The sequence below is a fragment of the Vulpes vulpes genome, chromosome 1 (assembly GCF_048418805.1).
Source record: "Vulpes vulpes isolate BD-2025 chromosome 1, VulVul3, whole genome shotgun sequence".
In the NCBI taxonomy this organism is placed as follows: domain Eukaryota; kingdom Metazoa; phylum Chordata; class Mammalia; order Carnivora; family Canidae; genus Vulpes; species Vulpes vulpes.
The window spans coordinates 157343000-157631357 of NC_132780.1; the positions used below are offsets into that span (position 1 = coordinate 157343000).

The 288358-nt window shown below is 33.2% G+C and overlaps 1 protein-coding gene and 1 pseudogene across 1 annotated transcript; both read right to left on the reverse strand.

Annotated features, from left to right (window-relative positions):
* Window positions 1–10321: 10321 nt before the first annotated feature.
* LOC140595216 (protein eyes shut homolog) lies at window positions 10322–172399 on the reverse strand. The gene is made up of 8 exons (XM_072735017.1): window positions 171649–172399; window positions 168030–168143; window positions 91839–92032; window positions 90525–90655; window positions 60006–60120; window positions 28999–29161; window positions 20614–20754; window positions 10322–10506 (listed from the first exon to the last, which is right to left on the reverse strand). Exons 1-8 carry the CDS (start codon window positions 172397–172399, stop codon window positions 10322–10324), a joined length of 1794 nt encoding a protein of 597 aa, XP_072591118.1.
* Window positions 66295–68411, reverse strand: LOC112914102 (protein SDA1 homolog; annotated as a pseudogene).
* Window positions 172400–288358: the final 115959 nt, after the last annotated feature.

A 288358-nucleotide genomic window follows, 5' to 3' on the forward strand; every position in this document is an offset into this window, starting at 1 on the left:
GCTACAGTTGCAGTTGTGCAAATGGACAAAGCAGAGGCCATACACTGATGTACTCTGGTTTCCTAAGCAATCCTCAACACTGAGCATATAGAACCGGTCCATGTAAACAAGAGAAATGCTGCATCTACAACATGCAATACCCCCCCCCAAAAAAAGTCCAATTAGTCATATCATTTAAAGATTTATCACATATTTACTTAAATACACAGGGTAGCAGTACAATAAATATGGTTGTGGGGCTCACTTTTGAAATTGTTCTTATAGAAAATGTTCATATTTGACAAAACTTAATTTTTGTTCATTGTGAAGAACGAGTGAAAAGAACTTTGGCAAAAGACAGGCGTAGACTCAAACACAGGTCCTGCCACTTAATTGCTACATAACCTAGGACAGTGGCATTAACTCTCCTGAGGCTAAATAACAAGGTCAGTGTTCCTGTGTTTGTCAGGATTTTTGTGAAAATTTGCAGTGTGAGTGCCTGACAATTAGCTTTTTTGATTGCAATATTAGTGCCCTACCTAAATTTTTGCTTGTCAAGGCATTCATTTCAAAGATATTTACCTTGAATATATATGCTGTCAGCTATACAACTAGATAAAGGGCCAGGCTGATCCACCTGAAGTTCCCCCTTTCTGGAAAACCCTGGTTTGATCTAGATAAGATCTAGACAGATCTTTTGTGTAACCCTGCTTTTCCCTCCCTGCTCTTTAATTTCCAATGGCTGGGGTGTTTTAAATTCACCAGCATAGAAAGAAACCCCAGGTACCTCCAAGTCAATAAAACCACAACTCTAGGTCCTCTCTCTCTTTACCCGAGATGCAACCTCTTTGTGTGGCCTCCCCTGTGCCTGCCAGAACCTGTGGTTACAAAGAAAAAGCTTGTTTTTTCAAAGCTCCCTGATGATTCATGCCAAGGTGTATCTTACAATCATAATGAAAACCACAGGGGACAGTCCTGCAACAACACCATTTTGGGGAAATGCCTGTGAGGGCTCCACAGAAGCCAGAACAGGCAAGTGAGTGCTCCAGGCTTTCCCAGCTTGTAGGTGAGTGTCCCAGGCATTCCTAATCGATAGCCTCGCTACTGATAGGCTGAGGTGCTCACAAGTTTGAAGTATTTAAACTCATGCCGAAGAAAAATGGATTTTTAATTAATAATAGTTTCTATTGATAGTATTCATTCATTCATTTCTATATTCATTCCATAAATATATATTTGCATTTTCTATATGACTGGCATTGACCTAAAAATATTGAACAAACATTTTTTAGTCTATTCTATAGGCTAGGCACCACCTTTGGTAAAGTGAATTATGAGATGCCATTTTAATATGATTATACACTGTGTGATATGCACACATTTATTCCTTTGAATATTGTATATACATACACATAAAGTATCAGAAAAAGAATGCCTAAGGTGAGGAAGAAACCTAAATCAGAGATAATCTTTGGTCTAAAGTAAAGTGTTGTGATTTTAAAGTATCCTTTGCCAACTCTTCAAAGGGCACTTAAGATAATCATATAAACACGTCAATGAGTTGAGAAGAGCAATGTCAAATTACTTTGCTTGTTATTATTAGTGAAAATTAACCTACTGAACTCAAGTCATTACACTCATAAATTTATATGATGGTAGGTGTTTGGAGCCAGCAGGAATGTTAAAGGTCAATTAGTTCAAACCTTTCTTCTTGTAGTTGTGAGAAACTTAGCCATTTAATGCAATTTGCCAAGGATCACTGAGATTGTTAATGGCAGTCAGTATAGTTGATGTTTTGAAATATTCAAAGCACCAGCCTTGGAAAGGGAACCTTGGTTCTAATTCTTCTCTAACTTATTTGGAAGTTTTTCTTCCCTAGCTTTCTCATCTTTAAAATTATCAGTACACATCTGTTTCATAAAAGAGGATTAAATGTGTTCATTACTGGGCAAGTAAGTCTGCTTCCAGCCTTATATATGAAAATGTTTACTTGAAATAAAGTTGTTAAACACAGGCAATAGCAGCTATAAATGGAGACTGATTATAATAGTTTATTATCTGAAATTCAAGTAGGATGGTATGATTTTCCAATATAGTTAACAAATTCTAATAAATTTCTGAATAAAGCATAATATGTCCTTGATTAACAAGAAAGTTTCATTCCTGGAAAATCCAATAATTATTAAAATTTTATAAAATATTTTATCTCAGTGTGTAAAATGAAGTTAATATATTGGCTCCAGATATTTACAAAAAGGTTTTATATCCACATTAATGGATGTTGGGACTTTTGGAAATTGTACATACCATGGAACACTTCTTGTTGTTGTTCATGTAACCATTCTGTGCATTGAAATATTTTTAACATTCATCATCCACTACTTACCTGCTAAATGCCAGCTGTTTCAACCAATTATACTGAATTAGAATGACCCTAAAATTCAAAATGTCCCCAGAATACAAGAACGTCTCTTTGAAAATCATTGATCTAAATAAATTTCTCCAGTTTACTAAAGCACTCACCCAATCTTGTACAAGTTTGTGGAGCATTTTATCATCCCAATTAATAATATGCATGTAAGTGCTGGTATATGTGTATAAATGGATACCTAGTGCTAAGACAAATTGCTATTAAATTGAAAGATTTTCAGTGACAAGTACATCACTTTTGTTAAAAAAGAAAGTCAAGAAAATTATAGGGGTCCATATATATTATTTATAATTTTAAAATGTTCTTAAAATTTCATAGAACTAAAAAAAAAAAAAATTTCATAGAACTTTCACTATGAGAAAATGAATTGTTCATGAATGTATTACTAACTTTATTATTAAATAAGCCAACTTTATTTTTAAATAAGCCACTTTGAATTGCACTTAAATTTGAGACAAGATTGAAAGAACAAAGCAAAAATATGTCAGTTGAAAATATGATTTCATATATAAATATTGTGATTTAAATTTTTTCATCATTTAGTTTTTTAATGGAAAAAATATTCTGGGAAGAGATGAAATTAAATATATCATTCTACCTATTACTCCAAATCTTATGATCCATATACCTGATATACAGTGGATGCTCCATTAATACTGTTTGACTATATAATCATCAAGTGTATTTTAAAATTGAATTATGCTCAAGAGAAAGGTCATCTTAAAGGTTCTGAATAAACAGCTTCATGAAATTCCAAGTCTTAGGAGATAATTTGAAAAGTAATGCAAAAAGGTTAGACCTATAAAAAGCTATTTAGATATAATGAAGTAAAATAAAAAATCTGGCCCAGGTAGCACAAAATCATATAACATGCATACATTTTTATTGTTTGACATATGAAATTAAAGCATGAAAAGTCATAGAGCCTGAAGCTATAATAGAGTCAAACTTTGACTTTATATCATAACATATGCATTGGTTTGCAACCAAAATTTAAAAAAAAAAAAAAGATGCATGGGAGATAATTAATGAATACACTAGCTAAGTTTCAACCCATACTGTAGTTGAAACTTAATTATACAAAAGCATGTCCTTTCATGAAGTTTATTATAATTAACTTTTGTCATGGATATGGAAATTACAATGGTATCTACTTTAGAATTCCTTAAATGAATTAATAACCTCTATATATCTTTACTATAAAGCTTAAAGAAGCAAGGCTATCTCATTTTTCAGGAGGCAATAAAAAGGAAAAAAAAAATATGCATGTAAATGCAGTACACAAAAGCATCCAGTCACTAGAGTTGAGTAGTATCAAGACTAACCAAAACCAAATATATACATACATACATACATACACATACATGGGAACATACAATAAGCCATACTGATATGCAGTTAACTTTTTCCTTTTTTTTTTTTTCCTCCTGAAAGTAAAATGTAAAAAAAAAAAAGTTCTGTATGGGAGTCAGATAAGTTTTTATGGCACATTCAAAATTAAAAATAGGAGTGCCTAGGTGGTTTGGTCAGTTAAGTGTCTGTCTGACTCTTGGTTTCAGCTCCGGTCATGATCTTGTGGCTCCATGTTCAGTGAGGAGTCCATTTGAAGATTCTCTCTCTCTGCCCCTCCCCTCTTTTACACATGCCTGTGCATGTGTGTGAGTGCTCTCTCTGTCTCAAAAACAAATAAATAAATAAATCTTAAACACAAAACAAGACATTTAACTTCTTAATACAAAAGTCATCCATATCACGGCAAAAATTAAAGTAGTCTTAGAAGTTAATAATGATCAGACTTCCTGGTTCAGAAGTAATTTAAGAAAACCATGATTAAAATACATTTCTGTGGCAAAATCACTAAAGCTGTATTTGTTATATAAGCCTCCTGACTCTACAGAAATAGGTTTTGAAACTACATTATTTTATCATGGACTTTTAGATTTTGCAGTTTAAAATAGAACTTTTGCTTATAACTGAAAAATAATGTTTGGTTAAATTTAGCATTACATGGAAAATGTGAAAAATTTTAAAATAGCTCATAAAAGAAACAGGTTTATTTTAAAGATCCCAGAAAGAAAGCCAGAAAATTCATTGCTATAACCCAAACTACTTGTATCTTTAGGAAGTGGAAATAATAGTTATTTTAGTAATATAAAAAGATATTTATTTTCTAAATGATATAGAATAACCATGAGATGTGTTCTGAGAACATTAATTTATCTATGGATACCTGGGGTCAGGTATCAAATATCATTTTCACAGTTTACACAATGTTTTCCAATTAGAGAGTACTCAAATATATAAAAAATGTGTGAATGAATAGGTTTCACTTTGTTATGCTATTTCTGATAGCAAGTAGGGATTGGTGACTTGGGCATCAATTTAAACTTCATAAATGGATGAAGCTATGAACACTTCACAGTCTGGGCTTGGTGTTGTGAAGTTACTATCCTATACTTATCAAGAACTATACAAAATGGCTGGTAAGATTTTTTTCCCCCATTAAGGTTTTCTAAATTCCCACAAACTATTTTGAACATTTTAGGGTAAAAATGTGGTAATACTCAAAACTGTGTTAAATACCTCATTTCCATTATGCCGTGTAAGCTGTGCTTATACAAATTACATTTCAATAGAAAAATGTCTAGGATTATCAACTGTCAGTTAACACTATTATTATCATTGTTATTGTTAGTGTCTTTCATCATAAAGTAATCTTTAAATTTAATATTATTACAGTACTATCATTGCTACAGTGCTATCATTATTTTTCTTTAAAAGTTATATCCTGCTCGTTTCATTTTTAAAGTTTTCCATCCCCAAACCTCAAAAATATCTCCCTACATTGTTTTCAGTTATGCCACAATTTTGTCTTTTAATTTAGGTTTCTGAACACATTCAGAGTCTGCTTCTACATAAAGTGTAGGGTTGTGATCCAGTTTTATTTATGGTCTTATAGTGAACCATTTCCCCAAACCTTTCCACTAAAGAATCCTCTGTATTTCCATTAAATTATGGGCAAATTTCTTCAAATTTCTTGTATATCGAGATCCTCTATGTACATGAGTTTTTCTCAAAGCTCTGGCCCACTGTTTTCTGTTTGTTCTTTTTTTTGTTTTTTTGTTTTTGTTTTTGTTTTTGTTTTTTTTTACAGTGGTACCATCTGGATTTTATAGTTATCATAACAGATAGTACTTGAAGTCCCATTACTCTTCCTTTTCAAAGATGTCAGGCATTTATAAAATATTACTAATTTATATAGGTTTTTGAAAATTAGTTTCTAAAGTAACAAGCAATATTATTGGTATAGCATTCAATGTTTGAATTAACTTGGTAAATTGGTACTTGGCCAGGCCAAGGGATAATATAGAAATCCATGGATTACATTTTAATGTGTTCAGAATATCTATTATATTCTTTTTAATTGAAGTTAATCATGCAATAGACCTTTTTATAAGAATCTGAGCATCTTTTGCAAGTTACTTCTAAGATTCTGCACATTTTCCTATAAGAGTAGGTGATATATTAGTAGCTGATATATGATAATTTCTAGATTTTTGAATGGAATGAACACTATCATTTTTATATGAGCTACTTGTATTTGCAAACTTTGTTAAGCTCTATTTTAGTATTAATTATGAGACAATGTCAAAAGCCATAACTATACTGGCCATTTTAACTGCAAAATATCCAAATTTTCAGTATCAAAAAAAGTTTACCATTAACAAAGAAACACAAAGTCAGAAAAAAAATACAGTTATATCACAAAACAAAAGTAATTTTAGAAAATAAAAAATTCCTGAAAAATCATTGTTTTATTACACAAATATTTATTTCATTCTACTGCAAGGGTCATTTGTGGCTTCTTTCCCATAGCATAAGGTTTTCTAGGTGCATTGATGGTGTGGCCATGTATTAGTAATACGTTCTTTCTTGTTGCTGAATAATATTCTATGTATAAATATAAAACATTTCACTTGTGAATTCACCATCAGTTGATGAACTTTTTCAAAAGCACTTGCATGTACCATTTTAGATCCCACCCCCAGTGTAGGAGGGTTCCAATTTCTCCAAATCCTCACCAATACCCGATACTTGTTATTAAACTTTTTTTGATCATTTTATTGATCATTTTATTGATAATAGCAGATATAAACTGTTATGTTATTTTCATTTACATTTCTGGTCTTCTTTCATCTTTAAATATAATGTAATTATGTTGCTGCTGCTGCTTCTGGTTCCACTGCTGCTGCTGCTTCTCCTTCTTCTCCTTCTCCTTTTTTTTCTTCAGTATTCTTTATCAGGTTGAAGAAGATCCATCGTGTTCTTCATTTGTTGATTGTCTTTATCATGAAGGTGTGTTAGATTCTGTAAAATGTCTTTCTCTCCTCTTGCAATTATTGGGATTATGTGTTTTCTTTTTTTCTCATTATTCTATTCATGTTTCTTTTTTTTGGTATTTTTACATTAATTGATTTTAGGACATTAAAACAACCTTGTATTCCTGTGATAAATTCACAATGGTCATGGTGTATACTTTTTTTGATATGTTGCTGCATTTGTTGTGGATAAGTGTATTGAAGGGTTTTGTGTTCAGAAAAATAGAATGTATTAGTCTGTAGTTTTCTTGTGATGTCTTTGGTTTTGTTTTCATTGTAATACTAGTCTAATAGAATAAGTTTAAAAATGTGTCCTGATTTAATTTTAGAAGGTTTTGTGAATAATTTCTATTAATTCTTCAATGTTTGCTAGCATTCCCTAGGGAAGCCATTTAGGCCTTGGCATTCCTTAGTGTGAACTTTTGTTTGTTGAATGACTAACTTTATCTTTTTACTTATAATAAATATAGTGAGGCTTTCTATTTCTTTTGAGTAAGTTCTAGTAGTCTATATTTTTCTGAATGCATCCCCATTGCATCACAGCTACCTACATTTTGGGATATACAGTTGCTCACAGTGTTTTCTTATAATCTTTTTTCTTTTTGATATTTAAGTAATGTTTTATCACTCTTCCTTGATTTTAGTGATTTGATTCTTCTCCCTCTTTTCTTAGCATAGGTAAGGATTATTTATTTTCTTAATCCTTTCAAAAATGGACTTTTGGTTTTGTTATTTTCTATTGTTTGCCTATACTTTATTGAATTAAATTCACTCTACAGTTTATGATATTCTTCCTTTGGCTTGCTTTAAATTAATTTTCTCCTTTTCCATTAAGTTAAGGTAGAAGTTTAGGATATTGATTGAGATCTTTTTTGTTTTTAACATACGTATTTAGAGCTATAATTTTGATTCTAAATGCTGCGTTGCCTATAGCCTATGAATTTTGGCATGCCATAACTTTATTTTAATTAATCTCAAATGATTTCCTAATGTCCCTTTTACTTCTTTTTGATTCACTAATTTATGTGGACTGTGTTATTTAATTTTTATATGTTTGTAAAAAGCTTATTGTTTTTTTTTTTGTTTTTTTTTTTTTAATTGTTTTTTTTTTTTTTTTTATTTATGATAGTCACAGAGAGAGAGAGAGAGAGAGGCAGAGACACAGGCAGAGGGAGGAGCAGGCTCCATGCACCGGGAGCCCGACGTGGGATTCGATCCCGGGTCACCAGGATCGCGCCCTGGGCCAAAGGCAGGCGCCAAACCGCTGCGCCACCCAGGGATCCCCCAGCTTATTGTTTTTGATTCCTAATTTAATTCCATTGTGGTCAGAAAATGTATTGAAATCCTCTTAAATATATTGTAGATTGTATTAACATATGGTCTGTCTTGGAAAATGTTCTATGTGCATTAGATAAGAATGCCATTCTGCTGTAGTTGAGTGGAATATTCTCTAGACATCTGCCAGTTCTAGTTGATTTATAGTGTTCTTCAATTTTTTTTTTATTTTTGTTATCTACCAAATGTTATATCACTACTGAAAGTGGAGTATTGAAGTTTCCAACTATTGTTGGCCATATCTTTCTTCAATTCTGTCAGTTTTGTTTCATATATTTTGAGTTTCTGTTGTTAAGTGCGTACATGTTTATAATTACAACATCTTCTCATGATTGCTTTATCATTTTAAAATGTATGTTTTCTCAATTAATCATCTTTTCCTTTAAAGTCTATTGTGGTCAGCCCGGGTGGCTCAGTGGTTTAGCGCCACCTTCAGCCCAGGGCCTGCCTGATCCTGGAGACCCAAGATAGAGTCCACCTCAGACTCCCTGCATAGAGCCTGCTTCTCCTTCTGCCTGTGTGTCTGCCTCTCTCTCTTTCTCTCTCTCTGTCTCTCATGAATAAATAAACAAAAGATCTTAAAAAAATTTAAAAATAGTGTCTATTTTGTCTGATATTAAAAGGGATACTCCAGCTTTTTATGGATGCTGATTGAATGGTATCTTTTTCTAACCTTTTTTACTTTCAACCCATTTGCACATTTAAATATAGGGTGTATGTCCTATAGAAGGTATATACTTTCTATATCCAGAAATTATCTAACCTGAAAATCTTTGCCTTTGATAGTATTTTTAATGCATTTTTAAATGTTATTTTTAATATAGTTGGATTTATGTCTGCCATTCTCCTTTTTGTTATCCATTTATTGTATCTTTTTATAACTTTATTCTTCTGATAGTACTTACTTTTGTATTAAGTAAACATTTTGTAGGGAAAATTTTTGGTATCTATAATGCTGTTTTTACTACATTATTTGAGTTAATTTCTTAATAGCTGCTCTGCAGTTTAACATATACACATTAACATATCAGGTCCACCACAAATTTAATCAGAAACTAATTTAATTCTAGTATGATATAGAAAAATTATTACTGTATGTCTTTTCCTATCCCCCTGCTTTTTTGTGCTAATGTTGTTATACATAATAGAATATACATTATATAAATAATATATAATAACTATATATGCATATGTTTGAGATATAAATACCAATCAGTTTAAACAAAAATATTATTATTAATTACTATAAAATTGTTTAGGAGGCTAAAATTAAAAACACAAGAAATAACAAGTATTGGCAAACACATGGAGAAAACAGAACCCTCATGTGCTGTTGATGAAAATGCACATTGGCACAGCCACTGTGGAAAACAGTATAAAGGTTCCTCAAACACTTAAAAATAGAATTACCATATGATCCAGCAATTCCATTACTGGATATTTACCCCAAGAAAACAATAACCACTATCCAAAGAAATATATGTACCTTTATATTTATATATTTAATAGCGTTATTTATAAGACTCAAGATATGGAACCAACATGAGTGTTCATTGATAAATAAATGGAAAGATGTGGTGCATATATATACACATATATGACAGAATATTACTCAACAATTGAAAAGAAGAAATCTTGCAACAAATATAGATTGATCTAGAGAGTATATTGCCAAGAGAAATAAGTCACTCAGAGAAAGACAAGTACCATATGATTTCACATGTGGAATTTAAGAAACACATAAACAAAATTAGAAAACAACAAACAACAATTACAAAAACCCAACAAACAAAAACAAAACCCAAACTCTTAAATACAGAGAACAAACTGGTGGTTGCCAGTAGGGAGGTGAATGAGAGATAGGTGAAATCCATAAAGGGAATTGAAAATACGTTTTTTAACAGAATTTATTTATTTATTTGAGAAAGAGAAAATCAGAGAGAAAGCACGAGGGGGAGAGGCAGAAGGAGAGGAAGAAGCTGACTCCCTGCTGAGCAGCAAGCTGGACATGGCGCTCATTCCCAGGACCCCAAGATCATAAACTGAGTCAAAGGCAAACACTTAACTGAGCCACCAGATGCCCCCAAAATACATTTTCTCGGTGAGCACTGAGAAATGTATGGAATGTTGAATCATTATAAAAATCAATTATGGCTTGTCAGTACAATTATAACTATAAATAGGTGATATTCTTTGTTCAAATTATATATAAATACCTGGATTTATTAATTTCATCTTTATAAAGAACTTCATGTTGACACCCACTTTCTTCATAATCAGTTGTATTTTCAAGAGACATTTTGCCAAGCCATCTTGGAATACATCGACACCAATATCTCTTACTGTCTTCTTCAGTCAAACAACTGCATTCCTTTGCACACATCCATAAATTTAAAAAAAGTGAATTTTGTAAATGTCTATCACATTATAATATTAGGATCATTTTAAAGTTTGCATTTTATGTTTTTCTTTATATATTAAAAGTATATATTCCTTTGTCAAAGGTAAAATAAACTCAGTTTTGATTTATATTTAAATCATTTTAAACAGCCATTTTTATTTATGATTGAAACAGATACCTTGTAAAAAGCTAAATAAATCAACATCCACTATTCAGTTGTTTTACACTATCTTTAATGTAATTTGAATCAAAATTTTAGACATTGCTTATATGTTGACTAATACTGTGGAAGTCAGATGCTACTGATAACCAGATCCATGGAAAACCTGTTTCTCATATCACTAAATAGTCTTTTCTACTTCAGTGAGTTGCTTAGACTCATGTTTGAATTGACTGTAATATTTTACTGCATCCCTCATTAAAAATGAATTAAATACAACCTTTAACACATATTCATTTCAGATTTGTATGGAAGTCATAATTATACCTGTTTAAAAAAAAACGTATATCATTTTAACCATTTTTGGAGGTCTTTCACAAATATTCCCAGTGTATTTACCTTAAAGGAGTAAGTAAATTTTGTCACCAAAAAAATGCACCTATAATGGACAGCTTAAAACCGGATGTATCTTTCCTAGCTCTCAGAAGTGAATTCAAAAACCACAATAGAACTTTGATAATTTTTTTTTCATTTTCCTCTTAATACTTTTGTTTCCTCTATGGTATTGGTTTATAACCAATAGGTTATTTCCCATCAATGGCTACAATGATTAGAAATTTAGTTTCAGGGTCTGATCCTTTGGTGATAGATTAATGATTGATAGAGATCTAGTCTCTTGTTGGGTAAGAGTCAATTGAGAATCTGTTTCTCCATTTTTCTATTTGGATCTCAGGTAAATGAAGAATTTTTAGTCCTCTAAAAAGGAGAACATCTCTTTGACATGGACAGATTATTTTTTTCAAATACTATTTCCCTTTAACCTACATCTAAAGTATTATAAATTTATTCTCTAAGTTTTCTCGATATGTGTCTGTATGTCTTCAGAAAAAAATATTTATCCCTTACTGTTTGAATGTGTAACCATTTTCTACCGCAGGGGTATTTGTTGTAATGTTTCTTAAATTAGAGAGGTCTTTTAGAATTTGCTTACAAAGTTAAATTAGCATTTCCAGAAGAAGCAATAATTAGCATTTTATGACTATCTTATTATTCTCTCTTTCTTTATGATATATTTAAACAAATATGCACATATTATTAGTTTTTTTCTGAAATGTGTGATTGTATTGCACTTTATCAACGCAATTATGTTAGTGTGTACTTTTTATAAAAACGAGGTATTACCTTTACATTACTACACTAAAATTATCAAGTTAGAAATTAACTGGATATTATATAATCAATAAATTTTATTCAAAATTTGTCAATTATTCTAATACACTATATAAAAATCAAATAAATAAATTATCTTCCTTGAACATGACTAGAAAATACGAAGCACCAAAACTTCAGATTACCCGGAAGTAAAATATACAGAAACACAAGCGATTAATATTTTTGCTTTTTACTCCTTGTTGGTTTGTACTGTTTTGTAGAGATTATATTGGAAAGTTTGAATTTGCATGCCTTCCATTATCTTGTTTACTTTGAAAGTCCTCTCAGTTGATTTGGTTTAATTACAAAAGCAATACAATTAATTAGTCTTATCCTGCAATCCAATTCCTCTTGTGCTCTGCACACACATATGCATTTTCTTCATTTCTTGTAATAAGCTTTTCAATTTTTTTAAAGTTTTTATTTTAATTCCAGTTAGTTAACATACAGTGTTATATTAGTTTCAAGTGCACAATATAGTGATTCAACACCTCCATACACCACTGTGCTTATCACAGTAAGTGCCCTCCTTAATTCCCATCATCTATATAACCCATTGTCCCACCCACCTCCCCTCTGGTAACCATCAGTTTGTTCTCTATATATAAGAGTCTGTTTTTTTGGTTTGCCTCTCTCTCTTTTCTCCCCTCATCGCTTGTTTGTTTTGTTTTTTAAATTCCACATATGAGTGAAATCATTTGGCATTTCTGTTTCTCCGGTTGACTTATTTTACTAAGTATTATACTCTCTAGCTCCATCCATGTCTGTGCAAATGCAAGATTTCATTCTTTTTATGGCTGATTAATATTCTATTATATATAGAATATTATATATGCTATATTATGTGTGTGTATATATATATATACACATATACCACTTTTTCTTTATCTGTTCATCAGTCAGTGAACATGTGAGCTCTTTGCATAATTTGGCTATTGAAGATAATACTATAAACATCATGCGTGTATTCTTTTGAATTAGTATTTTTGTATTCTTTGGATAAATATCTAGCAGTGCAATTACTGGATCATGGGATAATTCTATTTTTAACTTTTTGTTGAACTTCTATACTTGTTTTCCACAGTTGCTGCACCAGTTTGCATTCCTACCAACAGTATAAGAGGGTTCCCCTTATTCGGCATCCTTGCCAACACCTGTTGTTGTTGATTTTAGCCATTCTGACTAATGATGTGAAGTGATATCTCATTGTGATTTTGACTTGTATATCCTTGATGATCAGTGATGTTGAGCATCCTTTCACATGTCTGTTGGCAATCTGCATATCTTCTTTGGAAAAATATCTATGTCTTCTGCCCTTTTTAAATAGGAGTATTTAGTTTTTGAGTGTTTAATTTTATATTACTATTGTACTTTAAGTATGCATAGACCTGTTAAACTATCTGCATGTATAGTCTACTTGTAGGAGCGGAATTATATAGGTTTTTAAAAAAGTGGAAGAAGACTAGGCTGCATAGTGAAGTGTGTTTCCTCAGGATAATGTCATCATATGTGGTTATCCCCTTTTTATTATTCAGATTTTGACACTGTCTCTGACAGCAGATTCTGCACTCATTGACTGACCCCCATTGTAGCACCTGCTCCATATTCCTATGTTGTTTGTTTCAGGGGCCTTCTTAGGAGTGCACGAATTCATTCATTTGGCTCACGCAAACTGTGCTAAAGACCAATGCTTCCCAGATATTGGGTTTCTATACCTTTGGCTTCTTTATTTGCATCTTTTCAATATAATCTGGGATGATTAAATACAACATAAGGAAAAAATTAAACACTACTAGCTAGCCATACTCAAAGCCCAGAGTCTATGAAGACTTGTGTATTCTTAATTCTCAATTTCTACTAAAAAAATTAAAAATGCATAATTTGCTATTGTATGATGAAAAGAAAAATACCATACACTAAAGACTTATTGTATTTTAATTATTATAAACCTATGTCCTATATAATACATGATAAAACCTTACAAAAATAGTGTTTTAACAATAAAGAATAATGGTGCAGAATTTAGAATATGGCAAACTATTATTCCATATAAGTATATGCTTTTCTTTTTTCGCTTTATTTTTAAAGTAAATATTACTGGGATTTAAGAAAATCTGAAAGAACTAAAAGAAAACTTGTCCAATGAAACTTCCCCAAAATAATATATAAAAAAAATACCAACTTCAGTGTAAAAATTGTAATATGAACACCTAAATAAACCTGGAAAGTTTGTCAAGACTTAATATATGTTGAAGACAGTTATTTTTTCTTACTTCAATTATTCACTATATCTAAAAACCATTTCAAGTAATTGCTGCAATTGAAAAATACTGAATTTGGTATTTCAGCAGTGTTTCTCATCTGTTCATATAATCTAATCTTTTACTAAAATTTTAGTTTTCTTTTACTAAAATTATAGTTTTAAATTTAGTTTAACTAAATTTAGACATAACAAAAGGTTTCCCAGGAAAACCTATTTGACAGTAAATTTTGTCAATGGGTACATACAATGTTTAATCTACAGCACATTTAAGGGAAAGATTTCTCAATTTTTTAATATAGGAAAAAATCAAGAAATCTACTTAAAGGATTCCATTAATCTTCTGAAATTTTGTGCAAAACATTGTGCACATAAATTATTGTGAGGAAACTGTTTCTAGTTTTCATCAAATTTTCAATGGATTCTGATATAGAACAAAAGAGAAGAAAGAAAAAAAGAAAAAGAAAAAGAAAGAAAGAAAGAAAGAAAGAAAGAAAGAAAGAAAGAAAGATTGAAATATATTCATTTATACTCAAGATTAGAGTAACAGAAAGTACTCTGGGAAGTTCAGCACTTATATGCACTAATATATAATTACTATCATACTAATAATTATAATTATTATAATCAAATTATAATATTTATATTATATAATATTTATAAATATTATAATCAAATTATAATAATTATAATTATTATATTGACAACCAATTATTAACATTTGTAATTGTATAGAAAGCTGATATTTAAAAAGTACCTGAAATATGGAATGAGATTTGATTCTTGAAAATAAAGAATATTTATTTGATAAGGAAATGTAAAATAGTCATAAATCTGGGAAATGGATAATCTTTCCTTCCCAAGGAGAAGAGAAGTAAAAGCAGTATTTCTGGAAAATCTTTTTATGATAATTTATTACTGATGTAGTTATGTGACACAATACTACACGCAAAATTAACTTCAGCTGGATAGAATTTAAACCATAAGAATATTTACAACATACTTCAGAAAAATACTTTCTATATTTAAGTAAATGACTAAATAATGCTATCATTTCATGGACAATCATATATTTGTATGAATTATTTTGCCATTTCCATATTATATTATATTAGTAAAATCATTTAGTAAAGAGATACTAATGGGGAGAAACTCTAAGGCCCAGTATGACGTATTTACCTGTTTTTGGCCTTTGTCAATTAAATAGATGTGTAAAGAGACTTCACTTGTGGGAGTGAGTGACTTCTTTATAGGCTATCTAGAAACTTGGATTCTTACAAAAGTATTCATCAAAGTAAAAATTGCCCTAGACAAATTTCAGCAAGCAAGAAAGACTTTATTCAAGACTACTGTAATAGAAGAGAGATGGAACTCCACTTTGCTGAAACAAGACAAGAAAGATTTTAAATGCTGGCATTAGCTAGATGAAAAGTACTGGAGGAAATTAGGGGAGAGATTGGTCAATGAGATGTGTAAAGCACATTAAGTTATTCTTGAATGTGCAAAGGTTTTGCTTTGTTAGTAGGTCTTCATGTTTGATAATTGGTGCCCCCTGAAGTTAGGCTCTTATTCTCACAGGATGATTGCATTTCCGACTTTCTCAAGGTTTATATTTTAAAGAAATAGTTTCCTGGTCCTTGAGAAAGACAGTTCCTGGGTCCTAAAACTGGCAAAAGGCTGAAAGTAGAATGCATATATTTCAGAGAGGCAGAAAAAGAATTATACATTCAAAGAATGTATAATTGCAAATTATCTGAAGTAAATGTTCTAAGAAAAAGGAAGTCAGGGGCCTATAGTCAAGAAGAAGCCTATCTAAAATTCAGTTAGGGTCAGGGGAACATTAAGAATGCCTTGGTCATATTCTTAGCTAACTAAAAAATATATTTTTATACTGGCTTGGACCTAGTAAAAAATTGACTAAAATAGTTAAATTTGGTGAAGGTCTTTCCTATTCCAACTTTTAGTGTCTCTCTGTCTCTTCTCTGCTGTTTTAAAAGCATCCTCAGTCCCAGTAACTCATAATAATATATAATTTCATAGCCTTTTTGTAGCAAGAATGTAAAAAAAATGAACTCACTTATATTTATGTGCTTTCCTTCCAAAAGTGTTTGCATTTAAAAAGACCTGAAGAGAGGACATTTTTTAACACAAAGAAAGGAAAGAATACTTTTGGAATTTTAGTCTTTGATGATGAGAACTGAAATGAACCAAGTTTCCTGTCCTATATTTAAAATGCTGAGAAAAATATATAAAAAATAACTTACTCTTTGCTCCATGAAATACTTTTTCTTGGAAAATAAGACTAAGACTGTGAACCAACTAAAATAAGTTATTTACCAAGCATAACAGCTTTTTCATCAACCTCACTTTAAGATTCTCATAACATTATGTCCACCAGTCCAAAGCTTTATTCGTGAACTCTAACCAATCTTTACAAGTACCCACCCCCTGTAACTAAGAGCATATAGATATCTTTCCATAAATTCTCCCTCTAAGACAGTAGTAAGTCTTATTTTATTAAGTATTGTTGTTATTGTTGTAAATCTAAAAGAATTCGTTTCTCTTGATCAACAGAATTGTTTAGTGGTCTTTTGGAGGATCAGTTGTGAACAAGCACAAAATTCTGCAAAGATCCAATTAAAATACACTCCCTACCAGAGCTCACACTCATAGACCACAAACACTACTCTGGGACCACTGGACATTTCTCTCTCCATCTGTGACGGTGACATAGGTATAGTATCGAGTCTGAACTCCAATTTATTTCCATCAAATTCCCAATGCTATTTACTTTTTTTTATTTACTTTTTTTTCTTATTAAGAATAAGAGAACATTTTAAGAGTCCTTGGATTATATGATCCAATTTGATCCATAAAGAACAGAAATTTCTCTTGCTTCCTCACTTCCTCTGGTGAGTCTAAGTGAGTATGTCAACTGGAAGAGGACAAGCATAGCTCTCACAATTTCATCATTCAGATGACCTAAATAAAAAATGAGTTGAGTAAGTCACAGTAATCTACATTCCTTGAACAAAATTTTCCTTGAGTCACCTTTTCAAAATCTTGTCAACACTTTTGTCCAGCTCTCAGTTTGGACTGATTGTTCTTTGGTAGGTTTTGGTGACATGGCATTGCACAGGGACCTATGTAAGTTTTTATGAGGTCTTAGTTTCAGGCTTCCCTTCATGTTGTTAAGTCAGGTACATATCTCTCTAATTGCTATAATTTCTCAGAGGACAATCTGAAATTGCAGTGGCCACTCTGGGGAAATTTTGACATGAACAAGATTGTTCATTTGACAGATACATTAGAACAAAAAAAGAAAGACTCTCACGAGATGACTCCTGTGTGTCTAATAGAGAGATTACTCTGTTTAACGCACAAGAACCCCTCTTTCATTTTCATGCTTCTGGGATTAATAAGCATTAGATTTTTAATTATGTGGCTCTATGGAATTAGTGTTTAAACTGTTACCAGACCACTAGGTTATTGTCCCAGATGGACCAAAGAATTAGATCCCTGAGACCATAATGGAGAGAGAGAGTTTACTGAGTAGATAAGTATAGTACACTTTCAAGAGTGTTTTAACTATCTGTAATAATAAGTTGTGTATAAGTATGTGAAAATGAGCTTTTCTGCATTTAAAGCCTCTACTGCTCTTTGTAGATAGAAGATAATTAACCTTTAATAGTCATGACTTTATATTTGCCTGAAGCTAGCTCTCTGTTCTTTTGTTTTGTTTTTTTATTGTTTTGTTTTTCATTTTTGCTATTTCTTCCTTTTTTGGTTGGGAAGTTTTTAAAATTCATTGATCATAAATAAATTTTCTATCATTATATGTACATTCTAGGACTATTTTTCAGATAAACAGTTAAAATGAAAGGATAAGGACAATGATTAGCTTTATTTATACATTTCCCTTTGCCAAAAATTTAACAAAGCAGAAAATGTATACCTGCATGTGTAATATAATTAGTCTTTTAGATGAAAAGAAAATTACACTCTGAGAATTTTGGCATAAAGTCAAAAGTCTTGCTTTTTTAAAGATAATGAACACTGAGGTTTGTTTACATTAAAAAAAAACCACTTATGTAATTTCCCAATAAATAAATGAATCATTGGGAAATTGGAATGATTTAATATATTTTTTTAAGATTTTACTTATTTATTCATGAGAGACATAGAGAGAGGCAGAGACACAGGCAGAGGGAGAAGCAGGCTCCATGCAGGAAGCCCAATGTGGGACTTGATTCCGGCACTCCGGGATCACTCCCTGAGCTGAAGGCAGATGCTCAACTGCTGAGCCACCCAGGCATCCCGATTTAATATAATTTTTAAAGAACTATTTTTATCATTGTTTCCATAGATTGTTTATGATTATAAAATTATCAAATTGAAATAATTGAAGTTGTACTAATGGGTATCATTTAAAAGAGTTTAATCTTGTGAATTCTTATTGAATCTACTACATTTATGTCCTGGAATTTTTATTGATGATACTACAAATCAAAAGGACTTAACATGATGAGGTAAATTGCAATTTCTAAATATTTGGTTAATATCAAGATCTTACACTGACATTAAATTGAATTAACAAATTATCATTGGATACCTAAACAGCTTTTGAGTAAGAAAAATATACAAATATTAACTCTAAATATAATTTTAAATTATCCCTTTTCCTTGAATGAAAACTAGGACATGCAAATGTTGTTAAGTGATGTATATTTATGTTTATATGTATATTTATATTTATTTTGCCTAACATAAAAGTTGTCAAAGTGATATGAAATGTGTGATCATGAAAAAATAAAATAACATGTATTGGATTGCCTTCTTTGTGTTTTCTCGAGTCTAAAAAAGCAAATATTAGTTTCTTTAAAGTTGGTACTTATTTTAAAAAAATACAGAGAATTAGAAATATGCAAACAAGGTAACTATGATTTGCTTGCCTGTTTCCTAAGGGAAGGTATGCATTTACCTGATTAGTAAATTAAATATGATATGTAATGCTCTTTTATATGCTGATAAATTTAAATATATCTTAAATATAAAACCTTTAATCATGTCTGTGCATAGCCCTATATCTGTGAATAGGTAAATAGATACATGTAAAACTATATTAAGCTTAATACCAATGTTTATAAATTTTAAATGTTAAATATATATATAAAATATATAGATATATATACAAATATATATATTTATATATAAATAAAAATATATGTATATAAAATTGAGGGCATAAGTGATTTAAGGTCCTGAGAAATTTGAAGTCTATTTGCCTGTATTTGAAATGGCTCTCTAGGGCAGCCTGGGTGGCTCAGTGGTTTACTGCTGCCTTCAGCCCAGGGCCTGATCCTGGAGACCCGGGATCGAGTCCCACATCGGGCTCCCTGTATGGAGCCTGTTTCTCCCTCTGCCAGTGTCTCTACCTCTCTCTCTGTGTCTCTCATGAATAAGCTAAAAAAAAATCTTAAAAAAAAAGTGAAATGCCTCTCTAGCTAGTTCTTTTTGAAGTAAACAGTGACATATCATTCTTTATAATGTTAGCTCAGTATTAATGGATTTATGGATTTATTCATAATAAAAAGTCCTTACTGAAAATTTTATATGAAATATATATCAAACATAAACTTAGAATATGACTTTTCTTTCCATAAAATGACCAAATTAAGATTATATCCAGAATTATATTCAGTTAATTCTCTAAACTTTTGGAAAACTCCTCAATCTTTTTGAAAAAAGTTCTTTATTTGTTTAAAAAGATGGAGATGAGATGGGGAAAAAGATGGCCACTCTTTGTATTCTTGCCTTAGGCCCCAAGATATAATTGTGGTAAAACTTCCCAGAGATTAGATACCTCAGAAATTCACATATATTCCAAAAGGCAATGGAAATGCTTAATGGGGGCAGCCTGGGTGGCTCAGCAGTTTAGCGCTGCCTTCAGCCCAGGGCCTGATCCTGGAGACCTGGGATCGAGTCCCATGTCAGGCTCCCTGCATGGAGCCTGCTTCTCCCTCTGCTTGTGTCTCTGCCTCTGTCATTCTCTCTCTCTCTCTCTCTCTCTCTCTCTCTCTCCTCTGTGTCTCTCATGAATAAATAAATAACATCTTAAAAAAAAAGGAAATGCCTAATGATCTTTCAACAAAAAGGTGACATAATCACAACTTTAAGAGGCTTTAATTGTTCAGCAAATTGTAACATGAATAGAACACAAAAAGACTAGAGATAAAATGAAAGAATTTTTTTATTACCTGTCTATATTATAAATATAAAAAGTAAAAAAGATGAAAGATTTCCAAGTAGGTTGTCGTGAATTTATTTCTGGGGTTATATTTAAGCTACACACATCTTGAAGATTGAATGTGCAGCTTTAATAGTTTTAGCTTTTTTTCAAAGTAAAAATTATGAGTTAAAGAGACAAATCAGAAACTACTACATTAATTTACCTTACCTCTATTGTTCCTTCAAATAGGAACCAACATATGTAGTCAAGGTCTTCAGATGTGTTCACATAGATTGCACTTTCAGTACAGTTTGCAGAGAGAAAGAGGTAGGAATCAACAGCCACTTCACATTTTCCATCTTCAGATCCTTTCAAAGAGATGAAAAATTAAATAATCGTTCACAAACTTAAATTTAAATTAAATCATTAAAGATAGTCATCAAATTTCTTGGTAAGATCAATTTGACAACGTCTGCCACAAAATAAGCCTCTATATGTACAGAATATTAAATTTGACAAAGACATAAAGTAGAATAAGGCCCAACTTTCTAATTTTAAAAATGGACCAAGAAATACAGCATGAAGCAAGACACATCTTCCAGGCCAGTGTATTTTTTTAAATAATTAAATGTCAAATAAATTTCCAGTTAATGATTATAAAGATGATTTAATAGAATAAAATAAAATAAATTTTGCATAAAAGCACTTTTATTATTTATATACTACAACCACATAAGCAATCATTTCAAAAGATATTTGGAAAACATCTTTAAAAAATTTAGAATAGAAAAATCATTAACACTTCATCCTAGTCTTCTGATAAAAAGGAAGGGAGTATGTTTATGTGGGGGTGGAAGAGTGTCAGTATGTGTGTGTGTGTGTATGTGTGTGTGTGTGTGTGTGTGTATATATATATATCAGCAGGCATTTATAATTAAGCTATTTGCACTCTTAGACATAATATCTGTGATACAATAAAAAATGACTTGCAAGAAAGTAAAATAGTGTGAACTATATTCAAGAAGAAAGAGTAAAAACAAATGGCCCAGACTTAGAATTAAAGATTATAAAATATCTAAGATAAATGTGAAGTATCTTAGAAAAAGATTAATATAATTGGTAAACAAATAAGGAATTAGGGAATGAGAGATTTGGAAATGAAATGTAAACAAACAAACAAACAAAAAAGATATCTCAGAATTGTGGAGAGATAGGAACTAATTATGCTGAAATGAAAACCAGTTATTTTTTCTTAATAGTGTAATATTCCCAGATAGTAGAACAGCATAGGAGACTGGATACAGTTTCTTTTAAACATAACTAAAACTCCTAGTAAAGTGACCAATAAAATTTCTTAGGTAGGTAATATTTAATTACAGAATCCTAGCAAATAGTCCTGTTTTAGAATTGCTTATGGTTAACAAACCTAAAATCTATTGTTTGTGAGGCATGACTTCCCAGAAAATATTATGTAAGCTCTGCAACTTACAGGTGAACTGTAAAGTAGGGATGGTTCACAAGATGAAATCTTCCTGGTATGTGCAAACCTATTTAGATATCTCGTATGTAACTCTGGGAAAAAAAGGAAGAGGGTAGGCAGCCTTGTAGAATGTTCCAAATCTTCCAATCTTACCAGTGTAATTTAACTAATTTAGGATTATAAACATTATTACTAGTTAGTAATAATCAGTGAGTGTGATTATCAGCAGATCAGCCATAAGAAAAGAAGAAAAATAATGATGTCATTAAGAATCATATCTTTAATGCGCTGAGATAAAATAACTCAAATATGGTTACACTAACCTATGTAATCAATTAATAAATGCTTCTTTCTATTTTCTGAAGAAGTTTGCATAGGATTAGATTTAACTATTTGTTGGATATTTGGAAGAACTTTGATAAAGACAATATATTTCCAGTGGCTTTCTTTATGGAAATATATTTTAAAACAATTATTTCAGAGCTTGTAGAACTATTCAGATTTTATATGTATTACTGAATCATTTCATAAACAAGTTTTTTTCTATGAATTTATCCATTTCATCTAAGTTGTCCAATTTATAAGCACAGAGCTTTCTATAATGATGTATCTGATTAAATATTTGGACTTAACTGAGGTATCACCTCTTCGTCTTCCAAAAGCCTCAAAAAAGGAAGTAATGAAAAAATGAAACAAGTGTTAACTCACAAAGAGAATGAGAAGGGAGACAACTGTGAGCAAATATTTCTTGAGAAAATATTTTCAATAAATTTCAAGAGGCTGAAAAGGTGGTGGAAATGCAGTTACTAAATTATAATAGCAATAGTCAAAAGACAAAAATGTAATTAGAGGGCATACATATAAAAACAAATTCACCTACTAAGCAGAAATCTTAAGATGGTCAGGACTTCAGCGTGTCTGAGAATGTAGTACTTGGTACTGGCCACAGGGGAAGTAGTTGACCTATCCTTTCTCTCAAATCACAAATCCAGATAATTATTTTGACCCATCACTCACCTCCTTCAAACCCACAAATAAACACTTTTCAAGGTTTATTCTCAGGAAAAAAGAGGATCTTAGCAGCTCCTGCCTCAAGAATATCAAGCTCATTGGGATTCGGCCATTGAATGGGCAGCTGTCAACCTGCAACGCTCCAATAGTGCTGCCCGGTTATCAAAACCATGCTTACATGGTAAGTTTCCAGTATTATTAGGTCATTGCCATTAAATATGATCATCCAACATTTTGACGAAAAAGTCTAGATAAGAAAGTGCAAACCATCATTAAAAATACTTACAGAAACTGAGACACTGAATGGACGACAAAAATTTAAAACAAGTCAAAACTGTAATACCTTGGAGTTAGAAGAAAATTTGTTTTTATAAAATTTGTTTATATAAAAGAGCAGAATGTCATGGAAATGTATTATTTAGACAATAGTAAAAATGTCTAGAAAAGTACAAAAATAATTTAAAAATTCAGCACTAGTTTTCCTATATTTAATTGGGGGATAGAGTAGAAAACAGGACAAAATAAAAAGAAATGAAAAAAAAAAATAAAAAAATAAAAAAAATAAAATAAAAAAAAATAAAAAAAAAGAAATGGACAAAGTAAGAAATTGTGAGAAAAGGAGAACAATTTAGGAGATGCAATGTCAAATTTTTGGATTTAGAGGCATAGAAATAGGAAATAAGAAAGAGGGATTATTGTACAGAGAATACCTAAAAATTGAAAGGTACACATTTACAAATAAAATAATTTATCAAGTGAACAAAATACAATCATGGGAATGTAAGTTGATGTAGCCACTATGGAAATCCGTATGGAGGACCCTCAAAAAATTAAAAATAGAATTCTCATATGGTCCCGTAACTTCACTTCTGAATATTAATCTAGAGTTAACAAAAATACTAACTCAGAAATATATATGCATCCCCATGTTCATTGCAAAATTATTTACAATAGCCAAGGCATGGAAGCAATTTAACTGTCCATCCACGGATGAATGGCACATGTGTGTGCACACACAGAGAAATATTCAGTCATAAAGAAAAAGAAGAAAATCTCGCTGTTTTCAACAAAATAGATGGAACTTAAAGGCATTATGCTAAGTGAAATAAGTCATGCAATAAGTATTGTGAAGTGACTTTGCTCAGATTTTATAGTGATTTTACATCTCATGAGCAATGTATAAGATCTCTCAAATTTTTGCCATATTTATAAGAGACGAATTTAATATTTATGATGTCTTTAAAATTTGCTTTGACCTCATTATGAGTAAAGCTGAACACTTTCTCATATGTGTAGGAATACTTTCTATGCCTTCCAAACAGTTTTTGTTTGTTTGTATGTTGTTTGAGCACTTTGATGTATTTCACAAATGAATGCCCTTTCTTTTCATGTAGTCAAATGACTAGTCTTTTCTTTCTGGCAACTAAATTTTGATTGGTAGCTGTAAAAGGTCTTCCCCATCCAAATTCATAAACTAATTCTCCAACGTTTTTCTGATATTTTTATCTTTTAAAATTTTATTTTTCAAACTTTTGTTGAGATTAATTTAACTCATAGTATGCTGTTAAGATAAAAATCAGATTTTTTTTTCCAGATGACTATCCAATTGTTCATCCTCAATTACTGAATATTTCTTATACCTAATGACTGGAATGATGGAAATTCTATTAGATATTACATTTTCTGCATGACTTGAATTTATTTTTGTATGTTGTATTTTGTACAGTTAACTATTAATGCAACAGTACCATGCTTTTCATTATTGAAGCTATATAATACACTTTATTATTTGGCAGAACAAAATCTCTGCCCCATGACCCATTTAATGCACTTTTACAGAGTATAGTTGGCTTTCTTTAGTTAGTTTTCCAGGTGGACTTAAATAAATAAAACAAACATAAAAGCCTTGTTGTTATTTTATTGAAGTCCTCATAAATATATGAAATAATATGGAGATCAAAACTTTAATACATTAGGTCTCTTTTCCAATAGAATGTTATATCTTTGGAATTTTTTCTCCTAGATTTTGTGTTTAACTATACTGTGGCAGTATTTAAAGTTTTCTCAATGTAGAATTCATGTAACATTTTTGTTAATTTTTGTCCTGAGTATTTTAATATTTTCACTGCTGTTTACAAGAAATCTTTTTTCCCCAATAAATCCTTTAATTAACTCTTATCTGTATATGAAACTCACTTATTTTATTTAACAATTAGTTAACATAATCCTGTTACTATAAAATTTTTTATAGGTAATATAAATGAAAAGCACTAAACTAAATTTGGGTTTTTAACCTCAGATTTATTTTTCAAATAGAAGTAAGGCCTGAAGAAAATTTTAAATGGATATAGAAATAACAGGAGGTATTTAACGAATGACTTGAAAGAGGAACAGTATAATGAGAAAAAGTACTCGATCAAGAGTGCTTTGGAGATACAGAATTTTCCAATTTCTAAATAATCATTATAAAATTACAAAAGTCATTTAAATTAATAGATTATAATTAATATATATTTTATAATATCTTCTACCACAAATAAGATCCAATACATCATAAAGGAAAAAAGATAATTTAAAGTAAATATTGGTTTACAATATCAATTCAGAAGTACAGAACTCATTATTCATTTAGAAAAAAAATACTTCACTGTCACATATTAAATGTCAAAAATGTGTGTTTTAAATTCACTTAACTAAGTTGTAATGATCACAAGCTTCACTAAAAGAAAGGTATTCAGAGAATTTATCTCTTTACTTTTGCCATGATTTCATCTTTTCTTAACCATGATTCATATTATCTTATTTCACTTCACAACTCATTATCCACTCTGTCAGTATCTCCTTTTCTCAAGTCTCATAATACATATAATGAACATAGATGATGACATTGAAAAGAAACAGTGCATGTCAGCTCTTTCTCAAGTTGTACACTGTAGACCAATTGTCCTTGAAGGGTCTTCTTCTAATTAATTATCATCCCTTCTTTGTAGAGCAATCATATTGGCAAGAATTGATTGGGCGTGTAAGATACTTCATTTAGTTGGTAGAAAAATTTCTTAATTAAAAATAATTTTACTGCTGGTAAAATTAATGCACCCCATGCAAATTTGCCAGCTGATTTTAATGTTCCTCTTCAATTATATTTTATGAGAAAAGAAGGAAATGGGATCTTAACAGTATTAACTAGAGGGGAAAAAAAAGAATTACATAAAACATGTAATTCTTCTTACATACTTTTAAAATGTACCCTAACTTCTTTTTTGTTTTGAAAGCTTTACTGGGAGAATTGCTTTATTGAGTCTTTGTATTGACATTAAAAAGGAATTTGGGTAGTTCTACTTAAATATTTACTGACTATTAGGCTTCATCACACTGGCTTCTTTAGCTTAGACAGTCCAAGTCATTTAGATTCTCAAATGTGAAGGTCACATAATTCTTATTTTTTTAATCATTGGCTTATGTTCATTAAGTTCAGAATGTAGCTTCATGAAAGGATAATGCATAAATAAACTCACATTACCTTGATGTTAACTGCTCAAAGCTGATTGATGCATGAACAATTTTGAATTCAGATTACCCCCTTGTAAAATATATATTTGTTTTACTTTAAAATAAACTTACTTTGTCATTCATAAACTATGTTTACTCAGAGCTGATTTATCCACAAGTTGTTTGATTTCCATATTATTCCTCCTGTTCTCCCCCCCAAAAAATATTTGCTCTTTTATTTTTGTGAATATATTCCCTGTGGCTATTTTTAGTTCTCAAAGAATTTTAATGTTTATAATTTAGTAAATGTATACATGTATTATTTATACTTTGAGACAAAGGAAAATCGAGTATAAAAATGATGCAGACCCTGAAGTCCATTTACTGATTTGGCTGGTAACAGTAGATTATATTTCTCCTGCTGCACCCGTAAAGCATTTGGGGAGCCTTTTGAGGTCTCTCTGTCCACCTCACTATAATTCCATTTTGAATGTTCTTTAATGGAAGTCCAGCAGTATTTGGTTTTAAAAGTTCCTCCAGTAATTATAATATGTGGCCAAGTTTTAAAACAACTAAACTAACAGAATCCCTAAATAGTCCTGAGGCCAGATATATCAGGTAAATTCTCTAAAGTCAGTTGTTGTTCTTGCTTTGTGTCTTTTTTAAAATTGTAAGTATTTGTAACACAATCTCTGACATCCCTAATAGCACTAGCATAAAATAATCAACAAGTCATTGCTCGCTTCTACCACTTTTGGTCTTGAGTGTGATTTGTTTCCTGAACTGATAACCATTTCTCTCATTAGGGGTTGTTAACTCTCCAGAAAATCATTTGAGAGCATAATGAAATAAATTACCATGTCTACTATCTAAAAAGTTAATTGTTAGTTTACTTCAACACTGTTTTAATGTAATAGTAGTGCTGTAAAGGCAGCTACTTTCAGTTGAATAAGATAAGCCACTAGTTGAGAACACACATACCAAATCTAATGATTTTATTATTGTTGATAAACTATAATGCCAAAACATCATTGATGGATGAAATAGTCTTTAAAAGATTTAACTGAAGTACCATACAGTTTTTAAAAATGTGGATCAATTTGCATGAGCTAAGTCAAATAGTATTCAAAGTATAATCATAGAAAAGAAAATTATGTTCATCAAAATAGATTTTGAAATAAGAATTGCCATTGCATAAAAAAAACAAAAAAACCCATATTTAATAAAATATGTTGGAATTATTTCACTTCAAGTGTTAAAGCCAGAAAACAAAGATTTCCACTGACTCCTGTCACTTACTCTTTGTATTCAATACATAAACAAGAACTTCCATATATTTCAAGTTTCCAACCCCTCACAAGATGACTACTAGACAACTCTATCCATTTTCCAATTTCTCCACTTGATCATTATTTAAATGTGTCAAACCCTACAGTGATTTTTCTATTCCTTTAAAAACATAAATATTTAACCCAGCATTTGAGTTCCGGCATTGCCTTCTCCTCAAATCTTATTTCTTTTTTTTTAAAGACTTTATTTATTTATTTATTCATGACAGAGCAAGAGAGAGAGAGAGAGAGACAGGCAGAGTGAGAAGCAGGCTCCATGCAGGGAGCCCGACGTGGGACTCGATCCCGGGTCTCCAGGAGCACACCCCGGGTGGAAGGTGGCGCTAAACCGCTGGGCCACAGGTGCTGCCCTCAAATCTTATTTCCATTCTTGTTCTCAGAGATCCAGCCAGATCGTCAAAGGATTCATCTCTTAAAATTTAGTGGAAGTTTCTTTAATCGACTTTATTGGGGGTATAATTGACATATAAAAAGTTGTAGATATTTAATGTATACAACTTGATGTGTTTGGAGTTACGTATACATGTGTAAAACTATAATCAAAATCAATGTCATAAACCTATCCATCACTTCTAGAACTTTCTTCCCACTCACTTTTTTTTTATTGTTTGTTTTTCTTTTGTGATAAGAATGTTTAATATAAGATCTGTCCTCTTCGGAAAATTTTAAACATACAATATGGTACCATTAATCATGGGCCCTATGTTGTACAGTAGACTTCAAAACTGCTTTCTCTTGTATAACTGAAACTTTGTATCCTTTGAACAGTGTTTTAAAAAATATAATTCCCTCGATCTAAAATGCACTCTTTCCAACTTCTCTCCCCCCACCTCATTCTTGTATTTCTGTTCAAGGGTCATTTTATCCTGGAAACCTTATCTGACCTTCCAACTTACTATTCTAATTTTCTATTTTTTTCCACTGGCTATAAACTTTCATGAGAGGCTATTTCTTTCCGTAGGAATATTTTATTTCAATTAACAATTATACACTTATCATTGTATGTGCCAAATAATTCCTCTCCAAAAACAGATCTACAGGAGTAGGGAATAGCTCTAGTTTTCTTCATTATTATATATCTTGCACCAAGGAGAATTCCTGGGATGTAGTGAGTGTTAAGCATATGTCTATTAAAGGAACAAATCAGAGAACACAAGTATTAAATACACTTTTACTTTATTTTGTATTTTGAGATATAAAATATTTTGTGTAATTGGAAAATAAATACTTACCTAATAAATTTTGAAGTGATTCAGGTATATTTTTTTAAAAAATTGGATTACCTTTGAATCCCAGTTGCCACACATATTTAAATTGAAGATGATGATAGGCTTTAGCTTGGCAAATATGACTGATAGTTCCACAATAGCAGGGGTACAGATGAATTAGGCAAACATTCTTCACAAACCAACATGAGTATCTTGTATACTCTAAAGTGCATACATACTAGAAAGGGAAACAATAAAAAATTATGTACACCTTATTGAAATATGTTTATAAGTCTTTTGCTTATAAATATACAGCTAATTTCTAAAAGTACCAATTAAAGTTTATAAGACATACCTTTTATACTACTTATTTCTTTTATTCCTTTTAACTTCTTTTTCTGCATCTTTTTTTTTTTAGATTTTATTTATTTATTCATAAGAGACACACACACAGAGGCAGAAACATAGGCAGAGGGAGAAGCAGGCTCCATGTAGGGAGCCTGATGGGGACTCTATCCTGGGATCCTGGGATCACGCCCTGAGCCGAAGGTAGACGATTAATCACTGAGCCACTCAGGCATCCCTCTGCATCATCTTTCATTATGTTCATGTTCAAAATGCCTACATGATATTCTTTTGGCTAGATTAACTCATTCCTCAATCTACAACAGTCCCTTAGCCTATTTTCTGGGATACATACATGAGATAAGGTATGTTTCCTAGCTGTGTATTAACCTGGGTTTTTGTCCTGTTGAACACACAGCCTGAGAATAGAACAGACACAATGACTATCTAGGGATCCCACAGGAGCCAAAAGGAGTTCCTGAGCAGTAGGGCACCTTGAGGTACTCTGGCCAAATGCCAGGGATCAGATGGATTTAGAACAAGTATGCCAAATGCTCTGACACCAGAACTTTGTATATGACCCAGTGTGTGCCCTAGGTCAGAGCTTCCCCTCCAATGATTATTCATGAAAGAGACATGAGAGACCAGAGCACCAGGCCAGTCAGTGCCTCCAGAGAAGCCCAGGGCTGCTCCCCTAACTGAAGGCATGTCATAGTTCCAAGAGATGCTCCACTTAGCACTCACATATTCCCAGAAGAAAACCAATTGTCAGGAAGAATATAATGATTATCCATTTTCTGAGACCTACATGTTCAGCTTCCACTCAGACCTAAGTTAAGTGGGCTTTTCCTCTTAAGAGTCACCATTTCTGTGACTCTTAAGACATATACACACACACACACATATGTGTGTGTGTGTGTATGTACCTATATAACATATATGTATGTATATATATATATGTATGTATATGTACCAATATAACAAACTAAAAGTAAGAGATACACTTTTAAAAGATTTTATTTATTTTTTCATGAGAAACACAGAGAGAGAGGCAGAGACATAGGCAGAGGGAGAAGCAGGCTCCCCACAGGGAGCCCGATGTGGTACTTGATCCTGGATCCCAGAATCATGTCCTGAGCCAAGGACAGAAGCTCAACTTGATGTTGAGCCACCCGGGCATCCCGAGATACACTGTTTAAAGCATAGGTGAACCAATAGGATTAACACAATGAAATGTCAAGGTACTATTCAAATTTGTTGGGTTTTTAAGAACTTGTATATCATTTTAAAATATTTTAATATAATCAGGGCTTATTTTCTAATAATATGATTTGTCTATGGTAATCCCTAGTGTTTTTTAAAGGATTTTATTTAATTATTCATGAGAGACACACAGAGAGAGAGGCAGGGACACAGGCATAGGGAGAAGCAGGCTCCACGCAGGGAACCCAATGCAAGACTCTATCCTGGGACTCTGGGGTCACACCCTGAGCCAAAGGCAGACTCTCAATGCTGAGCCACCCAGGCATCCCAATCCCTGGTATTTTTAAAGACAGAATTTATACCTGGTTACATCCACTATGAAATTAATAAAGTTTAAACAATTGCAAGTCATACTCAAGTCATCATTAAGCTTTAATACATGGTACTTTACTGAAGTTCTAGAATGACAAACTGATAAGATAATTTTAAAGCCTTGAGGACAGACTAGTATTATATATTCTGTTTAGAGCTTACTTTAATATCCACTTCTCTAAGCTTTCAATGAGAAAATTCCTCTAAATTGGCGAAGAGAAAGTCAGCTAAATCACAAACATCTGAAATTTACTTTACTGTAATTACTACATTAAATGATCTTTGCACTCATTGTTTCAAGCAATGATGACCTTTTACCTGGATTCACAATACAGTGTCCTAACAGCTAGACAAAGTATGAATCTTAAAGTATAAGTCTCTATGTTACTTAATAAATGGCCATATAACTGGAATCAATATTAAAGATAAGGAATAATCTGAAATATTAATTAATTCATTAATAAATTAAGGAAAATTAGTCATTTTGAATTTATGTGGACATGGTGACTAATATAATGGTGACTAATATAATACTGCCTGCCTATTTAAACACTATTTTCTTAATACTCATAAACTTAAATAGAAAGACTTGAGGATACAGTGTAAATTGTCTGACCCAATCAATGTCTTTGAAAATATTCAGTTTCTCTAAAGTGGCCTCTCTTTTACCTTGAGGTTAATTTCCAGTAGAATGAATTGTCCTCTCTGCCATTAAGTTATCTAAAGTTCTACAGTGATCTCAGATATGGTAATATTAGTTTTTCTCCATCAATTTTATTTCATTCCATGAAGATTAGAAAACGTTTATGTTAAAATGCTCACTTACCTATTTTATTTTTTAATCTCCCCAAATTAACACTTGGAATTAGTGCTTTAAAAATAATTATTAGTTTTAATACTCTTCAATGAATTCATGTATTAGGTAACAAATATTTGTTAGAAAATCTGCGGTAGTCTGGGAATAGATTTCAGCAATCATAAATTTCAACCTTCATCCATGAAATGGGTTAAACTATTGTGGTAGAGTGCATTTAAGAGATCAATTCAACTGTTTGCATGGGACTTTAGTTTGTTATTATTGAATTTACTATGTCCAATCAAGGCACTCAAGTCCTCTGCAAACTAGGATGGCTAGCTACTCTCTGTAGATTCCACATTCAAAGTATTATTCCTGAAATGAATGAGAATGAGGAACAGAGCTGCAACTGGCATGTGATGACAGAAATTATCTTCTGTTGTTTTAGGCCTCTGAAGTGTGTGTGTATGCACCTGTGTGTTTGTGGGGGGTTAATCACAGTGGCATAACTTGCCTAACACACTTATCAAAAGTTTCCTCTCTCTAGAAGTGAGACTAATCTCATTTTCTGAGGATTTTTTCAAATTTGAAATATCTATCAACTATATTACATTTGCCCTTATCCTACAAAATATATAGCTCATATTTCTGTAAGAAAATTAATATTTATTGTAGTAAACAATAGGTGTTTATATGTTGCTAATAACATAAATATAGAAAATAGCATCAATTTCTCCTATACTTGACTGCCAAGTATATATATAAAAATTGAACATGGGAAACAATTCAGCATTTATATTATTTCTTTTGAAAGTGAGTGAGGTGCCAGGGGGTGGGGATATACAGACATGCAGTTGGAAGTGAACATCTATCTTGTTGTTGACAGTGAACTAATTAACTAGCACATATTAGAAAACTAAACTTGAACTGACGTTGAACTTCAATAAGCCTGTGAGAGCATAATTTTGGTAAGCAAAGAGTGAAATTAAGACAATGATGAAGTAATTTCAAAATGACAGTAAAAAGAAGCAAGAAAATCAAGAGAATTGTCCATAAAAAGGAAAGCAATCTTTTTCTTTCTTTCTTTTTTTTTTTTTTTTGCATCACATGTCAGTATATGTTACATCAGCAAGAGGCAATTTTGCAGTATCAAAGTTTTGTGACTTTTATTTGATTGACACAAAATACATATTCATAAAAATTTTATAATTCTAACCAACTGCTTTAACATCTCATATGCCAAATATATTTGATGATGCTTTCCTTAAGGCTTTTCTTTTTTTATAAAGGGAGACTGATCTTGATTGATAGTATGAAGAAGCTTTAAAAACAACTTTAAATGCTGATTTATTATTTTACTAACCACATTTCTTAGGGTAGATACTGATTTCTTTTAGATATCCTACTTCTTTTGCTGCTTTAAGTATTTTAAACTTCTCTCTTTCAAATAAACTATCCCTAAATCATGCCTTATACCTACAACTCAACATCTATATTTTCTGGTGACTCTACACTTATTTTAAGCATTTATCAGTTTTTATAAACTGTGTAAGAATGTATAGGCATGTTTTTCCATTTATATAATAAAGATAATAATAGAGATAAAGGGTAATCCATCTCTTTCTATTTCTCTCTTTGTGTGTGTTTGAGGAATACGATTTTACCATACATATAAATTCTACCATTATTCAAATGTGTTCAAAAACATTACCTTATTTAATTCATTTTATCTGAATACTCAACAGCCTTGGTGGAATAAATCTTATATTCTGTTGCACACTTCAGATAACTAAGAAGTTTTGTCTATTTGAGTTTATATACCTTGATTTTCATAAGGCTAGTACAAAAACCTACATATTTGGGTTTCCAATCCCATAATATTCCACTTTATTTTTGTTTTTTAATTTATACTTCAATAGGAGAAGTATTGGTGCAATGTTAACTGACTGACACAACAGAAATACTATCTTAAAGCTTTGAAGTACAGGATCTTATAAATCTGAAGTTTTCTTGATTTTGTGACCTTCTCCTTCCAATGATATTTCTTTTTCACTCATCCTTCCTGAGCTACTACAAAGAAATCAGTAACATTTTATTTGTGTTATATCTTATTCTACCTGGTATAAAGAAATTTAAGGATTTTTGAAAGGGCAGTGATGAATTCACAAGGAAAAATATTATAAATTATCCAATTATATACTTCCTACAAGAGACTTAACATAGCTTTAAGAACACATGTAGACAGAGTGAAGTGAGGGAAAAATATATTTCAATTGATTGGTAACCAAAGGATAGTAGGGCAGCTACATCAGACAAAATAAACTTTAACCAAAAAATGGTCAAAAGAGACAAAGATGGTTATTATATAATGATAAAGTAATCAATCCATCAAGAAGATATAGCAGCTGTAAATATTTATGCACCTAACATTATACCCATATACATAAAGCAAATGCTAAAAGAGCAAAAGGGAGAAATAAAAAGCAATACAATAATACTTGGGGGTCATTAATGCCCCACTCTAAACAATGAATAGGTCCATTCATGGAATCTATAAAAAAGAGCAGATTTGAATCAAACTATAAACCAAATGGATCTAACAGAATATTCCATACAACAGCGGCAGAAAAGGCATATGCTAGGCTACAAAACAAGTCAAAGTCAAGAAGAATGAAATTATATGAAGTATTATTACTGAGCACAATGATGTGAAGCTACATATCAATAATAGGAAAACTAGAAAATTTATAAATATATGGAAATTAGACAACACAAAAATAGATAAAAATATATATCAAAAGAGAAATTTAGGGATCCCTGGGTGGCGCAGCGGTTTGGCGCCTGACTTTGGCCCAGGGCGCGATCCTGGAGACCAGGGATCGAATCCCATATCAGGCTCCCGGTGCATGGAGCCTGCTTCTCCCTCCGCCTGTGTCTCTGCCTCTCTCTCTCTCTGTGTGACTATCATAAATAAATAAAAATTTTTTTTAAAAAAAAAGAGAAATTTAAAAAAAATCTTGAGATAAATGAAAATGGAAAAAAAAAAACATGCTAAAATATAGATGCAAAACCAGTTCTAAGGGGTAAGTGTATAGTGCTAAATGCATATATCAAGAAAAAAACATATCTCACACAACCTTACTTTATATTTCAAGGAACTAGAAGAATAAACTAGACAAATGTTAGCAGAAGGAAAGAAATAATAAATTATAACAGAAATAAATGAAATAGAAAATAGAAAAACAATAAAAGAGATGAACAAAAATAAGATTTGGTTCCATGAAAAGATAACTAAACTTGACAAATGTTTAGCTAGAACAAACAAGGGTAGAGGGAAAGAAGCCCAAATAAATTATGAATGAAAAAAGAGATATTACAACTTATACCATACAAATAAAAAAGATCCTAAAAGACTACTATGAATAATCATATACAAACGAATTGAAAAACATAAAAGAAATGGATATATTTTAATAAACATTAATTGACCAAGTCTGAATCATAAAGAAATTAAAAATTTGAACAGAAAAATAGAGAGAAAGGAGATGGAGTCAGTAACCAAAAAACCTCCCAAAAAAGAATTTACCAAGATCAGATAAATTCATTCATGAACGTTAACAAACTTTTAAGAACTGATATCAATTCTCAATATCTCCCAAAAAATTAAAGGGAAGGAACACTCTTAAAATCATTTTATGAGGCCAGCATTACTTCTACCACTAGCAAGTGGATTAAAGATTAAATAAAGACTGAAAACCAAAAAAATCCTAGAAGAAAACAAGAAAAAAAATCATTGACTTTGGTCTCGGCAGTTATTTCATGCATATGATCCCAAAAGCAAAATAAACAAGTGGGAATACACAACCCCTCCCCCGCCAAAAAAGAAAAAGACAATGTTTGCATTGGAAAAAAAATCTGATATACCACATATGTAATTCTGCCATAAAAAAGTAAAAAAGAAAAACTGTCATTTGAGATAACATAGATGAACTTTGATGGCATTATGTTAAGTGAAAGAAGTCAAAGAAAGGCAAAAAGTGTATGATCTCACGTATGTGTTGAATCTAAAACAAAACAAAACAAAACAAAACAAAACCAAAAAAAAAAAAAAAACATAAAATCCAAAGAAATAGCAGATTGGTGTTGCCTTGGGGGGTGGTGGGAAAATGGGCAAAGTTTGTCAAAGAGTACACACCACCAGTTATATGATGAATAAATTTTGAAGATGTAACATAATATATATCAGAGTGACTATATTAACAATATTCTTAGGTATTGGGAAGTTGCTAAGAGAGTAAATATTAAAACTTCTCACCACTCACATACAAATTCCAACTACATGAGAGGTGTTGGATGTGTTAACAAACTTTATTATGGCAATTGTTTTACAAAATACACGTGTATGAAATCATTATATTGTACACAAACTTATGCAATGTCATAGGTCTACTACATTCCCAAATAAAGTTTTGAGAAAAAAGAAATATGCCTATGTATATTATATTATTTTGAAATGAAGAAAAATTACATTTATGTAGAATATATGAATATATGAATAATATATAAATATGCATATAATGTAATATAATATAAATTTATTATTACTATTTGTAAGATTTTATTTATTTATTCATGAGAGAAACACAGAGAGAGAGAGGCAGAGACATAGGCAGGGGGAGAAGCAGGCTCCATGCAGGGAGCCTGATGTGGGACTCGATTCCAGGACCCCAGGATCACACCCTGAGTTGAAGGCAGATGCTCAACCACTGAGCCACTCAGGCATCCCCTAATATAAATTTATTATGTAATCACATAATAAACAAAATTACTTATTTGTAAATATAAATTTAATATAAATATATGTGTGTAAATATATAATAATATATTTATCTGTAAAGTGAATAATATGTACTTAAAAACTTTAGAGAGAGGGATCCCTGGGTGGCGCAGTGGTTTGGCGCCTGCCTTTGGCCCAGGGCGCGATCCTGGAGACCCGGGATCGAATCCCACATCAGGCTCCCGGCGCATGGAGCCTGCTTCTCCCTCCGCCTGTGTCTCTGCCTCTCTCTCTCTCTCTGTGACTATCATAAATAAATAAAAAATTAAAAAAAAAAATTAAAAAAAAAAAAAAAAAAAAACTTTAGAGAGAGAGAGTGCACATGGGAGGGGCAGAAGGAGAGGGAGAGAGAGAATCTCATGCAGACTCATGCTGAGCACAGAGCCCAAGGTGGGGCTTGATCTCATGATCCTGTGATCTTGATCTGAGCTGAAATCAAGAGTCTGATGTTTAACTGACCAAGTGACCCAGACGCCTCATTATCTATATGTATTTAAAGTATTTACTTAGCAGGTGATATCCCCCCTTTTCTTTTTTGGCTTTTTACACTTTGCTTATTTTTTACGTATTTATTTTAATTTTAGTTAGTTAACATACAATGTTGTATTACTTTCAGGTGCACAAGAGTGATTCAACAATTCCATACATTACCCAGTGCTCATTACAAGTGCAATCTTTAATCACCATCACCTATTTAACATCCCCTACACCCTCTCCTCTGGCAACTAGCAGTTTGTTCCCTGCAAATAAGAGTCAGTTTCTTGATTTCTTCTTTTTTTCCTTTTTCTCTTTTGTTTCTTAAATCTCACAAATGAGTGGAAACATATGGTATCTTCCTTTCTTCTACTGATATATTTCACTTAGAATTATACTGTCTAACTCCATTCATGTTATTGCAAATGTCAAGATTTCATTGTCTTTTATGACTAAACTATATATAGTGTATATACACTATATATGTATGTGTGTATACACACACATATACACACACATATACATATATATACATATATATATCAATAGAAAAAGAAATAGTATATACATTTTATGTAGAAGTATTATATATTAATATATTTTATCTAACATATAAGATAACATACATATGTTATGTTATATGTCATATGTTCTTTATCCATTCATCAGTTGATGGACTCTAGGGCTGTTTCCATGTCTTGACTCTTGTAAATAATGCTACTATAAACATGGGGGTGCATATCCCTTTGAATTAATGTTTTTATATTCTTTTGGAAAATACCCAGTACTGTGATTGCTGGATTATAGGGTAGTTTTATTTTTAACTTTTTGAAAGGAACCTCCGTACTGTCTTCCACAGTGGCTGCACCAGTTAGCATTCCCAACAAGAGTGCAAAAGGTTTACATTTCTCCACACCCTCATCAACACCTGGTATTTCTTGTGTTTTGATTTTAGTCATTCTGACAGTTCTGAGATTTTTATCTCATTTTATTTTGGTTTGCATTTCCTTGATGGTAAGTGATGATGAATATCTTTTCATGTGTCTGTTCACCATCTGTGTGTCTCCTTTGGAGAAATATCTATGTTTTCTGTTTATTTTTCAATTGTATTTGTTTGCTGGGTGTTGAGTTTTAAAAGTTCTTCATATATTTTGGGTACTAACCCTTTATCCAATATGTCATTTGTAAGTATCTTCTCCCATTCTGAAGGTCACCTTTTAGTTTTATTGATTGTTTCCTTTGCTGTGCAGAACCTTTTTATCCTGATGAAGTCCCAATAGTTTATTTTTGCTTTTGTTTCCCTTACCTCTGGAGACGTATCTAGAGAAGTTGCCACAGCAGAAATCAAAGAGGTTGCAGCCTGTGTCCCCCTCCAAGATTTTGATGAGTTCTGGTCTCATATTTAGATCTCCCATCCATTTTGAATTTATTTTTGTGTCTGGTATAAGAAAGTGATCCAGTTTCTTTCTTCTGCATGTGGCTGTCCAGTTTTCCCAACACGATTTGTTGAAGAGACTATCTTTTATCCTTTGGATATTCCTCCCTGCTTTGTCATAGATTAGTTGATTATATAGTTGTGAATCCATTTCTGGGTTCTCTATTCTGTTCCATCGATCTATGTGTCTATTTTTGTGCATACTGTCTTAATGACACAAGACATGTATATAGCTTGAAATCTGGAATTCTGTGATGCTTCCAGCTTTGCTTTTCCTTTTCAAGATTGTTTTGGCTATTCAGGGTCTTTTGTGGTTCCATACAGATTTTAGGATTGTTTGTTCAAGCTCTATGAAATACGCTCTTGGTATTTTGATAGAGATTGCATTGAATATGTTGATTGCTGTGTCTATTGAAATGCTCATATGCTTTCTCTTATTGATGTAATATGTCAGGTTGATTGATTTGCAAATATTGAGCCACCCTTGCAACCAATGAATAAATCCCAATTGATCATGCTGAATAATTTTTTTAAAAATGTACTGTTGGATTTGGTTTGCTACTTTTTTTCTTTTTTGAGGATTTTTGCATCCATGTTCATCAGAGATACTGGCCTGTAGTTTTCTTTTTTAGAGGTAACTTTATTTGGTTTTAGTATTAGGGTAATTCTGGCCTCATAGAATTAATTTGAAAGTTTTCTTTCCTTTTCTATTTTCTGGAATAGTTTGAGACAAAAAGGTATTAGCTTTTTAATTTTTGTTTTCAAATGTTTGGTAGGATTCTCCTTTGAAGCCATCTGGTCCTGGACTTTAGTTTGTTCGGAGGTTTTTTTTGTTTTGTTTTGTTTTGTTTTTGTTTTTGTTTTTGATTACTGATTCAACTTCTTTACTAGTTATCAGTCTGTTCAAATATTCTATTTCTTTTTGTTTCAGTTTTGGTAGTTTACATGATTCTAGGAATGTATTCATTTCTTCTAGGTTGTCTTATTTGCTGGCATATAGTTTTTCATAGTATTCTCTTATGATTGTTTGGAATTCTGTGGTGTTGGTTGCTATTCTCTTGTCTCCTTTGTGATCTTTTTGAGTACTCTTCTTTTTTTCTTGATAAATCTGACTAGAAGTTTATAAATTTTATTGATTTTTTTCTCAAAGAACCAGTTCCTGGATTCAATGATCTGTTCTATTATATTTTGAAAATTCTATATATTTGCTCTAATCTTCATTATTTCCTTCTTTATGCTGGTTTTAAGTTTTGTTTTTTGTTCTATTATTTTTTATCTCTTTTAGGTGTAAAGTTAGGTTGTTTGAAATTTTCCTTGCTTGAGGTAGACCTGTATTGCTATAAACTTTTCCTCTTAGAATCACTTTTGGTGATCCCAAAGGTTTTCGACTCTTGTGTTTGAATTTTCACATAGTTTTTAATTTTTGCTTTTATTTCCTGGTAGACTCATTTATTGTTTAGTAGCGTGTAGTTTAACCTCCATGTATTTGTGTTCTTCCCATTTTTTTTTCTTGTGATTGACTCCTTTCATAGTGTTATGGTCAGATAAGAATTATGATTTGACTTCAGTCTCCTTGAGTTTGTTGAGACTTGTTTTGTGGACTAATACATGATCTATTTTGAAGAATATTCTATGTGCACTTGAAAAGAATATGTATTCTGCTGTTTTAGAATGGAATGTTCTGAATATAACTTAAATCCATCTGCTCCAGTGTGTTATTCAGAGCCATTGTTTCCTTGTTGATTTTCTGTTTTGATAATCTATAGTTTGATGTCAGTGGAATGATAAAATCTTTTAACATTACTGTGTTATGGTCAGTTAGTTACTTTATATTTGTTATTAATTGTTTTATGTATTTGGGTGCTCCTATGTTGGATGCATAAATATTGACATTTGTTATATCTTCTTGTTGGAATGTACCCTTTTTATTATATAGTGTCCTTCTTTTCTCTTATAGTCTATTTTATTTAAAAAAATAAAGACTTTTAATTTTATTTATTTGACAGAGAATGAGAGAGAGAGAGAGAGGTCACAAGCAGGTGGAGTGGAAGGCAGAGAGAGAGGGAGAAGCAGGCTCCTTGCCTGTGGGTCTGAGCCAAAGGCAGACAATTAACTGATTGAGCTACCAAGGTGCATGACAGTCTCTATTTTAAATTCTATTTTGTCTAATATAAATATTGCTACTCTGGCTTTCTTTTGACATTCTTTTGCATGATAAATATTTCTCTATTACCTCAGTATCAATCTGCAGTCTAAATGAGTCTCTTTTAGGCAGCATATGGCTATTTTTGTAATCCATTCTGTCAACCTATGTCTTTTGATTGGAGGGCTTAGTCCATTTACATTCAAAGTAATTATTGATAGATATGTAGCTACTGTCACTTTAGTATCTATTTTGTGGTTGTTTTGAAGATTTTCTCTGATCCATTCCTTTCTCTCTTTCATGGTTTACTAATTTCCTTTACTGATATACTTGTATTTCTTTCTCTTTATTCTTCATACATTTATTAGTGGTTTTTGACTTATGATTACCATTAAGTTCTTATATAACATCTTCTACATATAGTGGTCTATATTAAGTTGATGATATATAACATCTACATATAGCATTCTATATTAAGTTGAGGGTCATTTAAGTTTGAACTCATCCTTTATTCTTCCTCTCCCTATATTATAGATATATATTTTTATATTTTATATCATTATATTTTGTGAGTTCCTTGACTGATTTTTTTACAGAAATATTCATTTTTACTGTTTTGTGTTTCCTATCTTTATATTGTCACTGTTGGTCTCTCATTTCCACTCAGACTCCTTTAATATTTGTTGCAGGTCTGGTTTAGTGGTCATAAACTCCTTGACTTTTTGTTGTCTGGGAAACTTTGTTGGTCACAACTTTGTTGGTTTAGTGGTCATAAACTCCTTGACTTTTTGTTGTCTGGGATTTGGATATCTGTTCCCTTCCTCAGATTAGGGAAGTTTTCAGCTATCATTTATTCAAGTAAATTTTCTGTCCCCTCTTCTCATCTTCTTCTGGGACACCCATGATAAGAATATTATTATGTTTAATGGAGTCACTGAGTTTCTGAAGTCTATTGTTTTCCATATTTTTTTTCTCTCTTTTGCTCATCTTGATTACTTTCCATTACTCTGTCTTCTAGGTCATTACTTAATTCCTCAGCTTCTTCTAGCCTGTCATTCCTTCCATCAAGTGTGTTTCTGATTTTATTTTTTGAGCCCTTTATCTCTGCTTTTATTCCGTACTTCTGTGTCAGTGGTCTCACTGATGTCATCCACTCTGATCTCAATTGCAATTCATATTTTTTAAAGATTTATTTATTTAAAAATATATTTATTTATTAGGCACCTGGGTGGCTCAGTGGTTTACTTTTTGCCTTTGGTTCCGGTCATGATCCTGGAGGCCTGAGATCAAGTACCAGATTGGGCTCCTTGTGGGTAGCCGGCTTCTCTCTGCCTATATCTCTGCTTCTCTGTGTCTCTCATGAATAAATAAATTAAATATTAAAAAAATAAAGGTTTATTTATTTATTTATTTAGAGAGTAGAAGGAGGGGCAGATGGAGATGGAGAGAGAAACTCAAGCCTACTCCCTGCTGAACCTGAAGCATGATGTGGGGCTTCAACTCACAACCCTGAGATCATGAACTGAGCTGAAATCAAGTGTCAGGTGCCTAACTGACTGAGCCACTCAGGTGCCCCCAGTTAGCATCTTTATAATTATTACTTTAAATTCTCTATTAGGTATGTTGCTCATATCTATTTCACTTAGATATCTGGCCCTGGCCTTGTCTTGCTTTTTCATTTGCATGATTTTTTTCTGTCTTTTCATTTTGGCTAAGTCTCTGTGACTCTTTTGCTCTTTAAGGAAAGTCAATACATTGCCTGTTCTTAAGGGTAATGACCTTATGAAGAAGAAGTCCTATTGCAGTATGCCGTGTAATGTCCTCTGTTTTAGCCTCATGCTTCTGTTATTGTCTCCAGTGTGTGCTGCATGTGCTATGTTTTTGTGCTCAACCACTTATCTTTCAGATCAGTCATCTTCAGAGTTCTCTTGCCTGTTGTAGGCCACATTTGGCCCCTGGCCTGAATGTGGTGCACTTAACTATGTGTGCTCTGATCTGTTCGTGAAATGAGACCTATCACCACTGCAGTTAGAACCACAGCTATACACAACTTCCATGTCAGGAGACACATGTGGTGTGAGCAAGGATTTAGACCAGCCTTCTAGGGGATGGGGGCTGCGGTGCTGGGACTGAGGCAAGCAAGACTAGGAACAGTGGTCCACCAGAACATTGGGTGATGGTAGAGGTGGGTGGACAGTGGGGGTGGGGAGGGTTTGGTGTAAGCAACTTGGGTAGCAAGTCTAGGCACTGTGCTGTTAAAACACTTCAAACTGTGCTTATGCTAAGAGGTGGGACAATTAAGTGTTATTGGCCAGTTCCTTTGTTCCTAGAGGGATCTTTCTATGGAATTTGCCTGTCTGGGATGTGCTCAGAGATGAGCAAATAACCTCAACATGGTGTACCCTAAGCACTCTTCAGATGGCTGTTTCCATACTCGATGTTCCACTGTTTTCCCTACCTTTTCTTCAAGAGCAGCACAGTGCCCTCCAGGCTCTATCCCAGTCAAGCCCCCTGACCTTTAAAACTTCTAGGCTATTAGCCCTGCTGATTGTCAGAACTCACAGAATTCAGCCTCTCTTCATTTCCAAGCCAGTTGCCAACTGCCATGAGCTCCTCTGTGAGTTAGTCTGTCTCTTATCCTTCTCCATGACTTGCCTCCCTTCCCATCATAATGACCAAGATCCGTTTCTTTCTCTGACTCTGTCTCTGTACTTCCAAACTTCTTTGATGTAACCTCTTCTCTATTTCCAGTTGTGACATTTTTTTTAATTAATTTTTATTGGTGTTCAATTTACCAACATACAGAAAAACACCCAGTGCTCATCCCATCAAGTGTCCACCTCAGTGCCCGTCACCGATTCCCCTCCAACACCCGCCCTCCTCCCCTTCCACTACCCCTAGTTCGTTTCCCCGAGTTAGGAGTCTTTATGTTCTGTCTCCCTTCCTGATATTTCCCAACATTTCTTTTCCCTTCCTTTATATTCCCTTTCATTATTATTCATATTCCCCAAATGAATGAGAACATACACTGTTTGCCCTTCTCCGATTGACTTATTTCACTCAGCATAATACCCTCCAGTTCCATCCACGTCGAAGCAAATGGTGGGTATTTGTCGTTTCTAATTGCTGAGTAATATTCCATTGTATACATAAACCACATCTTTATCCATTCATCTTTTGATGGACACCGAGGCTCCTTCCACAGTTTGGCTATTGTGGCCATTGCTGATAGAAACATCGGGCTGCAGGTGTCCCAACGTTTCATTGCATCTGAATCTTTGGGGTAAATCCCCAACAGTGCAATTGTTGGGTCATAGGGCAGGTCTATTTTTAACTCTTTGAGGACCCTCCACACAGTTTTCCAGAGTGGCTGCACCAGTTCACATTCCCACCAACAGTGTAAGAGGGTTCCCTTTTCTCCGCATCCTCTCCAACATTTGTTGTTTCCTGCCTTGTTAATTTTCCCCATTCTCACTGGTGTGAGGTGGTATCTCATTGTGGTTTTGATTTGTATTTCCCTGATGGCAAGTGATGCAGAGCATTTTCTCATGTGCATGTTGGCCATGTCTATGTCTTCCTCTGAGAGATTTCTGTTCATGTCTTTTGCCCATTTCATGATTGGATTGTTTGTTTCTTTGGTGTTGAGTTTAATAAGTTCTTTATAGATTTTGTAAACTAGCCCTTTATCTGATATGTCATTTGCAAATATCTTCTCCCATTCTGTAGGTTGTCTTTTAGTTTTGTTGACTGTATCCTTTGCTGTGCGAAAGCTTCTTATCTTGATGAAGTCCCAATAGTTCATTTTTGCTTTTGTTTCTTTTGCCTTTGTGGATGTATCTTGCAAGAAGTTACTATGGCCGAGTTCAAAGAGGGTGTTGCCTGTGTTCTCTTCTATGATTTTGATGGACTCTTGTCTCACATTTAGATCTCTCATCCATTTTGAGTTTATCTTTGTGTATGGTGAAAGAGAGTGATCCAGTTTCATTCTTCTGCATGTGGATGTCCAATTTTCCCAGCACCATTTATTGAAGAGACTGTCTTTCTTCCAATGGATAGTCTTTCCTCCTTTATCGAATATTAGATGACCATACATTTCAGGGTCCACTTCTGGGTTCTCTATTCTGTTCTATTGATCTATGTGTCTGTTTTTGTGCCAGTACCACACTGTCTTGATGACCACAGCTTTGTAGTACAACCTGAAATCTGGCATTGTGATGCCCCCAGCTATGGTTTTCTTTTTTAATATTCCCCTGGCTATTCGGGGTCTTTTCTGATTCCACACAAATCTTAAAATAATTTGTTCTAACTCTCTGAAGAAAGTCCATGGTATTTTGATAGGGATTGCATTAAACGTATAACTTGCCCTGGGTAACATTGACATTTTTACAATATTAATTCTGCCAATCCATGAGCAAGGAATATTTTTCCATCTCTTTGTGTCTTCCTCCATTTCTTTCAGAAGTGTTCTATAGTTTTTAGGGTATAGATCTTTTACCTCTTTGGTTAGGTTTATTCCTAGGTATCTTATGCTTTTGGGTGCAATTGTAAATGGGATTGACTCCTTAATTTCTCTTTCTTCAGTCTCATTGTTAGTGTATAGAAATGCCATTGATTTCTGGGCATTGATTTTGTATCCTGCCACACTACCAAATTGCTGTATGAGTTCTAGCAATCTTGGGGTGGAGGCTTTTGGGTTTTCTATGTAGGGTATCATGTCATCGGCGAAGAGGGAGAGTTTGACTTCTTCTTTGCCAATTTGAATGCCTTTAATGTCTTTTTGTTGTCTGATTCCTGAGGCGAGGACTTCCAGAACTATGTTGAACAGCAGTGGTGAGAGTGGACATCCCTGTCTTGTTCCTGATCTTAGGGGAAAGGCTCCCAGTGCTTCCCCATTGAGAATGATATTTGCTGTGGGCTTTTCGTAAATGGCCTTTAAGATGTCGAGGAAAGTTCCCTCTATCCCAACACTCTGAAGGGTTTTGATCAGGAATGGATGCTGTATTTTGTCAAATGCTTTCTCTGCATCTAATGAGAGGATCATATGGTTCTTGGTTTTTCTCTTGCTGATATGATGAATCACATTGATGGTTTTACGAGTGTTGAACCAGCCTTGTGTCCCGGGGATAAATCCTACTTGGTCATGGTGAATAATTTTCTTAATGTGTTGTTGGATCCTATTGGCTAGTATCTTGTTGAGAATTTTTGCATCCATGTTCATCAGGGATATTGGTCTGTAATTGTCCTTTTTGGTGGGGTCTTTGTCTGGTTTCCCAGTTGTGACATTTGTTCTGTCAGTATTCAAGTCAATTTCTGGGGTATTCAGGAAGAATTGATAGGGTCCTCCTACTCCTACTCCACTGTCATCTTCCAACCTCTCCCTTTCTTCCCATTCTTAAACATATAGATTTTGTAAAATTGTTCTATATTAGTATCCTATGTCAGTATGAATAAACTGTAATATTTTCCAGTGCTATCCTTTCCCTTAATGTATTTATTCCCTCTGAAGGACTTTTGTTTTTAAACCTCTGAAACACAGTGTCTATTATTAAATTCCTATCATTGCTTTAAACTAAATGAAGAAAATTAGAAAATGCATGGAAAATCTTCAAAGAGTGAAGTAATTCTTTTATGTTCAATCAGTCCCAAAGAACTATGAAAATAATCTGGTTATCTGTGCTCCTAAATCAACTTATGGCTGCCAGGCTAAAAATGCATTTACCAAAGTCACTAAATCTTAGTGATAGTTTCTCACACATTTTATGGCCTTAAATGCCAAATTACATTCAATTTCAGGAATGTATTTGATAGTCTGAGAAAGGAAGAAATGGTTATCTTTATCATTTACAATAATGTTAAAATTCTTTTTTTAGAGATCCCTGGGTGGCTCAATGGTTTAGCACCTGCCTTTGGCCCAGGGTGTGATCCTGGAGTCCCAGGATAGAGTCCTGTATCAGGCTCCCTGCATGGAGCCTACTTCTTCCTCTGCCTGTGTCTTTACCTCTCTCTCTCTGTGTATCTCATGAATAAATAAATAAAATCTTAAAAAAAAAATAAAATTCTTTTATTTAATAAATAAAATATTTAAAAATATAAATAAATAAAATTATTTTCTTTAATTTGTTATTTTCACCTTTCTTTCATAGATTAGTTAACATTTGTCTTATTCTGTGATCAAACAAATGACCGTGGAAAATCAAAGTCCCTATTAAAATTTTCATCCTAGCTAAATTCCAGTGAAAGTTCTTGTAATAGCTGTATAACATTAAGATAATTATTTAACTAAAGAGCTTCATTTTTATTTTTCAATTAAATTATATTCCTCTACAGTTGTTTTTGCTTTGTTTTGTTTATAGTTAAATTTCATCTTTTCTGGAGAAAAACAAACTCTCAACTCCTTTAAACATGTATAATTTTATGTCCACAGCATTTAAAATTTTCCAATTGATGCTGGTTTTGGGGAATAGCCAGGCATATTTTATAAGGTTGCCATCCCAGGAAGAGTACATTCTTAACAGACTGAGTGACTCAAATATATATATATGTATATATAATAATATTTACTTGAATAAGTAATGGAAAAATAATTTAATATTTACTAATTTGTTTTAGCACAAATCAAGTTTTTTGGCATTTTGTTACATTACTTCAACTTGACTGAATTTAACACTTTGCTATTTAACTATTTAAACTAAATATTTGTGTAAATATCTTCTCCATATTAAAAAAAAAGTATTAACTAAATCTTTCCCCCAAAAAACTTAATATTTCCAGTATTATTTTTTAATAATCAATTTCTACCTCACCAATTTTACTTTTATATCTAGCAATTTAAATCTTAAATGTTTTTCCAAATAAGCTATTGAATATATTTTCATAAATGGGTAGATATGAGTATAAGACTTTAACTCTTGGTCCATTTTTTTTTAACTCTTGGTCTTCATAAAAGAGATCAAGTTGTACCATATTAAAAATACTAAAATTCACCACGGTATCCTCTTTGGGGGTGAGTCTAGATAATTTTATAATTTCCTCAGGTCTTTCTTATCTTATATTTACCTTTTGTATCATCAGTTTTAATGAGGAAATTAAGGACAATGTGCTTCTATGAGTCAATTAGTTTCATTTTCAAGTTCAGCTCATTCACTTTGGATAACACCACTGAGTTCTTAAAATCAATACTAAAGAGATAGAATATATGTATTAAAAAAGAAGTGGTTGCCAAATTAGAACTTTGCAGAGTAAGAAGAAGAGAGGCATCTAGGTTTTTAAAACTGAAACTTAATTTATGTATCCTGATTTCTATATTCACTGTTTAAATGAGATGAGTAATTTTAATTTCCTTTGCAAGAAAATTTAGCTAGGTGACAGTCCATATTAAGCCTTTTTGTTACAATTATGTAATTAAACTTTGCACCTCATTGTAAAGAGTTCTAGTCATCAGCATAATGTCAGAAGGAATTTTTGTAAATTAAGAAAGATTGCTTGCAAAAACATACTAACTTCGTGAAGGGCATCTAGAAAGATAAAAAGTTAGGACTTCAGGTGACTACCAGGCTGAGAAAAATTGGTAACTGACAAAGAATAAGTGAAGCAAATGCTTTTATCTGTTCTCATAACAGATGTAAGAATAATTAGGGACTGACCCAGATCTGCTAATAGTAAACCTTTTCACATACGGTGACAACAACCAGCAAAAAATACTACCACTCCTATTGTTTTAAGACCTACAATATTCCTTTCATGACCGTTCATCTGCATTCAGTTCTCATTCTCTGAACTATTCTGTCCAATTGTACATCCAAGTAAGAAAAGTTTATGAAGGGCTGGGGAAAGGAGGTAGGAAATACATTGAACATTAAGCATATATTTAAGTATACTCAAGTATGATTAAGTGCTTGTCTGTCTCTCTTGCTGTCAGTTAGAAGAAATAATCCTTTTTCTCTTTCTCCAAATATTTCTTTAAATTTTAGTTAACATACAATGCAATATTAGTTTCAGATGCAGAATTTAGTAATGTATCACTATATATAACACCCAGTGCTTATCACAAGTGCCATTCTTAATACCCCATCGCCTATTTAACCCATCCCCACATCCACCTCCCCTGCAGTAACCCTCAGTTTGTTTTCTACAGTTAAGGGTCTCTCAGTTTGCCCCTTTTTTTCTCCCCTTATGTTCATTTGTTTTGTTTCTTAACTTCCACATATGAGTGAAATTATATGGTATCTGTTTTTCTTTGACTTATTTCACTTAGTATAATACTGTCTAGGTCCATCCATGTCTTTGCAAATGGCAAGATTTCATTCCTTTTTAATCCTTCCTTATAATAGGTGGATACAATCATCAGACCTAAACTTTGAGTGACTACTGTAAAAGCATGAGCTAGGACTGTGGCCGTCTTGTTCAGCTGTGTATGCCTAGGTAGAGTTTCTACAAAGTAGTTTTTCAATAAATATTATTTCAATGAAAACACCTAGTGACATGGCACAAATAAGAAGGCTACAAAACCTGAGATGAAAAAGAAGGGTGGAGACATTTTCCATAGAGACCTCTAACATTTTCACCAAAACCTTTTTCTTAAATATTTTATTTATTTATTCATGAGAGACACAGAGATAAAGGCAGAGACACAGACAGAGGGAGAAGCAGGGAGCTGGATATGGGACTCAATCCTCAGACCCAGGATCACACCTTGAGCCTAAGGAAGACGCTCAACTGCTGAGCCACCCAGGCATCCCTCTTTCACCAAAACTTATTGTGGAAGAATGAAAGTTAGTTAAATCACGGGCCTCTGTGATTACCTGTGATTACATCTATCATCAAGATGTTGGTTGTATAATAAATTATATATGATTTTCACCTTGTAGGGTCGATCACCTCATTTTTAATGTTTTCATTTGTTTCTTATACTGCAAGGTGAAACATTACTTTATAATTTGTTAGTGATAATATCAAGATGGTATAGATTACAATTTATAAAAATTATATGTCCATATTGGGGAAAAATACCAGCTAAATAGTGTTCCATGTATAAACCAGCCTTGGTTCAATGCCTGTTATACTAGACAAGTAATTGATAGGACCCTATTTAATTCTCCAATGTATCCTAGTGTGGGTGATAAATTACTAAGTCACGTACACATGCAGGATACATTAGCGGGGGCTATTCCTGTCTGAGTGAGTAATGGGAGAGCAAAATGTTAAAAGACAAGCTCTCACTTTATGAGCATGCCTGCTGTTTCCCTAAGTAGGTGACAAATGGACCCACAAGTATGCCCACCATTTCAAAGTAAACACAGAATTTTAACCAATGAATGAGTCTATTTTTTTCCAAGATACAGAATCAACCAATCATCTTGTTGTTCTTTTTTTTCTGACCTGCACAGATTCATCTGTGTAAGTTAGTTACAGACATTCCTAAAACTCAACAAAAACTAAAAATGGCCTCTAAGAATAAATCTAGAGTGACTTATTTTTGTGTTTCATGTGTATCTTTTGGAGAGGACCTATCCACATTCTTATATTCAAACTTAGTGTTCAGTTAGGGAACTTCCCTAATCATTTTCAGCTAGCAAATTTTTGTGTTAAAAATACATTTTCTTGGAATCTCTGTTTTCTATAGCTGCTATAATAAATCACCATAACCTTACTAGTTTAAAACATTTGTTCTCTTATATTTCTGAAGGTTGGAAGTCCAAAATCAGTCCTATTTAGATAAAGTCAGTTTCAGGACAGCTAGCTGCTTATGCTGGCTCCAGAGGGGTGGAGAATCAGTTTCCTTGCATTTTTCACCTTCTAGTGGCTGCCTTTGTTCCTCTTCTCATGGGTAATCCCTCTACTTTTCAAAGAACAATGTTTCAGTCTCTGCTTCAATCGTTACATCACTTTCTCAGTCTCAGTACTTCAGTAGCCCTCTTATAAGGATCTTTATGATTACATCAAGCATATCTGGATAATCCAGGATAACATTATATCAAATCCTTGTCTTGATCACATCTTCAGAGTCTCATTTTCCATGTAAGATAATATTGATAAGTTATAGGGAGTAGAACATGGCATATTTGGGGTACCTTAATTCACCCAACAATACTCTGGGTTCCCAGAAAGTGTTCAGGAAAACTATACCTTCAGTTTATTTCACATCTACTTTTGATATCTCTTTTTTAGGTATTTAGTCTTAGCATATCTATAGATATTATGGTTCTAACTCCTGCCAATGAGCACTTTCAGAGGAAAGTTCCTTCATAGAGGTTCCAAATGTATATGAATGTGACTCACATTCAAGTGTAAAAGTGTAAATATCTACACTTTTAAAAAATATTTTCAGCAAATGTTTATCTTATTTTTATTTTTATTTTGTTTTAGAAGGCAAATTTTTAAATTGCAAATATTCTTGCAATTAAATTTTTTTTCTTGCAAATTTTTTTTTCAGTTTCTTTTTTCTGGTTTTATTATCAATGAAGACCTATTGGAGACTACAATTCTCTAAGACTTTTAAAGTGTTTATATTTATTTCCTTTAAATATGAACATTTCAACTATTCACAATGATTGCACTAGTTAGATTAAGTTGTCACCTCTTATGCTTTCTTAATTTACTTTATTTTATCACCTGATATAAAAATTCTCCTTAAAGTAGGCAAAAGAAACAATAAAAGATATGGTTTAAACTTCCTACATTATTCTTATAAATTGATAATAGTATAAAATCAAATAAAATAAATTTTTAAAATGTGAGACAAGTTTTTAAATATATTCATCATTTAAGTTTATTTATCATTAGCTATTACATAACTGGTACTAATTATTATAATCACATAGAAAATATGTAGAATTACAAAGTACTACTGTAAATCTGTTGACTTATATATGTATTCTGTATCTACAAGTCATATTGGCATAAGTTCTAATCCTTGCGTATTTCTCTTTTGTCCTACAACTATTAAGACACCATTATATTTTCTGTACACAAAGTTCTTGACATATAATAAAAACTGTGTCACAACTTTAATTTCTATTAATTCTTCAAAGATGGGAATACCTGTTGCTTTTTATTGCTTGCTGCCTAGGAAGACGGTATCAAGAGGGCTCAGACAATATTTTGCAAGTCTAACCATAAAAAAATATATATATTCTACAACTTTTTGTGACTAACAACGTAGAACAATAAAATCATTTGAGAATTGGTTAAACATGAACCCAAGGAAAATTTTTTCTTGAGTTCTTTGAAAAAAATTATCCAACTCAAAACATGTTGTTTGTGCTTGCTTATTTAAAATATGCTTGTGATTCAAATGATTAAAATATATTGAAAAACTAAAATAAAGAAGTAACATATGCACAGGAAAAAAGACTTAAAAGTTTAAAGCTACTGTGAGGACAGTATTCTCTTTCAAACACTATTTTAGGCAACAGCCAACTTCCCTACCAAACATCTGAACAGAAGCAGGATAAATCACCCACCTAATGAAGTAGATAGAGAAAGCCATTGAGAAACTTGTCTATGAAAGAGAGAGAAGAGCAAAGGAATAACAATTTCCGAGGTATAAGACATGAATCAGAAGATTATTGGAGTGGACTCTGATTATATAACCTTATTAAAACTATTTCAAGCTGTTCAATGGCTCTTTAATTTAGCCATTTTATGTTTAATAAACCTAGAATCCTACACCTGTCTCCTCCTCCTTAAAAACAAAGTAGAGAGAACTTGTTCTCTTTACGTATTTCATGCTACTTAACCTCCAAACTTTTCTTCTAAATGTTCAATAATATAAATAAGGAGAAAAAATTCAAACAAATGTATTCTACGTCAGTATTTCAGAGAGAAGGACTGAGAAGCTGATGTGACCAACCAGCATATATTCCTCTTTCTGAACTGAAAGTAACTAGTCTGTTCCCAATGAATGAAGAAAAAGCATAGGAAATCAATTTGACTTAAGCAATCTATGTACCTAACTCAGTTGCAGGGCCCAGATAAGCTAGAAAAAATGTTTCTCAGTTTGAAATCCTATTTTATGCTAGGGTTCTGGTGGTTTGAGAAAAAACTTAAGTCTGAGGTTCTTTTAACTTTCATAAAGATTATTTTCCATTCTGTGCACAGGTTTAACTATTTTCCAACTTACACAGTCTAAACTTCCTTTAAGGCTGGTTTTCCCAACTACAGCAGTACAGATATTTGGGCCTGATGTTTCTTTGTTGTGGAGGACTGTCATGTACATTGCAGGATGCTTACCAAGCAAATATGGCCGGTCTGGTCTGGTATCCACCAGACACCAGTAGCAGACTCAGTCTCTACCTGTGACAACCACAGATGTCTCCAGACACTGACAAGTATCCCCCAGGGGACAAAATTGCACTTGGTTGCTCTAGGGATCTTTTGTATCTAACCTTACCCATTCTTCTCCAGAGATGTCTGTATCTCTCACTACAAACTATGGCACTATCCATCCATTCTCTAAACCTCAAGAGGTGTCTCTGAAGATTGAGAAAGCATGAACATTTCAGTGCATTTTTCTGCTTGAGGTTTCTTTTTTTTTTTTTTTTTTGACGTTTCAATTACAAGGCACCTTTAGTTTAGAATAGTTATGGGTCAGTAGGAAATAGTTTCAGCTTTTCTGTTCAATTTAGACTTTTGCAACAGATCACAGTGTAAATTTTAGATTTTTTTTCACTTTGTACATGTGCATAAACTAATACTTCGAGTGTTCATAACATATTTAGATTATTCAATGTCCCTTTCTTGAATTTATTGAGCTTTACAATTTTTTTACATTAAGAAAATTTGTGACTAACAATGCAGAACAATAAAATCATTTGAGAATTGGTTAAACATGAACCCAAGGAAAACTTTTTCTTGAGTTCTTTGAAAAAATTTATACAAGTCAAAACATGTTTGTTTGAAATGTACCTCTCTCCAAATTCCATGTCAAGCTAATTTTGGCTACTCCATTACTAAGAGAGAGGTCTCCTGTTGGTCAGTTTATAAAGTCTGTGCTCTTCCTATATAGAAGCATCCTTCCAAAGAGGTTCCCATCTGCTACACTTGCAAGACTTGCCTTTACTGAAATATTGCTGCCTTCTTGGGAAGAAGGGTAGTCTTGTACAAAGAAACAAAGACATCTACCTACATAGAGCTTAAATTTCAGCCTAATATACTCTAATAGACAATGAAACAGATATATGAAGAACTATACTGTTATCTGGGAAACTGGATGTCAATAGTTAAGAAGAAAAAAAGGAGATGACATGTGCAGGCCAGAAGTGAGTATTTAACATTTTCAATTGAATGTCTATGAAAGAACTCACTGTAAAGCTAAACATTTGTGAAAATATCTAAACAGAATGGAGAGCCTCACAAACCAGAAATTTGGTCAAAATCTTCAAGATAAAGGCTCTGAGGTAGGACAAAGTATACCTGGTTTCTTCTAGAAACTTTGAAGGCATTCTTGCTATTTTAGTGTGAGTCAGAAGGAATATGATCACAATGAGCCTCTGGTTAAATGCTTACCTGATCTAGCCCCTGAAAAGTCTATTTCCATGAATCTTCAAAACTTGTGTGTGTGTGTGTGTGTGTGTGTGTGTGTGTGAGAGAGAGAGAGAGAGAGAGAGAGAGAGAGATTGAAAGAGAGAAGGAGGGAGGAATATTCTGTTTAGATTTTCTGTTGTTGCAACTAAAATTTAAAAATGCTAACTCCTACCCCAAATGCAAATTGTATTCATATGGAATTCTAATTTGAGCTTTACTTCTTTCAGTGTTCAGTGTGAGTTTGCATAAGTCACGCTTGCTGAAAATTATTGTAAAAAAAAAAGATTTAACTAGAGGATGGAAATAGAAAAGAGGAATGAAACAGATGGTAAACTAGATGAGTTTTAAATTTTGTTTTTTTGTTGGTTCCCCAGTGAAACCTTATAGGAAACTCAAAAAGATGAGATAAAACATAAACTGCTTCCTTATATCTGCATCCCTGAACCAGCTATAAAAGAAGAGAACCAAAGGAACTGTGTATAAAGCTCTCATGGTATTTTCTTTGTTGGTATAAAAAGCAGTAGTCAACAATTCTGTCATAACATCAGGAAATTATAAAATATTTGGATAGGCACAGACCAGAAATTGTGGCTCTATGTATAATATCTATTAAAAATGAAATTAAATGTATTAGTAAATCATTGAAATTCTAAGGAAAAAAAATCCTGAATCATTGCTACAAGGCAATGTAACTAGCATTTAATTGCATAATGTCTATATTTTTAGTTTATTGTGAGGATATTATCAATGATATTTTTTAATTTAGTAGTTATAGTTTATTCACGTTTATAAACATGAAAATTACAATACCAGTTTTTCCCCTTTTTCACTACGAGTTCTTAATTTTTTCAGTGATTTATTTTTGATGGTTATTAGAAATCTGACTCTAATTTGGGAAGTAATTGTTTTATCATGGGGGCTATTCATGTTATTAATATTGAGATTAATATTGACATTGTGAAAGTGCTTGATTAGAAATACCTCATCACAATTTCAATGAGAAAGTTCAGCATCCTTCTGCTACTTTAATTATAGAGAAAATGAATCGAAAAAACGGAAATTTAACTCATGATGAAGAGCATGGCTTAGAATTAATAAGTTTCTAACCTATACTTTTTTTTACCTATAATATTGTCCAGCCTGTAGCACTTACTATAAACTTATCTTAAAGTAATTATAGAATATGCTTTATTCTTCATAATACTTCAATTAAATGTATATTTAACGGAATAAATAATTTTTTTTCTGATTACAATTTTAATCTAATTTCATTAATAGGAGTAAACCTCTGTTACATTGTTGATTTAGGTCCTTTTAGCCCATATTATGCATATCAATAAAATCAAGTATCATCTAGGCTCCACTAGCCAACACAACTCTGGTTAACCTTGGTGTTAAGTTAGGTCTGGATTTTAACTCAGAGCCTCTCTGTGATTCCATAAACCATTCTTCCCCATGATGCTCTGTGGCTCCCTACATCCCTGTCCCTGGGTGTATTAACTTGTTCCTAGACTACATAGGTTGCAGGCCACAGATACTCTTTCCATTAAGTCAATTCAGAAACATAGGGAAAATTTACATTTATTAAAAAATGACAAAATCCTGAGTGATTATGGGGATGGTTAAATTAGAACCTACATCACTTTGTACCATCTAAGTGGTTCTCCCCATTCCTGTACTTCTTACTCCCTAGAAAACCTGGGCTCTTGATATATAATCTTTCATGATGTCTGAACACTCTGGAGGGTAAACCCAAAGGATAATCTCTGTGGGAGTAGTGCTGTCATGCCTGTTGACCTTTCCCACAATACAAGAAGGATATATTCTATTTTGTTACAAGATAAATACCTTATATGTACACATCTAAATCCAAATTGCAGTTAGAATAATATAGCTATTTTTTGTCAAATGATTATTTTTAAAATACCACAATACACTTCAAAAATATAGTCTAAATTGGATGCATACTCTATTATAAGGATACATTATAATTGTAAGCTATTTTTGTTGCTTAATTTGATTGCTTTTATTATAAAATAAACATTAATATTGTGAATATTTTCTACACATGATTAATGTTATCCTGCTTTCTTATTTCAGGTATTTCTAGATGTTGAATTATTACAGATGGAAATACTTTAGGTATATACTCTAAATTTCCAACTAGTGGTTCTATTTTCTTTGAATACATGTGAAAATGCCATTGCATTAAATGTGTATACTTTTGTGTTTTATTTTTTTTAAGATTTTATTTATTCATTCATGAAAGACACAGAGAGAGAGGCAGAGACATAGGTAGAGGGTGAAGCAGGCTCCCTGTGGGTAGCCCAATGAGGGACACGATCCTAGGACCCTAGGATCATGACCTGAGCCAAAGGCAGAGGCTCAACCACTGAGCCACCCAGGTGCCCTCCTACTTTTGTATTTAATGCAGAAGTATAAAATGTTATGTCTATATTGCTTTAAATGGTATTTCACTTATTTGAACATTTTAACAGTGTGTTTATTTTCCAATTGTGTTTTTATTTTAAGATTATTTTTAAAAATATACTGTCTAAATTTATTTTTTCTATATAAAATATCTGATATAGTATACATATCGTTTTGCCTGACATAACGAATATGCTCCACTATGACAGATTTTTTTTTTAACTTCTTGGCAAGCAGTCAAGTGTCAAGGTATTCATTAGGACATAGAGCCAAAGTGAAAATAGTAATATTTAAGTTTTTATTCACTTACTGCCACAGTGCCATTGACAGGAGCAAAGAGGCACCAGGCATTTATTCCCCTGAGGAACAACATGGGGCAAAATCCAATGGATGCAGTGCAGATAAGGGAATTCTCTCATTGCTAAGGATACCTGAAAAAAAGGCTCTTGACCCTTTATGGATTTGGTGGGGAGGTAGAGAAAGAAGGCTAAGAGTGGAAAAGTATTAAGTAAATGTGAAAAAATGTGGCTCAGTCAAGGCCCCCTCTATAAAGAAGTCTCCTTGGAGGCAAATGGGAAATGCCCCATAATGCCCTCTGCTTCCCCATAATGGAAAAGCCCTCTGAATAAGGTACCTGCGTTGTTGAGAAGAGTAAATAATCTGCAACTGTTGTGTTGACATTTTGTAGTCATTTAGGTCAGTGGATTGATATTACTGTTCACATTCTGTATATCCTTACTGACTTCTGTCTACTTATTCTATCAATTACTGAAAGGGAAGTATTCATATCAACTATTATTGTAGTTTTACTTATTCCTCTTACGTCAGTTATTCCTCTTATGTCAGGTTCTGGTTCACATATTTTGAATATCTTTTATAAATATATAATTCAAGATAATTAGTTGACCTACTTATTTTTATGAAATAAAGTCCTTCATCTCTAATGGTTCCTTATATGGAAATCTACCTTATTAATAAAAGTATACCATATTTATTTTACCTAATTTTATATATCTCTCATTATTTTACCTAATTTTATATATCTCTCATTATTTTACTTTGCTTAATTTTTATATGATATATATCTCTCATTATTTTACTTTCAATAGATCTCTATATTTTTAAATAAAATGAGTACCTTTTAAACATCTGAGTTTTGCTTCATGTCCCATTAATAATATCTACCTATTAACTGAAGTGTGTGATCAATTTATGTTTACTGTGATCCTGGATATAGTTGGATTTAAGTGTATCAGATACTATTTGCTTCTTTTATGACTGTTCTCTTTTCCTTCCCTCTGAATATAAATATATTTGTTTTCTCCAAATAGGAGGAGAGATAGTTTAAAATCTCTTCCTAAAATATTATAGTTCATCATATTGTCCCTGTGAAATTGGTTGATATATTCAAAAGTTTAAAAGGCAAACATCAGAGAAAAACAAATATAAGTTAAAAATTCCAAAAATGTTTCTTATATTTACATGCTAAAATAATTTGAAAATAATATAGATATAAATATAAATTTTTTTCTTTATATATCATATTGAACTTAAATATCATGAAAATTAGTTAATTCCCACCATTCATCACCATTACAATATGCTCGCATATCTACCATAAATTTAAAATTAAATTAATTTAAATATAAACTATATTGGAGCATCAAGATAGCCATAACAGGATTATTAATCAGTAGGGAAAAGCATATTTTTGAAAAAGTATTATACTGTTAAAAATATTACTAATGTAGATTATCTTCATCATCACCTAAATTTTAACCCAAATGAGAAGGCCAATAGTAATTTTTCTTGCTAATATTTTATCTAGTGGAAGTTATTAAACTTAAAGTAGAATTACAGAAAAAGCAAATATGGCAAGGTGATGATAAAGTCCAACCAAAGTCCTTCAAAAGGAAATAAAACTGAAATTAGAGTCACTAATGTATAGATAATTGTTGAGACAATAGAATAGGTGAGATTTTCCAGGAGAAATGATGGTGGAGGAAGAGAAATTTAAAAATAACAGTCAGAGACAAATTCTCAGAGACTATCCCAAGACAAAACAGAAACCAAAATCCAAAACATAAATAGTGTAACATAAAAGAAATTCAAACCAAAGCAGGAAAGACATCTCAATTAGATAATCTCATACTAAGGAAAGGGTAAATATATTTTAAAGGAAAAAGAGATGCTACTACATTCTTTATACTTAGAGTAGAAATGTACAGTACATAAAAGTATGAGTTCTAGAGTTGCTTGGAGTAAGTAAGCTTAAATCTAGCTTAATCCATCCTTACCAACATGTATGAATTTGGGAAAATATTAAAAGCTCAATAGACATTTTAATTTTCCATAAAATGGAATGGTATTTATATGAAGATCAAATGATGCACTGACCATAAATGACAAGCTATAATATCAAAGTGTTATAACTGCAAAATAAATGTTATGTTCTTATCCTATATATTCTTGTATAGTAACATTATTATAATTCAGCACGTTTCCAGAAGTATCCACATAAATTTGTCCACGATTTATTCCATAAGTTGGCTTTCCATTACTTTAAAAATATTTTTAAAAATAGTTTGTATTTAGAAAAAAACAATAAAATGCATGTCATAATCCTACTGTCATTATTTGCCAAAACAGTTTTAAGAAATAAAGTATCATAGATCGGAAGTCCCCTCTGTACTCTCACTGGTCTCCACATCTGTCTCTTTACAGAGAGCCTGCTAGTGAAGCCAGTGTGTATATTTCTGATATATGTGTTTATATTTTTGCTATATATTTATCAATCATAGAAAATATAGACTTTTTGTGTTTAAAAATTTAATTAATTATTATCAGGCTAACTATCTGTATGTCAGTTTTCAGTAAGGTTTTAACATTCAACATTATGTTTTGGTACTTATAACTACATGTATTAGTACTGAAAATAAGTGCACTTATTTTAACCACTCATTATAATTCCCTGGTATGGCTATGCTATGATGAATTTATCCACTTTCTTATCCATAGGCTTCAATTTGTTTCAGATTTGCTGTGAAAATTCTTTTAGTGCATACCTGATTATTTCTCCAATAGACATATCTGCTGAGTTGTAGGATATGCCTTACTGTGTGTAGCACACCCATTGTGAACCTGTAAAGTCATTTCAAATACTATCCACCAGAAAAAAGCATATTTGTATATTCTAAGAGACTAATTTTATTCTCCATCTAGTTTAAGAGCTTAACGCATTAGTAACTATGGTTTTATATATACAGAGATATATCACCAGGACTCAATTAGCTACATACTTATTTTATAATAAACACACTGCCTAGAACTCCAGTTAATGCCCTCCCAACATAATTCTTATAAGTTAAAAAAATCTTTGTTAGTTACCTTTATATAAGTCATGTTTAAATATACATATAAAGATATAATTCTCTAGATTAATAAAAGCATTTGAAATACAGACTGCCTGAAGCTATTGTATTTTCAAGTGCTAAATTACTCTGCCATGTATTAAATTACTTACTCTGAATCCTCCACTTATACTGAAACACCATTCTTCATTCAGACAGTTGATGCTGAGCAGTCTACAGTGGTCAATTACTTTCTCACAGTTTTTTCCAGCAAATCCTGGCAAACAACTGTAAATACATCAGTGTAAATAAGAAAAGTTACAATTTAAATATTTTCACAAAAGCCTATTAACAGTCTGACAAAAATAATGATGCTTTGTTTACATTACATACAACATAAATTATTACCTGGTATTTTTAATCATTAATTTTGTCTATGCATACTTGTGTTCCTAGCAAAGGAGAAAAAATGATCTACTTAGTGAGAATCCGAATAAACTACATTCATTTAATAGTAATAATATTATCTTTTGAGAATTTAACTGTAAAATCAACTTTGGCCTAACTAAATATTTAACAATAAAATATAGGTTTTAGAAAACTATTGGAATAAGTAAGACAATTATTAAAATGTGAAAAAAATGGTGAAAAGTGAGATTTCCAATGCTTAGTGAAGCCATTGTACACAGATGATGTGCTCAAGGATTTAATGACACACATATATTCTGAGACATAGTATAAAGAGTTATACAGAACAGTAATGGTATGGTCACAGGCTAATTATAGTATTTTATTTATTGTCATCTTTACTTTTTTTTTCTTTTCTAAATTAAGCAACCTTATAGTGTAAGTGCCTAGGAATAAGCTTTTTTGATTGTAATGGCAATGCCTGACATTAAGCTTTAGATTGCCAAGGTGTCTATTTCAGATATCCATCTCAAATAAACATATTGCCAGCTGAGATAAGAAGCCAGCCCTTCCCCACTTCTGAAGTCCTCTTTATACAAATCCCTGTGTAACTAAATAATTGGCCACTTTCTTGCTCCCCAATTCCCACTCTTTCATTCTAAATTCACCAATATAGAGTGAGTCTGTGAAATCCTAAGGCACTCCACTCTTGACTCCAATAAAGGCAAAACCCCAGGTCCACATACTTTCTTTCTCTAACCACAACTTGACTTCTGGCCTGTGGATATGCCCTGTACCCCCCAGGAATCATGAGTAATAAACTTTGTTTTTCAAAGATACCTGATGGTTGATGCTAGGTCCATCTTGCAAGCAGAAGTACCACAGAGGCCACAACATTGGCTCCTGTGGGATAAACGTATATGGAGGCTGCCCCAAGTAATATGGGCTCTGGTGAGTGCCCCAGGCATTCCTGGCTAATAACATCACTATAGAGATAGGTTGAGACACAACACAAATCTGGATTCCAGTTTATTGTAGTTCATTAGCTGTAATCAGTAAGATGCTAATATATGAGGTACTATATTCCTTTGCCTTCACTCTCATTAATTTGTGAGATATATTCTGGTACTTTAAATCACATTTAGTAAATTATCTATTAAAAGTGAATAGAGGGGGATGCCTGGGTGGCTCAGCGGTTTAGCGTCTGCCTTTGGTCCAGGGCGAGATCCTGGAGTCCCGGGATCAAGTCCCATGTCAGGCTCTCGGCATGGGCCTGCTTCTCCCTCCTCCTGTGTCTCTGTCTCTGTCTCTGTCTCTGTCTCTCTCTCTCTATGTCTATCATAAATAAATAAATATTTTGAAAAAAAAAAAAAGTGAATAGAGGGCAGCCCGGGTGGGTCAGCGGTTTAGCGCGCCTTCAGCCCGGGGTGTGATTCTGGTGACCGGGGATCGAGTCCCACGTCGGGCTCCCTGCATGGAGCCTGCTTCTCCCTCTGCCTGTGTCTCTGCTTCTCTCTCTCTCTCGTTCTCTCTCTCTCTCTCTCTCTCTCTCTGTGTGCGTGTCTCTCATGAATAAATAAATAAAATCTTTTTAAAAAATAAATAAAAGTGAATGGAGCATCAAATTCAATGACAATGCATCTCTCTAAAGTAAGTAGATACTAGAGATTTTAGGATCAAAATAATACTGTTTAAGAAAAAATATATTTAGAGAGACAGAACAAGGGAGGGTGTATATGTGGGTGGGGAGCAGGAGAGAGAGAGAGCAAGTGAGCATATTTAAAGCAGGCTCCACACCTAGCACAGAGCTCAGGACAGGGCTTGATTCATGACCCTGAGATCATGAAATGAACTAAAACCAAGAGTCAAGCACTTACCCAATTGAGCCACCCAGGAGCCCTCAAAATACTTCTTAAGACTATGTTGTTACAAGCTGATTTAATAACAAAGTGAATTGTACCAAACAATTACTTCAAATTTCTTACAAGAACAATAATTTCATAAAAGAAGGAATCAAAGGCCACATTGACACAGTTTAACTGAAATAGCATCAGTAAAATACTTTAGTAATTCTCTTTTCCTGCTCTTCAAGGCACAGCTTGGCACTTTCACTTTATAGAATTAAATCATTCCTTCATTTATGTCAAGAATAACATCCATTTTTTAGAACCTACTATGTGCCAGCCACTAGGTTAATTATTTTCACACAATTTTCATATTTTCTCATTTAGCCATTATAAAACCTGTGTGATACATATTGTTACCACTGTATTACATGAAGGAATAAACTCAGAGAAGTTAAGAGATTTACTTTGGTTATATCACTAGTTTTAGGGCTATTATTAAAATTAAGTATGGTCTTAACTTTATTTTTTATTTTGTATTTTTAAAAGATTTTATTTGTTTATTCATGAGAGATGAGAGAGAGAGAGAGAGAGAGAGAGAGAGAGGCAGAGACACAGGCAGAGGGAGAAGCAGGCTCCATGCAGGGAATTTGATATGGGACTCACACCCTGAGCCGAAGGCAGACGCTCAACCACTGAGCCACCCAGGCTTCCCAGTATGGTCTTAACTTTAAATGTATTGTATTTGCTACTCCATTAATAAAACCTGTTAGGAAATGTTGACTTTACTTCTCTCATTTTGAGGATCTATATAGAAACCCAGAAACCACACCAAGTAGCACTTTGTTGTGAAAGGTATCATTCCCACCCTTCCCTACTAGGGGTAAGGAGTAGCAGGAATACGAAAGCACCAGAATATCCTCAAATTTTGGTGAGTGATACTTATCATGTCTCAATTCTCCTTTTAGGGGGAATGGATCAAACTGTGGTATTTGGACTTATATTATTCTGGAGTATGGTTTCCAAAGAGAAGGATTAGGGCTTAAATGAAGAACTAATATTCAGTCATTCATGAGATCAGATTAACAAGTTGCTAAATGAAGATTAGGGAGTAGTAACTCTGAGAAAAATATTTCTAAGCTAAGTAGAACTTATTAATTATGAAAAATTGTGCCAAAGTGTTAGTACTCTCACAATATACTAAGAAAGAAGCCCTAAAATATTAGGGCTATAATATATTGGTCCAGGGAGATTTAACCCAAAGCCAAAGGAAACCCACAGGAGAAAATTTTCCTGTTGAGTTACAGGCTATCAACCCTCCATGCCTCCACTCCTACTTATGGTTTGAAATTTAAGAGGAGATCCTGAATGTCATCCAAATGATACCCTAATAACTTAGTCTGCAGCCAGGGAGAGCAAAGGCTTGAATAGTATTCTTGCCATTTAAGAATTTAAACCAGAAAAAGCACAAACAAAGAAAAATACATAAAAACAAACTCTAGAATAATACGGATACTTTGAGAAATTCTATTACAAAAGTTCAAGTAAAATTGAAAGATGCTAAAGGTAAGGGGAAAACACAAAAGAGAGAAATTTCAAGTAGTGTCAACAGTTCAGCTCAATAAGTTAGATAAGACTTTTTATGAAATACAATATAGAAAATAATATTGTGAAATAGTATGTAAATAAGATGATTTAGTGACTAAGAAAAATTAAAATGGAGCCAAATGAATTTAGAAAGAAGTGTTTTGAAATAAAAGTAGATAGAAATAAAATACGTTCAATATAAAGAATAAAGCCAGAATAATCACCTCACTCCCCCTTAAAAATGTCAAAAGTAGTGTACAGTTCATATTTGAGAATATATAGCAAAAAGTGGAAGAAAAAGAAAATACAAAAAATGAACACTTAAAACACAGTGAATCGGAATATTTGAACAGTTTGATAAGGACAAAGATGCATTTTATGAATTGGTCTGTGTGATTATCATAACGTGATAGCTAATATTTGACAATTTAAAAAACTGAATTTTATTATATTTAGTTTTTCCACCTTTTCTTCATTCATATTTCAACTGTGATAAACTATACTGGCCTACTTCTACATTCTGTATGACATTACAATAGGCTGATTTTTCTTAACAAGTTTTTTTAGGCCATATACAGTACCCAATAATTTTAAATGAAGACTTAGTATAAAATTACACTGACTACATTTCACATCAAGAGAAAAGTACTACAATTAAGGCCAGAGTCATTTATTTAAAAAGATCATGAGATAGATATTTTTTCTGGAATGTGTAATTAAGAAATCAAGAGAAGGAACACAAATACACAAAAATAAAAATGCAAAAGGGAATATGAGGACAAATGGAAGCTAAGAACACTACATACCCTCAGTACAAATATGCTAAAAAGTTTATGTCAAAATATAGATTGCCAAAATTGAATGAAAATAAGAATAGCTAAATAGAACAAAAATTTGGTGGAACTGACTAAAAGATGCTGGGCTTATTTATTTATATGGATGAAGAATTCAAATTCCTATGAAAGAGATGATTCTCGTGATATGTAAGTCTTAAGCCTAAGAAAATGTACACTAGTTACCTATCAGTTATCAAAAATAATCAGAATTTGGATACAAAAGTCTCAAAATTTACAAAAAAAAAAATATTTACCACCAAACTCGTATTTGAAAATGCAAACAAACAAGTTGTATCAGTTGACACAAAATTCTATTTCTAGGAATTTATCCTGAATAAAATAATCAGACATAATGAATATACATTTATATCCATATTTCCCCTATGATATTCCAAAGTAGATCCTGAATTTCATCCAAATGATACAGAAAGGAGACAACTGCTAATGGAAGAGATCATTGTAGTCCATCACTCTAGCCCATTGCCACTGTTCCCATACTATCAATAATCTAAGGACCTTATGAAAAAGAAACCAATTCCTGTCCAAATTGTCCATTCTTCTTCATAAACCTTGGTCATCGGGAGAGAAGGCTGGCAAGATGGAGGAGAGGTAGGGTCCTCCACTCACCGGCCCCACCAACTTACCTAGATCACTTTCAAACCATGCTGAAAACCTACGAATTCGACCTGAGATTTAAAGAGAGAACAGCTGGAACGCTACAGAGAGAAGGGTTTTCGCTTCTAACAAGGTAGGAAGGAGGAAAAAAAAAAAAATCCAGTTGGGGAGGGGCCCGTGAAGGCCGGGCTAAGGCTGCTGCGAGAGCCTCTAAGAGAGGAGAACCCAGCCCTGGAGAAGCGGAAACTTTAAAAACTCCACACCAGATTCTTCCCGGATAGAAGGTGCTTAGCAGGGCAACCAGGCAGAACTGCAAGAGGAGCAGTGGGGCCTCCAGGTTCCCGAGGTCACTAACAGAGGAAGTGCTCCCAGAGGAAAGCGCAGCACACACCGCACACACCGCACACACCGGGCGAGCTCAGTAAAGGGCTGGAGCGCGCACCTGGCGGGGCTTTGGGGAGAAGCCCGTGGGTCAGGCGGGAGCTCTGGGAGGAGGGGGCTGTGCCCATCAGGAGCCACGGCCCCAGGACTGCGATTCCAGCAGCACAAACACCAGATCACAGGGCGCCGGGGGACCCAGCCCAGGATCCTGTGCTCTCCCCGGGACAGGTGGAGGTGTGGAGGGCACAGGACAGTGAGGATGCTCTTGCCCCTGAGTGCCCCCAAGCTGTGCGGGTCAGTGCACCCTGCCCCGGGAGCATCTAGGCCAGTGTGGACTGGGAGCTGCAGTAGTGACTGTGGGAGCTGACTCCAGAGCTGGAGAGCTGGCTGCCACCAGTGTTGTTGTTCCTCCTTGTGTCACCTTGCTCCTGGAAGAGGCAGGCTGCCAGGGAACAGAGGCCTCACGGGGTAAACAGCTCCCACTGAGCCCGGCACCTGGTGGAGGGCGGGGTAGCTCCCCCAGGTGCATACACCTGAGAGTCAGCACAGCATCCCCTCCCCCAGAAGACCAGCTGGAAGGAGAGGGGAAGAGCAAATTCTTGAACCAGCAGCGCTGGAAAGCTCCAGGGGAGGTAGATGGATTTACAGTACATAGAACCAGAGGAATCATCTAGGGTGAAATTTACTTAAATTGTGGTTGATATTCTTTTTTTTTTTTTTTTATTGCTACCAAATTTACTGTGTTTTCCACAATATGGTACTTCAGGACTTTTTAATGTAAACATCTTGATTAACTAATTTTCAAAATAATGATACAAATTTAGCATTCTTCTTGGAATGGAAGACTTGCTTGGAGGTTACTTCATTTTTTTCTTTTTCAAAAGTGCATCTCGTAGTGCCAGCTGCTTTTCTCGGAAGGAACGCTTGTCTTTTGACCGGATGTTGTGGCTATATCGCATCATCATAAAGTTCTTCTGTTTTTTCTTCTCTTTATTTGTGGAACTGGAAAATGGGTTCATTTTGGTTTTCTTCCTCACAAATTCTTTTCAGTCTGTATTTCCAGCCACTGCTGTTGCTAATCTTGTCTCCTTGTCAGATTTTGGCTTTTTATGAAGGTGTTCAATGTCCCGAAGAGAAAGTAACTCACCCCTGGGCTTCTCATCACTATCTATTTCAATATATTTCCTCTTTTGGGCTTTCCCTGGGGTAGCGTCGAGTTCTTTCCTCATTTGGGCTATGCAGATTTTCTGGAAGTCTTCTTGAGTTAGAACTCGGCTCGTGCTAATGGCTGCAGCTTTGGCTTTCTGCTCCTCCATGGGCATCCTGTTGAGCTTGAATATTTCTTGCTGCTCTTCATCAGAAGAATGATGCACATCAACCCACTCACCATCAGCATCTGCCTCCTCACTGAGACTGGTACTTTCCTACCCATCCTCAACATTTTCAGCATTCTCTTCTTTTCCAGCTTCTAGAACTTATGCTTCTGGAATGTAATCTTTAGCATCTAATTCTCCATATTCTTGCACTCTTGCTTCTATGGAGGCCTCTGTAGGCTTACCCCAGAATTTCTTCTGCAACATCTTCGGTTCATCGTTTGGAAGAGCTGAATCAAAGTTCTAGCAGACATCATCACATTCTTATCTCTGTGTGTTTTATACTGAGCTAGGTCTTGGAGAAGTTCTTCAGTAATGGCTAGAGGATATCGAGCTGTTATCTCTTTTATACCATTGATTCCTACTGTCATGACCTCCCCAGAGTTCTTGAAGGTGACAGAATTGTTGGCCACAGTCATGAGCACTGACTGAATTATCTCTGGGGATACTAAGTGATGAGATGCTTGGGCAGGAAACAGAAGGATCTTTGTTACTTCTCTTTGGTGAGGCTGCAGAAATCTTCGTACAAAGGGATAGAAGTTGAAGAGAAAAAGCTCATGAATTCCCACCAATCTGGATATGAGGTTCATGAGCATCATTTTCACCTCAAACCTCTTCGTAGAGCTATCTAGTTGTTTTGGTAATTTTTCTGCAAAATCTTGGGGATCATGAATCAAATGAATAGCTGAAAAGTTAAACACCTCTGGTTTCTTCTTCTTTTTTGTTGTTTCTTGAGCACTTTCATAGCCTTTTCCAACATTTTCTTGTGTTTGGAGCTTTTCTTCCCAGTGGCATATTGCACTAGCAGGTCTCTTGCTGTTGGTCCTTCACCCTCTGATTCTGAGTCACTGTCCTCTTTCTCCTCTTCATCTTTCCTAAGGAAAAATGTCAAAGCAGCAACTAGTATCTTGGTGACCTTAGAGAAACATGCAGTTGTGATCACATTGACAGTTTTGGCATCATTCCAGATGTTTCAGAAGAAAGTTCAATCACCACATCCAAAGATATCTTGGCTACAGTTGCATTGCTGTCTCTTAACATGGTGTACATGAAATTCTGCAACACAATATTCACTTTATTGTTCTTGTGTTTTGCATTCTTGATATCAGTGACAATATGTGTGTATATAGTCTTTCGCAGAAGCTTATCATGGCAACGCAGAAGTTCAAAGAAGAGTTCTAGCAAACTTGATGGATTGATGAGATTCTTATTTCTCAGCAAGATCAAAGCTTTGCAAAATGTCATTCAAAGATCTGGATCCAAAACAGTGTGATTGTAGGAGAGAAGATCTTTCAGCTCTTGAGGAAAGTTAATTAAATGTTTGGGTAGCAGTGACCAATCTGTGCCATAAACATCACTAGCTCTGCCAGTTCTTTGCTAGGTTTATTTGGTTGTAATTTGAAAATCTCCACATTGGATTTGTAGTGATTATACTGCTGTAGAAACTCCTCGACCTAAACTGGCGGATCCCGCTTGATCAGATTTTGTAATTGTGGCAGGTTGCTGGGGAGCATGTTATTGTTTCCGTTAGACATGTTTGTTGCTGAGTGGCTCCTCAAGAAGCAGTCGAAGAAGGCTGTGGTTGATATTCTTGATGAAGCCCACTCATATAGCTATTCTGCACTGAGCAAAATGACTAGAAAGAAGAACTCACCACAAAAGAAAGAATTAGAAACAGTACTCTCTGCCACAGAGTTACAGAATTTGGATTACAATTCAATGTCAGTCAATTCAGAAGCACAATCATAAAGCTACTAGTGACTCTGGAAAAAAGCATAAAGGACTCAAGAGACTTCGTGACTGCAGAATTTAGATCTAATCAGGGCAAAATTAAAAATCAATTAAATGAGATGCAATCCAAACTGGAGGTCCTAATGATGAGGGTTACTGAGGTAGAAGAAAGAGTGAGTGACATAGAAGACAAGTTCATGGCAAGGAAGGAAGCTGAGGAAAAAAAGAGAAATACAATTAAAAGACTATGAGGAAATGTGACGGGGAATAAACGATAGCCTCAGAAAGAAAAATCTACATATAATTGGGATTCCAGAGAGTGCCAAGAGGGACAGAGGGTCAGAAAGCATATTTGAACAAATCATAGCTGAGAACTTCCCTAATTTAGGGAGGGAAACAGACATTCAGATCCAGGAGATAGAGAGGTCTGCCCCCAAATCAATAAAAAACATTCAACACCTCGACATTTAATAGTGAAACTTGCAAATTCCAAAGATAAAAGAGAAAATCCCTTAGAGCAGCAAGAGATAAGAGATCCCTAACTTATATGGGGAGAGATATTAGATTAACAGCAGACCCCTCCACAGAGACGTGGCAGGCCAGAAAGGGCTGGAAGGATATATTCAGGGTACTAAAAGAGAAGAATATGCAGCCAAGAATACTCTTTCCAGCAAGGCTCTCATTCAGGAGAGAAGGAGAGTTAAAGAGCTGCCAAGATAGGCAGAAGCTGAAAGAATATGTGACCACCAAACCAGCTGTGAGAAATATTAAGGGGGACCTGTAAAAAACAAAGCCCAAAGAAATAATCCACAAAACAGGGACTGAATAGATATTATGATGACGCTAAATTCATATCTTTTCAATAGTATCTCTGAGCATGAATAGCTAAATGATCCCATCAAAAGACGCAGGGTTTCAGACTGGATTAAAAAAAAGCAAGACTCATCTATTTGCTGTCTATGAGAGACTCATTTCAGACCTAAGGACACCTCCAGTATGAAAATGAAAGGTTGAATGGTCCTCAAAAATGGTCCTCAAATGAAGGTCAAATGGTCTTCAAAATGAAAGATCAAATGGTCCTCAAAAGAAAGCTGGGGTAGCAATCCTCATATCAGATAAATTAAAGTTTATCCCAAAGACTATAGTAAGAGATGAAGAGGGACACAGTATCATACTTATAGGTTCTATCCAACAAGAAGAACTAACAATCATGAATATTTATGCCCCTAATGTGGGAGCTTCCAAGTAAATCAATCAATTAATAACCAAAGTAAAGACATACTTAGTTAATAATACACTAATAGTAGGAGACTTCAACATGGCACTTTCTGCAAATGACAGATATTCTAAGCACAACATCATCAAAGAAACTAGAGCTTTAAATGATACACTGGATCCGATGGATTTCATAGATATATACAGAACTTTGCATCTGAACGAAAATGAATACATATTCGTCTCAAGTGCACATGGAACTTTCTCCAGAATAGACCACATACTGGGTCACAAAACAGGTCTCAACTGATACCAGAAGATTGGGATTGTTCTCTGTGTATCTTCAGACCACAATGCTTTGAAACTAGAACTCAACCACAAGAAGAAATTTGGAAGAAACTCAAACATGTGGAGGTTAAAGAGCATCCTATTAAAAGATGAATGGGTCAACCAGGAAATTAAAGAATAGTTAAAAAGATTCATGGAAACCAATGAAAATGAAGGTACAGCCATTCAAAATCTTTGGGATACAACAAAAGCAGTCCTGAGAGGGAAATACATCGCAATTGAAGATTTCCTCAAAAAATTGGAAAAAAACTCAGATACACAAACTAATCTTGCACCTAAAGGAACTGGAGAAAGAACATCAAATAAAACATACACCAAGCAGAAGAAAAAGAGTTAATAAAGATTCGAGCAGAACTCAATGACATAGAGACCAGAAGAACTGTAGAACAGATTAACAAAACCAGGAGTTGGTTTTCTGAAAGAATTAATAAGATAGATAAACCATTAGCCAGCCTTGTTAAAAAGAAAGAGAAGACTCAAATTAATAAAATCATGAATGAAAGAGGAGAGATCACAACCAATACAAAGGAAATACAAACGATTTTAAAAATGTATTATAAGCAGCTATACCCCAATAAATTAGGCAATCTAGAAGAAATGGATGCATTTCTGGAAAACCACAAATTACCAAAACTGGAACAGGAAGAAATAGAAAACCTTAACAGGCCGATAACTGGGGAGGAAATTGAAGCAGTCATCAAAAACCTCTCAAGACACAAAACTCCAGGGCCAGATGGATTCCCAGGGGAATTCTATCAAATCTTTAAATAAGAAATAATACCTATTCTACTAAAGCTGTTTTGAAGAATAGAAAGGGAGGGAATATTTCCAAACTCATTTTATGAAGCCAGCATCACCTTAGTTCCAAAACCAGACAAAATGACCCCACCAAAAAGGAGGATTATAGACCAATATCCCTGCTGAACACAGATGCAAAAATTCTCAACATGATACTAGCCAATAGGATCCAATAGTACATTACGAAGATTATTCACCATGACCAAGTGGGATTTATCCCCGGGATGCAAGGTTGGTTCAACACTCATAAAACAATCAACATGATAGATCATATCAGCAAGAGAAAAACCAAGAACCATATGATCCTCTCAATAGATGCAGAGAAAGCATTTGATGAAATACAGTATCCATTCCTGATCAAAACTCTTCAGAGTGTAGGGATAAAGGGAACATTCCTCAATATCTTAAAAGCCATCTACAAAAACCCACAGCAAATATCATTCTCAATGGGGAAACACTGGGAGCCTTTCCGCTAAGATCAGGAACATGACAGGGACGTTCACTCTCACCACTGCTATTCAACATAGTACTAGAAGTCTTAGCCTCAGCAATCAGACAACAAAAAGAAATAAAAGGCATTCAAATTGGCAAAGAAGAAGTCAAACTGTCCCTCTTTGCCAATGACATGATACTCTACATAGAAAACCCCAAAGACTCCACTCCAAGACAGCTACAATTCATACAGCAATTCAGAAATGTGGCAGGATACAAAATCAATGCCCAGAAATCAGTGGCATTTCTATACACTAACAATGAGACTGAAAAAAGAGAAATTAAGGAGTCATTTCCATTTACAATTTCACCCAAATATAAGATACCTAGGAATAAACCTAATCAAACAGGTAAAGGATGTATACCCTAAAAACTACAGAACACTTCTGAAAGAAATTGAGGAAGACACAAAGAGATGGAAAAATATTCCATGCTCATGGATTAGAAGAACTAATATTGTGAAAATGACTATGTTACCCAGGGCAATGTAGCACGTTCAATGCAATCCCTATCAAAATACCTTGGACTTTCTTCAAAGAGTTGGAACAAATAATCTTAAGATTTGTGTGGAATCAGAAAAGACTCTGAATAGCCAGGGGTATATTGAAAAAGAAAACCAGAGCTGGGGGCATCACAATGCCAAATAGCAAGTTGTATTACAAAGCTGTGATCATCAAGAGAGTGTGGTACTGGCACAAAAACAGACAGATCAATGGAAGAGAATATAGAACTCAGAAATGGGCCTCAACTCTATGGTCAACTGATATTTGACAAAGCAGGAAAGACTATCCATTGGAAAAAAGACAGTCTCTTCAATAAATGGTGCTGGGAAAATTGGACATCCACATGCAGAATAATGAAACTAGACCATTCTCTTACACCATACACAAAGATAAACTCAAAATGGATTAAAGATCTACATGTGAGACAAGAATCCATCAAAATCTTAGAAGAGAACACTGGCAACACTGTTTTTGAACTTGGCCACAACAACTTCTTGCAAGACACAGCTATGAAGGCAAGGGAAACAAAAGCAAAAATGAACTATTGGAACTTAATCAGGATAAAAAGCTTCTGCACAGCAAACGAAACAGTCAACAAAACTAAGACAACCTACAGAATGGGAGAAGATATTGCAAATGACATATCGATAAAGGGCTAGTATCCAATATCTATAAAAGCTTATTAAACTCAACACCCATGAAACAAACAATCGAATCATGAAATGGGCAAAAGACTTGAACGGAAATTTCACAGAGGAAGACATAGACATGGCCAACAAGCACATGAGAAAATGTTCTGCATCACGGGCCATCAGGGAAATACAAATCAAAACCACAATGAGATACCACCTCACACCAGTGAGAATGAGGAAAATTAACAAGCAATAAATTTTGGAGAGGATCTGGAAAAAGGGAACACTGTTGCACTGTTGGTGGGAATGTGAACTGGTACAGCCTCTCTGGAAAACTGTGTGGAGGTTCCTCAAAGAGTTAAAAATAGAGCTACCTTATGACCCAGCAATTGCACTGCTGGGGATTTACTCCAAAGATACAGATGCAGTGAAAGACCGAGACACCTGCACCCCAATGTTTATAACAGCAATGTCCACAATAGCCAAACTGTGAAACGAGCCTCAGTGTCCATCGAAAGATGAATGGATAGAGAAGACGTGGTCTATGTATGCATGGAATATTACTCAGCCATTAGAAATGACGAATACCCACTATTTGCTTTGATGTGGATGGACCTGGAGGGTACTATGCTGAGTTAAGTAAGTCAATCGGAGAAGGACAAACATTATATTGTTTCATTAATACAGGGAATATAAAAAAATAGTGAAAGGGAATAAAGGGGAAAGGAGAGAAAATGAGTGGGAAACATCAGTGAGGGTGAGAGAACATGAGAGACTCTTAACTCTGGGAAATGAAAGGGGTAGTGGAAGGGGAGGTGGATGGGGGGTTGGGGTGACTGGGTGATGGGCACTGAGTGGGGCACTTAACGGGATGAGCACTGGGTGGTATGCTATATGTTGGCAAATCGAACTCCAATAAAAAAAATACACACACAAAAAAAGAAACCTTGGTTATCAAAAGTTTCATGTTAATGAATCAAATTCTCATTGTATACTTAAAAATATATATTTATTTAATTGATTTAGTGCAAGCTTAGCTTTTCGTTAAAGTCGATACATAAAGTATAGATTTTATTCTATCCTATTATTCTTTAACTGAAATGAAACATTCTATTCTCAAGCAACTAATTGCAAGTAGTTCTCCATGATGAGAACTCAAAGCAAATAAATAAGAGTAGCAAGAAATGAGAGGAGAAAGAGATAATGGATGAATTTATGAGTTTCCAATATTCAGAAGCATCAAGGACTTAAGATGAAAATCAGAAAACTAGAAATAAGGAATGGGAATGAAAGAAAATAATCAACCAATCATAAAAGATGAAAGAGGCCTTGTTTGAATCAATAGTAATATGTCATTATATTGAAGACCATGATTAATTTAAATAATTCACTAAAGGTAAAAAACAGTGAGATTTAGTTGCTTCAGAGAGACAAGGAAGTGTCAGATCTGAAACCTTCAGATCTGAAATCAAGGTGAATTCCCATCTGCTTACCTTAAAAAATGCTCTTTCCGTCTATTGTCTTTTATATGCTGGTATATATGGTATCGTGTGAATCCATGGTGCTCCTCGAGCCTCTACTTCTTGCACTGTGATCATTTCACAAACAAATTCTCCAGGGCCTGAACTGCAACACTAAACTTTTGTACTGGCTTTTCTGCAACAGCTGCCACTCTTCCCAGATCACTGGGGCAACTTTCCTGCTCATACCTCCACATCTATTCTGCCCTAACCATGCCAAACTTTCTACCAGGCCTACCGATACCACTGTCAGTAAAGCCTGCTCATCAGCCTTCCCCTGTCCATGGCTTTGCTGACTTCACTTATAACCTCTCTTACTCAAACTTTTCCCATAGAGTAGCTATCAAACCGTTCTACCTCTTTAGAGATCCATGCATTGAGAAGATTCTCAGAGCACAGGTAAGTATACTTTGGTCCTTTTGGTTTATATATAGCTCTCTGAACAATCAGGAAAATACCAGGCACTGGTACTCATTTCCATCCTTGAGATAAATTCTCCTTTTTGGAGAGAAATATTCTTTGAGGGTTTCACAGATATTTCTGTTTTCCTTTCTCTTTTCTTTTTCCTTCCTTCCTCTTTTGCCTCTCTCTTCCTCCCTTCCTTTTTTCCATCTCATACATTTCCAAGTTCAACATATATTACTTTACATGCATGAGTGCAAGTAGTCATCATGACTGCAGTTAAATGCCTTTATCAGGCAATTAAAGCCATTTAAAACATATTCATATTTAACTCCAGTTTTGCTTAACTCCATATCAGACAGCTATATGCCTCCACTGCAGCAGCCTCAGTGAATATGACATATAAATTATCTGGATTTCATCTGGATTTGATCCTGAAGTATGATGAAAGTAAGTAAAAAATTGAAATTTGTAGCAGTATGCCTAGATCTGTTGAAAATAGTCTTGCAGGAGAATAGAAGTTGAATTTGTGGAAAACTGTTAGTTTGGAGACTAATACAGGACTATAGAGCAATACAGGAGAAATGAGATGCACACTACAACAGTATAGAGAATAAGAAAGTAGAAGAGATATTCAGAAGGCAGAATGAACAAGACTTGAAATCTTGCCGACATTTATTAACAGGAAGGAATCTAAAGTGTCAATTATTATTTGGTACTTCTCTTCATACTCTTAACATATTCTCATATTTAATATATTTTTATATTTTTTCTTTTTTCTGGTTTATTTTTAAAATATTTTTATTTATTTATTCATGAGAGACAGACAGAGAGAGAGAGAGAGAGAGAGAGAGGCACAGACACAGGCAGAGGGAGAAGCAGGCTCCATGCAGGGAACCTGTGGGTCTTGATCCTGGGTCTCCAGGATCAGGCCCTGGGCTGAAGGCAGCGCTAAACCGCTGAGCCACCTGGGCTGCCTATTTCTTCTGGTTTAAACTGCTATTTATTACACTTCTCTTCACAGTGCAGAAAGCAATCCCCCCGCCAAAAAATAAAAAATAAAAAATAAAAAAAGGAAGGCTCTCCCAAACATTTACATTCCATTACTGGTAACCTATTTCCTTGATGTATAGCCAATCACATAATCTTTACTTTTTTGGGAGGGGGGGCAACAAAAGTAATTGTTTCACCAATCTGGATACCTAATTTTCCCTGTGGAAATCCATATTTCTTTCTCATGATGTCTACTTTCCTCTCCACTAACAAATCCTGGGGGCTTGCTCACATAATTTAATTTTTTTAGTTTTAGACCTTAAATACAATTTCCTCCACTGGATGTCCCATCTGCTTCAGGAGCCTTATTTTAGCACCTATTTTATATTCCATCATTGTCTATTTAGATTTACCTATGTGAATATGTACACAAATGTGTATATTCACATTTTAATCTTCATTTTTAATCCATATTCCCTTTTTAAAATTTCTATTCTAGTCCATTTTATATTTAGAAAGAATATTTTTCCAGTTAATCTTCCTCTGATAGATCACCTGGATGATAGGTTTTTTGATTGTCTGCATAAATATAAATATTTCTCTCACCTCTCAATATATAGTAGTCATGTGTAAGATTTGGGGGAGGCAATATTTTCTCTTGGTAGTCTATAGATGCTTTTTAAAGCTGTAAATGTTATACCACTATCCCGAAGCTACTAGTGTTGATAATAAACTATGTGATGCCATGCTGATTACTTTTCCTTTGTAGGTAAATTGTTTTTTCCTGCCTTAAAGCTTGATAGATATTTCACTATGTGTTTTTATCATCAATCTAGCTTGGCTAGAGAGTGTCTTTAACTCAGACTCAACCTTTGCTCCAGCTCAGAGAAATATATTATGTAACTTGATTAATTATTGCTTCTCCTCTGTATGTTCTTTTTACTCTTTCTATAGCTTCTATCATTCACATGTTAGGTCTCCTTGATCTATTCTCCAAGTTACTCAACTTTATTTATCATGACTCATTAACTAATTCATCCATTAAGTTCTTCAATAAATAATCCTTGAGCTTCTACTGTAGATAGTTATTTTTCTAGCCACAGTGCATATTCAGTGAGTAAGATTTTGTTTTTGTTTTTCCCCCCTCATGAGGGTCATCTTTTGGTGGTAAAGGACAGGACATAAAGACTTAGATATAGGATATTTCAAGAGAAAAGTGAAGCAGGTTAAAGGGTATAGTAAGCACAGATGATTACTGTTTTCCTAAAATTTGCATCAGAGACAGTTTCATGGGCAATTAATATTTCATAAAACCAGGATAAATTTAGGGTAAGATCATGTATGTACATGAAGATAAAAGCAGATTCCCCTTTATTTATTCTTTTCTCTACTTTAAACTACTTCTTTCATAAAGCATTCTAAATTTCCATAATTTGGATTACCACTTTCTTTCCAATTTTCCACATACATTATTAATTGAATAGTATGTTTTTTAGTTGTAGTCTTGGTATGTATGTATATCTATGTGCTCTACTCGATTCTTTTCACTTATTTTAGCTACAGTTATCTAATTCTTTCTTTCTCTCCTCCAGAGATTCTAATATCCTCAAGTTGTAATCATTTTATTTTAACTCATGTTTCTCTCCTCTGGCCTCTCTTGAATCCAGTATTTTCCCTTGCTAACTCAGTGTCCTAAATGTGGTATCCTTCAGTGAATGGAAGGAAAAAATGGGCCAAGAAAGTTCAAGCAGTCAGGATATCAGTCCTTTTCTTAGGGTCATGGATCTGGCCTCTCTCTTCACTGGTATCACTGAGCATACTCCCACTGAGAGCCTTTGGTCCTTAAATTTGGAACTTAGTTGACTATGGCAAAGGAAAACAAGAACACTAAGTAGGTTGATTTGATTTTGACCTCCCTTAAATAGTCAAAGTGTTTATACTGATGAAGTAGCTGCTATTTTCTGGTTATTGTTCTGTTGTCCCTCTGCTTATTTACAAATGCTTCCTAACTCACAAAGCAAGATAATCTGTATAAATTGCTTTTGCTGAGATAGGGAAGCTAAGACCGAATTCATTTTAGCTGCTCAAGGTGTCTAACTATCATTCAAAGAACTCAGCTGTTTTAAGTATGAAGAGAGAGGAAAGATATACCATGTTCCTGGAATATCCAATGTATACTCATATTTTTGTATGAAATTATTGTTTGTTAATAAATATTAAGGTAGTAGGAACAGTAAATATTTTTGTAACATGGAGGGCAAGAGGGATGTAAATAATTGTGATGAAAATGTTTAAGGTGTTATTTTTAGTGGTAAAGAGAAATAATATATAGAGGAACAAAGGATCTGAATAAGATACATGTAAGAAAAAGAAAAGACAGATAATGGAAATAAAATATTTCAGTGGAAAAGCCAAGAGAAAATAAAATACAGATTAATATTCTTTTCTTATTCTTCTCAAAATGATTTCCTATAATTCTCTGAAATGTCTCTCCTTTATTGGGTTGTATTTTGTCAATTAAGCCAATATTTATTAGACAATTAGCTTTACTTTATTTCTTGGACAGAATATCCCAAACTTTGTTCAATGACCTATGGATACATGCTACCAGTTTTTTTTTTTTTTCATGCTACCAGTTTTAATGAGAAATGTTAGGCTCTTTTGGGAACACAGTATTGAGTAAAAAGGTAATAGCAGCAGCATTTTGACAACTACTTCATGTAATGTGGAAATACTGGCATTTGCTACATTTATTTTTAAAGCATGGAGAATTGACAAAATAAAATGAAAATCAATGAACCTAAATAATTAGCATATTTTAAATACAAGTTTTTATTTTTTTATTTTTTAATTTTATTTATTTATGATAGGCACACAGTGAGAGAGAGAGAAGCAGAGACATAGGCAGAGGGAGAAGCAGGCTTCATGCACCGGGAGCCAGACGTGGGATTCGATCCCGGGTCTCCAGGATCGCGCCCCGGGCCAAAGGCAGGCGCCAAACCGCTGCGCCACCCAGGGATCCCAAATACAAGTTTTTAAAATATTTTTTCAAAATATCGAGGAAAACATAAACTTAATAAAATTAAAAATGAAACTTGCAATGCTCTCATAAATAATTGGTAGGAAATTATTAAAGAAACGTATTAAAACAATGAAGTAAACACTCCATGAAACAACAAAAATGAAAACTGAAAATTAAATTAAATATTATTTGATTTTCTTAAAGAGTTAGCTTCAAAGATAGTATGTCAACAGTGTCACTTGGATTGGGAGCATATTCTTGCTTAAAGTTTTCTAGATGCTGAAAAATGGCTCTTTCCAACTCTATACTATTCTAGGAAATGGAAGGAGAGTTTTTTTTTTTTTTTAAGGAGAGTTATAAAGTAACTCCAAATTGTTTTCTCTGACTTTGTTATCTTGAAATACTCCTATCACTTGTTTGAAGAGCAGGAGAAAGTTTTGCTACATTTTTTTTCCTGGGTCTGTACCATTCTATTATAAGTGAGTTGTAATTTTTGTCACAAAAAAAGCATTGTGGTTCACTTTTTTTCCCTTTGTTTTCATAATCTATAGATGGAAATTCTGATGCAGAGTTATTTGTATCAATTTCAACACTGTCATGTACCTATTCCACTTCTTGGAAAAAACTCTTTGAAGTAGATGTATTTATTCTTACAAAAGAAGTTTTGCAATACCACTACATGCTTGTTCACTGTGACTTGTTAGGGCATAGACAGATGTCTAACTCATACACTACTCATTTTATCAATTTATCTTTTTTGCTTAAACTGAGTGACTGAGTCATTGTTCAAATCTCAAAACACATGATTCATATATATCACAGTTCTTTAAGCCTTAAAAAATGTTACTAGACAAAAAGAGCTGTATTTTCCAATAAAAATTAGCATGATATACTAGTTGATAATTTATAATATTAAAATTTATAATAACACTATAAGTTAAAGTGGAGATAATAATTGAGAAGAACTATTTTCAGAATGCTTATCAAGATTGACAGGAAATAAATTTTGAGGAGATGTCTGAGCAAAAACTCAACAATGGAAAATGTCCTTTATAAAGGAGACTAACAAATACAGAGGCTTGAAGTAGGAGATGCTTCAGGTATTCCAGAAACTTCTCAAAGAAAAAAGTGGCAGGAATTGAGTAAGGAAGGGGAACATGGTAGAGAGATAGGCAGAAGCGTTTTATGGCTAACCTTATAAACATTTTAAATAATTTATATTTTATTTAAAGTTATGGAAACCCATTGAATGGTAGGTAGTGTCAGGGTAGTAACACATGTAAAAACAAATATAATCTCTTGCGTGGAAGAGATTAGAAAGAAACAAATCATCTCAAACTTACTTTAACTCTAGTTAAAGTAAAACATAAAACATAGTAACTCTATTTTTTCTAATTGCTCAGGCCAAAAACTATAGAGCTATTATTATATTTACTCTTTTTCCTTTTAACTATTTTAACTCACTCCAGTATAAGGGGATATTCAATTGATTCCATCTTAAAAATAAGTGTAAAAAAATAATAAGTGTCTTATCATGTCGTCTCCTATCCTGGTCCAAATCACTACATGACTGAGTCAACTTGAAATACATGAATTGATGATCAGAGAGTAGAAACTTAAATCAAGGTGTTGTAGAGTGTGTAATTACAGATCAGGATAAATTATAACATATAACCATGGGGAAAATGGTCAGGATGAAGAGGAAAACTCATTGCAAAATAATTGTCAAAGGATTTAAGTAACCAAGGTGGGTGGATTTACAAGATGGACATCAAAGTAGGTAAGATCACAGCAGTGGTAGAGAAAAGGACAGCAAGCCAGACAAAAGCTTTTAGTTGGGGATGGACAGGAACTGAGACAAAAAACAAGATACTTGAAAAGGAGCCTTGGGAGGGAGGTACATAGAGTTAGAGAAGGGTATAGATGATATCTTATGCTAAAAATAGATAGGTTTTTCAGGAGGAGGAAGAAAAATGGTCTGGTTATGATAAAAAGGTCAAGGCTTTCTATACATTTCCTTACCAGCAGTACATAGGTTGTGGAAGAAGGAACAGTATCCACCTAAGGGGACTATAGGCCCTCAGGTTTCAGTAAGTATACAAAAGAGATGGTGGTACTGGAGAATTTGCTGCTGACAAAATGAGATCCAGAAGACATAGCAAAAGAGTATTAGATATTAAGAAGTATTGGATGTGGGATGCCTGGGTGGCTTAGCAGTTGAGTGTCTACCTTTGGCTCAGGGCATGATCTCAGGGTCCTGGGATTGAGTCCCACATTTTTCTCCTTTCAGGGATCCTACTTCTCCCTCTGCCTATTTCTCTGCCTCTCTCATGAATAAATAATAAAAATCTTAAAACATGTTGGATATTGGGCAAAGCATTATGGGGCTAAGATTTATTCAATCAAGTATGCTATGAAAACTTCAGAGGTCACACAATGTTGGGTCAACCTTTATGCAGAGATCTGCACTAACTTCTATCATAATGTTTTATTGTTTATCATTTACAGGGAAATTAATAAGTCCAGGACTAATGGGATGAAGGTCATTCTTATATGAACATATATTCTCAAAATGAAGCACTTAGGGAATCAGATTTGAGGATGATTTCTGTCAATTATAACTTCTCTGAAAACATAAAATATATTAACAGTAGCAGAAGTTACTCTTGATGAGGAAATGTCAACAATGTCCTAGATATTTTCCATTGTAATATAATTTATAACCAGTATCTTAAATGATAAAACAATAAATTTTAACAAACCTTTTTTTCTATGCTAAATTCAGAATGATTTATTCAAAAGAGGAAGTTAGCTGTATAAATATGGCTATTGATTTCAAGCAAAGAAAAATGTGCAGCTAGCTTTTGATATAATTAACTCCAAGAAATTGAGGTTTTATATTAGTTGACAATTACTGAGTGACCAAATGGAAGCCCTCAATCAATTAACAGATTCTGATTCACATGTGTGATTGCTATTTTAAAATGCATCTTTCAGAATTAATGTGAAAATATAACTTTATTATATGTTGAGAGGAAATATGTTGACCTATGCATTTCTGTGTATACAATGTTCTATTTCAAAGTCACATCGCATGCTTAATTAGGTTTACTTGTGACACAAACTGAAAACCCTAATTCTACCCATGGCTAACATGGTGAGACATCACGCAAACTAATGAAAATGCTGCAACTGACATGAGAAAAAAAAGTATGTTAATACGTTGAATTGACACTTAAACAGGGTGCACAGGCTGTAATTGCAACTCAGTGAGTAGAAAAGAGGGAAACTAAAAAAAAAAACTAATAATAATAAGCTGAGAGAGTAAAATAGAGCATCATTATCCCATGAAATATCTTAAATTTGGGTGGAGAAAATAAAACTTAAAAAAGAAAAATATGCATATCACAAAATTTCTGATTTTTTAAAGATATAGTATATATATATTTTTCCAATATCTATGTTAGGGTGTTTTTTATAAATATGACTCTCAATAAATATTTATTAAACAATTGGCTTCAGATTAGAAAAAAAATTTGTAAGAGAAATATACCAACTGGTTTTATTAACATTTATTTTCTGATTAAGGTTTCCTCCTTTCATTCTGAATGTTCAGATTATCTTTACATATAAAAATATTAGAGTTATTGCATTCAGCAAATATTAGAATAAATAAATTTTTTTTATACTTGTGTGTGTGTGCGCACACTCACACGTGTGTGTGCGTATATATGATGGCAATATTAGGAGTGTGGTTCATGATAGTCTCAAAAGCCTTTATGTCGTCTTATATTACAAATGCTCTCCAAAACTAGTGTATAGAGAAAGACTCAGAATCCTGTATGTCCAGTCACAACACTGTTCACTCACTACCTCTACACCTCTGTCAGATGGGATGATGATCCTTCCATCAGGGATCCTTGAAAGCCTCAGTAGAGCTGTGGTCTGTAGTACTTTGGACATTTCCACTTATATAAACGTAAAAGAGTCCACAGAAACGTTCACTTTAGCGCTGCTTTTGAAGAGCTTACAAGGGCTGTCCTCTGAGCTCTGCCAGCTCTGACAAGACTTCACACCTTTAAATTAATGCCAAAACTCAGTCAGCCCGCCATGATCTATGTTTGAGGCCATAAATGTTAACCCCTTATCAACATTTATTGCAAACACCTCAAGAACCCAGAGCCTCCTCACCATTTGGATTTTTCCTCCCAGTCATTTCTGTACACATTTTTCATTTTGACCCAAATCTTTTCATTGGTGGCCACTCTTTCTCCCTCACCCCTCATATTTCAGGGGCTGGATGTCAGGTACATGTCCTTTTTCCTCATTGCGTCTTCAAAAAGATAACTGTCCCATCCTTCTCAAAAATCTGTTATTTGAGGATGATGCCATAAAGCCATGCTATCCATATTTCATGTTATTTTCAAAGCTGACCCTCCTGGGCTTTCCCTCTAATCCTTTATTTTTTATTTTTTTAATTTTTTTTAATTTTTATTTTTTAAATATACTTTTACTCTTTTTAAAAAATATTATTTATTTATTTATTCATGAGAGAGAGACAGAGACAGAGGCAGAGGGAGAGGGAGAAGCAGGCTCCATGCAAGGAGCCTGACGTGGGACTCAATCCCAGGACTCCAGGATCACGCCCTGGGCCAAAGGCAGGCACTAAACCACTGAGCCACCCAGGGATCCCCTCCTTTAATTTTTAATACCTGGTTTTTTATATCTTTTGTAACATTGTCCCAGTATTTTTGGGACTTATTTCAATATTCGCAGAGTTGATCCATTTAAAATCCTAGCTTTTTGGAGGAAGATACTGTCTCAACTCAAAGATCTCAGGCTTCATCCTGACTTTACAACCTACTTCCACTGTAGTATTCCATACACTATCATCATGCATAATTCTATTACTTCCATAACTTTAAATTCCTTAATATTAATTTCAAGTATTTCATACTCCACTCACAGCCTCATTTCTTTTTCCAGCCTACCCTTTCTAGTCCTTTTTTCTCCCCAACAGTTCATTCTTCACAATCCACTGATCCTACCAACACTTGAATGTCCTTCATCCCCTATCATGTCATCACTTCAATAATAACCTGAATTATATTACATGGTCCATTTCCAACTAACTTCTTGTGTATACCCTCAAATCATTTTCCCCATTTCTCTCCATTATTGTTGCCTGGTCAAAATTTAACTCTAGTTTAATTCAACACTGAGGCTATTTTATGAAAAATAGAACTACACATAGTACAAAAGTTAACTATTTAAAATATGTGATTGGATGAAATTTGGCTTACATAGATCCTGGATTTTTTTAATCCTCTCAGTCTTACACTTATTTGTTTTTGTTTTGTTTTGTTTTGTTTTGTTTTGTTTTGTTTTGTTTTTGGCTGTGTTTCCTTGCCAAGTTTCCTCTTGGTGGCAAGATGGCCTCCTGTAACTCAGCTACATGCTTCAAGGAAGTTTCTTGATGTCACTACAGAGTCTGTTTTATATTTCTTTAAAATCTCCAGCAGGAGGTTCAATGTCAACCACGTGCAAACTTTCTGCCAAATGGTTAAATTATCAAAGGGCAAAAAAAAAGTGTCAATCTTACTTTTAAAGAACTTATTTCCTGTGGCTAAACAAACAAAAAAAGGGTTAAAAAAAAAACCCTCATCTTTAACCCTTGTAGACAGAGAGCAATGATGATAGAGAAAAATGGGAGAAAATTCTCTGGTTTCTATTCTCTCATTTCTGGGTCAAGTCCTGGTGCTGGAAATGGGTAAAGGTTTCCATACCATAATATTCACTATGGATGACCTTTTTGTCTAGCCAGTGCTGACTAAGGGTTAGACCATTCTTCTGGACATACACTAGAGCAGCTTCTGGGCCCTTGTGTATTTGAGAGCCAGGAAACTCGCTTGCATACAGCCTCTCATGGTATCACAAGTAATTATAATAAGAGTCACTGCTGCCTCCTAGAGGAGGATCTGCTTCTCAGAAGCCCACAAACAGGTAAAACTAGAACTCTAACCTATCTTAATTTCTGAGATCTAGTCCCTTCTTCACCCCTCCAAAGATACTTCTCTATTTCCTTAAGCATAATACTTTGTAATGTCTTTTAACTTGCAATTCATTATCTTAATCTCTTGTACAGTGCTGAGAGTCCTGGACAGTCTCCTCTAGAATACTTTATCGTCTTTGTCCATCTTGTATTGTATTTCAGAATGCTGACCTGTGACTTCTGCCTGGGTTCTACTAATGTACTGCAGTAGCAACAGGTCAGAGGTGAGAGGAGAATAAGGTCAGGATTTATTTCCTCTATTCCCTTCCTGACAGGTTGTAGGCTGGCAGTAACTGTGTTTATCTACATAAGTTCAGAGTTCATGTCAGAATGTTCTATACTACACCTACACTTCTCTCTCAGTTCCCCTAATTGCATCCTTAGCTTCCTCTTTCAGCAGTATAGAAGAGAAACAGTTCCCCACTGTTTCTAAACTCAGGATGTTTAATCACACATTGTTGGTTTCCCTTAGCCCTTCTCAAATTCTTTATTTTTTTTTTCATTCTGTATTTCTAAATTACTCTGAGTGAACCATACGTTTTCTGGTAGAACCATGGCTGATTGCAAGTATTCAGAGAAACTCTGCAAACATTCTTCTAAATAATTTTTCATTTTCTGCCATTGCTATATCTCATGAAATATACTTTATTTTTTAAATGTTAGCCCCCCAAAATAAATAAAACAATTTAAATATTAACTGAAGTATTAACACCGTGGCCAAATAATTCCTCTGTAATTTCAGAAAATTGCCAGAGTTAGGTTCTACATGTCTGTTGACACAAAAACATCAATTATCCTTCCTTTTTCCACCAAATTCTACTTGCACTCTACTTGCTCCCAGCAATGCCATTTATGATGCTTCACTAATATAACTTATTGCCCTTAAAAATAACACTTTTTATGACAAGTTCCTTGACACCAAAAAATTTCAATAGTCTAGGTGTTAAAGGAAATGCCAATTTATAGACACAGTTAAAAATTAACTCCTCTTTGACACTGTGTTGCTGTGGTCATTTAGGTACCAAATAAATTCTCAAAGCTAGTGGTTTACTCTCTTTCTCAAGGAAGTAATTTTATTTCATTTCCTATCTCATCTAATCATAGGAATTTAGATCTAGTCCATATATTTAAATAGAGAAACTGATACCATCATCGGTATTGTATTCTCTTACTTCATTTTACTTTTTCCCAACTGCATGTTTCTTTTCTCCCAAATTCAGAATATAAGAGCAAAAGCTTGGGTTGAACTGTACGGATGTAGGAGGAAAAGAGGTGTAAGAGGATTTTCTGCATTGATGCTATTTGAATTCAGCTCATCTTAACCAGTAATTCTTAAAGTATGGTCTCCAGATCAGCAGCTTCAGCATCACTTGAGACTTTGTTATAAATGCACATTTGTAATCTCTACCCCAGATTTATTGAGTTAGAAACTCTAGGGTCGGGAAATAGCTATTTGTGTTTTAAACAGCCCTTCAGGAGATTCTAAAACAGCTAAAGTCCATTGCAGCCAAAGTGTGAGAATAATTTATTTAGAAAAAACATACTTCCTAAGATGGCAGAGCATAGATAACTTGTTCATATTTTAAAGGAATTTAAGTTGAAGGGCTTCCATTTCTCTTTTTACTTTCAGTCATTCCCTTAATCTCCTTTGAGACAAGAAAAAGAAACTACAAGACTAACTTTTTGGTCATTTTTTCAACTTCATGCTTTATTAATTTATATAGATTATATCTCTATCACTTCATTAGAGTAAAAGTTAGAAGTGATTCTGACGGTCAGTGAATTTAGAGGTGAGAATCTGGGTGCTAGAAATTCTGTTCTTGTGTTCCACATCTGTATGGTACTCATTGATTTCTGAGGCTCAGGTTTTCACTCATCATTCAAGTTAGACTTTGTTATTTCTGCCTTGTTGAGGCAGTGTTTACTCTCCTTTCACTTTCCTTATATTTTACCTTCTATTAATCAGCAGTCTAATTTAGACAAAGGAGGGGGCCATGTTTTTAATTAAGTAGGTTGGAGATGAGCACAATGTTTGCCAAATTAATTTCATGAGTAAGTTTACTTCAAATTTGTTACACTAGCTTACTGATATGACATACTTCATCCATCCTAGAGAAATCTAACTGGAATTTTTACAACATCTATCCTATCTAGCACATGCTTAACAAAGCATTCTAGATGGAACTCCATCATTTTAAAATTAAATCTATTAGTTAGAACAGTCAACTGAGAGCTGGCAATAATGCCTCTGTCTATCTAGTTTTCTGTTGAGGATAAAATTTAAAACAAGCCTTTGGGATCCCTGGGTGGCGCAGCGGTTTGGCGCCTGCCTTTGCCCCAGGGCGCGATCCTGGAGACCCGGGATCGAATCCCACGTCAGGCTCCTGGTGCATGGAGCCTGCTTCTCCCTCTGCCTGTGTCTCTGCCTCTCTCTCTCTCTGTGACTATCATAAATAAATAAAAAATTAAAAAAAATAAAATAAAACAAGCCTTCTAGAACATCAGAATGATGCTAAAAGTAAAGGCCAATAAAATAATCATACCTAATAAAAAGTAAAATAAATATATATGTGATGTATACTCATTTACTTAATTCTAACCATATTTTAATTGTTGATCATTTTTCTATGTATATTGACAAATATATTTGCACTATGTCTCAGAATTAGAAAATAAAAATTCAGTATTTTTAAAAAAGAAAACAATTGAATTTGTGATAAATTTATATAAGATTGAATGCATACATAAATTTGCCTGGACTTATTAGCCTTAACAAGATTTTGATATAATGAAGAAGCTTCTCTTCATTTTCTTTTGAAAACATCACATTTTTTATAAATTTATTTTTTATTGCTGTTAAATTTGTCAACACATAGAATAATACCCAGTGCTCATCCTATCAAGTACCCCTCTCAGTGCCCATCACCCAGTCACCTCCACCTCCCACCCACCTCCCCTTCCACCACCCCTAGTTCGTTTCCCAGGGTTAGGAGTCTCTCATGTTCTGTCTCCCTTTCTGATATTTTCCACTCATTTTTTCTCCTTTCCCCTTAATTCCCTTTCACCATTTTTTTTATATTCCCCAAATGAATGAGAACATATAATGTTTATCCTTCTCCGATTGACTTATTTCACTCAGCATAATACCCTCCAGTACCATCCACGTCGAATCAAATGGTGGATATTTGTCCTTTCTAATGGCTGAGTAATATTCCATTGTATACACAAACCACATCTTCTTTATCCATTCATCTTTCGATGGACACCGAGGCTCCTTCCACAGTTTGGCTATTGTGGACATTGCTGCTATAAACATCGGGGTGCAGGTGTCCCGGTGTTTCATTGCATCTGAATCTTTGGGGTAAATCCCCAGCAGTGCAATTGCTGGGTCATAGGGCAGGTCTATTTTTAACTCTTTGAGGAACCTCCACACAGTTTTCCAGAGTGGCTGCACCAGTTCACATTCCCACCAACAGTGCAAGAGGGTTCTCCTTTCTCCGCATCCTCTCCAACATTTGTTGTTTCCTGCCTTGTTAATTTTCCCCATTCTCACTGGTGTGGGGTGGTATCTCATTGTGGTTTTGATTTGTATTTCCCTGATGGCAAGTAATGCGGAGCATTTTCTCATGTGCAAGTGGCCATGTCTATGTCTTCCTCTGTGAGATTTCTGTTCATGTCTTTTGCCCATTTCATGATTGGATTGTTTGTTTCTTTGGTGTTGAGTTTAAGAAGTTCTTTATAGATCTTGGAAACTAGCCCTTTATCTGATACGTCATTTGCAAATATCTTCTCCCATTCTGTAGGTTGTCTTTTAGTTTTGTTGACTGTATCCTTTGCTGTGCAAAAGCTTCTTATCTTGATGAAGTCCCAATAGTTCATTTTTGCTTTTGTTTCTTTCGCCTTCGTGGATGTATCTTGCAAGAAGTTACTGTGGCCAAGTTCAAAAAGTGTGTTGCCTGTGTTCTCCTCTAGGATTTTGATGGAATCTTGTCTCACATTTAGATCTTTCATCCATTTTGAGTTTATCTTTCTGTATGGTGAAAGAGAGTGGTCCAGTTTCATTTTTCTGTATGTGGATGTCCAATTTTCTCAGCACCATTTATTGAAGAGACTGTCTTTCTTCCAATGGATAGTCTTTCCTCCTTTATCGAATATTAGATGACCATACATTTCAGGGTCCACTTCTGGGTTCTCTATTCTGTTCCATTGATCTATGTGTCTATTTTTGTGCCAGTACCACACTGTCTCAATGACCACAGCTTTGTAGTACAACCTGAAATCTGGCATAGTGATGCCCCCAGCTCTGGTTTTCTTTTTTAATATTCCCCTGGCTATTCGGGGTCTTTTCTGATTCCACACAAATCTTAAAATAATTTCTTCCAACTCTCTGAAGAAAGTCCATGGTATTTTGATAGGGATTGCACTAAACGTGTAAATTGCCCTGGGTAACATTGACATTTTCACAGTATTAATTCTGCCAATCCATGAGCATGGAATATTTTTCCATCTCTTTGTGTCTTCCTCAATTTCTTTCAGAAGTGTTCTGTAGTTTTTAGGGTATAGATCCTTTACCTCTTTGGTTAGGTTTATTCCTAGGTATCTTATGCTTTTGGGTGCAATTGTAAATGGGATTGACTCCTTAATTTCTCTTTCTTCAGTCTCATTGTTAGTGTATAGAAATGCCGCTGACTTTTGGGCATTGATTTTGTATCCTGCCACACTGCCAAATTTCTGTATGAGTTCAAGCAATCTTGGGGTGGAGGCTTTTGGGTTTTCTATGCAGGATATCATGTCATCGGTGAAGAGGGAGAGTTTGACCTCTTCTTTGCCAATTTGAATGCCTTTTATTTCTTTTTGTTGTCTGCTTGCTGAGGCTAGGACTTCCAGTCCTATGTTGAATAGCAGTGGTGAGAGTGGACATCCCTGTCTTGTTCCTGATCTTAGGGGAAAGGCTCCCAGTGCTTCCCCACTGAGAATGATATTTGCTGTGGGCTTTTCGTAGATGGCTTTTAAGATATTGAGGAATGTTCCCTCTATCCCTACACTCTGAAGAGTTTTGATCAGGAATGGATGCTGTATTTTGTCAGATGCTTTCTCTGCATCTATTGAGAGGATCATATGGTTCTTGGAAAATGTCACATTTTAAAAGCTTCGTATCTTTTTAAACTTGGCAATTCCTTTTAAAATTGATGAAAATACTCTCCTTTGTACATCTGTGATGTGTATGCATATTCTGTTTCTTTTCCGGATGTTCAAGGTTTTTCTGTACCATAGCTAATAATTTTCTGCATTTATGAGTATTCTAAAATTTTGAGGCTGTTTACTGCCCTCCAGTAATGACCAACAGAACTTACTTTAAGCAGCCAGATAAAAGTCAAGCAAGTGTGAAGAGTACAAATTGTACTTCCTAATGGTGTGAGAAACTATCTATAAAGCTATTTGAAATGGACTTAAATTATAAGCCCAGATAACTGGGTCACTTCTGTCATTTACCAATGAGTAATTTTTAGCAAACCCTTATTTAAATAAAGCAATATTCCCTAAAATTCTGCCTAGAGACCCTAACTATCTGCCAAGGTCTGCAAATTGAAGGAAGAGATGGTTTATTCTATACTTTGAAAATGTAATAATAACATTGTGTATAGTAGACATACTTACATTTATCTCTTCTTTATAGACCTTTAAATACTATTCAGTTATCCTACAAATCTCCATGATGAAACAAAATGTGTTTTAAACTGTCCAAATTATGCCTGAGAATTTCTTAGTTTTTAAAATGATTAAAAAAACGTTAAAATGTTTCTGCTTCAACTTGAAATAGAGTATTAGATGCCATTAAATAAAATTTAAGCTTAAAACAGAACATTTGTTTATTTTTGTCCACAAGCCTTTACAACTCATGTATTTTTGTTTAAAAAATAGGAAAGTAATTAATTATACCTGCAATGATAATCATTCTCATATTTCATACATGTGGTATTTTTCTTGTGAGGAAATGACTCACGTGGTGTTTGAAGTTGTCTCTTACAAAGCTTGCCTGTAAATATTGCTGAACAGATGTACATAGTACCCTAAGAAAAATCAGAAAGTATTTTTTACAAAAGTTTTTGGATATTTCAAAGATCATAAAATGACTCTTACCTGGAGAGGGATGGAAGCTATTTTCATAAGCATGTAGAAGTTCTCTGTGCAACAATGTGAAAGATTCTATTTTCCAAAATGTCACAACAATGTCTCCCATCTCACACACTTTTCCTATCACCTGAATTCAACACTCCTATAATTGAGAATTAGAAACTATGCTTACTTCCCACTTGAAGGTAAGCAAGCTATGACTATGGAGAAAGTGATGCTCTCTGATTTTCAAGGCTCTGTTTAAAAGGCCATATAATGTCTGTCTAATTATCTTGGGATGCTTGTCCTTGGATTTTAGCCACGATGCTGTGAGGAAGCCAAGGCCTTATTAAGAAGTTATATTTAAGGTTCTGGATTGATAGCTTTAGTCAAGAGCCCAGTTAACAGCCTGTATCAACCACCAGACATCTGAGTTAGGAAGCCTTTAAGATATTAATATGAATTCATAATACAAATTTAAATATTAATCATACTAAAATAAAAAGATAGTGATTTGTGGAATTTATTACATTATTTCCTAGTCTTATTTATTTAAATGTTAAGTTGAAATGTTAAAATATAAAAATATCAAATAAACAAAATAACCAAAAATAATTAAAAATGAAATGCTTATAAAATTACATTGTAAATTTACATTATAAAAATTACATTATAAAATTACATTTTAGTGGAAGCACAAAAAATGAAACTGAAGATTGTAAAGTGGGGTTTTTATTTAAAATAGGAAAACATGAAAATCAACACATGAAGTATTTTTTCTGCTTTTTCTAATTTTGAAAATTATAATATATTAATAAAAACTTTAATTATATTTGTAGTTTTCAGATAGTTTGGTAATGGTAAATATACATATGGTAATGGTAAATATGTATATAAATTGTATATATAGACACACACACAAATTGCTATTTTATTAGATTCTGACTTACAGGGATGCATGAGTGGCTCAACGATTGAGCATCTGCCTTTGGCTCGGGGCATGATCTCAGAGTTTCTGGATTGAATCCCGCCTGGGGTTCCCTACAGGGAGCTTCTTTCTCCCTCTGCCTATGTCTCTGCTTCTCTCTCTCTGTCTCTCATGAATTAATAAATAGTTTAAAAAAAAAGATTCAGACTTACATTTGAAAGATGAATGCAGTCAGCATCATTCTGACATGGTATCAATGAAGACTCATTGACATTGGTTTCACAGTTTTGATGAAAAAATCCTTTTGGGCATTCACAAATGTAAGCAGGGCTTTTATTCCACCAAATTTCCACTTTCCAACAAGACTGAGAAACATAAGATTCCATTGTCTCTTCATGGAACGAACCTTAAAAGATCACACACACAAAGTATGAACATAAAATGTAACAAAACATTATAGAGAAAGTCTTCAGAACTCATTTTAAAAACAAGTTTTATTATGGCATAATTAATGTATTATAAAATTTACCCATTGTAACTCTATAATTCAATAACTTTTGCAAATGTGTAGAGGTATTTGACTATTAGCACTATTTAGGTTTAGCATATTTCCATTACCCAACGAAGACCTCTTTTATTGTCACTCTTTGTTCGCAACTTTGGCCCCAGGCAAACATTAATTTTTCTGTCTCTATAGATTTGCTTTTTCTATGCACATCATATAAATGGAATGGTACAATATGTTGTCTCATGCTTGGCTTCTTTGCTTAGGATTTGTCATGTTGTATCATGTATCAATATTTTGTTACATTTATTGCTAAAAAGTAATTCACAATGCATATATTTTATTTATTCATTCATCAGTTGGTAAACATTTGGGCTGTTCTACTTTTAAACATTTTTTATCGATACAAAATTGACATATAACATTATATCAGGGTTTTTTATTTGATAAAATTCTCCTGTGAAGCCAACATTATATTAGTTTGAAGTGTACAACATAATGATTCAATATATGTATATAGTACAAGATGATCACCATCATAAGTGTAGTTAGCATTCATTATTGCACACAGTTATAAATTTTTGCTTTTGATGAGAACTTTTAAGATATACTCTTGTAGCAATTAACTTTTATGAATAAATGAATTCACCCACGAGTATTTGAGTAGATATATATTTTCATATCTTTTATACAAATTTCTTGCTGAGGTGTATAATAAATACATGTGTAACTTTTTAAGAAACTGGCAAACTATTTTACAAAGTGATTGTGCCATCTTACATTTACATTAGCAGTGTATACGATATCCTGTCTTTCTGCATTTTTACCAACATTTACATATGTAGACTGTAAAAATTGTATTGTTTATTTTCTTATTATTGAGTAGCAAGTTGTTTTTTGTATTTTCTGAATACAATTTTCATGATATATGTGATGGCAAATACTTTGTCCTTTTCTTGCTTTGCTTTTTCATGTTCTAAGTGATTTTTTGATAGGAAAGCTTATATATATATATATATATATATATATATATATATATATTTTAAATTTCATTAAATACAACTTGTAATCTTTTCTTTCATGTATCATGCTTTTGGTCTCACATAAGAACTCTTTGCCTTACCAAAGTTCACAAAAATTTTCTCTTACTTTTTATCAGAAGTTTATAATTTTAGTTCTTACATTAGGATCTCTGATCCATTTGATTTTTTTTAATTTTTTGTTTTGATACAGTCTGTTACAATGATGTGAGCTATTTCACATATATTTGTGTTTTTAATTAATTAATTAAATGTTGAAATATAACTGCCACAGTACTTTTTTAGAGATTGGCCTTTGTCCATTTAATTACTTTTTTCACTATTGTGGAAAATCAATTGGTCATAAACACAACTTTTGATTTCTGACTCTCAGTTCCATCCCACTGGTCTATATACTTATCCATATGCATAACACACTGTCTAGATAAATGGAACTTGATAGCAAGTTCTGAAATTGGGCAGTCATCCAATTTTTTCCTCTTGTTGGTTTTTGTTTTTACACTTTTACATAGAATTTTGTATGAGGTGGTCAATTTCTACACAAAAGCCTGGTGGAAAATTGATAAATATGTCAATGAATCAATAGATAAAATTGGGAAGAATTGTAATCTTAACAATATGAAGTTCCAATCAATGAATATTCAATATCTCCGCATTTGTTTAAGTATTCTTTCATCTCTTTCAGCAAAGTTGTAGAGTTTTCAATTAAAGTCTTCATTTAATTAATTAAATTTATACCTACGCATTTATTCTTTTGTTGCTATTGCAAAGGTAATATCTTCTTAATTTGATTTTGTAAATTTTGTTGCTTTATATAGAAATGTAATTAACTTTAGTATGCTATCTTGTATCCTGCAAACTTTATAAACTCATTTATTAGTCTGGTAATTCTTTTTTTGGATCCTTAAGATTTTCTACAGATGAGATATTGTCATGTGTTAATAAAGATAGTTTTACTCCTTCCTTTTTAATCTGTATGTCCTTTTATCTCCCCATTAAACATTCTGGAACATTCTATACAATGTTAACTACAAATGGTGAAAGTGTATACCACTTTTGTTTTCATTCTAAAAGAAAATCTATCACCTTGCCATCATTGGTATTATGTTAACTGAACAATTGTTATAAATTATTATTATTATTATTATTATTATTATTATTATTAAATTTATTTATGACAGTCACACACAGAGAGAGAGAGGCAGAGACATAGGCAGAGGGAGAAGCAGGCTCCATGCACCGGGAGCCCGATGCGGGACTCCATCTCGAGTCTCCAAGATCGCACCCTGGGCCAAAGGCAGGCGCCAAACCGCTGCGCCACCCAGGGATCCCCTAAAATATTTTTTTTATCAGGTTGAGAGAGCTTTGTTCCCTTTCTAATTTGTTTGAGTTTTTATAATCAATATGCATTGCATTTTTTCAAATGGCTATTCTGTGTCTATTGAGAGGATTATATGGTTTGTCTTTTTTCTAGTAAGGTAGTATAGTAAATTAATTTATCTTTTGGATGTTAAACCAATCTTGCATTTTTGGGAAAAAAACATATTTTGTGAGAATATAAAAATAGTTTTATATGTTACTGGATTGAGTATACTTTTATTTGTTGAGGATTTTCAAATTACATTCATAAGTGATACTGATTTTTAGTTTTCTTGTCTTGTGCTGTCTTTACCTGGTTTTGCTATGAGAGTAAAACCGGCCTCATAAAATGAGTTGAAAAGTATTCCTCACTTCTTTTCTTTGTGAAAAGTTTGTAAGGACTAGTATTAAGTCCTTCCATGTTTGCTAGGTTTATATAGGTTTTCGATTTCTTTCTGAGACAATTTTAGTAATTTGTGTCTTTCTAGAATTTGTCTATATAGTTTAAGTAGTCTAATTTGTTTGCATAATGGTGTTCACAGTATTTCCTTATAATCATGTTTATTTTGAAAGAATGATCACTAAAAATATCCCCACTTTAAACACTGATTTTATTAATTTTTGCCTCTCCTTATTTTTTCTCAGTCACTCCAACTGAAGATATATTCATTTTGTTTTTCTCAAACATCAGTGTTTGGTTTCATTGATTTTTCTCACAAGTTTTAGTTAATTTTTTTTTATTACAGGTTTTGTTTTCTTATTTTAGGTGGAGAAAGGAAAGCTGTTCTTTATCCAAAACAAAGTCAACAGAGGGCGGGGAGTGGGGGTGAATGGGTGACAGGCATGAGGGGGGCACTTGACGGGATGAGCACTGGGTGTTATTCTGTATGTTGGTAAATTGAACACCAATAAAAATTAATTTATTAAAAAAACAAACAAAGTCAAATAATAAATGTAAAAGGACCAATAGAAATCTCAGATCACCATTTTCTAACCATCAGTGTGGTAATTGATTTTGGTCAGAAACATTCATGGATGCTAAATTTGCAAGATGAAAATTGTTGGGAAACAGGATTATAGAAAGATCCATCAAACATCATTTTAACTGAATAATCAAATTCAACCTCATCAGTTGTGGAGCCAAGTAACATCATTGCCTCTTGATGTAATGCATAGACATAGGATAAACATATATAACATATATACATAACACATGAACATAAATATAAAACCTGAGAAGGACTTAGTGTCACCTATGTAGCCACTTTGCGGAAATATTGGACATTAAATAATGAGGAAACAATCAGACAAATCCTTCTCTCCAAAAGTAAACCACTATCTTGTTAACACATTTTTTGCCCTATTTGTGGACTTTCCATACCCACACCTCCAACGCTTCTTGGTGAGATCCAGCCAAGCTATCATATGTATGTTGACCACAGGGAGAGTTCTGCCAAATAACTCAGCAGGGACTCTCCAAAGCTGTCAATTTCACAAAAGAAAATGGAAGACTGGAGAAGCATTCTGGATTAAAGCAATCTAAAACCACGTGACGACCACATAAAGTGCTTGAGGCTTGACTGGACCCTACGTTAGAAATAAAGTTTTAGTGATTTTTTTGCACTAATCTTACCATTTCCTTTCTTTTGTGTGTTGCTGATCTAGTTTATCTTCTTTCTCTACTTATTTAAAGTAGAAGCTGAGGATATTGATTTGAGATCTTTTTTCTTTTTTAATGTAGGAATTTAGAACTATAAATTTCCTTAATAAGCATTGCTTTAACAATAAATTTAATAAATTTTGATATGAGGTGTGTGTGTGTGTATATATGTGTGTGTGTGTGTGTGTGTGATTCTTCTTTGACTAGGTTATTTTAGAAATTCGTTTAATTTCCAAGTATTTGGTGATTTACCAGAATTTTCTGCTATGGATTTCTAATTTAACTCTGTTAAGATTGGTAAGCATATATTTCCTGAATTTTATCTTATTTTCCCCCATTTAGTTGTTTTAATGAATGCATTTCAGAGAGTTTCTAAAATACATATTTAGTGTTATGTAACCATCACCATTATAATTTCAGAATATTGCCTTTGCCCCAAAAAGAAACCCCATAATTATTGGTAACTTTCAGCTGCCCTTTCCCCAATCTCTTTACATCCACTAATCTCATTTTTGTCTCTGTGAATTTGCCTGTTCTGACCTGAATTTTATCTTTTTCTCAGATTTATTGAAACTTCTTTTATGGTTATCTTCATTTGTTTATATATTGTCTACCAACACCAGAGTTGAGCATATTTGGTACTTTATGCAATGTTAGGGTGAGGGCCTCCTTAAAGTCTGTGCTCTGGACAAGTCACTAGCCTCCCTTTTATCCCCACACTGATAAGATCATGTGAGAAAAAAATAATAAAGTGATGCTACTAAGGCCCAAGTTTAGGCGCTTCATTGAAGCTTTTATAAGTCCTAGGTCCCTAGGTGTTTCACTGCAAAGCTGAAGAAATTTTGTGAGATTGTATTCAATCTATTGTTAATAGGCACATCACAGTGTCAACAAAAAGTAACTACAGTAGTGGCCTGACAATTCTTGCCATATCTGTTAACTCTTAGATTTCAAAACCAAAATTTACTCTTTTATTTTCATTGGCCCGAACAAGGCTTTGGGCAATTCATGCATATTAGAGCTGAATGGAGAATTATCCAACTTTCGTTAAAAATGGTGTAGTTGGCCCCCAGAAATTACCTATAGAAAATTTTAAAAAGCATTTGTATTCTAAGTTCATAAATCTTGCCAATCACTAAATATCCCAAAGCTAACAGGCATGTAGCATGTTCATTAGAAAAAAATATTTATATCAAACCCATTCATTATTATGAGAATAGAAACAACAGGAAACATTTAGTTATGAAAAATTAAATTACTTAGCAATAGTATACAAGACAAAAACCCCACTTAGATGATACGCTGTTAATTCATTTGAAGTTTGGATTGCGAGTTAATTCTAAAATATAACAGCATAAAGGTAGTATAAAATGTTGAGTGACCACACCCTTGACACTATTATATTAAAATAAAGCAACCTCTAATATCAGGAAATCAGTACATGAATAATTATTTTGATCACACAAAGAAAGGAATGTGTATTTCTTAATGTTATTATTAATAGCATCATATTACCCTATTTGATAATTAAATATAGGGAATAATATTTAAGTACATTTAAGACATAAATGTTAGCACCATGGGAGGAAATTTGATGAATGCTATTGCCTTATATGTATGTAATGCTTGGCATTACCATAGCACATACATCCAGATTATTTTTTATAAACTCCTTAAGACAAATCTGGGATTTATAAAGGGCCATAATTATCCAGTGTATATTTTAATTTTCTTCTAAGTTAAACTAATGTTTTCTAGAGGTTAAGCAACTTGTCACATGCTACATAATTAGTTAATTAATGACAAATTAGTAATAATATTTTATGCATTCCACCTAATCTCAGTATAACTCTGTGTTCTTTCACCACACTAGATTAGTTCTATAAAAAATTTTAGAAAAGGTAGAAACCCAAATACTCAATTGACTTTTAGCATTAATCCAATAGTACAATTATAGTGTTCAACATTATGCTGTCCAACATTATATATGGAATATAAAAAAGATGCAGAAATATTTACTTGGCTTCTTCTAGAAGCAAAATTATATAGTCTAAGTATGAATCCTTTGTCATGTATGCAGTTTGGAAATATGTTGCTTGTCTCTTCATTATTTTAATGAGGAATTTCTAGATTAAAAAAAATTTTGATGACTTCCAGTTTATTGATTTATGCATATACACTTATTATTTTTATGGATTGTACTTTTGATATCATCTAAGAGCTCTCCTTCAGTCACTATGTTCCAAATATTTTCTGCTATAAAACAGCTATCAAAACAATTAGAGTTTAGTTTTGTTAATAATGTCATAGCATATGACATAGCATATAGAATGTAGTAAGTTAAGAATAGAAGATATATTGTGTGGATAATTTAAAAATATAAAGAATAATATATTATGTGGATTGTGTTGTTGTTCTTTTAATGGATATATAGTTTCTTCCAAAACATTAAAATTGCAGACAAAACTATGATTTCATAAACACTAATTGAATTGTGCTTATGAAGCTTCACATTTGTTATTATTCAAGAAAGAATGGCAAGATTCAGAGAAGTGTACTCTTTAGTGTGACCTGATAGATTGCCCTTGATGGAGATTTTGTGCAAAGTAGATCATGAGGAAGGGAGATGATTTCTCAGAAAAGAATGGATGTTGGAAATGTCATTCATCATATAAGATAAGCATTGCTAAAAAAAAAAAAGTGAAGATTCACAAGGATGAAAAGGGGCTCTTCTCAAGGCCTCAGAAACTTGAGGCATGGATTCTAAAAAGGTGATATATTTGGGGGCTCCTATTGTGCAGAGGTGTAAGTGGTCTTTTAAGACTAGGTCCTGACCTCAGGGCCAACTGGGTGGGTGTTTGCATGAGCTAATCTAAATGTTATACATGAGGTGAATTCTGAGGTCAATTTATCTAGTATCTAAGTATACATTCCTTGACTTAACTTCTTTTTATTTTCCTCTCAGTAATGTCATATGGTGCATGTGATGGTGTGGATTTAGCACTGCTAGGGGAAATTAAAAGGAAATTTTTGTGCATACTTGGTGTAAAGTAGCATGAGATAATGGCAAAGAATCATAGTGGCCATAAATGATCCACCAAATACTGAAGAAGGAGTCAGCAACCAGGTAGCTGATATCTCACTAATGAAAATCAGATTGGGTTTTGGAACAGTGGCAGAGACAGTAAATCTTACCAATTATTCCAAAGGCTATCTGAACTTCTTAGCTACCCATCTATATTCTAGCCAATGAGATCCTTTTAGAAATTCTTGGTGTCTAGATCAAGCCAAAGCCTTTAAGTAATATACTTTCTTCCATCTCTGGCTTTTCTTGCACTGGCCACCTGGAGGTCACATGTTCTAGTTAGCATATGTAAAATATTCCAACAGACTGGATTCCTGAGTTGCTACCCTGCAGGGGCACAAGATGTTCAATGGCCTTTGAATGAATTAAAAAATATATATATCATTGATTTAAGAAGTATTAGTTAATTCAACACAACCCAGCCTAATATGACCACTAAAAAATATTTGACCAAGTTAGGTTCTGCCATAACAAGAACTTAAAAATTATGGCATATGTGTGGTGAGCAATGAAATGTGAAAGGCTGAAAAGATAATAATCCACATTATAACATATTACCTGATGTGAGAGGAGTGTGAATGCATAGCAGTTATGGCAGAATTGTTTAAAAAAAATTAGTAGAATGCTTCAGTTGCTATTTATTGGTTTTGTCAAGAAAAATACATAAAGTAGACGTACTAGGGATTATTTGCCAACACAAATACAATAATGGATATATTGGAAATATTAAGGACCAATATTAGGAATGAAAATTAAGTATGGCTATTTATGGGTATGGATTAGTGTTGACTAAAATATATGGGTTCTGTTTCTCTTTCTTCATTTTATTAAAGTGTTTGTGTAAATTGCCATGTGAAAATAAACCACTTTATATCAAAATACAGGGCATTAAAAAAAAAACCTGTTCAATGTGAAAACAGTTACTGGGGCGTAAATGCAAAGGTAGGTGACACATCTTTCCATTTAAGACTTATTAAAATGCTAAGGCATATGTTCACTGTAAGCTGATGATGAATTTGAACAGAATGATATGTTTTGTTTTGTTATGTTTTATATGAGTGGACACATAAAGCACAAGAAAATCATGCAAAAACTTTAAGGAAGTATAATCTATCTATAAAGATATAGCCTATTTAGTAGGAACAATTTAGCAATATGAGTTTAAAAATAAGAACTTAAATACCTTAAGAAATGTTATCATAGACAAAGAAAATAAAGTTAGCATCAATAATTCAGATTCTTCAGTCCTTTTTTTGAGAAAGAGAAAGTACACATTTGTGAGTGCACAAAAGCAGTGGGGAACCATAAAGTGGGAGGGGGAGGAAAAGAATTTCAAGATCTCAAGGGGACTCAGTGCTGAGCCCGGGGGCTCAATGTGGGGCTTGAACTCATGATCCTGAGATCATGACCTGAGCTGGCACCAAGAGTCGGTTGCTTAACTGACCGAGCTACCCAGCATCCCTTGATTCTTCAAAGTCTTTTAAAATAAAATATGCTTGTTAGTTTTATTTTAATGAAATTTAAAATATAAAAATTTCAATTATTTTCTAATGAGAAACAAACATACTTGAAAATGCAGACTTTACAGACAACAAAGTGGTATTTTTGACACAATTAACCTGAAACACTTTCTCTTTTCAAAGTATGGGGCAGAAACAACAAATGCTTTCATTGTGACTAATATGCATGTGACATCTAATATATCAATGTGTTTTTTAGCTCATCATATATATTTTATGCTTTTTTTCATTTACCATTCTTTAAAATAATACAAAATGTTCATATATTTTGTATTTACTCTGAATTAAAGTATCTAAATATCTACTAGGAAGACGCATCTTTTGAACATGCATCTTGCAAAAGGAATATTGGAGTAACAGTGAGGGGGAGAGAAAACAATCTCCGGAACATACCAGTTGTTAATTTCTATCAGTCAATTGATGTATACCCATGTATTTTATGTATGTATGACATTATCTTTCTATCTTTCCCATTTAGGTACTCAAAAATACAACTAATACTAACTATTGTAAGCATTAAGAAAATTTGTGTACAGAAAGCAATAGTCCATTTGTTTGGAACTAAAGTGACAGTTTTTCTGGCAGGGAAAACACCTTTATCTGTATGTTATTAACTAAGGCTATGAGTCTGTAATGAGTTTAAAGTGTTGGTCAAACTAATCAAGAAGTACTAAGGAAAGAGAACTACCATGATGGAGTATTTCTCTGAGGAAAAAGCAGAGGAATGGAGAGACTGGGTTATATTTGGATCACTAGATCACTTGTCCCAAGTCTACAACATCTGAAAATATCTCATGATTATATGTGGTGTTGTTGGATTTCTTGAAACCAATTATGGTGTGAGATATATACTACAAAAATTAAGTAATCTCCTTTACTTATGTTGATTAAACAAGTGGATGCTCAAACTCTCATTTGAGGTTTGAATAACACTGAGCCATACAAATAAAATGTACCCTTTTAGGGACCCTGAGTGGCTTAGTGGTTGAGCATCTTCCTTGGGCTCAGGGTGTGATCCTGGGGTTCTGGGATTGAGTCCCACATAGGGCTCCATCCATGGAGCTTGCTTCTCCCTCTGCCTGTGTCTCTCAGGATAAAATCTTTAAAAAAATACCCTTTTACTTACTGGTGATTTTGTTCATTTTTTTCTCCTGAAACTTATAGCCTCTCTGATATTTTGTTTGTTTGTCTTGCTGGTATATATCCTCGATAATCCTTTCATGTTATTTTGGTGGGCCACAATTTTTCTGCTCTTTAGCATGTGTAGGATGTTATTTGTTTGGCCTTCATACTTGAACACAAGTTCAGCTGTGTATAAAATTAAGTGATGAACATAATTTGTATTTAAAAGTCAGTAAATAGGAAAGAGGTAGCTTTTTTAACTCTGCCATTTTGTGCAGCTCACAAGATAAATTGATGCTAATCTGATTGTTTTTGTAAATTTCCTGGTATTTTACTATTTTTTTGAGGTTGGATTATTGGTTGAGTCCTTCTCAAATTTCTTAGATATTTTAATATTTTCACCAACATGTATTTTAGACTGTCTTTATCATTTCTACTAAATACTTTCTTGACCCTTTCAATATACTTGTCTTTTTTTTCAGATATTTTTTAATTTTACTATTTTATTATTTATTTTACTATTTTTCTATTTTATTAATTTCTTTTCTCCTTGCTCTTGTTGCTTCCTTCTGGAATTTCTATTACATGAAGGCTGATATTTCTGCAGTCATTTTCTGTGATGCACATTTCCTCTTGTTTTTCTTATATTTTATTGTTCTCTTTGTCTTCTGGAGGAAGACCTCTACTATATTTTCAACACATATACTAATCATTATACATGCTATTTTTAGGCCTGTGATTCTTAAATTACTGATCATGGATTTCCAAGTAATATGATATTTTTGAGAATTGCTACAGTATCCTTCGTGATGCTCCTAAAAATATTGATTTTTCCCCCTTAATTAGTTCAACTTTCTCAATGATTTATTGCCTCTATTCAAATATAAGTTCTCTTCAGGTAGGTAATTTTGTCTGCTAACTGACTTCACAAGCACATAGAATAGCCCTTACCTTTGTCCAGATTAGAATTTCTCCCCTAAGTGTTGGTAAATGGAGAATCTTGTATAGAATTTCACTTTTCTGATCATAAGGGAGGTTCACGATGGACAGCTAGGTGGATAGATTGACACTCGATTTTCCCAAGATGAGGTCAGCTCATATATCCTGGCAGCCTTAAATTCCACAAAACTCTGATTAACATTACACTATGCTTACTTTAGGATTTTCCTTTGTCAGAATGCACACTTCTGAGAGCTATTCCTTCTTTCCTTTTTTATATCTTTCTTTTTCTCCTCCAAGTCCCCCTTGCATAGAATTAGCCTAGCCTTGCATTTTCTCTGATTTTCTTTATAGCTTTCTTGTCCACACTAAGATCTTTTCTGAAATAGTTATTCCAACTGTTCTTACTGGAGTTTTTAAATTAATTTTCCTAAAGATTGCCTTGTGACCCAATCTTACAAGTTTGACTCTGAACTCTGAATCTCTCCAAGATTTTTTGAATAATAAATTTATTTTTATTGGTGTTCAATTTACCAACATACAGAATAACACCCAGTGCTCATCTTGTCAAGTGCCCCCCTCAGTGCCTGTCACCCATTCACCCCCACCCCCGCCCTCCTCCCCTTCCACCACCCCTACTTCGTTTCCCAGAGTTAGGAGTCTCTATGTTCTGTCTCCCTTTCTGATGTTTCCCACACATTTCTTCTCCCTTCCCTTATATTCCCTTTCACTAGGCACTGCTGTTCTTTCCACTGGCAAAATTTTTTACAGTGAAATGTTCCAAGCTATCTTTTTTTTTTTTTTTCTGCCTTGGCTTTTTAATCTATCTGATACAATCACCTCTTAATTTTCCCAGGATTCCTGAAAAAAATTTTGATAATAGTCTGCATTATATTCCCCAGCAATGCCATGGTTTTCATTTTAAAGGGAATGTTTAATGGAAAGTGATATAAGCATATATATACTCTTAGACTCCCAAATTAATCAGACTTTTCTTACTTAAATATGTTCTTCCCCACAGATATGAGTTAAGTAAAACAATACTCTGATTCAGTAATATAGATTAGTGCTGTGTTTACTAATTTTTACATTGTATCAAGTAATATAGTACCATACAAATTTTGATCTCATGAAGTTATGAGTTTACATAGAAATAGAATAAATGTAAAAGAGAAGTAAATGAATGCATAGTATGTTTAATGGTGATAAATATTGTTGAGAAAAAGGTGGCAGTGTGCTTGAAACAAGAAAGTTCTGGAAGGTATGGACATTCTAAATAGAGTGGTCAAAGAAAGCCTCAACGATGAGGGGAATAATAAACCTATATATAGAGAAACAGTCTTATGGCTATCCTGCAAAAGAGTAATTTGAACACTTAACTCCCCTCACCTTGATATATTTTTTTCACTTTTTAAAGTATATACCACCTTGTAAAATAACATGTACCATAAGGATTTGCTATATTTATGATTCATTTCTTTCATTCAAATATAAGCTCCATTCATACAGGTAATTTTGTCTGTTTTGCTAATGACATTTCATAAGCAAATAGGATGCTGTTGCCCCACAGCAAGATTTCCATAAGTATTTGTTGAATTAATGCATGAACAAATAAATGAACAAAGAACACTTTATCAGACACAACAGCAAGTGTAAAAACCTTGAGTTGAGACTATTCCTACAGCATTCAAAAGCAGAAAGAAAACTAGAAGACTGAGTCAATAAGAGGATGCAAAGTTCAGAGAAGGGAAGTCAGAATGAGGGTGGAATGAGCTATTTCAGAAACCTAGGCTTTTTTCCTTTTATTTCAAATTTTATGGAAACACAATGGAGCATTTTGGGCTGAGCTTTGGCATAATCTCACATATTTAAAAGATTACTTTAAAAGTAGATTATACATGGCCAAGAAGGAAAACAGAGAGCAGTTTTTAGACTACTGCAATATTCCAGACATAGAATTATGGAGCTTTAGACAGGTAGAGAAGTAGGTTGATAGGGGTGTGCAGGCAAAGCCTGGATGTCTTTTTCTGATTGCTCTAATTTTTATTGAAATATGAAAGGAAGAACTCGATGGAGTATAATCAAAGGGGTTGAGGTTTGAGGAGAAAAGATAGGTATGAAAGGTCATCAAGAATATTGACAGAATGCAATATTAAACAAAAATTCCAGGTATCAATAATTACCACCTTTACATAAAAAAAAAAAAAAAACGTAACACACAACAATGCACACATAACCCAAATACCTAACTGAAATTGTATTAAATCAGCTAAGCAACTTTTATTTCAATGGAAATCATAATGGGGTTTCTATAAGACAAACTAGCTCTGCTATCCTAACAACGTGCATGTATCCATAAAAAATATCACAACGAATGGAAGATCATCTTATTTTATTATGATTTCAATAAGTTCTTTTGGATCAATCCCCTAATGAAGTGTCAAAAATTTCCAAAGGAATTCTGTGTAAAATAATAAATGCAGTGCAGTTAGTTGTACATTTTATTCACGTAAATTGATTTCAGTTTACTTTCATGTAAGAATGAAGCTATTGTACTTGAAGGATAGGCCACAAAAAGGCATCACCCAATAGAAGAGTAATTTGCCTTTCATTTCTATGAGAAGAGAAAGAAATGGTTGCTAGGAGCACTTTTCAATGATTACAAAAGTGAAATAAGCAGCAAACACAAGAAAATGAGTGAAAAAATAGCTAACTTTTCTTTTAAAGAATGCTTTATGAAGTGTTTTTATTTATTTTTATTTTTTTTAATTTTTATTTACTTATGATAGTCACACAGAGAGAGAGAGAGAGAGAGAGAGGCAGAGACACAGGCAGAGGGAGAAGCAGGCTCCATGCACCAGGAGCCCGACGTGGGATTCGATTCCGGGTCTCCAGGATCACACCCTGGCCAAAGGCAGGTGCCAAACCGCTGCACCACCGAGAAATGTGTGGGAAATATCAGGAAGGGAGATAGAACATAAAGACTCCTAACTCTGGGAAACGAACTAGGGGTGGTGGAAGGGGAGGAGGGCGGGGGGTGGGGGGGAATGGGTGACGGGCACTGAGGGGGACACTTGACGGGATGAGCACTGGGTGTTTTTCTGTATGTTGGTAAATTGAACACCAATAAAAAATAATTTATTAAAAAAAAAGAAAGAAAAATAGCTAACTTGTTGACTTATGTTTGATTATAGTTTTAATACTTTGTCAAGATGAATAACTGATTCAAAATAAGAAAGAATATTTAATGCAAATACTTAACATAACCTATGCTAAAGTCATTGTATGCAAGATTTATATTTAGGTATTTCAGATAAATAAAAAAAGGCAAGTTATTTATTTTATGCACACTTTAACAAACACCATTTAACTACTCTTACTCTCATGTTATACAGTTTCAATCATGTGTGGTGTGAGACTTTAACAGTTAAAAATATCAACTTTGTTAAGTTCTTAATGTATGACTCTCACTACTCTGCTCTTAAATTCAAATGAGAAGGATTCAGCCTACAACCTATTACAACGGGACGAATATCTAATATTTTCCTTTATGGCAAAGATTTGAATTTTTTTTCTCTTGTGGGCCTTAGAGTCTCTTGAAATCTGCTATTGTATCATGAAAGCATTTGTAGATTATATATAGATGCATTAAAATGACTATTTTACTATTATTTTTAAAATGCTTTATTAGTATTAATCTAAATGATTTTAATTGTAAAATAGACACTGTCTTTAACCCATTGTTATAGAACAAATGTTTGCATCACCCCCAAACTCATATGTTGAAACCCTACGCCTGATGTGATTGTATTGGGAGGTAGGGCCTTTGGGAAGTAATTAAAATTTAGTTTAGGATTAGGGTAGAATCTTCATGAATGGGATTAAGGCCTTTATAAAAGTGATGAGGAAGCTGCTTTTCCTCTCTGATCTCAGTCATGTGAGGATACAATGAGAAAAGTTGGGAGTCTGCATCCTGGAAGATAGCTTTCACCAGAACTTGATGATGGGAACACCCTGATCTTGGACTTCCAGCCTCCAGAACGATGAGAAATGAATTTCTGTTGTTAATAAGCCACCCAATCTATGGTATTTTTGTAATAGCAGCCCAAATTGACTAACATATCCGTTGTAGGTGAGATCATTAGGCATATGAAAATACAGTTCAAAGCATACATCATTCTTATATTATTAATAAGAAACTTTGAGGAATCTCTGAAAGAAACACAAAAATGCAAGACTGCATTTAGAGAAGTACCCAAAGAGACATGAATCATGCATAGAACAAAAAAAGGCACATAGAAGAAAACAGGTGTGGGTCCTAAAATAAAGCCATTCACATCCTCAAACTCTAAGTAACAGGAGGCTGAAGTCAAGAAAGTTCCTAGAACATTGAGCTAAAGTATGGAATGGTTGTGGTGAAATCCAAATTAGACTCTAGGCATGCATTGAAAAAATGATCATAGATCACATATCCCAGTATGCAATTTTAGGTTGGGTAATGTGAGACTAAGTTCTATTCATCTTCCAAAGTTTTCACTTAATAAATGAAAGCTTTTCTGGTAGAGAAACTGTATATCCAATCAGAGAATTAGTTTTGAGCAACAGCAACAATGGGTATTAACAAAAGAAATGAAAAGAAGATCGTCTACCAACACTAAAAGTATCTGTCTCAAGTTTATGATTACTATATTTCCAATTAGGTAGATAAGTAAAGCCTCTATAAACCTAATTTAATTTTCATATTTAATCAGTCTTAAAGATTTGAGTAAGGATCTGCCTAATCTCTGGCTGAAAGTACTTCAATATCCAATATCAGAAAAACAGACATTTCTTAGTTAAATTGAAAAAAATTATAAGATAAACATGAAAAGCATCAGTATTTCAAAAGAAGAGTTGCAAAGTAGAGAACCCATCCATCACTGAAGCAGGGATTCTGCTTGAAGGAAAATAAGGTAGAGATATACAATTCATGGATTGATAAAACCTGAGATGTGTTTTGAAAAGAAAATAAATTAAAGTCAATCCTTTGCTAATTCTAATCAAGGAGATTAAAATATAATAAAAATAGTTAACATTTCTATGCTAGGATAAACTAAAAGGTGAAAAACACATACCAAAATTAACATAAATAATATGGAATGGTTAATATATTAATAACAGAAAATATAACTTGTAAAGAAAATAACCATAGAATTATCCTCCAAAAGGACACTGAGCCTGGTTTTCTGAATCTTCAAAATCTGTGAAACTTATAAAATTTTATGCACTATATTCTAGAACAGACTTATTCAACAGAAATAAGATGTCAAATGCATTTTGAGATTTTCTAGTAGCTACATTACAAAAAATAAAGGAAGTAAGTAAAATTAATTTTAAGAATACATTTAATTTACTCAAAAGTTCTCAAATAAAGTTTTCAATATCGACATAAAACATTATTAATGCTGTATTTTACTTTTTCATACTAAATTTTTGAGTGGGAAAGCACCTCGCAATTTGAAAGCCAAATTCCAAGTACTCAAAGCCATAAGTGGATAATGTCTCTGTACCGAACAGTACATCTAGAGCAAAGGAAAAAAGTGAATGTTCCAATCTTATCTCACAAAGTTATTCTAAGCTTTATAGCAAATACCTTACTAATCACAACATTAAATTACAGTCTCAAGGATGGAATGATCTTAAACAAAATATGAGAAATTAAATTTCATTAATTTTGAAAAGTAGTAATAAACACATCAGGCAAGTTCCATTCTCAGATTGAAAATTTTTAGAAAAAAAAAAAAAGAAAATTTTTAGAACATCTCTGAATATAATTTCACATCAATAGAAATAACAGCTTATAAATCTGAAGAATAATAAAATTAAATAGTTCTAAGACTGGTCATTTCAATAATTTTGCTCAATTAACTATATATCCATACCAAATAAACAACAAAAGACTCCTGTCATCTCATATTACAAAAATAGTCATCAATCCAGCTAGACTGTATATTTAAAACAAAAATTCTAGAAAATTATGATTTCTGGGACATGAGGGAAATCATTAAAATTTCATGAAAAATAAGGACATTTAGAGAGTGAAAACCAAGTAAGATAATGGCACAAAATGTTTTTAACACCCATAACTAGAGCAGCCTGGGTGGCTCAGCGGTTTAGCACCGCCTTCAGCCCAGGGTGTGATCCTGGAGTTGCAGGATTGAGTCCCATGTCGGGCTCCCTGCATGGAGCCTGCTTTTCCCTCTGTCCATGTCTCTGCCCCTCTCTCTCTCTCTCTCTCTCTCTTTCTCTCTCTCTGTGTCTCTCATGAGTAAATAAAAATCTTTTAAAAAATAACACCCATAACTAGCAAAGAGGGCATGTGTACATGTATGTGTATATATGTATATTGATGCATGTGTATATATACATACATGTAAAGTATGTGTACATGTATATGTATTATAATGTATGTGTATGTGCACATGTATATGTATTGTATGTATATACATGCGTATGTGTGTACACATGTGTATTATGTGTATGCATACACATAAGTATATATGTGTGTATATGTGTATATATGCCTATGTCTATATATATATATAGCCAGTCAATAGGGAAAAAGGGACAAAAGACTTAAATAGACCGTTCACAAAAGATATCAAATGTCCATAAAAATCTCAAAGAATTCAATAGTAATAGTGAACATAGATGTAAATATTAAACCAAAATGAAATGCTGCTACATACTTTTCAACATGACTGTCATCAAAATAGATGGCACACGGAGTGATGTGTGCATGTAGAGCAAAAAGGAGTTTTATACACTGCTAGCAGGAGTGTAAGTTAGCACAGCTCCTTTGGAAATAACGTGTTATTATTTATTAACATTCAATAGATACATACATAAACCATGACCAGAAATTCCACTGGAAACCATGACTAGAAAGTATATTTCATACGTATACATACATACATACATACATACATACATGCCTATTGTGTATATGTATATGTATGCATATATATATATATATATTCTGTGTGTGTGTGTGTGTGTGTGTGTATGTATCCTTACAAAGAAACAAACAAAAGACAAGGGCAGGAAAGCTTATACTAGCAGCATCATTCATAATAGACTCAAACTGAAAATTGCCAAATTGATGTCCATCATTAGAACAGATATATAATTTTTATATGTTCATAAAAAAACACACAACTATATGTTTAGCTAAAGTTAAATTCTCACAAATATAACATGAATAAAAAAGGCTAAACATACCATAAATTCTATTCATATGAAAATCAAGTGAAAGAAAACAAAAGTTCAGGACAATCTGTCTTTGGGAATTGGGGGTTGGAGATTGTTACGTGGAAGACGTATGAAGAGATCTCCTGGGATGCTGACAATGTTTTATTTCTTTATGTGATACTTATGTAGAATTTTATTTTGCGAGAAACTGGTATGCAAAAAGTTAAATGAAATTTTAAAATATAGTTAAAGTAGTTAAATCTAATAGTTGCATTTATTTATTCTTATTATTTTTAATGATTTTATTTATTTATTCATGAGAGAAACAGAGACACAGGCAGAGGAAGAAGCAGGCTCCCTGCAGTAGCTCGATATGGGACTCAATCCTGGGAATCCAGGATCAAGCCCTGTGCGCAAGACAGGTGCCAAACCGCTGAGCCACGCAGGCGAACCCAATAGTTGCATTTAAAAGTAGCTAAAGCCATGCACAAAGTCTAAAGGAAAATAAGTGGTTAAAAAATAACTTGTATTGTATATGACAGGAAGATGTTCTTCCTTGTTTCTAGGTGTTTACTTGTGTCATTGGTAATCAAATGTTAGCCAACCTCAGAATCACTGGAGGGATTGTTAAAACAGATTGCTAGACCTTTTTTGCCAAAGCTTGCTATTCAGTGGGTCTGGATCTAGCACGAAAAATTGCATATTTTCATTTCCAATAAGTTCCCAGGTGATACTCATGCTGTTGATGCAGGACCACAAGTTATAAAGCACTGACTTTTGCTATTCTCTTCAAAATACACTTTCCTCCATCCTATAGTCACCTGACTCACTCACTGTCACATTCATCTCAGCCCCAGCTCTACCCGAGTCACATAATAAAAAGTATCCTTATCCCCTAACCACAATCCACAATCACTACATTTTGAAGATAATCTCCATAATACTTTCCTTAAAAGCTTATATATATATATATATATATAGTATATATAGCTTATATAGTATATAAGCTATATATATATATATATATATATATATATAAGCTTTTAAGGAAAGTATTATGGAGATTATCTTCAAAATGTAGTGATATATATATATATATATATATATATATATATATATATATATATTTCTCTGTTAAGGTTTCTAATATCTCCACTCTGGCATTCCTATGCTTTATTTTATCCTCTAGAATTTTTGTATTTTATCTATTGAATAAATGAACAAATCCCACCAATTTCTCAATTTTCTGCATGATCTTTTTGCATTAGGTTCATATGCTCCTTGTCTTTAGTTTTCCCTATTTCAGATGAGATCAGGCACGTTCCGGGTGGTATGGCCATAGATTAGTTCTCCCTATTTCAAAGACAAATTTAACCTCAGATTTCTTAAGACCCTATTCCTTCTATATTTCTAATATGTAACAAATTTAAAATGAAACTTACATCCCGGAAGCTATCTGCCCTGCAAACTCAGTCAAAGACTGCAAAGGCTTTTCTATATATGAAATTTTTCTTGCCTCTTACTTGGTGGAGTATACCATTCCTTTCACTAAATGGCCAGAAAATTAACAATCCATTGCCCTCCTTTCATTCTGCCCCCTTAGCAATTTTATTTCTATTTTCCTTGTCTCTTTTCCTGGTCTAATCTTGTTCTTAAGACTTTTCTGATGGTCTGTGAGTTATCTCATTATTTTCTTTATCCTGGTTTTACTTTCACAAAAAATACATACTTCTTGTATGTTCTTCACCTTCTGCTTACAGAACCAACATTTTCCTTACTATGTTCTTTTCGTTCTTTTTGGGCCACCACATGTTTAATATATATACTTGTTATATATTATATAATTATTAATATATAATATTAAATAAATGCTGTCAACTTCCTGTGCTTGAAAAACATTGTTTTCCATGTTTAATAAAAATTCTCTGTCTTAGATTTCATCAAATCCATTTTTTTTATTAATCAAGACACAATTACATTTTTTAGAGGAGTAATTTTGGGACAACTATCTTAAGTTTATAAATGCTTTAGAATTTTGTTTCACAAAAATATTCAAATATTCTAGTATTCAGATGATGTGTTAAATATTAATTTGGGTATATACAGGCAATGGGTATCTCACCTCTGTCTGAGGATGGCAGAAATATTGTATCTTTAACTACCATCACATGGAGAAGCTATTATTAATAAGGGGCAAGAAAACTTTCTTTTCCTTTCCAACTTCAAATGGATTTAAACTATTACTTTACATTTTCTGCTCAAATGAAATTCATGCCAAGAAGGTAAACGATAAATAAAGTTAGAGGTTGTTCTTCTTCGATGTCTCCATGTCTGAGAATATTATTCCAGACATATATAACCAATAAAAATCGAGCAGCTAATGTGATTAAATGTGTAATCCAGTTGCAAAGTTTCCCTTCGACCAACTGTCTTAGTTGCACTAAGCCTTTAGTTGTATATAAATATATATTTGATTATAAAGGCAATGTGGTTACTCTTTTGAAAGGGTAGGAAAACACTTATTTTGTATATGAATAATGACTTTTTCTAGTTACATTTTCAAAACTTTGGATTATAAGGTTTATACATATTCTCTGTAATCAGTGAGGACAACATATATAGTAAATTTTAAATAAAGTTAGCAAATGTACATAGGTAAAACAACTAAATTTTTGAAATATGATTTCTCATTCAAAATTGAGTCCTATATAGATATTTGATTTTTTTTTGGAGAGCACATTAAAATGATAGCAGTTATTCACTCATAATTAAAGGATGCCAAAAATCAATAGAGGCATCAAAACAAAGAGAATGAGTAGGTAATTTAATTTTTGTTTTTCTATAATTGTTGGGGAGAAGTTTTCTGCCTTATAATAGGTTAGCTTCATTATTAATCTATGAGGTAGAAATATTTTCTGAAGTTCTAAACAAAATTTTATTTGTTTTGATTTCTCCTCATGTGATTTCCTTCTTCCATAAGAATTTTGAACAATGAGCAGAGGCCCTCTTAAATCATACAAAGATTAAGAATATAAAAACAGTGTACTCAGAATTCTAATATTTTAGAAAATGATATAATATTAAGAAAATTTAAGGGACCAAAAATGTTTAACATTGAAAGCAAAAGATTAAGAGGGAACATCATAACTATTTTTAAGTATAAATGTATACACACACACACACACATATATGAAATATAATTCTTCTATTTAATTACAGGGGTAGAACTAGAATTACTTGTTAGGACAGGCAGCACATTTGAGTTAGCATAAAATACACTCAACAATTAGGGATGCCTGGGTGACTCAGCGGTTGGGTGCCTGCCTTGGGTTCAGGTAGTGATCCCGGGATCCAGTCGGGCTTCCTGCATAGAGCCTGCTTCTCCCTCTGCCGGTTTCTCTGCCTTTCTTTCTCTCTGTCTCTCATGAATAAATAAATAAATATTTTTAAAAATTCTACTTAAAAAAATTAGAAACATGTGATAACAAAGAGACCACATTATTGAATAGTAGTACCCTGTTCAATGCTGGATGTAAACCAATCAGGATTAACTCACCATATGTAACAGAAATTCCAGAAGAAGTTCACTTAGATTTGAAATATTTTTAATAACATGGAAGTATGATATATAGTCTATTACATTCAGGACATTATTTATGAAATAATAGTGGGTGAAAACAGGAGATACAAAATTATATATTTCTATTTAGGTATGCTTCCATTTAGACAGACTCTATTGATAACATAGTACATAATACATAATTAACAAAATATGCATAATACATTTTATGATCAGAAAACAAAGTGACTTTTTATTTTATTGATAATAAAGCCACTAATTGAAAGAATAAGATATTATGTATATCAGATGAGAATTTACGTTTATCAAGGTAGCAAATTTATTTTAGTTTTGTAATGACATTATCCACTGTTGATGAAGATGGTGTATAATGACCTATACCAATAGAATTATAAGCTTGTTCATCAAGTCTTGAAGGAAATTTCTTAGTATGTATATTTCAAGAATCTTAAAAATGTTTGTACTTTGGATGCAATAATTTCATGTCTGAGAATTTAGACTTGAATTTTGCTCCAGAATAATTATAAATTTTACTCCAAAATAGTTCTAAATTTTACTCCAAAAACAATCAGTGATATAGCCTAGGATTTACAATTATATTATAGTGTTATATAATAGCAAAATTTAAAAAATAAGCTTGCAAATAGAATGGTTAAATAAATATGTTGACATAATAGGACACTAAGTAGCCATTAAATTTAATAAATACATCAAATATTTGCAGTGTTTACTATGTACCGGCCACTGTCATACATTTTACACATATTAATTTATTTAAATGTCACATCTTTTCCATAAAGTAGTCACTGCCATTAAACTCCTTTTTAAAGAAACACCGAGATTAAGTAACTACCTAATGTCACAGGTAGAGTTGGAATTTATGCCAAATCTATCCTCCTCTCTTGCTATCCTCCCTCTAAAACTATTCAGAGAAAAAATAGTGCAATGACTATTTCATAGACCCATCTATACCTCCAGGTCTTCAATAAAATGAAGAAAATTATACACAATGAAGAAAATCCTGCATCATTATTGAGAACGCAGAATCACTGAATAATCTCTTTCAATAATAATGCAAGGTGGATCAACTTGCTCTAAAGATTTTTAACCTGTCAAATGAATAAAAGAGACACACCTTGCATCACTGCTAATAAATCTTCCTCCTGAGGCTGCAAGATGGAATTTCAGGCTATAAATAAAAGATGCTCTGGCACAAGACTTCTGGCAACAATTAATTGGAAGAGAAATTTCTTGGGGCAGGAACATAGTATACAACCAAAACATACTACTTGGAATCCCTTTTTAATTACCACTGGAGTTCAATAGCACTGGAAAGCAGCTTATCCCACCAGCCTCCAGGATTCTTCTACCCAATATACAAAGTTAAAAAACAAACAAGTCAATCCAGTGAGGCAGGGTTACTCAATGCATTTTCAGTGGTCACAGAAATGAAGCTATGAATAGTCAAGAGAAAGTTAAATACTGAAATCTGGCCCCTATCGTGTGGCTCCACCATAAGGTGATGTAGCAAGTAATAAAATATCCTTCCAGGATGCTCATGTCTCCAGATCAATCTTCAATCTGCTAATTTACTTTGATAAATTTTTATTTTAGCAGAAAAAAAAATGAAGATAACAAAAATATCCTGGAAAATAAAGAAAATAATACTTGATAGGCAGAGAAAGGACATTTAAAATTTTTGTAATGACAATATTTGTTAATATTTTATAGTAATATTTTGTGTTTATTTAGCTAGGCAGAGTCCTACTAGCTTTACATGGATAGCTACTTTAAACTGCCCCTCTATTAGAAGTATTATTCCCACTATAGATGAGGAAAAGGAAGCCCAGGGCCATTGATTAATTTGTTTAAACTGACACAGATATAAATGATTAAACCTTGTGTCAGAGCCAGGGGTCCATGTGTATCTCCTGCATTTAACCAGAGGTTATATTACTTCTTCCCTGCACCTCCCTCAAATTACTGCTTTAACTTCTATCAAAGTTCTCGAAATAATTTTCTACACCCACAGCTGCAAATCTGGCTTCCTTCCCCCCCAACATCCCAGGCTGTGGACAAGATCACTAACAATCATCAGAATCCAATGAAAACTTTCAGTGTTTTTGTTAATCGACCTGCCAGCAGAACAGTGATTAAAGTATGGATTGTTACCTACTTAAAAAAGAAAAATGTGAATCCTTAACATTAGATGTAGCTTTTTTTTTCATTGCTAAAATACCTAACTTTAACTGTGTTATCTTAACACAGTTTTAATTGTGCAGTTCAACATTATTAACTATAGGCACTATGTTTTACAGTAGGTCACCAGAACTTATCCTGCATAATGGAAATTTTATAGCCGTTGAGAGGTGGGAACTTCTCCATTTCCTTTTCCCTCCTGACTTTGGAAACCATCATTCTATACTCTGTTTCCATGAGTTTAACTATTTTAGATATCCATCATTCTATACTCTGTTTCCATGAGTTTAACTATTTTAGATAGCTCATATAATTAGATTCAGTTCATGCAATATTTGTCATTCTGTGACTGGCTTATTTTACTTAGCACAATGGTTCATTCATGTTGTTGAAAATTGCAGTATTTCATTCTTTTAAAAGGTTGAATAATATTCTATTGTATGTATTTATCATTTTCTTTATCCATTTATACATCAATCCATATATGTTGTTTCCATGTCTTGGCTATTGTGAATAATTATGCAATGAACACTGGAGATAAAATACCCTCTTTGGGATCCCGATCTCAATTCTTTTGGATATATATACTGAGAAGTAGGACTACTGAATCATAAGATAGTTTTATTTTTAATTTCTTGAGAACCCTCAATGGGCCCATAACAGCTACACCATTTTACATTTTCATCAACAGTGTCTAAGAGTTCCAATATCTTTAAATCCTCTCCAATATTTATATTGTTTTTTTAAATATTTTATTTATTTATTCATGAAAGACACAGAGAGAGCAGAGCAGAGACATAGGAAGAGGGAGAAGCAGGCTCCCTGTGAGGAGCCTTATGTGGGACTTGATCCTAGGACCCCAGGATCATATCATGTCCTGAGCTGAAGGCAGATGCTCAACCACTGAGCCACCAGATGTCCCTAGTTTCTTTTGATAGTAGACATTCTAACAAGTATGACATGATATCTCAGTGTTTGATATGCATTTCCCTGATGATTAGTGATGTTGGATTTTCATATTTTCATATACTTTTTGGATATTTGTAGATCTTCTTTGGAAAAATATCTACTCAAGACTTTTGCCCACTTTTAAATTGGGTTTATTACTACTATTATTATTACTATCAGCTTTTGGGTTATATGAGTTCCTTATATATTTTGTATATAAATACTTTATCAGATATAGGGTTTGCAAACATATTCTTTCATTGTGTAGGTTGTCATTTTATTTCATTGGTTTCCTCCTTCCCTCCCTCTCTCCCTCCCTCTCTGCCTCCCTCTCTCTCTCTCCTTTCTTTCTTTCTTTCTTTCTTTCGAAGGAGAGAGAGCACATGGCTCATGCAAGAGGTGGGGAGGGACAGAGGGAGAGGAAGAGAGAATCTTCTTCCATGACCAGCACAGAGCCCAATACAGGGCTCTATCAAACAACTCTGAGATCATGACCTGAGCCAAAATCAAGAGTCAGACACTCAACCCATTGAGCCATCCAGGTGTCCTTTCATAGATTTGTCTTTACATAGAAGTTTTCAGTTTGATATATTTCTACTTGTCTATTGCTAGTTTTCTTGCCTGTGTTTTTGGCATCATATCCAAGAAATATTTCCCAAGACAAATCTCAAGAAGGTTTTCCCCCACGAATTTACAGTTTCCAGTTTATGTTTGTCTTTAATTCATTTTAAATTGTTTTTTTGTGTATGGTATAACATAAGGGCCCAATTTAATTGTTTTGAATGTGGAAATCCAGCTTTCTCAACAACCTTTGTTAAAGAAATTATGCTTATTCCATTGTGTATTCTTCTTCCCCTGTTGAAGATCAGTTGACTATATACGGTGAGTTTATTTCCAGTCTCTCCATTCTTTTCCATTGTTTGCCTTTAAGCCAGTACTATAGTTTTGATCAATAGAATTTTGTGATATATTATGAAAACAGGAAGGATGATGCCTTCAGCTTTGTTCTTTATTAAGATTTCTTTATTGAGATCCTATGCAGGATCTTTTCGTGGTTCCATATACATTTAGGTTGTTTTCTAAATCTCTAAAAAATATTGTGATTTTTATGAGGATAATGTTAAATTTTTAGATTGCTTTGGGTCGTAGGGACATTTTAACAAGATTATATCTTCCAATACATGAATATGGAATGTCTTTTCGTTTATTTATGTCTTCTTTTTAAAATGTAAGTTCAATTATATTTATGTCTTCTTTAATTTCTTTCATCAATGTGTAATAGTTTTCAGGATAAAAATCTTTCACCACCTTGGTTAAGCTACTTCCTAAGTATTTTATTCTTTCTGATGTTATTGTGAACAGGATTGTTTCTTTAATTTTCTTATCATATAGTTCATTTTTAGTGTATAGCAACGGATTTTTGCAGATTGATATTGTACAACTTTAGTGAATTGATTAGTTCTAAAACATTTTTTTTAAATGGGGTCTTGGGGTTTTCTTTTTCATTTCTTTCTTTTAAGTTTTTTTAAGTTTTTAAAATTTATTTACATATCTCTATATCTCATGTGGGACTCAAACTCACAAGTCCAAGATTAAGAGTCACATGCTCTTCTGACTGAGCCAGCCAGGTGCCCCTAAATGGAGCCTTAGACTTTTCTATATAAAAGAACATGTTGTCTGCAAACAGGAATATATTTAATTTCTTTTCCAATTTGGATGCCTATTCCTTTGTCTTTCCTAATTGCTCTGGCTAATACTTTCAGTATTGTGTTGCATATAAATGGTGAGAAGGAACATTCTTATCTTGCTCTTAACATTTGAAGAAAAGTTTTTAATTTAATTTTTCTTCATTGAGTATGATGCTAATATTGGGCTTCTTATACATTTATATTTTATTATATTAAAATACATCATTCCTTCCATACCTCATTTGTTGAAACTTTTTATCATGAAAGGATGTTGAATTTTGTCAAATGCCTTTTTACTGTATCCACTGTGAAAATCATGCAATTTGTATACTTCATTCTACTCATGCAGTTATCACATTAATCAATTTGTATTTGTTGAACTATACTTGCTTCTAAAGGATAAATTCCATTTGATTATGGTGTATGATCCTGTTGAATTTGACTGGCTAGTGTTTTGTTGAGAAGTTTTGCATCTATGTTCATTGGATATATTAACATGTATTTTTCTTGTAGTATCTTTGCCTGGGCTTTGATATGAGGTTAGGTAATTCTGGCCTTATAAAATGAGTTTGGAAGTGTCCCTTCCACTTCAATTTTTTTAAAAAAATTTGGGAAGGACTGTATTAATTCTTCTTTAAATGTCTGGTAGAGGGAAGCCTGGATGGTTCAGTGGCTGAGCGTCTGCCTTTGGCTCAGGGTGTGATCCCGGAGTTCTGGGATCAAGTCCCACATTGGCTTCCTGCATGGAGCCTACTTCTCTCTCTGTCCATGTCTCTGCCTTTCTCTCTCTGTGTCTCTCATGAATAAATGAATAAAATCTTTTTAAAAAATTTCTGGTAGAATTTACCTGTGAAATCATGTGGTCCTAAGATTTTCTTTGTTTGGAGGTTTTTAATTACTGATTAAATCTGCCCACTAGTTATTAGTCTGTTTAGATTTTCTGTTTCTTCATGGTTTACTAGTTGTAGGTTGTGTGTGTGTGCATTTAATTTATTCATTCCTTCAAGGCTATCCAATCTGTTGGCATATAATTGTTTATAGTTTTCTAGAATCCTTTTTCTTTTTGTGATAACAGTTGTCCTGCTTTCTTTTTCATTTCTGATTTTATTTTTCTGACTCTTACTCTTTTTTCTCTTGTTTTAGTCTAACTAAAAGTCTGTCAAATCTGTTTTTAAACAATTCTTAATTTTGATTTTTTTCTATTATTTTTCTATTCTTTATTCTGTTTATTTATGCACTAATATTTGTTATTTCCTTTCTTTTGCTAACTTTTGCCTTACTTAAGTTGGTTCTTTATCTAGTTCAATGAGGTTTAAAGTCAGGCAATTTGAGATATTTCTTCGTTTTCGATAATGGTGTTTACCAATATAATGTTTCCTGCTTAGTACTGTCTCTTATATTTCTTATGCTTTTTGAAAATTGTGTTATTTTAATTTATGTTAAGATATTTTCTGATTTCCTCTTTGATTTTTTTTTTTTTTTTGCTCTATTGGTTGGTCAGAAGTGTGCTGCTTAATTTCCACAAATGTATGAATTTTCTAATTCCTTCTGCTATTGATCTCAAGTTGCATTTCGTGGTGGTCATAAAACATATTTGGCATGATCTCAATCTCCTTAAATAGGAGCGTAACGTATTATTGATGGAAATATTCTCATATGTTGAAACATTTTGATCAGATTGTGTTCCTGATCACATGCATATTGGGAAATAAATTTTATTAAGTAATATCTGAATAAAAATATCTCCAAATGTCCATTAATATTAATACATAAATGAACTATAAAATCAAAGTAAACTTTGAAAAATTGAGCTAGTTATTTCAGTAATAACTTTTTAATTTAATTTTAAACTTAAACTCACGAAAAATGACTACAAAACTAAATATACTTCATCATTTTATGAACCTGTCTAAATCTTTGAAGTTCAAATATAAACTTTTCACAAGTTTTACACTTAACAATACTGACACAATGTCTCTTTTTTTTGTCCTTTCCTTATATTTTCATTCTGATGGAAAACCACAGAAAACAAATAAATAATAACAATATATATTATTATTTTAAGCATTATAGAGTAATTTAGACTTGACAACTGTTATAAGAAAGACAAAGCAAAAGGGAGAATAGAGGGTGCTTGGGTGGGGACATAGATTTCATTTTTAAAAAAATGTGGTCAGGAAATGCTGAGATATGTACAGAAAAATCAGGTAACAGTGTAACTGTAAAAGATTAATAGAAGGAATAGAAACATAGGAGATAAGGTCAGAGACAGAAGGACATCAGACCTTGTAGGTCCTTGTCAGATATTTTAAGAGCTCTTGTTCTTAGTGACATAGCCAGCTTGAGGAGAAGCGTCTGACACAGTGATATGATCTGATTCACATTTAAACAGAATCATTCTTGTTGATGTTGGAGCAGAAACAGAATGATAAATTTGAAAAACATGTCAGTAAACCCGACTAAAGGTACTGAGATAATATCCATAGAAGTAATAAAAAGTGGTCAGATTTTAATTATATTTTGTAGGTAAGACTAATAGGATTTTTCTGAGGGATTCAGTTGAGGTATAAAAGAAGAGAGAAGTCTAAGATACATGGAAAGTTTTTTGGCTTGACCAATGGGAAAAATATACTGATAGTAATGAAGGTAGAGGTGGGGGAAGAAATCAGAATTGTTTTAGGGCATGTTGAATTTAACATGGTAACAGGCATTCAAGAAAACATATCAGGTTGGCAATTTAATATAAAAGTTTATAGAGAAAAAAAAAAGTTTATAGAAGATTTTTGCAAATGACGTATCAGATAAAGGGCTAGTTTCCAAGATCTATAAAGAACTTCTTAAACTCAACAGCAAAGAAACAAACAATCCAACCATGAAATGGGCAAAAGACGTGAAGAAGAAATCTCACAGAGGAAGACATAGACATGGCCAACACTCACATGAAAAAATACTCTGCATCACTTGCCATCAGGGAAATACAAATCAAAACCACAATGAGATACCACCTCACTCCAGTGAAAATGGGGAAAATTAACAAGGCAGGAAACAACAAATGTTGGAGAGGATGCGGAGAAAAGGGAACCCTCTTACACTGTTGGTGGGAATGTGAACTGGTGCAGCCACTCTGGAAAACTGTGTGGAGGTTCCTCAAAGAGTTAAAAATAGACCTGCCCTACAACCCAGCAATTGCACCGCTGGGGATTTACCCCAAAGATACAGATGCAATGAAACGCCGGGACACCTGCACCCCAATGTTTCTAGCAGCAATGTCCACAGTAGCCAAACTGTGGAAGGAGCCTTGGTGTCCATCGAAAGATGAATGGATAAAGAAGATGTGGTTTATGTATACAATGGAATATTACTCAGCCATTAGAAACGACAAATACCCACCATTTGCTTCGACGTGGATGGAACTGGAGGGTATTATGCTGAGTGAAGTAAGTCAATCGGAGAAGGACAAACATTTTATGTTCTCATTCATTTGGGGAATATAAATAATAGTGAAGGGGAATATAAGGGAAGGGAGAAGAAATGTGTGGGAAATATCAGAAAGGGAGACAGAACATAAAGACTCCTAACTCTGGGAAACGAACTAGGGGTGGTGGAAGGGGAGGAGGGCGGGGGGTGGGGGTGAATGGGTGACGGGCACTGAGGGGGGCACTTGACGGGATGAGCACTGGGTGTTATTCTGTATGTTGGTAAATTGAACACCAATAAAAAATAAAATAAAATAAAATAAAATAAAATAAAATAAAATAAAATAAAATAAAATAAAATAAAATAAAAAGTTTATAGCATATGGGAAATACAGTTTGGAGGTTAATTTTGAGCCATTTTCAGGTTATGGATTTTTTTAAAAGGTATTAGCCTGGAAAAGAAGATCAAAGGGATGAGAATAGGTAAGAGAAAAATTACAAAAGCTGTGTTTTGCCTCTCTCCTCCCTAGTGTCAAGAATTTTATGAAATAGGAAGAATTAACAAAGGACACAATGTTGAAAGAGCCAGGGTACAGTGTCCTAGAGTCCTAGTGAAGATGATGCTTCACAGAGCAGAGAAGAATCAATGTTTTAACAGTCACCAAGCATTCTAAAATGTGTTATTTCATCAGTAAAATCAAGGATTGGAGCATGATTCCAATGGACTCTAAAGTAATTCCAAGTCTTAACATTTTATGGGAATCATAAAAATATAAGCTTCAAAAGAAATGGAATGATTTCACAAGATTACAGTTTCACAGGAAATTATTTTTAGTGCTATAAAATTGTGACTTAGAGAATGTTTGAGGTTGGAAAAATCCTGGAAATAATTAGATCATTCCCAAACTCATCACATTAGAGATGAAAGTAATAACATCCAGTCGCGTTCAGTGACTATGAAACATCTAAAAATTTAGGTCAGCCTACAGGCCCTTAGAGACAGATTTATTACATTTTCTAAAGGCAAAAAAATATATTTCAGGAGTTGCTAATGAGATGATGACTTTATAAGAATATTTTCTAATAGAAACTAGTACCAGAGGGAACATCATAATGACTTTTAAAATTTTAATATATACTTACTCTCTACTTAAATAGATCTGGATTTGTCTCTTCAATTTATTTCATTTACTTTTAATCCTTGTTTAGGCCCATAGGAAAAAGTAATGAGTTGAAATGCCATGTTTTGTTTTGACAACAAGACCCAAAATATGAATTACACTTCCTCTTCAAATCATTTCAGGAGTTAAGACAATGATAACACATATCTCTATTCCCGACTGCCTTAGTCAGTTCCTCTTGAAAATTGGACTTTTAACATCAATATAGTTGATCTCATTATTTTTCCCTATAAACCTGGCCCTTCTGAATGCATAACACTTCAGTGAAAATGAAAAAGGAACAAGTGGCTAGAGGGCAATGGAGAATGTTGAATGGTGAGGGCCCCTGGGATCCAAGTTTTGTTAAACACTGTGGGCCTTGTTGAAGACATAAACTGTTATCCAGAGGTGGTAGGAAGCACAAAAACTGTCACATTATAATTTGAAGATGGAAAGGTCAATATTAAGAAATAAATATGTATAGATACAAAAATTTCCAACATTTGCATAAAATTGAAGAAAGAAACTCTCTTAAAAACATATCACTTTGAAAAGGTACATGGAGTTCTAAATCTCTCCCCTTCATCTTCCCTTTGCTGGATGATGCACGTACAACTAGAAACACTGACATATGCTACGCCTTATATCTGAAACATCCCCTTACTATGAAAACTATACCAATATTTTAGGCTTTATATTATATCCTTACTTCTCTGTGAAACTCTATTTATCTTACTCTAATCAAAATATTTCTTTTCTGTACTTTTATAACTCAGTTATTTCTACCATTCATGGCATGTTTAACATTTATTACCCTTATGATCTTGGGGGCTGAAGGGCTAATATTCTGTATGATTTGTATTTTGGTTCAGTCAATTGAATAATGAATGAAAGAATAAATTAGCATCACATATGAACCTACAGTTACTAAATTTTATGTTTACCAGATTTTCTCACCAATTTAAGGGGATAAAATGAAGGACAACGTCTTATATGAATACGTTTCATGAAGTGGTTAGGTTATAGAGATACAAAACCAAAAATTATCAACATTTTAGAAATGATACCTATATCATAAAATGTTGCCCTTGTGCTACACTAAAAGAAAATATCAGTATAATCTTAATTATTTAGGAAAGTAAAGCCTTTTAGAATTAAAAATCTCTCTGTAAATCAAAGATTGAAATGCTACACATTTTACTATTTGTTATTTTTGAGTTCTATTTCCCCTGCTTTCTTGATTGAGTATTGCTTTCTATATCTCAATACAAAATATTTAACATTTAACAGGAGATATCCCTATATAAGCTAAAAAATAGGTTAAAATTCAAAGTAAATAATTATGTAAACATTTTTATAGTCACTGATAGAATGGCTAAGAAATGGAAAGGAAGGGATTGACTGGATTATTGACTCAAATGGAAAACTATAGAGGGTCCATGGGATCTGTATATAGCATTTCTTATAACTGCATGTGAATCTACAATTATCTCTAAATAAAAAGATTATTAAATATTTTTACACTGAACATAGAATTTTATTTAAAAATTCATTATGAACATAGAATTTTATTTAAAAATTCATTATGGTCTCTATGCAAGAGACCAGCAGTAATGAAAGCTTTAATGTAATTGGCCACATTAGGAGATTAATTAAACAAATCATAGGATCATCCCATTTAATGCAAGAAAAAATGTTTAATAAAATTTCATATACTCTGAATAAAAAAATGCCAGAACATTAAGAATAAAAGGGAAATTCTTAAACCTAATAATGGTTATTTATTAACAATGAAAAACACATCATTTTTAATGCTGAAGTATTATAAACATTTTCTTTAAAAATCAAGAGCAAAAGCAGGAAGACTGTAATCACTGTACCTATTCAATGCTTTACGAAAGGACTTAGCCAGAACAACATGATGAAAATAAGAAAGAAAAGAACAAATGATGTTATGATTGTCTATTCAGTACTATCCAGCATTTTTCATCTCAGGGGACACACAGAAATTGCTAAAAGAATCAGATCAATATCTTGCCACAATTGTAACCCATTTGTGACACAACAGTGTCCCACTGCAAATAGTTGGGAAACCCTGTTCTATATAGTAAACCCATTTAGTGAAAGGAAATTTTCTGGAAAAAAAAAAGTTCATCAAGTTAGCTGCCAATTGCCAAAATACCAATATACAAAATATAAATTTCTCATATTCTTTCAATAAGCAAACAAAAAAAGTGGTTCAAGACATATAAGGAAAAAAATATAAACATTATTTTGCAAATAAAAATATTATTTAAATAAATTTAAAAATAGAATAGATTTAATATTTAATATTTTATAGAAGCCTTTCTCCCCAAAATTAATCTACAATTTCAATAAATTTCTAAGCAAAACCCTACAACTTGGTACTGAGATGCAGAATCAAGAATAGCCCAGATAACTTTTAAGAAAGGAGAACTACAGATCTTATCAGATTATTAAAGTTATAAATCTTATAAATCTATATTAATCAACAAAGTATAATATTTTTGTGTGAGATTGTTTGAGATCAATGGCAGAATAGAAAGCTCATTTATGGGATCCCTGGGTGGCTCAGCAGGTATAGCACCTGCCTTCCGCCCGGGGCATGATCCTGGAGTCCCAGGATCGGGTCCCACGTCAGGCTCCCTGCATGGAGCCTGCTTCTCCCTCTGCCTGTGTCTCTGCCTCTCTCGCTCTCTCTCTGTGTCTCTCATGAATAAATAAATAAAATCTTAAAAAAAAGAAAATTTGTTTCAAAATAATTAATCCCTAAATTGCAGTTATAATTCCTGACAATTTCACTTATAAATGTTTTGAATGTCAGAAATTAGTTATAGGGTTAAAAAGCACACATTAGGGAAACTGGGTGGCTCAGTTGATTAAGAGTCTTGCTTTTGGCTCAGGTCGTGACTCCAGAGTCCTGAGGGTTGAGTCCCTGCTCCATGGAGAGCCTGCTTCTCTCTCTGTTTCTGCCTCTCTCTCTCTCTGTGTCTCTCCTGAATAAATAAATAAAATCTTAAGAATAAATATAAAAAAGCACAAATTAGTGTATTATAATGGTGATATGGGCTTTGATCTATTTTTGATTTAGGACATTTGCAAATGCATGCATGAACATTAATGCTTAGATGATAGTTGAAAGATATAAGAGGAATTATTAATATTTTTTCAGTGTTTAGTTTTTAAAGGGAAATCAATTTCTTTGATTTTTATCACCAGAAATCCAATGGGAAACTGAGAAAAAAAAAAGAAACCAACTTAAATTAGTTGTTATATATTTAACTATAAAATTTACCCACAGAAAAATGTATAACATTTACTGTAATTTAAGGACTAAAGAGCACTTCATGTATGGTTTCATAAGAACTGCATAAGATAATACAGCTTATTCTATGTGTCCCTTTTTCCTTTTTATGGCAGGAATACTTATTATTGGATTACCATCTTAGCAAATTTAAGTGTACAATACAGTATTATTAACCGTAGGTACTATGTTTTACAGGAGATCTCTAAAACTTACTCATCTTAAATAATTGAAACTTTATTCTCTTTGAAAAATTCCCCATTTCTTCCTCTCCCAGTCCCTGGCAACTACCATTCTCTCTGCTTTTATGAGTTTTACTATTTTAGATACCTCATACAAGTGAATCATGCAGTATTTGTCCTATGGGTAGCATATTTCACTTAGCATAATATAATGTCTTCCATGTTTATCCATGTTATTGTATATGGTAGGATTTACCTCTTCAAAGGCTGAAAGATACCCCATTGTATGTGTTTATAGCATTTTCTTATCTGTTTATCCATCAAACTAATTTATATTGTTTCCATATCTTGGCTATTGTGAATAATTATACAGTAAACATGGGGGTAAAAATCCTCTTTAGGACCCTGAACTCATTTTTTTGGATATATGCTGAGGAGTGAGATTGCTGAATCATAGAGTAATTATATTTTAATTTTTTTGAAGAATATCCATATTGTTTTCCATAGTGGCTACACAATTTTATATTCCCATCAACAGTGTACAAGTGGAAAGGATTTCTTCTTGTTCTTGGTTTTGTAAGTTAATGTCTTCAGTGTCTCCTTTATGTGAACATTTGATAAAAGAGTCTCGGTATTTTATGCTTTCTTTCAATTTCAAGTTTGCCTTCTAATTTAAATAGTGTACTTTGGAGTATTTCACACTTTTTCTGACTTGTATATATACTCACAATTTCTTTTTTTTATATTACAAATTATTTCATTTAATCTCCATCCTGGGAAGTAACTGCCATTATCCAAATTTTACATATGAGGAAACTAAGGTTTGAGAGTTTTAGTAACTTGCCCAGCAGACAAATTATGCATAAGATACACAATCCCACATAACATTTATTCTTAAAATATGTTTTTAACTTTCCCCTTGGTACTTTTGTCTTTTTTAAAAATTTTTATTTAAAAAAATTTTATTGGAGTTCAATTTGCCAACATTTAGCATAACACCCAGTGCTCATCCTGCCAAGTGCCCCCCTCAGTACCCATCACCCAGTCAGCCCAACCCCCCACCCATCTCCCCTTCCTCTACCCCTTGTTCATTTCCCAGAGTTAGGTGTCTCTCATGTTTTGTTACCCTCACTGATATTTTCACTCATTTTCTCTCCTTTCCCTTTATTCCCTTTCACTATTTTTTATATTCCCCAAATGAATGAGAACATATAATGTTTGTTCTTCTCCAATTAACTTATTTCACTCAGCATAATACCCTCCAGTTCCATCCACGTCGAAGCAAATGGTGGGTATTTGTCCTTTCTAATGGCTGAGTAATATTCCATTCTATACACAAACCACATCTTCTTTATCCATTCATCTTTCGATGGACACCGAGGCTCCTTCCACAGTTTGGCTATTGTGGACATTGCTGCTAGAAACATTGGGGTGCAGGTGTCCTGGCGTTTCATTGCATCTGTATCTTTGGGGTAAATCCCCAGCAGTCATAGGGTAGATCTTTTTTTAACTCTTTGAGGAACCTCCACACAGTTTTCCAGAGTGGCTGCCCCAGTTCACATTCCCACCAACAGTGCAAGAGGGTTCCCCTTTCTCCACATCCTCTCCAACATTTGTGGTTTCCTGCCTTGTTAATTTTCCTCATTCTCACTGGAGTGAGGTGGGATCTCATTGTGGTTTTGATTTGTATTTCCCTGATGGCAAGTGATGCAGAGCATTTTCTCATGTGCTTGTTGCCACGTCTATGTCTTCCTCTGAGAGATTTCTGTTCATGTCTTTTGCCCATTTCATGATTGGATTGTTTGTTTCTTTGCTGTTGGGTTTAATAAGTTGTTTATAGATATTGGATACTAGCCCTTTATCTGATAGGTCATTTGCAAATATCTTCTCCCATTCTGTAGGTTGTCTTTTAGTTTTGTTGACTGGTTCTTTTGCTGTGCAGAAGCTTTTTATCTTTTGAAGTCCCAATAATTCATTTTTGCTTTTGTTTCTCTTGCCTTCATGGATGTATCTTGTAAGAAGTTGCTGTGGCCAAGTTCAAAAAGGGTGTTGCCTGTATTCTCCTCTAAGATTTTGATGGAATCTTGTCTCACATTAGATCTTTCATCTATTTTGAGTTTATCTTTGTGTATGGTGTAAGAGAATGGTCTAGTTTTGTTCCTCTGCATGTGGATGTCCTATTTTTCCAGCACCATTTATTGAAGAGACTGTCTTTTAATGCAATCCCTATCAAAATACCATGGAGTTTCTTCAGAGAGTTGGATGGAACAAATCATCTTAAGATTTGTGTGGAATCAGAAAAGACCCCAAATAGCCAGGAGAATATTAAAAAGAATACCATAGCTGGGGGCATCACAATGCCAGGTTTCAGGTTGTACTACAAAGCTGTGGTCATCAAGACAGTGTGGTGCTGGCACAAAAACAGACACATAGATCAATGGAACAGAATAGAGAACCCAGAAGTGGACTCTCAATTTTATGGTCAACTAATATTCGACAAAGCAGGAAAGACTATCTACTGGAATAAAGACAATCTCTTCTATACTCACAATTTCAACCCCAATCTTGTCCACTTGTCATCCCCTACATTTCAACTAAGTTAAATTCAACAAACATTCATAAACATAGAACTATAATATGATATTATAAATGCCTTATAATAAATCTACCTTTAAAGTGCTAAGAAAACACAAGTAAATGAATAGTTTATAAAGAACAGAGAAATGGAAGGAGAAAATATGATATTGTAGGTGAATAGGAGCTCTAGTGGACAAGGAGAAGGGAGTGTTTCAGGCAGAAAGAGGGTTAGGGTTAAATACCCATAGCACTTTTAGAATAATGGTGAGTGGGTCAATGTGGCTGCAACACAGAATTGCTTGTAAATCAATGGAAAGAATGAATGATTACGAACAAGCTTAAGTAAAGTTCAGACTACAGTTTCAGTATAGTCTTCTTTAAGCAATTTTTCAAATCTGCATTTTAATCTGTACTAATGACTCCTAAACAATAGTGAGTGAAACAAGATATTTTCTCAATATAGGTTTCTAAGATGAAATAGCATTCAGATATGTTTGCTAGAATCAACACCATATATGTACTCTGACTCATCTTGGAAACTTATAATACATACTAGTATGTTAATAACCTGGAAATCCTTCAGTAAAAGAAATCTTCTGACTTTTGTTTAATACATTTTCTAAACTTTTTAGGAAATGATAATTTCCTCCACCTGAAATATTATTATATCAATTAAAAATTCCAGGAAATAGAGTTTGAGAAATATGGTTTTTAGGATGTGCACTCCTACGATGTCTTTTACTTTATGTCTCATATGTAGTTCCCTCTGAAGAGCCTTTCTCATATTTTCAAAAACATCCTAGTCAAGCTTATGCATAGCACTAAAAACCTCTTGTACTCACCTTATATACTGTACAGAAATATTCATAAGATATTTTTGAAAAATCTTTTAAATAGGGCTAATATCATCATTTTATATTTCTCTGCATCACCAAGAAGACACCCAATCATCTAAGGAACATATCTTGTTCATCTAAGTAGCCCCAATTATATAACAAAGTGTTTAACATATCATAGGAACATAATATATGCTTTTGAAGGAATGATAATTAGCTCACTCACAATCTAATTTCTTAAGTTTTTGAGCCAAGGAGCAGAAATACCTTCTTTGCTGATTATATTTTTGCCACATACTATTATTATTATTTATATTTACTAGTACTAATGTTTTATACTCATAAAGCATAATATTGACAATTATTAGATTTATGCATTGCCCATTATTCCTCTTTAGCATTTGTATGTTTATATTTATATCACCTTAAACATTTATATTTTTACAAGGAACTTTTAACTTTTTACATTTCCATACACCTTGACACTAACTGTATTTATTATTTATCTGTTCTATTTAAGAAAGTCCATGAATAGATTTTTCCAAGTCTCTAAAATTCTTATTTGAAAATATACAATGAAAGAATCTTATTTTAGAAATCATGAATACCATGAGATGGAATTACAAAACCCTTCCAGGGTTTACAAAAATGAACTAAAGTAATTTAGTCTTTCAACTGTTCTATGTACTGGCAGACAACTTCAGATCAAAACTATATAAATTCTGGTACACTTTACATATTTTGGAAGATATCACTGCTATAATTAAAATGCATAATATCCTGAGGAACACTGTTTCTTTTTCTTAACACCATTTAAATGTGGTGTCTATGAAATAAGGTAAAGTAAGCAAAATCAACGTAAAAAAATAGAACCGTAAAACTAGAAGAAACTCAATACACATCTAAGCCCAAATTATCTTTATTGTAGATAGAGGTGTACTGAGACCCAGGAAATGAACTGACCTTTGCAAGAATGTTCAGAAATACTATTTCCCGAATCCTGCTCAGGGATAGCCAAGAATGGCATAGCTAGGCCAAGGCAAAAGTCATATATGAAGCTGTTAAATTTGCTTGCTTGGAGAACTAACTATAATTTCCTCAGAAAGGCCCTTACTGAGGTCATTTTCTCATTATGTGACATGGTTCACTCTCAAATACTACTCGTTTGTAACTAAATACCTGGTTTCTTTCCTTTATAAACTCAGTAAAAATGCTTAATTATTTTATTTTTGCTTGCTTTCTGAGATAGCAATGTTTTTCATGAGACTGACAGTTCTGTCAACATAAGGCCCCTAACTTTCTTTGTTCTTCACTATAACTTTGTTACTTGTGTCTGGAACAAACATGATAGGAACTCAATAAATATTAATTAAATGAATGAATGGATGAATGAGGGTGTCTATACACTCAGTGCTAACGTAGTATCTCTTAATGCTTATAATTGTAACATAATTAAAACAGACATAAGCATTTTTTTCCCCTGAAACCACTGACAGCATTGTGTTTTCTTCTTAATTATACAAGACTACAATTTGTTCATTAGAGTCCCTTGTTTATATCAGGATTTCTCAGAGTGACTTATGAAATACCCGATGCTCTACCCTATATCTAACTGTGTCTTGCTATAGATAGATTACTCAGTCCCACCTCAGACCTATTAAATTAGATTAGCAGATTTGAGTTATCATGGCTAATTTCTAAATTTTGAAAATAAATTATTATGCAATTAAAAGTTTAAGAACCTGAGTTTTTTAAATTTACCAATGTTAGAGCAATTTTTGATGCCATGCTGATATAAATTACTATTTTGCATTAATTATGAAAATAAGTATAAGAATACTTAAGTTCCCTTACTATTAAGAATATTAATCAAATACAAGTCTATGTTAAATGATGAAGTCTGAAGTCAATTCTCAAGTTAGCTCCTGGAACTTTTTTTCTTATATTCATGGAATCAGAAGATATTTTTAATGATTAATCTAAGCTACAGGAAATAAATAACAATAAATAACAATGTTAAAAGTAATAAGATAGTTCAAGATAGTTCAGTGGTTAAAAGTAAGGTATCTTACGTCTGGGTCTGAAATTTAGAAAGTCCACTAATACTATGCATACTGCTAAAAAACTGCTAGCAAGCCCTTTTTTTTAGATATACATATTGTGATTGTACACTAGAGTCCCTATTCTTCAGTATGTTCTCCATATATGTCTTTATTAATTTCAGATCCTACTTTTAAAGTTATATCGGATAACTATTTTTATAATAACTTTTGGCTGTGGAGATTTAAAATGTAGAACCTAATTTGATTTTTAACAGGTGTGGAATGGATTTCAGGACCAAGTTATTTAGTTTAAGGACTTAATTGATTTATTTTATCCCCGCTTCTTCACAGAAAAGGCTATTATAAAAAAAGAAGAAACACAACTGGTACTTATTTTGTTACAAGACCTACTTACATGAAGAGAATAGAGTGCTGTGCTATTTAGTGGAAAGACCAGTTTGGGGACCTTTCCACTAAAGGTGGCCAACAAGCTACCTGACTTTGAACAAGTTACTGAATATCTCTGACTCTTTTTTAAAAATGTCTATAAAAAAAGAGAAAAAAATAACTTACTAACACTATACTAAGGTTTAAAGTAGGTAACTTAAGAAATGCATAAAATATCTGACTTCATCTGCTTTAACATCAACATTTTATATGCTATAAAGAAAATCTCACAAAAGTAGCTTCTATGCTCCCCTGAATATTGGGAAAATCATTTCAGCTAAGCAGTCTACCTTAGGTCTTCTATGTTAGGAATTTCCACTGGCCAACATTGATATTTTAACATAATTACTAATGCACTTATAAAATGTTCATCTATTAACCTTCATTCCCAATTGCTTTACTTCAAAAAGATAACAATATATATAAAATATCAATGTATATAAACTATTGGGTTACATTTATACTGAGCTGCCAGAGCCAGGGCCTACACACAACACACACACACACACACACACGCACGCACACATCACAGTCTTCCTTTATCTCAATATTGTATTCAATTATCCCTCCATTTATTTGTCTTTTCTGGATTGTTGTTTGCCTACATCTAAGGCCTTATCTTGTTTTTACTGTTAACATCCAAATATTTTGCATATTTGTCTTTTTATTAATCTGACAAAGGAACTCAAGAAGGAATTTTGTTAGCAGCTGAAAATGAATTGTTGCCAAGTCAGTAATTTGAAATGTGTTTTTCAAATTTTTGTAGTAGGTTTTTTGTTATATTTTGATGATTATTTGGGTTTATGCTTATTTAAATTTCCTTCATTTAAGAATTCAAGGCTCTCTTCATAGCTATCCACTGAGTATCTCTCATAGCCTTTTGGACTAGGTGGAGAATGACCACTGTTATGAATCCTATGTGCTGGTCACAGGAAAAAAATCTAAAGTTGGCTTTTCACTAGCCCATAGTTTAAGTAAATTTCCTATAGGTGTAAAATAATATTATTCTATGTATCATATTTAAACAATAAGTTCCTCATAATTATATAAAGAATATAGAAAACATTTTAAATTTAATTGCATAACTCAATTTTTTTATAGTATCATAAAATTCAATGTGTCTGCTAATTTTATTTTTTAACTTGCTAAGGTTTTTATCCTTTTTTGGATCTAAGGGCTTCCTCCTCAGTATGAGGTTAGATTCACATAAAGTTGCTTTTGATTAGGAAGAAGTTTATCTGATAGCAAAAACATATATTAAATAGATTGAAAAACTGAAAAATTATGGACCAATAATATGAGAGGTATACTAAGACATAGTCTTCAGGACAGCAATAAACTAAAACAAAATTTTGCTTCCATATAAAAATGTCATGTCACCGTTTATTTGCCCACCTCTGGAATGCTTAAATTTAGCTCTATTCTATCCATATTCTGTGAAATTTATTTTTAAAAGATATTTTTTAACATGTCAACTTATCTTTGATTGTTTAAAGGCCTAAACTATTGGTTAACATAATTTTATGATATAGTAGAACAGTATCTTCCACATAAAAACCTCCCAATTAGTTTATAATATCAAGAAGATTTATGATTACTGCTCATGATTTAAAAGAAATAAAAATGCCCTAAACTGTAAAGTTTGAAAAATTTTAAATAGTATAAAGAACATAGGTTTAACCACCAAGGATTTTTAACCCATTACAACTCCATGTTTTTTCTTGCTCCAAAGTCATTTTGCTTAATTTCAATTAACTGACCTGATTTATCACCTGATTTATGAAATTTAAGGTTCTTCTTTAATTAAAGTTGTGTAAAGATACAAGAGAAAGCATATACATATTGACAGATTAACACATAGCAGCATTTTAGAAAAACAATAGAAATCCAATAAACTTTTATTCCAGATATGAATTTTTCTTTAGCAAAATAATCTTCAAAAGTTATGCCTAATTAATAGTTTTTCATCAAGTAAAGTTTCAGCAGGTAGTATTTTTAAAATATATCCACTTCAAAGAGAACATTTTCAGAACCAACGGATTTTCTAAATCTGAAAGTGTGAATGATATAATTTTTTTAAGTGCTTTGATTTGGTACCATCCTCTGTTTTCATGACTTTGATTCATTATTGTGTAGACAGAGTTAAACTCAAGATAATACTGAGAGGTGTGCTAGCTGCTAACTTCACAGTGATTAATGGCAAGACAAGATATCAGGCATCTAAGAGTTGAGAAACTATTAACTTGGGAGAAAGCTGAAAAAGCCAGAGGGAAATAGTAAGTCACACTAACAAAAGGCAATGAAAAAGCAAGACATTGTTCCTGATAGTATTTTGATATATTCCTGAGTCCCTGTTAAATTGTCAAAAGACATTTTAAAATAGTGTTTATGTAGCTTAAACCCAAACTTGCCTATGAAATAGAACAAAGAACTAATACATCAATAGGCAAAAAATAATAGATGAAACGTAGGAAACAAGTTTTCTGTATTTTTGAATATAGAAAGTTATAATAATTTTAATTCTTACAAAATTTAAAGGTTTTTAAATTCAAAATTTTAGGAGAAAAGGCCAGACAAAATAAAGACATGTTAATAATAATGGGTATAGATAGCTCTTATATAACGTTAGTTAATAGTTATTAAGCACTGTCCATGTTTCTGAAATTATCTAAGGCCTTTCCTAGCTTTATCCCCACAGAATACACACTAAGTAAACGCTTCATTTTTATAAACATTAAACTTTGTGTTAGTCACTTGCTTAATCACGTCTTCCCTAATAGCATAGTATTTGTGAAGGTAGATACTGTGACTACACTTTTTTACCATTAACTATTCATAAAATGTGCAAAGAAACTAACTCACATAGAAATTAAATAGGCATTTAATAAACTAACTTGAAATCTATGTTTCTCTCATTATGCAGTGTTAGTTATATTTTGATACTACTTTCATAAAACTATAAAAAAGCATTTCAGTCCAAAGAACTGAATAACATGTTAACCAGAACAACTTGGGAAAAATTAAACATATTGTCATCTAACAATATTTATAATCTACTTTGGTTCTATCCTTTGTCAAACAAAATATATTTTATAACTCTACCCTTAAATTTTTTTCACACTCTTTGATTTGAAGCACAAAGAATTATCTATGCATTTAAAATATGACATTTTGCATACCATATTATAAACATTTCACATTCTTCTGTATGGTTCTCAGGCATAAATGTGCTATTTCTTTCACAAGAGCACTTTCCCAAATAACACTGTAACATGTCTTTCAGAAAATTCCATTTGCTTATTTTTTGCATGTATTTATTTACTCATTCATTAGCTCTATTTTCTATTGTTTCTCATTCAACATTTATTGAGCATATAATGAATACATGTACTTCAATATACTAGAGTGTCCGTATGCAAACATGAATACAAAATGATACCCTTGGAACACCTAAGTGGCTCAGCGGTTGAACATCATCAGCCTTCCGCTCAGGCTGTGATCCTGGCACCTGATCACATTGGGCTCCCTGCAAGAAGCCTGCTTCTCCCTCTGCCTCTATCTCTCTCTCTCTCTCTGCCTCTCTCTGTATATCTTTCATGAATAAATAAATAAAATCTTTAAAACAAAATGAAATGATACCCTGTCTAAATGCAGCAGCATGCAAATATGTAAAATCAGACAAACAGGTGCACATGTAGGATGTTTTGGGTTTTGTGGATGCAGACAGAGAAGGCTCCCCACGAGGAGACAGCAGGCTCCCCATGAGGAGCTCAATGCAGGACTTGATCCTGGGACTCCAGGATCATGACCTGAGCCACAGGCAGATGCTCAACCACTGAACCACTCAGGCATCCTGAAAATGTGAAAGTTTTAAGATTCTTTGAGAATCCAGTTACAAAATGTACTAGTTTTTAGAGCTCAACACTTGTTATTGCTTCACTGACAGAAACTGCATCAGGACATATCTGTTATTTTTTAACAGTTCTATATGGTCTTCAAAGATAAACATGAAAAGATATTTTCATTATCTACGTACATATTTACATATACACTCAACACACTACTGCTTTATAAAGCTCCCACAAATACAGTTTTGAAAAATTTTAATTTCTTTGAAGTGATTTTTTGGGTAAATTCTCTTAACAATTTGGCAATTATAAACACAATGTTTTTAGTACTACATTGTGAAAAAAAGTAACAACTTAAGTCCTGATGAAAGTAGTGGTCAAAATAAACTCAGTGTTTCAGCCAAATTATTTCATTCAATAGAGCTGTGTCCACAACACATGATTCTCTTTAGTATTATTACATTATTCCCTCAATGTTCACCATGTTTACATATTCCACACTGTGACATGTGAAGTTGTGTATGATTTTTAAGGTGTGTTATCAGTGATGGAGCTATGAATGAATTATGTGATCAAGTTACAAGATATGCACTCCAGTTTTCTTTAATATCCTGGTTGGAGGGCATGTTGTTCCTCACCCTCCCCCCCAAGCCCCCCACCACTATCTGGAGAAAAGTAGGTTCAACTCAGTGCTATCCTCTCCATTCTGTCATTTCTATTCATCATTAGCATTTGACTGGAAATCATGGCGTATTATCCAGAAGCAATAGAGCATGACATGCTAGTTAAAAACAACAGTTCTGATTAAATGTTAGGTTTGTGAATTTGATTCTCACCTTGGGGAACTAACGCCCACATCCGTATGCACAAGTTAATTTGTTCTCGGTGTATTTGCTTTCCATCATAAGCTCTGGCCTGAGAACAAAAATAACCTAGTCCAAAGGATTCTTGGAACCATCTGCTATGCTTTGCCTTATGAGACTTCTGTTGTTATCCTTTACTAAAGCATGACTTGGGTGATGTTCTCAATGACGTATTGTTTTCCTGCTGTTTGTTTTGGCTTTCTTTCTATAGGGAATTTGAGAATTGTCTCCAACTGCCTACAGCTTAGATAGCCAATTATAGAACTTTAGCCCTATTGGGTGCATATGGGATATATGAAGGATTTTTTTTTAATTAAAATCTTTTGAGTTGTCAACTCATGAAAAAAATAAAATCTTACGGGATCTTTCTGAAATTTTTATGATCATAAAAACATACTGAGTTGTTAACTTTCTCAAACTATACTTTTGTACTGAAATGTATACAATTTAATACAAAAAGAAAACTGGGAGTGAAGTTGGTATATGATGATGTCTATAATTATTAACTACTGAAAATAGCAAACTACTAGATGATTTGAATTTTACTCTGTTTAGATTCAATTGTGAGGTAAAATTTAAAAAGATAATTCAATCAGATAAACAAAATATTTTAAGAACCTTGTTTGAAAGCAAAGGCAAGAAAAATAAGTCTTTCGAGAATGAATTTTGTGCATTTCTTGCCTTTACTTTCCTCAGAATATTTAGTTTCTTTGGTCCTCTCTTCTCTCACCTTCTGTTCCTTCATTCTTCTGTTTTCTGCTTTGAAGTAATTTTTTTTCTTTACTTAAGCTTCTCACCTTTTTATCTTCCTTGTTCTTCTTACAACCTCTCTGGGACCTATTCCTCATTTTAGATGCTAATTAGCACTTGCTAATTGAAATTTTAAAAGCTGAGTATTATAAACACTTTAGCACATCACAAAATTCTGTGATCATAGGCAGATTTCAAAATAGTTTCATGTGTAAAATAGAAGATGCTAAGGCCTCTGCTGTCTTTTAAAGACAGTGTGAAAAACAGAATATGTGTCTAAACTTTACACTTATTTTCACAGTGAATGTCTAATTCTGCCATTCTTACACAGTTTGAAAACAAACCGGGCTTTTATTGGTTTCTGGTCTGTGTGATTACTGCCATCAAAATCCTGGCCTAATAGCTCCTTCAAAAGTGCCATAGATATAACAGATTTTACAATATTCATTCCAGATTCCTCTATGTGTATGTTTCATAGTTTCTCACAGAAAATAAAATATGAATAAACAATCCTAGGTATAAGGGGAAAAGAGATCATTCTTAGGGAGTCCAATTTTAATTCCATTTTTTTTTCAGTTAGATTGTATTTATAAGATGTTGGAGGTTGGATTCTCTGAAAATCAGATGTTGAGACATAGTTTAGTGTATAGAAGGAAGGGGTGGGGGAGGAATTTGTGCAGAGAGGTAAAGTGAAGAGTCATATAGTCACCAGAGCCTCTTTTGACCAGGACAAGTGTAGATCAAAAATGGCTGATCAGAGTGGAAAATGGCTGGGCCTTTATAGTTTGTACTTCATTCGACAGTGTTGGATGTACACTGCTTTGAGAAGTTTGACCTTGGGAGAGTCAACTCTTCTGCTGAGGAAATCTCCAGGGTAACTGCCCTCTGAAGCATTCCTGCCATTAGCACTCCCAGCAGCTGGGGCAATAAGTCTCCTTAATGGAAGTGGATGACACATCTCCACATCCAGCACCTAAGAAATAGTTCACATAAGTTCACATATTTGGATTTTTGCTGATGAATTTTGTTGTGAAACATGACATCTTCTTAGCTCATCCTTGTCATGGGGATTTTTGATATACTTGAAACTTGCTTCTTCTTTGATATTACTCATTTTATTCACATACACATCAGCTTCATGTTAACTTTTTTTCATGTTAACTTTTAAATGTGGGTAAGATCTGTCAGCTTTAGTTGACACATTTCTTTGGTTTTTATTTTTTCTCCCTTTAGAAGTATTTATAAATATAACTACTAGCAAAATTGTTGCTATTATTCATTCTTTACTTTTTGTGGACATTTTCTACAAAAATTTGAAAAATGGAAGCTTCCAGATAAATGGGTATAGTCAACTCTACACATGGGGAATAACAGTGCCTTTAAATCTGGCACAAAGTAGAGGAAGAGAATAAAGACTCATGTTTATGGTGTTTATTAGTAGTACTATTTAAACATTTGAGGATAAATGAGAGAATATATTTTCACTTGTTTATATACATTACACACACTCACGTACACACACACACTTTGACCATTTTTTGATTACACTTTAATTTAATTTAAGGAATTAATACCTATTACTTTAACCAGAATGGATTAATTGATACTCAGGTAATAACTCGGATGCCTCTTCAGCAGTACATAATAATTTATTTTATATTGTAAATGGTCAATAAATATATATTTGAATGATAATTTATCTGTCTTTAGAATTACTAGGATATATAGTCTATCATATTTTTAACCTCAGAAATCCTAGTTTTATCATTAGTTTAAAAGTGTGTTCATATATAACAAACAGTAATTTTAGCAAACATGTAGTCATTTGAATGCTAAACCTACTGTGTATTTTTCAGTTGCTGCCTCTACAGTGAGAAGGTTCTTATACTATAGCACTACTTCTTATATATATGAACTGATCTCTACTTTTTCTTTCTTGTAATTTAAATGCATATTTTAACATTTTATCTTTATAAAGATTGATGATTCTGAATTATTACGTTATTTTAAAACAACTCAAAAGTATATTATCAATGAACAACTTATTTATAACAATACATTTAAAATAAATCATTACACATATTTTGTCCTGTTAAGTGTTTAAAGAAAAATAAGAATTTTTTCTTAATTTGAAAATTATTCACAGGAAAATAGGGAAGCTTCACTAGTCTAATTTTTTATATATCTATATGTAATCCTTAATAAAATTTAGTAATAACAATTTAATTAAATGGGATAATATTGTCCCATTTATAATAATGCCTGGTATCTAGTAAGTGTAAAATGAATGTTAACTCTACTAACAGTGACTAAGTAAACAAGTAGCTAAACAGAATATGATAAATCTTTCCAATAATATACTTTCAAGTTCTAAAATTTAAGTAATAGTTGTATCATTCTGATAAAAAAACACTATTTTTATTGTAATAAAGGAAACTATTTTAAGATTTTATTTATTTATTCTTGAGAGACACACAGAGAGAGGCAGAGAGACAGGCAGAGGGAGAAGCAGGCTCCATGCAGGGAGCCTGATGTGGGACTTGATCCTGGAACTCCAGGATCATGCCCTGAGCTGAAAGCAGAGGCTCAACCACTGAGCCACCCAGGCATCCCAAACAGAAAATATTTTGAAGAACAAAAATAAGATTGTTAAAAGATGACTTGTTACTAAATTAAATTTCCCTAAATTAAATGAGATGTTCTAATATTGAGTCAGATTTATCTGCTTGAAATAATTAAGTTTCTTAGTGTATATCAGATATATTTATAGAAACCATTAAGGTAAGATTAATTATATTATAGCTTGTAATGTATTACCTCACTCATGATAATAATATGTAATTAGTTGAATTCACTGAGCATTTTCAATCTGTATCCGTAATTAAAAAAAAAATGTATAACTGAAACTGACATGTGTCTACAGTCAAATCTCATTTGGAAGATTTGCAGACCATTTATTACTGAAGTCAATTGACACTGCCCTTAAGTAAGCTCTGAGACAGTTATGCAGAGAGAAAGCCTTACGTGCATTATTCGAACCTAAGGGAATTATGTGTTAACAAATACCATTCAGGCCTAACATACTGGTCTTCTTATACATGGTCATGCATTAAATCATGATACTTGCAGATATCACGTACTCAACCTCCTATGAGTAAACAGAGACAATCTAAATATGTTGGGTCCAAATATGAGCAACCATTCATTAAGAACCAACAAACTCTAGTCAGTCAGTCTATTGATAGGCAATCCAAAAGGCACCTCCTTTTATAGGGCATCAAATCACAAACAAGGTCACAAAATCTTTAAAAACAAATTAACCTGCAAAACCCAGAGAAATTTTTATAGATACACAAACTGGGATTGATTTGTTCATTCATATGTTTTTTTTTTTTTTCATTTTATGTATGAGGTAACCGCCAAACCTGGGTTTTAAACCAAAGTATTTCTGACCTCAAAACTGTTAAAGATGTTAGTGCTGTTTACCAATATTTCTAGTTCTCCTTCTGAACACGTAAGGATTGATATAGAACCTCTCTACCTTTTTGAGGTTGGGTTTGGCTTGTGATTGAATTTAGCCAGAGAAATCTGTGCAGATGTGCATATGTTACTTAAGAATGAAAGTAACTATACAAAAGCCTCTCGAGGGATGTCTTTTGATGCAACTGCAAAATCTTGGTTGATATGGAACAGCAAGGCTTTGTTTGATAGTTGCCTTGGAATGTCAGCTAACCTTGCAGTTGTGCCTATATTAGTGAGAAATAAATCTTTCTTGTACTAAGTCCCTGCTATCATTTGTTTGTTTGTCTGTTGGTTTGGTTGGTTGGCTGCCTTGGCATAGCCTCATATTCAGATAAATAAAAACAAATTCAAGCTTATTCCAGTATTTTTCAATGCCAATGAACCAAATTGAAAGTCATTCTAGAAAATTAATATTTTTACCTACAAATCATACTTAAATATCCGTATGCATTTCTAACCTTAATGAGACCTGTACAAGTGTGAGAAAAATCCTCAAATATAGTCAGTTTCTTTGCATGAATGGTCCACAGTATCTCAAGCTCATGAAGTACAAAGTTAGCTTTTCATTTTACTCTACCCTCAAAACCCATGTTATGCATTGAACACCAAGTCATCTCAGTGGGGAACATGGAAGCAATCTTATTTATTAACCCTCCTGTATCCCCCACCATACATAACCAATTACACAGCAAATTTTGTTGACCCCTAACATGTACTTGTATCATTGGTGACAGTTCAGACCTGCATCTTTGGATTATAATAACTGGATTTAATGCAATCTCTCAAACTCCAAATTATCCTCTACCCTTGCTAATTAAGATAGCATGCTAAAGTTCAAATCCAGTAATGCATAAAGTATGTTAACGGATATTTGTTTTGGATCCATGAACTTCTCCACTATTGCACTTCACATCATCCAAGGAATTTCTTTGTAGACATCTTTTGTCTTCTTTTTTTTTCATCAACCTGTGACTTGCTCAAGGGGAGACCATGGATTCAGCTTTTCAGACTCTGTTCTCAAGTTACTCCCATCCCTACCTCCCATCCTTCTTTCCTACTTGGTTCCCAGCCTAATCTCAAGGAATACACAATGGAAAACCTGCCAGGCAAATGAAGGCAAAGGTAAGGACCCCAAAAGACAGAATTATTAATGGAAATCTGAACAAGGCATCCTCAAAAATAGTTTCAGAAATTTGTGATTAATTTTCCAATTGCCATTTATCACTTCAAAGCTAAAGAGACATCATATATATTTTTGTTAACAGAATTGTTCAAAAACAACATTTCTGTTGTTAAATTCAGGATTTACATAATCTAATCCAGCACAGACAAAACATGAAACATCTGGAATTTAAAGTGTCCCCAGTATAAGCAACATTTTATATTGGCCCACAAAGTACACATGCACTTATTTTATTCTTGAAAATGAAACAGAGTATTATTTTTTTATTATCCACTAGAAATACCGTGGTTTGCCAGACACTGAGGAGTTTTGCTAGCAAAGTTTCAAGTGAAAAGCCATTACCGGGCTATCTTAAGTCTAAAGAGCATCTAAAAAGTACACTTATTCATATTTGTTTAAATATGTATGCAAATTCAAATTGCAATAATAGAGAGGATCTGCTAAGTCATATCTCTGTAAAGAGAAAAATGTACTTCTAAAATGATCTGATCAAAAAATAAAAAAATTAAATAAAGGAAATGTAGAATTTTAATAGAATTGATGTTTGAGAAATTTGTTCTTAAAAAATTGCCTTCGCATTTTCTTTGATTTAAGAAAATCAGAGAGAGAAACTTCTGGTATGATAGAATTATGTACAGAATTGTGAAGGGCTGATAAGAGGACTCCTGCTATGTGAGCTTTGCCTAAATTAATTGAACAAGACACACCTACTGGTTTGAAAAGCCATCTGTAATAGTATATTACAGAGAGAGAGAGATGTGCTGAATATATAGGACACAGAGACTGGGGATATTTAATTAATATTTTCACTTATTAGCAAAGATCAAGCAGTTGATATTCATAGTGATGTTTTAAATGCCAGTGATATTAATTTGAAATAATTGTTCTCATTCTGTACATTATTTTGCATAGGTAAGCAGGTTGAATTTAGAGCTTCTAATAATTTAAGTGTGAAATAAAATGACTAAAGAATGAACCAGAGTAGTTTTCAGTATTAATATTAAGGATATGCAATAATTAAGATAATAAGGATGTATATAATATTAAAGATAATGAAATATTTTGAATTTTCCAATTTAATGAAAAGGAAGAATAAAATGAATATTTTTGTACAGTATTTTTCCAAAGGTCACGAGAAAGAAATGCCTGATACATGGTAAGTGCTTAATAAACATTTGTTAAATAAATGAGTAAATGAAAGATGCTCTTGTTATACTCTTGCAAAGATCTTAAACATTTGTACACATAAAGCTTAATAAAAAGCAAACAAAAAGATGAAGCAAATATTCAAAAAAACGAATATAGCTGAAAATATCTTTACAGGGTACCTGAGTGGTGCAGTCAGTTGAGATTTCTACTCTTGTTTTGGCTCAGGTGGTGATCTTAGGGTAGTGAGATCGAACCACTGTTGAGCTTTTACACTCTATGCTCAGCACAGAGTCTACTTAAAACTCTCTGCCCCTTCCCACCCTCTCAAATAAATAAATAAATAAATAAATAAATAAATAAATCTAAAAAAAAGGAAATATCTTTGAAATTATGAGGTAACAACAATAACAACAATATAATAACTTCTTTCCTGAGGAGTGGTCACTATTATTATGGTTAATTCTTCCTTGGTGATAATCCAAATTTCAAGTGTTATTCCTATACTCTCTTCCTTCTTTTTCTTATGAATACATATATATGTTTATGTTTTACATTTATAGGTATATATCTATATCTATATACCTATCTACACACACACACACACACACACACACACACATGCACATACACACATATATTTCCATCATTTATATACTCCCTAAGAGAAAAAAAGGAATGGGAAAGTAAAGAAAACTTCCAGAGACTTGGAAAGAGAAAAGAAAAAGGAATGAGTTATGGTGCCTTCTAAACTTCATTCTATCAAATGTTATCTCCCTAAAGATAATAACAACTTTTATTTCTAACTCAATAAGTCCAAAAAAAAAAAAAAAAAGAAATAGAAAAGCAAAGTCCTCTATACAAAATATAAATTTATACTTGCCATAATACAAATATTTACATTTTTTAAAATGTAGAATAATATGTGACTTATATCATCTTACCTACAAAGATATTAAAGTCTTTCGAGTCTTCCATCTCAATTATTGTTTTTTTTTTTTTTTTCCCTGTTTGGTGTCTATATGATACAGAAAGAAAAAAAAATCTCCACAATTGTGATACCGTTTAACTTGTCTCATTAGGCCTGAAAATTTGTGCAATACCACTAAGCCTATTGGAAATAATTAGTGTTAATAATAGGGAAAAAAATATTAAATATTTGTTTTGTTTATTTAGATTCATGCTGACCCAGAAACAAAAGCTTGTTCCAGTGTACCCAGATATTCCACTCTAGTTCCTCAATCAAATACACAAAATTTTGCTCTGATGTTTAGTAGTATTTGGGCCTTGAGTAGAACAATAGATTACTACAAATGACATAATAGTTATCAAATTAATTTGTAGTTTGGATCAATTAAGTATACATACTCACAGACTTTCCCAGTCTTACGCTATACTGTTAAAGTAGAAAACTATTCCATTAACATGATTCATTCCTTCTAAAGACTTGGAATATATGGATTTTTTTTTTTAACAAACTTATCTCCACTTCTAAATAAAAATATTTACTAAAGAGTCAATTATACCATTTTCAAATATGAAGGTCAAATTATATTTCTATATCAAACATTAGGAGATAAGTTACCAAAAAAATGTACTTTCATTTAAAAAATATTTTCCAAGTTTAGTTTCTTCAAATATTAGTAAAATATTATGAATTTCTACAGAAACTGTATTATGTGGTTCGCATGATTGATTGATTGATGAAATGAGCTATAGTACTCTACAGATTTACTTCCTTCTGTCATACAAGTTAGCCAAAATGGCCCCTGTGTATTGACTCCTAAGTTGTTTACTACTTTACAGCAAGCTGGGTCCATTAAACTCAAACGTCTATCAGTGACAAACTCAGATTTCTATGCATCCAATTGTTTTACATACAGCCCAAATAAGATTATTTTTAGCAAATTAGAGCCTATCTGCATTACATATGTAGCAAAACTGCACTTGGCATTTACTAGTTATAGATAAAACATACCCTGGGACTATAAAAGACACCAAGCAGCTGCCCTTCAAAAGTCTCTGATCTGGCAACTCCCAGCTGTATTGCTGAGCAGTATCACCTCAACATGTGAGGCCTTTCCTCACTTCCCCTCATCTCTCAGAGTTCTTTTGCTCTTTTTGCCTTCTGGGTGGTGACTCTGATCTCCTGTTTCAGAAAAGTCTCCTGATGTGAAAGTCTTAATTGTAGTACCAACCCAACCCAAAATAAAACTCTCTGTGGGCTACTGTCATCTAGTGATCATGGCTATTTCCTTTATCAGCCAGAAATCCTTGAACTCACTATACCATCTCAAGTTTCAACTATATTCAATAGATCTTAAATGTGATTTTTAAATCTTGTACCATAGTATGCTACCACTGTACATTTATTATGATGGCTTAAAGAAAAAAAAGAAAATTTACAACACCAGTGTGGGTGAAAATGCCAAATAATAGGTATTCATATGTTATTGATGAAAAGTAGGACTATAGTACAGCACTCTGATAAACAAATAGTTTAGCAGTTTCTTATAAAATTAAACATATACTTACCATATGACTTAGCAATGTTATTCTTGCATATATGCCATATAAAATGAAATCTTACTACCCTAGAGAATGAAACATAAATCCTATATATGAATGCTAATAGTAGCTTTATCCATAATCATAAAAAATAAAAATGACACAAATGTCATTTGTGAATACCCAAGCAAAGTCTGATACATGTACATAATTGGATACTACTCAGCAATAAAAAGGAATGAACTATGACAACATGCAATACTTGAATGGATTTCAAAGATATTTTGGTAAAAATCCAGTCTCAAAAGCCTATGTCATATATGAATCTTTTAAATGATGTTCTTGTAAATGCAAACTATAATGACATCAAATAGATGAGTGGTGCACATTTTAGGATGGGGGAATTGTGACTATAAAAGGATTAGCATGAAAAAGGTTTTGTGATGATGGAATTGTTCTGTATCCTAATTGTAATGGCAATTATGCAAACCTATACACATGTTAAAATTTAAAGAACTTCAAAATGAATACAAAATCAATTTTATGCTACTTTAAAACAATTTAATCAATTCTATGCTACTTTAAAAATAAAAACTAAAAATTATTTGGATAAATAGGATGGAATGCAGCATTATTAAAATCGTATCTTTTCTCCTTCAATTGTGTATTTGTCTATTTGTACATGGAAATATCTTCTGCGTAAGTCAATTGTTGAAATATCCCATTATTACATCACTGTATTTTGATTTCACAAAAAGATCCTTAAATTTTGGAATAGCTTTTATGTTTATAATTTAATAGAATCTTTCACTAAATTTAAAACTATTTATTATCCCACAATAAGTATTTTAAATTGTGTTACATGGGTTACCTTTAAAAACAAGTTTACTTTTTAAGAGTATTATGTGTTGTCAATATGTCAAATTTTTTTTAAAGATATAAAGATTTATAGGAAAAAATTCTTGAAATAATCTATGAAAATCAAAACATTTTCATAAGACAATATTCGTTTTTCCAATAGAAGTAAATTAACAGTAACAAAAAACAACTGACTTTCTGTATCCCATTTCTCCTCTTTAAATTTCATATCTCTTCATATAACCCTGGATCCTTTTAGTACTTCAGTTTCTGGTTGAATTATGCTAATTTTCTCAGAGGACTTTAATCTATGTGTAAAGATGTATTTTTATTTATTTATGTTTTTAAAATAAATTTATTTTTTATTGGTGTTCAATTTACCAACATAGAGAATAACACCCAGTGCTCATCCCGTCAAGTGCCCCCCTCAGTGCCCGTCAAACATTCACCCCCACTCCCCACCCTCCTCCCCTTCCACCACCCCTAGTTCGTTTCCCAGAGTTAGGAGTCTTTATGTTCTGTCTCCCTTTCTGATATTTCCCACACATTTCTTCTCCCTTCCCTTATATTTCTTTTCACTATTATTTATATTCCCCAAATGAATGAGAACATACACTGTTTGTCCTTCTCCGATCGACTTACTTCACTCAGCATAATACCCTCCAGTTCCATCCATGTTGAAGCAAATGGTGGGTATTTGTCGTTTCTAATGGCTGAGTAATATTCCATTGTATACATAAACCACATCTTCTTTATCCATTTATCTTTCAATGGACACCGAGGCTCCTTCCACAGTTTGGCTACTGTGGACATTGCTGCTAGAAACATCGGGGTGCAGGTGTCCCGGCATTTCACTGCATCTGTATCTTTGGGGTAAATCCCCAGCAGTGCAATTGCTGGGTCATAGGGCAGGTCTATTTTTACCTCTTTGAGGAACCTCCACACAGTTTTCCAGAGTGGCTGCACCAGTTCACATTCCCACCATCGGTGGGAATTTTCTCTGCATCCTCTCCAACATTTGTGGTTTCCTGCCTTGTTAATTTTCCCCATTCTCACTGGTGTGAGGTGGGATCTCATTGTGGTTTTGATTTGTATTTCCCTGATGGCAAGTGATGCAGAGCATTTTCTCATTTGTGTGTTGGCCATGTCTATGTCTTCCTCTGTGAGATTTCTGTTCATGTCTTTGGCCCATTTCATGATTGGATTGTTTGTTTCTTTGGTGTTGAGTTTAAGAAGTTCTTTATAGATCTTGGAAACTAGCCCTTTATCTGATACGTCATTTGCAAATATCTTCTCCCATTCTGTAGGTTGTCTTTTAGTTTTGTTGACTGTATCCTTTGCTGTGCAAAAGCTTAATTTGGGGATCCCTGGGTGGCACAGCGGTTTAGTGCCTGCTTTGGCCTAGGGCACGATCCTGGAGACCGGGGATTGAATCCCACAAAAGGCTCCCGGTGCATGGAGCCTGCTTCTCCCTCTGACTGTGTCTCTGCCTCTCTCTCTCTCTCTCTCTCTCTCTCTCTTTCTCTGTGACTATCATAAATAAATTAAAAAATTAAAAAAAAATCTTATCTTGATGAAGTTCCAATAGTTCATTTTTGCTTTTGTTTCTTTTGCCTTCGTGGATGTATCTTGCAAGAAGTTACTGTGGCCAAGTTCAAAAACGGTGTTGCCTGTGTTGTCCTCTAGGATTTTGATGGAATCTTGTCTCACATTTAGATCTCTCATCCATTTTGACTTTATCTTTGTGTATGGTGAAAGAGAGTGGTCTAGTTTCATTCTTCTGCATGTGGATGTCCAATTTTCCCAGCACCATCTATTGTCTTTCTTCCAGTGGGTAGTCTTTCCTCCTTTATCGAGTATTAGTTGACCATAGAGTTCAGGGTCCACTTCTGGGTTCTCTATTCTGTTCCATTGATCTAGGTGTCTGTTTTTGTGCCAATACCACACTGTCTTGATGACCACAGCTTTGTAGTACAACCTGAAATCTGGCATTGTGATGCCCCCAGCTCTGGTTTTCTTCTTTAATATTCCCCTGGCTATTCGGGGTCTTTTCTGATTCCACACAAATCTTAAAATAATTTGTTCTAACTCTCTGAAGAAAGTCCATGGTATTTTGATAGGGATTGCATTAAACGTGTAAATTGCCCTGGGTAACATTGACATTTTCACAGTATTAATTCTGCCAATCCATGAGCATGGAATATTTTTCCATCTCTTTGTGTCTTCCTCCATTTCTTTCAGAAGCGTTCTGTAGTTTTTAGGATATAGATCCTTTACCTCTTTGTTAGGTTTATTCTTAGGTATCTTATGCTTTTGGGTGCAATTGTAAATGGGATTGACTCCTTAATTTCTCTTTCTTCAGTCTCATTGTTAGTGTATAGAAATGCCACTGATTTCTGGGCATTGATTTTGTATCCTGCCACGCTACCAAATTGCTGTATGAGTTCTAGCAATCTTGGGGTGGAGGCTTTTGGATTTTCTATGTAGAGTATCATGTCATGGGCAAAGTGGGAGAGTTTGACTTCTTCTTTGCCAATTTGAATGCCTTTAATGTCTTTTTGTTGTCTGATGTCTTTTTGTTGTCTTTGGGCTATTTTAAAACTAACTGGATATGCAAATATTTTACTTAGGCAACAGCGGGCTTTTGAGATAACAGGTCTCAGCCTGTAATAATGAAATAAACTAGAGCCAATACACAAAAATATCTTTGCCTTACTTATAAAATAAGATATAAGAATTTAATGGGATTTTTATTATTATAACTACTTATAGAAAAAATAAATTGCCTACTGAGAAAATGCATAGAATGAACAGATAAATTACCAAGTGAATAGGAGTTCCACGAGGTTCCAAAAGGATATGAAATTAATGAACAACATTTAGTGTAATTTTCTTACAAAAATAACAGTTACAAAATATAATTAAAAATAATATATTTACTAGAGTAGCAAAAACTGTTACACATGACTTGTTTACATGCATATATTGGACACAGACACATATGCACATAAAGGCACATACATATATAAAGCCTTTTGAACAGATCTATTTTTAAAAATAATAAAAATGAAAAATAATGAAATATTTCATTTTACCAGATGCCATAAATTAGCATAAAGATGTTTGTTCTCCCCAAATTACTCTGCTAATTTAGGTAATATAAAATTGCATATTTTGTGAAATGACAAAATTATTCTAAGATATATAGAGAAGTATAAAGATCCATGAATCAGTAAGTAACCATTAGAAAAGAAATAATGTTTAGGAATAATTATCCAGGCAGAACTAAAACAATACAAAAACTATATTAATAGAAATTGATGGGTTTGATTACAAATTATTTTTCAATTATTGGCACCATGGGCAAAGTTAAAAGATCAAGAGATATATTTACAATATCTACATGTTAGAAGGAATTAAAAACCACCAGACAAATGTCACTCTTGAAAATAAACAAGTCACATTCCTAATACTGTGGGAACCCCAATGCCTTGTTCACTCTTCTCTCCCTCTTACTCAGCAAGAATCTCAGTGACTTCTCTTTTGGATTTACATCAGAGAAGAACTAAGGATCTAGATCAGGAAAGTTAAACCAATGAGTTTTCCTGTGACTTTTTACCTATATAAGGGAAGCTAGGAAGCATATGTTTCTACTTAAACAGGGAGTCTTAGAAAGAGACCTCTTCTCCTGGTGCTTCCTCCCTTATTTCATGAAACATGCCCTTCTCTCATAGAGCCAAAGCTAGGAAGAGGGAAAAATAACACACATCTGACTGCTTTTTTCTTTTGTCTCTCTTTTCCAAATCCCTTTCTCATGCTTTCTTGGGCAAGAAAAAGGAAGATTTTCTATTACTTACCCTGTGTGTCTCCCCATTGTCATCACCAAGTTGGGCTAGCTGACAGATTAAGGGTAATTCTGTACAATATATGGACTTCAATATATGGAAGTCCATTATTTATTCAAATTTAAATTTAATTGAACTTTTTATATTTTTATTTGCTAAACCTGGCAATCCCAATATTATACTTCAAATTCTGAGTCCATGAAATACTTTAAGCATCATATTGCAAGCATAGAGTTCCACCAATCTTTTCTTCCCCCAAGTAAATTGCATAAAAAAATAGTATTAATATTGTAAGAAGTTCTGACATGGAAAGTCCAAGAAAGCATTTTTGTTTCAGTGAAATTCTTTCAGTTACACATTTTTAAAACATTAAAAATTTCCAATATGTTAAATGTAAACTGATTAGATTTTTTGCCATTGAACTGTTCAAGGACATAATACCTTTGTATATCTTATCATAAAAAATATTTTAGGTAAGTTTAAAAATAAGAAAAAATCAAAGTATGAAAAATGTATACTTTAAAATTTATCAGACACATAAACTTCCTGGGGAATTAGATTTGTTATTTTCTGTTTAAAATCATTCTTCTTTTTTCTGTTTTATTTCTTTAAAATATTGGCTTTGTATTTCTCAATGTAAGGGGGGGGGCAATTTTCCATTAACACTTGTGAATACCAATCAGCATAAGAAGGGAAAAAATAGTTGAAATAAGCCTGAGGAATTTAAATCTCAACAAATCTCTCACTATCCTCAAAGAACTTTCTTCCTCAGCTATACATAGCCATCTCTTCTGCCAAGCATCTGTTGAGGAAATGATGTAAGTAAATTTCCAAAGATTTTAAATCCCTAGCTCTATAGCCTAAGTTTAGAAATTGCCAGATTGCACTGTGACTTAAAATCATATCAAAGAAAAATGCACAAGCTTCTTCCATGTGGCATTTAAAATTTTACTTATGGATTTTTAGAATTGCATATATTAGAGATTGGATATAAAATAACACTTTCTCAGGAAATGGGTGTTTCTAGAAGACTTTGTGGTAAAACGATTATCTTTTAAAGGTATATGCTTTAAAGGACTAGTAACAATCAACAGAAGAGTCTATGCCAATCACTTAAATGCTATCTTCAATTAGTATTAATATGCAGAAAAATTTGCTAATACCATTATCTTATAAAAACCTTCCTTCTGCCTCTAACTAGCTGTGCTTCTGAAAAATTTTAAAAATGAAAGCTTTCTGAGCAGCCTATTCTCTAATAAATGTAAAGAGAAGTATAATGGCAGTTATTATACATATTGTTTTGAGGATTACATGTAAATAATGCATAAAATATCATGGCCACAATGCCCAACATATAGTAAATAATAAAGGATAGCTGACATTTTTATTATTATTTAATCTACATGAGCTTAATATTTAGTTTAAAATTGATGAAGTGTGATGTCCTTGATAGAACTTTTTCAATTTTAATATGAATTCCAATATTTCTTTGCATTAAAAACAATATTTATTTAAATACTAGATGTCATGGTTGACACTGTGTTAACCAGTTCAGAGACACAAAGATAATTTGGAGTTGGTAAGCAACTGAACTGATATAGACTGAGGTTATATGTTAGCATAATCAAAGAAAGTGAATCATAAAACATTAATATTTCCAGTGTCATCCACATGAATGTAAAAGTTATTAAGTGTGCTGTCAAGAAGGGAAATTGTTACATAGATGCTAACTTCATGTAGAAAGATGCATGTAGATACAGTATACAGTACTGAAAGGAAAGGTGGAGATATAAAAATGATGGCATAGAAAGTTTGCAGGAGCTAAAAATAAAATGAAGATGAATGTAGATGAATGCTAGAAACAGGCTGTAAATTGAATTCACAGAAGGGGGAATATTAGTGGTTTTCAGATCTTAGCTTAGCGTATAACAACCAGAACTAAAACTTCACTGACTCCTGCTTTGATATCATTGTAATTTATGTTGAAACCTACTATGATTAAGAAAGAACATTTATTCGAAAATTTAAAAATTCCAGATATGGTCCCATTATCATTGACCAGAGCAATTAGTAAGAAAAACATTTCTTGACCATAAAATAAAATGCTTTGGGAAATGAAAGTTGATGGATTATTTTTCCTCTACTTTGAATTACAGATTATTTTTGTTTTTTGTTTTGTATTTTTCTCTTAATGAGAATCATGTGATTATGTAAATTACTATTCTACTTCTAATAAAATATTTTAGGGTATTTTTAAAGCAAACTAGAGTCACATCCCATAAGCATCTTAAATATGTTTTAAACTCTATTTCCTAAAATATTCCTTGCCATTTTATTTCTAAATGAAACATAATCAGGAATAAAATATGAGACTTACATGGGATAGGAGAGATTTGGTTGGATTATTCTATGTTTTATTCTGTTAGTCTCTTTAATATGTAGTTTAAATGTGGATGATTACATGTATTCACCATATATCTAGTCTTAATTCACATTATTCAATTACTAAAAAAAATAGTACTTTCTTTGTATACAACCTAACATGATAATGCCAATTTTCATGCACTTTGAAGGTAATCATAAGGTACATTAGAATATATATTTGCTTAATTATTCCTCAAAAATAAAATCCCAGAATTGAAGGATCCTTAAAAGGAAGTGGTGTACTAATATAGAGTTGAAATGCAGGTTTTTTTCTTTTTTTTTTTTTTTCCTAAGTCTGAATGTAATCAGAAGTTAACCTCTTTGGAAGAATCTAGATATGTTTGGAAGATCCACATTTTCTCTTGAAAGACCGGGTGCCATGGTGATCACAAAAGGGAGAGATTTTATAAATATTTTACAAATTATATATCCTATATCTAAGAAGAAAAGTGCTATCATTAAATGTTTAGAAACATTCTTATAGGAAAGTTTATGAAACTTGTCTGACCTAAAAAAGTTTTAGTAAAAGCTCTTACATATTTTAATAAGTTTTTGAATAATATGCCTTAATTTTAGAAAAGATTTTATTTATTTATTCATGAGAGATAGAGAGAGAGAGGTAGAGATATAGGCAGAGGGAGAAGCAAGCTCCTCGCTGTTAGCCTGATGGGGGACTCAATCCCAAGACCCCAGGATCAAGCCCAGAGCCAAGGCAGACTCTCAACCACTGAGCCACTCAGGCATCCCATGCCTTAATTTTTTAAAGAAGTTTTCACTGATCATGATTCATTTCACAAATTATTTAAAATTTATTGAGCACATTATCTAATCATGTGCACATAAATCAAAATATAAATCATATCATTTGTATAAAATGATTTCAGTTACAGGTAAAATTGACAGAGAGGATGCAGTTCAAATGAGAATATTCAAACATTAGAACTTTATTTTAGTGTCCTTGTGAGCAATCACTCCATCTCATTAATTGATTATTAGTCATTTTTCACTCAAAATTTATTATTTTTTCTACTTAATATCAAAATCAGTGTTTGTAAACACTATCTTTCATAACAGTATATCTCTCTTAGGCTTTATACTCTCTCACTAATGTGCTTTTATCTGGTATTTCTTCTCCTTTTTTTTTTTTTTTTTAAATTTATTTATGATAGTCACACACAGAGAGAGAGAGAGGCAGAGACACAGGCAGAGGGAGAAGCAGGCTCCATGCACCGGGAGCCCGACGTGGGATTTGATCCTGGGTCTCCAGGATCGCGCCCTGGGCCAAAGGCAGGCACCAAACCGCTGCGCCACCCAGGGATCCCGGTATTTCTTCTCCTATGTGGCTAAAAACTAAAATAAAGTTTCCTGCATACAAACTCCTAAGGGCCATAGCTTTAGGCTATGTTGTGATAAGCAATAGCAAGGATATCCAATAGAAGAATTCTTCCTCATGAGTAGTCTACCCCATCAAGTAAGACAATGAATTAAGTGTAATTTCCTTATAAATTAAAATATATATCAAATAATAAGCCCAATTGGGCTAAATGCATATATTATATTAGATTGTGGGTAAGAGGATGATTCAGGTCAGAATGTTATTCTCATAAAAGTAAATGAAAATAAAGGAAAGGAGATGAGGAATTATATGGTTAAAATAAATTGATAAAAGATAAAAGTTGATGGATATCATACGTAATATGTCCCTTCTGTGTAGCAGATAAAAAAGTATATACTACATGGAGATGGGATGAGGGGAAGCATTAGGAAAAAGTGGTTGAGCAACAAAAAAAGTTTGAGATTTTGGAAAAGTAGCAGTAGACAATCAGAGAAGTTCCTATTTAAGCCCCTAAAACAGATGGCAAATCAAAGTTGAGGGTATTGCTGAGTCTGGAGACGACAGATATATTTTTAAAACCATAAAAAATGTTGAGATTTACATCACCAGTGGTCAGTAACTGTAAAAAGTAGAGAGAAAACACATGATCTGAATAATCCAAACATAACTATATGCATCATAGGGTATGACAGAAGTATGACAACTAAGTTGATTAGTTATAGAAGAACAAAAATTTTTTGGAAGAAGAAACTAACAATAATCTAGTGCATCTCAAACAGTGAAAATAGTATTTGCATTTTATATACAAGATCTAAGTCACACTTCAAAATAATGCTTTTTTTTCCCTCAATAACTGCACGTGAAAAATTTAGATTCATAAAAGTTAATTAAGTGTCTTGGTAAAGATCAATAAACAGCAGGTATGGGATCATCTCCAAGTCCTTGAACTCAAAAAACCTATTTTTCCTATCAAAACAAATTGTCTCAGGAGAAATAAAAAATGATTTGGGTTCCAAAAAGGAAATGTAGATTGATTTGGAAAGTGAGAGAATTAGAAGGAAAACTCACTATTTCAAGATGATGATGAGGTTCTTGGCATCTTTATGGGTATGAGTTGCTATAGTAAAATGACTGTGATATTCCTAGGAGTTGAAATAATCAAAGAATTTGAAGTGCTATTTTAAAATAGTGATGATGGGATTTGCAATTGAAAAAAGAAAGATTATAAGTGAGATGTTGGACCCATCAGTTAATGATGTGGAACCAAGAAGAGAGTAAATGACAATGCAGAAAGGAATAGCAAATCTGATATGAGGTGGCTTGATGCTCAAAGAAGGAGGAGGTTTTGAGAGACATGGCTAAAACAATAATTTAATAAGTGCAAATGTTAGCTAAGAGGAAGCAATAATGGCCTCATGGCACATGTGAGTTAATTAGCAGAATGAGTAACTTTTGCTATAATAAGCTACAGAAGAAGAGGAAACCTGAGGAATCAGGTTTTACAGTAAAGAATCAGTCTTTACAGAGAGAAAAAAGAAAAATGTTCTATGGTAGACTATCAAATATGGGCTGCAGCAGTATTTCCAACTAAGTATGGTCTTCCAGAACCTTTGCTTTACACTTCAATCTGAGAAGACTTTTATAGCATCTTTAACAAAAAGAATGTAGAAAGATTATTTTATGTCATCTCTGAGGCTAGGTCATAAAAGGTGATGCAGCTTACTCTTCTCTCCAGAGTCTGGTTGTGGAATCCTGGTACCGTGTTGTGAAAGTTAACGTCATGCACAGAGGGTACATGTAAGTATTCCATCCAATATCACCAGCTAACATTTCTGTCAAGAGCCAGCATCACCTTCTAGAACTGTGAAGTTCTAGGTGAATATTATAAGCAATTTTCAGATGATTCTTGTACCCTGCCTTTGAGCCACTCCTCACAGCAATTATGAAAGCAAATTTAAAAGCAAATTGCTGATTCATAAGTAAAATAAATGTTGTTATTGATTTAAGCCACTAAGTTTAGGGTCAGTTTATTATACAACAATAAATAAGCAGTAAAAATTCTGTGAGGTAGTTGAAAATGTAAGAGCATAAGAATTAAAAGTGCTGAAAGTGTTGGAAGTGAATAGTAGAGGAAAAATAAAGAAAGGGCTCTTGAGAACCTTAAAACAAAAATAGAGAAAGAGACTTATTTTTTGGCTGAAAATTAGAAAATAAGCCCTTGAAAACTCAAAATTATAGGGTTAAATATATACATATTATATATAATATATATATAATATATATAATATATTAATATATATATAATATATTATATTATATTATTAATATATATAATATATAATATAATTATAATTATAATTATAATTATAATATATTATTAATATATATTATAATATATTAAATATTAATATATTAATATATAATTATTAATATATATAATATATAATATAATATATATAATATATATTTTATATATATATATATATATATATATATAGTGTCAAAATGCTGTGAGAGGGAAAAATGTTCATTTGAAAACAATTTTACTTTTAGTTAATGGTATGTAGCCAGACAGTGAATTTTCTATGAGCAAATGCTGAAAAGAATAAGGCACTACTTTGAAATTAGCATCTTAGATTTAATCAGAAATTTACTGGTATGTGAAAATAAAGCTACACGATTTATGTTGTTTTTCCTTACCTAAAGTTTAGACTCATTTTATAAATTTCAGTCTTCCCTGCCAAACACACATTTCCCAGTTATCATCTTTTCATGAAGTAATTTAATTTATTTAAATATGTGTCCTAGACTCAGAAGACAATAAAGAATATCATAGAAATTATTATATAAATTCAGTAAACTAAAAGTATTGTTTGCTCTATAGTTCTCAACATATCAAATGCAATTCTTCATTATTCAAATATAATGCTTATTATATGAGTAATAATGATTAAGGAACAATTTTCAGGGGAAAAAAAACACTACAATTGCTATCTTGTAGGAGCAGGTGGTTTCCAAAAGCAGTCATGATGGCAGAGAAACTCCAGTTCCTTATAACACTGCAGCTAAAGTGAAGCCTCAGTCCTTAAATACCAATTAGTGGGCTCATCTGTCATGCCGCATACTGTTTAGATTCTACTAGAAAACAGAATCAACTCTATGAAAATTATTCCTTGACAGATCTAAGTTCAGATACATCCGGTGTAGGAGCCAAGGACAGGACTTCTTAAAATGTGCCATTTTGACATATTGAATATTTTGAATTAAAAAGTTACTTAAGAAACAGCTAGTCCAAGAAAAACACCTGATCTCCCTTTATTTCCAATAAGTAAGAGATAAATCTCCCATGTGAAATCTACCTTCCCTGTATCAGGATGTAATGAAATAATCTTACTATCAGGGATAGGAAAACCAGAGCCAAAAAGGCTGAAGAACTACACCTGTTACACTACCTTTGCTAATTTACCACCTCAGCCCAAATTCTGTTTAGAATTCCTTACTATTTGTAGCTCCCAAACATAAGTTTTCTTTGTTCTGCCAATTTCTCATAATTTTATTGTCTCTTTGTATCAAAAGTAAAAAAAAAAACTGGCTGCCTTGATCACTTCTTCAAGTCTCAATTTCATTATTGGGCCTCTTCCACATAATTTAAACTTATTTCTCTTTCTCCTGTTGATCTTTCTCATATCAAATTAATTCTTAAATCAGCTAGAAGAATTTTGAAGGGTTGAGAAAAAATTTCTCCACAACACCATCATAGCGGGTATAGCCATCAAAATTGATCTATCATAGATAGGTAAACAAATAAACCAATGGAATGAAACTAATGCATAAGTGACAGAAAAATAAATTACTTTCTTTACAAAATTACTGAATGATCTCATTAAAATATATATCTTAATATAATTTCTTAATTTATATTATTTTAAAAGGTACTCTTTAGCTTGATAAAGAATTCCACTGAATTGCAGCACAATTGGTATCAAAACATATTGATAATTTGCAAACATTTGCCTTGAATCAGGAAATTCTCATTTTGGGGGACATTTCTAAAAATGCTCCTAAATATGTATGCAGTTAATAATGTTGTTAAGGTAAGACTGATCATAATGAAGAGGGTTGTAAAAAATTGGAATTTTTGATTATTGTAATCAAATCGACAAATTAAAGAAACCAAACATGATCATATATACTGAAAAGGATGTTTATGATACTTTAGTAATTCTTTTTTTTTTAAGATTTTATTTATTCATGAGAGACACAGAGAGAGAGAGAGGCAGGGACACAGGCAGAGGGAGAAGCAGGCTCCATGCAGGGAGCCTGAGGTGGGACTCCATCCCGGGTCTTCAGGATCAGGCCCTGGGCTGAAGGTGGCGCTAAACCACTGAGCCAACCGGGCTGCCCTACTTTAGTAATTTTTGTGTTGGGATTTCATAGCTAGCATTAAAAATAGTATCATTGAATATTAACAGACAAAATAGAATAATAAAACTACCTATAGGATAAAACATTCTGTAACTTCAACTTCCTAGATTTTTATTTTCAAGTTTTTTTCATTAAATAAAAGTTGAAGCCATATGTTAAGAAATGCTCCTGTAACTAAAAAATAAGTTTATGGCTATTTCCCATAAAACACATTTCAAAGTCCCAAGAAGGAGTAATTAGAGAGTTTCTGCATGGGATTCTATAAATTGTCACACCTGTTTACTTGAACAAAGAATTAAAACATGCAGACTTCAACAAAATTCAAGAACTCATTAAAAGACTTACACTGCACCAACAGAAAATACTTAATATAGAAAAAAGCATCAATAATTTTCAAGCAGTCATCAAGTAATGTTTAAATCACTGAAACTGACAAATCAGAAGTGAAAAATTACCACAATTATATAGGCAGTATTATTGCAATGTACAGAACAGCTGTCACTAATGAGAGTCAGTTCAACATTCTACAAGGGAAAGTATTGGTACATTCAATATTACAAGGCTAAAAGTGGCTTTTATACTTTTTTCACTTTAAAAACAATATAATAATGTCATTTTCATAGTTGGTATGAAAAGTGAACACATTATGAGTCAAAGATAAGCAGATAGTCACATTAACCACATGGCAATGTGTAGCCAGATCATATCTTTCATTTTTAAGAAATAATATATTTAATATTCTTTCAGGATCCTAATAAAACACCTAGCAAAACTGTGATCTTTTTCCTTCTATATATTACAACAAGTGTATAATACTCAAATATAACCTTGTGACTTAAGATTGAAAGGCATTTTTTGCTTCGTATCTATTCTCAAGTATGTCTGTCAGAAGAGAATCATAATACTTTGAATTCCTTCAAGATTAAGAATAGCCCCCTGTCTCTTACTTTCTTGATTATGAAACATTTATTCAATACCTTATATGTGCTGTAAGATGGGGTTGTAAATTTGACTAGATTGCAGGCTTTGCTGCCAAGGACTTTGTAAATCGTAGGAGTAAAGGAAGTGAATTTTGGAGAAAGAAAGGAAAAGAAAGGGGACTTCATCCTAGAGAAGGTAAAAACTATGAGCAAAATCAGGGGAAATGGGAATGTTTATTATTTATTCATAGGACAATCACTAGAACTATTTGAATACAGAAGATGATTGTTTTAGAAGTAGGTTAATAAAACGAGATAGAAGTACAAATACTCAAATGCTAGTGGGAAACAAAGAGACCAGGTTTCACTGTACTAGTAAAATAGAGGAAATACGCATTGAATGAAGAGTTATGTCAAACAATAGCAAAAGTAGCAACAGCTAAAATTAATTGCATACTTATTCTGTGTCTGTCATTTTACCAGTATTTTACATGAGTTGTTTCATTTAGTCCTCAGAAAAAAAAAAGTGAGATGAATATGTCAATTATCATAATTTTACAGATCAGAAATTTAAAATTTAGAGACCTTAAATAATATTCTAAATATCAGAAAGCTAGGGAATTGTAGAGTTGGTCTTGGAACCCAAGTCTGCCTAACTCCAGTGGTAATCTATATTAACCACACCTATGCTGTGTTTCTTATATAATTTATTCTACACAGTGAGTGCGGAAGACGTGTTATATTTTCTTCATATTGTAAATAAAGTAATAAAAAATTACATGACTAAAGTTTATATATCATTATTATGTAATCCAATAAACAAATTTATTTAACTCTCAATTCCATCTTTCTACCATGTAATATAAGCAAAGGAAAAGTAATTAGAATCTTTTGAAAAAGAAAGTATCATTTAAAATTATATATTTAGAAAATTAAGTTGGTTGTACTAAGTAAAATTATTTGGGTAAGACATAATATATTTATCATAGCTACTCAATTGTCTTTCTCTAGAGGTTCAGCTTCTTGACGGTGCTCCATTTACCAAAGCTGCCTCATGTATAATTGTGAATTTAATTAAAAATATTTACCATTGGGTGCCTGGGTGGCTCAGTCGGTTAAGCATCTGCCTTTAGCTCATGTCATGATTCCAAGATCCTGGGATTGAGCCCTGAATTGGGCTCTCTGATCAGCAGAGAGTCTGCTTCTCCCTCTGCCTCTCCACTTGCTCATGCTCTCACACTCTCTCTCTACTAAATAAATAAAATATTTAAAAAATATTTACCATCGTATGTCAAGTGAAGTCAGAATTACTTTGCCAAAAATTGATCCTTATGCCTAATTATATATACTTGATGCTTAAGGTAACAGATATCTATATGGTGGTCCCTGTTTAGAGTCTTTGAAAAATTACCTGTTTCAAAGTTAAGAGAGAAAAGTTCTGGAGATTGAAAAAAAAGAAGCGAGTGCATAAGAGAAATATTGACATTGGTGATTGTGTTATTTTACACTACTATGAATACCTCTTTCAGATGAACTTTCTTTTTTAAATTTTATTTATTTATTCATGAGAGAGAGGGGCGGGGAGAGAGAGAGAGGGAGAGAGAGAGAGAGGCAGAGACACAGGCAGAGGGAGAAGCAGGCTCCATGCTGAGAGCCCAATGTGAGACTGGATCCCGGGACTTTAGGATCACGCCCTGGGCCAAAGGCAGGCGCTGAACGGCTGAGCCACCCAGGGATGAACTTTCTAACAGAAAACTATAAAACTGTCTAAAAGCACCCCAACTCTCTTCATAAGAAAACAAAATTGTACCTATGTATGATGATGGAAGTTAACTAGACTTATTGCAGTGACCACTTTCCATTATATGCAAATATCAAATCATGTTGCATATCTGAAACTAATATAATGTTATATGCCAATTATATTTCCAACTTAAAAAATATTAAACACATACACACACAAAACACACAAAGTCCTTGCAAAATGAACAAATCCAGCCAGAGGTAGAAAGCATCAGTAAACAAAACAAACAAAATCAACAGAAATTAATTTGAAGAAAAGTTACAAGGAGAAAAATAACTGAACTAAAATGAATAGTGCTAGTGACAAGTAGGAAAATAATAAGGCGTCTACCAAATGTGTAATTGTAGAAGTAAAGGAGAGAGGGACTTTGGCAGTAAAAAATAATTGAAAATAATGGTCTAAAACTTTCCAAACATAGTGAAAAATATTAGTTTACCATCTGAGAAGTTGGATAATCTCTACGTAGGACAAATACAAAGAAAATCATTCCCATGCAGGGTACAGTCAATAACCAAAATATAAAATTACTAAATAGGAGAAAAAAAGAGATATCCATAGAGAACAATAATGCAAATGATAACTGACTTCATATGAGAAATAATGAAGGCCAGAAGACAGTATTATCAAGTCAATAAATTGTCTCTATGTTAAAAAAATGAATAAATTAAATTCAAATCAATGAAGAAAGATAACTTAAAAATGGCAAAGCAAGTAAGCCTTACTGGTTCTCAGGATCTATAGAATCCTATTTGTCTATATAACTATACATCGACACTGCCTCACTGTTAATATTTAATTAACTTTTCACTGAACAGACCAGTGAAACAACATTATATACTGGCTTATGACAATAATATCATTGGAGTAAAAGAATCCAAGTTATACTTGTATTTCCATCATTTTCTCAAAAGGTTAAATAGAAATGAGATTAATTATTTTGTGGACTTGCTTTCTGGTAAAAAGAAAGACACATGATAAATAGTAATTAAATATTTATTCAATAGTAATGAAAAGACAAAGTGTCACAACATATGTTTTATAACTTTATATTATGTACTTTATTGGGCATTTAAGTCTTTTCATTGGTAATCAATTTATGCTGTCATTTATTATTACAAGAAATAAAAAAAAATCATGATCATCCTGATCCTATAATTATCAATAATTACTATTTATAGACTGAATAATATATACTAGATATTAAGTAGATGCATAAATTGTCTCCAGACTATTTACACTCGGATGGGGAACACTTGAATTCATTGCTCTGTCAATAAAAGGAGGATTTTCACAATAGAAGGAAGACTAATCAGAAGGTGCAAAGTGAACCTCAGTTCTTTGTCAGGATAAGTAGGGTAAATAGCAAAGGAAATAATTCATGTTAGTAATTAGATATAGAGCCTTTGCTTTTCAGTGCTATGTTACTGTGGATTAAGCTGTCCTTAGAACTATATAGGTCATCATCAATGTTGATAATGATCACAGTGACTAGAGAATCAAGAAAATACCACATAATGAAGTTTGACATTGTAAAAATAATAATTATCCCGAGTAAAGTACATGAACTTGTTCCTAGTCAACATCTAAAGAACTATGTACATCATTAAATGTGTTAGATTAACTTGTGTAAATATTTGCCATAATTTTAACTCCAAATTTTATGAATGCTAAACCTCAGAGTTGAGTGTACAGGTAGAATGCCTATCAGCTCATGTAATATGATTAACTATTCGCAATATTTAACAAATTACGCTTATGGAGAATAAGGACTAGTTCAATTATCTACATGGCTGGGGGTTAGAACCAAGGTCAAACTGAGAGATTAATTTTCTTTTTTTTTTTTTTGAAGGAGATTAATTTTCCAACCTTTATCAGAATTGAGATTCAAATAGGATTAAAATTCAATTATTAAAAATGAAAAAAATATATCTGATTTAGCTCCTGCTAGCTTTTCTTTCCATGAACAAAGTACTATTTTCCATAAATTCTACCTACTTATAGATGCTTTAAAAATTGAGAAACCTACTTTGTACTGGAAAATATTCTGCTCACCTTCTGATGTAAACTGATTTAAACTACTAATGAAATGTCATATAGTACCTGTTACTACGCAGACTAGACCTCCTGTTATCTGAGGTTTTCAAACCTAAAAAATTGATTATTCTTCCAATACCATGCCATGGTTTCTTTAAATCATTTATCTTGGGTACGAATCCCAGCTTGCCTTGCAAATAAATCTTTTTGAATTTTGAAACTAAAATTGTTTATTTTCCAGTGATAAATTAGTCCTAAACTTAGACTGAAGACTTTATTTTCTAACAATCACTTGTTATTATATCAAACTCATATTTTAAAAGTGTGAAAGTAAGCCAGGAACTAACCAAGTATAGAATGAGAATTTTCATAGTTCCTTGAATTGCTCAAAAAGATACAGTAATTTTTTTTTCAATAAACTTTACCGAGTTATAAAATTATAGCAAGTCACTTTATAATAGATACATAAATCTCATATAACATTTGAAATTTAGAATTACAATAAAGAGTATAATTTCATACAGTTTTTATTAGATCTTTATTAATTCTACTTTTATAATGTCTGAGATTGCAGTTTGACCTCACAGTTAATTATTCTTATTCATACTCTTTCATAATATTTGAGGTGTCTTAAAATTTAGGAATATGTTTTCTTCTAAAGGATCACTACTATTAAAATAGGGTTGGTGTACTCTATAGCTTTTGTTTTTGCAGTATTTAATTAAATTGATTAAAGATTGATAGATACGTACATATATACATACACACATTCATATGTACTTTATAAGGTTTAAAAATGTGATGTTTCCTGTACATTTTTTTGGTTATGGCTTTAAATCACAGGATAATGCAATAAATAGGTACCAAAAAATAACCCAATCTGTAATAGTTACTAGATCTTTTAATAGAGTCATCATCCTTGTTTGCTAATGATAGCACCCAGGGCCAAAGGCAGGCGCCAAACCGCTAAGCCACCCAGGCATTCAATTAGCATCTATTTTAAATGCTAGTAATTATCACAGAAGACTGCCTGCCAATGAATTAGGGGTTGATGCAGAAGGCATTCTTATGTATTACTCTGTGAAACATGTCTTTTCATTTAGATCGACTGACTGTCCCAAAATGATTTTCCTCATTTTCTATTGCAAGTTTCTCTGTACACATACAAGTAAAATGATAGTTATATAAATGTGTCAGCTCAATTAACACAATAATTTCACACAATTAAAAGATTCTAGCTGCTTGATATTAGTAAAATTACAGACTTCAAATAAATCATCAGTTAATTTCAATAATCATTTGATTTTTCCATTTAATTAATTGAATTAAGTAGAAAGTTTTACAAGTTTATTCTATTGGATGCAAGATATCTGATGATATTAGGAATGCTTTTGAAAATTCAGTCAAGTTGTTCAAAGATAAAGTTATTTGTTCTTGTGTTAAAATCATAGAAAAGATTGGTTAAGTATATCTTGATATATACATTTTTGATTAAGTTGAGAAAAGGCTGGAATTAACTTGGAATTTATTGTGGTGCACACATAATTCATATTTTAATCCAAATGAGTGATATTCACATAATTGAAACAGAACATATAGTTGCAAATTTTACAAATAACTTTAAATATTCACAGGACATTTTTTATAAACAAAGCTGATAGGAGGGGGGAGAAACATGTTACATGGCAGTATAGTTTATTTTGCTGCTGTCCATCAACATTTGGATTTTAGAAACGTTTAAGCTTCTGAGGAGTGATTGCTAATAAATCCAATGTCTCAATGACATTTTAGTGAAAGAATCCTCTAAATTTTGGTTGCAACTTGTTCAAAATCAGTAATAAGCATTTACTCAAACAGCTTAATAAATTAAGTACACTCAAAAAATCAGTTTTTGAAAGTTTTAGTGAGTAGTATTTATTTTTAAAAATACATTAAAATGTATTTCTATATAACACAACAGAGACACTGAACATATTCAGTAAGTTCAAAAGTCCATAATATTATACATGCTATAATTGTGCTTGGGAATAACTGGAGTTGTGGGAAGAACTATTTGAGGAAGATCATATATTTTATGCATAAATTTATGTACCAGAACATAATGGAAATAAATTGGGAAGCCCTACAACTTTGCAGCACCTAAGACTGGCCAAACATTCAAAGGAACTATATATGAAGATCATTTATTTCATAAAGCTTTTCTTTGAAAATGTTTGTCAAAGAAAGTAATAGTGAACAGAATATGGCTCCTATGAAAAAAATCTGATTTGTGCATTTTACACAAAAAAACTGAATTGAGACTAAACTTCATTTAGCAGATTTCTATTGAGATTAACAGGAACCTAAATAGTTCAGTGAAAATGTCCTCAATTAAGAATGGCATAGTTAGGAGTCAATTGAAGACATTAACAATTTCAATTTATTAATCACAAATGCAACTCTGAAGAAGGTATAACTTCATAAAAATTATTATTTTTTAATTTTATTTTATTATTTTGTTCTATTATTTATTATTATGATGAAAATTATTATTAGAATAAGACCACAATAAAAATATTCATTCTAGGGCAGCCCGGGTGGCTCAGCAGTTTAGCACCGCCTTCAGCCCAGGGCGTGATCTTGGAGTCCCGGGATCGAGTCTCACATCGGACTTCCTGCATGGAGCCTGCTTCTCCCTCTGCCTGTGTCTCTGCCTCTCTCTCTCTCTGTCTCTCATGAATAAATAAATAAATAAATAAATCTTAAAAAATATATATTCATTCTTCAGAAAAATATTTGCAACATATTATTTAGAGATAACTATGGCTTAATATAATTTCTGCTTATATTATTTTGTAATGTCAGATAATCAGTAAAAAGTATGTTTTAAAATTTCCTTTGATTTGTAGAGTACAAAGATCAAATTATAATTATTTTCTTTAAAAATAATTTTATTAAAAATAATTTTTGAATAGGACTACTTTATGTGTCTGCTGATTTAATTAAACCGATTTGTTTGTCAATAGATAAATATTTCAAATATTATATAACTGCTTTTAGCTACTTCTTTTTCTCAAAAATATCATGGTTTGGAAGATACATCATATAGTTTCCATACATATGCAGGATACAGCAAAATACTGTACAAAATTTCAACTCATAAACTCTCTTGAGGAAAGAGAAGACTTGGGGGATAAAAGACCTGAAAAGATTTTTTTGAAGACCGTAACTGGAGTCATTGCCAGCACTGTGGCCAACCCTTCCCACTAAGGAACAGTGGCTGATGCCAATATCTCTGTGGCTCTACCAATATTTCAAATCTCCCTGAGCAGAGTTAGGAGGAGGGACCTGCAGGAGAGACCTTAAGAGTTATTACCATTCTCTGTAATTTGGAAGACATGCATTGTTTTGTTGCACTCCCACAAAAGGAGTCTGTAGGTGTCTTCTAATTGTAGCTGGAGACACCCCTGCTTAAAGACATTTTGAAGAGAGACAGATATACTGATGATGAGTTATATTTCCCCCAAAATGGGAAACTGTAGAAGAGCTTAAAGATGAGACTGGAATGGCTTAAATATATTTTCATGATTTAAACATTTAATCAATAGTTAAGAAAGCATTTGTTTAAACAGTGATTTCATTCCACATATTTAAATTCATTTGAGAAGAAATAAAAAATTTTTTACACTTCATAAAAGGGGATTTGTCTGTAATGACATGTTACATAAGGAAATAAGTTAGATATAATTATGCAAAGTATGTGCAAAATGTGCAAAATTATGCAAATTATGTGCACTACATCTAAAAATATTTCAGAACTTAAGAACAAAATATACTTTGTCATGGTGAAAAATTTGTCAACTGGTGTCCAAAACTCATCTTATATTATGGAATATTTAGCAGGATCATTTAATTGCTAAGTGAACTGATTATATTGATTAAGCATATCCCTAAAGCAAGGTCAGAATGTAGAACCTCCAAAATTGTATTTTTCAGTAATTAATGAAATATTTCAAATTTAATTTGAGGTAAATAAGGCAAAATTAAAGTGATTTGTATGCACGCATACATACATACATACATATGTGCATTTTTTACCTGAAAATGGCTCATCACATTCACAGATGAAATTATTTGTAGTAATATTGCCATAATTCCCATGGAAACAGATATGTGGTTGACACTGGTCAATAATTTCTGAACAATTTATGCCTATTCAAAAGAAAGAAATCAAATTTTCAATAAGATTAAAAACATTTACAGTGTATATAATTAACTATGGTCATCAATTTTCCCCAGATTCTTTAATAATGATATACATAAATAAATAATCTGTCAAAACATGATCAATAAATTCAAATTATGAAAATCAACTAAAGCTTAGATATCAACAATGAATACTACAGTTTGGGTCAGAAGATGGAAAACTGATGTCAAACGTTTTGAAATTGATTTTTTGGTTTTGTATCAATTTAATACATCATAATGGAGTATATTTTATAATTTCTTCAACATACACTGGAGCCCTGCAGGGGTAATTTATGAAGTGACACATTCAAAAGTATATTGTGCCTTAGCCCTATCACCTAGCCAGGATGATAATTCAATAAATAGAGGAAATGTGAAAGATTTGCACCTTCTGAGGTGGAACCAGGGCATAAAGTTTTAGTCAAGCAAGTTGAATAAACTCTAGAGATCTGCTATACAACATTGCCTGTACTGTCAACAATTTTATATTGTACACTTAAACATTTATTAAGAGGGTAAATGTCATATTAAGTGTTCTTTCCACAATAAAAATATGTAAGGTAAAATAATAAAGTTAAATCTAATACAATGGGGATAAAGAGAAAAGGCTACTCAGATTCTAAGAAATTATGCACAAACTTTCAACTCTGCATTTTCTTGCCCTATCTGTTTTATCAAACTTTCAAATCTTAGTAATTCAAACTACTGTGGTCCTACAATATCACGTGCCATAATCTTTCATAGCATACTTTTCTATATAGCTCATAATATCCTCTGTAGAGAACATGCCTAGAAAATTCCAGAGCATGGCAAATGGACACATGTTACTCTAAAACAGTTGCCCATAGTTTAGCAATAGGCCAGCTACCCCTCCATTCTAACTGAATTCTTAAGTTAATTTGTAAGCAGTTTTTGCCATTATCATTGATTCCTTTCAAGTTCTTTATAGACTGAAAGCCCTGCCTCAATAATACACAACCCTTTTTCCTTCATTTACCTCCAATCTCTAACACAATGAAAATTTAAATAAATATAATTATGTGACAAATATTTCCATGTATAAAAACTAAATTAACAATAGAATGGCCAATAGGTCATATCGTATTTCAGTCTTACTGTCATGGGCTAAATTGTGAGCCCTCAAAATTCATTTTTGCAATCCTAACTTCCAGGACCTCATAGTGTGACTGTATTTGGAAATAGAATCTTCAGACAGGTAATAAAGATTAAATGAGTCCATTGAGGTAGGTCCTAATCAAATGTGATTGATGTTCTTCTAAGAAAAATATTTGGACATATGGACCATCCAGAGGAAAGACACAGGAGAACAAGGGCTGTGTACAGACCTAGGAGTGAGGCCTCAGAAGAAACCAATCTTGACACGACACTTTGATCTTTAACATTTAGCCTCTAGATTGTGAGAAAATAAATTTCTGTTGTTGAATTTACTCAAGCAATGTACTTTGTTATGGTATCACTAGCAAATTAATACAGTTAATATTCTCAATTTCTTTGGTAATTCTACGTATTTCTGTATCATCTGAGATGGAAAATTGAAGCAATTATAATTAAAGGGCATTATGCTATATGCTCAGTATTATGGTGTTTAATCTTTAATGATTTAAATTATCTATGGTGTGTTTCTAATAAATAAACATTAGATAGAAACAAATCACTATATGTGACTAAAATAAAATCATTAATATAGCCTTCTATGACATATGATTACATATGTGCCAATTAATATTCTAATAGATGGTAGAAATTTTCTGGCCAAATATTTATTTAAAATTCTTTGGCCAAACTAAAATGTATACTTGAGGATCTCTCAATTAAGTTGCTTTTTCATTCACCCCAAATCAGCAATTCGAGTGCTTTCACTTTTTTGCTGACCTGTCTTATTTTAATTACCTGATAAACTCCAGGAAAAGTCAAGGTTACTTAAATCTTTGTTCACCACTGCCAGTAAAAGTAAAATGAGAATTTGATCCCAGTTATAGGCAGAGGTTGTATCAATATTGTATCAATATTGCTAGAATTAACTTCTGAAATGGTCTTAGTACTTCCCTACTATAAAGTCTAAAATTTCTCTGAAAGATTGGCTTAGGTTAATTTTACAGCCTACAAGAGTTTATTGAGATATTTTATTATACAGTCTTCTCAAACTTGGATCCAATAGTCTTCCCAAGCACAGGGAAGAAAAACCTTGTTGAAGTCCCCTAAAGCCTACCTGAAAGAATTTACACTTGTATCCCTGAGCCTCATCTGTTCTAGTCATATCTACTGCTCACCCTCTTGACCAAATGTACTACCAATCTGTTGCTTGCTTTCCTACACTATCATTACAAACTGCGTCAAGCAATTCCCTTTGTTAGATCATCCTTGTCTTACCTATTACCCTTGTAAGTCTCTATGCCAGGTCTCTAAATTCCCAGTAAAAGAAATCCTTTCATAAATTTCTACAGATTAAGTTTTTCTCTATATTTCTCAATGTTTCTCTTCATTTCCCTCTGATCACCCAAATTCCATAGTAAACTTTCAAAAAGTGATAGTTGATTTTCCCTTAAATCCTGACTTCAATCTCAGGTAGTATACTTTACATTGTTTTTAGATTGCTGGCTTCATTTACTCACCAAATGTCTTCTTTTTACAGCCTTTCCTCATCATTGTCTCTCATTTAGTTTATTATAGCCAGGTTAATTAATTATGTCAAGTTATCTCCTTCCTTTCCACTATTATCTATCAATCACTTCATAGGGCTGCACCAACATCCATTAAGAACATTGCTCTTGGGGCTCAATCAGTTAAGTGACCTACTATTGATTTCTGCTTAGGTTATGATCCCAGCATCATGAGACTGAGCCCCATGACAGACTCTGAACTGGGCATGGAGCCTGCTTTCTTAAGAGCCTGCTCTCTCTCCCTCTCCCTCTGCCCCTACTCTACCCCAGGTTGAGTGTGTGTGTGCTCCCTCTTTCAAAAAAAAAGAACATTGCTCTTGGCACACAGTTATCTTTTCCTTTCCAATTCTGCCAAGCAACTTCATGCCTTCCCCACAACCACATATATTTTTATCTTCCTCCACTCAGATACACACTTAATTCCCAGAACTATTTAAACTAAATACCATAAGTTTAGAAATTTTATTCTATGACTAATATTACTCTGATAATGTTTTTTTTTTAAATGTATGATACATTAAGAGTGAATTTTGAGAAGGATGTGAAAATATATACTTTAGGGTAAAATATGTTTTTAAAAACCCTCTTATTTAAATTAGAAAAAAATAATTTAGATAATTTGCCTGAATGTAATTTTGTGTGTCCAAATTCCAACTTTAGCCCATTCTAAAAAATCTACAAAATTTTTGAAGTTTAGTTTTTTTTTTTTTTTTTGGAAAGTAACAGTTAAGGAACTGTTTATTTTCCTATTTTAATAGAATTATGTTATTTTTTTTTAATAATCTTACCTGTAAATGGTTGGTGACAGATACATTCATATCCTTGCTTATTCCATTTTCCTCTTTTATTAATGCAAATGCCATTATTTTCACATGGTTTATAAAAACATGCATCAAGTTCCTGGCAATATTTTCCAGAAAATGGAGGCTGGCAATGGCAGTTGTATGTCTTGCTCCAAACTTCAGTAAGACATTTACCATGCCCAGAGCAAAATTCTGAACTCAGAGATTCCTGGCAGAACTGTTCTTTCACTGTCACATTTAGTCGTAGCCCCAGGTGACAAAGCGATGGACCACTTGCTGTTACTGTAATAAAATAATGTGTCCCAACACTCAGCCACTGTGAATTAACAGTATGCATTCCTTTTAGTTTGCAACCAAAAAGTAACTGATCTTCAGTTGTGGTGTTTTGCAGACAGTCAATGAATGATGCTTTAGAAACATTCATCAGATTTATTTCTGGAGACTGAAGAGATGGTTCGGAAGAAATTACAAGGATGTCTCCCAATTGAATTTGCAAAGGGCAAATCTGGGGAACAACTTGATTGCCTGAAGTATTCATTTTAGTATTTACATCCCCAAACCAGCAATCTCCATAGAAGTCCATGCAGATGTTTCCTGTTAGTGTCCAATTCACCACATATGATAATGGCTGTGTATGCCATTCTTCCACAAACTGCCATTTACATGTTGTTTTTCCATTTATAAATGTGCTATGAAGAACCACTAGGCTCAGAAGCATAATTGATTTGTTAATCATTTTGGGAAATTATATTTTATAGTCTGTCATGAAAGTGTCATAAAGAATTGCTGCAAAATGGTTTTTAGTATTGCAGAAAATTTCCAAGCAGAGATTTTGTTCAAGGATCCTAGGAGCTGGCTTTTCTCCTGTTCCCAAAATGCAAATGGACTGATGACAGTAGATTTTGACCAACAGTAGACTTCAACTGGTTTAAATTTCCCTTTAAACAAAAAAGATACATTATTAGTGAAGTTTTTCCTAAGTTACTTAATGGTATACACAATTCTAAGCTGGTTTTTGTAAGGACTGTGCTGCTACCATCTAGATACCTTCTTTGTGAAACTAGGCTAGAAAAAATGTGGCGAAGATATGTTGCATCTCATCCTGCCCTATAGAATTACATGCTTCTGAAACTTTTTTTAAAGATTTTGTTTATTTACTCATGAGAGACACAGAGAGAAAGGCAGAGATATAGGCAGAGGGAGAAGCAGGCCCCTCGCAGGAAACCTGATGAGAGACTTGATCTCGGGACTCTGGGACCATGCCCTGAGCTGAAAGGCAGATGCTCAATGACTGGGCCTCCAAGTCATCCCATTTTGGTTTTGTTACATAATTAAACCAACAATTTACTGCAGTCTTTTGTATGTTCTCTTTACACCAAGCTTCAACAATACTGAAATACAGGAATATTCAAAATCCTTCATTTATGGATGGTTTTAATTTTCTTCAGATTAGAAGTACTCCACTTGATTAGGTTTAGGAAAGTACTTTAAAAGCACCATCCATAAAATAATAAGAAGAATGATTTAAATATAATGTTTATGTAATATTTTCATATATTCATATGAGCATACGAATATATGTTTTAGGTAAGCTAAAACACACCTGTTGGTGACAAATCGGGTATTAGACAAATCCTCTAATCCAGGAGGTGGGAATTCTCAGATATAAAAGGTATTCTAGGAAATTCTGTCATGTAAACAAATAAACCCATAACACTTCACCAAACTTCTGTAGAAATGTGGGCATATAGTAGGTAAAGAAGAAAAGGGAAGTGTAAAATGGAATAATGGAAGGATGATAAATCAAAGTTGCATGGTAATGATTTGTCTTTCATTATTCACTACTGATGGGAAGGGAGGGGGACATGGCATTAATTCTGTCTGGAAGGCATCATTACTCCCAGAGGTAAAACAAAACAAACAAAAAATCCCGCCAAAAACAAAACAAATAACAATAAAACCAAAAAAAAAAAAAAGAGAGAGAGAGAGAGAGAGAGAGAGAATGAGAGAGAGAGATTTGAGATTTAATATATTGACCCAATAAAAAACAAATAGTAACTACAACTAATTTGGGGTTTTCTCTGTTTAAATCACTCCAGTACTTGATTAATGATAAAAATACAGGTGTTCCTGGGTGGCTCAGTTAGTTAAGCCTTCAACTCTTGATTTTACCTCTGAACATGATCTCCTTGTCTTGAGATCAAGACCTGCATCCCTCTCAGCATGGAATTTGCTTGTGATTCTTTCCCTCTGCCTCTGCCCCTCCCTCACTCACATCCTCTACCCCCACTCAACATGCACTCTCTCTCACTCTCTCAAAATAAATAAATAAAATCTGTAAAAAACCCTGTAGTCATCCCAACAAAAGTTAAATTCTAAAAAGAAGATAAATAATATCATGAAAAACAGTTCTTTTGACCTCAGTTATATTATTCATTCTACAGTTTAAGACCACATTGGTTTAATTTTCTTTACTCTTACATAGATAAGGATCTATTAAATATATTCATTCAAAGAAACTAACATAGAAGTATTAACACCATAGTATTGAAGATTGAGTTAGACTATATAAGAACATAGAAGCCATTCAATAATAATAGCTTTTGTTTTGTTATTGTCCAATTTCACTCAGCAAGTAAGCAGCATGTCTTGGATTAAAATCCAGGTTTATCAGATTCAAAATCCCATCATTTTTCACTATACCTTGACGGTCAATTAAATATTTTAAGTGATTTATGCCATTATATGATGTAATTAATGAGTTACTTCATACCAAATATTTATCTTAAGTCCATTAAAAAATGATTTGTTTGACAAAAATGAAATGTTTGACAACTGCATGGGGGTGGGGGGAGAAGAAGAAGGAGAAGAAGAAGGAGAAGCTTAAACAGACTCTACACTGAGCATGGAGCCAAGAAGAGACTCAATATCACAACCCTGAGATTATGGCCTGTGCTGAAACCAAGAGCTGGATCCTTAAACAACTGTGCCACCCAGGTGTCCTAAATCCAAATCCTTAATGGCCATCTAGATCATGTAGAAACTAAATTTGAGTTGTAAATTTCCTCTTTGAAAATTCAGTTGTTGGTATTATAAATCTATAAAATATAAATTCATATAAATATTACCTTAAAATATGCATATGGGAAAGGTAAAATTATAACTTCTCTAGAATTAAAAGTTATGTATGATCATATTCATTTCAAACATGTTAGTCACAACTTCTAAATATAAATGAACAATCTTACTAAGATTTAAAAATACTTTAAACAAATACATGTTACCCCAATCTATGTGCAAAGCAATATGCAAGGTACTAGAGATTCATCAATGACCAAGTGAAATGAGATACCAATGTAAAAAATTAAGGGCTTAATGAAGGAAACAGAATTATTAGTCAAGCAACATTGTTAATTATCTAAATAATAGTCTAGAGAACTATGAAACTATGTAGCAGGAATGTTAATAGTACATAAGAGTAAGCTTGAACAATAAAATGGAATCATCTGGGAGAATTGTCAAAGGCAGAGTATTCCAGGAGAAAATATCTATCTAAAGACTTAAGATGAGTGTGACATTGGATACTTCTGAATAAGTAAGAAAAGTTGAGCTTCTAAATGTAGAGCAAAAATAAATCCTGATAAATTATAAACTCTTGATTTAGAGAGAGATTGTATCAAGAAGGAGCATGCATTATCAACAAGGGTTCATATTTTATCTGGGGGCAAAAGAGAATCTCTTAAAGATTTTATGTAGTAGATTAATAAAAGCAAATTTTATTTTAATGATATCAGTTTATTTGTAGGGTGAGGAATGGCTTGCTGGACACAACTGGGGAAGTTGAGACATTTGTGGAGGAGTCAGTAGCACTAATCTAGTGCAACAATAGTTATGGCTTGATTAATATAGAGGCAGTAGAAATACAACACTGGTGGAGCCCAGAAATATTGAAAGAGTAGAATTACAAGGTCTTGAAGGCTGCTGATCTAACTAAGGAGAAAGAAGGAAATCCAGGAACACCAGGTACAGAAATAATACAGTGGGGGGTAAGGTAAGACATCACTTAAATATATACCAAATTTGAAGTGTATTGGAGCATTTTTCTTGTAGAAGTATTCAGATTTCTGGTATATACAATAAAAGCATAGAAGAGAATGTTGGGCTAGAGTTCTAAATCTGATTACGTTAATCACATATATTTTTTTATATTTCAATATGTATGTGAAGTTGTTAGAAGGTTGTTTTAAAATTTAAATTTTAATCTTGTTTAAATCAAGGGAAAAGTATATATGGAGGATAATAAAGTGGTATGGAAGAGAATACATGTCAAGGAATATTGTGCAGAGTAAAAGAAAAGAAAGAAATTTATTGTAGATTATTAAGACTGTGACTTTGGTGTCAGAAAGTTGAGGAATTTGTCTTGTGGGATCTTGTATTTTCTTTATAAAATAGGAGATAATTAGGGAAATGGTGAATTTGAAAGAAAGAGTAGAATGTACAAGACTTGAAGTAAATAGTGAGGAAATGTGAGAGAATGTTCATTTGGAAAAAAACTGAAGGATCACTAGGCAATATTGAAATACTTTTGTAGCTGTAAATCACAAATTTATAGTAGTATAAACCTGCACAGGTGCATTATTTTCCCAGTAGCCAAGATGAAAAATATACAATAAAAAATTAAGTAGTAAATGGGTTTAGAAAAACACAGTCACCAATTTATTTCCATGTTGAAATGCTAAGAAACAAATTTCATTTGCATTGAAGCAGAATTAGGTCTGTGTGACATTTTTAGACTAGCTGCAGATGTGAGCTCACATTACTGCATGGCTAATCCTGTGCTTCTCAGAATTCTCTGAGTCCCTAATTATTGTGCATTTATATTTTGTAAGAGAAAATCACTTGATAGTTGCATTTCTGTCTCCATAAAACTTAAATAAATAAAAATAGAAGCTAAAAAATCTCTATGAGGTCAATTTGCTTCTATACATGTTGAATACAAAAATGCTTTGGATTTTATTAGGAGAATGATTAATATAAACATCATATATAGATAAATTAGAATAAGGAACTATAATTTGGACTCAAAAGGTAATGCTATGTGACACAGTTTTTCACTTATAAAGACACAGTTAAAATTCTGTCCAAAGTAGCAAGTCAAAGGACATTCTGTTGATTTCTAAACACACACACACACACACACACACACACACTCATGCATACATGCATGCACACATGTATTTTCATATATGTGTAAGAGTTTAAATCAGGAATCATGATCATGCCACATGATATTGTCATCTTTTAGATTCGTAATTTTAATTTACCTGGGTGGCTCAGTGGTTGAGCATCTTGCCTTTGGCTCAGGTCATGATTCCAGGGTCCTGGGATCAAGTCCCACATCAGGTTCCCCGCGGGGAGCCTGCTTTTCCATCTGCTTATGTCTCTGCTTCTCTCTCTCAGTATCTCTCATGAATAAATAAATAAATAAATAAAATATGGACAACCCGGGTGGCTCAGCGGTTTAGCGCCTGCCTTCAGCCCAGGGCCTGATCCTGGAGGCCTGGGATCAAGTCCCACGTCATGTTCCCTACATGGAGCCTACTTCTCCCTCTGCCTATGTATCTGCCCCTCTCTCTCTGTCTCTCTCTCTCTCTCTCTCATGAATAATTAAATAAAAACTTTTAAAAATAAATAAATAAAATAAAATCTTAAAAAAAAACAATAAAATAAACTCGTGATACAAGAAGCCTAGATATCCAAGAAGCCTAGATGGAGCCATTCATAGCATTGTGCATAATTATAAACATAATACTACTTGGCAGCAATGCTATCAAGATAATATTTCACAGGAAAAACTACTGAGTAATTTCAGATCTTGTGAGCTATATTACTTTTGTTGTTAAGTTACTCTAAAAATAAAGATCAGCTTATATTAAATAGTTAATAAAACAGGTAACATTTCTTCTATTCACATTTAGAAATCATCTGTATATAAATAAAGAAAAAATTGGATATAACGTGCCTATTTCAGTGTTTGGATTATAGTAGACATCCAATAGAAGATGGCTCAGTGAGGATTAGAAGTAATGTATTTAACTTATTTGCCTTGTACTCAATACATAATATCATGAACTCTATAAGTGTTTGATGAATCTGTAGTTGATTCTACAAAACAGTGATCTTTTACACTTTTACCCCATTATGACTATGATTTCCACAATAAATAGTTTTTATTTTTTAAATTAAATATTATATCTGATAAAAAATGCAAAAATTAAAATTAGGAATGTAGGATATAGAATGAACAGATATAAAAATTCTAATGTTTTAAAAAAAATTCTAATGTTTTGTACCTGACCTCTGGAAAGTGACAGCATATTTTGAACACCACAGATTGGACTGAAATTGTAGGGGTTCGGCAAAATATGTGTTTAGAAATGTCAGTATAGCTATCAACATCATGGAAGATGAGAATTTTAACAGGGATTCCAGAAAAAGGGAAAATGGTAAATTTTAAAATCTAAGCTGTGGGAAAAGCAATGGAGAAGAGACACCAATTTAGGAAGAAGAATATTCAGAACACAGTTACTAACAGGACATGAGATTAAACAAAGAGATTTAGTGAAAAATGAGAGATCCTGAAGAACAGTAAAGTTTAAAGTGACAGAAGATATTTCAAAATAACTGCATTTTGTTAAGGAAAATAAAGGAGAGAAAGGTTTCCAGAATTTTTAGAGTTAGTATGGATATAAATTAGGAAGTGAGCTTACTAAATTTGATAATTACAATGCAGTTTCATTGATGTGATAGGAACAGAAAAATTAGAGTGAGATGGTGGGTTTACAGGAGTTAAGAGAAAAATCCAATGAAGGAACTCCTTGAAAAAAAAAAAAACAATGAAAGAAAGGAGAGTGAATAAAGAAGTCACCAAAGGGGACTTAAAAAATCTTATTTTAGACATCAATTCCTATAAAAAGCTTTGTTTGATCTCAAAATTCTAGGTTGGGTACCTCTCTCCACATGTGTCTTCACAACGTGGCATATCTTCAAGTTTCTTTTCACAGGAAATAGTGTGTAAAAATGTATTTTCATTGTATTCCCTAAAAAGCACTTTACTTCTCTCCTTCACCTTTATATTATTCTAAACAAAGAAAGTCAAGAATGGAGTAAATATCAGGAATGTGTAAGGGGTCAGTGATGCTAGAAGGTGGAATGAGCCACAAGATAGTGCATCACAAGGATGAGTAAGGAATGAAGAATGACAAAGAATTAGGCTTGGGGATGAAGTGAGGTCAGATCTTTTTTCCTGCTCATTTTCATTTACATATAAATGTATAATTTTATGATACTATTTTATCAGGCTGAAATGGCCAGGAATTAAATAGTCTGTCATTATCTTAAAACTATTTTTCTTTTTATTCTACGTGCTCAAAGAATTGGTTTCAGCACTTTTAAGTGGTTATTACTGAAGAATCCTTATAAGAAATAGTGTTTGTCTTCTGTGAATTGAAATAGGTTTTTTTGTAAGTAACCTAGACCAGAAAATATTTTTGCAGTAGCCTCATCATATCTGTGTGTGTGCCCATGTGTGTGTAGCCTTCAGTACAACCTAAGCAATCATAATATATTAGTATCACTATTTTAATTCCCATTTTGTAGGTGATTAAAAGAAAATTCAAATGATTACATCAAGGTCCATATTTATCTCACTGAAGATCATAAGTCCTATCTCTTGGCTGAGATCATATATTTTTCTAGAATGTTTTATATTTCAATGCAGAAAAAAATACATTTGAGGGAACATCTAAATTATACTGGTCATAATCTACTTAGTGTATAACGTCAGTATCTAAATTGGTAATAAGAATGAAAGAAAAATCAATATCTTGTAATTCAAGTTAAGAATGAATCATGTTTGGCAAATAATTTTATATACAATATGAAGGAATTATCACTTTAAATATGATCATTTTAATTACTATTATGAATTTTGTATTAACTTTCCTATAGCTTGTAAATTTTATCAAAGCATTTAATTTCATATATGATATTGTAAAAAGTATAGATTATTGTTGGCACATCAGAATACACACTAATGAATCAGAAGCTATTTACTAATACTACAATTTTTAAAAATATTCTTAACAATCTTACCATTATCGAGAAATTGAAAACACTAGTGTTAAGCAGAAAATGGTGATATAATAGCATCATACCTTCACCATTGTGATTATTTGCTTTTAGGAAACAGAAATGGTTTTATAAAATCAAGATTTAGAAAAATAATGCCTTATTTCAGACTTCCTTTTTCTCCTTATTTAATTCAGAATATTATTTTAAAGATTCTCAATCTCTTTTTTTTTTTTTTTCAAATCTGGTGAAACTACCGTTCCATTGTCTATACATTTTAGCTTCCAAAAAATTGTTAAAGAAATGCTTTTTGTTCTTGTTAAAATAAAAGAAACCTTTTATTGAAATTTACATGGCTAAAATATATGAAAACCCAGAGGCCATAATGTGGCTTAAAGCAAAAATGTTTTTGAGAGCTGAAATTCTTTTTCCCCTTTCAAGTACCAATCCTTGCTTTCTAAAATTTATTCCTTGACAATGTTAGATACCATAGAAGTGGTAGACTTTCTTACATCTTTTAGTAACTGCTACAGTTATAATTCTCCCTTGCTGATGATGTCTGGGAAAAATGATTTTTATGTGTTCTGATATCTCTGAAAGGACAACATTCTTTGAGGATCTATGTGTCAAAGCATGTAAGGAAATAGTAGCAATAGTGGACAATGCCAGTGACCTGGAAAGGGCCTTACCTTTCAGATCTAGAATGAAAAATGTAAAATCAAGATAATCTTGCTTGGAATATTCCTACTTTGTATGCTAAAATAAAACTTGTAAATTACAGTTTCTGATAGGCAAACCAGAATTACAGAATTTAGGATGTTTACGAAATTTGTCTTAAACTAACAAAGTGGTTCTATTTACAATATAATTTACTTGAAAAAAAAAAAAGTCAGAGACAAAACAAGATGACTCATACTTTAAATGGTTTAAAGAAATTAAAGGAAAGGTAAACTCCAGTCAAGAAAGAGGAAAATTAGGAACCACAAAGAAGCTGCTGGAAAAAAGGAACCCTAAGCTGAAAAGATATTGTGAAAATAAAAAGGAATTAAAACACAGACACAGCAAAGATAAAATAATACAGACAGCAAACTATTATATGACCCTAACATATACAAGACAAAGTGCTCTTTATTGAAAGTGACAAAAATTTAGAATAAATATCCTTGGATATGTTTAAATTTATGATCCTTCTTAAGATTTTGTTTTATTATTACTAAAGTTAAAAAAGAATAATTTAAGCATATATAATTTTTCATGTTTTTATATATTATATATATAAATTACATATATTTATACACACTTTGCATCTAACTTATCAAAAACTGAGGCATAAACTTATTTGCTTTATTACTCTCTTAATGTTCATAAGAACAACAATGCTGACTCCTATTTCATTTATGATATTACTAATTTGTATCTTCTCCCTTTTTTTCTCTGCTAGTGTCTACCAACTTTATTAGCCTTTCAGAGAATGAATTTCTGCTTTTGAGTTTCTCTGATGTTTTTCCTATTTTTAATTGCATTGAAAATAGGAAATTGAAATTGAAAAGACAGAAAATTGAAAATGCATTTAATTTTACTATTGTTCACGCTCATTTAGGTTAAAACTATTCTCCTTTATAAAGTATCTTTTTTTTCCTCTATTCTGATCTGTTGATCTGTGTATCTGTTTCTGCACTAGTACCATACTATTTTGATTACCACAGCTTTGTTAGATATAACACACACACACACACACACACACACACACACACACACACACACACACATATATATATATTGCATTTGTTTTTATTTAGATTCAATTTACCAACATATATCATAACACCCGGTGCTCTTCTCATCAAGTGCTCTCCTCAGTGCCCATCACCCAGTTACCCCATCTCCCTGAACACCTCTACTTCTGCAACTCCTTGTTTGTTTACCAGAGTTAGGAGTTTCTCATGGTTTGTCTCCCTCTCTAATTTTTTCCACTAGGTTCCCCTCCTTTACCTTATAATCCCTTTCACCATTTCTTATCTTCCACGTATGAGTGAAACTCTATGATGATTGTCCTTCTCCGATTGACTTATGTCACCCAGCATAATACCCTCCAGTTCTATCCATGTTGAAGAAAATTATGGTTATTTGTCTCTTCTGATAGCTGAGTAATATTCCATTGTATACATATACCACATCTTCTTTATCCATTCATCTGTCGAGGGCCATCATGGCTCCTTCCACACTGGCTATTGTGGACATAGCTGCTATGAACATTGGAGGGTCCCAGTGTTTCACTACATCTGTTTCTTTAGGGTAAATACCTAGTAGCACAATTGCTGGATCATAACATAGCTCTATTTTTAACTTTACAAGGAACCTCCATGCTCTTTTCCAGACTGGCTGTACCAGTTTGCATTCCCACCAACAGTACAAGAAAGGTCCCCTTCTCCACATTCTCTCCAAAAGTTGTTGTTTCCTGTCTTGTTCATTTTCACCATTCTCACTGGTGTGAGGTCATATCTCATTGTGGCTTTGATTGGTATTTCCCCAATGGCAAGTGATGCATAGCATTTTCTCATGTGCGTGTTGGCCATGTCTATGTCTTTGGAAAAATTTCTGCTCATGTCTTCTGTCCATTTCATTACTGGATTTTTTGTTTCCTGGATATTGAGTTTGATAAGTTCTTTATAGATCTTGGATATTAGCCCTTTATCTGATATGTCATTTGCAAATATCTTCTCTCATTCTGTAGGTTGTATTTTAGTTTTGTTGACTATTTCTTTTGCTGTGCAGAGCTTTTTATCCTGATTAAGTCCCAATACTTAATTTTTGTTTTTGTTTCCTTGCCTTCATAGATGTATTTGCAAGAAGTTGCTGTGGCCAAGTTCAAAAAGGTTGTTGCTGGTGTTCTCCTCTAGGATTTCGATGTTTCTTGTCTCACATTTAGGTCTTTCACCCATTTTGAATTTATCTTTGTGTATGGTGTAAGAGAATGGTCTAATTTCATTCTTCTGCACGTGACTGTCTAATTTTCCCAGCACCATTTATTGAAGAGACTGTCCTTTTTCCAGTGGATAATCTTTCCTTTTTTGTCAAATATTAGTTGACCATAGAGTTCAGGGCCCATTTCTGGGTTCTCTATTCTGTTCCATTGAAGTATGTGTCTGTTTTTGTGGCAGTAACACACTGTCTTGATGATCACAGTTTTGTAGTACAGCTTGTAATCCGGCATTGTGATACCCCTGGCATTGGTTTTCTTTTTCAGTATTCCCCTGGCTATTCAGGATCTTTTCTGATTCCACACAAATCTTAAGATTATTTGTTTCAACTCTTCTGAAGAAAGTCCATGGTATTTTGATAGGGATTGCATTGTACTTGTAAATTGCCCTGGGTAGCATAGACATTTTCACAATATTTTTTCTTCCAATCCATGAACATGAAATGTTTTTCCATCTCTTTGTAACTTCCTCAATTTCTTTCAGAAGTAGTATTTCTGCAGTATTTAGGGTATAGATCTTTTACCTCTTGGATTAGGTTTATTCCTAGGTCTCTTATGCTTTTGCGTGCAATTGTAAATGGAATTGATTCCTTAATTTCTCTTTTTTCAGTCTCATTGTTAGTGTATAGAAATGCCACTGATTTCTGGGCATTGATTTTGTATCCTGCCACACTTCCGAATTGCTGTATGAGTTCTAGCAGTCTTGGAGTGGAGTCTTTTGGGTTTTCTACATACAGTATAATGTCATCTGCAAAGAGGGAGTGTTTCACTTCTTTGAAATTTGAATGCCTTTTATTTCTTTTTTTTTTGTCTGCTTGCTGAGGCTAGGACTTTTAGTACTATGTTGAATAGCAGTGGTGAGAGTGGACATCCCTGTCATGTTCCTGATCTTAGGGGAAAGGCTCCCAGTGTTTCCCCATTGAGAATAATATTTGCTGTGGGCTTTCTGTAGATGGCTTTTAAGATGCTGAGGAATGTTCCCTCTATCCCTACACTGAAGGGTTGTGATCAGGAATGGATGCTATATTTTGTCAAATGCTTTCTCTGCATCTATTGAGAGGATCATATGGTTCTTGTTTTTTCTCTTGTTGCTTTGATCTATCACATTGATTGCTTTACGAGTCTTGAACCAGCCTTGCATCCCGGGGATAAATCCCACTTGGTCATAGTGAATAATCTTCTTAATGTACTGTTGGATCCTATTGGCTAGAATCTTGTTGAGAAATTTTGCATCTGTGTTTGTCAAGGATATTGGTCTATAATTCTCCTTTTTTGGGGGGCGGTCTTTGTCTGGCTTTAGAATTAAGGTGATGTTGGCCTCATAAAATGAGTTTGGAAATATTCCCTCCCTTTCTATCCTTGAAAACATCTTTAGTAGAATAGGTATTATTTATTCTTTAAACATTTGATAGAATTCCCCTGGGAAGTCATCTGGCCCTGGCCTTTTGTGTCTTGGGAGGTTTTTGATGACTGCTTCAATTTCCTCCCCGGTTATCAGCCTGTTCAGGTTTTCTATTTCTTTCTGTTCCAGTTTTGGTAATTTGTGGTTTTCCAGAAATGCATCCATTTCTTTTAAATTCCCTAATTTATTGGTGTATAGCTGCTCATAATACTTTTTAAAAACCGTTTGCATTTCCTTGGTATTGGTTGTGATCTCTCCTCTTTCATTCGTGATTTTATTAATAGTAGTCTATTTTTTTTCTTTTTAATAAGGCTGGCTAGGGGTTTATTTATCTTAATTCTTTCAAAGAACCAGCTTCTGCTTTTGTTGATCTGTTCTACAGTTCTTGTCTCTATTTTATTGAGTTCTGCTCGAATCTTTATTATCTCTCTTCTCCTTGGTGTAGGCTTTACTTGCTATTCTTTCTCCAATTTCTTTAGGTGTGAGGTTAGCTTGTGTATTTGAATTTTTTACATTTTTTTTAGGGAGGCTTGTATTGCAATGTATTTCCCTCTTAGGAACACTTTTGATGTATCCCAAATATTTTTAATGGTTTTATCTTCATTTTCATTAGTTTCCATGATTCTTTTTATTCTTCTGTATTTTTCTGATTGACTCATTCATCTTTTAATAGGATGCTCTTTAACCTACATTGTGTTTGTTTCTTCCAAATATTTTTTTTGTGATTGAGTTCCAGTTTCACAGCATTGTGGTCTGAAAATATGTAGGGGTAATCTCAATCTTTTGCTCTGAGACTTTTGCTTTTGAGACTGGTTTGTGACCCAATATGTGGTGAATTCTAGAGAAAGTTCCATGTGTACTTGAGATGAATGTGTATTCATTTGCATTTGGATGGAAAATTTTGTGTGTATATATATGTATATATATATATATATATATATATATATATATATATATATATCTGTGAAATCTATTTGGTCCAGTGTGTCATTTATGGCCCTTGTTTCTTTGGTGATGTTCTGCTTAGAATATCTGTCATTTGCAGAAAGTGCCATGTCGAAATCTCCTACTATTAGTGTATTATTTAAGTACCTCTTTTCTTTGGTTATTAATTGATTGATATACTTGACGGCTCCCACATTAGGGGCATAAATGTTCATGATCGTTAGGTATTCTTGTTGGACAGACCCTTTAAGTATGATCTAGTGTCCCTCTTCATCTCTTACTACAGTCTTTGGTATAAACTCTAATTTACCTGTTATGAGGATTGCTACCCCAGGTGTTTTTTTTTTTTTTTTTTTGTGACTATTTGAATGGTAAATGTTTCTCCACCTCTTCATTTTCAGGCTGGAGTGTCCTTAGGTCTGAAATGAGTCTCTGGTAGACAGTATATAGATGGGTCTTGCTTTTTTATCCAGTTCAGTACCCTGTGTTTTTGATGGAATCATTTAGCCCATTCATGTTCAGAGTAACTATTGAAAGATATGAATTTAGTGTCATCATATTACCTATTCAGTCCCTGTTTTTGTGGATTGTTTCTTTGGGATTCCTCTTTCTTTTGCAGGGTCCCTCTTAATATTTCTTGTAGAGCTGGCATGGTGGTCACATATTCTTTCAGTTTCTGCCTATCTTGGAAGCTCTTTATCTCTCCTTCTATTCTGAATGAGAGCCTTGCTGGATACAGTATTCTTGGCTGCATGTTCTTCTCATTTAGGACCCTGAATGTATCCTGCCAGCCCTTTATGGCCTGCCAGGTCTCTGTGGAGAGGTCTGCTGTTAATCTGATATTTCTCCCCATATAATTTAAGAATCTCTTGTCTCAAGCTGCTTTTTGAATTTTCTCTTTATCTTTGAAATTTGCAAGTTTCCCTATTAACTGTCGAGGTGTTGAACAGTTTTACTGATTTTTTTTTGGGGGGGGGTCCTCTAGTTTTTGGATCTGAATGCCTGTTTTTTTTCCCATATTAGGGAATTTCTCAGCTAGGATTTATTCAACTATACTTTGTGGTCCTCTCTCTCTCTCTTTCTCTCTCTCTCTTCTGGAATACCAATTAGATGTATATTCTTCTTTCTCAAGCTATCAGTTATTTCCCTAAGCCTTTCCTCAGGGCTCTTAATTGTTTTTCTCTTTTTTCCTCAGCTTCCTTCTTTTTCATCAACTTGTCTTTTATGTCATTCATTCTCTCTTCCACCTCAGTAACACTATCAGTTAGATCAACCAGTTTGGATTGCATCTCATTTATTCTATTTTTAATTTTGGCTTGATTAGATCTCAATTCTGCAGTAATGAGATCTCTAGAGTCCTTTATGCTTTTTTCCAGAGCCACTAATAGCTTTATAATTGTACTTTTGAATTGATTTTCTGACATTGTATTTAAATCCAAATTCTGTATCTCTGTGGCAGAGATTATTGTATCCTGTTCTTTTTTTTTTTTTTTTTTTTTTTTTGGTGGTGAATTCTTTCTTCAATCATTTTGTCTAGTACAGACAGGCTGTATGAGTGAGCTGAGTCAAAAATATCAACCACAACATAAGTAAAATACACCCTATATGATTCCAAAGAGGTCAGAGACCATAAAATAAAAGAAAAAGAACAGAACAATATAAAACAGAAGGACCACTAAAGTGAATAAAAAATTAAAACAAAGTGGTAAAATTAAAAAGCCAAAAACAAAGCCAAAAGAAAAGTAAAGAAAAGAGAGAAAGAAAGGGAGGGATGGTGGTGGTGAAGAAGTGGTAGTAGAGAGAGAATGTCATCTACCTGAGGAGTCCTAGAGAGTGATCCTCTTGGTTTGGAGCATATTTTGTTCTGTATATTAGAGGATGTTCAATCCCAAATTTATATAAACCATCAATACTTACATACTGACCCAATATTGACCATAAAAACATAAACAAGATAAAAGAGGGGGGTAGAGTGGGGAGGAAGAGGGAATATAATCTCACAGAATGAAACAACACGATGTTCCACTTGGTTCTGGGTGTATTTTGGTTGTGTGTTAGATGGTACTAACTTCCACCATTGTAAAACAAAACGAAGCAGAAAAACCTAAAACCAAAAAACAAATATTCATATCTTGTATATATACCAAAACTAAATTAAAGACATTGAAGTGAATCCAGAAGTGAAAAATATATCTAAGACATATAATTGTAGAAACATGAAAGCCAAAAAGGAAAAAAAAAAAAAAACTTAAAAATGAAGAATTGGTAAATATTGTAGTTAAAGTGGGAAAAGAGAAAAAATATTGGAAATTTTTAGTCTGATATAAAAATGAGTCATAATGGAAAAAAGAAGATAAAAGAAAAAAAAAGATAAAAGAACCCTCTAGTTCTGTATACTATTTTCCCTCAGTCCTGGATCTTTCCAGTGCTGCTTGTTCAGTAAACTTGCTTTTCCTTTGATCTTCCAGTAGTTCTTCCTAGAGAGGGGGCTGTTGTGCTGATTTTTAGGTCTGTGCCTAGGCGGGGATGCCCCACGTCCTGCCAGATGCTGGGCTCAGTATGAGCTATTTATCTTGTGAGGCCTTTGTTCCCTAGTGGCCCTGCCTCTCTCAGACAGAAGGTGAAACAAAGAGAAAAGAAAATGGCAGTGGCCAGATTTCCAACTCTAGAGTCGAGCTCCCTGAGAGGAACTACACAGAGTCTTCCAGTCCACACTGGCCTAGATGCTCCTGGGGGCAGGAGCGTGTGCACTGATCTGCCCAGCTTGTCGTGTGCCCAGTGGCAGGAGAGTTCTTGCTTTCCTGCACCCTCCTCACTTCTACCTGTTCCGGGAGGAACTGAGGATAGTCAGCTTTGTCTGCTTGGGCACCCAGGAACCCAGTCCCTGTGCTGCTGGAACTGCACTCCTGAGGACTTCCTCTCCTGAAGGGAATGCAGGAAAGCCCCCTTGGTCCTTTGCCAAACTCTAGTGTAAAGGCTGCTCTGGAACAAGCCTAACTGACTGGCTTCTCCCAAATGCCACAGAGGGCTGTGGGATTCTAGCCCTTTACTGAGATCAGACTATGGTTTGAGGTGAACTTTCCCCTGGCGCCCCTCCTTTTATAGTGACTCCGGGAATCTTGAGATTTTACTTCCCCTCCTGCGATTCTGCCCAATTTCTCTGCTGAGCACTTTTCCCTCTGGGAATACTCCAGTGAGGCTTTTTAAAGTTCCTGTTTCTCCAGGGTTAGGCTTTATGCCCCAGAGGCTTTCATGCCCCACTTTAGCCTTGCTGGTCACAGTTCTCCTCCCCCACTTTATTCTATTTATTTATTTATTTATTTATTTATTTATTTATTTATTTATTTTTGCCTTCCTACCTTGTTAGAAGTGAAAACTTTTCTCTCTGAAGCATTCCAGCTGTTCTCTCTTTAAATCTCAGGTCAAATTCATAGGTGTTCAGGATGTTTTGAAAGTTATCTAAGTAAGTTTGTGGGACCAGATGAGTTGAGACCCCTACTCTTCCACCATTTGCCCAGGTCTGCCTTATGAAGTATTTCAAGATGGAATCTTAACGTATTGATTGTAGATCCTTCTTTTTTATCTATATTCATTTTATGCTGTACATTTTCCTCTCTGCACTGCTTTCAATGCATCTTTGATAAGTTGCACTTCCATTTTCATTTAGTTCAAAATATTTTAAATTACTCTTGAGACCTCTTTGACCAATATGTTAAAAGTGAATTGTTAATTTATAAGTATTTGCACATTTTCTAGCTATCTTTCTGGTATTGAATTTTAGTTCTACTGTGGCCTGAGAATATACTTTGTATGATTTCATTTCTTTAATTTGTTCAGGTGTGTTTTATAACCTAGAATGTGAATTCTCCATGTATACTCAAGAAGAATATGCCTTTTCCTATTGTTGGTTGAGATATTCTGTAAATGTCAATTAGATCAAGCTTATTAATATTCTGAAGTGGTCAGCCACATAGATCAGTGAGACAGAGTTGAAAACCCAGTAATGGACCCGCAACTATATGTTTTTTACAAAGCAGAAAAAAATATCCAATGGAAAAATGATAGTCTTTCCAACCAATGTTGGGAAAACTGGACAGCCACATGTAGAAGTTGAAACTGGGAGCACTTTCTTTCACATACACAAAAATAAATTCAAAATAGATAGAAGACTTAAATGTGAGACAGAAAACCATCAAAATACTAGAAAAGAAGACAAGCAGCAACCTCATTGACCTCAGCCACAGCAGTTTCTTACTAGCCTTGTCACTGGAGACAAGGCAAACAAAAGCAAAACTGAACTATTGAGATTTCATCAAGATAAAAGCTTCTGCACAATAAAGGAAATGATAAAACTGAAAGGCAGCCTACAGAATGGGAGAAGATATTTGCAAATTACATATCTGATAAAGGGTTAGTATCCAAAATTTGTAAAGAACTTATCAAACTCAACACCCAAAAAACAAATAATTCAGTTAAGAAACGACCATGAATAGGCATTTTTCCAAAGAAGACATCCAGATGACTAACAGACATATGGAAAGATACTCAACATTACTCATCATCAGAGAAATACAAATCAAAACTGCTATGAGATACAACCTCATATATGTCAGAATGGCTAAAATTAATAACAGAAGAAAAAGTAGATGTTGGCACAAATGTGGAGAAAAGGAACCCCTCCTACACTGTTGGTGGGAATGCAAAGGGAAAGCAGTGTGGAAGGTCCTCAAAAAGTTAAAAATAGAACTACCCTATGACCCAGCAATTGCACTACTAGGTATTTATCCAAAGAATACAAGCATACTGATTCAAAGGGGCACATGCACCTTGATATTTATAGCGGCATTATTCAAGAGCCAGAGTATGGAAAAAGCCCAAATATCCATTGACTGATGAATGGGAATAGAGATCTTTCACATCTTTGGTTAAGATTTATTCCCAGGTTTCTTCTTATTTTTGGTGTAATTGTAAATGGGATCATTTCCTTAATTTCTCTTTCTGTTTCTTATTATTATAGAAAAATGCCCTGGATTTTTGCACAAAAATTTTGTGTCCTGTAACTACTGAATTTTTCTATCAGTTCTAGTGGTTTTTGGGTGGAGTCTTTTGTGTTTTCTACATAGTGTACCATGCCATCTGCAAATTGTGAAAATAACTTCTTCCTTGCTGATTTGGATGATTTTTTAGTTTGTGTGTGTCTGGTTGTTGTCTGACTGCTGAGGCTAGGACTTCCAGTATTATGTTAAATAACAATGGTGAGAGTAGAAATCCTTGTCTTGTTCCTGACCATAGAGGTAAAGCTCTCAGTTTTTCCTCATTGAAGATGATATTATCTATGGGTACTTTGTATATGGCCTTTATGATGTTAAGGTATGGTCCCCCTCAACCTACTTTGTTGAGGGTTTGAACCCTCAGTGGGTGCTGTACTTAGTCAAATGTTTTTTCTGCATCTATTGAGAAGATCATATGGTTTTTATCCTTTCTTTTACTCATGTGGTATATCACATTGATTGATTTGTAAATATTGAACCACCCTTACAGCCCAGGAATAAATCTCACTTGATCATGGTGAACAATTCTTCTAAGGTACTGTTGAATTTGATATGCTAGTCCCTTGTTGAGAAATTTTGCATTCATATTCATCAGGCATATTGACATACATTTCTCCTTTTTAGCAGAGTCTTTGGTTTTAGAATCAATGTAATACTGGCCTCATAGAATGAGTTCGGAAGTTTTCTTCCCATTTCTAATTTTTGGAACAGTTTTGGAAGAATAGGTACTAACTCCTCAGGTAGAATTCTCCTGGGGAACCATCTAGCCTATGAACTTTTGTTTTTTGGGGAATTTTTTGATTACTGATTCAATTTCTTTGCTGGTCATGGTTCTATTTAAATTTTCTCTTCCTTCCTGTTTCAGTTTTGGTAGTTTATGTATTTCTGGAAATCTATCCATTTCTTCCAGATTCCCCAATTTGTTGGCATATAGCTTTTCATCATATTCTCTTATAATTGTTTGTATTTCTATAGTGTTGGTTGTGATCTCTCTTCTTTCATTGGTGATTTTATATATTTGGTTCCTAACTCTTCTTTTTGATAAGTCTAACTAGAGGTTAATCAATTTTATTAGAGCTTTAAAAGAACCAGCTCCTAGTTTCATTAATCTGTTCTATTGGTTTCTTTGCTGATTTGTTCTTACATCATTTATTTCTGCTCAAATCTTTATTATTTCCCCTCTTCTGCTGGCTTAAGCCTTTATTTGCTGTTCTTTTTCTGATGCCTTTATGTAAGGTTAGCTTTTCAACTTCCTACTTATTGAGGTAGGTCTGTATTGGTACATACTTCCCTTTTAGGACTACTTTTGCTGCATCCCAAAGGGTTTGGACTGTCATGTTTTCATTTTCATTTGCTTCCTTGTATTGTTTTTTTAAGTTTCTTCCTTAATTTCCCAGTTAACCCATTCATTCTTGAGTGAGATGTTCTTTAAGCTTCATTTATTTGTGGTCTTTCCAAATTCTTCTGGTTGACTTCATTTCATAGCCTTATGGTCTGAAAATATGCATGGTATGATCTCAATCTTTTTGTATTTGTTGGGGGCTGATTTTTGACCCATTATTTGATGTATTTTGGAGAATGTCCCATGTGTACTTGAAAAGAATCTGTACTCTGCTGTTTTAGGATGAAATATTCTGAATAGATCTGTTAAGTCCATCTGGTCCAGTGTGTCATTCAAAGCCATTGTTTCCTTGTTGATATTCTGCTTAGATGATCTGTCCATTAATGTGAGTGGGGAGTTAAATTCCCCTGCTATTATTGCATTATTATCAATTAATTTCTTTACATTTGTCATTAATTATTTTATATGTTTGGGTGCTCTAAAGTTGGGGCAAAAATATTTACAATTGTTAGATCTTCCTGTTGAATAGACCCTTTATTATGATACAGTGTGCTTCTTCATCTCTTATTACAGTCTTTGGTTTAAAATATAGTTAGTCTGATATAATAATGAATATTCCAGCTTTCTTTTGATGTTCATTACCATGATAAATGGTTTTCCATTCCTCACTTTCAGTCTATAGGTGTCTTTAGGTCTAAAATGAGCCTCTTGTAGGCAGCATATAGATAGGTCCTATTTTTTTTATCCATTCTAATACCCTATGAATTTTGATTGGAGTTTTTAGTTCATTTACATTCAGAGTGATTATAGATCATTAAGAATTTAGTGCCATTTTATAGTTGTAAAGTCATTGTTTCTATAGATATTTTCTGTTCCTTTCTAGTCTTTATTGCTTTTGCTCTTTCCTATTCAGAGAGTCTCTTTTAACATTTCTTGAAGGGTTGCTTTAGTAGTCACAAACTACTTGAGTTTGTGTTTAGGAAACTTTATCTCTTCTATTCTGAATGACAGGCTAGCTGAATAAAGGATTCTTCGCTGAATATTCTTCTCATTCAGCATGTTGAATATATTATACCACTTTCTTCCTCCCAAGTTTCTGTGGATATGTCTGCTACTAACCTTATCAGTCTTCCTTTGTAAGTTAGAGATATCTTTCCTGCTTTTAATATTTTTTCCTTATCTCTATATTTTTCAAGTTTTACTACAATATGTCTTCGTGTTTGCCTGCTTTTGTCGATTTTGATGGGAGTTCTCTATGCCTCTTGACTTTGGATGTCTGTTTCCATCTCCAGATTAGGGAAGTTTTCAGCTACATTTTCTTCAAATAAATCTATTGTCTTCCCCTCTCTTCTTCTGGGACTCCTATGATATGAATGTTATTATACTTTATGGAGTTGTTGAGTTCCCTAACTCTATATTCATGATCCAGTATTTTTCTTTCCCTCTTCTTTTTTAGCTTAATTTTTGTCCATAATTTTATCTCTATATCACTTATTTGTTCCTTTGATTCTTCCATCTTTGTGGTCATTACATCCAGTCAGTTTTGCATCTTGGTTATAACACTATATTTCAGCCTGACTACTTTTTAGGTCTTTTATTTCTTTGGTAAATGACACCCTGGAGTCTTCTATTCTTTTCTTAAGCCCAGCTACTATCCTTAGGTTTGTAATTTTAAATTATTTTTCAAGCATATTACTTATATCTGTTTCAATTAGATCTCTGGCCATGACCTTTTCTTGTTCTTTCCTTTGGGATGAATTCCTCTATCTTGGCATTTTTATCTAGATCTCTGCCTTCTATGTGTTAGAAAAGCCTGTTATATTTCCTGATCCTGAGAGTTATGACCATATGAAGAAGAGGTCATATGCTGTTCTGAGTCTGGTGCTTCAGAAAGTGTTTCTGGTGTATGCTGTGTGCACTCTGCTGTTGTATTTTGGCTATTCTTCCCCTCCAGTCGGTCTTCTGCAGAGTTTCTCCTTGCCTGTGGTGAGGAGTGAGTATTTGGACCTTGTCCATTGTGTGGTAAGTTTTAAGTAAGTGTGTTTTGGTTGGCTTGTTTTAAAAAAGCTCTATCTTGTTTCCACTAGACCTGAAGCTAGCTTTGCAGCCCTTTATGATGAGTATACTTGGTGCCTGCAGGGGGCTTGTGCTGGACTTCTGAAGGAGGAGCCCACTGCTGCTCTGAATCACAGGCACATTTGCACCAGTAAGGAAGCACATGCAGAGCACAGGGGGGCATGGCTTGGTGTAGTCAGCTCAGGCCTCTATTGTGGGCACTGTGCTGCTCACTGAAGTCCATCTATACTGACAGGTGGGGATAAAAAATGGTGTCAGCTAGCTCTTTCCTCTCTGAAAAGGGGAGTTCATGTCCACTGCTGTTCAAGAAGCCCTCACAGAAGAGTAATCCCTTGTATATCCCAGGCATCACTCAGATCCCTGCCTAAGTCTGAGCCATTTGCCTACCTGGTGGCACAGTGCTCTTATGTCTTATCTCAGACATGCTGAATGGGTTTCAAATATCCAAATTTTAGGGACCCAGTGCAGCATGGACCCATGCTGATCCTCTGAGGGAGGAATTTGTCATATGTGACCAGTGCAGGTTTTTCCTAGAAAGGTAGGTGCAAGAATGCACAGTAGCTTGGAATTTATGGTATAGTATAGCAAAAAGCCCATCTCTAGGTTACTCGCCCTCAGCAGCTGCATCTGCTCCTATGCTAATGAATAGGGCAGCAAAATGGCACCCACTGGCCTTTTGTCCCCAGAAAAGCAGTGCCATTTCTCCCAAATGCACTCCAAGAAGGGGAACTCTCTCTCTCAGTGCAATGCAGGGGATCCTCAGACCACACTGTCCTCTCCCAGGCCTCTGCCTTCCTTCACAGGAGCATAGCTACATCTGTCAATCTCCACCAGGTGGTGACATGTTACCCACATGTTCTTACATTATTTCTTTCTTTTCCATTAAAGCATTTAACATATTATTCATAGCTATTTTAAATTATCTGTAGAATTATACTGTCTGTGTCATATCAGAGTTTGAATCTGATGCTTGCTTTGTCTCTTCAGTCTGTGTTTTATACTTGCCTTTTGGAAGGCCTTGTGATTTTTATTGAAACCCAAACATATTGTTATTGGATAATAATAACTGAAGTAAATGGGCCTTCAGTGCAGCAATCTTTGTATATCTGGCTAGGACTTGGGCTTTATTTAGTGTTTGCTGCACCTAAAGGTACAAACAGGTTCAAATTCCTTTAGTGTATTTTTGTCTTCCCTCTTGACTTTGGATTATCCTAAGTATTCCTTACAGAGAATGTTTGATTCTGCAGCTATTTCAGATGTCATCTACTATTTATATTGAAGGCCTGTTGGTTTGGTGTTAGTAGTGTGTAAGGGAGCACAAGCATTCTATAATATTCCAGTTAAATCTTAGTATTTTATCGAGTCTATTACTTAATCTGCAGCCTTGACGAAGGATTCTCCTTATACAATTTGCTCCTCTTAAGTGAAAAACAGAGACTAGAGGGTGCTGAAATGTGAGGGCTCTCTTTTCCCATAGTTGTGAAACAAGACTTTGGTAAAACTTTCCCCTGGAAACTAGGCTTTGGCCATTGCAAGAGCCTGGGTTTATTTAAAAAAGATTAGTCTTCCCCTCCCAAGGGATCATTGTCTGTTATTTATAGTAAAAACTTGGTAGATATGTTGAAGGTAAAACCCATGAAAATGTGGGGGCCTACCTAAGACTGTAGCTTCCAGGAGTTTCTTCTTCTCATACTAATCCACGCTTAGCCTTTAGCAATTAATTAAAATTGCATTTAAAGTTCCTATCAGGGTGCCTGGTGGCTTAGTTAAGTGTCTGCCCTAGCTCAGGTCATGACATTGGGGTCCTGGGATCAAGCCCCACATTGGGCTCCTTGCTTGGTAAGGAGTCCACTTCTCTTCCTTCTGTCCCTTCTCCTGCTCCTGCTCTCTCTCTCTCAGATAAATAAATAAATAAAATCTTAAAAAAAAAAACAACAACAAAGTTCTCATGTATATGTGTATATGTTCCTATGTGTATGCCTCCAGTGGTTTAGGCTCTATGTGAGAGGATTCTTCTATGATTCTCTTTATTTATCTATCCATATCTTTTGATTTCAGGGTGGCAGTTTCCACTGCAACCTCAGTTTACTGATAAGTCCGAAAAGTCATTGATTTTCATTTGACTCAGTTTTATCTTGATGTAAGGATGGGAATGGCAATTTCCAAGTTCTTCATATATGCCAGGGTTGTAACTCAAAGTTTACGTTGAATTCTACTGATTTTTTTTTTACTAGATTTTCAGATATGCTAGTGATTGTCTACCATCTAAGATAAGGGTTCGTATACTTCCAATATGAGTAGCTCTACTGTATAATATTTCATTCTATGGATATAGCACAATTTGGTTATCCATTAAGCTGTTGATGAGCATTGGTATTGTTTCCAGGTGCTGTCTATTACAAATTAAGCTGCATTAAACATTCAAGTACAAGTCTTTGTATGGAGATCTATCTATCTATCGTCTATCTATATATATTTATATATTTGATTGATCGTATCTGAATACCTAGTAGTGAAATGGATGAGTCATATGGTGGGTGAATTTTTAAATTTTAAAAGACTGTCAATTTTTTTTCCAAAATTGTTTTATCATCATACATTTCCATTAGCAGTTTTTGAGGTTCCAGTTTCTCCAAATCATCTTCAACATTTGGTATGGGAAGTCTTTAATTTTAGTAGTTCTAACACATATCTTAAGTTATTTAATGTAATTACTAATGATCTTGAGCATCTTTTCAAAGTTTGTCACCTACATATGTTATTTAAAATATCTGTTCACATTTTTTGCCTACTCTTAACAGGGCTGTTTGTTTTCCTATAATTGAATTTTGAGACTGGTTTACATTTTGGAGATACAAGTCCTCTGCCAGATATATGATGTACAAGTATTTTCTCTCAGCCTGTGGTTTAAATTTTCATTCTCTCAGAGTATCTTTTACAAAGCACATCTTAATTTGATGATGCTCAATTTATCAATTTTTCTCAAAGCTCTTGAACTAAATATAAACCTGCTATCAATGTGGAGAAATACAATAAATAATCATTTTTTTGTTTTTATGTGTTTGTTTTCATTTTTTGCTTGTTTCCCCTTGCAGAATTCTATCTTCAATCTCTATAATCTGGACTGACTTCTTTCCAGATGGAAACCCAGCTGTCTTCCTGGAACTTCCTACTGGTATCATCCTGCCTATTCCTTTTGCCTCAATTCTCAGTTGGATCCTTGTTTCCTGGACCACATGTATTAGTTCTCTATATAAGCCCTTATTTTGGTGGAGAACATTTTCCAATAGGCCTCTCAGCAACACTGAATGGAAGACACATTTTGAAACCTCAATTATCAGAAAATAACATTGGAGCCACACTTAAAAAATACCTCATATGATCTCCTATTAGAGTCACATTTTTTTCTTCTTCTGTTTGGTTGATTTGTTTGTTTGTTTTTGACTGAGTATAGAGTGCTGGATTGAGGATAATTTTCCTTAAGGAAAGGCATTACTTCATTACCTTTTTTTTTTAATAAAATAAGCAATTCTTATTTTTTATCCTTTGTATATAACATTTCCCTTGGTTTTTCTCTCACAAACCTTTATCGCTGATGTCCTAAAATTTTCATGATTAAGACTTGAAATATGTCATCTGTCATTCATTTAGGTGTACCAAAAGAAGGTGTGTGTGTATTGTTGGTGTTGTTAATTTAGAGGCTTATGTCCTTTAATTGTAAAATAGTATTCCTCAAATAAATTATTTTACTTAGTGGTTTCTTTATTCTAGATGTAGGACTTCATCCCAGGACCCCCAGGATCATGACCAGAGCCAAAAGCAGACGCTCAACCAATGAACCACTCAGGTGCCCCAACAATACTTTAAAACTTTTTTTTTTTTTTTTTTTGTAAGAGACAATTTCTTAGCAATTCCTTGAGGCTTGTTTTTAAGTTCTTATCTAAAGACTACAATTGCATTCTGGTGGTCCTGCATGGAAGTTGACAAACAGAAAAAAGACTATGCTTCTTTTGTTGTTGTTGTTGTTTTATAATAAAAATACATTAGGCATGACATTACTTAAAGGAGCTGTAAGAAAACAACACATGTGCTTATTTTCCTACTAATGGTATATGATATATATTTTTTAAAGATTTTATGTATTTATTCACAAGAGACACAGAGAGAGAGAGAGGCAGAGACGCAGTCAAAGGGAGAAGCCGACTCCATGCAGGGAGCCTGACGTGGGACTCTGTCCCGGATCCCGGGATCATGCGCTGAGCCAAAGGCAGACGCTCAACTGCTGTGCCACCCAGAAATCCCGGTGTATGATATTTTTATCTACTAAAGAAATGCATCCCTCTATCTACCATATAGATAATTCTATTTTAAACCAGAGAAAACTATTAATTAAAATTACTAACTTCTTAATGCCTGCTTATTGTGTGTGTGTGTGATAGTTGCAGTTGTGCTATATATTCAGAATACTTTAATGAGACAAAACTGACAAGTGCTCCTTACAAATAAGGGTACTCTCATGGGATGGAAAGAATATTATTCTTAGAGTACAAAAAAATCAGACTTAAATCTTCATCATTCTGTGACCTAGAATGATACCATCTTCTAAAGTAGATTAGCCACATTGTTTTAAACTGTTATTTCAGCCTTCTGAAGTTTTTTTTTTTTTTTTTTCCAATCTAAAGATAAGCAAAATTGGTCTCAGAAAGATCAAATAACTCATCTAACTTCAGATAGTTTGTAGGTGATAAACTGAGGGTCCAGAACCACTCTCATATACCAGTTACCACTATTTCTGTGAAATTTCTAACATCCCCTGACACACTTAGATTACTACCTATAATTATTCATTATGCCTTACAGATACATTTACAGATACAAATATGAGGAAATATGTTGCGAAGTAATTTTAATTATTTAATTCAATCTTTATTCAATATTCTAAACTCTCCCGGAAGATATATACATGTAATACATTCCCACCTATTATGGCTGAAACATATTTCCAGAATGACAACTATAGGAAAAGAAGGAAAAGAAAGAAAAGAAAAGAAAAGAAAAGAAAAGAAAAGAAAAGAAAAGAAAAGAAAAGAAAAGAAAGAAAAGAAAAGAAAAAAAAAGAAAAGAAAAGAAAAGAAAGAAAAAAGAAGAAAGGAAGGAAGGAAAGAAGTGAGGAAGAAAGGGGAATTAAAGAAGAAAGAAAGTTCAAAGCATAAGGATGCTGGAGCCATTAAATGAGGTGATATATATGAAAACCCCAAGCACAATTTTGGCATATACTATATTCTTAGTTAAAGTTTGTTAAGATGTGACAGATTGACTCTATCCTGGCTACAAATGTGAGGAAATCTATTTATAGGCCTATATATTCTATATGTGACAACACATATTTCTAATGTAAATGTATCTACTTCTAAGGAAATAGGCCTGTGGTTAGGCAAAGGTCCCTGCTTATCTCCATAGATATTAAAGCACTTTTAAGTATGCTGGATTTAAAGTCTTTAGGAATGTGAATTTAACAATGAAAAGAGGAATTATGGCAGGTAGGCAACTCTCAGAAGTCTCAGCTAGGGTTAGGATTGATAAAAAAGTATACTGGAAGTAGGAATGGTAATTTGCTTCCAGAGAACATGTAAAGAAATAGGAAAATAGAAATTAACTGATAGAGTAAAGCAATTTCAAGATGTTCAGAATAAGAGTTAACATTTTATTGAGGGTTTAAAATCCATCAGGCTCTGTGCTAAATGTTTTATATGTTTTATGCTTTTAATCTTCTATCTTTGAAATTAGCACAAGTATTTACCTCCATTTTATATATGAGAGCATGAAAATGTACAAAGATGCATAATTGCTACAAATTCCTCTCTCAACATAAATTCTCTTAAAATTTGGGGGACCTGGGTTGAGTGTCTGCTTTTGGCTCAGGTAGTGATCCTGCTGTCCTGGGATTGAGTCCCACATCAGGCTCCCCCCAGGAATCATTTGCGTATGTCTGTGACTCTCTTTCTGTGTCTCTCATGAATAAATAAGTAAAATCTTTAAAAAAATTTCTCTTAAGATTCTCCCCATTAAAAGTATTTTTCTTGAAGGCAAAATAGTATAAAAGAAAGAAGGCTTTATGAAGAAACAGTGGAACTAGATTCTGGTCCAGACACTGCCACTTACTAGTTAGAACACCAACTTAAAATAGTAGTTAGCTCATTTTCTCACTGGGGAAAAATAATCCTAACAATCTTTCATATAACTTTCAATTCTTTTTTTTAAAATAAGATTTTATTTATTTATTCACGAGAGACACACACACACACACACAGACAGAGGCAGAGACACAGGCAGAGGGAGAAGCAGGCTCCATGCAGGGAGCCCGACCTGAGACTCCATCCTGGGGCTCCAGGATCAGGCCAAGGGCTGAAGCCTGCGCTAAACCACTGAGCCATTCAGGCTGCCCACGACTTTCAATTCTAACACAGTATGCTGTTATGCTTACTTTAAAACAATAAAATATACTATTTATGATAGTTAATTTTATTTATCCACTTCACTGGACCATAGGATACCCAGATATCTGTTTAAACATTATTTCTGCATTTGTGAGAGTGTTTCCGGGAGAAAATTAACATATGAAATGCACACTGAGTAAAGTAGATAGCACTTTTCAATGAGAGTGGGTGTCACCCAATCCCCAGGGGGTCTGAATAGAACAAAAAGGCAGAGTAAGGTTGAATTCTCTCTGAATAACTGCATGAGCTGGAACATCTGTGTTCTACTCTTGGACTGGTAATTACACCATACATTCCCTTGTCTCTGAGGCCTTTAGACTGAGACTAAAGGATATCATCAGCTTTCCTATGTCTCCAGTTTGTAGACAGGAAATCATAAGACTCCTCAGCTCACATAATAGTGTGAACTTATTCCTCATGGAATCTCTTAATATTTTTATAAATCAATAAACAGATAAATAGGTAGCAAATAATAGGTAGATAAATAGATGGTAGATAATAGAGGAGTATTTCCATCATTTATTGGTTTTGTTTCTCTAGAAAACCCTAATAAACTATTATTCCTGATAATTTCTGGCTTAGGTATAAAACAATTCCATATTTAATGTTCTATCTATTATATGAATTGATTTCTTTATTCATTTATAAATTATTCCCAATTTTAGTTTGCTTAACTATAACATGGCACTACTACAAAATTCTTAGTCTTGGAACATATAAATTGGTTTATGAACCGAAGGAAAACTATATGTAGAAGTGCTATATGTATAACATATCCTATTATTTTCTTTTCCATTTTAAAATAGGAATTTATACTTTGCATTTTTAACAGCTTGTTTCCATTACAGAGGACATAGTCAATAGTAAAAATAGTAGCAACCAATAATAAAAAAAATCATTTTTTAAATATTTTATTTATTTGACAGAGAGAGAGAGAGAGCACAAGCAGAGAGAATGGCAGAAGGAGACAAAGAAGCAGACTCCCCACTGAGCAGGGAGCCCAACACAGGGCTCAATCTCAGGACCCCAGGATCATGATTCCCACCAAAGGCAGAAGCTAAAGAGACTGAGCCACTCAGGCCCCCCAATAAAAGATTTATTATATCTGTTCTTTCCCCCTCACTAAAAGCCCATAATCCTGTTTTTTTAAAGCACTAAAATCAATATTTCTTACTCTACACAAATTTATCACTTAAAGATCTTTATTAATGAGCAATTTTGATTTGCATATATGCTAATAAAGTTACATTTGAAACAATATGTAAGTAAACATATAAACAGGTAAAATCCTAAATGATACTGCTACTTATGAAACTGCAGGCCATTTTAGGATTTCTATGAATTCATTCAAGCTAAAGAAGACTAACAAGTTAAAATGAAAGTGTTTAAATAAATTTTATATTTGCAAATTAACAATTAAAACATAGTGTCATGAAGTCAAAGCTTAATTCTTTCAACTAAGTAAAGCCCAATGGCAACTTACCACCATTGCTGTAAATTAAAGAAGCTGATAACAAAAGGGAATAATATATATTATATATTATTATATATTATCATGTTACATAGTGTTATATATATTATGTATTATATTATATATATGTATCTCTCTAAGAGTATATAAGTTGAAATAAAGTTTGAGGCAAGATGGTTAAAATTCTATCTTCTCAAGATCCTGACCTCAATTCTGATGAATAAATACCAAGAACTAGATTGCTGAACCATATTATAGTTCTATGTTTGTTTTTTATTTTTTATTTTTTTATGTTTATTTTTTTGAGGAGCCTCCATACTCTTTTCATAGCAGCTACACTATTTTGCATTCCTACCAACTATATGACAGTGTTCAGTTTTTCCATATTCTCACCAACACTTGTTGCCTTTTTCTTTTTTATATAGTAGCCATCTTCATAGGTGTGAAGGTATATCTCATTGTGGCTTTGACTTGCATTTTCATAACAATTAGTGATATTGAGCATTTTTTCAATATACCTATTGGCCACATATATGCCTTCTTTGGAGAAATACCTATTTAGTCATTAGCCAATTTTTAAAATATGCTATTGTGGTTGTTTTTTTTGTTTTGTTTTGTTTTTTATATTGCTTGTTTGTTGCTACTGAGTTGTGTGAGATCTTTACATAGTTTGCAGATAAAACCCTTATCAGATATATGGTTTGCAAATAGTTTCTCTCATTCTATATTAAAAACATTTTGTGGGTATTATTCTTAAATTTTGAAATATACATGCATATATATTTCTCAAAACACATGCAAGTATGTATATTTTAAGATTTCTATCCATTTTTGCATCTAAATATATGCTAATTTTTATTATTCAATTTGCATATTCTATATAAATAATCCAATCTTCTCTATAAGACTACTGAATATGTATTTCATTTAATTTTATCTTTCCTTGTATTCTCACATATTTTTAACAACTGTTGTGCAGGTGTGCTATAAAGTCTAATGAATTCTGAAATTTTTGATAACTGAACTTTTTACAATTCCGTCACTAATTCTGTTTTTTACCTACCAGTTGATCCTCTCTAGCTACTAAAAGTTTAGTGTAACATTTAAGTATAATGTTTCTGAAAACAACAAAACTTGAAAATCAAAGTTAAATCTAGGATATAACATTTAAACATTGAAAATCATTTAAATATTTAGTTTGATTGATTATGTGTTTGGAAATGTGTACAACTAAATGTAAATGGAACCCTCAAAACATAATAACACTTATTGATGTCATAGGATACATCAAATTCCAAGAATAGGCTTGTCATATATGTTTTTTTAATAGAGTTTGTATATTGCTAGGTGACAGGTGGTTTGTAATTATATAGGTAAATTAGGGACAGTCTGTATTAATAGAGAATAAGTTTTCCATTATGGGAAGTTTGCTAAAAGAGGCTGATTATTTCTCAAGGACTTTTTAAAAGAAATAACTACACTGAGTGTTAAGTTCAACTTGGTGACTTTTTTTTATGATTTTATTTATTTATTCATGAGGGACAGAGAGAGAGGCAGCGACATAGGCAGAGGGAGAAGCAGTCTCCCTGCCGGGAGCCCAATGCAGGACTGAACCTGAGACCCTGGAATAATGTCCTGCTCAGATGCTCAACCACTGAGCAACCCAGGCGTCCCAACAACTTGATGACTTATAAGGGTTTTCTAAGTCTAGCACAATACAAACATTATGACCTCTAATGGTCTTTGTCTACAATTCACCCAATTCTCTAATGATGTGAACTTTTGGTTTTCTGACCTCCACTAAGAAACTTTTTGTGTATCTATGATGAGGCAATTGTCATCTCCTTGTCCAGAGGATGGAAATGATTTTTGAAATTAACAACTTAATTTCCTTTTTATTTCCCTTTCTATATGACATAATAACAGCCTGTATCTAATGCACATGGTTGTTAAAAAAATAACTTAAAAATGTGAACATTATTAGGAACTAAAGCATTTCATAAATATATAGCTATAAGATTACAAATATTTTATGAGTAGGATCTGCCTTTCTGTAATCTATTATTAACCTATAAACTAATTATTGTATCTTGCCTAATAATGGTTGCTGGTGAGTGAATAAATGAATAGATATATGAGGCACCGATTTTCTTGCAAAAACTTTACTAGATCAAGAATTCTACCTTGGGAAACTATGTATTTGCCAAGACAAACTCATTGCTGACTGAAATTCAGCTATTTATAAGCTAGTCGCTGACAACTTAGCCCTTAAAATTATTATAATTTCATTTAAATAATAGGAACACCTACTAGGTTAATGAGTTTAAAAATCAAAGTTATTGGGATCCCTGGGTGGCGCAGCGGTTTAGCGCCTGCCTTTGGCCCAGGGGGCGATCCTGGAGACCCGGGATCGAATCCCACGTCGGGCTCCCGGTGCATGGAGCCTGCTTCTCCCTCTGCCTGTGTCTCTGCCTCTCTCTCTCTCTCTCTCTCTCTCTCTGTGTGTGTGTGACTATCATAAATGAATAAAAATTAAAAAAAAAAAATCAAAGTTATTATATTGTGCACCTTATTTAATAACCAAAATTCTCTTGGCTATATCTGTCTCCACAAAATTCAGCTATTTACTTCAAATGAATCAATATGATGACATCCCATTTTGCACAGGTCTGTCACATTGGATAATGGCCAGAATATCTGCCTCTTCCTATCACTTCTAGTTTCAGATGAAGCACATGCTACAAGGCACAGATTCAGGCTTTTCAAATGACTTCAAAATAGGTAAGGGAGTATGACCTGAGCATTAGATGGCATTAAAGGCATCACAGGGAAACTTTGACTAAAAGAGCCAGAATACCTTATGTAACAGAGATAAATTTCCTCTCAATTTCCCTTCAATGGACCATTGAGGCAAGGTTTTGCTGTGCAGTCTGTCCTGTGACGTCTTAAGTAAGACAGTAATCTTGTTTCTATGTTCCTTCTGAGATTTCACTTTCCAATAAACTACTAGTACATATGCCTTACATCAAGCTCCTTTTCAAACACCTGAATTAAAAGTTGGTACATAAGTTGTCCTAGTAAGCAGACCTTTAGTATTAGATTTAGAATTAGATTCTCCTCCTTTTCTGAAATCAATAGAGATCATATTGTTGATGAAAAGTCTGATGGAAATAACCCCTAGGCTATGCAGTGACATCTAATTACTTAATTTTTCACCTGAGATAAGTGGAATGGGATGAGATGCAATTAAGAGGAAACACTTTGGGTTAATCATGTAGCTGTGATACTTAATCACTATGGGAACAACGATCATTTTGAGGATTTTATAGCAGGATGGCTTCTCTTGGTGGCACAAAAGGCTCTGAAAAAAAGGGAAATAATAAATACAGGGCAAAAACTAATTAGCTTAAGGCATGATCTGAAAGACAGAATGGCCCTATGGTACTTTAAAAGAGTCATAGAGCTAAAAATTGTCTCAGAATTTAAGGGTGGCAAAACTGCAAAGCAGACTAAAAGTATAATCTTAACAGATTGAAGTAATGGCCTTGAGAGGGAAAAAAGTGAATTACTGGGAGCTGAGATTGAAGAATTGACAATCCTGTCTTCAAATATCTCTGATATCTCCTAAATAGCAGAAACAGTCCCTCACTCCTGACCAGAAAAAAAAGAAGTTTCCCTTTGCTTATTTTTTTTAAGATTTATTTATTTATTTATTTATTTATGATAGACAGAGAGAGAGAGAGAGGCAGAGACACAGGAGGAGAGAAAAGCAGGCTCCATGCCAGGAGCCCGACATGGGACTCTATCCCGGGTCCCCAGGATCACACCATGGGCCAAAGGCAGGCGCTAAACCACTGAGCCACCCAGGGATCCCCCCTTTGCTTATTGATCATACATTAATCTCATCTTTCAGAATGATGTTTTTGTCTTCAATACATGCTCCACCTTCACTCCTGATTGTTCTAGACTAATAACTTTTGTCAGATAACAGATTTGCACCAATAGGGAAGTTCAAGCCCTACTTCAAAAGAAATAGCCCATGAACCAAGCAAATTTCAGGATCCACTAATATGTATCTATAGGAATCAGAATAAGAAATATGATAGGTTCTTAAAAGTAGAAGATTGTGGAAGGTTGGAATATAAAGATAGATATTTGAGATTCATCAGCATAGGAACCTTTCCTTTAATTTAGCGCGCAAGTCATATTAAGATAACACCTTGAAATCTAGAATCAACAATGATCCCAAGGAAATTAAGTGGAGATGTCAGACCTTTCCAGCATATTATTGAAGTTTCACAAAAAAGAGAGTATTAGAATGAATCTAATATGCAACTGAGACATGAGAACGGACCACCTGGTTATGCTCTCAGAGAGGTCCAAAAAATATACTCTTTAATGAGAGAGAAATTATAATCTTTACTCAGGCAATAACAAATGCCCCATTGAGAGAGACACTTACAACTTTGAGCAGGTCACTAGTAGCTATTTTCTTAGGCAGCATCAGTATTGAAGGTTGGGGAGTTTGATATGGAATTTTGCTTTCTCATATAAAGGGAGGTTACAAAATTTCAGAATATCAGAAACTGGGAGAGTCCAATGCATCTTTAGACCCAAATAAATGGTTATCTCTACCATTACCAATTATAAACTTGAGATGGATATACTAAATACTTGGCAAAACATTTTATGCAAGCCTGTGAATTGCAGATTATGGATATTGGAAGGAAGGTCCAAGTAAAAAACCATTTTATCTGTTCTTCATACCACACATTAGGATTGAAAATCTAGAGAACTGAAAAATACTGTTGTCGGTTGTTCAAATCAAATCCACAAACCAGTCACCTGTTTGGGCCTTGCACAAACCTGCTAAATCATGGGGAGCAGTGATGGTCACTTTTAATAAAACTAGGTGGTAACTCAAGTCATAGCTTCTGTGCCACACGCAGTATGGTGGCAGCTGTGAGAATGTACCTCACAGATCTTCAATATAGAAAGCTTAGTTGAACAAGGGTCCTGGCCTCGGAACTCTGAAATACATTACTGCATTATCACTGAGGCCAGGCTTCCCATGGGGATGCTATCAGCCACTCACTGAAAATGACAGACATGCTTTTAAAGCAAGATCATTCCTGAGAGATACAGCATTCTTTTGATGGCCAGCTTTAACTTAATGAGGACTACCAGATGAACTTGCTGCATCTTGCTTTGATTGCAAAGTGGTCTAGGATACTTCTGCAAAATCTTCAGTCTTTATCAAAATCTGTTATCAGTCAATATTCTCCAGAGAAACAGAACAAGTAGAAAATATATCTATACCTCTGTATATTGCTATCTCAATCCTTATCTCTATCTATAGAGATCTGTAGGGATATATACAGATTACCCTAGCTAATCTGGTATGTAAAACCAACCATCACAGTCAACTCCTGTCAGCTTGGTACCCATTTTCATCTTTTAAACCACATTCAAGGGGTTCCTGGCTTGCTCAGTCAGTAGATCATATGACTTGATCTCGGGATCATAAATTCAAGCCCCACATTGGGCATAAAGATTACTTAGAGCGCGCACACACACACACACACAAATTCTGAAATAAAGATACTAAAGTCATACTTCAACTTAACATGATACAACTGTCCTGAGTACAACCAAAACCACACCAATCCTTTCCTCACAGGAAGATGAAAGTCCTTGGATGATGTTCACTCTTCTCCTTGATATCCTACAATGTAAATACTTTATTGTAAATTTAACTATAATTAATCTATCTTATGTTAGGTAAGGGGCTAAGAAAGAGTGTTTAAGACATTTTATTATATATGTGTATTTTATAGCTGTGATCCACATTTATAGTTAATTGACTTTAAGTGAAGAAGATTACTCTCAGTATTATAATTGGGCTTCATTCAATCAGTTCAAGGCTTTAAGGGAAAAAAAAAATTCTAGAAGAAAGACAAGACTATAACACAGAAATCCTGCCTGACTACAGACCTGCCCTGCAAATATATTTCAGACTTGTCAGTGCCCACAATCTATATCTCCTACTCCCCTACTGGTTCTGTTTCTTAGGAAAATCTTGACTAATACAATATACAAACGTATTCACAGCAAATTACAGAAGAAATAACATTCTGAGGTAGTAGTCCAATTTCCCTCTTCATAGTCAAGATCAATAATCCCAACCAGCATAGTAACTCTTTTTTAACCTGTCTATTCAGAGATACGAGGAATCAAATTGGTTGGGTAGCCATTTAACTTTTGGTTCATTGAAATAATTGTGTCTACTGGTAGAAGCACTCCTCCCTTTGGAACTAAGACCTCTGGGCCAGCAAAGCATAAGGTCATGAACACAGGATGCAAAAGTTTGCTGGTAGATTGCTAGAAGCAATAATGTGTGGTCCACTCCCATTTCTACTCCATGGTTTTTGGATCCATGAATCTTAGCAATGGGAAAAATACCACCATATATTAGACATTCATTCAGAGCATATCCAAACTCTTAGCCTCCTTGCCCCAGTCTTTTAAGGTATTACTACTCACTTAGCACTATAACTGAGTATTTGCAAAGGCTATTCCATTATTTTATCAAGCCAGCTGCTTTAGGATGATGGAAAACATAATAAAATCAGCAATTCCATGAGTCTGGGCCCACTGCTGCACTTCATTTCCTGTCAGGTGAGTTCCTTGATCAGAAAGCAATGTTTCATGAAATACCATGACACTGAATACCATGACAATCTGTAAGTCTATGGCAATCGCAATTAACCACCATGTTTAAGGGGATACTATGGTTGACTAGACTTTTAGATTTCTTGTTAGAGGTTTACTATGCTTGAAAAATATGTAGTACATGAGCTAGATATAATGAGTGAGCATTATAAGCAATTATGTCTGAATGATGCAAGGCATGAACTACATCATACATATTTTATGCTACACTTAAAATGATCTCAATCCACCTGATGTTCTGGCTTTTGGATGCTTATTTTCTCTTAATTCTGTGTTATCTCTATGACCCCATCTTTTAAGATCTATATGGTTTTATTCACTGAAGTTAATATCTGGTGTCTGGGATCAGATGAAATCCAAGACAATATGAGGTAGGATCTGGCTTCCCAGAAGCTTCATAAGATACTAGAGGATACAATTCAGAAGTTCAGGTAAGCTAAAATCATATGGAACAAACACTGACCAACAGGATACAATGCATAGGGAGATAGACTAATAAATTCCTTTTCTATTACTTCCTCTGAAAAACGCTCTGAAGCAATGACTTCTGTATACCCTCCCGAGAGTTTTCTTGTGAGTCTGAAATACATTTTCTTCAAAAAGGAGTAGCCAGCTTGGTAACATAACTTCTCATGTTTGCTTCTTACTTTTTCCTGTCTCATTTATGTTTTTTCCTCAGTCTCACTGCCTTGGGATTATATCTCCCCAAAAAATCATTAAAAACTAAGTTTTAGTGAGGGTTCTGTTTTTACAAAGGATCTAAGATAAATATAGTCACATTATCGGCCATTGTCTTGCCACTTATTTAAAATGAGAAGATGCTGCAAATCATTCGATTTGGTGGGTGAATTGATGCAATCTTTTGAGAAAGGAATTTCTCGATGTCTTTCAAATTTTAAATTCACATAACATTTGATCCAGTTCTAAAGCAGAGGTAAGCAAAGTATGGCCATAGGCCAAATCCAGCCCATCAGCTATTTTTGTGTTTTTCGGAACACAAGCACACCCATTCGTTTAGTTGTTATCTATGACTGTTTTTGAGCTACAACAGGAGAGTTGGGTAGTTGTGACAGAAACCACACAGCTCACAGAGCTTAACATATTTACTATCTAAACAGAAAGTTAGCAGACCCTTGGTTTACATAAGTAGTAAACATGGATTATTTTTTTAAGATTTATTTATGTTAGAGAGAGAGAGTGTGTGTGTGTATGCACACAAGGTGCGTGGGGAAGGAGAGAGATTCTTCAGCAGACTCTGTGCTGAGCACAAAGCCTGACTCAGGGCTCGATTCCATGACCCTGAAATTATTACCTGAGCCAAAATCAAGAGTTGGATGCTTAACCGAATAGCCAGTCAGGTGCCACAAACAATCTATGCTTCTTCTGACACAATGAAAAGTGTAGATAATGTTACCCCCAACTTTATTACTCAGTACTTTGAAAATGCTTAGGCCCATGATACTTTATTGGTTCTTCATCAGGAAACAGACAAAGAATGCCAACAGAAATCAAAGTTCTCCACACAAGAGAAAATGAGCAGGAGTTATCTATTATAGGAAATGGCTCCAAGAGATGGGACAATGACTATGCTACCACTATGGCATTTGCCACACTTAACACAGATGATGTGAGGTATACAGAGGATGCTTCATAAATGTTTTTCAATAACAATGAATAAAGCACAAAGGACAGTGTTGAGTTTAGCATTTGAGCTTCTGTGGTTAACTGGAATACTATGCAAAAAGAAAGCTAAAATGCAGCATCTAGGGGTTTACTGTAATCTGACAGAACCAGAAAGATATAGCTAACTGAAAGCCTGAATCTCAAAATTCAGATTACATGGGAGGTAACATGAAAGTTGCAGATAGGAGCATTATATCATGGTTTCAAATGGAAAGGAAAATCAAGAAAGGAAAATCAACATAAATACTAAAAACTAGCATAAGTACTAAAGCTAGGATCTACTTACTCTTGATTTTATACATGCTGCTTAGTATTGGTAAATAAGGTTAGTATGTACGGTTGCCAGGTGCCAGAGCCAGGGGCAGGAATCAACAGGTGCCTCCAGCTGCTGATTGAAAGACAAGAAGGAGAGCTCAAATAGATTAGAGCTATCTAATTAAGAGCCACTCTCAGAACCAAATGATATATTAACCTTTTGCTTCATCAATAAGATTTAGAACATCTTGATTTTTTATACTTTTAATTAACCTAATTAATAAGATCTGCTCTGGTGATGTAATTTCTCAGAACCTAGAATGGAATTTGTTAACTTTGTGTAAGTTCTTTTGTAATGTATTAAGTGATTTAATACATGTAAGATGGTTAGAACTCTACTAGACACTAATTAAACATTCTCTATATAAATTATTTTTATTATTAGTATTATTTCTATTGCTATTTTATGGAAAACTCATCAATGAAATTAGAGTTTTTTAAGATTTTAAAGCGTTGGTGTAGCTTTACATTTTTTATGGAAAAAAATAAAAATCAATTTAAGTGACTCATCTATCTACTAAGTTACACAAAATTATGTGCTTAAGAAGAAATGAACAAATTCAGAAAATAATTTAAAATAAAAATCCTGAGATTGTAGTCAGTATTATAACTCAAGTATTATATGTCTATATTTTTTTGGTATATATTTTTAAGGCCTTCATATAAATCAGAGTGATCTAAAGCCATAATATTTTCTTTGATCCTAAATTGTTTGATACCCCTATTATGGTACATGATGTTAGAGTACATGCTTTGTTCTGCCATGGTCTGGTGAATTAATTGTATCTAATTCTTCTTGTTCTGATTTAGCCTTTCTTCAAGATTAGATCAAAACATGAAGTATTACAGCTATAGTCCCTGATGCATTAGTTCGAGAAACGATGTAATATCACATTTGTCACTTGTTTTATCAAGCTATGTATCAAAAGCACTTTGCGGTATAATGTGGAAAAGTGATAATTCTAGCAAAGCAGCCTAGATTTCACAATGGAACAATCAGGATCATTTCCTTATTTCTGTCTCCCTGCAGTAGAAGCCTAACAAACAGGAAAGATTAGGAATGATTGTAAGACATCCTCTCCCCACAGTCCCTAGGTGGATATGTACTGAAAAAAAATGTATTACCAACAGGAAAATTGTATGGAAAGTTTGTTTTTAGATAAACTAAAGGACATATTCCCTGATTCTTTTCCTAAGGTTTCCATATATCTTCCTTTATGGTAGTATGTGGTTTTGGATTTTTTTAAAATATTTTTATTTATTCATGAGAGACACAGACAGAGGCAGAGACATAGGCAGAGGGAGAAGCAGGCTTCCTGCAGCAAGCCATGTGGGACTCATCCCAGGACCCTGGGATCACTCACTGAGCCTAAGGCAGATGCTCAACCACTGAACCACCCAGGCATCACTGGTTTTGGATTAAAAAAATTATAGATAGATAGATGATAGATAGATAGATAGATAGATAGATAGATAGATAGATCGATGATAGATTAATTGTACTTACTCCCCAAATTTAATATTTACATTTGCCAATTTTATAGTTTGTTTATACTGAAAATAAAAGGAGAAATGCTATAATTTTTAATTAAAAATATGTACTAGCTACTTTTAAAAATGGCAGAGCTCTATTTGTGGGTAATTAATTGCCAGCACTAAACAGAAAATAAATGACAATAAGGAATGATTTATTTAAAAAATATTAAATTTGAGAGTCCCAATTAACACTATAGCCGTCTCATGCTAATAGCCTCTAATCAGAGCAAACCTGAAGCCTTCTCTTTTCTCCTGTAGAAGTCTTCCCTACTCTTCTGCCTGCTTTTGAGTCTCTGTCAAAAACAAGTGATGGTTCCTGACTCCTTTGGTATAGCATATTCTGGGTAAATAACTTTTGCTTGTTCTTTGAATGGTGTAGGCTGAACTGTGAACCCTCAAGTTCATATACTGAAGTCCTATCCCCAGGTATATCAGAATGCTACTATATCTGGAGACCTTTAAAGAACCTTTAAAGAGAACCTTTAAAGAGGTCATTAATATTTAATAGGAACATTAAAGTGAGTCCTAATACAATATGACCTATGTTCTTACAAGAGAATATTAGGATACAGACACATATATAGGAAAGACCATGTGAAGACAGGGCAAAGAAGACCATCTACAAGCCAAAGAGAGAGGTCCTAAAAACAAACAAACAAACAAAAACAAACAAACAAACAAAAAAACCCAACCATGTCAAAGCCTCAGTCTTGAGTCTTCTAGCCTACAGAACCATGAGAAAATAAATTTGTTGTTTAAGTCATCAAGTCTGTGGTAATTTGTTACACTGATCAGAACCTAGGTAATTCTAAATTTGAATTCAACAAACTTCATAGGGCAACTGACCATATGCTACCACCTAGAAGAGAGTAATAGAGATCCAAATGTGTAACTCAGCTGAAACATGAGCTCTAAAATAAGGCCACTCCTGATTATTCAGGTATACTACTTACTCTGGCAAAAGTCATTAATGATACTACCTCTTCTCTAGATGGAATACAGATCAGTCTCAAATTCTTGGCATGAATGGTGATGGACAGTAACTTCAGTCTAGATTTCTTGTTGGCTAGTCTTAGTGACATCTGTGCCATTGCTAACACATCTTGTACTTTGATCAATGGACTAGGCAAGATAGAATAGGCTGTACATCAATTTAAGGAAAAAGCTATTTGGTTCTCTAAGCTTGGTCCTCATGGCCTATGGGATTAGTTCTCTTGGCCTGGGTTAGGTAGTTGGGGTTTCTGTTTCCAAGCCACATTATAAGGATTATGAAGTATTTGTTTTTGTCATTGTGCTCATGATAGTGGTCTGCCACATAATGTATTTTGAGACTTAACTGTTTCCAAAGAGTTGTTCTCTAATCAAATGATCACCATGATGGTTACCAAAGCAAAATAGTCAAGAAAATCTTGGACAGTACAATACTTACTTGGAAAGATAAGTATTTGTCTTGAAGATAACAGAACAATCTCTAAGTGGTAAAGATCTGGATCTCTAGCTCTCTTTGACTTGGTCAACCTCTCACAAGTGAACAACCAAAAGAAGTGACTAATATATCAAATATAAAAACAGACAATGGCTAGATTATGTATAAAAATATAATCCACCAGTCCAGGAAGACAAGCCATCCCTTCAGCAATCAGTCAAAAAATGGCCAGGATTTTACTAATAAATGATAGCTTCCCTAAAATTTTTCCCCACATACAATTTAGGAACAAATAGAGAAGCCAAATATGCACCAGTTCCCAATCATTTTAGGTGCCCTACTTCTACTTAGCCTACCTAAAATTTCCCCATGTCAACAGTCTCCAATCAGGGCATCTGAAACCTTCCCTTTTGTCTCTTACAAAGCTTCCCCACTCCTCTATCTGCCTTTAAGTCTCTGTCAAAATTAAGTGATGGTTCCTGACTCCCTTTATAGCAGACTCTGAAAAGATTTTTTCCCATTTTGGTGGTCTTCATTTCCATACTTATGCCTGACTTAGCTGCTATTGGATAATATGATGTTTATGTTTCTACCTTTCAAATTTCCTTTCAAATGCTTCTCATTGATAAAATGAAAATAAGTTGAGTCTGGAAAATGTAAGCATATCAGGGAGAATTCTCCAGAGAAATAGAACCAATAGAACATGCATGCATGTCTGTGTAAATCTTTATGTATAGAAATGTATGTGTATGTATACATACATCTATAATCCTAAATGCAAATGAATTTTTTCATGTGATTTTGGAGGCCGAAAAGCCCCAAGATACACAGGGTGAATCAAGCTGGCAAGCTGGGCACCTAGAACAGCAAATGGTTTAGTTCCAATCTGAGTCTGAAAGTCTTAGAGCCAGTAGAGCTGATGGTGTAATTCTACTCTGAATGTCATCAGGCTTAAGACTTTGGAAACACACATCTTACTTTGAGTCCAAAGGCAGGAAAAAAAGGCCAGTTTTCCATCTAGAAAGCTGTCATGCAAGAGGGATTCTTACTTGGGGCACGGTCAGTATTTTTTGTTCTATTCAGTCCTTCAACTGATGGGATATGCTCCACCAATATGAAGAAAAGCTATCCGTTGTATTCAGTTTATTTGTTTGTTTATTTATTTATTTTAGTTTTATTCAATTTATAGGTTTAAGTATTAATATTACCACAAACACCCTCATATAAACACCCAGAATAATGTTAAACCACATATCTAGGTACCTCATGGTTCAGTCAAGTTGACACACAAAAGTGACCATCACAACAGTATGCTGGTTTCTAGCCCATGCTTTTAGAAGAAAGAGTGGAAACAATTGTGATTATCATTGGACAATATGTAGCACAAAGTAGCATTGTCTAAGATAAGACAAAAGAGGAAACTGTGGCAGGAATTGAAATATGATATGATGATGAATTCAATTTGAGATACATGAAGTTTGAGATACAATGATATATTCAAGTGAACTGGCAAAGAAGCAGTCCATGGCTTACTTATGAATTAAAGAAGAGATAATTGTAGTAAATATATAAATTTGAGAGTCATGGGACTATAGGTGACAAGTAAAGCATGGAGATAGGAGAAACCTCTTGTTAAGTACAGTTAAAGAAAACAACAGCATCCAGGACTAAGTTCTGAGAAATTCTAATGCTTACCTTACTGGGCAGATAGGAAGATGATATAGAAAAAAAAATAGTGGCTGAGAAGACAGAGCAGAAATTTATCTTTTTGAGAAAAGTCAGAGAGTAAAGTATCATGAAAGAAAGATAAAAGAAATATTTACAAAACCTAGATGGTCATCTGTATCAAATGGAACTGAGAGGACTAGTTAGTTGATGAATGAACACAATCAGCTATGCTTTGCCATGTGGTAGTCATTATTGGCTTTATCAGAAGCAGTTTCTCTAAAGTGCTTCAAGTGATGTCAACTTGTTATGATTTGGAGTGCCTGCAAATTTATGGTTTTCATCCTATGGTGGACTAGGTAACTGGATAATGTCTAAAAATGCTAGAAAAAATGTAATAATATTTTAAATGATCAGGTGAGGTGGTATATAACAGAAGAAAGTCATAGTGACCAGAAATCAAACAAGAATTGTATAAAACAAGAAAAGTACAAACCTTATAAATATAAGACATAAAATAGACATAACTCTTTAGGGAGATTTAACATGCTTGTGGGCAGAAAGATTCAATATTGTGAGGTTGTTAAATGTCCCTAATTTAATCTATAAATTTCAGCCCAGTACACTCAAAATCAAAATAACAACTGTATTTTTTATGGGACCTGAGAATCTTATTCTTAGATTCATGTGGCAAAGCAAATTAGTAAAAATTGCTAAGCAATTTTTAAAACTAAACAGATAGGTATGGATTTACATCTCACATATCGAAATACATCCTATGTAACTTATCATTCAAATAAATATATGTATGCTATAATTAAGATGAACCACACCTGCAAAACCCTAAATATTTCCCAATGGAAATATATGGAATATATATTATACATACACAAATGAATAAAGATTGCAGAGAAAAATCTGTGAGGATAAACAGCAAACTTGGCAAACTTAAGAGTGATCTTTCTTAGAACTGGGGTTGGGGTGGTATAGAAAAGAACTCTAGTGTTATCTGTAATATAGTATAGTATCTGGAAGAAAAAGATGGAAAGGCAGAAAGGCAGAAAGAAAGAGAAAGAAAAACAAAGAAGAAAAGAAAGAGAAAGAAAGAAAGAAAGAAAGAAGAAAGAAAGAAAAAGAAAAAGAAAGAAAGAAGAAGAAAGAAAGAAAGAAAGAAAGAAAGAAAGAAAGAAAGAAAGAGAAAGAGAAAGTCTGCTCAACTGAAAAGATTTGCAGGTATGCAAAATACTAGGACGAGCTTAAATATTGATGGGAATGAGTCATTGGAGAGGGAGAGCTGATGAAACAGAAGATGAATAATGGATCCAGGAAATGTGAAGAGGGATTGGACTTTGCTGGGAGCAGGAACCCTGCAGAAAGTGCTGATGCTGATACATTTTCAGATTTTGTACTGAAAAGAGAATGATTAACAGAGCAGGGTTTTGGGGTCAGACTGCCTGAGTCTGAATTTCCTCCTTTGCCTCTTACTAGCTGTGTGACCCTGGGAAAGTTACACCTCTCTGTGTGTCAATCTCCTCATTTGTTAAGTAGCAATAAAAACAGAATCTAATTTAGAGGGTTGTTAAGAAGACTAATGAAATGTACTTTGAACAGTTCCTAGCATAATAAGCATTTAATATGGCTAAGAAAGTATTACAATCCTTCCCCCTGCCCAGAAATATGTGGAAAGGTTATCAGATGATTGAAAAAAATAAACATTTTAGGAGAATTAAGAAAATAAGAAAAATGAAAAATAAAACAATAGAGAAAATGATTTGATTGTGGAATAATTCCAAGAATGTATTAAAGAATGGCAACTGCAAATCTGTAGTGAACTGTCTTGGTATTATATCTCTATACTTATATATATGGAAAATTATTTGCAAGTATCTAATACATGCTTATATTTAGCATTTCTTTTGTACCAGGCACTCGTTAAGTGTTCCACAAGTATTACCTCATTTAATTCTCAAAACAATTTGTTATATAAAAAGCAAATAAGTCCAGCTTTAGTCTTCCCAATATGATAACATTCGCAGTAATCCTTCCAAAAAGTATGTTCTTAAGCAGTGGAGTTGTCATCATCAATTCTAACATTAAAACATAGCCATGGTCTACTCATGACACAGCTGTCAATGGTAATCTTTTCAAAGTATAGATTATATCACTTTTTTATTGTTGTTCCAAACCTTCATATGACCTCTTCTAGTGTTCAAAATCTCATACCTTAATAAAGCTTACAAGTTCCTACATGATCTAGCATTCTGTTAGGTCTCTGATCTCAATGCCCTCTCTCACTGTATTCCAGCCATATAAGAGTCTTGCAATACCTTGAATATTGCAAGGATATATTTCAATATAAGGAACAGAAAAAAAAAAACAGCTTCTTTTATAACTCTGGCAAAATGGATAATGTAGTTTAAACAAGTTAACTAAATGGAAATTAATGGAAAGAAACAGAAAAGTTATTAATGTAATGCTTTTTTATTTAAATTGTTCCATTGTTTCCTTCTTTATTCTATTACACAATTAGACATTAGAGAATGTCTAAAAGGAAACTGTGTTACTTCTGCTTTTGTACTCTTATAGCCAGAGCATAAGAGACAGTGGCAGATGCATCATTGAGGAGGCTCAACGTTTTCCAAAATTATTGGACTTCAGAACACAGCTCATGGTAATTATATTTCTCAGAAAACATTTTGGGAAATGCTCAGGAAGAGAACTTCTTCTCTGTTCATTACTCTGCTTTTGAACTATGTCACCACATAAGCTAAGAATCTAGCCACATTATTCTGTAAAATTTATTTTTTTTTAAGATTTTATTTATTCATGAGAGACACACAGAGAGACAGAGACAGAGACACAGGCAGAGGGAGAAGCGGGCTCCCCACAGGGAGCCCAAAGTGGGACTTGATCCTGGGTCTCCAGGATCAGGCCCTGGACTGAAGGCAGTGCTAAACCACTGAGCCACCTGGGCTGCCCATGTAATTTATCCATCTTTGACATAGGTAGAGTCAGAAATAGAGACACCTAGAGTTGGAAGATGCATTAGCACTCACATAGTTCAAACATTTCATGTTATGGGTGACAAAACTGAGGCTCAGAGAATTGAAGCACTTGGCTCAATGGAAGATCTCAATTTCTTGTGCTCAGTCCAGGCATATACTCCAGGTGTCCAAGCCTCAGTTGATTCTTTCTTTGAACTGTCTCTCTAATTTGCATGTCTTTAATCTATATTTCTGCCCAGACACACAAGAGTCATACCTTTCAAAATCAAAATGAGAATCCACATGAAAACATAATGAAACACTGTATAATTGTAAACATTTACATGTGAGAATTTTGGTAGAAAGGGCAATTTTGTGTCCTGGAATTCTGGTCAGCCAATTGCTAACATGAGTGTCCTTGACCAGGTGTTTTGACTACTCTAAACTGATTCTTTGTCAGTATAATAATAACATATCTTATTCCTATCACGCAGAGTTTTTGCAAAGATGATGATGTAAAGGGACTAAATAAGATGATGCATGTAAAAGCACTCTGAAAAATATAATATGCAACACAAATATAATGAACTGAATTATAGAGAATGATGACTGAAATCTAACAAAATACTAACACATGAAACAGTTTATAATGAATCATATTTGCAAGTTTATAATATTTATAATAGTATATTTATATATTTATAATAAAATATACTTATATTTATAACATAATATTTATTATGTTATTATTATTGATAATAATATTTCAAATTACCATGTTAACTTTCATAGGCAGGTATACATCTTATACGTATATGTACCAATATATATCACATGTAAGGGTCTCTAGTATTTAAGAATAACATAAAACTAATGTTTGAAAATATAATCATTGATGAAGTTTCATTGTCAATAAAAATACAGCAATTTGCTATAAAATTAAGATGAAAATTACATTCATTGAGGTAAAATTGATTTGAGTTAAAATTTAATTCTTGAAAGTATTAACAATATTCATGAACTATCTATTGATTCAATTCTCTCTGAAGTATAGTTCTTCAAACACCTTCTGTCATGCATTTGATCCAACCAGATGCATAAACTCAATGCATGAAAACCAAAGGGATAATCCTGATGAAAGCTTTGCTGTCACTATAGAATGTAGCCATCTGTGAAGCCTCATTTTAACAGTTTTGCTCCAGTGGGTATTTATCTTTGCATAGGAAAGAAAGTTCAGATTGATATGTTCCCATGCTTTATACATACTAAACATTTACATTTGTAGTCAAGCCCTACATGCTTTTTAAACAGTCCTATTCACATATTAGACCCAGAAGGGACACAAGAACAGAACTGGGCCCAAATGAAAGTTTTCTGGCCCCCATTGTTTTCTCCATTAAACCACTGTTCCAACAATAATACCAAATTGATTGTGTATTAAAGGAACAGAAGAAACCCTAAGCTGCCCCAATGTCTAGTTTCAGTGGTATAAATTTTTTGTGGGTAATAAGGAGAATGAATTAATGAGGGTGATAGGAAATGGAGGTTTTAACTTCAGAACTGATTTTTTAATGCCTGCTTAAGCTATGCTGTATTTGTTAAAGTCAACAAAAGCATCAAATACTCTAGCCAATTTGTACTTCTAGAATTAAGACTCATAAAGCCCATTGACTTGAATAAGATAATATTAGAAGAAAATTATTTAAACTGGTGCCAAACATAGGTAAAATTCTTCTAAGCATGCGCATTACCAGTAGCAAAGCTAAATTAATAAATGAGCACATATTTTTATATAGCAGACAGCAACATTCTTTTAAAAATGAACAAAATAATTTTAAATCCCTAATACTCCAAAATTGAGATAAGTCTCATTAGTAATATTTTTATTTAGTACACTTATGTATTCTTTCATTTTAGTAAATATAATTACTTAGCTTGCATAAATTTATCCACAGCCTCAATCTCCCTGCCACTTTTGCTCCCCTCTGAAGCCTCATGTTTCTTTTCTGCAAATTTTCCGGGAATATATCCTTTAAAGTTGAGTGATCACATATACACTGAATGGTACTAAATTATGTCTCATTCATTTAATATATATATATGTATTGTGTGTGTGTATACATATATATATATATATGTATATCATCAGAAATTCTAAAATAACATTAAAAAATTGCCACCAAGTGTGTAACCTCAGGTAAAACCATTTTTTGAGTAAACAAGTTTGATTCTCAAAGATTATTGAAAGTTACTGACAGTTGTTGATGAGTAAGTATTAGGCCATTATACAATTTGTATTCTTTACAAGATAAGCTGAATTTTGGGCTGAGATAACTGATTTTGAATCTTTTGCATTTTAAAATCACAACTAAGTTACTCATTATTTTGCTATATTCCATACTATATTTCAATGAATCTTTCAACTTAATTGTACATTTAATTTGAACTTTAAATATTGACTTTCCTTTCGAAAAACCTTATCAGCATTGCCAATATTTAAATACCAGATGCATAACATTTTAAGTTTTCCCCCAGAGTTGATTTAAGCTACCTTATTAATGATCCTGGTCTTTCCTGCTAGGACAGTAGTGCTTCTGACAGAAGTTGTAGTCAGAGTTTGGTGGTGGCCCAACAATACTGCTTCAACAAGATACATAAATATCTCCTGTACTGAAATGAAAGTGTATCTCCAAAACATTCCTTTGACAACTACCTATAGAACATTCAGAAAATCCACAAGATTTCATATAGGCCAAGTTCCCACTATTGTGAGAATGGAATGAGATTTCCCTGGAACCTAGAAATACAGGAGCTTGATTTTCTAATGAGTTAGAAGGCTGGTAGAGCATAAAATCTGAGAGATCAGCATGGCTGGAAAGCTTGACAAAGTTAATACAAATCAAATTAACAGTATTTCCTGCATATAAACACATTTATGTGTCAGAATCTGAATCATGCACCTTAAATGTATTTAGCTTTATTCTAAATATAAACAGATTTGTCTTTCTTTAGTTGTTTTGATTAAGTAGTCTATGAATCCTAAAATCACTTCCAAGCTTCCTTTCTGATTATACCCGGATATTTCTTTGTTCCCAGTTGCTTTTAAATAAATTGCAACAATTATTTCATAAAACTAACTAAATAAGACATCTGTCTGCCCATGATAACTACCATTTGACTTAGACTTAATAGATTACAAATTATTTTAAAATACATCATTGCATTTGTACTTGAGTCAAGTGCTTACAATTGTTGGACTCTAATCTTTTTTTTCTATCTAATCTTAAAATAATATTATTTTCCAAATAGTAATTCATATTGAGAATTCCTACAAACTGTATATAGGGTTAGCAATAGAGTGTGCATTTTTATGCATGTGTGCACATGTAATCATGTTTTGAAATACTCAATATATCCTTCAACACTAATCACATATATGTTATATGAAAAAAATGGAGAATAGTTAGTTTTGAAAAAAATGCAGAATGGTTGGTTTTGACAATGGCCCTGGTTGTATTCTATAGTATATTTTTCCTTATCATATTTTAAGGAGATTAAAAGTTGATTAACTTTTAAATTACCTAAGGGAAGGCACAAAATCTTATACAGTTTGCATCCCTAACTCAATTTCAGTGACCTAAATACCTGCTACTTGATATTGACAACATTAAAAATAATGGTGGCCAATGATTGTGAGTAAGTCTGCCTCTGGCATTAATTTTTGTAAAGGGATACATATTTTAGCACTCAAATATATTTGTACACAAGAGATTTATTTCCTCTTGTGTTATTTTGGAAATACGAACACAAGTGCTAAATGCACACTGACCTCTACCTTTTCTGAACTAATTATATTTATTACACTTAAGTTAAATTGGGTAGTCATTTATATAATTAGAACCTGATCACAGTTTGCCAATATTTTGCTTTGCACTGATTCTTTCCTTTTTAGTTATGTTTTGCACCTTAGTTTAGTTTGTTAGATTTATATGCTATATCTATATTTTAACGTGTTTCATATGTGTGTGCGTATGTGCAATTATATTATCCTTTTAATATCAGGTATTTTTGCTTCACTGAGAATTGACAAAGTATTTGTTTCTAGCAAAGGGAATCTTCCATCTAGGTCGTTTCAAGATTTTGTTTTCTTTTAATCAATTTATTCTGTTACTCATTAATCTTCTCCATCTCATGCAAGAGCATAGTCAACACTGACCCCACTGGGAGCTGCTTAAAGTTCAGATTTATGTAGAAAGTCATAACTATATTTACTTCTTCCTTTTGCTTTAGTATTGTGAGCCCAAATTTGCTACTTTATAGACCAAAATACCAGATAACTTTGAGAAGAACAACCTTGGCACTGTAAAAGTTGTCTGCTACACCAAGTAGTAAATGGTCTACTTTTCTCTGCCACAATTGGAGTGAGGGATATAAGACCATAGCAAAGAGGGCCTTAGCTTTAGGTAAGGGAGAGAAGTACTCGGTCTGAGTACTAAATCAAACTTTTCAATTTGTTATTGGTAGAATAGGGAGTAGGGAAATGATTGATAGATCCTATCTGAAGGAGGGGCTGAGAATTGTTTTTTTTTTTTTTCCATTTAACTCTTTCATGGCCTCGTGTATGGCCTTTGTATGGAAATTGGTATGGTTTGATGCTGTACATTGTATTTTATGGCAGTAGCTTATACAAGTGATTTATTCATGAGGACATGGAGTTCTTACAGGAATTATTTTCTTCAAGTTCATTTAACTGTAGATTTGCAGAATGTCAGTTTATAATGCATATTTTCTAATTTACGAGTTGCACTTGTTAGATAACTTTGGCTCAAATTATTTTTAGAGTAAAAGACCTTGTATATTCTAAGTAAAGATTTCATGTACAGCAAAATATAAAAACAATCAAAACTTTTAAATGTGAGATGATGCAATTAGTTTAAGAAAGTATAAGTGTAAATGATGCAATTAGTTTAAGAAGTTTCTATCTTGGTGCCTCATTGAGGAAAGATATAGCTTATATATGATCATCTTAACAAAATGTAATTTTTACATAACATACTTGACTTTTGAACAACACAGTGGTTAAGAACACTGACCCCCTGCACAGTTGAAAATTCACATTTAACTTTCAACTCCCCAGAAACTTAACTATGAATAGCCTACCTTTGACTGGAAGCCTTACCAATAACATAATCAGTCAATCAACATATATCTTGTATGATATAAGTATTATATACTGTATCCCTACAATAATGTAAGCTAAAGAAAAGAAAAGAAAAAGAGAGAAAATACTTTTATAGCACTACACTATATTTATAGAAATAAATGTGCATATAAGTAGAGTCATGCAGTTCAAACTTGTGTTGTTCAGGGTCAACTGTACATTATTCTAACTGAAGTATATGTTTTAAAAAATTCTTTATAGAAAATTTAAAACAACTGATAATTATAGGCAAGTTATCTATTGATAATTTTTGCAAGTTTTTTAGGGAAAACTATTTATTGTTTTATTTAAAAACTATTAAGGAAGCTGGTTAGACATTGAATCTAATTTTACCTAAGAAGTTATAAGAAAAAAGATACATTTTATTGGAATAAAAATGGAATTATTCTCAGTACTCTTACTTGCTTTAGTTTAAAGAAAGTTGAAAATATTGGGTAGAAAAAAGTTGTCTCTAAGTATTAAAGTGTTTAGTTGGAATATATGGCTGGTTGTTAATAGGAATTGGACACGCTGATATATATTTCAAATTAGTATTTATATATTAACTAAATTTTTTACATGTTTATTTTTAAAAAATCATTTTATAGACTTTGACAGATGAAGTTATATAGCAATCATCTCAAAATTGAATAATTTTAAGAATATTAAAGGTTAAAAAAAAAAAGAATATTAAAGGTTTGGGGAGGGTGCCTGGATGGCGGCTCAGTTGGTTAAGAGTCTGCCTTCAGTTCAGGTCATGATCCTGGGGTCCTGGGTTCCAGACCTGCATTGGGCTCCCTATTCTTCTCCCCACTCATGCTTGCTCTCTCATTCTCTCTCTTTCTCAAATAAATACATAAAATTTTTTAAAAAGATTGAGATAATTTTTAACCCATAAATAATCTAAATAATTACCTTAAATAGAGTGAACAGAAAGAATTTTCATAAATTGGATTTTAAAATTTAATATTTTTGTTTAAAAGGTATGCTAAAAGGTATTAAATTAAAATTTAATATTTTTGTTTAAAATTAAAACAAAATATTTTGTTTAAAAGGTATATTATATATATATAAATATATATAATCACATGTATGAATAAACATTAGTTAGAGTTAGGTTCAGTCAAAAGCATCTTCGTAACAACCACCATTTATCCTACCTTGCCAACCACTCATCCCATCTATGCACACACAGTCATTCTAATTTTATTTACTAGTCCTATAAAAGAGAGCTATTTTGTGCCTGCCTTTGAGAAATTTATTGATCCTGTGGTTAGAGAATTCTCTATTGCAAGAGACCCATTCCTCCAATTGCAAGAGCCCTCCCTCTCCTTATTGCAATACTCTTTCTGAATAAAACACCTCCTTACTGAAGGGGGGTTTTATTTATTTGACAATATTTATTACCAGTACTTCTTGAATGCCTCTTTCGGTATTTTGTTTTTGGCTTTGCTTATGGGTATTTTTCTGTATACTGGGTAGGCTATTATATCATGTGAATATAATGGAATCCTATTTTCCAACAGTTAGACATTATCCTATTTCTGTTTTCTCCTCTAGTGCAGTAAAAAATAGCTCCATCAGGTGTGGAAGGACCTCTTCTGGATGGAAATGTGGAACCAAGTTAACAAAGTGTAGGTAAGAGCTCTACCTTAAAAAATTGCTTATTATTATTATTATCATTATTATTATTATTACTTAAAAAATAGCTCCATCAGGTGTGGAAGGACCTCTTCTGTATGGAAATGTGGAAACCAAGTAAACAAAGTGTAGGTAAGAGCTCTACCAGATGTTTTTAGGAATTTGGAATTTTGGAGAGAAAGGAAAGAAGGCAACAGGGAATTAGAATTTGAAGCAGTGGCTTCAAAAATATATTTGAAAGCAAAAGTGGTTAGAACTTTCCAGTAATGAGGTGAACAAAAGATCTTTGCACAGAAACATATAATTGATTCTTAACTGTTTTTCTTTCTAAAGAGGAAACTATGTTTATAAAATATCTCAGTGAAATCTGATTGAGTAAAATAATTCTGTTTGGGTAGCAATGAACCAGGAAGAGATGCTCAGAAGGAAAGCAAAAGCTCCTTTTACTCATTTTACTGGGGAATAAGTAGAAGTCACAGATTTATATTGTGAAAAGTGGTGAGAAATATGCAGGGCTTCATGGCAGTGATAGGCTGGGGGTGGGGGTGGGGGGTCTGGTAGTAAGTAGAGATCTAAGGAAATTTAAATCTAATAAAGGGGAAGCAAAATATTACTCATAGAAAGTTATTACTAGACAAATAATTGTAGGGAAGGGAAAGCACTTTGTCTTTTACCATTTCAGTTTGTTAGCTGAAATTCTTTGTAATAAAAGACAAATTAACAAGATAAAAACAAACAGAAGCTTATCAGCATGTATACCTCCTATATATCAAATACCCATGGAAAACTGAGTAACTCCTCTGAAAGGCCCAAGCTACCACCTCTTAAATACCATCATCTTCAGCTAAAGACAAAAGATGGAGGGGAGGTCATTTATAGAAGGTTATCAAGGAAAGCACCATCAGATAAATAATGTATAAGGATATTTAGAAAGGACACAAGTTACTAATCATTAACTTTTGTCTATTATATTCCAAATGAGATAATAAAATGTGAGGTCTATACTTTTAAAGAGTGAAGATAAAAATAGATGTACTTAATGATTAGATAATCAAATAATATCATATTTATCTAATCATTGATTCCATCTTAAAAGATCTCACATTCTCTATTGTATAGCATTAGTTCTTATTTTAAATTATAAAAATACTGTTGTTATCTATTAAGCTACAAAAATAAAAATATTCTTAAAATATTCTACAAATAACTAATGTAATATGATCACACTTAACTCAGAATTTACTGATGAAAGCTACTTATATAATGAAATGAAATCCTTCCATCATTGTGGTCCTCTACCATGGGTTCTGTTTAGCTAATCTGCAGCTAAATTCTATAAGCTTGTTTGTATAATTGAAGTATCAATTATTATATTTTCTGCAATATTAATAATAAAGGATTATGAAAAACTAAAACTAGTCAAAATTTTAATGAGTTAAGACATTCTATAATAATCATAAACTCAGCACAGTACCTCTTGAAAAGAGAATGTAGATTTTTATATTTAAGTTGTTACAGTGACAGGAAATACTCAGTGGAAGTCCTACAATAATACAATCTGTACGTTTGTCCCCGTTCCATTCCCCCAAAAATACAGAATCTGTCTGATTCCAGGCTCTTGGCTCTACCTCTTGTCCATGATTCTACTCTGGCCAATTTGGACATGATTATTCAAATCTATGCTTTTCTTCATGAATCTCACTTTAAGTTTCTTCAGCTGTTGTACAGTATAGGATTTCCTGGGTATTAAACCAACTCTATACAGTTCTGCCTTGGAATCTTGTTCTGTACACAAATGCATGGCCAATCCTCTTAAACTCTGCTCAAAGATAGATATTGTTTTATGCCTGAGGAAAGAATGCTCACGATGTTCTGTAGCAGATATTACTGAACCAAAATGCCTTAGAATGATAACCTGGGCCTAATGATTTTTTAGGAGGGAAGGTATTCATTAAACCTAGTTCAGAGAAGTAAACATTACATCATCCCAAGAGTTTTCATTATAAAATATTTTAAAGTATTTTTACCTTACTTTGTTATGCTCTATATATGGCTAACTGTAATCTGAGGCCAAATCTGGCCCCTGTATGTTTTGGTAAATACAGTTTTATCAGAGCACACACTTGCTTTATTCATTTACTGTATTCTATGGCTGCTTTTGTGACAAAGGCATAGATGAGTTCCCATAGACACCTTATCTATCTTTTTCCCAGGGCTGTTTTCATTAGCATGTGACCAGAGCAGTCTGTCACTCTGGGCCCACACACAGAAGGGCTGACATTTGATGTTTGATTTCATAGTCTTGAAATTCTTAAAAATTTTATCTTTGAATCAGTGTTTTGTGGAGTCCATTGGAAACTCAGATAAGGACAAGGTGGTGACCTCAGGCTGGGGGGGACAGTACTGCAGTGCATTTGGCAAGTGACAAGGCAGGGGCTTCTAACCCATCCCCGTTCAGTGATGGAGAACTCACAGACTTGGGTTTGAAATCTCCAGGGATCACCCTTTCACCGTTAGTTGAAGCAGGGACCTCTGGATAGGAAAGATCATTTACTCACCTCTAGCAGGGGCCCAAATTTTCATTTTGCACTAAGTCCTACATATTTTATAGATGGACCTGCTTTTCTCCTAGACTGTCAAAAACAGTTTTGCCTCTCAAGGACCTCTTCCTGATCCAGAACAACCTCAGGCAAAAGTGCATCCAGATTCCAGAGCTAACCTCTATCCACTTATCTTCCATAGCATCTCAAAAATCACTCAACTTAAAAAAAAAATCACCCTACTTCGGGCAGCCCTGGTGGCTCAGCGGTTTAGCACTGTAGCGGTTTAGCCCTTCCTTCAGGCCAGGGCATGATCCCGGAGACCTGGGATTGAGTCCCACGACAGGCTCCCTGTATGGAGCCTGCTTCTCCCTCTGCCTGTGTTTCTGCCTCTCTCTCTGTGTCTCTATGAATGAATAAATAAAATATTTTTAAAAATTTTAAAAAGTCACCCTACTTCACTACTTTCTGTTGGCTTTTAAAAGGTTATTTTTATATTTGGGGGGAACTTTGTCAATGGCCCTAAGTCAAAGGGCCCTATCATTGTGAAAAGCAAACTTCATTAAATATAAATTTAAGAATTTAAATCATTCTTTTAGTTAAGTCATTAAAACATTTTAACAGCTGATATTTTAAAATCATATAATAGTTATACTTCACATAAAAGAAAAGTTGGCTTGATGATTCAGATTATCTTAATTTTAATTGCAATTTTCTTTTTAAACTCCATGTGAAGTATAAAAGTAGTAGGTAACATTTGAAGGTCTGCAGACTTTCTCATATATCCAGCATAAAACCGTACACACAGATGATGCTGAAGAAATAGTCTGAAATTTTAAATTCATTAATCACATGTAGATGCATTCTATCTGGCAACTTAATTTATTTAACACTCTAGAACAGATGGATAGAATCAAAGAGATTGTTAAATGTCATATAAATTAGAATTTAGCATCTTTCTCATAAGGGGTTCAAAACATTTTTTATTTAATTTATTCTCAAATGGCAATGATAACTAATATAATTATGTTTTGTATCTATTGAAAATAAAAGCAGTAACCAAAATTGCTAAACATGTATATTCATGAGATATAGAATAGCCAGGATTTCTGAACCACAGATTATTTAATAGAGACAAAAACCTCCCAATTGGAAGGTGCCTATTTAAGGAAATAAAGCCAGATTGAGGAAGCTGCCCTAATAAAAATATTTGCACATTTTTTGTTTTAAAAAAAGAATTAACTCAAGCCAGCTCTTTGGCTTGAGAAATGTAGTACTGGAATTAGAATCCCATCTGCATTTGTAAATTGCAAGTGAGGACTGATAAATTCATTGTTTTAAGATTCTATGTTCACAGTTCTACTGAAGTTATCTGACAGGAATCACTGGAAAAATATAAAATCACTCCTATCATCTTACCTTCCCCAAATGATTACCTGATAGGTATGTTTTACTAAATGAATTCATCTGAAACCATATATAGGTTGTATGAAAGGGAGTCAGTAATCAGAAACAGTTTAGAAATGTCAGTGTAGGCAACATAAAGCAAGAGAAATATATTACTCTGAGGTTATTTTCATGGGATACTAGATAGATCATAATGTTTTGTTCTACAAAGAGAAATTTTAAAATAGTGCAGAATCATGAGAGCTAAGTGATGAATGGGAAGGTATCTAAAACAAGAATTTGGACTAGACTAATGTCAGTATTTTCATCTAAAATGAGGCCAAAGATTTCAATGCTTTATATCTTGAAACAATATTAAACTATTGAGAAAAATCATAATGAAAAATATAGTTTACCTATAAGCTTTTGATTTGATAAAAATTTACCTATTTCCTTCATTTATTAGATCTATATCTTAGAAATCTTGCTTTTAAAAGCAAATTAAATCAGAACAAAAATCTCTCTAAAATGCTGTTAGTTATGATGAATTATGTGAAGTTGACTTCTGTCAGTGGATTAGCATGGGTGATATTTCCTGCCTTTGAGAAATTGAAACTGTCCAAATCTTGAACTGATTTCTATGTTTAGATTATGCAAATTAAATGTTATTAAAAACCCATATAAGTTAATCAAAATACATAAACATTTGAAAAATATATGTTGGAGAGGCACCTACCCTTTTCTTCCCCATGTGATTGAATATCCAAAGGGTATTCAGTAAAATATTTGTCTCCTACCTAGGAATTATTTTACTGTATCTTTACCATTGCATTTTTGAACACGTAATTCAACAATCTCTTTCCCAAATTTACAATCTCTTAGCCTCCTTTTTTATTTCTCAGCCTACCTACAATCAGCCAAGATGTCCCCCCTTTCCTTTGGGGGCCCTTCCCTAATTCATCTTGTTTGGGTGAATGCCTTTCCTGCACACTCTTTCTAGAATAGCATCCACAGCTTTGCCACATAATGCCACATTTGCCTATTTACCCTTCTGTCTTCCCTAGTAATCACCCTTTTCTTTTGTTTTGTTTTGTTTTTGTCTTCTCTGTCCTTTTCAACATATTCTCTCTGGGACTTAAGTCAATACTCAGCCTATTGGTGTTAATTACTTTTGAACAAATGTATGAAATCCCTAGTTAAAACAGCAATCTCTTATCTGAAAGATTATCGAGTAGGTAAGAGTTGACTGTTACCTGATTTATAAGATGGTTTAAAGGCTAAATACAGAAAGCAATATAAGCTGGAAAGAAACAGAAGACATTAAAGACAACTTAGAGAGCACTATAGTCAAACTTGGAAATACTACAGTTTTGTCCAGTGTTGGTCCTGATCTTGGCAAATACATCACATTTAACCTCTCTAATTTGCACACCTATGCATTAATATGTTGTCTTCCATTTCTACTCGGTCCTAAAAATATTGATTTTGATATCTAACTTTACAAAACAAAACAAAACAAGATTAAATTCAAATTGCATTTAGTGTAATTATATTCTAAAGACTGGTACAAAGCAAATTTCAGAGTACTAGCCCAAGATAGTCAAGATAGTCATCAGACAATAGAATTTGATGGTTATAGTCACTATCAATCAAAAGTAATAAAAGTAATTTCTGACTGAATAGTAAAATTTATGTTTTCATTAACTTTATGGTACACCTAAAATGACCATGAAATAAACTAATTCATTCTACTTTATGAAATAAACTGAATTTATTTCACACACCATCACTAGCAATTCCACTTTAATAGATTTATAAATTGCCAAATAACATTCCTGAAAATGTATTCAGAAATAAATTTACCACCTAAGGTTTTATTTCTTCTCTTATCCTGCCATGCCTATTATTGCTTAAATGTTTTATTCGTCTGTTTATTTTGCAAAAGTCTTTAATAATATATTAATTTATATCAATTAGCAATACATTTCCCATTCTCGTAAATAATTAATTCAGAAACAAATGATGTTTATATGTCTAAATTTTCACTTTAGTTAAAACTACCTTTGGTATTTTTCTTACTAAGACTTACATTATAATTTAAAGTAGTTAACCTTTGAACTTGTGATTATCTACAGAAGTTCAAATGTTCTATATATGATCTTAAAATATTAATATTATATTGTTGTCTTGTCAACTTATTAAATTAATAAGCATTTCCTATTTTTTTGGTAATTACATTGTGAGAAACTTTAATTGAGAAAATCTCTATATTGCAATATTATAACAAAATAGCTATTTTCTGAAAAAATCTTAGTAATATCAATCTCTTTGGCACTACACATTTCAATTCTGTCAAAATTTCCTTTTACTATATCCATTTTTTTTTCAGATATTTCCTATTTTGGCACAATCACTTGAGGCTACTGCTATTTTGATCTTTTATATTCTTATTCTATTTTTATATGAATTCTTTATAACTTAATGAATATAAATCTGTAGAGTGTCTTAAATTTGCATCTAATATTACATATCCTTATTTTAGGAATGGGTAAGATGATCTGGATAGCGAAAGCAAAGTAGAAAAAGTAATTTTACTACTATAGCAACATTTGGTAACAGTAAATGCCATATATCTGTCTTCTATACACCAAGACCTATTTTGAAATCAATCCAAAGGGAGTTTAGTTGCTAAAAATATACAGATAGAACAGTTTTCATTATGATAAATGGTAAGGTCTCAAACTAAGTTGTAACAAGAATAAACATAACTTCAGATTTAGCACAAAGAATAGTACTGAAAAACATTATCTTTCTATATGACCACAAGATGATTCTTCTCGAAAATGCATCAGGCTGGCCTATGTTTGAAGGACAGATAAAAGATAATTTTAGAGATGTCAAATCTAGGTAAGTCTACTACTGTGTTTTGCTCCATAACTCTAGAAAAGTCACAACTTTACTATACCAAATTTTCCTTATTTATAGTTAGAGTTAGATGAAATGGAAGTTTCCACAAATATAATTCTTCAAAATCTGTTAAGGAACATCAAAAGCTAAAATTACAGTCCAGAATACCTGAAATAGAATAAAGGGCTTGGGACGTCTGGGTGGCTCAGTGGTTGAGTGTCAGCCTTTGGTTCAGGTAGTAATCCCAGGGTCCTGGGATCAAGTTCCACATCAGGCTCCCTGCAGGGAGCCTGCTTCTCCCTCTGCCTGTGTCTCTGTCTCTCTCTGTGTTTCTCATGAATAAATAAATAAAATCTTAAAAAAGAATGAAGAGTAAAGGAGTAATAAATAAAATACCTAGGCATAAAAACAATATTTTCTCTTTCCAGCCACTCCCAAAAGATTTTCTATTGAACTACTGGATCACATTTTCTATGGACATGAACGTGATGACCATGTTTTCACTCTAAGACTAGGCTGTAAGGTATTTTGTGCATATAGTTTTTCAACTCTGCACTTTAAGAGAGCAAGAGCGTGCACAAGAAAGAGTATGTACAAGCCAGAGGGGCTAAAGAAGGAGAGAATCTCAAGCAGACTCCGCACTAAGTGCAGGTCCCAACTCAGGGCTCAATCCCAGGACACCAATATCACAACCTGAGCCAAAAAACAAGAGTTGGACGCTTAACAGACTGCACCACCCAGGCACTTTGGTTTTAGTATGTTTTATACAATCAACTATAGTATATATTTGAGCAATTCAAACACCATGTGTAATTCCTTTGTGAAATTTATCTCCACATACTTTGATAGACAAAGTAGTTTTATACTTTTTCAATAATTGTTTCCAATTTTTAAATTTATGATACCTCAAATTACTTTATATCTAACTTAAATGTAATTTAGCTTGCACCTTTTGAACTACATTGTTTTAAATCATGTAACTTTTTGGAACCTTTAAATTGTAAAAATCCTTTTTAGCTCTCTAAAACATTTTAAACACTTTGATGGCTTTTTATCAAATAACATCAAAGAATGCATTTCAATTTTACATTTTACCAAGTTATTTATAATGATAATATCCTACATCATATATAAAGTTACCAAAAACTTTAAAAAGTAAACTGTAATCTGTATTCAGTTAAGTCTTCCTAAGATATGTTTAATCACTACCATAACACTTTTGATAATCACAGGAAATAATAACATGTACATATTTGCAGGAACCAAAAAAGATGTGTCCATGGTGTGTGTGTATTTTAATAAAACATTTTACCCATTGTATAGAGGATACTATTCAACATGCACTGAAAGTTATAATTCCTTATGTCCTTCACATTTCTGAGTCTCAAAAATCTGAAAACCTACAACATTATGGCAAAAGAGTATAAAACGCATATATACGTAATTATATATGTAATTATAAAATATAAAATAGTTCACCTATCTTATTCTTTCTGATTTGGGGTGTATATTCTACTTACTGCATTTTTCGAAGCTTCCAAGTGATTCTAAGTGCAGCTAGATTTGAGAAGCACAGGGCTAGCATGGTATTCAAGCTTGAAGAGTCTTAAAAAATCTATTAACCCTTGTGTATTATTATTATTATTATTATTAATTATTATTATTACTACTACTACTGTCTCTCGGATGGTTGCCAACTTAGACAATTCATAAACGGTCTCAGATTAGAAGTCGTCTTTACTATGGGATTCACTGTTAGTCTTGCAGACAACACTAATCAAAAAGGTTTGAGAAAGGCCTACAGCATCAATATTATTTTCTGTTAAGGTCACTGATCACCTGATACCTTTAGCATGAATATTCCCACAGGCAAGTTGGAACTAACAGGCAGCTTAGATTCACATCCACAGGCAAAGATCATTTATAACTGTATATCAGATATTTTTATATAAATTGTATTATTAACACTGTACACAGTCTATAATCCAAAGTTTGCATAGGCAAACTATTCCCATTCACCAATAAACCGTTAAGGTTCCCAATTAACTGAAGAGATTTCTTGATTCACTATTTCATAGTTCCCCTTATCAATTTATACTTTAGGAATAAAGTATATCCTCCTTTCCTTATTTTGTTACTGAGTTCATATCTTCATTATTTCTTGCATACTTGTTGAGCCAGATGTTAACTCCCAGTTTTATATTTTTATTATATGTTTTATGTTTATAATACATATTATTTATGTTTTATATTTCTAAATGTATAATGGCACATATTAAATGATCATATTTTTGATATATTAAAAATAATGTAAGTTTTATTTTATTTTTATTTTAAACTATCAATGTTCACAATATTTTGGAAATTATTCATCTTTTAAATATTTAACCTAGTAAGAAATTTTAGATGGCATTTTGGAACTGTGTGAGGTTATGCATAGCTTTCAAAATACTTTTGGAAGTTAGAAATGTAAAAGCAAAGATCTCTACCCTAATTCTATTTTAAGTCTACTAAAATGAATGTTTTTATTATCTTGAAAGTGCTAATTCATACCATAAATACTAGTTAGTATTTTTCATCTTAACAGTTGTATTGAGATATAATTCCCATACCATGAAATTCACCCTTTTGAAGTATATAATTCAGTGGTTTTAAATATACCACAATGTTGAGCAGTTATTACCCATACAATTCCAGATCAGTTTCATCACCCCAAAAAATCATTCTATTATTTTAAACTGATACCATTAAAATAGAAATAGAAATTTCTCTGTTTTCTCATCAAAGTACCTTGCTTTACCAAACGTTAGAAAACAGAATTTTATATAATGTACTTGATTCCGTTTTCATCAGAAAAATACTTTTATTTTTTTTAAGATTTTATTTATTTATTCATGAGAGACACAGAGAAAGAGAGGCGGAGACATAGGCAGGAGGAGAAGCAGGCTCTATGCAGGAGGCTGATGTGGGACTGACCCTGGGACTGTGGGACCATGTCCTGAGCCAAAGGCGGATGCTCAACTGCTGAGCCACCCAGGCATCCCAATAATTTTCAATTTATTTATTAAAATAACTATGCAAAATAGTTTTTTTACATAAATACTTCACATTGCCCTGGTTTTCTGACCAAATTTTCTCATTGTAATTTTTTTTCCTATGCTTTTCTAAGCCACATTAAATCTTTTCAGAAAATATACAAAAAATAATTATATTCATCTGCATGGACATTTAGTTGAGACAAAAGAATTATTAATCTACTGCCTGACCACTGATTTCCCTTGGAAGAAGCTATGTTTGTTCAGTAGATAATTTCTTGACATTTTGTATTTGTAACAAGTTCTCAGTGAATATCAGAAATGAACAGGAGCTGTGAAAGTGAGTTAGCAAGAGAAGTGAGAATGTTGAATCAGAATAAGGCAGCTTGACAGTACATCCTATAGTAGAATGATATATGATCCATTAGGGGTCATAGCCAAAAACTTCAAAGAGGGAGAGTTAATAAATTCTAATTGTTACCTGTAACATTGCAGTATATTCCATACTGTTGTCTAAAATCCTTACTAAATGTAAAGGCAAAATGAAACAGATGAAATAACTGGAAGAACCAATATATTAGAAATATCCAAAATTAGGTAGATAATAGGAATCCTGAACTTAGTACACTCTACTTCCTTACATCTATGGATCTCCATAAGACTATGGATCTCCAGCAAGACTATCTGGTGGTATTTGATTGGAGTGCTCAATTTCTCAATATATATATATGGTTGAAGTTTGAACCTATTTTATTTTAATTTTCAAAGGACAGAGTTCAGTAGATATGACTTAAAGCATAATTTGAGTGAAATGAGATGGAATAAATACTACATTAATTAAGTTACTCTTATTTCTATAGTCAGTTATAAAAGTTTCCTTTGGTAATTGTTAAAAATAAAATGTGTTGTGATTTTAATAGTCCTCTGCATGAAGTAGAGTTTAAATACTTAACTTTGTAAAAATGTGGTATTAATTGGCTAAGATTGCCAAGGCAATTATAATATCTGTGGGTGGTTTGAAGCTTATGCTGATCATTGCTGCTTCATCAAGCTTAATAAAATGATACAGTTTTTTGTTTGTTTGTTGATGTTGTTGTTATTTCTCTGAATGAATTCTAAGCAAATGAACCATGTAGTATCACTATTTCAGCAACACTCATGAAGGTCTTACAATGTTAGTTCTATAAGGATTTAAATATCCTTTAATCTACTTCCTTTATTTTATTGATAAAGAAACTGTGGTCTGGAGAATTTGAATAACTTGTTCAAGCATTATTATAACAAGCCTTAGCTTGTGAGAGGGAATTGAATTTATGTCTCTAGCTTCCTGGTTTAATCCATACTTGTTTTATCACAAAATATTGCCTAAGATTTAGTGGGAAAAAAAAAATACCACTAATTCACTACTAACTATACCACTGAACAGAATTGAATCAAAATAGTATTGTAGTAATTTTATTTGGAAAATGCCTTATATCTCAGAAACTCAATAGACTATCCCATAATTATTTATTAGTTCATTCACTAAATATAGTTAAATTATAGATTATTTATAGGAGAAAGGTTATTTGAAAACTGAATATTTCAATTTTTTAATAAATTTAATGATTAAAATGTCACCTCAATTTTCATGTATGACTCAAAATTTATTTCTGATAGATCACCCGATTTTAGGAATACTCTATTAAGCATAAAGTATCTCTTTTTGAAATATGCAACAAAATGAAAACTATCTCAAAAATTAATTTATTGTAAAGAAAAATCATATTTTTAAATATATGTCCATGATAGTAGTGTATGTGAATAATATGAATATTAAGTTAATTAATACATATCATCTAAAATTGTGAATCAGATTCAAACTTGGCAAATTAGAAAGAATAGACTATATTAAAAATGACCTCCAAGTTTTAGGCTATCATAGACTAGCTCTATAATCTTAAGAAACTACTTAATTTGTTGGGGTTTACATTTCATCCTTCCCCCAAAAGAGAGAATTACACATAATGATTCCAGAATATTCTTCTTTTCTAAATATATGTGATTTAATATGTTAAAAGATAATATCTACAAATTTAGTTTAGATATGAACAAGTACAAAATGACAGGATATGTACATTTATTTTTATCTTCTAAAAAGTCAAACAAGGAAATATGAATTAAATAATGATTTAGCATACATTTTCTAAAACAGTAAAAGAAAATAAAATTCATTTTTTAATACTTATTTGTTTGTTGTTTTTGCTTTTGTTTTTATTCCCTTCACCCATTTCTCCTACCACCCATTCCTGCCCTGGTAACCACCAATTTGTTCTCAGTATCCATGAACTGAGTTTTTTTGTTTTGTTTGCTTGTTTTTTCTGTTTTTATTTTTATTTTTTTATGATTTCCCATGTATGAGAGATCATGTAGTATTTGTCTTTTTCTGGTTTACTTCACTTACACTCAAGGTCCATTTTGCAAATGGAAAATGTCATTGCTTTTTATGTCTGGCTTTTTATGTTCATTGTATTATCTACCACAATTTCTTTATCCATTCATCCATCAATGAACACTTATGTTGTTTCCATCTTTTGGCCTTTGTAAATAATGCAGCAGTGAAAAAGAGGGTATGTACATCTATTTAAGTTAGTGTTTTCATTTTCTTCAGATAAATATCCAGAGTGAAATTGCTGGATCACATAATAGTTCAATTTTTAATTTTTTGAGGAGCCTTCACATTGTTTTCCACAGTATCTGTACCACCTCTCATTCTCACTAATAGTGCACAGTGATTCCCTTTTCTCCATATCCTCCCATCTGTTCTTTTTATACTTCTTTTAGATATAAAGTTAGGTTGTTTATCTGAGATTTATTTCTTGACATAGGTATTTATCACTATGAACCCCCCTCTTAAAACTGCTATTGCTACATCCAACAAATTTTGGTAAATTTCTAATTTTGTTTGACTCAAGGTATTTTCTTATTTTTCTTTAATTTCTTCTTTAATTCATTGCTTGTCCAGTAGCATGTTAAGTTCCCTATATTTGTCATTTTATAGTTTTCTTTATGCAATTAATTTCTAGTTTCATATAACTGTGATTGGAAAAGATGCTTATATGATTTCAGTTCTCTTAAATTTTATTAAGACCTGCTTTTTGCCCTAAAATATGATCTATCCTGGAAAACGTCTGTTGTGCACTTGAGCAGAATGCATATTCTACTGATTTTTTATAAGATATCCTATATATTTTGATGGAACATTGTGTTAAGTCCATATGGTCTAATGTGTCATTTAAAGCCTATGTTTTTTTATTGATTTTCTGCCTGAATTCATGTAAGTTGGGGTATTAAAATTCCCTATGATTATTGTATTTCTGTCTGTTTCTCCCTTTATGTCCTTTAATATTTGTTTCATTTATGTTTGTGATTCTATGCTGGGTGCATAAATATTTAGTAATGCTGTAGTCTCCTGTTGCAATGATCCCTCTATCATCATGTAACACCCAACTTTGTCTCTTACTACACTCTGTTTTAAAGTCTATTTGCCTGATGTATGTATAGCTACTCTAGCTTTTTTGTTTGTTTTTTGGTTCCATTTGCATGTAACATCATTATCCATTCCTTCACTTTCAGTCTTTGTGTGTCTCTGTATCTAAAGTGAGTCCCTTGTTGTCAGCATATAGATTCATCTTATTTTTTTATCCACTCAGCCACTCTATGTCTTTTGATTGGATATTTTAGTAAATAGAATAAACAGTAAGTAGAACAAAGTGAAAGCATAAACACTTTAAACTTTAAATAGATGTTTCTTATATATATGGATTAGCCAATATCCCATTTAAACTTTATAATTAGTATGAGAAGAAAGGTAAGTAATAACTGTTAATAAAATTATGCACCATTTAAAATAGGGCCAGAGGATAGTTGTATGTCTTCCTATATTCTACTTAAACATTGCTTATTAAAAGGACCATTTATTTAAGTTCTAGGAGACATATATTTGTTTGATTTTGATATATTCTATTTGTTGAGGCCTCAGACTCAGTGAAGTTGTTAACTTCTAGATTCGGAACAAATCAAAATGAATCCCATTCACTAAAAATGACACCCCAGAAGTGGTTTAATGTTCTACAGGGCTTGAACATCTAACCTAGCCATTTTATTCTAATACTCTTTTTGAATATTATCCATAAATTTCTGGTCCTTCAAGGGATCTCAAAATTATCTAGCTTGTTTCCTTATTAATTAATGAATGGAATAAACACTTTGACAAGTTAATGTTTTAAATTTTTGAATATTTTTACTTTGGAAAAATATAGAAAACAACAAGAACAACAAAGCTGAGCATGATCTTTTAATGGCAAAATTGGTAGGCTGATTTCTATGTGGTCATATCCTCTAAGTTGATTTTATTTTACAAATGGTTCACCTATTTTTTGTTCTCTATGGAAAGAGGTTGAGAAATAGTGTTGTATATTTCAGACTGTCTTTTCTCATTGTTGATCATATTTCTTAAGCTTGACAAAGTTGCTTGTGATTCATCTAAAAAATACTGATTTGAAGAATTAGAGACAAATGTATATAAAACATTGGCTTTGGCTGTGGGAAGACATAGATATTTGGGGAGGCAAGAGGAGTCGGGAATGGAACATAGATTCAAATACTTTAAGGTTGAAATATTATTCCAACCTCAATGCATGGTATGTTTTAATCATTGGAGAAAAAAATTGTTTTCCTTCAGGAAGAAAACTAAAAGGGATTTAAGAAGATAGGTTTTCTTCTCCAAGTCTGCATATATTAGTAAGATTATTGAACAATTTCCTTACCAGCTAAATGAAATATACAACAAAGGAGCAGAATCTAGACCTTCTTAAAACTGGCAATGAACTGGCATGATGCTTTATAAATGACCTATGTAGAAAGCATGCTCAATTATGCTTAGCAAATAGTTTTTCCATACCCCTCAGTGATTTACTAGGGCCTTCTTTTTGGGAACTCATCAGCAAGTCATTTTAAAGTTATCATGCTGTGATTAACTGCTGTGCCACTTCTCCCCTCAAAATTCATGAAAAATGCAGACTTACTACCTATTTCACCCATTGTATGAGCTTTACGACTGATTTTATCATGATCTCTCATGCTGGGTTTATAGATTGCTTGAGCTGGGGGTGAGAACTCCTGCTGATACTGTCACAGAGCAATCCAGTCAGGTTCTTCTAAGTGGATCTGTTAAAACTGTCAACAAGTAATAGCTGTTAACTTTGAAGATAAACAGAGATGGAATCTTTCCTTTAATATATCTAGAAATGGAACCTGAAAAATAAAGGTCCCAAGTATGATACAGAAGAGATCTGTTTGTTTTGTTTTCTTCCCATTCATATTATTGTTTAGATTGCCACTGAAAGCTTAAACCTCAGAAGTCTATAGTAATCACTGTCTTTCAATATGAATGTCTTCAATAGATTACTAAAAAGGAAGATGTTTTGGATGTACTTTTTACTTGTTTCTTTGCTTATATTCTAAAAGATATTTACTTTGGAGACAATATTTTTTGTACAACTCTTTTTTTTTAATTTTAAAAAATAAAAGATTGTATTTATTTATTTATTTATGAGAGAGAGGGAGAGAGAGAGAGAGAGAGAGAGAGGCAGAGACACATGCAGAGGGAGAAGCAGGCTCCATGCAGGAAACCCAATGTGGGACTCAGTCCCGGGTCTCCAGGATCACTCCCTGGGCCAAAGGCAGGCGCCAAACCGCTGAGCCACTCCAGGATCCCCATGGAGACAATATATTTTAAGAAACCAATTACACAGTTGATTCTCACTCATAGAAGTTATGTTCTATAAAATTGCTACAAACACTGCATTGATAGTGAAAACTGCTCTTGTGGGGATTATATATAAATAGGTTATAAAGATTAGAAATCCTAGATTATAGATTATAAATCCTAAAAACAACTCATCCTGTTAGATTCCAATTACTTTATTTTATAAGAAAGAATGAGTTTCAGAAGTATTAAATTGCCTGAAGCTGCCCCACTAAGAGGTACCAAGTTTAGGATTCATACCCTATCCAGTGGTCCCACGAGAGCTTCTTGTACTATACAGAGCTGCTGATCATTATATCTCCCTTCTCTGGTCATCACTGTGTGAGAACTGAAAAAAGAAGGCAGTGTCACCTTCAGCTGGGAACGTTCACATAGGGCTGCTCAATTTCTTCATTGTTCTATGCATCTCTGAACATGACCATGGAAGCACCATAAGTACTGATTAAGGGGTTACAAATAAACTTTAGCAAGTAGGTGAATTCACAAATGAGGACTCTTAAAATAATGAGGATTAACTATAGTTTATCTAGATGGTCCAGAAAAAAAAATGTACAAACACTAATAGCAGCAACTATGAAATAGTATTGTTTCCCTTCCTGGAATGTGAATTACCTAATGTCAGAGAAGATGCCATAAGAATCTTTGGACATGGTGCCTATCACCGTGATGGCTGGATTGTCTCTAATTCAATTTAAAATTTTGCAGCATAGACAGCAGCAGTATATGTGTGTTTGTATGTGCGGGGGGGCAGTTATGAGAGAGAGAGAGAGTGTTTTACTTTACATGGCAGTGCTGTAATTGAGAATACAAAATCCAGGGTTGCTTAGATAGCATTTTAAAAACTCAAATCAAATCCTATAATCCAAACATATTATTACAAGTTGTTTTGGCTATATTTAGTTCTGTTAAATATCAGTTTTTTAGGATGATAAATAGAAGAAATAATTTTGCATTTGTGAGATAAGTGGAGTTCAAAGCACACTAATACACTAGAGATCCCCTATCAGCAAAACTGATCTTTCATTAACAAGTTTTTATATTGGTCCCCTAGATTTAGAATTTTGATAGTTTTATGAATTGCTGCATATCAGATCATTTTATTGCCTGTATCTCAATGGAACTTTAGGTAATTCCTACCTTTAAAATAGTGTTAATAATTCAAATATACATTTCAGACAAATTGATATCAAGATACATAAAAGGAGAAATTATGGGAATTTTTTAACTTTACATTTGGGTCATCAACTCCAAATTATTTTATGCAAATATATTCTCCAAGTATTTGGCTTGCCTTTTGTTTTTAGTAACACTCTTCTAAAGAATGAAAGTTTTGTTTTTATGTTTTTAAAAGTCAGATTTTTTTTAAGTTTATGATTTTGAGGACATATTTTTAAATATCTGTCATTGTAGTACAGAATGAGGGAATAAAAACAAGTTGAAAATTTTACCTTATAAGACAAGAGGTTCCAGATACAGACTAACTCTGTACATTATTGGAAGATAAGACGGTACCTTAGATGACTCTGTGTGTGTGTGCCTGTGTGTGTGTGTGTGTATGTTTGTGAGAGAGAGAGAGTATGTGTGTCCTACCCTCATGTTGAGAGTTTAACTAGACTACTTTGTAACATTGCTGTCTCAGCATCCTTTTTTTTTTTTTTTTTTTTGTGGCAAAGACACCTGCAACGGCCTAAACTTCCAGGATCATATGCCCTAGAAAACAGCCCACAGATTCATAAGCAAAAATAAGTTCCTGATATGACCCTCTCAAACCTCTCAAAGACTGTTGTGATTATCAGTCTCTTTCACCTCACCATGTTTTCTCCTTGTATGCCGCCGAGGTAGGACTCCCTCAAAGCTTGCAAAAACCCTGCTTTTTTGTTTTTTTGTTTTTTTGTTTTTTTGGTATGAATAGACAAATCTGGCCTTAACCTGGGAATCCCAAAGCACTACATCTGTGGATAAAAATGTGTGCTTTAGGTCCTGCCACATTCTCTCTGCTTCTACCCTGCCTCAATCTCCTTATGTGACCACTCAAGGTCTGCTTTGTACATGCTCCAGGACCTATGAGTAAAAAATATCTATTTCAGTTATCCTTGCAGCTTTTTGTCGGCTGAGGTCTCACCATACTACCGTATCAACATTTTATACCCAAGGATTCTTCTTAACAAATGTTAATCTAACAAAGACAAGACCTCTATTCAATAGTCTTGGCACGTTTGTCAAAAATTAATTGACTGTAATAATTTTCTTGGAACTAGATAAGACCACTTTGATATTATTTTTTAAGGTTTTTATGTCTATTCCAAGTGTTCTTAAATCATATAAGTTTATAAATACTTTATCAGAGTCTTAAAAAAAAGCCTCAAAATTTAGACTGGTATTCCAAATAGATCAATGTGGGAGAATTAACATCTAAAGAATTTGAGCATTCCAAACCATATACATGGTGGAAAAATAATTTAAGTCTTTCTTAATTTCTCTAAGTGGCCTTTTTGATGTTTATTCTTATATATTTTGTTTGCTAATACTGATGTAAGTAGATATTTTTGCATGCTACTCAGATCTTATTTGACTCCATAGATAAAACAAAAACAAATACAATTAATGTCTGGATAAACAAATTAATAAGCCTATAAACAAATACTTGTTCCAGTAACTAGGAAGAAAGGCAATTGGTGATAAAACACTATCACACTGATTGATACATGTAGAAATACTTTAATGACTTTAAAGTGTCTGGTTTACATTTAATGTTACTGTAAAAAGAGTCCAAATTCACTTTCTAGTGGTGTAATAGCAGTATATAGAAATAAAATAGATTTTTATATATTGATTTTTGTATCTCATTACCTTGTTAATTTTATTTACTGTATCTAACTTGTTTTCTGAACTACTTATGATATTTTAAGTAAACAATCATAAGGTTCAAATAAAAGCAACTTTACTTCCTATTTCCCAAAATTTGCCTTTTATTTACATTAATAGTTTTCCTTATTGTAGTAGATACAACACTCAGTACAATACTGAATAATAATGCCGATAGATATTCTTGCCTCACTCTCAATCTTAGTTGGAAAACATTCACTAATCTATCATTGAATGTGATATTAAAGTTTGGTTCTACTAGTCCAACCACTAATCCAGTTCTACATAAATACTCTTAGAGTAATATCAGAAAACTGCTCTACTACTTGAACTGTGCCTCAGAACAAATCTCAATATTATGTATAGGAGTAATAAAAAATCGTTACTCATCAAAGTAAAATTCACAATGCCAATCATTCAATCCAAATTACCAATCATGCAAAGAAAGAGCAAAATAAAGCTCAAAATAATCTATTAAAAACAGCCAAGAACAGATCCACACAGATACAAACAAAATTAATAGTTAAGGATGGTAAGTTTATAACTATATCCATATGTTTAAAAGTCCAAAGGAAAGACTGAATGATAAGACTATATTAAAACTCAAAGTGCTCAGGGTGAAAAATTAAAGGAGGCACTCATTTTCAGATTCAGGCAAGAGCACAATCAGCACTTTAATGTGAATTTCCCTTTAAACTTTGCACCCCTTGGTACCTTACTTACTCTTTGAACATTGACTAACTCTGAGGCTCATACAAAAGCAGTCCCCACAAACTCATGTGCCTGAGTGAGTGCCTCCTTAATTTTGTAATATTGCTACTGACTGTTTTACTCCCGAATAAGAATTTTGTATGGCAGGGTTTTTAACTAAAGTAGAAATAAGAGTTGTGACAATAATTGTACAAGGATGGGGTGGAGCCTTCTGTGGCCACTTTTCTAAAATCAATACCATACCAACATTATAAATGTCTCTTCTTCTTTACTCAATAGTTTTTGGGTATCTAATTTAAAAAGAATGATAGAAAACATTCTGGGTGAACATGTTAGTCATTAGGTTTTCTGACTTCCTTCTGTGCAGAAAGGACACTGGGTATAGGCAGTACGATCAGCCAGGGACTGGCTGGAACTATTACAAAGAAGTTGTAATACAAAGAAGTTAGATTTCATCTATTCTCCAGGCTTCAGAGTTGTAATTATAGATGATAGGCAAGAGTGGTAGATGTACGCTTGTCAGGGACTACCACATGGTAGGGTCAAAGTATATGATGCAGCACTCATTCCCTAGATGAGATACTTAAGTAAGTCAGGCCTTTTAGGCCAGTTGAAGGCAGAACTCAGCCATTCCATGTCTATAGATGATTAACTGAATCCACTATGAGAAGTGAAACAACATTGGCATGAACAGAAATGGAGTATCTCTGAGAAGAGGACCAATAAAGTACATGTGTGAAATGCAATCCAAACAAAGTTACTGCTACTCTAAAGGGGTAGTTGAAAGGTATAAAGTAGAGTCTTTAATAATGCATGATATCTACGTTTTAAAATAAAAGAGATTGTATCTTAAAAACAGAAAAAATACTATTTTAATTTCCAAGTGCCTAAAAGGTTATGAAACTGAATGACGTTTTATAAGGGGAGATAGTCAAATGAATTTCAGCAGAACTTAGTCATATCACTCATTGAAAAAGAAATTGAACTTATTCAGTCAAATACAGGTGTTTTCAATGAAAACAGGAAATAATACTATTTTAAGTATCTATTTATTGGGATTTTTAAACTATTTCTGTATTTTAGAGTGGAAAATAAATTTTGCATTTGAGGCATTGCCTTCTTTGCTGTGAGGGACTACTTCTGCCTCAATTACCCAAACAGATGTCTCTGGAACTTCAAATTGACCGAAATATTGTAGCTTCTGCTTCCTCATTTTATGTAGATCAATTCAATGGCATCTATCCAGAATTAGCATCATGATAAACATTATAATCAGATGTTATAGCTTTATTACTTTGTTTAAGGCAGAAGCTAATATATATTATTCTTAAGTTATATGTATATAAAATTTAAGTCAGTCTTTAAAATGTAAGATTTTTCTTTTTCAATTTCATCAAAGAATCACAGGTAGCAATTATTTTTTTCCAAGTCAGCTACATTGTGTCGCACTTACAATGATTGGTTCTGTTTTTTCACTTTTCCTTGAGTGAGCTAAATTTCCTCACAATGGAGTAATCATTACTCCTAATGTGAAAATTTTTAACAAATAGAGAACTAATCCAAGGATAATAATATTCTTAATAAAAATCTCTAATGGGTCATAAGTATTTGAAATCATATCTAGTTATGTAAAAAGGCTTAAGTTCAGGGATGCAGCTAACCAGGCAAATGACAAGTGAAATAGTAGTCTTCTTAAAATAGATTGCAAAAATTCATACTAACAGCTTTTATTTAAAATATCATTATTTTTAATATCATTTTAAAATACTACTTTATTTATAATGATATGTATGTCTTCAGTGCAGTCTTTGAATATAGCATCTTAAATAATATTATGAATTCTTTAAACTTGGAAAGGACAACAGATGCCTAGATTATGCTTATGTTGTGAAGTCCAAAGATTAAAAAAAAAAGATCTTTTCACAACAAAACTTCAAATATATATATATATATATATATATATATATATATATATATATAAAGTTATGTAAGACCTCATAGAGAAAATAAGTTTGGTAGAATAGGTTATATATAAAATTATCTCAAACATTTAAACTTTGCTATATTTACTAAAGACCTATTATACACTAAAGAAAATACAAATATTTTGCATATGTTATTTATTCATGATTTGCACTGTGAGTTATTTATATTAAGTTTTAGATACAACATTTTTTCATGATCTGTAATCGCTAGTACTGGGACTGATCATCTCTAATACAGAAAGGAAATACTTTTAGCATGAGAATCATGTGAGCCCTAATTTTTCGTATTTTAAGAGATCTTCACATTCCGATTAATCAACATTTGATTCTAGAAATAGAGATTTTGGAGGCTAATTAGGTATTGCCTAAAGAACATGACAGATAGTCACATGAAATAGAAAGTACTTTTCTTCATAATGATTGATCACCTCCTAAGACTTCATTGTACCCATTTATAGCCCTGATACATCATTTAGCTCTTATCTGAAAGTTTGCTCTTACTGCGTAATTATGAAGTAGATTTAACTACTATTATCTTGTTTGTTTTTAGAACAATATAGAAGACTTGGCTTAATTAATACATCTTGAAGATGGATTTGTATAGAAGAATGTATTTCCTTGAAATAAATTTTGAGATATTTGAATTGCTGACCTTGTCAGTTAATTTGCTACCTGATGCATTAATTTTCACTGTGTGCCTTGTTGATATTTTTCTGCAGTTTCTATCCTGTCTGTGGCAGTGGAATGACTTCTTACATGTCCTATTGATACAAAAGGCAATTCTTACTTGGATATGGAGCCTAACATTGCAAATATTCAATGCTTGGTGCCAGGAAGTTCTGTTTCATTCATGCCATTTCCACACTTTAAAAGAAAATGTGTTTCATATTTTCCCCAAATCCCCTGTAGATAGTCTCCTCTTCTACATCACAGAGAAAATAGAAACCATTATATGATACCATCAATTTCCTGCCACCAGAGACCAATATTCAGTTATCTCCTCGTGCATCTTTCTTACAGTTGAAGAAGTATCCTCTGAATCCCAAGTTTTTATTCTGCCTCAGTAACTTCACTCCTCCAATAATTCTTGCTTTCTCTTTCCGCCCTCAACATTTAAATATGCTCATATCTCTCATATCTTTGCAGATCCTGTTCTGACCCCATATCTCACTATACCTCTCTTCTTTACTTCATGATAAATATCTTGAAAGGGTCTTCTGATTTACCACCTGCTTTTCTTTACAGTGCTGTAATACAGCCTCCTCTTGCAACAATAATTTGGCACTTTTCATGCCAATGCCGTTTTTACCTTTCTGCTCTAAATTCAATATTTATTTCTATATCCTTAACTGATCTTTCTACAACATTCTCTCCATTGTTCATGCACTTCTTTGTGAATATTCTCTCATCTACCAAGACATTCTCCTGAACTTTCTCCTACTAATTTACCTGATAATTCTCACTTAGCATTTCCAGGCTTTACTTTGTCCAGTTCTTTTTTGAATACTGAGGTTTCCTAGATTTACGTCCTATCCCACTGCTGTTCTCATTTGGCAAATTTACTTTGGATGATCCTGGTTACTAACATGGCTTCAGTTATCATTTATATACTTTTGTGACTATCCAATCTAATTCTCCAACACAAATTTTATTTCTAAATCCCTGAACACTGTAACTAATTGCCTCTTGAAAAGCTCTACTTGCTTGAATTGAAGGTATTTACAGTTCACCACCTCCAAATATCCTAAAGCAGCCTTAAATATATAAAACAAAATAAATGACCCTCCAGAAAACTGAAAACTGAAAATGGTAATGGATAATTTTGATAGCAGAGAAGAATTAAGAAGATTTGTCAAGTTTGATTTTAAAAAACATAAAAATATTACAAATTTAAAGGGGAACTAATTATATATTCAGAGAAGGAAAGATACAATCATATATAACAATTATATTTTATGTAAAAAAAAAAAACCTATAAATTTGTTCATTGAGACAATTAAAAGCAACAACCAAATCCCAAATGACCTTATAACTATCAAAATAAACCAGACCAGTAGTTTCATATTTTATGTCCCATAAAATAATATCTTAGGCAGAAATATGATTTTTACATAATTTTTTCTAATTGTCAGGGACATGCTCTAACTCATTTTATAATGCTTGAATAAACTTGATTCTAAAAGTAATGAGGATAATATAAGAAAATTTAAAACTAAACTATTTTTACATACTGATGCAATATTCTAAATAAAATATAAATACAACAGAAAAAAGCAAAATAAATCACTATGAAATAGGTTTAGGTCAACAATATTGACATGGTTTAACACTGGCAAAAAAAATTTTTTTTTTTGCTTTTATGATATCTTTTACTTGCAAACTTACAACAAATTAAAGATTCATGTTTAAAAATATCAATGCTAAATATCCAGCTTTAAGAAGTTGCTCTTACTAATAGGATATTTTGAGCAGGCTTGTTTTCTTCCCTGTTATTTTTTGTAGTTTCCAGTTTTATTGAAACATAAATGAAAAAAAAAGTTAGTTTTGATGCAAAATAATACTGGTATTACTATAAAGGCAAAGCATTTATTTTTAGAGTTTAACGTCTGTTAAACAATATATAATTCTATATGTTATATGTATAAATCGAGGTAATCTGGGAATATAAGGGAAATCTATTAACTGGATAAATGTTATCTCTAAGAATCCCATAGAAATATCACTTTTCATGGTTAAATATTTCAAAATGGTAACATTAGATGAGGAATAATATAACAGAAACTGGTACCATCACTTCACTTCAAAATTTCATTTCATGATCAATTCAGTTATAAAGAGAATGAGAGAAGAAAATGTTGGGAATCATCAAGAAAGTAAGCATATGATATGATTGATCCTCCCTATAAAATACCAGAGTTCTTGGTACAATTCAATATAATAAGGCCAATTGCCTTTCTACACATCAAGAATAGCTGAAGAGTAGAAATTTTCATATATTCTTTTAAGATTTTATTTATTTATTTATCATAAGAGACACAGAGAAAGACAGAGACATAGGCAGAGGGAAAAGCAGGCTCCCTGCAGGGAGCCTGATGTGGGACTCTATCCCAGAACTCGGGGATCACGTTCTGAGTCAAAGGCAGATAGATGCTCAACCACTGAACCACCCAGGCGTCCCGAAATTTTCATATTCCCGAGAAAAGTGTATAGATACAAATATATACAAGACTTTTATGGAAAAATAAACACTATGGGAAACAGTGAAGAAGACCTAAATGAATGGAAATATATGCACACTAAAAGATTGGTTAGGCTCATTATATTAAAAATAAAAACTATCTCTAAGCTGATACATCGGTTCTAAAAAATTCCAATGAAATTTTCAATAGACATTTTGTAGAATTTGAAAAGCATGTAATTAAATATATATGGAAAGGCAAACACATAAGATTATAAAAAAAACAAATGATTTTTTAAAATAACATTACCTGAGATCAACAAAGAAAATCTGCTCTAGCAAATATCAAAACAAAACAAAAAAGCTGTGTATGTAAGATACTGTGATTTTACTTCAGGAATTTCTTTTTAAAGACCTAAAGGAACACAACATAGAGCCCAACCCTGAATGAATATGATGGGGTATATTAGTAGGAAACTTACAGAATATTTAATAAATTAGGTGGAGTAGTTGTGTATCCACACAGATATATAAAATGATACAGTTTTTACTTCAAAATTTGATTCTCAATAAATTAAATACACACAGTGCAATGCAATAAGTTAAAAATCTTTTAAATAGGGGATCCCTGAGCGGCTCAGCGGTTTAGCACCTGCCTTCGGCTCAAGGCGTGATCCTGGAGTTCGGGGATCAAGTCCCCCGTTGGGCTCCTTGCATGGAGCCTGCTTCTCCCTCTGTCTGTGTCTCTGCCTCTCTCTCTCTCTTTGTCTCTCATGAATAAATAAATAAAATCTTGAAAAATCAATCTTTTAAATAAAGGTTTGGTTCTAGTAGGATAGTATTCCTTTAAAAAAAATACAATAACCTAAAAGAAAAACAAAGTGTTTACATTCCAATGCATAAAAATCAAGGCACAGCTAAAGAAATTAAATGATAGAAGTCAAACTGGTAGAAGATACTTTTTACTCACTTAAAATAATAGGGGATAAATATATATATATGTGCATATATATATGATTTCCTTATTTTCCACACATAATGATTAAATAAATTAAAATGAATTTCTCCTCCTCCTCTCCCTTTATTCATATGTGTGTAACATATCCCATTTTTCTTTGTCCATACAGCATTTTACTGATTGATTAAAACTATTTATTTCTATGTCTCTATTTCAGATAATTTTTTAAAGCTATGTATAAATAAGTCTAGTACAATAAACATATCTTTATTGTCTCTTATTCTAGACTAACTGGATTACATTTTCATCAAATACGGATGTTGTCTAATCTTGACAGACTCAACCTTGACTAATCAGAATTTGGGGGCCATTATTCTTTTGATTATATATGTTGTTTCTTGTTGTGCCTTCCTTCACCTACTTAAACACAAGTATTATGTACTAAATGCTTATATCCCTCCAAAATTCATGTTGAAGTTCCAATCTTCGATGTGAGTGTAATTGGAGGTAGAGCCTGTGAGAAGATAATAAAGGTTAAATAAGGTCATAAGGTTGGGGCCCCTAATCCTATGGGTCTGGTGCCCTTGTGATAAGTGGAAGAAACACCAGAGATTTCTTTCGGCAATTCCAGGACACAGTGAGAAGAAAGCCATCTGAAAGCTAGGAAGAGTCCTCACTAGGCATAGTATTAGCTGCCACCTTGATCTTGAACTTCCCAGCTTCCAGAATTGTGAAAAATAACTTCCTATTGTTTAAGATACCAAACCTATGGTATTTTGTTATGACAGCCTAAGGAGATAAATACAGAGAGCATTTAATTTTTTTTTTTTTAAAGGAATAGGTCACTTATAAGCACCTACAGAGAGATATACTTATAATCACTCAAGTAACTTGAAATAAAAATAAAACAACTTTATATGCATTAAAAATCTTTCCAAAGTACAATTCAAACAGGAAAAAATAGATAATGGAAAACAATGTGTTGATATTTGCACAGAAAATTTATATATACATATATAAGTATATATTCATAATATTTTCCTGGAAGGATATCCAGAAACAGTTCCTGTCTCCAGGAAAAGAATCTGCATAATCAAGAGATAGAGGGAGAAATTCTCACTCTCTACTCTTCTGTAACCTTTATTTCTTTTTCATGTGAATGCAAAGTTCACTCAAGAAAGTAAAGATACATAAAATTAAAAGGATATTTTAGTATATACACAACTATGTAAATATTACATAAAATACTCTATTGGGGAAAATATTGGTATAAAATAAAAATGAATTAGATCCAAAGAAAATTATAATTATTAAATACACAATCAATGCAGTTGTTTAAAATATGGCTGAGGATGCACTTATTAAAGATTTAGTATCCAAATAAAAATCACTGTGTCTATTAACTGTATGAGTCTGAGGTCAATGGAATTTATGGAAAAAAATAATAAAAGTCATTAAGAGACTCATAAGATTTCAGATAATGAATGTAAGAAATTCTCCTTTCTTTGAAAGCCTAATTCTATAAAATTTTAAAAATGAAACCATCTAAAAAAAAAAAAAATGAAACCATCTAGTGGTAGGAAAAAATTTAAATAAATAGTGTTTCTAAAATCTTCACATTGTATTCTTTAAGGTAATCAAATAAAATCTTAGCTTGTTCTGTAGTTTGAATGTTATGGTTTTGCATGAAACAAAGCTAAATGTGACAGTCCATACAGAAAAGTATGACAAATGATCAAATACAAATTTAACATTGATTCCATTACATTATATAGGCTACTATTTCAAATTAATATAGCTAATGCACTAACCAGAAATTTATACTATTAAACACTTCAACCTAAGATTTTAAGTGTCATGTCTCTCCCCAATAGAGATTTAGAGACCATTTTTATCCTGAAGTAAACCTGAATTACAGATAATATATTAATATCCCAGTATTTTAACCTGTAGGCATTAAAATGCCATCTAATGAATTTCATGGTTAAATATAATTGGATATATTTTAATCTATTCAATTGCAATGAGTAATTTTGGTACTTTATTCCAAATTTTTAAAAAGTGAATTTTTCATGATAGATTACCTAAGGAATTATCTATCAACATAATTAGAAATTAATATATGTTATTAATAGCTTAATCAAAAGGATAGCAAATTGATATGGGACTTCTTTGCAACTTCACTGTGGGTCTAATCAACAATATTTCATTTAGCTACTGCCTTCTTCTACCCCATCCTTCATATATAAAGTAGCTCATGCAAACTAGGACTGATTCAGGAAGAATTTTAAGGACATGTGATTGAAGAAGTGCTATAGGAGGAAAGACATTAAAAGGAGAATCTCTGGGTTTACCCTACAGCAATTATTTTACCACAAGCTACTGGCAACTAATCCAATTCAAACAAAAATCAGGGCCGTATTAGTCATATTTCCATACAATCAAGAAATTGTAATAAATATAGGTCTTTAAACTATATTTGGCCAGAATTACTCTTAGTAGGTGTTGGGAATGTCAGAGTAAAGTTTCTGCCAAGGGAATATAATAATTACCAACCTGCAATGCTAGGTGTGCCAGTCAACAAGGGAAACAAATGCTGTTTCACAAAACTTTCTTGGAATCTTTAATGTTATTGTCAATTACTTCACATAAATTCTACGAACTTGGTTCTTTAGGGATGTTCCTATTAACCAAAATTATTACTTCTTATTTGTATGATAGCAATTATTTTCACTTAGACAAAAGACTTCATACATATTATGCTCTTATTAGTAAATGTATTAAATGTTAAAATATTTATTAAGATAAAATATATTTAAAAACTTTCATTAGCCAAACGTCATATATCTATTATTATATATATGGTATATCAGACTTTTAATGCACTATCTATGCTTCCTGTTGGTGATATTTTTCATATGGCTTTCAAAATCTAAAAGCTTGAGATTTTTACTAAAATTTCAGTGGGAAGTAGCTATGAAATTATTTGTACAAATACTTTGTTATCTCACAGACTTGTGGAATTGAATACTAAGACATCGTTAATAATGCCTATTAGAGAACATAATAAACAGCAGTTCAGTTTTAAGATTCTCCAACAAATTTTTAAATTCTCCTTCAGCAGTTTATAGAGTTTAGGCAGCTTAAATTTCAAAGAATAAAACCTAAATCTCATGTTAACTGTATTCATTTTTGCATACCAATTTGTGCCGTGGAAATGTGTGAAATTAATCTCACTTTTAACTGAGGGAGCTAAACGATACTTCCTTATCATTGAAAATAATACTAAAATACTAAAAATGATCTTTCTCCACCATCAACAAATGCAAACATACTCTTCCAGCACCATCAACACACCAGTATGAATATGTAGAAAGAAAGAACTCCATTTAGGCTATTCCAATAAAGTGATTTCTCATACTTGGAATATCACAACCAAATTATTTGAAAGACTTCAGTGTAAACAAAGTAGATTACATCTGGAATAAATGGAAGAGAAAGACATCTACAAAATTTTACATTTATTTTATGGACAATTTTTTGTTTGCTTTTTGATGATGCAATTATATAAAAATATGTACTCCTGCTATTTAACTTGGACCTTCCAATTATAATAACAACAGCTAATATGGCAATAGTGTACTACTTCATTAAACATAACAATGGCTAAAGGAGTGTATTATTGATCTCCATGTTAGAGCTACAAAAATGAAAGAATATTAAGCTTCTTTAAGTTTGTTTGTTTTTTTGTTTATTTAAAGAGTGAGTAGAAGTATAGGGCGTGGGGAGAAAGGGGCAGGAAGACAGACAAACAGACTCTCCACTGAGTGTAAAGCCGGTCACAGGGCTGGATCCCAGGATCCTGAGATCATGACCTGAGCCAAAGTCAGATGCTTAACCAACTGAACCACCCAAGTACGCCAAGTTTACATAGGTTTTAAGTGACCAAAACAACAACAAAAAAATAGAATCTATGGTCTCTAACTCACAAGTGATTTTTTAATTGTTATGGCATACTATCTACAGTCCTTTTCATCCTTTTTGTTTCTCTTTCTGGAAGAAACTCTAGGTTAAAATACTCCAGAGGTGAAATGGAAGCTCAAGTCTATTTATTTTAATGTTATTTTCTCTTACATTAATTTGCCATATGAGCAATTCTATAAAGGAGTATTAAATATGAAAGGTTAGGGGACAGTTCACATTGGTGATCTATTTATGTTATGTTTACAGTAAAGCAACTACTATGTTTCTCCTTCAGTATATTTTCTACTAATGGTCAATGTTTGGCTGTTGTATCACAGTCACTTAAAGGATGCAACCCCAAAACAAAAAGGCAATTCTGATCCAGTGTTCACCTATAAAACCTCATTAGTTCTGTAACTGCCATTTCACTTGAATAACTTTGGAGTACTATTTACATTAACTTCTCCACAATTTAAGATTAATAACCACACACACACAAAAGTGAAAAACTTCAACTGCTAATCACCAATATATTAATAATATGAACCTACTGCTGTAATGGATTTAAGAGGTCACTCTGTTCATAATCAATGCAATTGGATTTTACTATTCTTGTTTTTTACTGATGGAGTTACTTACTGTTAAGATACAAGTAGATTTCTATTCATAGTCAACCACATAAGTTAACAATGTTATATTTGGTTTTATGTTTTACACAAAAGAGAATGTTGATGGATTATTAATATCTTGTGAGTATATTACCTAGTAGAAAAGTATAATTTCAGATTGCAGGAAGTAGAAATAAGACAGGAAACTTCTTACATATTAAAAGTAATTTTAGCCAGCTGTGCCAAATAGGGAAGAGAATAATATAGAGAAAGAACACCAGCCACTTCTGTTGACTACTCTGACTCTAATTAGCTACGTGGATTTAAATAACTCACATAATATCTTTGCATTACAGTCCTACAAGCTGGAAAGTAGGGTGGTGGTTTTAGATCTTTGGTTCTTTACTAGAACAATTTTTCCCCCATGGGACTATTTGGCAAAGTCTAAAGACTTTTTTCGGTATCACAAAAGGGCTGGGTGGGGTGGAGGGGGAGCCACTCACATCTAGCATGTAAGGGCTAGAGACGCTACTAAAGCTTCTACACTGCTCAGAATAGCCTCACACAAAAAAGAATTTTCCAGTCTGTTGTTCTGAGATTGACAGACTCCGGATTAGATGGTATTTATGATCTCTATATTGATGATTTTAGGCTGTATTACTTAGAGTTAATTCTGCTGTAGAGGGTACAGCAAAGGGCGGGCATGACTATTCACCGATTAGTTGTGTTGTTGTTTTGTCAAGGCAAAGTTTAAATAATCAGTGACTTTAATATCGAAACTTTTCTGTGGTACTGGCACAAAAACAGACACATAGATCAATGGAACAGGATAGAGAATCCAGAAGTGGACCCTCAACTTTATGGTCAACTAATATTCAACAAAGGAGGAAAGACTATCCACTAGAAAAAAGACAGTCTCTTCAATAGATGGTGCTGGTAAAATTGGACATCCATATGCAGAAGAATGAAACTAGACCACTCTCTTGCACCATACACAAAGATAAATTCAAAATGGATGAAAGATCTAAATGTGAGACAAAATTCCATCAAAATCCTAGAGGAGAACACAGGCAACACCCTTTTTGAACTTGGCCACAGTAACTTCTTGCAAGATACATCCACGAAGGCAAAAGAAACAAAAGCAAAAATGAACTATTGGGACTTCATCAAGATAAGAAGCTTTTGCACAGAAAGGATACAGTCAACAAAACTAAAAGACAACCTACAGAATGGGAGAAGATATTTGCAAATGGCGTATCAGATAAAGGGCTAGTTTCCAAGATCTATAAAGAACTTATTAAACTCAACACCAAAGAAACAAACAATCCAATCATGAAATGGGCAAAAGACATGAACAGAAATCTCACAGAGGAAGACATAGACATGGCCAACATGCACATGAGAAAATGCTCTGCATCACTTGCCATCAGGGAAATACAAATCAAAACTACAATGAGATACCACCTCACACCAGTGAGAATGGGGAAAATTAACAAGACAGGAAACCACAAATGTTGGAGAGGATGTGGAGAAAGGGGAACCCTCTTACACTGTTGGTGGGAATGTGAATTGGTGCAGCCACTCTGGAAAACTGTGTGGAGGTTTACCAAAGAGGTAAAAATAGATCTGCCCTACGACCCAGCAATTGCAATGCTGGGGATTTACCCCAAAGATACAGATGCAATGAAACGCCGGGACACCTGCACCCCGATGTTTATAGCAGCAATGGCCACAATAGCCAAACTGTGGAAGGAGCCTCGGTGTCCATCGAAAGATGAATGGATAAAGATATGGTTTATGTATACAATGGAATATTACTCAGCCATTAGAAATGGCAAATACCCACCACTTGCTTCGAAGTGGATGGAACTGGAGGGTATTATGCGGAGTGAAATAAGTCAATCGGAGAAGGACAAACATTATATGGTTTCATTCATCTGGGGAATATAAAAAATAGTGAAAGGGAATAAAGAGGAAAGGAGAAAAAAGGAGTGGGAAATATGAGAAAGGGAGACAGAACATGAGAGACTCCTAACTCTGGGAAAAGAACAAGGGGCGGTAGAAAGGAAGGTGGGCAGGGGGTGGGGGTGACTGGGTGACGGCACTGAGGGGGACACTTGATGGGATGAGCACTGGGTGTTATTCTGTATGCTGGCTAATTGAACACCAATAAAAAATAAATTCACACAAAAAAAAGATTGAAACTTTTCTGACAGAATCTGTATAAAATAGCTTCAAGTTAATTATTTTTTGAAAATACTTATTTAAGGTTAATCTTCCACTTTCCAATTTGGAAGACTATTTTATTTTTTGATGTTTATGATATTTATCCAGTCTAAAAAATGTATCTCATATTACCATAGAACTATAATATTAATACTGTGGATAACATATATTGTATGCATTTTTATAACCTTCCTCAAATTATTTCTAATGTCTTTCACATACACGTGAACACAAACACCACTGACTTATAAATATATATTAAGAATTCAGCACTGTAAAAAGATAGAGATATGCATATCTGCGTGTGTATATATATACAAATATATATATACAATATAAAACTATATTTTTCAGATATATTAACCTATTGATATCCCTTTGTGGGGATTTTATACATACACATATGTACAGATATATACACACATATACATGTGTATATATTTATAAAATATACATGAATATGAAATATTTGCTTTCACTTCTTTATCTCTGTCCTCCAAATATATGGATTTATAATCTTTGATAAAAGTATAATTTTATTTGTATTATATTTGTAGCTCATGTTTCTGTTCACAGCTATTACAGAATATTTAATAAAATGCAAATGTTGCCTGTTCCTATTTCCTTTATGAAATTATAAATTTGAAATAGGCTTAAGACCACCAGGAAAAGGAGAAAAAATGCCTCTGATTTCTTAGGAAATGTTTAGAATAAAACATTACTTTCATAATTCAAGAGTGCCAAAATGTAAGTACATGAAATGGCTCCCAGTGGGAAATAAATGTATAAATGTTTACATAAACCACTGCATTTGATCATTTTTCAGTATTTACTGGGGTTATAGCTCTTTTGAATGATTATTACTAATTTATTCATCTCTGACAAAGCACAGTTATTTATTTAAATGAAAGAACAAAGGAAATAACACAGACTTGTTCATTTTCATGGATGATTGACTAAAGGAATTTAGGACTTGCTTCAAAAATCTTTAGTTCATGTATGTAGGTTGTATAAAAACAGATTGATAATGTCAATAATAAACAATACACATTAGAATACTTACAAGAAGAATTACTCTTCATGTAAATAATTTGAAGTTCTAAAGATAATGTTAATTACAGATATACATAATTTAATGAAATTTAGCAATATTTCAATTACAGTTTTAAACATATTCATTGAAGCAGAAATATTGCCATACCCCTTCTTATAATGAGAGGACAATTTATTTATTTATTTAGTTACTTATTTTAAAGATTTTATTTATTTATTTATTTATTCATGAAAGACACACAGAGAGAGGCAGAGACACAGGCAGAGGGAGAGGCAGGCTCCTTGCAGGGAGCCTGAAGTGGGACTGGATTCCAGGGCCCTGGGATCATGACCCAAGCCGAAGGCAGAAGTTCAACTGCTGAACCACCCAGGAATCCCTGAGTGGACAATTTAAAAATCTCTTCAGAACCTTAGATTATTTTGCATATGAGATTACATTCACATGACTGTGTATTATATCAATGATGAATATATGTTACCTAGAAAACATATTTTATTATACAGGGAGCTTTTAATAACACTATACGAGAATCTTAATTTTTGTTCTAAGAGCTAAAATAAAAGCTTATTTTGATTTTGTACTTCACTTAAAGGGGAAAATGTTAAAAGATTTAATAACTACTCAGTATGAATTAGTCTCTTACTAAAATATTCTTTTAGAAAGAGAACCAATATTTAATTTACAATTCAGTGTTATGCTGCCAATCCATTATTTCAGGGGTTCTGTTGTTTTTATTTTTGTTTTTTTTTTCAGGCTCTATTTTGGGAAGATTTAGAGTTCCTTAGTGACTCTTCAGAAAAGTCTGCATTAGAAAAAATTAGGACAGTTTGGTTGGATGCAGAGTGCCCATCCTGCTTTAATCCAAACAATTCTTCCTACAACCATATACATTCCGAAAATCTAAAGATTTTGACTAAATACATTTATAGAACAACTAAAACAGCAAAAATGAAGAGAATTTAATATAATGGTATGCTCTGCTGTTACACTGATCTCTTGGTAAAGAAATATAAAACAAGCATTAAAAAATAAAATGTTACTGCATTTTATAATTTCATAACCACAAGAGCCAACTTTTGAAATACTAGAGATAAGGGTGTCCTGTCTTAAATGACACAATCAATCAATGTACAATAAAAGGAGTAGTCTTCAATGGAAAATAGAACTGCATTTCTTTAACCTGTTATTTTTATTAGAGGTACAATTTTGGCAGAAATGCACACTTTCCAGTGATATGTTAAAACAACTGAAGAAAAGGTGTAGCGAAGTATGATTATTCCCTCTACTAGATAAAAACTGTATTTAGAAAGTTAAAGAAATATAATTTTGATAGGAAAATGTGTCTAAGAGGAAACAGAACTTTAAAGTAAAAGATCACCTGACATATTGGGTATCCCTGTGTACATCTCCTGTCAAATTTTATTATAGGAAAGCCTAAATCGAGGCACTATGATATCTAATATAGGCAGGTTTTTATTTAGTGAAGATACATTTTATTTTCTAATAAAATGTCTAGGCAATTTAATACACTTTTTCCTTAAATAATAAGTATCTTTTAAAATTCAAGTTCTGAATTACTTGACTCTAAATATATGCTATTCTGTTATTTTCAAAGCTTACAGGAAATGATTATTAGAACTTGAGTGTTTAAATACAAAATAACTTGAAGTTTACAGATAATATTATATATTATAGATTAAGAGGATGACTGAGAGAAACATTTGCTAAGGCTAAGCATTGCCACTTATTTACATTGCAGGACATTATGTGCTCTATGTGTTATAATCACCTGTCTTGGAAGTAATCCTTGGACTAATTTCATTATTTATTGGGGTGTCCCAAAAGATTCTAACACAAATTTTAATGTGATGGTTTTATAGGACCAAAATAAGCCTTTCTATTGGGACAACACTATATGGAACTAAGAAATAAAAAGAAGACACAAGAAGGCTAACTGTATACTTTCAGTCAAACGTAAAACTGAGCATATTTTATTTTTATTTCTTTTTTTTTTCTGAGCATATTTTAAATTGTACAGTTACACTTTTTAGCGCACCATAAGTTTGTGTCAAATATAACTAACCCGGGGCAACTGGGTGGTGTGGTCCATTAAGCTGCTACCTTCGGCTCAGGTCACGATCCTGGAGTCCTGGGATTGAGCCCCACATTGGGCTCTCTGCTCAGCGGGAAGTCTGCTTCTCCCTCTGCTCCTCATCCTGCTTAGGTGTGCTCTCTCTCTCTCTAATTAATAAATAGAATCTTTAAAAATATATAACTAATACATTTCATTTGCAATTTTACAAAATAAAAAATGTGAATAAAGTTCCAAAGATATGAAATTACTCAGCTTTCATCATCAAAATTAAAGATGGCAGAGCATGACTTAATCATGTCAAACTTGAAGTATAAATATTTCAGGGAGTAGTGTCCAGCTGGTTATTTACTTTTCCCCCAAGTAAAGACTGAGAAAATGGTGTTAATATTCACTATTAAAAAGATACTGAGGGGGATCCCTGGGTGGCGCAGCGGTTTGGTGCTTGCCGTTGGCCCAGGGAGTGATCCTGAAGACCCGGGATCGAATCCCACATCGGGCTCCCGGTGCATGGAGCCTGCTTCTCCCTCTGCCTGTGTCTCTGCCTCTCTCTCTCTCTGTGTGTGTGTGACTATCATAAAACAAAAAAAGATACTGAGGAAAAATTTTGTGACAATGATTAAACATTAAAAGACCTTATCCAGAAGGGAATTAAAGTTATGAAATTAGATAATAACGTTTCCTATCATGGCATCACCACATACCATCTATCAAATAGTCTTACCACACTTTCTCTAAACTGTACATAATTTTTATTGTCACATTTGTTTCTGTTTTAATTTATGTCATAAATCTCTATCCAATTCATCTAATATTTTCTCTTTTTTCTCTCACAAATCATTATTCTTATTGTGCCCCATACCATAAAATTGAAGACGTAATGTAAAGAAAATGATGTCACTTTGTCCTTAGAGATAACTCCAGATTTGGGCCCATCCCTGTGGCTTAGGAGGTATCTGCTGAGCCTCTCACATCGTGGAGAAGGTAGAAGCAGTTTTATGCCTTTAAGGTCCTAACAAATTGGCATCAATCACACTCACTTGTCTTCTCCTTCACTGATTTCTTTTGGCTATTTTGAAATCTTCCCATGTATTGTGCCTTGACATTCAAAATACAGTATCACCAGACACTCAAGATTGTATGGAAAAAAGGAAAGAAGGAAGGAAGGAAGGAAGGAAGGAAGGAAGGAAGGAAGGAAGAAGGAAGGAAGGGAGGAAGGGAGGAAGGAAGGAAAGAAGGAGGGAAGGAAGGAAGGAAGGAAGGGAGGAAGGAAGGAAGGAAGGAAAGAAGGAGGGAAGGAAGGAAGGAAGGAAGGAAGGGAGGAAGGAAGGAAGGAAGGAAGGAAGGAAGGAAGGAAAGAAGGAGGGAAGGAAGGAAGGAAGGGAGGAAGGAAGGAAGGAAGGGAGGAAGGGAGGAAGGAAGGAAAGAAGGAGGGAAGGAAGGAAGGAAGGAAGGAAGGAAGGAAGGAAGGAAGGAAGAAAGAAAGAAAGAAAGAAAGAAAGAAAGAAAGAAAGAGAAGGAAGGAAGGAAGGAAGGAAGGAAGGAAGGAAGGAAGGAAGGAAGGATACTTACTAATGGGAAAATAATGAGACTCTTTCTGAAAGCAAGATCATTCCTGTAATTCTGGCAAAGTGAAGAGCTCTTCCAAAAAGGGTTTCTGAAAACTACATTGACCATTGACACATTTGTATAAAAAGAGACAAAATTGAATGTATTACAGTTATGTGCCCTTTGCAGAATTCTATTACTCTTAAACCTCACAATCTGCAGATGGCATGTTGAAGAACTAAAGAGGGATCTTATATAACTCTGATGTTATTGAGATATTGATAGGGTATATACACTAAAATTTCTTTTTGAAGTTAACATATTATCTGAGTAGTAACAAATTACTTTGTAATTTTAAAAATCACTTTTTTTCAACCACTTGATCTCAGATGACACTCAACCTCTTATAAAAATTTCTATTTCAATTTCCTCACTTCCTGATAAACTTTACTTTCTCCTCTCACAGATCACTCCAATTTCCAGTAACCTCCTAATTGCTAAGTGGAATGCCTTCTTGTTCCTCATGCCCTTTGGCTTCTGGCAAGGTTTGCTCATATTAACCACCTCTGCATAGAAACTGATCCGTAATCATTATACATGGTACTCCAGGCACATTGTGCACTTTTTCCAACCTTCAGCACACCGGACTCCCTCCCACAAGGTGTTCTGACCGGAGAATACTGCTTTGAATTTCTCTCATGTGACTCACTTCTGAGAGCCCACTCTGTTTCTTCAGTCTGCAATTGCTCCTTCCTTCTTTACTTCCAATTGAAATTCCATTTCTATTTCAGTGTTTAAACACTCTCCTCTTTGACATTTGCCCTCTCACACACTCAAGTACACACACTTATGTATCTATTTTTATATGTATGTGTATGTATGTATATTATATGCTACATATTGTACATGCAATATATTTGCTACACATATGATACATATTCCCTGCTGAGCAGGAAGCACTACACAGGGCTTAATCCCAGGACCCCGAGATCATAACCTGAGCTGAAGGCAGATGCTTAACTGACTGACCCACCCAGGTGCCCCTCTTTTAGTTGTCTCTGTAAAGAGTACATATCAACTGCTTAACACCTGTTATTTTTTAAATGATTTCTTAAATATGCAAAAAGGTATCACACATAGAATTGCTTCATAGAACTGAGCTACTTAAGTTGGTGACATGTAAGGCATACTGCTTGATTTAACTTTACCAATAAGAGTCACTACATTTTCTGTCTAAATAAGGTATGGTTGGAAAACCTTTAGCAAGGGATGTCTAATTGGACTTATTCTGTCATTATATCTGGAGAGCATGCTTCCCGTCCTCCCTCCCTTTCTGCCCCTTTCTCTCTTTCATAACCCCTAAATCCTGTGTTGGCCCCTGTCTTTCTTTCCTTCTCTCTCTCTTTTTTCTCATACTGTTTGAATTCAGTTCTATTGATCATTTCCTAATCAATCAGAACATCTCAAACGTGTATCATGGGATACTAATTTGCTGAGTCATAAGCCTTTATTAATTTGTAAAGCTGCAAAATTTTCCTGAAATTTATCAAAGGTCAAATTAAATAGAGGATATTTTGGAATTGTATTGTTTATGAGACTTTGTTTCCCTCCAAATTGAATATTTACACTACTGGGGTTTGCTTATTATTGGGGAATAGTTTTTGTATTTAGGTGGCCCAAATAGTTTTCTTTCTCTGTATTTTCTAGGCAACTGCCTGGGTGTTTGCTTCAATCATTGATGTGCTTTTTAAAAATGCTATTTGAGCTGTACACATGAGGGGAAAACGTTCTAGTTCCTGACTGGGGAATGAAAATGCATTCACCCAATAAGCAAAAGCATACAGCATGACACATTCTGAGTAACATTATGAATTATCCCATGTCTGCAGGCACTGAGGGATTTTCTCGTGTGATAATTTCCTGCTCTGTCTTGGTTACTCAGGCAGCACTTATATATCATGTAGAATTTGAATATGAGTTCCAGTCCCATGACTACCTCTTGTTATTGCTGCCTCTGACTTTTCCTTCTCCCCAACTGTCATCTATTGCTTGAGCAAGCTACTGGACCTAACAAACTTTCTTGCATCTGACTTTGATATATATCTAAGATATAGAAAAATCCCTTAAACTTTGTAAGCAAACAAACCAATCTGTAGTTTTACTGCATTGCCATGTGCCCATGTGTTTAAATATCATCAGTAGTAATTTTAAAATCATTTGCAATATTTTAAATTGGCATTTATAATACTTTTGAGAAAATATACAGTGCATGTCACTTTCAGTTTCCTCCAATATAATTATTAGCAATATTAAAATTGAAATATTAACCCAATAAGAGTTATTTCACTGTTAAAGTTATTTTTCTTTATTGTCTAGGCATCTATTTCTGTTTTATTGTTGATAGGTCTTTTTTTTTTTAAGATTTTATTTATTTATTCATGAGAGACACAGAGAGAGAGGCAGAGACACAGGAAGAGGGAGAAGCAGGTTCCATGCATGGACCCTGATATGGGACTTGATCTGGGGCTCTGGGATCTCCACCTGAGCTGAAGGCAGACACTTAACCACTGAGCCACCCAAGCATCCCAATTGTTGATAGGTCTTAATATAAACTTACAAATCAAGGATTTGCTTGGTTTCTGAAAAAAAAAAAAAGTTAAGACTATTTTCCCCAAAACTGATTAGAGATTACATATGAATTTATTGTTGTATTGAAATCCCATATTATTATTTTTAGGAATTTACTACTGTTCTAGAATGCTTAAGAAACTAAACTAGGTTTAATACTATTTATAATTTTTAAATGAAATCTTTGAAAGTACATAATGCTAATATGTCTAACGTATCAGAGAAATGTTAAATTTTTCTTAGATGATTATGGCCCATCTTTAAACTTTGGATTGAGGTTTTTTTAGAAAAATTGTCACTTTTGGAGTCAGTTATTTTAGATATGTCTCATTAGAAAATTTGAAAAGCATATGGCTGAAAACAAAACATATGGCAAAGTGAACTAAGAGGGTGCTGGGAATTTTTAAGTATATATGTCACTGTAGTAGATACTGAGTTCTATCTTTCTCTCCTACACTTCCACTTTGCTGTGAAGTAGGCTCATGAAATTGGTTTTGACCAAAGGGCTATTGGCGAACAAGATGAGTGTCAAATTCAGGCAAAAGCCAGAGAAAAGAAGGCTGAAACATCCTAGGTAGCTATTCTGTTTCCATAGCAACCAAGGAAGTAATGTGCTGCTATTGGTAGAACCTCCATCAACTCTAGGCAGGATCTCCAGCCTGCCCATTGCGTTTTTACCCAAGTAAATTTAAAACTATATTGATTTACACAATGACGTATCACATGTTTTCTCTTCCCTCAGTCTTGTCAAGTGTACCTTCTAAATCTATCTTGAATCTAATATCTTCTAATAATCAATCATTCCCTCAAAGTGCCTAGTCCTCTGAGCTCCTAATTTGCAATGTGCTGCATGTAATGCTACAAAGAATCAGCATCCAAAGTTTTTGGAAATAATCATCTTTCTTTTCAAATAATAACACTGGAAACGGAATGACTTGGCAACTATATAACTTACTCTGTTCACTGGTGTGAACAGAATAAGTGTAAGAACAAATATCAAGATCACTATTTTAATTTATATTTTATCCTATTTTATTTTATTTTTAAGATCACCCTTTTATAAGACAGGTTACACGTGACACAATTCTCCCTTTCCCTGTATCCCATCTATGTTTGATCTAGCAGTTATATACTCGTATCTTGCATTCTTAACACTTAACATAATTGAAAATATAATTATTTATATATTTTATAAGGAATTCCAGTATCTATCATGAAGTTGTAAGTTATATAAGAATAAATATTATGTTTCATGGTCACTAACATATCTCCAATCACTAACAAGTACAATGCTATGATGAGTACATATTAAGTACATATAAACATGTAACAAGTTATTATAGTACTTCAAACCCAACATTTTGAAAATTATATATTAATTATAATAATACCCAGTATAACTGTGCCTATTTGTGTAAGTCATTCTATTTAGTAATTTTGCTCATTGTTTTTCAAAAATGCAAATTCTATTTTATAGCTTCCAATTTTTAGGATTCATTTTATTTTTTAATTTATTTTTTATTTTAATTTTGTAAAGATTTTTTTTTTAATAATTTCTACCTCCCACATGGGGATCAAACTCATAACCTTTAGGTCAAGAGTCACATACTTCAGCAACTGAGCCAGCCAGACACTTTAGGATTTTTTTTTTTTAAGATTTTATTTATTTATTCATTGAGACGTACACAGAGAGAGAGAGAGAGAGAGGCAGAGACACAGGCAGAGGGAGAAGCAGGCTCCACGCAGGGAGCCCGACGCGGGACTCGATCCTGGGTCTCCAGGATCACACCCCGGGCTGCAGGCGGCACTAAACCGCCATGCCACCAGGGTTGCCCACCCCTTCAGGATTAATTAAAAAAAAATTTTTTTTAAAGATTTTATTTATTCATGAGAGAGAGAGAGAGAGAGAGAGGCAGTCATAGGCAGAGGGAGAAGCAGGTTCCCTGCAAAGAGCCCAGTGTGGGACTGGACCCAGGACCCCAGGATCACTCCTTGAGTGTAATGCAGATGCTCAACCACTGAGCCACCCAGACATCCCAACTTTTCAAAATTTCTAAAAGAAACATATTTTCATGACTTAAACAAAATTATATCTGTTTAGAGACAACATTATCATAATGTAGAATAAAACAAAGATTCAACAATAACAACAGTCTGTTAAAATTAGTAAACAAATCCAGTAAAGTTGGAGAATACATAATCAACGTACAGAAATCAGTGGTGTTTCTATATACAAACTACTAAAACCATAAGACACTCCCATTTACAATAGCAATGAAAGAAATAGCTAGGAATAAGCTTAATCAAAGATGGGAAAGACTTATACACTGAAAATTATACACTGAAGACTAAAACTTATACACTGAAGACATTGTTGAAGGAAATGTAAAGAAAATCTAGATAAATGAAGAGACATGAGATATCATGGATTAGGAAAATCAATATTGATTGTCAAAATGTCCATTCTACTCAAGGTGATCTATAGATTCATAGATGGTATGAATTTGGTGGGTATTTAACCCATCAAAATCCCAATGCCATTCTTTACAGAAAAAGAAGAAAAAAATTCTAAAATTAATATTTAACAACAAAAGACCCTTAACAGCCAAAGCAATCTTAGAAAGAACAAAGATAGAGGCATCACTCCTTCTGAAATCAAAACATAGTACAGAGACACAGTAAAGAAAACAGTATGCTACTGGTATAAAAACAGATATATAGGAAAAAAAAATCAACAACAACAAAAACAGATATATAGGGCAGCCCGGGTGGCTCACTGGTTTAGCGCCACCTTCAGCCCAAGACCTGATCCTGGAGTCGTGGGATCGAGTGGGGCTCCTGCAGGGAGCCTGCTTCTCCTTCTGCCTGTCTCTCTCTGTCTCTCTCTCCTTCTCTGTCTCTCAGGAATAAATAAATAAAATCTTAAAAAAAAAAAAACCCAGATATATAGACCAGTGAAACAAAACAGAGAGCCAGAAATGAATTCACACATCTATGGTCAAATGATCTTTGACAAGGATGCCACTAATACACAAAAGGGAAAGGATAGTTTCTTCAGCAAATGGTGCTTGGAAAATTGAGTATCCACTTTCAGAAGAATGAAACTGGACCTCTATCTCATACTCTATACAAAAATCAACTCAAAATGAATGGAAGAGTGAAATGTAAGACCTGAAACTGCAAAACTACTAGAATAAAACAAATAGGGAAAAACCTTCTTGCCATTGGTCTAGCTAGTATTTGCAGATCATATATATGATAAGGGGTTAGTATCCAAAATATATAAGGATCTCACCCAACTCAGTACATAAACCAAGTAACCTTATTAAAAAATGGACGAAGGAACTGAATAGCCATTTCTCCATCTCTAAAATAGTCAAACTCATTGAGGCAGAGAATAATAAGGCAGTTACCACAGACTAGATGAAGGGGGTAATGGAGAAATTCGGGTCAAAAAATACAAAATTTCAATTATGTAAGATGAGTAAGTTCTGGAGATGTAATGCGCAACAGTGTGACTATAGTTAATAATATTGTATTGTATACTTGAAATTCACTAAGCCTGTAGATCTTAAGTGTTTTCACCACACACACACACACACACACACACACACACACACACACACAAAGAAAATAGCAAATGTGATGGCTTGTTTGTGGTGATTATTTCACAATTCATTAATATAAATATATCTTGTATCAAACTATCAAGTTGTACTCATTAAATATATACAATATTTGTCAATTATATTACAATAAAGATGAGGAAAGGCATTATCAACTTTTCTAATAATACTAAAGGACTTGGGTCAGAGTGATGTAATGTAATGTAATTGATTAATTTTGGATTTACTTAAGTTGATGACCAACAAATCATAACATAGTCTATGGTTGAATTTTATATATCTATAGTTATTTATAAATTATTCATCAGATATATATGTGAAATGTGTAAAATTTCTAAAACTTAAGTGTGCAATATTTTAGATGAGGTAATTTTTAGGAAACTAGACATTTTAGTGGCACGTTCTTAATTTCCTGTTTGAAATCATATTTTTACATGAAATACAGTTATCTTTTAAAAATATTTTATTTATACTCATGAGAGACACAGAAAGAGTCAGAGACCTGGGCAGAAGGAAAACAGGCTCCCTCTGGGGAGCCTGATTTGGGACTGGATCCCAGGACCCCAGGATCACACCCTGAGCCAAATGCAGATGTCAACCAGTGAGCTATCTACGCGCCCCTAAAATACAGTTATCTTCAGGTAAAGGTAATAACAGCAACAAAAAGCACAATAAACTTTTCTCATTGGCAGACATGGGGCAGGCATCTGACATGTATTATCTCACTTAACACAATAACCCAGTTAGTAAATGCTACCATGGTCATTTAGACATGAGGAAAGTACAGTTGTAATTAGTCACTGAGTACTCAGTAAGAGGTCTAACTCAAATGCTGAGGTCTTTCCATGCTGCACAATTTCCTCACTGAATTAAACCCAAATTAAAATACATATATCTTTGGCATTTATCAATGGAGGCAGGAGAAATAAAATTAAGAATGATTGTTTACTTTTATTAAAACTCTTTTCTCAGTGTTATTGACTATGACATGTTCATAGGTAAAATCAGTGAACCCCAGCATGGGCTTTAGCATCCTTCTTTACCATACAGCATATTATAACACAACAGCATGAAGACCGAGTCTTAATACTGCCCAGTTCAGTGATTTCAGAGATAGGAGTCAATGTTGGAGATATGCAAATAAATCACAAATTTACACACTTAATTTAATTCTTAAGTAATGAAAAAGAACAGGAGTTAATTTAATACACTGTCCAGGAAGTCCTATTTCTTTTTTTTTTTTTTCAGGAAGTCCTATTTCTATTCTTGATTTCTGATGCACAACCATTAAACTTATTAAGAAGTCCATATGTAAAATTTCTAGAAATAACTGGCATCTACCCTTTTTAGAAACTAGTTTCAAAAAACAACTTCCTAGAAATTATTTTCACATGTTTGAGAGGTATAAGCTATTTGTTAGACATAAATGGAGAAAAGTCAGTCCATATTCTTCTGTTGGTTTGCAACCTTAGAGTTTTCTGAGTGAAATTCACAACTGGTCTCCAAGCACAAATAGCAGGGAGAGAGAAAGAAAGGCAGATTACCCCAGATCAGTAGGTGGCAGGTTTAAAAAGCAAGGAATTTACATAGGAGGCTTGTCTTGGGTGGCTACAACTACTAGATCTCCACACCCACCTGCCAGAATTGTAAAAGATTATACAAAAGCTGTAACAGGGTACAATCATGTACCCAATCCAGAAAGCCTCACAACACATTATTTTTTCAAGGCTACAGCCTACAGATGACTCCAAATGTGGAAATAGTGAGTGGAGCACACATTCCAGGCCCAAGGACAGAGTAAGGAGTCCCTAATTGTCTGGAGATCAACTCTGAAGGCTGAAGGTGAACTACTGGTCATTACCTCTTATGACCTCTTCCAACATCTTCAGAGATCATTTTAAAAGACCAAATTGAGACCCATTGTTTCTCTATAATATTTTATTAGTTCTCTAGCTAATAATTTTCTCCTTCCTGACACTCAAATCATATAAGCTAAGATCTGGGAAGCAACATCTTAGGGCACTGGTTTTCAATGCTACCACATATTAGAATCACCTGGGAACTAGCAACTATAGGAAGGCTGAGGCCCCACTTCAGAACATTTAAGCCATAATTAGATGGGGCCAAGTTGTGTTTGAAAAGTTCTTAATGTGTTTCTAACATGCATACTCTGATTAAAAGTACTCTTAAGAAGTAATCACTAGTTTCTTGAGTTTCTCTAAAATATATACATCTAGGTCAGTCATTTCAAATGATATCATGTTCTAGAATCACTGGGAAGGAGTTAAAACACAAATTTCTAGACCCCACCTAGATTTCCGGTTCAGTAGAGTTGGTAAAGGGGCCTGAGAATTCATATATTGGTAAATTCATAGGTGATGCTGATGCTGTTGGACCCTAGACCACATTTTGAAAACCCCTGTTCTATGAGATATAATATTCTCTTCAGACAGACTGAATCCAATTCAGAGAGAGAGAGATGCATGAGTTAGTCCCACCTTATCAATATGGTCTGACAGTGAACTTTTCTTTACATGTAAATTTAAGTGTTGTTTTAAAAGAAAGAGTAAATGGATGTCAGACAAGCAAGACTAATATCCACTAACATTCCATCTGGCAAATCTTACTCTGTTTCCTCTCACCAAGCACAACATCATAGTGTTATGCTTCATAGCTTTATGCTTCTGTTATGAGCATGCCAGGGTTTCCTATCTTGAAGATTTTAATTTTGTCATCCTCTCTCACAAAAATATACTTCCTATCTCTGCATATCAAAACCCCATTTATCTACATACTCCTGTTCTCCAAGAGACCATTTCCTGATTCTTCCTGCAGATATTAAAAAGAGATCATTTGAACCCTCATAATAGTTTGTCCTTCTCTTTGGGAAATGTTTTTGTCAGGTGTTATAGTTATTTTTGTTTTAGAATTATAAATGAAATAATATTTTACATTAAAATTAATAAACATTTAGAATATACCAGGCAGTGTCCTGAGCAGTTTTACAAATACTGGCTCTTTAAAGCACTATTAGCATTGTCATTTTACAAATGAAGAATCTGGGGCATGGTGAAGGTCAAATAACTTGGCCCAAGTAATTCAAATGTCATGTAGCAGAGCTTAAATATACAACTTAGAACACTAAGCTACCTGATTAGCAATAAGAAAGTACAACTGATAGTTTATAACACTTAGAACAACTTCAAGCATCGTGAAAGTGTTCTTATTAGCTATTATCATGATGATCATTATCACTGTTGCTATTTATTATGTGATTACTACCATGCTAAGCACTGTACTAGGAATTTTAATAGCTGTATGTCTGCATATGGTTTACTTCATTTTATTGTCACAAAATTATATTCTCACAGCAGCCCTAGGAGATGGGAACACTTATTATCCTAAACAACATGTTTCAAAGTCACCTAACCAGTAAGCGCATGAGCCTGAAGTCAAACCCATATTTAGGATCAAGAACTATTTCTTATTCATTTTGTATCCTGTGTGAGATTTAATGTACTATTCCTCAAACAATTTCTACTGAACTGAATTGAATTTGTATATCTATTTCAAATTTAATTATGTCACTTTATAGAACTTAAAGGCATATTTATTTTCCATTTCTTTCCTTTTGAATTTGTTTTGAATTTGATTTAACATCTCAGCTTGAAGTTATCAAAACAAATCTCAGGTAGTAATCGCTCATGAAAAATGTAAGAGAGGAAACTTGTTCTCTCTTGTTAACAATTTAGCACTGAAACTTAACTGTCTTTTCACCAGATAAAGAAGGAATATATGTGTGGTAGGCAGTTTCTAGGATAGTCTCCAACGATCTCTGCCTCCTGATAGTCTCGCTGGTATGTAATTTCCTTACCTTGAATCTGTTCTAGATTTAGAGACTTGTTTTTTTTTTTTTTAATTTTAGTATAGTTAACATACAGAGTTATATTACTTTCAGGTGTACAATATAGTGATTCAACAATTTCAGAGATTTCTTTTTTAATATGGAATATAGCAGAAGTGATCGGATTTTACTTCTGAGAATAGGTTCTAAAAAGGCTGTGGTTTCAGTCTAGGCTGCTCAGTCATGTTAACATTCTCTGGAAACCTTCCTTCAGTAGAAGTGGCAGCCCTGTTGTGAGGAGGCCCATGTTAGGAGCAACTGGTAACTCTCACCAACAGCCAGAGAAGACCTAGGACCTGTCTGTAGTCAAATGAGTAAGTTTGAAAGAGAATCTTCTAAGGCCTATTGTAAGTGCTGTTAGCGAGCTTGGGAGTGGGTTATCTATCTCTAGGTAAACTGAGATGACGTTGGGTAACACATTCACTCCAACCTCATAAGAGACCTACAGCTAGAGGAACCCATCCAAACTATACCTACAAACTGTGAGATAATAAACATTTTTTGCTTGTTCGCCTGTTTTTGTTAAGGCACTCAGTATAGGGACAGCAATAGATAACATTTTTTATTTTGGCTACATAATATATGTATACTTAATTTCCCGAAGCTTAGCATAAACTTCAAATAGGGACTTATACTGTTAAATCAAAGAACAACAACTGAATATTGAAAAAGACTTGATTTTTGCATAAATATCTCATGTTTAAACAAACAAATATGGTGACCCACCTAAACTCTGAAATTAAAGGTAAGTATAGGCACAAAAGTTACAGGTTTTGATGTGCAGTGATGTTACTCTCACAAGGGAAATTCTCCAAATTAAAAGCAGGACCAGCAGAATAGCAAGAAGAATATTTTTATGAAGATGCTGGATAATTTTCCCCCAAATTTCACATATGTTAGCTGGTTTTCAATCAAGGATTCAGAAGAGTACCTCACTTTCTTCCTTTTTATTCAGAAAACTAGAAATATTCATTTAAATTATTTCATATTTTAAAATTGATATGGATGAAAGAATATTGTTAAGATCTTATTCTAACTATTTAGTGAGATGATAAGATTTTTGTTTCAGTAGTTCTATTAGGACACAGTCATTAATTAGGGAAATAATAGTCCTTTAAGAACATCATTAGAATAATGGGCTTCTCCTTTCAGCAGAAAGAGAAGTCAGAGAATTGAAGCAATTTAAATTTGATATAATTCACAAAGGACCTAAAGTTCAAAATGAAATAACTCATATGAGCATTATACTAGAAATCATTGTATCCCAAACTAGAATTATACCTAATAAGATATAAATAGGTATGATATTTTTAAAAACTGGTTCATGCTTAAAAATTCTGGTTAGACTGATTTGTTAATAGTAGGGCTTTCCAGTGCTTTAAATTACTAATACATACAGTTAATCTCCAAGAGAAAGCCAAAAAATAGCACTCCCTGCCCTTCATTTCAGCATTGAGAATTTATGTGAAGGGTAAACAATTAGCCTTGCCCAGAACAATATTATACAGAATAGTAAATAAGGAATGCTGTTATACATTTTAAGAAATTCATGGTATGCTATAGGAAGGTAGGAATCATTTTTATCCACTGCCACTTTATCCCCAGCACTAGTATAGTACCTAACAGAGGAGGCTTTATTAGCAAATTACTGTGTGAATAGAGAGAGATAGGGATCCCTGGGTGGCGCAGCGGTTTGGCGCCTGCCTTTGGCCCAGGGCGCGATCCTGGAGACCCGGGATCGAATCCCACATCAGGCTCCCGGTGCATGGAGCCTGCTTCTCCCTCTGCCTGTGTCTCTGCCTCTCTCTCTCTCTCTCTCTCTCTCTCTGTATGACTATCATAAAAAAAAAAAATTAAAAAAAAAAGAGAGAGAGATAGAAAAACACTCCAACAATATAAATTGGGCATATAACAATATAAGTTGTTGAGAAGAGTTCAGGGCATTCTTGTTCCATCCCTGTCCCTTGATAGTCTCACTCCACTTGAACTACTGGTCTCTGGAATCCAGACTTAGTCATCCAATTGCCTGTTGGTATCTATTTCAAAGTCAGCACATTCAGCACATTTAAACTAGAAATCAACTATTCCGTGCTCAGGACTTAACAAACCACAAATCTGGATATCTGACACTGTCCTTATTCTCCTTTGCCTATTTAGCTAACCTAATCTAATTCAGTTTTTCGTTCATCACTGTCTCTCAGATCTGTTCATTTTTTTCCACTTCCCCCAGTGCTAACTTTGTATATGATTTCTTTCTCCAGGTACTTCTGTTGTCTTTAAACTGGGCATCCTACCTCTACTGCCTCTCTCAGCAAGCTTTTACAATTGCCAAAAGGACTTTTCCAAAATGCAAACTACTATACTTCCTGCCTTAAATCCAGAAATGTCTTTTCCAATTAAAAATTAAAATGTAAATAAAATCCTGAATGGTCAGGAAGAATCAACTGCATCTTTCATAGTACATATTATTTTAAATTATAATCTCATTTCAAAGAATGATTTTTTTCACCAAAAGCAATTTTAATGTTGAATATAGTTAATAATGAGATGTGAGTCTGTATGAATCTATTAAATATTATCTATGTACCTTATGACTATTTCTGTCATTTCAAAAATCTTCTATTTAAAAGAAATTAATATTTCCAAATGTCAAGAAAACCTGTAAAATACCCTTTCAACTTATTTTTGTTCAGACCAAATGCATGGAATTTCTGAGATCCAGAAAAAATCTGAACAACTTTATTTAAACAGCAAAATGCAGTAGCTAATTTTAAGGAGTAAAGCGGTAAAAAAAATTACATATGTTTTATTCATGTTTGAAGAGCATTAAGTTTAATTTTCATTATATATAATATAATTATTTTAATGTCAAAGATCATGTGAAAGGACTTCCAGCTTATAATTAGGATGTAGAAAAATGGAAAGATCAGCACTCCCACTTAAATAATATTAAGTAAACCTGAAAAATCTACAAAATCAAAGTTGTAATTGAATCTATTGGAAAGCTAAGTTCACAGGACTACTAATATAACCAAAATTAAATAAAAGACAGGTGCCTCCAAGGAGATATGAGACATAAACTCTGATTTCATCTTGTGGACTGATCACAAGAGGAAAAAAAACAGCCAACATACAAGCCATGGCAAGAAGATTCAGCTAAAATTAGTAATAAATTGCTAAATGCTGAATGTGGGCTCAAATAACAATAAAACACTCCTGGGAACTACAGATAGAAGGAGAGTTTGTACTCACTTTCAGGATCATATCTGTGGACTCTCACAACATACTGTGAAGCAAGAAGAACATTGTTACTCCTTTTGGAGCTAACTTCCATAAGTGCCAAAATTCAGGGACTTCTCAAGGCCCTCGGTCCTGATTTAATCATATTAGCTTTCATTCTATCATTTCTCAAAGAAGTTCCATATTAATGACAACTGTAGTCTCTCTCCATCTTTCTGCTAGCATCTCAATATACCATCTCATCTGAAGTAACCATATCAAGGTCACTTCATTAAGTTTGGAGGCTCATGTAACAGCACACAGGATCAAGGGAAGGGTATTAAAGAACAATCTATTAGTATTGCTACTGATATCAATACTACTAAAGATCTTTGGGTTCCTTGAAAGCTGGCATCTATGCCACTTTCATTCCATGTGCATAATACTGGAATAGTAGAGACCGGAAAATGCAATCTCTAAGGCCCAAGTGTGAAACTTTTTTACTGCCTCTACTAGTTTTGTCATGGGGTGATGGTCAGGTGGTGGTCACAGATTCCTGATATTCAGGAGACCACAAAATCTCTGTTCTCTCCCAATTTAGGAATTTCTTTTCTCCTCTTCCAGGAAAACGAGTATAATACTTTCAATAAGTTTAGGATTTTTCAAAGGAAAAGGAGATAAATTAACATTAGGTACTTCTGAAGGGTATAATTCATATAATGCATACCTCATTTCAAAGAAATGTGAAATTCTATCTTAGCTATTTCAGAGTTCCCTTTACAAATTGCATCTTAATTTCTGTTCAGTATATAAGTTTATTTTTTTTTATTTTTATTTTTTTTAGTATATAAGTTTATATGCTTCCCAGTACATTCTCAACTGGACCAAGATCTAGAGCAAAAGAAATAGTAGTATGGTAGTTGGGACATGGTATCTGGAACAGAACTACTGAGGTTCAAGTTCCAGCTCTGCCACTTACTCTGTTACTTTAGTGTCTTCTTAGTAAAAATGTTTAGTCTCTCAAATACCCTTGTCTTCTTTTCATTTGTCCTATTCAAGAAGGACAGCAGGGAGAGTCTATCTTATGAGATCTCATGATGGTGGAGAAATTTTTTAAAAAAAGGAGTGTGGTCCTTGAGTATTTGCTACGTCCTCAGCTTCCTACAGTTTCCGAACTATGTCATGGCCAGTTATGTCTTGCTGATACCTGCTACCAATGACTGCTGATTCTGTATTAGGTGTAAATCACCTAGCTTATAAGGAGTATAAAGGTGATCATGGACTTATTTGGCTTCACTTCAGCTTCTACTACTGCCACTGTCACTTAAGATATCTGGCTATGATCTTATTTTCCTCTACCTGGAATGGTTGGGTAATTATTTCACAATCTTTTGTGTAAGAAACACTGACCTCCTACAAGGCCCCCATAAGACTCTTTTTTTTTTTTTTTTTTTTTTTTAATTTTTCTTATTTATTTATGATAGTCACAGAGAGGGAGAGAGAGAGGCAGAGACACAGGCGGAGGGAGAAGCAGGCTCCATGCACCGGGAGCCCGATGTGGGATTCGATCCCGGGTCTCCAGGATCGCGCCCTGGGCCAAAGGCAGGCGCCAAACCGCTGCGCCACCCAGGGATCCCCCCCATAAGACTCTTGATGAGGTTTGTGTCCTAGCTCACTCTGGAACCAAGAGTAGTTCAGAAATCCATTCACTTAATGCCTTTTCTGCCTGATACTGTTGCCCAGCCAAGTAAATATGGTTGAACCCCACCCCCATCACCAGTGGTTCAGGTCAACCTGCAAAGGGATCTTCATCCTAGACCCTTGGACTCTGGGCAAGTCTTGTGTTCAGTGTTAATCCTTCAATGTATCTAACAATCCCCATGGATATAAATGGCTCCTCTTAACTTAGTCCTGAATTAAATGTCAACCATTAAGTATTATCTCCAGCATCATCTTTGTATTCCCTTTGTAACTTGGTATGCCATGCTTACTCTATTCCCAACAGATGTGCTGCAATAGCATAAAGCACGTGCTCAGAAATGTAAATGATAAAAGCACATTACCCCCTCATGTATGTGAAGGCCAAGTTCCTGGGAATTTAGGAGGGTCTAGCATCACAGACAAATCTCTACCCAGGGAAGTGGATACCTAAACTCTGGCATTTTAAAATGTTGTATGTGAACTTGTCCTCTAACTTCAAAATTAAATAGTAAAATTTATTGGTATATAATATACTGTATTAGTTTCATTATGTACTTTCCTGAAAAAAGACTTAGACAAAACATACAAAGGAAGTATATTAAACAAAACAATAGTGGAAATTCTATCCATATCACTATGTATTCTCACAGACTGTTCTATGGAATTTCTTTCCACTTCTGGATAAGCCATCAGAATTTTTGTTTTGCAAAGAAAACGATGGTAGTGGGATTCAATAAAGTTATATTACTTAGTTTCCATTTCTTTTTGTATAAATTAGTGATTTCTTTCAAAACTTTCTCATTTATATATAGTAATAAAATAAAAGCATGTCTAAACACAAGTTGCTTACCATGAATAATAAAGTTAAGTAATTCAGAATTTATAAATTCACATTTTAATTTAAAATTAGAAAGCTAGGGGATCCTTGGGTGGCTCAGGGGTTTGGCGCCTGTCTTAGGCCCAGGGCGTGATCCTCAAGTCCCAGGATCGAGTCCCACATCAGGCTTCCTGCATGGAGCCTGCTTTTTCCTCTGCCTGTGTCTCTGCCTCTCCCTCTCTCTCTGTGTGTCTCTCATGAATAAATAAATAAAAAAAATAAATAAATAAAATTAGAAAGCTAATAAAATGTATAAAGTTTCATGGAAACAAATACGTGACTGTTTACCTCTAAAGCATGGTCTAAATACACTAATATTAAGTACTTTAGGATCAATTCATGATTATTTTTAATTCCACAGTTGCATATTTGAACCATACATTTTTAGCTTGGCCAAATTATAACAACAGCAACAACAAAAAAACCCCTAATAATCTTTACAAAGAAACTATATAATATCGGTAATATAAAACAATGTTGTAAACTGTTGTCAGTCTCTGTACAATTATCTAAATCCCCATGGCCACAATTAGGCTTCTTTTTTTCCCCACTGAGACGCTAGTAGTACCAATAAAAGAACAGTTTGTTCTGTCCCTTGCTGTCATTTTTGCTAATAACTCAAGATAATAAGAAATGGGCCCTGTCAAAGCATTTGAGAGATGGTAATTCCATCCTAAGAAACATTATTAACCTTTTTTCAATATGAGACTATCAAATTTGTGAGATCTAAGATGGAAAAATAGCTTGAAATGAATTTTGCCATGAAATAAATATAGAACTAGTTGTTAATCTTCTTTGAAATACAATCTTGTAAAATTGCAGCTGGTTTTGAAAAGTGAACATGTGGCTAAATGTCAAGCGTGTGACTTTCTTTCTTGACCAATTAGGGGTAATAACATGTCAACATTGAGAACAATAGTTTGGGAAATAGTGGCAGTTTTTAAACTTTCTAATTTAGAAATATCAAAACATATCATTATTTTAAAAAATAACTTGTTAATTAAACACAAATACCTATTTATTGTTGTATTCTGCTTTCATTGTGGGCTGTATAATGCTAATATGAAGAAAATAGCAATAGCAATAGTTCTGTTCTTACATCCTATGTAACAACACACATCAAGAGCATCTAAATGTCAAACATTTCATTGGTTTGTCTTTAGCTGTGTGGGTGCATAATTTTGGGTATCAAATTAAATGTATATTCTTAAAGGATATAATTACATCTTTCATGGAAAAGTTCACAATTTTTAAAATTTTGTCACAGCCTTTATTTTTCCATTCCTCCTAAAACCTAAAATTAAGTGGAGAGTCACTATTCAAAAAGACTTGGACAAAAATGTTTCCACTAGTACAAAGTATAAGAGTACTACTATAGTTTGGAAAACGTCCATCATTAAATTAAATCCTAAGAGAAGCATGCATTTTGCTCGTGCAATGCATTTTAAGTCCTACTAAATTTGATCATCTAAGTCTTTATAAGTAAAAGTAATCATTATTTAAATAATTCATGATGCAACACATACTTTCTGCATATCGACCATATGTATGCTATGCAAAAACATTTGTTCATTCTTTCAACAAATATTTGAGGAGTTTCTACAATGTGCCAGACATTGTTCTAGGAAGAAAGAATGCCTGAATAAACAAAAACAGTCAAAAGTTTTGGAACATGTGGTACTTATGTTCATGTGGTTGAATACATTGAACAAAAAGGCAAGATCTCTTTTGTTGTGAAATTTACAGTCTATGTGGAGGAAGACAATAAACTAGGCAACACATAGTAAACAAGGTAAACCCAAATTGGGATAATCTGAATGAAAGGAAAGATGTGATACAAAGTAACAGATGTAGTGCTATTGTAGGGAAGAGACAGGAAATCCTCTTTGAAGTGAAAACTCCATGATGTGACAGACACACTGTTCCGTTTTCCCAGAAAAGTTACATTTTATACTTGGTATATTGACGTTTTGTATGAGTAGCCTTTGTTCGCCTCAACAAATAATAAGAATGGCTGAAGAAGTAGATCACTTAGAAACATTAAAGTATTTCAGCTAAGAAATTATTTTCATTGGGTCTAGGACGATAGCAGACATGGTCAAGGAATGTAGATAGATAAAACAAAAATACAGTAAAGAACTTTCCATTTGGTCTAAATGTTTAAGCCATTTATCTATTTAAAATTATTAATTAATATTCAAAAGTCAAATAATAGGATGATCCACCACTTCCTGCTTCAGGGTTTATAGCCCATTAGAAAGAGCAGCTATATAACACATGCATGCAAATTCAGGTTACAGGAATCCCAGTGTAACTGCCATGGGGAAAGTGGACACAGATGAAGTCAGTTCTGGCTACAGAGGGTAACAAGAGGATTTGCAAAGTAAGTGACACTAGAGCTTGGATATATAAGTAAGTAATGATCATTTGGGAACAGGGATGATATCTCTGTAGGCTTAGGAGTAATTAACATTGGTGAATAAAAAATATAATTTCCCTTGATAAATCACTATGGCATATATTCCTATAGACACATATTTTCATAATATCACATATTAACCTTTATTTGAACCTCATTTTACCTGAGAATGTAATCTATTTTGAAATAAAAATAATGTGGGCTTTCTGTATTAACTTGGAAACATTTTAATATACATCACACCAAAGAGTATTATTTATATAAATATTATCTGTTAATTTCGAGTTAAACTAGGTTTTATTATCTGTTTCTGGCAAACCTCAGAAGTTTCTTTATGATCATTATTAAAAATCTTCTGAATAGGACATACACACTTTAGATTGTACTTTTTTGTCTCAGTGTTTTCAAAGAAGTTTATGAACACAACTTGTTGAATACAATTACATTAGCAAATTGTGTTTTGGCTTTAAAGTTCATTTTTGTTTTTTCATTTTTAAAATAAAATCTGTGTTTATTTTATTAAAGACAGGTTGAAAAGCTATCATACATAATGTTACCCATAAACTTTATATTTGTTCAGTTTTTAGATTTGTCCTTGCCAAAAATGACACTTAAGAGAAGGACAAATCTAAAAGCTTAATGAATATAAAGTTCATGGTAATTATAGTAATTATAAGTTGAGGTAATTATGTGTGAAGTCTTTTTACTCTGTGCTCTTTAAACAACAGTGGGGGAAAATTGGACTACCAATGCACCAAGTTTCCTTTTCAGCACATACCAATGTTGATTGGGACTGGTTCTGCTTTTGGTTAATAGATATAAAAAAAAAATAAAGTGTATCTTTTGGACTTTCTTTAGGAAATGGGAGGGCATTACTGATAGCACGTATTTATTATTTCCTTCAGCTTAGCAATAAAACAAGAAGGATCTTATTTAACATATGATCACACTAGAATTATACCTAACAAGTAATTTTACAGTCTTGGTATACAGACCATTTTAGGCAGACTTAAAAGGCAGAAAACATAAAAGGGAAAATCCATTCAACTAATTGTATTTCAAAAATTCATTCAGCAACAACATATTGAGTTTAAAAAGAAAAAGATAGAGGTATATGAAATACAAAGTGTTAAAGTTATTACTATACTCTTTGTTAGGTTCTGGTTATAGATTTGGATGTATTTGTCAAAATTCAGAATGTACATTTAGGTTTGTAAATTTCATTCTAAATTTTAACATTGTAATTTAAATTAACACATGTATCTTGCAAGAAGTTACTGTGGCCAAGTTCAAAAAGGGTGTTGCCTGTGTTCTCCTCCAGGATTTTGTTGGAATCTTGTCTCACGTTTAGATCTTTCATCCATTTTGAGTTTATCTTTGTGTATGGTGAAAGAGAGTGGTCTAGTTTCTTTCTTCTGCATGTGGATGTCCAATTTTCCCAGCACCATTTATTGAAGAGACTGTCTTTTTCCAGTGGATAGTCTTTCCTCCTTTATCGAATATTAGTTGACCATAAAGTTCAGGGTCCACTTCTGGGTTCTCTATTCTGTTCCATTGATCTATGTGTCTGTTTTTGTGCCAATACCACACTGTCTTGATGACGACAGCTTTGTAGTACAACCTGAAAACTGGCATTGTGATGCCCCCAGCTCTGGTTTTCTAATATTCTCCTAGCTATTCAGGATCTTTTCTGATTCCACACAAATCTTAAAATAATTTGTTCCAACTCTCTGAAGAAAGCCCATGGTATTTTGATAGGGATTGCATTAAACGTGTAAATTGCCCTGGGTAACATTGACATTTTCACAATATTAATTCTTCCAATCCATGAGCATGGAATATTTTTTCATCTCTTTGTGTCTTCCTCCATTTCTTTCAGAAGTGTTCTGTAGTTCTTAGGGTATAGATCCTTTACCTCTTTGGTTAGGTTTATTACTAGGTATCTCATGCTTTTGGGTGCAATTGTAAATGGGATTGACTCCTAATTTCTCTTTCTTCAGTCTCATTGTTAGTGTATAGAAATGCCACTGACTTCTGGGCATTGATTTTGTATCCTGCCACGCTGCCAAATTGCTGTATGAGTTCTAGCAATCTTGGGGTCGAGTCTTTTGGGTTTTCTTTTTTTGGGGGGTGGGGGGGAGTTCTATGTAGAGTATCATATAATCGGTGAAAAGAGAGAGTTTGACTTTTTCTTTGCCAGTTTGGATGCCTTTTATTTCTTTTTGCTATCTGATTGCTGAGGCTAAGACTTCTAGTACTACATTGAATAGCAGTGGTGAGAGTGGACATCCCTGTCTTGTTCCTAATCTTAGGGGAAAGGTTCCCAGTGCTTCCCCATTGAGAATAATATTCACTGGGCTTTTTGTAGATGGCTTTTAAGATGTTGAGGAATGTTCTCTCTATCCCTACACTCTGAAGAGTTTTGATTAGGAATGGATGCTGTATTTTGTCAAATGCTTAATATTGGTGTACATGTAAACTAATACAGCCTTTTAGAAATGCTCCTTTTTGATGTATCATATAAATTTAATGAGATTACATATGATTCAGCAATTCAAAGTTTAGAAATGCCCTTTAATAAAAAATTAGACAAAGATATGCATCCATGCATTTGTGATTATCAAACTGAAAGTATAAATCCTACATATTCAACAAAGAGTTTGAACAAATCTAGGTGGCTCAGTTGGTTAAGCATCTGACTTTCGATTTCAGCTCAGGTCATGATCTCAGGGTTGTGAGATCCAGCCCTGCAACAGGCTTCACACTGTATTTGGAGCCTAAGATTCTCTCTCTCTCTCCCCCTCTCCCTCAGCTCCTCCTTGCTTCTCTCTCTTTCTCAAACAAATAAATTTGGCACATAAATAAAATTGAAATTTATAATCCTGTTAATAGCATTGATATTTATTTCTATTCATTGACATGAAAATATATTCATGCTTATTTTTTGCATTAAAAAGCAAATTAAGAAAAATTATATTGAATATATATACAAATGTGTATGTATATGAAATGTTTGAAAATTTTGAGTAAAATAAATCTCTCTCTGGAATGCTATAGGATTGGCAATATTTACTTTTTTATTTTTATTTCTTTTTATGCATTTCAGTATTTTGAAAAATAAAAAATAAATGTTATAGACCAAAAACAGGAAATGTTTCACATAAAATATGATACTATTCTAAATATATACAGAGTTCTTACAATTCAAGGAAAAATTGTTAATATCTATTAATTTTATAACAATATTTGGATTACAAAATGTTTCTGGAGGAAACAAAGGACAAGATATATGTAGTTCTTGTCTTGCAAGTGCTTCAAACCTTGCTTCAAAAACATATTTTAAAAAATTCTGGGGCAGCCTGGGTGGCTCAGCGGTTTAGCGCCGCCTTCAGCCCAGGGCGTGATACTAGAGAACCGGGATTGAGTCCCATGTCAGGCTTCCTGCGTGAAGCCTGCTTCTCCCCCTGCCTGTGTCTCTGCCTCTCTCTCTCTGTCTCTGTGTCTCTCATGAATAAATAAATAAAATTTAAAAAATAAAATAAAAAAAATTCTGAACCATGCTGGGTCGCTCAGTCAGTTAAATGTCTGCCTTCAGCTCAGGTCATGATCTCAGGGTCCTGGGACTGGGCCCCACATCCACTCTCTGATCATCCCAGTGTCTGCTTCTCTCATGCTCCTTTTGTCTCAAATAAAAAATAAAATGTTTAAATTAAAAGAATTCTGAATCACATTAATTTTATCTGGTCATAAGTATGAAAGTGATTATAGTGAAATAAAATTATTCACTGATGTATATTGATATTATTATTCCAAAGTATATTTGAAATTGCTTAAAACAGTTATAATTGCCTAAGAGAAGCACTCAAGTTTCTATGAATAAAATACTATTTTCCCAAAGTCAAATTCTGAGGTGAATTTGTTGAATATTATTGTGAAAGAGATAATAAATAGTATTTAAATGATATCACCATCTATTGGTTTGAAGAAGAAACTAAATCTGTGAATGCAATATCATTCTACAGCAATCAGATCAATTTTGGACAATCGGCAGTCGAATTAATTATGCTTAACATTCAGTATGGTGTACCAATGTAAAAAAAATATTTTCTAAGATAAACACCCACACTGGTTCCATAATTTCTGAACAATTTAATGCATTTAAAGTTGCTTTGAGTGAACAGCATTTTAAGATAAAGTACTGACTCCTACTTTTAATCATCATAAGACTGCCTTCCTATATACCTATACCCAAATACTGTGGATTAATGTGACACTAAAACTAGAAATCTAACCACAAAAATGGACAGATAGAATCGACAAGTTTACCTGCATATTTAGTGTATAAAATCTGAGTTGAATCAAGAGCCTTTATTTTTTTAGTCATGCTGAATATACTGATTTTTTTAAATGATTGAAGAAATAATAATGGGATATGTTAAAATAGAAATAACAGGAATTTACAACTTTCTGAGAATGGGAGTGAAGTATGAAAGATTCAGTTATGATGACTGAATAACTGATAAAAATGATCTCGACAAATGCAATTATTTTAGATTTTCATTTTTTTAGTATATTTTGATTTAATTCCTGGTGGAACTTTTGAAATTAATGTTTTCAGGAAATTTAAAACCTCTCTCAACCACTTGCAATGCAATTAGTCATCAGGCATCAAAGCTGTTCAAACTTGCCTCCAGAATCTCATTTATGAGATTTTACCTTGTATCAAATCTTTAGTTTCTCATGAAAATTGGCAGTCTTTGCACAAAATTGTTAAGGCGAAATAGTTGCTTTCCATTTCTTCTCTTTTCTATTCATTTTTTAAAACTCTGTCACAACTGACAGAAACCATAGTAACTTATTTCTAAACTTATTCTTTCTCAACTTTTTCACCCTTTGTGCTCTTGACAACTCTTCTGCAAATTTCATTGTAACAGATACAACTACAAGTTAAGATTCCTCTGTAACTTCCTTCACTCTTCCTACTTTTACTGATTATTTATGCAGCCATATCTAAATAATAGAAGCATCCACAATATTATTGTGATCCTTTTCAATGCCGGTTGAAACTAAAAATGTTGATATTTTAGAGGTCAGTTGAATCAAAACTCATCTTAGGTTCATTTTATTTTGCATACCCTAAAATATGCATCTTAGTGCCTGTCTTCCGCCCAGGGCGTGATCCTGGAGTCCCCAGATCAAGTCCCACATCAGGCTCCCTGCATGGAGCCTGCTTCTCCCTCTGCCTGTGTCTCTGACTCTCTTTCTCTTTCTGTGTGTCTCTCATGAATAAATAAATAAAATATTTTAAAAAATAAATAAAATATGCATTTTCCTCTGAGACAATATATTTGGAATATAATGCAACACATGTATCCTTTTAAAGGATATTCATTCTTTGAATATCAGGTCAAAGAATGAATAAAAATTGATGATATTTAAAAACACATAAATGCATCAATAAAGTTTTTTTCTTTTTGACTCATAGATTTTGCATGCACATGAAAAGATGTCATTTTTACAGTTTAGTTGGAATATGTAGTTGGAAATTTATATTTCATCTTATGGGTCAATCTTCCAAAGGAAAATTACATAGAAAAGCAATGTCATACTCCCTGAAATGGGAAAAGGTAGCAAAAAAACCCCTATGCTTTTATTGTTTATTTTATTTTCTAGATATACCTTCTGAAAGATTAAGAATATATCACACTAATCTTTTAAAAATCTTGCTTTTGTATGAGAAACATATTTTGCAAAATTTAGGATGATATATATTCAAGTTAACTAAAAAATCTAACATCAATATTGTAAGATTGTATAAAATTGATTTTTATAATATATGAATCCTTTAGATATTTAATATTGCTGCATTCCTGAATGTCCTAATAGAGTTTCCTTTTTTTATCATGGAAAAATATCCCAATTTCAGACCATTCTAACAAGAGGTTCTCATTTAGTGTAACATCATTTCATTTATACTGAATATTATCTTTCATTTAACTTATTCCATTATCTCACACTTGGGAAGATCTGAATTGCCACCTGGCAGAGTGTTATAATTTCATATTTTAAAATCACTCTTTATCAGAGATCTAATAGGGCAATTCAAATTCATATTTCTTTGCAGCCAAGACACTGGTGTCAAAAATTTCTTTAAGAAATCAGTTTTTTCTGAGGATATTCTAACCACATATCACTTTTTGGAATCAAATGCATAATATAAATATGCTAAATGTTCATAAATAAGTTCTATAAAATTAAAATGTTATGCCAGTAAAAACATAAGCCTCATATCATGTATATAATTGCATTGCAAATTTTGAAATATAAGTTCACAGAATTATATACAAAATAGATTCATGTCTTTAAAAATACAGGGATGCCTGGGTCGCTCAGTGATTGAGCATCTGCCTTTGGCTCAGGGTGTGATCCCAGGCCCCAGGATTGAGTCCCACATCGGGCTTCTTGCAGGAGCCTGCTTCTCCCTCTGCCCATGTCTCTGCCTCTCTCTCTCTCTCATTGTGTCTCTCATGAATGAATGAATGAATGAATGAATAAATAAATAAATAAATAAATAAATAAATAAAATACAGAACTGCTAAATCCTCTTAACATTTGTGTATTTTATTAAATATATAAATTTTCCTCAAAACTATTAAATGTTTTCATAGTAGGGATATGGATAAAGATAGTGATTTTAAAGTGTATGCTTTATGTTTTAAAAACAATGGAGTCTAAAGAATGAAACTTTTAACTTCAAAATTTGTATACCGGATTCTTAAAGATAGATGTTTTTACAGAAACTGTTGTGCAAGCTATGGAAAATAGTACAATAATGGTATCTGGTGGGTAACTTTTGTCTTGTTTTTTTGTTTGTTTGTTTGTTTGTTTGTTTTTGTTTGAGGGAAGAGTTGAGATACAAGAAAAGATATTTTGAAACACAGTGGAAGAGGTTGAGCCAATATAATGATCTAAAATGCAGTAAGGAAGAGGAAAGTAGCCAAAAGACTAAAGCATACAGGTCAGTGGATAACTTCACTTCTTGCCACCGTCAGTTTCATCCTCTAGTTATACTAGTTAGCCCATGCTTTCTTCATACACACCAAAAACATTATCTCAAGCCCTTGTGCTTTCCTAGAAAACACCTTGATGAGTATACAGTTTGTTTCCTTACTCTTATTCACTACAGCACCCTACAGCATAAAAGACAGTAAGTTCTCCATAACTAGCTTCTGAAAGAATAAATAACTTTTCTCAAGATCACAACTAGAATGGGAATTAGGGCCCCAACCCAGGTCTAAAAAGCCATTTGTTTTCAATGGGAAGATTGCCAAAGTTGCGTGATGATTTAAATATTTTCCCTCTCCACTCCACAAAAACAAGCTGTTATAAAATTAGGCTGCGGTAGTTTATTGACAGTTATCATAGAGAGCAGGTGAGATAGGGAAGGGGGAAAAGCCAAAGTAAGTCTAATCTCAACAAATGCGTTTACCAAAGTGAAAAATCTACAGAAGGCCAGGGAATGTGATATGGGTACCAAAGGTATCTGCTACATCTTCCTCATTATCTAGCTATATTTTATGTCTTATAGTTGACTCGCAGCACTATTTTTCAAATATTAAAATATTCTATAGCCATAAATCTCAGGCTTCCAATTTTTTTCACACTGTTTTGTGTGGAAAAAAACCAGTTGCATGCTGTTTTCTCCTTACTCACCTTTATGAATAAAATTATTCTTAAAATTTGAATTCAGCAAATTTCATCTGGGCTATTAATAAGTGGATAAAAAATCATACAAGAATTGATAGTTATTTGTTACTTCTAACTAAAATAAACTTCAGTTCTTAATATTTAGCTTCTTGAATTAACTCCATATTTATTTACTAAGTGTCTACTCTGTGTCAGAGACTATGCTATCCCCTAAAATTTGGCATGAGTTAAACAGGCACCGTTCCAGTTTCCAAGAAACCCAGAGGATATTTTTCTTTGTACATCAGAATCTATCCACTCAGATTTGCAGGAATGACTTCATCTTTCAAAACGCTTGTTTGTACAGAGATTATTTACCTTCATTAGTACTGATTCCAACAATACAATCTAAAGTGAGGAGAATACAGAGAGGGACATAAACTATGTTCAGTCATCTAGATACATTTTCATGTTTAGGTTTTCTGTTATGATAACTTAAAATGTTTCTAGAACTATAAATCCCCGGACCTTTTTCTTCTATCAAGAGGTCCTTTTTCATTTTAAGTTTCCTAACCTATGTGCTATTAAATATGAGTATTCTATATATCAGGAAATCCTTCCCATCTCCCCTGTTACTGACAATATCTTAAAATCTTCCTAACTGTATTTTATTTAAAACCTTTATAACTGTTCA

Bases quoted from the DNA above. Each gene is read 5' to 3' on its own strand.
- LOC140595216 (XM_072735017.1), bottom strand. From the start codon at position 172,399: ATGATTAACAAATCAATTATGCTTCTGAGCCTAGTGGTTCTTCATAGC. The intron at 60,121-90,524 runs GTATAATTAATT...ATGTATTTACAG, and splicing joins GAGAATGATTATCATTGCAG to TTGTTTGCCAGGATTTGCTG. The intron at 20,755-28,998 runs GTAATCCAATTT...TCTCTTTGAAAG, and splicing joins GTGGCAACTGGGATTCAAAG to GATCTGAAGATGGAAAATGT.